This window comes from Mytilus galloprovincialis, chromosome 11 (genome assembly GCF_965363235.1).
Source record: "Mytilus galloprovincialis chromosome 11, xbMytGall1.hap1.1, whole genome shotgun sequence".
In the NCBI taxonomy this organism is placed as follows: domain Eukaryota; kingdom Metazoa; phylum Mollusca; class Bivalvia; order Mytilida; family Mytilidae; genus Mytilus; species Mytilus galloprovincialis.
This window is the reverse complement of record NC_134848.1, coordinates 16,219,863-16,508,220: the sequence shown is the minus strand read 5'-3', so window position 1 is coordinate 16,508,220 and position 288,358 is coordinate 16,219,863. Positions and strand designations below refer to the sequence as shown.

Below are 288,358 nucleotides of genomic sequence, written 5' to 3'. Positions count from 1 at the left end.
TCCTGGTACCTTTGATAACTTTTAAGGTCTTCAAATTCTTCTAATCTGTAAATTTACCGGTTTATTTTCTTAATTGAGATATTTTTTGCAACATACTAAAGTACAGTACTGTAGAAAGCAGGAGATGCTTATTCCGTCCGACATGAACGTTCTGGGTCCTTTTTATGGTTCGTGTGGTGTCCTCGGTTTTTGCTTCCTACCTTATTGCGCAGATAACGACAAATGTGTTCCAATTGTCGATTTCCTAATCCTGTCCTCTTTTCTTCCAATGTAACCTATCAAAAGTGATTTATCACCGGATTTGTACTTACTAGAAAAACACGACAGGTAACAAATGTGTAGCAGGATCCATTCACCCTTGAAATGCACCGTTTATGTTTGTGTGTCGTGTTGTTCAGTCTTTAGTGTGCATGTAGTGTTTTGTGAACTGTTTGTTGTCTTTTCATCGTATTGTTTTTTTTTTTATAGCATAGTTAGTTTATTTTTGACATATGAGTATGACAGAAACTTCGAAAAGGCTCGAGCCACCTTAACAGTATATTCTACTTACAGTACCCTTGGTAGACTCATAATTCGAAATGAGAAGATGTGGTATGAGAACCAACGAGACAACTCGCCATCCAAGTCACATTTTGTAAAATAATACCATTATAGGTCAACGTACAATCTTCAACACGGAGCCTTGTCTCACACCGAATAGCACTCTATGAAGGACCCCAAAAGTTACTAATGTAAAGCCATTAATCTTTATAAAAAACGAGAAACGAGAAACACTTATGAACAACATCAACAAACGACAATTACTGAGCATCAGGTTCCTGCTAATAGATTGTGCGAAAATAATGGAATTAATTGCATGCTCATATTAATGATTTCGAATCTGTTCCAAGTTTTGATTATTCTACCCTATATACCACACCTCATTATTTCATTAAGACAAATTTTCCCATAAATAATTTAAAAGGCATTTAAAAAGTCAAAATGCGAATATATGTGCTCTTACTCTTTTATGTCATTTTTTGTAACAACAAACAAAAGAATTATATCAATTGAACTTCAATTACTACAAGTAAATGAACTTTACTTTAACAAATCAGAAAATGCATGTAGGCATTCAACGAAATATTGAAACAACCAAATATAATGGCAAGTTTAAAAAGACAAAATATACCAATAACACACTTTATTATGATGATTATCAAAATAGGTAATAAAATTATATATTGACCAATAACTCCGGATACACAAGCTGTATACTAGTATTTAAACATACAAACAAGCTGAAGCACACCTTTGAATGTGGATTTTTCTCGCTACGCTGAAGACCCATTGGCGTGCGCTCAGCTGGTTTTGTCCTCTTTTATAAGTTGTTATCTCTTTCACACATTATCCGTTTCCATTCTATTTTCTACTATTTAATGGTTGGTAATGAACTGAATATTTTTGAATTGCTAGCAGTTTTGATTGTGTATATTATCTAGACCGGAATACTAACAGTTCTTGGTAAGTTCAATGCCTGTTGATGAAACCCTATCGCAACTATTAAAAGTTATATCATGACTTGACCTCTGACATTATTTATACGATTTCAAACTTTATGCCTTGCATAAAAATCTCTATAAAAATAAATTTATTTTCCAGGAGACAGTATTTCCAATGGTTCGTCAAACTTCATCAACAATGGAATGAAGTTTAGTACTTACGACAATGATAACGATCAAAGTGATCCAATTAACTGCGCAGTACATTGCAAAGGAGCTTGGTGGTTCAATGCCTGTTATATGTCACATCTAAACGGAGAGTAAGATCAAAAATTTCCATCCGGAATACAGTGGAAAACATTTGGGGGAACCCTAAGTTCCAGTATCATGGAATTCAGGAAGATAGGTTGAAGTAGACAAAATTTATGAGATTACTGTCTTATATTTTAAGATTGGCCCTCGTAAAACGTAGATTTAACTGTCGCAAATTGAGTTTACCTAGCTACGAGTATCGGAGCTAGCTGAACAGATATTTGCGACAGTAAAATAAAGTTTTACGCAGGCCAAACTTAAAATACAATACAGGTATCTCCATTTTAATGCAGGATATTAAAATAAATACCACTTAACAATAATTTGACGTAAATGACATAAAGGAAGAAGTCTGCAAAACTGTTGCATTGTCTTTACACTTAGCAATGTGAAGTCATATGCATACTCACGATTTCAAACGTAATATCTCTAGACGTATGTATACCTTTCGAAAGAACGTGTTGATGCTAAAAATGTGACTTTCAATTTTGTTTTGTGAGATATTATATATACATACCAAACAAATCAGGATTCAAAATAATGCCTTTATTAGTTACGGACTGAAATTTACCCCTTCAAAATATTTGTCAACGTCCAATGCAAATTATCAATACTAACAAATTGCATTAGAATTATCGTGTATTTATATATGTTTTTACTATTTTTAATCATTAGTGAGTGAGCGAGCGTATACCGGTTTACAGTATGTCTATATTTTCATTTACTGTAATTTTACCGTATTGTTTTTATTATTATTTATTGTTTAAACAAAACTTTAGTAGAATACTGATAGTGTCAGATATATCTGTTTACCTCTTCAGGGTACCTGAGATCATCACCAGTTTTTTCTCGCCACTATCTTTCCTGTATACCACAGGAACTAATTGTAATGATATTTAGAAAGATAATTTTTCGTACCATTTCATTCTTTCTAAATTCAATGATACAAATCCTTCAACATTTTATTTCAAAATTTACACTGCATTTATAAGCTTTTTGTCTGAACCCTCTCTTTTATATACTTTTTATGGTAGTTTCGTATGGGTTAGTGTTATCTTTCAAGAAAATCACATTTTAAGTTGTTCGGAATCTTAGGTGCTAGTTTGACACTTTTTAAAATATAAGCTTCTGAAAAACGTGCAGAAATATTATCATGGATATATACGTCTTTCCTTTACGAATTCTTATTTATATTCTTTATAGCACTACAAACTCCTCAGAGTCTGAATTGACCAGTTTTTGTGCTCGACCAGTAAAATCGAGCACACATTTTACTAGACTAGTCTTGACATTGTCTCGACTGTACTTAACTGTACTTAAGTGTACTCGACTAGGTCTCGACTTTACTTAATTAGTCTGATTCAGTACTTGATGATCTTTGTGTAGTCTGAAATGGTCTTGACCAAGGCTCGACCTGTCTCGACCTGTCTTGACTAGTCTCGACCTGTCTCGACTAGTCTCGACTAGTCTCGACTCAGTCTCAACCAGTCTCGACCTGTCTCGACTAGTCTTGACCTTCAAATTTAGTTTTGACTGGTGTAAATCAGCCCATCTAACTAAATTAAATATTGATCTTACAAAATTCAAGATTATTAGGTAGTTTGATTTATTGCTGTGAAATGAAAGAATTTAATTTTACAATATGTAAAAATAAAAATTAGGCATCTTTAATTTTTTTAATAACTTTTTCAAATCAACTTGGATTTTCATCAAACTATGCAGCTATCTTACATATATATCAAGCTTACTGAATCCCATTTCATTTAGTTTTTTGTTGTATTGCTGTAAAATTTAAGAATTAAACTAATCTTGGTAAAAAAAAGCTAGGATTTGCAATTTGGACAAAATAGAGATAGTACACTTTAATTTTTTTAATAACTTTTTCAAATCAACTTGGATTTGCATCAAACTATGCAGCTATCTTACATATATATCAAGCTTACTAAATTCCCATTTCATTTAGGTTTTTGTTATATTGCTGTAAAATTTAAAAATAAAGTAATCTTGGTAAAAAAAAGCTGGGATTTGCAATTCGGACAAAATAGAGATAGTACACTTTAATTTGTTTAATAACTTTTTCAAATCAACTTGGATTTTATTGAAACTATATATAGCTACCTTGGTGATGTATTCATCTTACTGAATCCCAGGTTGTTATAAAGTTTGTTGTATTGCTGTCAAATTTAAGAATTAATTTAATCTAGGTAAAAAAAGCTAGGATTTGCAGTTTTGACAAAATAGAGATGGTACACTTTAATTTTTTTCATAACTTTTTCAAATCAACTTAGATTTTCATCAAACTCTACAAATATCTTTGCAATATATTGATCTTACTGAATCATAGGTTGTTATTTTGTTTGGTGTATTTCTGTCAAATTTAAGAATTTAATTAACCTAGGTCAAAAAGCTACGATATTAGAAATATATCTTTTCTCATAATTTGGGAAAAAGTATATATAAAATAGTTATATAATTCCTTTAATGTTTTATTCATTTTGATATACACTTTATAAATATATCAAAAAGGGATGAAACATTAGAAATTATTAAAATAGTTCTTCTGATTTGTGGTGATTTATAAAGCAATACCTTCTGCTTGGGGCAAACTTATTAAAAAGATCACATCTACCAGAGAGTTTTAAATTCTAAATAACATTTATTCAAAGTTGCAACATCCTGTTAAATCTAAATCGCAGGGCTTTTAATTCACTAGATAAGTAATACACGAGTTTAAGAAAAGAAGGGCTTTCTTTTTACCTGTAAAACTCACGTGTACTGATGTAATTAAATCATGTATAGTGCCATGTCATTAAATTTGACAAATAAATATTTTAAAACTTCATAACAACCTGGGATTTAGTAAGATCACCAAGGTAGCTATATAATTTTAATAAAATCCAAGTTGATTTGAAAAAGTTATTAAAAAACTTAAAGTGTACTATCTCTATTTTGTTCGAACTGCAAATTCTAGCTTTTTTGACCTAGATTAATTTAATTCTTAAATTTGACAGCAATACAACAAAAAACTAAATAACCTGGGATTCAGTTAGCTTGATATATATCTAAGATAGCTGCATAGTTTGATGAAAATCCAAGTTGATTTGAAAAAGTTATTAAAAAAATTAAAGTGTACTATCTCTATTTTGTCCGAATTGCAAATCCTAGCTTTTTTTTACCAAGATTACTTTAATTCTTAAATTTTACAGCAATACAACAAAAACCTAAATGAAATGGGATTCAGTACGCTTGGTATATATGTAAGATAGCTGCATAGTTTGATGCAAATCCAAGTTGATTTGAAAAAGTTATTAAAAAAATTAAAGTGTACTATCACTATTTTGTCCGAATTTCAAATCCTAGCTTTTTTTAACAAGATTACTTAAATTCTTAAATTTTACAGCAATACAACAAAAACCTAAATGAAATGGGATTCAGTAAGCTTGATATATATGTAAGATAGCTGCATAGTTTGATGCAAATCCAAGTTGATTTGAAAAAGTTATTAAAAAAATTAAAGTGTACTATCTCTATTTTGTCCGAATTGCAAATCCTAGCTTTTTATACCAAGATTACTTTAATTCTTAAATTTTACAGCAATACAACAAAAACCTAAATGAAATGGGATTCAGTAAGCTTGATATATATGTAAGATAGCTGCATAGTTTGATGCAAATCCAAGTTGATTTGAAAAAGTTATTGAAAAAATTAAAGTGTACTATCTCTATTTTGTCCGAATTGCAAATCCTAGCTTTTTATACCAAGATTACTTAAATTCTTAAAAGTTACAGCAATACAACAAAAACCTAAATGAAATGGGATTCAGTAAGCTTGATATATATGTAAGATAGCTGCATAGTTTGATGCAAATCCAAGTTGATTTGAAAAAGTTATTAAAAAAATTAGTGTACGATCTCTATTTTGTCCGAATTTCAAATCCTAGCTTTTTTTACCAAGATTACTTTAATTCTTAAATTTTACAGCAATACAACAAAAAACTAAATGAAATGGGATTCAGTAAGCTTGATATATATGTAAGATAGCTGCATAGTTTGATGCAAATCCAAGTTGATTTGAAAAAGTTATTAAAAAAATTAAAGTGTACTATCTCTATTTTGTCCGAATTGCAAATCATAGCTTTTTTTACCAAGATTACTTAAATTCTTAAATTTTACAGCAATACAACAAAAACCTAAATGAAATGGGATTTAGTAAGCTTGATATATATGTAAGATAGCTGCATAGTTTGATGAAAATCCAAGTTGATTTGAAAAAGTTATTAAAAAAATTAAAGATGCCTATCTGAATTTTTATATAATAATTTTTATTTTTACATATTGTAAAATTAAATTCTTTCATTTCACAGCAATAAATCAAACTACCTAATAAGCTTGAATTTTGTAAGATCAATATTTAATTTAGTTAGATGGGCTGATTTACACCAGTCAAAACTAAATTTGAAGGTCAAGACTAGTCGAGACAGGTCGAGACTGGTTGAGACTGAGTCGAGACTAGTCGAGACAGGTCGAGACTAGTCAAGACAGGTCGAGACAGGTCGAGCCTTGGTCAAGACCATTTCAGACTACACAAAGATCATCAAGTACTGAATCAGACTAATTAAGTAAAGTCGAGACCTAGTCGAGTACACTTAAGTACAGTTAAGTACAGTCGAGACAATGTCGAGACTAGTTGAGTAAAATGTGTGCTCGATTTTACTGGTCGAGCACAAAAACTGGTCAATTCAGACTCTGAGGAGTTTGTAGTGTAGTATAGCACCTACCGCAATATCCTAGTAACGTAGTGTTTTCCATGTCAGTCTATCTGTTATCTTCATTTTCTTTTCTTAAATATTTTAACATTTTTACTCCACCCCTTTCCATTTTTACATGCAAGACTTGGGCAGGACAATTAATGATGTTTTGAATTACGGATAAATTTTTTGTTGTTAAATTGCGATACGCTGTGACTTGACAATCCTGTTCAACGTAAAGTAACAGTTTTAATTTAAAGAAAATAACCATGTGTAGCGAAATATTGTGAGAAGTTTGTGCATATAATAAGTAAATGTAATACTATAATATCTTTGGGTGTGCAACTGTTATTGCGCACGTTATGTATATATGTGATTATAATTTAGATTCATTTTAATGTGCACGTTATGTGTATGTGATTTTAAGTTTGGATTCATTTCCTCTGTATATTATTTCATTCACATTTTAAAGACAGCTTTTCAAGTGTAGCCTCAAGCTGGACGAAGGTTTAATCTAAAATCGACGGTAATAAATAAAAGTTCATCTAGAAATCAATGTGCTTTCCAAATTAAGTTATACCACAACCAACTGACAAAGACATTATTACTTAGAAATTACTTATTGAGTTTTCCTTTCTTCGAACATGTCTTTTTTTATTTCGTTTACGATTAAACATTTATATCTACAAAATAATGGCATTTCATTTCTATTTTAAAAATGAATGCTTAAAAGACTGTTACAAGTCTGGAATAATACAATATAAAGTACTAAATGCAGAAACAAGTGCATGTGCTGTGTGCTTAAATTATTCGGTTTGTCTTTACATCATTCGTCACAACTCGGCTAATTCCGTACCTTCATCTTACGCAAAACAGAAGAGATATGGATTCACCCGAAGATTGACGATTGGTCTTAACATGTCTCACATTCTCGGGAGATGCTCTTTTTCCTTGACGCTTTTGTCTGTATAACATTTCTTCAATATACGTGTTAATTAAATTTGAGGATGGAAATGAGGAACATGTCAAAGAGATAACGACCCGACCAAACGTGTTTACTTAGATTCTAGCGATAAATTTCCATCTCATGTGAGTAGCATGATATGAAAAATTATCACAAAATAAGATCAGAGGAAAAATGCACACAATAGCCATAATGTTTGATATTAATATTTTTATATGATGAGTTATAGAAGGGAGATGTTTAACTAGCTATAAAACCAGGTATAATCAATCATTTTCTACATAAGAAAAGCTTGTACCAAGTCAGGAATAAGACATGTGTTAGCAGTTGTTTTGGTGAGTTTTAGCGTTTGATTTTTGTCATTCGATACGGATTTTTTCATTTTGAATTTTCTTCGGATTTCGGTATCTTTTGATGATTTTACTTTTTACTTGATTGTAAAGACAACTTATGTATCAAGTAGATTGCAATAATAATTATTGAGTTAAAAACAAGTTCCCATACAATAGTCATTATTTCTCTATAAAGCAATCCCTACAATAGATATCCAAGGTGAATGTTACGTTCCAAAACCGGGATAATTGGGTTTCCTTTTAAAGACTTTAATTATTTGCTATTATCAGAATGAATCTATATAGGGCTAAGATATCAGAAGTAACACATCAATGAAAGTTCGGAGTAGATACCATTACGCCATGAGTTTAGATATCATTTACAATTGCAGTATTGATAGACTACTATAGCAAAATCTCAGGCAGTCCAAGCTCCCATCTGCATACTACTCTACACTATCATGGACTAATATTGAGTAAAATGAAATATCCGGGACGCAAACTAGCACTGTACCGAGATTGTAGTAATTGATCACTACAGATAATCATGATAATGTAGACAACTCGATTACCTAAATCTCTTCCAGTGAATTATAAGGATGACAGGAGTTGGGTTTGATTACAAAAATGTCACACATTCATAAACAAAAAAATTACAAATATACATTACATAAAGTAGATTGAAACTATAAGGATATATTTTGAAAAGAGTAATTAGTACAATATACCAATAAAGAATGAATATAGGGTATCCGTTCAAAACACAAAAATAAATACATTCACAGCAAAAAACATCAAAAGCAAAGGAGCAGTGTGTTTTGGTTGTTGTTCTTTATCTCAAAGTCACAGTAAGACCTGCAACGCAGAGGAAACGGTCCCATTACTGCAAATATATACCAAAACTTGTACACCGGTTTGAGAGAATATTTTTTTCTGAATAACCGACAAATTTAATAACAAAAAAGTTGTAAAAGTGACGAAACTGTGTAGATTATCAATACTAACATGAATTAAATGTTTTGGTGCAGAAAATGTGTTTACAAGTGCAACTGAAATTTGATTGTATCTATAAAAAAAAAGCACTGTTGCTTAAAATTAGAACTAAATATCTAGTATTCCCAGATGATGCTATGTGACTAGTATGACATGATTTATTATCAGATTCAGATTCTTTATTTTCTTATAAAACCAAGTTAATGGTACAAAAAAAGATTTTTTTCATATTATTACATATCAAAACGTTTTGTGTTTTCATATATTTTGATGATTCCGGTTTCATATTTCCTGTAAATAATTTACCTAGTGAAATGTAAGTAATTAGAATGAACCAATTAGTTTCAGGGGGGAATCAATTAATGAAAGAAAAATCACTTGAAGTAAAGTTTTATTCTATCCTTTTTTTTTTTTTTTTTTTGTTCTTGAAAATTTTGTATCAATTTACAAATTAACAAATGAAAAATCAATTAAAGTATAGTTCTATTTTTATTGATTATAACTTACGTCGTCGGAAAAAAACACAGCGCTTTTAATAGGGCGATAAAAGGGGGCAAACCTTTTTCGGGAGGTCGGGATCGGGAGTTTTAAAGCTCGGGATTTCAGGATTGACCTTTCGGGATCCGGGATTTATTTTTTTCTAAATTCGGGACAAAATCTTTCACGTACATAACAGGTTGTGTTTTTCGTTACATGTGTTGTATAAAACAAAACCACACACACTTACAAACAGAAAACATAAAATCAATAACTTTATTGAAAACATTTTCATAACGGAAAAAAATATCACCTTCTGTTCAGGGAATATAAACTCTACGCGGGAATGTCATAGTATATAAGGGCAACAGTAGTATACCGCTGTTCGAACCTCTCTGAAACCTAAATAACATCATGTATATGGGACTGGATGGAGTTTTCAGCATAAAAATACTGGGCAAATACTAGTCCATAGGCGGATCCAGGGGGGGGGGGGGGGCCTTGGGGGCCCGGGGCCCCTTTCCGTGGGAAAAATTTGGTTGATTATATAGGGAATCAGTGAAACATGACTTATAAAAATATATATATATCTCCGATCTACAATAAAGTTGGAACATAAACATCCATTCTCTGGTTTTTCAAAAATAGCATGATTCTTCAATCCACTAGTACGATCAAAAATTATTTGAGTTTTATTGTGAAATACAAGAACAAGATTTTCACATAAAAATAATAATCAAAGTTACACGAAACCTCTCTCTAAATTATTAACATATATTTTATCAGCAAAGCCGGGCTTCAAAGTTATTGTGAAACTGCATGTTCTAGAGGCGGTGTGAATCAGATGTGGATACCGAAACATTCTAAAGATCTTTTAGAGTACATATAATCTAATGCTCTTTCGTGCATCTTGCAATAGTATCAAAACATGTATTTTCTACACTTTACACAAGTTTCACTAGTTCAAACTAAAAGACAAATTGAAAGAGTTGCCACATGTGGAGCAGGATCTACTCACCCTTCCTGAGCACCTGTGATCATCCCCTGTTTTCTGCTTCGTGTTGCTTAGATTTTTGTTGTCTATGTTGTGTCTTGTAAACTATTATTTGTCACTGTGTTGTTTTTTTCTTTGTTAGCAATGGCGTTGTCAGTTTATTTTTGATCTATGAGTTTAACTGTCCCTCATGTATCTTTCGCCCCTTATTTAAAAAGCTTGTGATTTTGTATACCAGATGCGCGTTTTATTTACTTAAGATTCTTCACTGAAACTTGAATTACTTCATGACTATGAATCAAAAAACATTAATGACCAAAAATTCAGGAAGGTAATCTCAACAGGTACGTACAAACATGTCACGTTAGATATCGCTTAGATGTCTCATTATATATAGTTAGCATATATATCATGTATATAACTCAAATTTTAACCTAAAGCTTGGTATTTTGTTTATACCCATTTTTTGGATCAGCTCTCGTCCTTTTCAAGTATATCTTATTATCGATTAAATCTACCCCCATTCTTTAACAGCAATGAACAGTGAGAGATGGCATTTAGAAATGTCGTGATGAGCTTTATACAACCAACGGTGTCTATCAAATGTGGTATTCAATAGATATACTTCAATTTTTTGTTATCGCGCGCAGGAGGTGTAAAAAAAACCAGCGGAGCCGGGTTTAACATGCTGGTACAGGAAGTCATGTCACCCTTCTTGTCCAGAATTTATTTCATTTAGAAGATATGGGATGCAACATCAAGTTCCGCTGGTTAAATCCTTGCTATATGCAGAAAGACGTTTGCCTCTGCATGGTTTATAAAAACACAGCCATATCCGTTCGGAATGGATTGATTGGTTGGTTTTGGTTTAACGTCCAGTGGCAAACATGTCAAGATGCATGTGCAGGAAGAAAACATTAACAATAAATGAAATAATGAATATATAAATCTTTAGTTATATTAATTAGAAGTATATTAATATTATCCCATAAGGGGTCACCCTTTTATGGTCTCTTATTCTAACCTACTTGATAATTAAAAAAAACATATATGAAGGTCTATTGAGTATAGCTAGCTGTTGTTGAGACATGAGTTTGGGGTTGGGACATCAGTTTAGGGACTATAAATGTTAAATGTATCAATGATGGAGGCTGAAACATGAAAATTGGTCCAATTTGTCTTCCCAAAAACAAGAAATTGCACAGCCCAATCAGGTACTATTTAACATGTTAAAGAAATGACTGTAATTAATTTTGTCTATGAAGAAATAACCTAAAAAAAATTGGTGCACACTAAATAACCAGCGAATAGACAGAAGAAAAAACAACAGTCTTTCCATGTATTGTGTTCTAAATTCCAATTATAAGGAGTAAATCATCAATTAAAAGGTTAATTACGTCACGGTTACATGACAAAAATATGTCTATGTATAGGAAACGAACTAGATGGATTCCAGTTTTCATTTAGAATGCTATACATTTGAGCACTAGGTACCGATGTGGAAATGATGTTTGCAATATCCTTAGATTCTTCAAATGTCGTTTTAATCATAAAACCAACAAAGTAATAAAATATAGGGATACCTGCCTTTGATTGTCTTAATTAAATCCTTTGATCCTCTAATTACCAAGTTACCCTCAGGCCAATGTAATTAAGACATGTGTATATTTAAAGGAGTGTAGCGACAACCCTATTCAGTGATAGATATTCAATTTATAGTAAAGATAACATTAAAACAAGATATGGCTAATACAAAAAATATTTTAAGATTTTCAAGCGGAGGGGGTTGCGAACCCCCCAAACCCATTAAATTCGCTAGTGACTATTAAGGTTTATAATCAATTGCAAATTCTGGTAAGTTACAATAAAATTTAGAATGGAAAGTAGAATGTGTCAAAGAGACAACAATTAACCCGACACCAAAGTTGTTAATTTCTGTGTCATTTTGGTCTCTTGAGGAAATTTATCTCATTGGCAATCACGTAGGCAATGATCACATCTTCTCCGTTTTTTTTTTTTTTGTTTTTTTTTTATATTAATATAAGTTTTAAATGATTGCCGAATATAGTCCTCGTGCGGTGTTCTGGTATTTATAAAAGATGTAAAATGCAATTACTAATTTGCATTCACATGTCAATAATGCGTGGAAAAGACCAACTTAATTAAGAAGCCGAACACATGCATGAGGGGGATAGGACCTTTATCGGGACTCCGGAATTGGGTGTTTTTAAGCTCGGGATTTCGGGATTGACCCTTTCAGGATCCGGGAATTCTTTTTTTTTCGGATTTCTGGATTTCGGAATGTCGGGATTAAACTTATTTAAACTGGGGACCTCCGGATTTCGTGTTTTTGAGCCCGGGAATTCGGGATCAGTACCCCTCCTATCCCCCTCATGCATGCAATTTAAATATTTACTCAAAATTAAAACTACCCCCCTCTTTCCGCCTTTTACCCAAAAAAGGAAGGCTACGCCCTGTGTTAATGAAGTGGATTAACCAACCGAAGGGCGAGGTTCTGGGGGCCGCCTAAGGCCCCCAGTGGGTCCAGGGGGCGAAGCCTCCCGGACGCTCAGCATATATATAGCGTTTTAAAACAGTTACGACCGTATCAAAATTTGTACATTTTTGTTGTGTTTTTTTTGTCAATTATTTGTTTAACTTCGAAATGTTCGAGTCGAATGAAGACTTACAAAACATGGGTTTTTTTGTGTTTTTCGTACGCCGTGAGAGCTTTTAAAATCACGGAGATTTTGTCCATATATATGTATTTGTATTGAGCAAAGTAGATATAACTAAAGGCTCTAAAGAGCCTGTGTCGCTCACCTTGGTCTATGTGAATATCAAACAAAGGACACAGATGGATTCAAGACAAAATTGTGGTTTGGTGATGGTGATGTGTTTGTAGATCTTACTTTACTGAACATTCTTGCTGCTTACAATTATCTCTATCTATAATGAACTTGGCCCAGTAGATACAGTGGAAAATGTTAGTAAAATTTTACAAATTTTGTGAAAATTGTTAAAAAATGACTATATAAAGGGCAATAACTCCTTAGGGGTCAATTGACCATTTTGGTCATGTTGACTTCTTTTTAGGTCTTACTTTTCTGTACATTATTGCTGTTTACAGTTTATCCCTATCTATAATAATATTCAAGATAATAACCAAAAACAGCAAAATGTCCTTAAAATTACCAACTCAGGGGCAGCAACCCAACAAAGGGTCTGTAAATTTCAGGACAGATAGATCTTCACCTGATTAACAATTTTACACCATGTCAGATTTCCTCTAAATGCTTTGGTTTTAGAGTTATAACCCAAAAACTGCATTTTACCCCTATGTTCTATTTTTAGCCGTGGCGGCCATCTTGGTTAGTAGGCCGAGTCACCGGACACATTTTTTAAACTAGATACCCCAAAGATGATTGTGGCCAAGTTTGGATTAATTTGGCCCATTAGTTTCAGAGAAGAAGATTTTTGTAAAAGATTACTAAGATTTACGAATCGTTGTTAAAAATTGACTATAAATGGCAATAACTCCTAAAGGGGTCAACTGACCATTTCGGTCATGTTGACTTATTTGTAAAACTTACTTTGCTGAACATTATTGCTGTTTACAGTTTATCTCTATCTATAATAATGTTCAAGATAATAACCAAAAACAGCAAAATTTCCTTAAAGTTACCAATTCAGCAACCCAACAACAGGTTGTATGATTCATCTGAAAATTTCAGGGTAGATAGATCTTGACCTGATAAACAATTTTACTCCCGTGTCAGATTTGCTCTAAATGCTTTGGTTTTTGAGTTATAAGCCAAAAACTGCATTTTACTCCTATGTTCTATTTTTAGACGTGGCGACCATCTTGGTTAGTAGGCCGGGTCACCGGACACATTTTTTAAACTAGATACCCCAATGATGATTGTGGCCAAGTTTGGTTTAATTTGGCCCAGTAGTTTCAGAGGAGAAGATTTTTGTAAAAGTTAACGACGCAGGACGACGACGGACGACGGACGCCGGACGCATAGTGATGGGAAAAGCTCACTTGGCCCTATGGGCCAGGTGAGCTAAAAATAAGGAGATGTGGTATGATTGCCGATTAGACAACTATCCACCAAAGTGTAAATGGAAGTGGATGTAAGAAATTTTGTAAAGTTCAATAGTTATCAAAGGTACCAGGATTATAATCAAATGAAATGGATGTAAGCAAAGATGTATAAAAAAACATAATCATAAACACAATACTATATCATGTTGTGTTAGCCTAAACATATCAAAATAATGATTTATACTTAAATCTTTTGAATTTCAAATTTCAAGTCATATTAAATCTGGTCAGAAAAAAAAACGAACATTCTGAGAAGCAAGCTCTTGCATACCGAATGATTTGAGAAATTTCTATCAAACATGAAGTTTCTGTGGCGAAATCAGACTAACGCGGAATTCTTTTATATCTTTAATCCAATAACTAACAGTTATTTACAGTATCATTGAGAATGTACAGTTAATAAATACTACATTGGAATAATCCGTCTTTTTCTTTCTATTTCAACTGATAATACTTCTATACTTCTGTTACTTCTATTTTTACAATGATAATCATCCATAAAAACCCTTAACTTATATACTAAAATCATACGAACATTCTAAATCTAGAACAAACTATAATTAACTAGAGAAATGATAAATAATCTATTTTTAGTAACAGGGTAAATTCCGGAATTTACCAACACTTTCTTAAAGATCAATATACACAATTACTTTCACTATCCATCTAGAATATTCTAGTATGATTCATTTAATATAATTAAAATTACGATGTAATTTTATATAAACAATGTCAAATAAAAGTCCAATGTCTTAATATTGCGTACTATTCGCAACACTACAGAGGTCAAAGAATGTCTATTACAATTCCAACTGTTCTTGTATCTTCTTCATTGCCGTTCGGGCTGCTTGTCTTTGTGATCTCTCTCTCTCCTGTAGTACTAGTATTGTCATTTATCAACTCAGTATCCTTTTCCGTATCTGAGTTTTTTAAGCCCTCATCTAACTCTTCGTATTATATAGGATATAGCAGATTCAGAGCTCCCTTTAATGTTTTTTTTTATTGGGTAGCATAACTTTTCCAGATCTTATTTGACCATCTCGGCTGACTACTAATTGACATATACGGCCAATTTTCCAACTTCCTCGTGGAAGGTTTTCCTTTATTAACACTATGTCACCAACCTCAGCTGGAGTTTTGCACTGAATTCTTCCACTCCTTAGTTTGTTGGCATTCCTTTAACGTAGACTAAAAAGATACTCATCTCTCCATACTTTCCAAAACATAGCTAGATGTTTCTGTCCTTTCTGCCATGTCAGTAGAAATTTTTTAGCACTACTGATTTGCGGTAAATATTCTGGATCTGTTGAATCTTCCTTATGATCTGAAAATCCTGTTTTAGGGTTCAGAGTTAGAAAGTGTGCTGGTCATGCTGGTGTAAGAATAATATTGGAATTTATTTAATCTCCAATATAAACAAGTGGTCTAGAATTCACCACTGATTCAGATTCAGCTAAGAGAGTTCTAAATTGTTCATTTGTTAGACATAACTTTCCAATTGTTTTCTGTAAACATCGTTTTACAATACCAATTAATCTTTCATAAAATCCACCCATCCAAGGTGCTAACTCAACAATAAATTGCCACTGAATTCCTTCATTTGCCATGTATGTTTGCACATCTGAATCGACTGTTACACCATTCCATGCTTCTTCTAAGGAATTGCTAGCTAACTTGAACTTGGATCCGTTATCTGAAATTATTTGTTTTGGGTAACCCCAGCGAGCAATGAACTTCGAAAGCCTAGTAAGAATTCCTCTGCTGACATGTCTTGCATTAATTCCATATGTATGGCTCGAACCACTAGACATGTATATAAGCAAACCCATACTTTTTTGCTTCCAGTGTTTGATTTCACCAAAAAATAGTCTACTCCTGTATATGTAAATGGGGCTGACTCGTTTACTCGTTTCTTTGGTAGTGGAGGCATTAATGGCATTTTATATGGTCCGCCTTCACACCGTTTGCAGATTGTACATTTTCCCAAAACTATTTTTACTTCTGAACGTCCTTTTGGAATCCAGTACATTTGACGCATCGCTAATAAAGTTTGTGAGACACCAACATGAAAGTTTTTTTCTGTGCATGCTTTCACTTAACAGTTGAGTAACTTTGTTTTTCTTTTGAAGTAATATTTGTGTTTTTGCCCCTTCTGACAGTTGAGCAGCTCCTAATCTACCAACACATCTGATCACATTTTCCTGGTCTAAAATGAGCCCTAACTGACTTACTAAGTTGTGTCTTTTATTTTCTTTAATTGCTATCATCACTACACCAAAACATTGTTTTTGAACAGGTTTTATCCACAATAACTTGGCGTGTTCTAGCTCTGCAGCTGTTAGAGGACCAGATATCGTCTCTATATTTAACCGTTTAACAAATCTTAATACCCAAGCTGATACTCTAATCAAGCGGATAAATGAGGAAAATCTGCTACAATCAATGTCTAACAGATACCCAACACTAGATTTCGAATTTCCAACACTGTTTGTTTCTCCGTCAGGACCCTCTCCAGCAAGCAATTTTGCTTCATGTAATACTTTAGATACCTTGTATTCTGATTCAATCAAATTTTGATTGTCAACACAAATATTGTGAGGATCCCATCTAGGCCACTCAGTTCTGTGTTTTGTTAACAAGAGGGACCATGCCACCATTGGCTGTTAACAGTGATACTGTTGTGCCTCTGCTTGCAATATCAGCTGGATTTTCCTTCGTAAAGACGTACTGAAATTGAATGTCTTGTTGCTAGAGGTTTTTTCGTTCCTATCCAGTGTAAAACACATTGAGAATCTGTCCACAAAATAGTCTCACAGATAGGAAGTATTAATTGCTTCTTTACAAAGTCTATGCAACGGACACTAATGACAACTGCTAATAACTCAAGTCGTGGTAAAGTTATTTTCTTATTTGGTACCAAGCGTGTCTTGGAAAACAGTAAATCAATTTTACATAAGTTGTTTTCCCTGAACTGATGTAGATAAACAGCAGAAGCATAGGCTTTGGTTGAAGCATCGCAAAAGCATAGTAATCTGAACGTAATTGTACCTGGTAGCCCAATAGCTCTAGGAATATGAAATTCCTGAATTTCATCTAAATCAAAAAAGATGTCTTTCCATTGCTGCATATCTTCCTCTGTCAGTTGTTCATCCCATTCCATTTTCTTGTTCCACAACATTTGGAGGAAAAGCTTGGTTTTTAAAGTCACAGGTGGAAAAAATCCCAATGGATCAAAAATAGAAGCCACTCTCTATTCGCCTGATCTTCCTTGGGAACGCATTTTAAAAATTTCTGTGAATTGATACCCATTCTCTTAAGTTCATTGATGCATCACTGAATATTTGTTTTTCATCTTTATATAATGTAACTGCATTCTCTGTCAAATCTACTCCAGTAATTACATTATCAACATACATATTTTCTCTAATATTTGCTGCTGTTGCATATGTGTATGTGTCAATATGATAGTCCAAAGTTGCTGCAAGTAGGAAAGGACTTGATATAACTCCAAATGGCGCTCTGTAAAATCTGTAAACTTGTACATTGTTTTCTACAGTTGGATGATTAATGTTTCTTAGACAAAAACATCTAGTTGCATCGCTGTCATTTTTTTGTAGTTCAATTTGGAGAAATGCCTTTTCAATGTCAGCAACTACTGCAATTTTGTTCATTCGAAAACGCAACAAGAGTCCACATAAATCGTGTAACATTACAGGTCCTTTGTGCATGCAATCATTCAAACTTTTATTCTCTTGTTTTGATTTGGCCGACGCATCATAAACTATCCTTACTTTAGTTGTAGGTTTGGTTGGGTCAACTACAGCATGATGTGGTATGTAATGTTTGATTCCGGTATCCTTACAACATTAGTTTGACACCTTGTCTATGATGCCCTTTTTGCACTGGTCTTGAATAATCTCATCCTACTTGTTTAATAGGTCAGGATTGTTCTTCATTTTCTGAAAAAGTGACTTTAGTCTTCCGTATGCAAGTTCCCTATTTTCAGGAAGTTTCGGTAATTTTTCTTTCCATGGCCAGGCTACTTGATATCTTTCATTTTCCATTTTGAGTGAGGTGACAAAGTTACTCAAAGTATTTTCGTCGTCTGATGTATATGGACAATCTTGTATTCCAATAGTTTCCAATTTTCAGAAATCTTCAATGGAAGGCTTGATTTGTAGACATGTGTCAATTGTAGAGTGCAGACATCATTCTGTTATAGCTAATAAGCCATTTACTGTCATGGTTATTTTGTTCTCTCTTTCGTCATCACTTAATTGTGACCTTCCTGTGAGGATTCATTCTAGCTTAGAGCCAAGTAGATAAAGCCCTTGTTGAATTTCTATTTTCTGTGGGAATATGATATCCAAATAATAATCATTTCCGATAAGAATCTCTATTGATGAACTTTCTATGCAACTGGGCAGTGTGTCGGCAAGTTGCAGATTGTTACATTTCACATTTTCACATACATCTATTTGTAAAGGTCTCCTTAGTATTGCTCCTGTTATCTTAGGAACAACATTAGCATCAATAAGCATACAAACTCCATCTTTTAGTCTGATCTTGAATGACACCTTTTGTGTTCTTAAAGTTTTTGGCTTATCTGCACCAAATGTTACAAGTGTTATCTCCTCTGTAGCTTTCTTCTTCAGGTTTAATCTCTTGGCCAAATTTTTTGTTATATATGTTCGCTGAGATCCGGAGTCAATTAATAGTCTTACTACTTCTGTTTCATTAAGTTCTATATTTGACACAGTTGTTTGAGCTGTCTGCATCAAAACTATATCTTTGGAGGACAACAAGCTAGTCTCTGGTACGTTCTCTTCACTTGAAGCGATTTCACACATTTGATCAGCTAGATGTGAAACCTCTTTGTGTTAAGAGGGAATTTTCTTTGGGCATAGACTTCTATGGTGACCCTTTTCCTGTTTGCAATGATAGCATGCTTTTTTCAAATTTACAGTCTCTACTAACATGTCCTGGTTTCAAGCATGTATAACAATTACCCTTGATTTTCTGCTTTCTGTCTTCAATTGTACTGAACTTTCTGCACTCATCACTCCAATGGTGTCCATCACAATATCTGCAAACCATTGAATTTACACTGCCTGAGTTTTTTCCAAATGACTTTATTGTCATCAGAGCTTCTGCAGATAAGTGTTTTCTTGGTTGAAAATTACTGTTGTTTGACTGGATTTTAGACTGCTGTTTTTCTTCATTATTGGAACCAGTATGTGTTTCTTTAGACTGACTTTCTGCAGCTTCCCTAGCAGTTATGTAAGTATTGAAAAACTGTCTTAACTGCCTTACTGTCCATCTTTCATTGCTACCTTTCTGTATTTCAAGTTGAATAAGGACTGCCTTTGGTAGCTTAGATGTTATCATCGAGATAAATACATCTTGGGTTACATCTTGATGCATTGCGTCCAAACTACGTAAGTGTCGTTCCAAGTCATCATAAAGTCTACGTAGATGTGTGGTTTGATTTGAAGCTGACTGAAGGTTTATTAAATCTGAATAGTGCTTGTTGACAACAGATTGAACATTTCCAACTCTTTCCTTTAGTATTGAAATTGCTACATCGTAATTTTCATGGGAGAGCATTAAGCCAGATATAGCAGAATTAGCTGTTCCAAAAAGTTTGCTTTTCAAGTAATTTAATTTCTCTATGTTGGTCAGGCTTTGATTTGTGTGCACTGCTGCTTCAAATGAATCCTAAAATTCTGTCCATTTTAACTTATCTCCACTGTACGAAACTAGGTCTAATTAAGGAAGTTTAACTGCACTTACTGTTGAAGGTTGACTTTTCCCCTGTAATTCTTGGAGTTTGGAAACTGTAATATCTGTTCTTGCATTTGTGTCTGTAATTGTAATAAATGCTCCACCTTGTGGTTTGTGGCCGATTCTGTTTTCTTAATATCTGTAATTTTATCCTGAATTTCATCCTCGAATATTTCTAATTCGTCTAAGCGCTGTGTTACACCGTCAAGCAATTTAAAATATATTTCACTTGCCTTTGTAAATTTTACAATCTAACCTTCTTTATCTTCTTTCTCCTCTAATATAAGTGAAATTTCTTTCATACTATCTTCAAGTTTTGCTGCAAAATCCTTTAATCGTCTCTCTGCTGATAAAACTTGCCTTAATTGTGTTGACCCACTTTCATCTTGAATCACTTGTGCTATTATATCTCCACTTTTGTCCAATTCTTTAGCTAACAAATTATTGTACCTTGTACAGAGTCCTTTCAAATATGAGACTGCCATCTTTTCTGTGGTTACTTCTTGTCCGTGTTGTTTATAAATTTCCTTTTCTGTGAATCCCGGGTTTCGACACCATACAATGTGGCAAAATCAGACTAACAGGGAATCCTTTTATATATTTAATCCAATAACTAACAGTTATTTACAGTATGTACAGTTAATAAAATTACCACATTGGAATAATCCGTTTTTTTCTTTCTAGTTCAACTGATAATACTTCTATACTTCTGTTACTACTATTTTTACAATGATAATTATCCATAAAAACCCTTAACTTATATACTAAAATCATAAGAACATTCTAAATCTAGAACAGACTATAATTAACTAGAGAAATGATAAATAATCTATTTTTAGTAACAGGGTAAATTCCGGAATTTGCCAAAAACTTTCTTAAAGATAGATATACACAATTGCTTTCACTATTCATCTAGAATATTCTAGTATGATTCATTTACTATAATTAAAATTACGATGTAATTTTATATAAACAATGTCAAATAAAAGTCCAATGTCTTATAATTGCGTAATATTCGCAACCGAATGATTTGAGAAATTTATATCAAATATGAAGTTTCTGAGTTTGACTGTTCTTCTTGTATAGTTTACTCCTCTTTTATATAACTACAAAAAAAGTGATGTGATTGATAAAGCCGTTTCTGCCATTTCTTTAATTTGTGGTTCTTGATGAGATATTTATAAAACTCAATCGTAAAATTTTAATGGAAAAGAACATCCGAAGTTAACTGGCTATTTGATTTTCTTGCTTTTGACAAGTGTCTGAAGGAACTACGATTCTTAAACATGTCAAGAGAAGAGGTCGACAAGAATAGGCGCAGAAATCATCCCTTAAGAAATTCTTCTAGACTTTCACATATTGTTAAAACAGTAACCCAAATAAAAATAGGTTTTGTAGTATTTCTGAAACCCACTTTTACTGTGGACAGCATTTTTGCCAATTTCGTGGACAAATCGTTTGTTGATCGTGTAGATGAGCCGCCAATGTACGGTTGTGCGGAAGTTTGAGGGGATTAGGCATCCAATACGATCAAAACAAGTCTTCAGATTTGATGCTCTGTGTAATTTAAAAAAAAGTTGTGGTCTGTTTGCAAATGAATCAACTCTTAAGAAGAGACCAGATGACACAGAACTTTTACAACTATAGGTCGCCGTGTAGGCTTCAACAATGAGAAAAGCCAATACCGCATAGTCATCTGTAAAGTGCCCGAAATGACAAATGGACAGCAATTCAAACGATAAAAATAACAGCATAATTTCTGTACAAAATAATGAGCGAAGAACAAATATGTAACGCTGCAACAAACAATAACCATTACTTGCAGGCTCCCACTAACCCGGTACAGGGATAAAAACATTACACCATAAAACAAACTATAGAGATAAGTTATAAAGGCTTAACTCATCAGAAGGATTCAATTAGACTTTCATCTAACAAAAGCACAGAGAGGAAATGGTAGCATATCTTTACATCTGTACCATAGAGAACACTAAGTAAAGGACTCAAAGTACTTGCAGTTACTGACAGCAATTCAAAGCAGATAAAAACTAATTAAACAAAAACATGCATGTTAAACGGAATTATCAATCGGTGAAATCCAACAATTAATTGTTTATTGTAAGGCGTTATAAACATTCAAAAAAAAAAACATGAACTTGTGCTCACACAGGGCTGTTGCTAGAAATCAAATCTAAATACATAGTATCCACAGCTGTCATTATATGACTAGATTGAAACGATCAATAAAAATAGTTTTGCTCTTTGAAATCAGTTGTATGTTTTTTTATGAATAATTGATTAGTAAAATGTACGTTGTCAATTTGGACTTGCTGTATTATTCATCGAACAAGTAAGATAACACTTTTAAAATGTTCAAATGTTTAATGGTTATTATTGTTCAGATTTCATGCAGAGATTTGAATCAATATAAAAATCAATAAAACAAAAAAACAATAAAACTACAGTGTATATTATCTTTTGTTATTTTAGGAAGAAATACGTACGTCATCTGAAAATCTATATAACTTTTTTTAAACAAGGGAATCAAGTATGTTTCATAGATTAGGGTCTAAATAAGATTTACTGAATAAGAAATAACTAGTTAATACTACAAAAGATTTGTCAAACTTCTGAGGTTGGTAACAATATGCATACAAATCAATTTTATTTGCCATTACTCGAGACAAGTCTTAACCATACTCAACTGTACTGATTTGTTGTGAAATATTACTCGGCCAGTCTCAAACTGTGTTAACTTATTCTCGACCTGTACTCGACATATTTTCTCAGTCGACACCATATTCGACCAAAGGTCTGAAGATTACTCTACCAGTCTTAACCATACTAGAACAACTAACCTCTATTTTCTTAAAAAAAATTAATTGTTAAAATAAATCTCTTTTTTTACACAACCTGGTGTATGGGACAACTCTTACACAAAAATTAAAACTCAATTTGAGCGTTTTAACATTATAGTAAATTTAACAGTGATCACACATTTATGTTGTTTACAATCGGCTTTCAGAATGATGCAAAGTGTGCATATTTGGCACCACCAAGCATTTTTTAAGGGGAATCTTTCTTTCAATCATGTTTTAAACAATGTAGATGAAAGGGCAAAAAAAGACAATTCATGAAATGCTTTTAAAACACCAATGTACTGAGTCTGAGGTGTTCTGCTAAAAAAAACTATTTTGACTGTGGCATCACTTAGAAAAAACATCTTGGAAGGTTTGGGAAATTCGATCTGAAAAATGGATTAATTAATGAAGTTGTATGGTTTTAGTGGTAAGTCAGTGATACAGAGTTTGTACTTACCCGTTTGTCTTTTGGCTGTTTTCAAATATAAAGGGCACTATTCTAGAAGATATGATCTGGGCAACAACTAAGTACAAATTTATGCAAAGAAATAATCTACATTAACACAAAGCATTTAGATAGTGACAGACTGTAAAAACAATGAATTATGATAGCGTCTGCTATTGATGACAGGGGCATTTTGTACTCTAGGGAGATAAACCAATTCATAATTGTGATTTATGCCAATTCGCCCCCAAGGGTACTCGTCCCATACTGAATATATTATTGCTTTTTCTTATAAAAACTGTATTACAATAGTATTGGGACAGTACAGTTTTGACTTTTGCACATAAAAGGAATGCGAATACAGTCTTTAGAAGGTTTTGCAGAGGAAATGATTTTTTTAAAATTACATTTTTTCCTTTGCCTTTCAAGCCAACTTGAAAATTTCAAACTGTCAGATTGTCAAACTTTGTGGTTTTGAAGATTTATAACCAACAGATGTTTCAGCAATTTTTGGCAGGAATTAAACTACAAAATTGTTTTCAAGGCTAAAGTTTGAAAATAAACTGTGTTAACTGAGCTGGCCAGAATTACAGCCTTATCTATAAATAAAAACTATCTTTTTTTTCATTCAGACTATTTGTATTACCATAATATTTCTGATTAACATACCAATATTTTTCTGCTATGCATTTTACAGTCATGGGTATTTCTTATAACAACATGTGCAAAAACACACAATGCTATATCCTACGAGTGTTTTCGACCGTTGTTCCGGGTACCCCAAATTTGGCCATGTTCAATATACCCTCAACATAAAATGAAACGTTCAACTTAACCAAGACTTTGGCAGATGATGCATTGACCCCTTCCTTTTCAATTATGTAAATATAAGAAAAAAATTTAGTCCTGCCAAGGGTTACCACCTTAAGCGACATGACAACAGCCACATTGAAATAAACATTTATATTAATCAAATTTTTACATCCTTATATGATTCTCAGATTTATCAAATAGAGATAGATAAATCAAATGATTTTAAATGATAATTTCATTATATTAATTCTAAAATTTTACAGTTTTGTTAGAAAAAAAAATTACCTGAAAACCACACCTATACTGAGACAAATTATTTTTTTATTCTTTTCGTATATTATCATTTTTTGATATGCAATAATTGCATTATGGAAAATTCTTTGACGTCATTTGCAAAAAAAACGTTTGTGATTGGTCGGTCATTGTTTGTATTTCTCCCCTTTCTTTCTAAACATGAGTGACCAAGAATTAAAAAAACGCGTCACAATATCGACCCTCTAACTTAATCTTGCGTTTGTGCGAGTCCTGCACTGGTTGTTAAAATCTCCTGGTCCTTACTATTTTTTCTATTGCAAAATTTTGATGGTCAAATCGTTCGGACTACCACTTTTCACAATCTTTCATTGTATATGGATCTATATGCAAGTTTTTTAAATAGATTAGACACCGTTGGTTTTCCGTTTGAATGGTTTTACACTATTTACACTCAGTCTAGTCATTTATAGCCCGCTGTTCGGTTTGACCCAAGGCTTAGTGTTGAAAACTACGTACTTTGATATGTAAGGGTTTACATTTACAAATTAAAACATGGAGGGAGAGTTGTCTCATTGGCACTCTATTGCATCTTCTTATATCTATATACAACGTAGACAAGACGTGTCTTAGGCTTTATAAATCCGTTACTGCGCGCTGTGTACTGATTGATACTTCAGTCTGAGAGAACAAGATTTAAATCGGTACAGGTTGAAATAAGCATTGAGCAAACTTCCAGTAATTGCAAATACTGTTATGTCGGTGCTTTGTGTCTATTGTCTTAATATTAGTTTGTGTGTGTGTGTCTCATATCAATCTTTTGAGTAAATCTAATTGCAACTGATTAGTGCAGGTTGTTCTTTTATTGTACAGTTATACTACTGCGCAGCTTCGGTATGAGTTGAGTGCTCATACACATATGGTGTTGTCGTGTTACAACACTGTCCAATGTTAGGGGCAGGATTGGGATCCCGCTAATGTACTTAACCCGCCACATTCTGTGCGTACGTGTTTGTCCTAAGAGCATGTAAGTTAGTGACAATTCATTTGGAAACATATACCCTCACGATACTTATCAAGGAGGAAATCCTGGATTATTGGATATCTAAACTACATAAGTGTCCTTACAAACAACGATATATTCTGGGTCTTTCAAGTGCTCTACGAAACCTCTTTTCTAAATTATTAACATCTATTTTATCAGCAATCAAAGTTATTGTGAAACTGCCTATTCTAGAGGAGGCGTGAATCAGATGTGGATACTTAAAAATTCCAAAGATCTTTTAGAGTACGTACAATCTAACTCTCTTTCATCTTGTAACAGTATTAAAACATTTGACTTTTCTACTCTTTACACAAGTATTCCACATTCCAAACTAAAAGACAAATTGAAAGAGTTGGTATTGCTTTGCTTCATAAAAAAGAATGGCCAACGTAGATACAAGTATCTTGTCTTAGCTATATAGGGAGGGATAAATCCTACTTTATAAAGGATCACTCTGATTCAAACAAAACATTCTCTGAAACTGATATTATCAAGATGCTTGATTTCTTAATTGACAACATATTTGTTACGGTCGGAGGACGTGTTTTTCAACAGACTATCGGCATTCCAATGAGAACAAAGTGTGCCCCTCTACTTGCCGACTTGTTTCTTTACTATTTTGAGGCTGATTTCATGCAGGAACTTCTTAGGAAGAAAGATGAGAAGTTAGCAATATTCTTTAACTTTACTTTCCGCTATATAAATGATGTTCTTTCACTAAATAATTCAAAATTTGGTGACTATATGGAACGCATCTATCCCATCGAACTGGAGATAAAGGATACTACAGATACAGTTAAGTTGGCCTCATATCTTGACTTACATCTAGAAATTGGCAATGAGGGTCGGTTGAAAACAAAACTTTACGACAAAAGAGATGATTTCAGCTTTCCAATTGTGAACTTTCCATTTCTAAGTAGCAACATTCTAGCAGCACCTGCATACAGGGTATATATCTCCCAATTAATACGATATTCCCGTGCTTGCATTTCCTATCATGAGTTTCTTGATAGAGGGTTGCTGCTTCCAAGGAAGCTATTAAACCAAGAGTTCCAAATGGTGAAATTGAAATCATCCCTTCGTAAATTTTACGGACGCCATCACGAGTTGGTTGACTGTTATGGAATAACCGTTTCACAAATGATATCGGATATGTTCCTTACGTCGTAACTCCAATCCCCTTCCCTTTAATGAATATGACCTACCGAATTAGAATATTTACCGGATTTGTTATCACATAAGCAACACATGTGGAGCAGGATCTGCTTACCCTTCCGGAGCACCTGAGATCACCACTAGTTTTTGGTGGGGTTCGTGTTGTTTATTCTTTAGTTTTCTATGTCTTGTCATGTGTACTATTGTTTGTCTGTTTGTCTTTCTCATTTTTATCTATGGCGTTGTCAGTTTGTTTTAGATTTATTAGTTTGACTGTCCCTTTGGTATCTTTCGTCCCTCTTTTAGTGGTTGTCGTTGGTGCATGTCTCGACTCATATTTGATATTTTGTAAAAAAAAAATAGCACGATTAGGCAATTAGTTTCTCTTTTTATGTTTGAATTGTTCACACTTTTCATGTTGGTCTTTTTATTGACGACTTTACAATATTAGGTTTTTGTCATTGTTGAAGGCCTTACGATTGCCTATACTTGCTTACATTCACTTCATATTTGAACTCCAGTGGATAGTTGCCTTACTAGCATTCACATCCCATCTCTTCGCTTTCATATTATATACATGACTTCTGAACTAGTGTTTTTCTGAACAAGCATGAACTATTTGTCACTGGGCGTTAAAAATTAGCAACAAACCATCAATCAATTTAAACTTGTGTTAGTGTTAAATAAGAGGAAAACCATTTGATATTTATTTGTTGTGGAGGCGGACAGAAGGATTTCATATATGAATATAGTTGCCTAGTAAGAGCTGAGAAATAGGCATGATTAGCCACATATAAAAATAAATAGTAATGCGCTCTATTCCCTTCCCCATCCTTCATCATTAAATTCAAACTGAGCACCGAGGAATAGCCTTATAGTGTTGAAAGTAGCGTTAAATACCAATCAATCAAAATCCCTTCCCTAAAATATCAAATAATCGTCCCTTAACTGTTATTGTCCGTGCAGTTCTCACATTTATCCAGCTTATCGTCCTACAGGGATGTCCTTCAAAGGCTGTCATACCATAGTAATGTTTATAACACAGATCACATTCTAATATATCTGCATTCATCAATTTATTACTGTCATTTAGACTAGACTCTGCAGTCTAAATTAAAGAACCTATAAAAAAAAATGGTAGAAGAGAGCGAGAAGATCTTCCCAATGCAAAAAAAAAAACAGAAATTGATTTCTTCTGGCTTACTACCGAAGAACAAAAAAAAAACGCGTCCCATTAATATATTTAAAAAACGCCTTGCCCTACCCTTTTTTCAAAAACAATGGCATTGTTAAATATATGTACATATACATATATCTAACCATCATTAAAATGCTATTGTGTTTTTATAACTTATACTACTTTATTACATGATTTGTCCTTGTAATGCAATTATTGCATATAAACTTAAAAAAACTACTATACCAGTTGAATGAAAAATATTGCATTAGAATGAAACATTATACCAATTGAATATGTTGAATACAAAATATTGCATTTAAAGGAAAAAATATACCATTCAAATAAAAGAATATTGCATTTAAAATGACAAATATCATTTTTTTGCAACCAATATCATGCCATAAACAAGAAAAAATATATAAAACATTTAGCAGGAAAAGAAATTCAGTAAAATAGTTACAATAAAACAAAAATAAATGGCCCCCTTTTACACAATTTGATTTATCGCGCGTTCAATTCTTAATCATATTGAAGCATTGTATCTATGACTACAAATTATGTTTTGACAATGATCAATAATAGGCAGATATAACAGGCTATTATTTCAACTTGGAATTATTTTTTAATATGGAATTTGCATAATTTCTTGTGTTTAAATTTTTTTAATAAATTCCATGTTTATTTGGTATTATAATCTTTTGAGCGGTTAATAACACTTTCCATAAATGTATTTTGGTTAGATAGTGTTGTGCGCGGCACAGTACATTCTGTTGAAAATAAACTATTTTCTTCGTTATAGAAAGTGTTGTGCACAGCACAGAACATTTCAATACACAATAAACATGGAATTTATTAAAAATTTCAATAACAAGAAAACAAGCAAATTCCATAATTAAAAATAATTCCAAGTTCAAATAATAGCCTGTTCTATGTTTTAGTCTTGACAAATATACGAAATAGCTGATAACATACAACAGGTAAAGTTTATCGAACAAAATCTTACTTCTTTGTTCGACAAATTGAGATTTTTGCCTTATTTAGCAACTTATTTTAATACGTATGAGGTAGAATGGTTTACGTCAACGATAAGTCGGACTTTGCATTCATTGTGTTTGATTTTGACATTTATAGCGAATATTGACATAATCAAGGTGCTTCATTTTCTGTTTCACCGCTTATTTGTTACATTATGAGGAGTCCGACATATTTTTCAAAACAATCAGCCAGCTATGCTTTTTCTATCATAAAATAAATTGTACAATTTCTTAATTTCATTCTTTACTGAAAGAAGGACGAAAGTACACTAGATTAAGCTTTCTGTGACTTTTCAATTGATCAATGGGTTGTAACATGGGTAAACAAATATCCACCATAAACAAAATTTTCCTCAACTATTTAAACAGTGCATTTTTTTTTAATTTTAGAAATTTAAAGAAATTCCCTTTACATACCAATTATCAATAGAATCGGATGCTAAAAAAAATGGGGATGATCGATGAACAACAACAAATATGTTGATACTAAATATAAATGACTTAATTCATTTTTTTTTTTAGGATTTCGAATGACCTCAGAAAAAAATATCCTATGTGGTCCGTGTCTGTTTGATGATGTCACAAAGGATGCAGGGAAATGGTGTACTAACTGTGAAGAAGTAATATGTGAAGATTGTGAAAACGTTCATAGAAAAAGTAAAACATCAAGAAACCATAAGGTTATTTCAATTGAAGATTACCACAAGACTGAACATGTATCGATTTCCCTTACCTGTGAGCAGCATGATGAAAACCTGGAGTGGTTCTGTAAAAGTCACGACGAAGTCCTCTATGTTGTTTGTGTCTCTTCAAAGCATAAAGCATGTTTCGATGTTATACCAATAAGTGTTAACTCAGCAAACTTACGACAATCCTCTGCATTATCTGACCTTGAAGAGACGATCGAGGGAACACTGCTGAACGTAAAACAATTCATTTTAAATCGTGAATCCGCTAAAAAGGAAATTGATAAGCAAGAACTTTTATCAAAATCATGGTTCTGGAAACGAGAACAAAAATAAACGGCCACTTAGATAAGCTAAATGAAAAACTGTTACAAGAATTTAAATCAACATCTAACAAATCATCATATCTGAAGACTCTTCAGAAGCTAAAATCAACCGAGGAAATGATAACCAAACTTAGGGAACAAACACTCCATATGAAACACTTTTCTTCTGACATACAAGTGTTTCTGGGAACGCGTCAGGTCAGTAGGCAGATCGAAAGCCAAATAAAGTCCATCAAAAGTGAAATTGGTACTACCAAGGGTTACGAATTAGAATAAGTCATGCATAAGCTTATCGAGACATTGCTGAAAGAATTTGAAGAATTTGAACAAATAAACGTCTCCGAAAGCCCTACCAGTCTAACCTTCAGAGACCAAAAAATTGATCAAGCTCAGATTTGGATTAACGATCAAACGCCAAGGAGCATATCGAACATAAAACTCCAGCTAATTAAAACAATTTAATTGAAGAGAGAAGGTTATATAAGTATTACAGGTTGTGTCATATTGCCTAATGGTCACTCATTGATAGCAAATCATACGAAAGATCATTATTTGATAGAGTACAGTGATACAGGAGAATATGTCCGTGACATTAAAGTTTCTGATAAACCCTTTGATATCGCTTTGATAGATACATACCGTATAGTAGTGACGTACGGGAATGCCTCATTTTTAGAAATAAGAAATACCAAAACTTACAACATTGAAACGAAAATCAGTTTACAAAAGAGTTGCAATGGAGTATCTTACGAGGATGGAAGACTTTACGTAGTGCAGGAACTTGACATACTTGTTCTGGATTTATCAGGAAAACAACTAAAAAGATTGAAAACAGCATCTAAAGGTTTGATTTATATCAAGACGACTAGCGACAAAATGTTTTACGCAGACTGCGCTATGTGCAAGGTGTATTGTTGTGATTTGAACGGAAAAGAAATATGGAAGCTCCAAAGCGACAATTTTGATTTTGCTAAGGGTGTAATAGTAGATGGTTACAATAACGTTTACGTTGTAGGCTATAGGCATAATAATCTAACAATAATACAACCTGACGGAAAAGATAGTAAGACACTACTGACAGAATCAGATGGACTGAATCATCCACGCGCTGTGGACTTTGATCAAGCTAGAAAAACTATAATTATTTGCAACGCAGAAGGACAGTTTGCGTTGTACAAAGTCGTTCAGAATTTTTAAACATCGCAACGCATGAGACTTCCGTATTCTAAAAAAATCATAGTGCATTTACTTGTGGAAGAAATCGTTCTGTCATTGTATTTACGCTCATTCTTCATATTTATTAGAAATGTTGGGGTTTTATTTTCATTTAGAACATGCACATTAAGACATGTATTTAACAATTTTATCTTAATGTCAATAAATGTTCTAACAAATGTTAATAAAAGAGTTTGATTGACAAAGAATGTATTGACTGTAATTTTTAAATTGTTTTGCTACTCAGATTCATTTCTTTTCAATCAGATTGGCTGTAATGTAATCTTGTGGCTTAAGTAGCTTAACTGTATACTGCAAGCTTGGATAGTAAAATAGTATTACACAATTAAGGTGCTTCTAGTTTAGCATGTTTTTTATTGTGTTTTTTTTTTGGGTGTTTTTTTTTTAATTTGATGTTCATGAATTCTTACATAAAACTACATGGCTTGCATAGTTACGCACAATAGTTATAAGATAATCTTTTTAATAAGGTAAACACAGCCAACAAAAATCACTGAAATTGTGTAACTAAGATTAGAAATATATCTATTATCATAGTTTGGAATATTTAATATATAAAAAATATATCAGAAATTCATATATATAAAATATATCACAAATGTATATATATAAAATAAATCACAAATTAATAGTAAAAAAAAAGATTAAAACAATTTTAAAAAATAAATCTTCTAATTAGTGTTGACGTATTAAGTAATGCCTCCTGCTTGGATTAAACTCGTTTAAAAGATCACCGGGTCAGAGAGTACTAAATTTTAAATATCATTCATTAAAATGATACTTTGAAAAGTGAGTTTCAGTAAGGTTTTAAGTCTTTATGACTAATGAGTAATATATTCTTTTTCAGTCAAAGATTGATCATTCAATTTTGGATGTAACAAGTCATTTGATTGGCTGACGTTGTTTTGTTCATCAGCTTATAGACATAGTTAGTCATGTGATTGTGACATCATCACCATTTTTTCATGATTTCATTCGGTTTTAAATGGAATTAAGAATTAAATTATAAGACTTGACTGTAATATTTTTTCTATCTATTTGAAATAACATAAAAATGTTGAACATACTTTAAAATAACCCGCTTCGCTTTGTGATGTCATTCCTTTATTGTATCTCATTGTATAACCGTTTAACTTACTACACATCAGTTATTAAAAAGTTTTCTGTTGTGAAAAACAACATGCTGGTGATATTAGCGTGAGGAATTAACCAATCATTTTATTTTATTGATAATTAAAACTAAAACGAGCTAGTTAACTTAACAAGCTCAGACTATTTATATATTATTAAGTAAATAATAAAGATAAGTAATGGAGTTTAAAGCAAGGAATTTTATTATTCTTCTTTTACTTAAACACGTTGTCATACCATGCGGAAGTTTATTAGACAATTATTGTGATGCCGATGATGAAGATTGTGAACACGTTGTCATACCATGCGGAAGTGTATTAAAAGATTATTATAATGACTTGAACGATTTACGGAAAACTGGCCAGTTCCAACATGAAAAAGTCAACACGTGAATATTCTCCGACGAATCAGAGATAAAAGTTTACTTGAATGTGCAAAGAAGTGATTGTTGACGTTACAATGCAAACCTATTGATATTAAACATTTAAAGGAGACAAACAACGATTTTTATGCTTAAATCTACATCAATTTTGATATTTAAAATAAAATTGAGAATGAAAATTGGGAATGTGTCAAAAACACAACAACCCGACCAAAAAGCAGACAACAGCCAAAAACCACCAATGGGTTTTTAATGCAGCGAGAAACCCCTGCACTCGGAGGCGTGCTTCAGCTGGCCCCTAAACAAAAATGAATAGTAGGGGCATTAAGGCCTGGTTTTGGCCCAAGAAAATAGAATGTTTGATAACTATTTCAATTTGGCACATAATGTTTATAAATGCAAAGGGTCAACAAATATAAAGGAAAAACATAACGATTTTATCTGATGATGTCACAATTACGTCATAATATGTACTGTTTTCACAAACACGATGACAAATACAGAATTTATGCAGTTTTCTATCTTTATTTCCGTTGTGGAAACATCATGCGCAGACAAGAAACAACACAATAACTTAACAGAATCTTTATTATAACTATTGACATGATCTCAACAAAAACAAAGTTGTTTCTTGGGTGCGCACATACTTTTTTAATCTACAATATACCTGAAAATTTGATGAAAAACATGGCAAATCACGAAGTTTTACAGAATATGCAAATTAAGTCATGATTTGTTGCCATGGTAGCTTGTTCAATATCAAATTTGTTTTGTTTTTCTGAATACTTTGTTCTTTAGTCAAGTACTTCTTTCGGTCGGTATTTTTGTAATTTTCTTTTTATTTGATTGTTAAGACAAGAAGTATATAGAGTAGATTGTAATCATAATTATTTTATGAACAAATAAACTCATCATAGATACCAGGACTAAATTTAGTATATACGCCAGACGCGCGTTCCGTCTACAAAAGACTCATCAGTGGCGCTCGAATCCAAAAAAAAATAAAAAGGCCGAATACAGTACGAAGTGGAAGAGCATTGAGGACCAAAATTCCTAAAAGTTTTGCCAAATACAGTTAAGGTAATCTATGCCTGAGGTAGAAAAGCCTTAGTTTTTCAAAAAATTCAAAAATTTGTAAACAGTAAATTTATAAATATAACCATATCAATGACAATTCATGTCAGCACAAAAAGTGCTGACTACTGGGCTTGTGATACTCTCGGGGAAATAAATCTCCATCAGCAGTGGCATCGACCCAGTGGTTGTAAATGAACTCATCATAGATGTAGATACCAGGACTAAATTTAGTATATACGCCAGACGCGCGTTTCGTCTACAAAAGACTCATCAGTGTTTCCATACAGTATAAGTAGTCATTTACCCTAAATAATTCAAATCCTTCAATATATAGTCAATGTTTCAGAACCTTGATAAATGGGGGCAGCGGGGTGTGGGGGTGGATTATAATGTAAAAATCTCAAAAAATAATCATACTTATAGTATCAATTTTAAATTCTTGACTTTTTTTATTTCACCTAAGTACATTCTTAAATATTTTTGTGCGGAATTTATCAAAAATTTGATTAATTATGCAACTGAAATTTGATGTTATCTACAACAGCGCTGTCACTTGAAATTAGATATCAATATCTAGTATTCTCAGTAGATCGGAACTATAAGCAAATATTTTGAAAAAAAAAGGAATGCATACAATATACTAGGGAAAAAGTAAAATGAGGTATCTATTCATGACACACAAGTCAGAACAGACACAGCAAAAATATCAAAAGCAAAAGAACTGTTATTGTATTACTGTTCTGCATCTCAAAGGTTTACATCATCATAAATAAAATCAATAATACGTTTAAGTGCAGATAATTTGTTCAAAAATGCAACTGAAATTTGATTTTGCCTTAAAAAGCACTGTTGCTTGAAATTAATATTAATCTAGTAATCTAGTATGTGACTATTTTGACATGATTTATTAGCCAAATGTTTTGTTTCTTATATTTCATGAATCCGGTTTCATGTTTCCTATAAATAATTGACTATGTAAAATCTAAGTAATCAGTTTGAACTTAATTTTCATTGAAAAATGTATATAACGCTTAATTTTAAATGTTGCATGGTTGTTATTGTTCAGTTTTCTGGAATCAATTTACAAACTGATGAAATAAAAATCAATTAATGTAAAACAAAATTCTAACTTACGTCACCAGAAAATCCGAAAAAGTTTTAATAGAGCGATAAAAGCGAGATGAAAGATATCAGAGGGACATTTAAAATCACAAGTCCAAAAATAAAAGTGACAACGTCATTGTTTATATAAATCAATAGATAAATATGACTTTTCAATATCACATCCGTATCAACCAGGGGTACCAGTAAAACCCAGAGAGCTGAGAGATATTCAAAATTTGTAAGGGTTCCGCGAAACCCAGTGTCTCGCCTACGTTTGCTGTTAATCGCAGGCTCAACAAAAATGAGGGAAAAAAATAATAAAAATATTCCTCTCGATACTATCGTTTGATTGAGAAAAAAATTGTAAAAATCCAGGATAGTTTATGAATCTAACAAATGTTTTTAAAACTTTAACTGCAGACTGTATGTAATGTTAACAGGAAGAAAAACAAGTCCTTTTACATGTAAAATAGAGATAAACAGGTACAAAATTTTAACAAAATTTCCCTTTAGATACTAGCTCTTGATAATAAAAAGTTTCTGTCCAAGTTTGGTACAAATCCAGGATAGTTTAAGAAAGTAATCAAAATTTAATAAAAAAAAAACTTTAACCACAGAGTGAATGTAATATTTTCTGCCAGAAAAACTAAGTCTATTTATGAGTAACATACGGAAAAAAGGGATTTTTCTTTTTACTAAATATTTTGGATACTATGATCATAACAAGTTTCTCTCCAAGTATAGTACAAATCCAGAATAGTATAAGAAAGTTATCTAAATCTTACAAACTTTAACCACAGAGTGAGTGTAAAATTTTCTGGCAAAAATACTAGGTCCATTTCTACATAAAAAAACCGGAAAACAGGAATTGTTTTTACAAAATTTATTTCTGGATACTATTCTATGATCACAAACAAGCTTCTGTCCAAGTGTGGAAGAAACCCAGGATAGTTTAAGAAAGTTATTAATGTTGCAAAAATCTAAACCACAGAGTGAATATTCGTTGACACCGACGACAGAATGTAGTATAGTTAGCATATGAAAATATAGCTCAAATTTTAATTAAAAAAAATGATATAAAACCAAGTTTACCCACAAATTTGTCCACCAGGAGAAGAGACGCAAAGCGTTTTGACCAGTGGAAGGCACTTGGACATGAACTAACACCAACTAAGTACAAAGGGGAACCAGTTGGGTTTGTAGTCAATGGGGATATTGTCACCAGTCCCTACAACCCCAACAAGGCCTGTCACCGCCTGGTATTTTACACCTCCACCAATGACAGAGGCAAGCGCAGTAGGATCGACTTTGAAGATGGGTTTGACATCGACCACCCAGACCTACTGCGCACACCACCGCACACATCGCCCGTCGTCACTGAACAATCCAAAGAGGCAATACAATCAGCCATACAAGCAGCACGACCTGATACTCCGTAGCAGCAACACCAACGCAGTCGGAGTAAAAAAAAAAGACCGACAGACTCCAGTCTATAGAATAGGTTGCTACAGTCCGCGATATCCAGACAGGATAGTCGGACTCTAAACTCCCATAGATCATCATCATCAATTTGTCAAAAATTCCCTATACCAAGTCAGAAATATAACATCTGTTTTCTATTCATTCCTGTGTTTAAAAAAAATAACGTTTAATTTTGTCATTGTTTTGAATTTATCTGGAAGCTCGTTTTTTACTAATACTTTTTTCATTATCTATGACTATGCGGTATGGCCTTTGCTCATTTTTAATGGCCGTATGGTGATCTGTAGTTGTTAATGTCTGTGTCATTTGGTCTTTGTGGTGCGTTGTCTTATTGGCAAACATATAAAAAAGAAGATGTGGTATGATTGCCAATGAGACAACTATCCACAAAAGACCACAATGACACAGACATTAACAACTATGGGTCACCGTACGGCCTTCAACAATGAGCACAGCCCATACCGCATAGTCAGCTATAAAAGACCCCGATATGATAATGTAAAACAATTCAAACGAGAAAACTGACGGCCTTATTTATGTGAAAAAATGAACGAAAAACAAATATGTAACACATAAACTAATGACAACCCCTGAATTACAGGCTCCTGACTTGGGACAGGCACATATATAAATAATGTGGCGGGGTTAAACATGTTAGCGGGATCCCAACCCTCCCCTAACCTGGGATAGTGGTATAACAGTACTACATAAGAACGAACTATAAAAATCAGTTGAAAAAGGCTTAACTCATCAGATGGAATCTTCTTTTCTATAGACTCGTCTTTGAATACTAATTCAAATTGTCTACAATTTTTACCACTTTCAAACTTATTTTACTGAAAGATCGAATATATTGTTTTACAAATATCGGAATCGCCTATAAAAATCTCATGTTTTAGGTCGTGAAAATTCTTAAAGTGTGATGCTTGATATTGTCAACGACAATATCTTTCTTGAGTTTTGTAGATTGATATTTCAATAGACAGTCGGTATTCCAAAAAGTTTGAGTAGTTCACACTAACTGACCATCATTATTTTTGTACCAACTTGAGGCATGCATTTTACTAATCTTCTCAAAGACAAAGCAAAATTCTTACTTATAGATATATCATTGTGTGCCAATGAGACTACTCTCCATCCAAGTCACAATTTGTAAAAGTAAACCAAGGCCAAAGTACGGTCTTCAACACGGAACATTGGCTCATCCAGGACAGCAAGCTATAAAGGGCCCAAAATAATTTGTGTAAAACCATTTAAACGGGATATTTTTTTTTAATTTCATTTTCAAATATAGTGATGATACTTAAGGGGGCTCGCGGTCTAAATCGAAGCTTTTCCTTAATATAGGATTTCGCTATATTTTCCTATAAATGAACTTTATCTTATACTTAATAGAAAAATAAAATTAAAATATGGGGTCACCGTTTATTTACGCTCATAATTTGCCTTCGAAAGAGACATACATTTTTGTAAAGGTACTTTTTTTCTGTTGAACTAATAGGAGAAATAGAGGAATTATGGAAATAAAAAAAGAACTAAATTACAGAAATCGCTCAAATTTTACAATAGTTTAGCTCAAGTGCAGCTTATTTCAAAATAATAATAAAAAATATAGGTCACAGATGAGTTAAAAAACGATATTGCAATTTTAATGCCAAAATATGGCAATTTTGCACCAAAGGGAGATAATTTGGAGCTTTTCCAATGATATATACATTTTAAAAGTCATCTGGGACCAAAACGAATTCATTTTTTTGAATGAATTTTGTACCATATGATAAATCACAACTAATAACGTAACAAATAAACTGTGTAATGAAAAAAAAAAGTTTATTTTCTGAAATTTTATACCCTCGAGCCTCCTTAATAACAAACATTTTAGATAGTCCATTTTCTACATTTGAGAATGCCTGTACCAAGTCAGGAATATGACAGGTGGTGTCCATTCGTTTGATGTGTTTAATCGTTTGATTTTATCATTTCATTATAGATTTTAAGTTTTGATTTTTCTTGGAGATCAGTATTTTTGTTATTTTACTTTTTTCATATCTCATATCCTTGTGAACTTAAATTGAATTAATAAGAACAAGAATTTCTGCATTCAATCTTGATCTTTTCTGGAAAAGGTTCCGGTTATTCTTATTTTATTAGATTTTCATTAATACATGTAATATAGAAAGTTTTTATGATTGTTTGCCTTCCTATAATCTTGTTAACATACTCAATTGTACAGATGAATTGTATGGTAAATTAAATTGACCTGTTGTTTTTATCTATATCTAACCATTTTTTCTGCACTTTAGTTCACAAGTTGTTCGACCAGTATACTTCCCAAAATCCCAAAATTAAGTTCTAAGAAAATCCTTAAAAAGTTATGTTTTTTTTTCTTTTTGAGTAAAATTCAATAACTTTTTTTCAGTCAAAGATTGTTGTATCAATTTGTCATATAATTAAACCTGTTTATACCGAACATCTTCGGGACTTAAGATTTTGTTCTGTTTTGGTAGATGTTCTGTTTTATCAGATCCACAGCGCATATAATTTGATATGACGGTGCTTAAGAACATGTTTGGTTTATACAGGTTTTCGGTTTATGCAGGATTCGGTTTAGCCACTTTAGTACCATTTAAATTACAATATTTAACTTATAAAAATGAATTCAGTTGCTAAAATAACATGCAGTTGTTGTACTCGTTACTAATTAGCCAATCATTCTATCGATTAACTATTGACAATTTATGCAACGATCCTATATGAATTAATTGCATGAGCTGTACATCAGAGAATTTAGACTGATGCGAGCAAGTTAACATGACAAGTTCGGACTATTTATGAATACGAAATACTAAAATAAGGAATGGAGTTGAAAGCGAAGAATATTCTTATTCTTCTTATACTTAAACATGTTTTCATAAATTGTGAATGTTCACTTCAAGAATATTGTGACGCTGACGATGAAGATTGCCAACGTTCAAATAATGAATTAAAAATTGGTCAATTAAAACATGGTAAAAGTCAACACATGAACATTCTCCGACGAATTCGAAACAAAAGTCTAATGGAATGTGCAAAGGAGTGCTTATTGACGTCACAATGCAAGGCTATTAACTATAGAAAGAATTGGAAACTTTGTGACGCACTAGGTGAAAGGCCCGATGGCGCAGCTATCCAGGATGAATCAGGATCGGTTTACAGTGATATATCGACCTGGCCGAAGGTAATGTTCTTGTTCCGTATTGGCTTTATGAAAGTTAATTTTCTTACCAATTTTAGTATGAATTTATCGAGTAAACCCACATTGTACGATTTTATAGAGCACTTTGCGTTCTGACAGGATTCGTGTTACTAAGTCCTTTGCTAGATCTAAAAGTCTTGGTTAAGTCTTGATCCCTTTATCCATGACATTTCTATAATTTATGATTTTACTCCTTAGTATTTTCATGCCACACATTAGAATAATTCTTTTCATAATTGTAACTACGTCTGCATTTGAAAATAATGTACATAAAATATAACAAAAGTCCATGCATTAAATAATTTTGCCCGATTCTATGGCTCCTGAACTTTTATTTCAATACCATAACATCTGTTTCTTGAACATGACCGGCCAAATTTGATTTAATTCCCGGCTAATACTCGTATAAGTAACAAAACGGATGTGACATGTTGTGTAGGTTCTGCTTACCCTTTCGGGGCATCTGAGATCACACAAGTTTAACGTGAAGTTCGTGTTTGTATATTGACTATCTTTCAATTGTTTCTTATTGTTTTCTAATGGTATTGACAGTTTGTTTTCGACTTACAAGTTGAATGGCCTTTTGATTTTTTTCGCCTATCTTGTAGGTAAAATAAGTTGGATCGTGACATTGTCCGAACAAATAATCCTAAATACTTTTTAAACGCTGCTTCATAGTTAATTTTATTGAAATTGAAATCGATTTCAATTGTATATTTAATAATTGGTCATTTCAAAATAATTTAAAACAATATCGTTAAATTTGTCGACATTTCTCTCCTGGGAAATTTTGATAAGGTTGACAAATTTGTGTTGATAAAACATTGATTTAATTATTCAAATTTTTTTTTTAAATTTGAGATAAAAATATATAATATCTGGGAAGATATGAAAACGCATGGTTTTTAATCTTTCGTCCTCATGACTTTGTTGGAGCGGTATCTGCAAAAGGAGCACACTCCTGTATACGTCCGTAAAGTGTGATCATGCAATAGCATAACGTACCCAATTAACTGAGATATGAAAACACAATACGCTGGAGAAGAGGGTATTATATTGCTGAGAAATAGGAAATTGATAGTTAGGAAGTTAAATTCGTCCCATTTGTCATATATTTTAGTATGAAGCCGTCGTTTACAATTCAATTTTTTATTGAATATATAATTCTAACAAAATACTAATTTGTCACTTATTTTTATATTTTACTAACCCATGTCTAATCTAAACCTTTCAAACTCGTTTTTATTAAATTCTGGCAAAAATTGTACACATGAAGGCGCTATAAAACCAGCAAAAGCGGACGGACGAACAGACACCCGTTATTATTTATCCCTTACAAGGGCGTGTGATGATAAATCATTTACAAAACTGAATCTTGTGTACTTATTTTATTGAAGGCGAATAATGCTGAAATAAGTCCTCATAATTCAATTCTTAATTCCATTTTTTGGAGGGTATTATGACAAAATATTGATACCGTCACGGTCACATGACAAAATCGTGTCTATAAGTTGAAATACTTGAAGCCTACAAAGACATGTCATATCCAAAATCATTTGAAAGAGATTTTTTACACGTCCTGTTTACTTTAGGTTTATTCTATTATACAATGAAAGAAAACTGAAACTTTAAAGTCACGTTTTCATAGATTGGCATAGGAAACACAATAAATAATAAATGATATTATTCCACTGCATGTTGATTTTAATAGCGAAATCAAAATGTGATTGGTTACGTCGAACAAAACTTACAATTCCCCTCTGAGCGTCAGGATTGCCTTGTGCGACCTTACCTGCGGTTAATGTTTAAATAAAACATTTTGATAGAGTGCGTTTTAAAAATCATTTCAAGTCTAAAAACAATTAGAAAAGAATGAATAGACAAGTAACTTTGAATCGGTACTGGTTATGATTGTGTATGTTGTGTTTAGTTATAAAACGAAACGGATAAGAAAACAATTATGTAAATTTAATATTCAATAGTAAAAAAAAGTATAGGCAGTGGAATAAAAAATACATTCCTTTCCCTTGTTTAAAAGTATTTTCTTCAAAATAAAAGCAGAAAAGTACTTATTGATTGAAGGCCTTTCCGCGGCGAGTTAATTTTGCAATTTTCAATTTTACTTGAAGTAGTAAAACAAGGAATAATCTAAGTTTTACATATTCGCGACGATTTACATCCGCGTTATTTCTCTACTGGCGAAAGTCAATCGCTCGCAAAATATGTTGGTTTACAGTACATAATAGATTCTCTTTATAAAGATTCGTGTCATTGAGAGCTTGCATCACTGCTGGCTTATTACTTTTTCAACTGATTAGTAACTGCTAACATGTCTCTTTTTTTCTTTTTTTCATACGAAATGCAGAGAGTGAGCAAGTGAAAGGGGGAATGAGAGGAAAATATAATATGATAATTAATTATTACAGAACTATATTGTTAGTATTATGAGTATTTTTCAAATATAACCAGAAAAGATGGATGTACTAATGAATGATATCTTTGAATAATTTAATGTTGGATGTAACGCGTCTTTTGATTGGCTGACGTTATTTTGTTATCAGCCCATAGACATAATGTAGTCATGTGACCGTGACGTCAACAACTTTTTTCATTATTTTCTACGGTTTAAAATGAAATTTAGAATTAAATTATAAGAAATGACTGTTATATTGTTTCTGTCTATTCGAAATAACATTAAAAAAAATGTGGTGCACACTGTTAAATAATTCGCTACGCGCGTTATTCAGTGTGCACCAAATTTTGTATGTTATTTCTTCATAGACAGAAAAAAATATTACAGTCATTCCTTAAATATTATAATTCGTGATTGTTATATAAGTAAAATTATACTTGTGACATAAATAAAGTTGTATTTTTATTGGTATAAATATTGATTTTAATTTCAGTGAATTAAATTCATACTTAAAGTTTTGTTATACAATATGCAACTTAACGGTACTACAATCTGTCGATACGTTTGTTTGGCGTACTAAATTATAATCCTGGTACCTTTTTTTTATTTTGGTCATTATGTTTTGTTACTATAAATCAGGTCTGCACACTAAATCCATTGGATAATAGATGTGTAGTGATTGATATTTTTGTCTTAAATATATGACGAGATTTTGATAGCTTCGAAATGGCTGTCAGTAACTGCGAGTACTCTCAGTGTCCTTTTTTGTTGTAAGGGATTGATAAAAACCCTGCCACGTCTGTTTTTGTCTGATTTTTTTTCAGCTTGGTATCGATCTGATGAATTAAACATGTTTTCAGCTTATAATTATAGTTTGTTCTTATGTTGTGCTGTCAAACCATTGTTCAGGATTACGAAAAGGAATGAACACACATACATTTGTTAAACCTCACAACATTCTTTATGTGCCTGTATCAAATCAGAAGCATGTAGTTCAGTGGTTGTCGTTAATTCATGTCTGTTATATGTGTCCGTTGATTTTTTTGTATTAAAAAAAGGCAATAGTGTGTCGTAATTGAAAAACTTCATATTTTTCATGTCGGGGCCATTTATACGGTTTGGGTTTTTTCTTATTGTTGAAGGCTTTATGGTTGCTTTTGTTAGCTAACATATACTTTATGTGATCTTTGGTATATGGTCTTATTTGCAAACATACCTCATCTCATTTTTTATACGAATCATGATATAAATATTTCAGTAAACTAAATTATGCTCATGATAATAAAACGGTAGTATGTTTCGTCCGGATTTTAAATGATGACAAATTTGGATATTTTTTCTTTTCTCTTAAAGTCATATGAAACCAGTGAGTGGTGAAAAATAATGTTTATCCTATTATTGAACCAATGCATGTATATATCATAAACTTAGAACTCTGTGCACGTTTCTGTCATTTTTTACGCAAATATATCGTAAAATCGTCAATGTTTTTTTCTCTCTGTCTGTTATGATTCAACAAATATGGCTGCTCATTTAAATGCCGTGTTTTAAAGCCAAAGTTTATCGATTGTCACCTTATAGTAAATAAATAACAAAAAGCATGGGTATTGGGCATGTGTTTAACATGTACAATCAGATAATTGTTTATTTTAATGACAGATCCAAGCGTATTGCGATCACCGGGTTTTTACGAGAAGGGTAACGCTCAGGTCACTATGCATACGGAAAAAATGTCAGCGAATTGCTTCCTGGAAGCAAGCAATTAAAAACAAATAAACTTCTTCTAAATGTGGACAAATTAAAGAATTTTCCTCAGAAAAAAGTATATGTACGTAAGTTGTATAATGAAAACTATCCATTTAGTTATAAAAAACATATGCATGATTTTTTTTTAATTTGAGGTTTCTTATGACTTTAAATTACTACATTTAATATAAAGGTCACCAACCAAGACAGAACTGTCCTCTTCACAAATTAATGTAATAATGTTGCAGTCGAAACAAAAATTTTAGACATGTCTGGTTTATCTCACTTTTCCAGTCGAAATTATCATAGAGTTAAATAACTGGTTTATTTCGTTGTTCCAGTCAAAAATCACATTGCGCATACAACTGGTTTCTCGTTCATCCTGAGTTACTGCATGAATGTGGTGGTGATCAGAGTATAATTACCACAAGTATTACTTAATTTGCTATTAAATCAATAACCATGTGCAGCTTATGTGATTTTTGACATGTATTTCAGGCTCTTGCAGGCAAATGTGCAGATCGTAATTGTGATAATGGGGAAAAATGTATTATAAAGAATAATGGAGTCACGTCGTGTGAACATGCATGTGAGTATAGTTCAAATAAGCAGTCTTCGAAAAATATGAAAGAAGTAAAAATAAAACCATTCATAAAAACTTGGCATGATTGTCAGTACGAAAGAATACGTTTATATTTACAGAATGTACCTAAATATCTACCTTTCCTTAACGGAAAAATAAACTCATCATATATTGATACCAGGATTGAATTTTTATAATTCAGACAGACGGGCGCTTCGTCTATAAAAGACTCATCAGTGACGCTAAAAAAAGGTTTCGAATCCAAAAACGTAAAATAATACCCATTGCTATCTACACCAATCTGTTGACAGTAATTAAAAGTCAATAACTGGAATTTTTACCGTTAATTTTACTCTCCTTGTTCCGTCAAGATAAAAATAATGAAGTTATTATTCCAATTTGACTGTCGGAAACAGGTTATCACTTGTGAATCTCGAAAACTTGAAATACACGAAATATTATATTCACAAGTTAAAGCATATGATTTAATTGATTTGTTGGTTTGGTCGCTAAGCATTAAGTGGTAATAATTTCTATGTGATCTAATCTTGATAAACGCCTTAGAGACACGATATTTTTTCCATTATCCGTATTTGCAAAACTTTAAGGATTTTTTGTCATCAATGCTCTTTATCTTCGTACTTCGTTTGGCCGTGTCCATTTTTTCTTTTTTCAAGCGTCACTAAACAGTCTTTTGTAGACGAAAATCGCGTCAGGAACAAATAAAAAATTTCCATCCCGATTACTACGATAAGGTTTTTTTATTTATTAATTTTTACGATGTCTTTCAATTACAGATTGTAAAGATAAACCACCTGAAACACCGTTTGCTGTTTCCACTGAAACGTTTGGGGTCTATGCTAATTTAGAAGCAGGCAACCAGTATAAATGCCTAAACAATTCCTATGAGCTGGTTGGAAAACCCTTTGTTATTTGTGACAAAAAATCTAAAAATTGGAAGACATTATTTTGCTGCGTGGAAAAACGTAAGTATAATGGCTCATTGAAGTAAAACAGGATACATTGTTTTTTCAGGGCCTTTTATAGCTGACTATACGGAATGAGCTTTGCTCATTGTTGAAGGCCGTACGGTGACCTATAGTTGTTAATGTCTGTTTCATATTGGTCTTTTCTGGATAGTTATCTCATTGGCAATCATACCGTATCTTCTTTTTTATAGTAAGCCTATTTAAGTAATAACAATGGCAATGGAAGTAATTATAGATTTTGCTAATTTCTGAAAAGTATTTGAATGTCTTCGTCTTTATCCCAAGTTCTTCGATGGGAGGTTGCCTCAATGGCATAAATACCATTTTTCTGATATACGATCATGCCATACATGTTTTGTCGTTCAATAATTGTTGTTGTATAATAGTAGAATTACAAAAAAATAAACCAAACCGAAAAGTCCCTAGGCAAATAGGAAGACAAAAGCTCAAACACATCAAAAGAATAGATAACAACTGGCATATTCCTCAATTAGTACATGCATGTTCTCATGTAGAACTTGGGGGATTACACCTGGTTTTAATAGCTCGCGAAATTTCTTACTTTACGACAAAAGAGATTTTACGGACACCATCACTAGTTAGTTGACCGTTGTTGAATATCCGTTATACAGATGATATCGGATATGTTCCTTATGTCGTAACAACAATCCTGTTCCCTTTTCACATATATGATCTACCTACTATTTACCGACTAAGTAATGACATGAGTAACACGACGGGTGCCACATGTGAAGCAGCACCTGGTATCACCCCCAGTTGTTGGCGGGGTTCGTGTGGTTGTTCTGCCCCTATTTGTGACATTTTGTTTACGCATCTTTTTTCAAAATAATGGAATTTGATGCGACTGTCGTACAAGTGAGAAGTTTAGCGCTATAAAACCAGGTTCAATCCACAAATTTCTACATTTGAAAATGCCTGTACCATGTTAGGAATATGACAGTTGTTGTCCATTCGTTTAATGTGTTTTATAATTTGATTTTGCTATTAGATTAGGGACTTTCCGTTTTGAGTTTTCCTCGGAGTACAGCATTTTTGTGATTTTACTTTTTGCATGACAGGTGCATTATATTGACAACGATGTATGAACAAAGCAAACAAACATTATAGTTCAGAATGTCGAAAATAGGGGTACAGCAGTCAACACTGTATTATAGTCTTATAAAACATCATTAATTTATCCAAGTATCTTACAGCATACAAACCACATGACTGTAGAGACGTACCACGCCACTGTGGTTCTGGGACTTACAAAATTTATCCTGGAACTTCAACTGGTTTCAACATATATTGTGAAAAACTTAAAGAATGGTGGAATGTATGTATTTTAAAAATAAGAATCGATTTAGTCATTGTAAAAATACTATTATCTAACCAATACAGGTGTGCGTATATTGTCCCTTATATGTTAAACATTTCTGATTTAGGTGATTTGAACATTTTCTACATAAAGGACTGTCCAAATCCAATTTACTAATCTAACATACAGCTGTGTGTACCCAAGCATAGCATAAGAAAACGCACTTCAACGCCGCGTGCACTTATTTCAATTGTTAACAATATTTCGCGTTTACTATACAGGAAATGATTCTTAGCTTATTTTGACAAAATTGAACCGTAACCGTAGATTTAAAGAACTCTCAATTTGTTTTTAAATGTCTCCCGTAGGATACAAAAATATTTATAAAAATCATGGATGATGTATCTATGGGCCACTGATATCCCTACTTGTAAATATGCATGAGTCAACTTCCACAAACAGATTGGTTAAGGCAAACTAAAGTTATGTAAACGAAAGATATTTAGCAATGTATATGTCTTTTAAAAAAAAGCATACCTCATAAACGATAAAAGATACGCCACACGATTTCGAAGCTGTTTTGTGTTATGTGTTTTGTGATTATATGCATTATGTTTATGTTTAATTACATTTGGTTGAGGCAAACTAAAGTTAGTGAACGGACATCAATTTTCGAGACGTGCATTTGTACATCAAAACTAAAAGCAGTTTCACCTTAAATTAATGGAATTTGTAATGGTGTATCGGCTGTCATAAACCCCTTTGGAAGCTTGATATTTATAAACAATGCTATATCTTTGAGGTGCTGACCAAGTGTTGTTACTTTGTAGCTGATCCATCATCCACGATGGCCGCCAGCGGATGACTAAGTTTAACATAGGAACCTATGGGAAATACATACACATGTCTTATTTAAGAGAACCACTTTATAAAATTGAACCAAACATAGCATGAATGTTCCTTATGAGGTGCTGAGCAAGTGTTGTTACTTTGTAGCCGACCCATCACCCAAGATGGCTGCCAGCGGGGGACTTAGTTTAACATAAGACCCTATGGAAAATGCATACAAATGTCTTCTTTTAAAGAATCACTGAATGGAATGAAAGCGAACATAGCATGAATGTTTCTTGTGAGGTGCTGACCAAGTGTTATAGCTTGTAGCCGAACCATCACCCAAGATGGTCGCCAGCGGGGGACTTAGTTTAACATTGGACCCTACATAAAATACATACAAATGTCTTCATTAGAGAACCACCGAATGGAATAAAACCAAACAGTGTGAATGTTCATTATGAGGTGTTAATCAATTATTGATACTTTGTATTAAATCTAAGATGGCCGTCAGCTAACATCTTGGTTTAACATAGGACCCAATGGGAACTACATACAAATGTCTTCTTTTAGAGACCACTGAATTGAATAAAACCAAACATAGCATGAATGTTCCTTATGAGGTGCTGACCAAGTGTTGTTACTTTTTAACCAATCCATCATCCATCATCCAAGATGGCCGCCAGCCGGGGACTTATTTTTTAATAGGACTCTATTGGAAATACATGCAGATGTCTTCTTTTCAAGAACCACTGAATGGAATGAAACCAAACATAGCTAGAATTGGGAAAAAGGATGTATTATTAAATTACGGGGCCAATACTAAACCAAATTTGGCCTCAATAATTTTTTAAGTATCTGTTATGATTTTATCCTTTTTTATATGATTTCAAAACCCAAGTAAATTCAGTTGAGCGACACAGGCTCTTGAGAGCCTCTAGTTATGTTTTTGTTGGGACAAACAATCTATAACTTTAAATCAATTATGAACAAAAACTCGTACCGTAGTATTTGTTTAAATGGAAATATCTTTCCAGTCAATATCTTCTATTAGGAACTAATAGTACGAAGGCACTTCTATATTTTGTGACAGAGGATAGTATGTTCTTCTGTCTATAAATAAACTCATCATAGATACCAGTACTAAATTTTGTATATACGCCAGACGCGCGTTTCGTCTACTAAAGACTCATCAGTGACGCTCAAATCCAAAAAGGTTAAAAAGGACAAATAAAGTACGAAGTTGAAGAGCATTGAGGACCAAAGATATTGTATAATGTTATATTAATATGCATTAAAGGTTCAAAACTATCACGAATTTCTTTTCAATGAATACGTCACAGAAAATTTAAAGATTACAGGTAATACAGCGACGGACAGATGGATCAGTCAATTTTTACAGAAACTGGACGGAGTATGAGGAGGGTTTTGGAGATTTTCGTACCGAGTTTTGGCTAGGTAACACATCTTTATATCTCTATATATATATATATTTATATATGCCTTATATATCATGTACTGTAGTACGCCGCTAGATTAAAACTGACGAGGAAAGGTAACACACGGCCAGCGAAAGCTCTTTTTTTGAGAGCCCAGGTGGTCGTGTGGTCTAGCGGGACGGCTGCAGTGCAGGCGATTTGGTGTCACGATATCACAGTAGCATGGGTTCGAATCCCGGCGAGGGAAGAACCAAAAATTTGCGAAAGCAAATTTACAGATCTAACATTGTTGGGTTGATGTTTAGACGAGTTGTATATATATTTATATATATATATATTATATATTTATTCAAATTTTAGTTACATGCTCTATATGAATGATTAATTTGAAAAAAATGCCTTCAGTTAATGTCTTGGAACTTTTTAATTTAATCGGTTATCATATAACTTCTGGTGTCTGAAAGCCACTGTTATAAAAGGTAGTTCACACTTAAAAGTCGAAAATAAACTGGCAATGCCTTGGCTAGAAAAGAAAAAAAGATCAAAAGGCAAAACAATAGTACATTAGACACTTTTGTGGAATTTTAAAGTTTGGAACTATTTTTTTTTAGTGGGGGAGGGGGGTGGAGACGTTCTGCAAAATTATGCTATGATATGCGGGTAATGCGGAAATATATATAAGTATGAACTGAGAAGAATAGTATTTACACTGGGGTAATTGATTGTAAAAATTGAGACTTTTATTGTGAAAAGATATAAAATTGTGCATATTTGTGAATATCTATTACACAACTACTTGACAAACCACCACAAACATATTAATTCAACTATTCTTTTTTGAGACTTTGTACTTTGATCACTTGATTAAGTTAAATTTTGGCGCGTTTTAACAATTTATAATTAGTAATTATGTTTGGAACTTATCATAATGTGTTATCTTTGAATTTTGCATGCTGACCTCAGATTGTTGTTATTGCTTATTGCTTATTGCTTATGCGCTTACACTACATGTACTATGTTAACACTGTTTCGTGTCACAACCCTGGTAATTATCGACGCTTGCATGAACTGTCATTGATAATTTTCTATTCAAAGAATGTTAAATCCACATACAATTAATATTTTTTTTTTCTTTATTATCTAAAGATAGAAATGAATTAATTCATAGTTTGCACAACCTTCAGGAAAAACCCTTAGTTTTATGTGTTTTTAAGTCTCGTAAATGACATCTTTAATCCGTTTTTGTAGCAATAATCAAACCTTTTATGCCTACACCCCTTTCAACCTTTTTTTATGCCATATCATTTTGACCAGTTTTTAATTTTTAAGGTAACAGACTGATCAGCCAACTTACTTTATCCGGAAAATACCTACTCCGAGTCTGGATCAAAAATCAAAAATGGAAGAAAGCGTGGTACAATGGATTCACTATTGGTAATGCGACGACTGGCTACAAAATCCACGTGGAGGAGTTCGGAGGCGGTGATGCAGGTACATTTGAGATATATTTTATTTAAAAGAAATTAAACTGTTAACCAACTTATTATTTCCCGATTATTCCCTTTTCATCGACTTTGCAACGATTCATTTCGCGTACATCTAATTCCTGGTATAAAATCAAAGTGTAACTAATTATTTGCGACTATTTATATTCGCCTTATAACGCAAAAATAAATTGCGCGCATATATCAGCTGATTTACAGTAATAAATATAATGTTTGTAATAAACTAAATTCATTTGTGGGTGATTGAGTGTTGTTGTTTTATAATGTCATCTTGAATGGCTACGGGTCAAACACACAAAATTGAGATATTACTACCAATTAAACCTATTAGAGTCTTTTGACAATTTTACCTAGTATGTCTGTTTTGTTCACGCATAGTTATAAATATAACGGAATTTGATGCGACTGTCATACAAGCTAGATATTTAGCGCTATAAAACCAGGTTCAATCCACCATTTTCTCCATTTGAGAATGCCTGTACCAAGTCAGGAATATGACAGTTGTTGTCCATTCGTTTGATGTGTTTTGTCGTTTGATTTTGCCACTTGATTAGGGACGTTCCGTTTTGAATTTTCCTCGGAGTTCAGTATTTTTGTTATTTTACTTTTTTTTTCTCAGTAATTACAATAAACAAGAATTCCTCAAATGTACAATTTGTGGTGAGGTGTGAGTTTTTTTTTCCGTCCCGTTTTGAAGGCCTCACTGAGACTTAGAGAATGAGAACAGTAAACATTGTGTTGTTCCTTTTCTTATTTTGTGTTTTTTGCTGTGCATGTTCTAATTTTGTGTCATGGGTGTATAACCATTATTTTTTGTTTTTTCTTAATTATTTATAAACTGTCCAAACAATATCAATCATAACTATAAAAATAAAATAAAAACACCTGTCCTAAGTCAGGAATCTGATATACAGTAAATGTCGTCTGTTTATGTAGTTCATACGTGTTTCTGGTATCTCGTTTTTATATAGATTAGACCGTTGGTTTTCCCGTTTGGTTTTACATTACTAATTTTTGGGGCCCTTTATAGCTTGCTGTTCGGTGTGAGCCAAGGATCCGTGTTGAAGGCCGTGCCTTGACCTATAATGGTTTACATTTATAAATTGTGACTTAGATGGACAATTGTCTCATTGGCACTCATACCACATCTTCTTATATCTATTAACCAACAGATGTGTATGGCCTTTCTCTAAATTGATCAAGTTTTGACACCGCTTAGAATGAAAACTAAACACTTAACTCTACTACTCCAGTTCTATTGTTACAGATGCAACAATCAAATAGAACCATGTCATAAATATGACTGTAACGATATATATGTGGTAGTATATTAGTAGCAATATGTTTTGGAATGTTTAGTTTTGGAATGCTCTTCAACTTTGTACTTGTTTGGCTTCATAACTATTTTGATCTGTGCGTCACTGATGAGTCTTATCTAGACGAAACGCGCGTCTGGAGTATTAAGTTATAATCCTGGTACCTTTGATAACTTTTAAGGTCTTCAAATTCTTCTAATCTGTAAATTTACCGGTTTATTTTCATAATTGAGATATTTTTTGCAACATACTAAAGTACAGTACTGTAGATAGCAGGAGATGCTTATTCCGTCCGACATGAGCATTCTAGATCCTTGTATGGTTCGTGTGGTGTCCTCGGTTTTTGCTTCCTACCTTATTGCGCAGATAACGACAAATGTGTTCCAATTGTCGATTTCCTAATCATGTCCTCTTTTATTCCAATGTAACCTGATTTATCACTGGACTAGTACCTACTAGAAAACACGACAGGTAACAAATGTGTAGCAGGATCCATTCACCCTTCAAATGCACCGTTCATGTTTGATGTCGTGTTGTTCAGTCTTTAGTTTGCATGTATTGTTTTGTAAACTGTTGTTTGTCTTTTCTTCGTATTGTGGTTTTTTTTTATAGCATTGTTAGTTTATTTTTGACATATGAGTATGAATAGCCCTTTGGTATCTTTTGCTTCCCTTTTGCATCAACCTGCATATATGTGCATCTCCCGATATATATGCATCACCCACCATGCACTTCCACATTTGGTCAGCATGTCACTATTTTTTGTAGGACACCAAGTTGAAGAAAAGGGGAAAAGGTCATTTTTTTTTAAATATGAATGCGCGAAAACAATTATACAATGTATAGATTAAGTAAAACATGGCAAAAGTTACCAGATTCTTTCTTAATTCAGTAACGATTAAAACGAATGATACTCATATTAAACATTTTAAAGAATATCTAATCATAAGAAACCTATTTATATCATATATAAAATAAGACTTTAAATGACATTTCACCCAATTTCACCATTTTCCCGCCAAAATTTTGTGTTTAAGGCAAAATATTTGTTTTTCCTTATCGGTGACCTATGTTGTTGTTTTTTTGCTCATTCTTTGAAGCAATATTTTAGCCTTTTTATATTACAGTTTTGGACCATGTGTCATATAACGTTTTTTTAAATATTCTGATAAAAATATCTAAATACCTCTATTTTCCCTCTCCTTTCATTGAAAAACGGTCCCTTTTACATATCTCTTTAAAAGTAGTTTTTTGGTTTAAATGGTCCGGGACCCCTTATTTTTTTCAATCAATTTGATTTACTCTCTATATAGATTAAAATAACAAAAAATACGACATTTCTGACAGAAACTTCGAATAGGCCCGAACCACCTTAACAGGATATTCTACTTACAGTACCCTTGGTAGACTCATAATTCGGAATGAGAAGATGTGGTATGAAAACCAACGAGACAACTCGCCATCCAAGTCACATTTTGTAAAAGAATACCATTATAGGTCAACGTACAATCTTCAACACGGAGCCTTAGCTCACACCGAACAGCAATCTATGAAGGACCCAAAAGTTTTAAAATCATGTAAAGCCATTTAAAACGGGGAAAACGGTCTAATCTTTATTTAAAAAAAAAGTGAAACGAGAAACACTTATGACAAACATCAACAAACGACAATTACCGAGCATCAGGTTCCTGCTAATAGATTGTTCGAAAATAATGGAATTATTTGCATGCTCATATTTATGATTTCGAATCTGTTCCAAGTTTTGATTATTGTACCCTATATACCACACCTCATTATTTCATTAAGACAAATATTCCCATAAATAATTTAAAAGGCATTTAAAAAGTCAAAATGCGAATATATGTACTCTCACTCTTTTATGTTAATTTTTGTAACAACAAAGAAAAGAATTATATCAATTGAACTTCCATTACTAATTTAATTAATAATTAACTTTACTTTAACAAATCAGAAAATGCATGTAGGCATTCAACGAAATATTGGAACAACCAAATATAATGGCAAGTAAAAAGACAAAATATACCAATAAATTAACACACTTCATTATGATGATTATCAAAATAGGTAATAGAATTATATATTGACAATAACTCCGGATACACAAGCTGTATACTAGTATTTAAACATACAAACAAGCTGAAGCCCACCTTTGGATGTGGATTTTTCTCGCTACGCTGAAGACCCATTGGCGTGCGCTCAGCTGGTTTTGTCCTCTTTTATAAGTTGTTATCTCTTTTACACATTATCCGTGTCCATTCTATATTCTTCTATTTAATGGTTGGTAATGAACTGAATATTTTTTAATTGTTTAGCGGTTTTGATTGTGTATATTATCTAGACAGGAATACTAACAGTTCTTGGTTAGTACAATGCCTGTTGATAAAACCCTATCGTTACCATTAAAAGTTATATTATGACTTGACTTGTAACACTATTTATTCTATTTCAAACCATATGGCTTGCATAATATCTTTTTTATAATAAATTTATTTTCCAGGAGACAGTATTTCCAGTGGTTCGTCAAACTACACCAACAATGGAACGAAGTTTAGTACTTACGACAGAGATAACGACAATCATGCGTCAGATAACTGCGCAGAGAAATACAAAGGAGCTTGGTGGTTCAATGCATGTTATATGTCACATCTAAACGGAGAGTATGATCAAAACTTAACACTTCCATTCGGAATACAATGGAAAACTTTTCCCGGAACCCTAAGTTCCAGTATCATGGAAATCAGGAGGACAGGTTGAATTAGACTGAATTTTGAAGATAACTGTATTATATTTTAACCTTGACCTTCGTAAAACGTAGATTTCCTTTCGCAAAATAAGTTTACCTAGGTCAAAGGTAAAAGGATATTTGCAACAGTCAACTCAAGTTTTACGAAGGCCAAGCTTAAAATACAATACATGTATCCCGATTCTAATGCAGTATATTGAAATAAATAACATTTAACAAATATTTTCATTTTTGACGTAAATTGACATAAATAAAAATATCCGCAAAACTGTTGCATTGTCTTTAGCAAATAAACAATGTGAAGTCATATGCATACTCACGATGTCAAACATCAAATCTCTAGACGTATGTATACCTTTCGTAAGCTTCATAATGGTTGCAACGTTGAAAAAAGAATTACATACCACAAAAAAATCGGGATTTAAAATGATGGCTTTCTTAATTATGGACTTGAATTTAACTTTACAAAATATTTGTCAAAGTCCAATGAAAATTATCAATACTGACGAATTGCATTAGAATCGTATATATATATATATATATATATATATATGTACTTTACTATTTTTTAATAATTAGTGAGTGACCGAGTGTATACCGGTTTACATTATGTCTAAATTTTTAATCATTTACTGTAATTTAACCGTAATTTATTTTTATTATTTATTGTTTAATGAAATTTTTAGTAGAATACAGATAGTATAAGATATATCTGTTTACCTCTCCGGAGTACCTGAGATCATCCCCAGTTTTTTTTTTTCTGGTGTTTAATATTTCATGTTGTGATTTATGTACTGTTGATTATCTGTTTGTCTTTTTCTTATTTAATGAATGTCTGTTATTCATTTTGAATTTATTGAACCATAAAAATAATTTTTGACTCTTCACATTAAATAATACGCAAAACGGATTATGTTAAATGTGAAGATCAAAAATTAATTTTATGGTTCAATAAATTCAAAATAAATTATTGCCATTATTATAAATAAATTTCTATCAAAAGTAAGGCTCAAGGTATATTAATACGAATAACAACGTACACAGATTTTTGCGTATGAATACACAACGTTAGGGTGGGCGTGTCGCCATAAAAATTGATAACATTGAAAATAAAACTAATTCTTTTAACCAATCAGAAGACAGTAAATACACCAAATTTATTTATTTATCCATGTGTTGTCAGTTTGCTTATGTCCGTTTGGTATCTCTGGCCTATATCTTTCGTGTATACCACAGGAACTAATTGTAAGGACAGTTAGAAAGATAATCTTTCGTACCATTTCAATCTTTCGTAATTAAATGGATCAAATCCTTTAAAAAACTAATAATTAAGAACTGGTTTTTTTTCATTTACCTACATTTATAAGTTTTTTGTCTGAACCCTCCTTTTTAACTTTGTATTGTTCTTTTATCATGAGTAGTCGGACGAGTTATGGTTATCTTTCAAGAAAACCACATTTAAACTTGTCCAGAATCTTGGGTGCATGCTTGTCACTTTTTAAAATATAAGCTTCTGAAAAAAGTGTGGAAATATTATCATGAATATATACATCTTTCCTTTACGAATTATTCTTCATGATATAGCACATACCACAATAGCCTAGTAATGTAGAGTTTTCCATGTCAGTCTATTTGTTATCTTCATTTTCTTTTATATTGAATATTTAAACATTTTTTTATCCCCCCCTCCTTTCCAATTTTTACATGCTAGACTTGGACAGGACAAATAATGATTTAAATAACACGTTTTTTTATTTATTTGCAATACGCAGAGAATTTACAGTCCTGTACAGTGTCAAAGTATCAATTCTTAATGTAAAAGAAGTTTGTGAAAATGTAAACCTACCCCAAAAAAGTTATTATTTTGTGTAGCGAATTATTTTGAGACTTATGTGTACATGTATATAGTCAGTAAATTTAATATTATTATATTTATCTGTGTGTCACTGTTATTATAAACGTTATCTATATATTTGATTTTAATTTGGATTCATTTCCTTTGTATTTTGTGCTTTCCAAATTCAATTATTCAACAACCAATTGACAAAGAAATACTTAAATTTTTACTTCGAGGATTACTTATTGTGTTTTCTTCTCTTCGAACATGTATTTTTACATTACGTTTACGATTAAACATTTCTATCTAAAAAAATCACGATGTTTTATTTCTGTTTTGAAATGAATGCTTAAAGGACGCTGGTTTTCCCGTTTGAATGGTTTTTCATTAGTATTGTTGGAGCCCTTTATAGCTTGTTGTTAGTTTGAGCCAAGGCTCCATGTTGAAGGCCGTACCTTGACTTATAAGGGTTTACGTTTATAAATCATTACTTGGATGGAGAGTTGTCTGATTGGCACTCATACCACATCTTCCTATATCTATTAAAAGTCTGTACGAAGTCTGGAATATGACATTCGTCACAACTCGGCATATTCCGTACTTTTATCTAACGGATAGATTGAGAGTAGCGGATTCACCCGAGGATTGCCGATTGAGGTCTTAGTCATTCGTCACAACTCGGCATATTCCGTACTTTTATCTAACGGATAGATTGAGAGTAGCGGATTCACCCGAGGATTGCCGATTGAGGTCTTAGTCATTCGTCACAACTCGGCCTATTCCGTACCTTTATCTAACGGATAGATTGAGAGTAGCGGAGTCACCCGAGGATTGCCGATTGAGGTCTTAGTCATTCGTCACAACTCGGCATATTCCGTACCTTTATCTAACGGATAGATTGAGAGTAGCGGAGTCACCCGAAGATATCAGATTGGTCTTCATTTTCTTCATGTTATCAGGAGAGGCTCTTTCTCCTTGACGCTGTTGTCTGTATAACATTTCTTAAATGTAGGTTGAGATTATATTCTACACAATTGAAATTTAACTTTGTATAATTTAAGAATAAAATACCTGTTTTACAGAGAATATGTATTATCAATTAGTTTGATGCGTTTGAGCTTTTGATTTTGTCATTTGATTAGGGACTTTCTGTTTTGAGCTTTCTTTGGTTTGCGATATCTTTTGGTAATTTACTTTTTATTTGATTGTTAAGACAACTAATGTTTAAAGTATATTGCAATAATAATTATTTAGTTAATAACAAGTAATAACACAAAAATACTGAACTCCAAGGAAAATTCAAAAAGGAAAATCAAAAATCAAAAGGCAAAATCAAAAGTCCAAACACATCAAACGAATAGATAACAACTGTCATATTCCTGACTTGGTACAGGCAATGAATATTGTATAAAAACAAGTTTCCATACAATATTCATTTACCCTATATAAATCAATTCCCACTATATTTTTCCAATGTGTATGTTACGTTTCAAAACCGTGTTTATTGGGGTTTGTTTTTAGTTTTTTGTAAACGCAAACTCACCTCATTGTACTTGATGCTATGCGATATATTAAGTGCATTTAGGGTTTACGCATAAAAATAGAGTTTAAAAAAAGAATTATTCTATGTATGGCTAAGTTATGATTGATTGCTTGTTTGTGTTTTAACGCCACTTTTAAGTGGCGGCCAGTTTTTATTGGTTAAGGAAGCCGGAGTTCCCGTAGAAAACCAACAACATTCGGGCTAAGTTATGAAATAGAAGTTCCACATCAATGATGCATGGTTCGGAGTAGATACCATCTCGCCATGAGTTGATATAACACTAACAATGCAGTGTTGATAGGCTATTATAGCAAATTCTCCTGCAGTCTGAGCTCCTATCTGCATACAACTCTACACTAACATGGACTAATATTGAGTAAAATGAAATATCCGGAACGCTAACTAGTACTGTACCGAGTTTGTTACAGATAATCATGATAATGTAGACAACTCGATTACCTATAGGGAAAACGGTAGTATTTAATTTTCCCAGCATTAGGTTGGCCTTTTGTGTACCCAAGACAGGTGAAGGAAGTCAAATTAGGAGCGCTGTGATTGGATGTAAGGGTACAATATATTTTTTGATTTATCTATGAATAACTGCAGTGTGTAAATTTATAATATAAATTTTAAAACCTATTGAAATATTTTCTAGAGAATTATTCGAAAAGGCTTCCAAAATTTCATAACTTTGGTGCAAAATGACGGTGGGCATGGATAACATAAACAAGCTCCGTTGGAAATTGGTCATGATACTATTTGGCTTCAATTTTTAGAATACAATAATAAAGTTCTAACATCACACATACCTGTTTTATCCAGGTTTTTATTATAAAAACTGGTAAATTTAGAAAATGTTAGTATTGTCGCCTATGGCAGAATAAATTGTACCGTTTTCCCTAAACCTCTCTCAGTGGATTATAAGGATGACAGGAGTTGGATTTGATTACAAAAATGTCATACATTCATAAACAAATATTTTACAAATATAGATTACATTTATGTAGATTGAAACTATCATAGTTCTGCAACTGACATCGAAAAAGACGCTTAGTTAACGAGTTTAATGGTCCGGAATAACACACGGCTGCAAATTGTTTTAAATGATAGAATAATATCTATATTTTAATTTCCGTCGGGTCGTAAAAGGTTTCTATGGTCACATTTTTGTATTTTATCCCTTTAATGGGGGTACCCCTCAATTTACGGTTTTGGGTAGTTACCTTAAAATCCAAAAATATATTTTTTGGTTAAATTTCCCGCTATTTTCGTAAATATTCGATATGCACATATCATCAAGGATCATCGGAATGATGAAGAAATAAATATAATACCATCTGCAAGTAAAACTTTCAAACTTAAAGTTGGCTGTTTTTTAGATAGAAATTTAACGCGTTTTTCTTTGAAAACGAGAAAACATATGATTCAAAAACAGTATTTAACATTTGAGCGGACAAAAAATATTTTTGCGATACTGCATGCAAATTTTGGTGGGCAAATTCCAAACAATTTTGTCAAAAACTCAAAAATAAAAACATCATTTGTACCTTTTTAAATTACGGAAATTTCTATCCGTCAATCAGCTCCACCATTTATTTTTTCCTTCACAATCAATTTGATAGTTTCGATGTGATTATGTAGATTTTGTAGGAGAGGTTAATTTATTTTTGAGTGATTTGAATACATAAAGTAGTTCTTTCGTGTATTTTCTGTAAATAAGTTATTTTTTTGTTAATAAAATTTTGACTTAAAATAAAAGTTAACCAAATCCTTCGGATAAGAGGTTTTTCCGGATAATGACTATAGTTGACATTGTGTGAAAATACATTGTATGTCAATGTTTAACCTCAGAGCAATTAATATGCATGCAAGTGTTCGGAGGAAAAATACTATTGAAGTTTCGCAGAGATTTGGTGTGTGACAAGGTGATGCTAAAACCAACTTCTCTTGATATTCTGCTTTCCGTGGGCGAATCATCAGTGATGTTATGAGACTTGCACCAGAAGGCAAAATCGGTGCGTCTTTAAATTAGATTGATTGATTGCTGGTTGCCTAACGTCCAGTGGCAAATAGTTCATGCATGTTCAGGACGAGAACAAGTTAACAATAAAAACAATAGGTAGGTTTTGTCATAATAGAGGCCATTCGGGATGATGATCGGGAAAATTTAGACTGCCACTGGAAAATGATGGTATATTGGATTGGGACAGAAATTTTCCATTGCAGCATGCCACCTACGGACCCCTCAAAGAGTTGATGCAAGTGTTTTAACGTGCAAATAACGTGACACTCCCTTTACACGAGGCATCGGATTTAACGTCCCCATTCTGACCGGACGTGACTGCAAACTAGATACATCCCGCACAGCCAAACGGACGCCCCACTTCGTTTTACTGCCGGTCGGGAGAAGACCAAGTGACCATATTTCGTTTCTCCAGTCACCCTTGGGGAACTTTAAATTAGAAACAACAAAAATCCATATATGTGATCAAACTGATCGACATGTATCCCCACAACCTGACACTTTTATACGATCTCGCGCTCAGTTTCGTCCTTGTAGTTTGGATATGAAAACAGGGTTTTTTTGTAAAAGAAAAACCTTTAAAAAAACCCAGAGCCCTCTAAGCGTGTTGACAGTCTTTTAAGATGTGCTCATTAATGTGAGTAATCATTTATCCATGCATAACCAAGTACTTATTGAAGTCAACACATGTGCAATTAAGTAAAACAGTTACTGAAAATTTAGAATTTGAACTTGCATTCAGTCCATTAATAACGATTGTTAGTAATGCGATTTGTTTTTCCATAAGAAAAAGCCTTTCTCATGTAGCACATCCTCTATATCAACCGATCAATTTTACCCAATATTGTCTCTGATGCTTACCAAACTGTCAAACTCCAGAACTAACTAGATATTGTGACACCTTACAATTCAGACACAGTGGGGCCAAGGGATATGAAATATAGAGTTTAGCTCTGAACTCAATTTAGGGGATGCCATATCTGCTGCAGGAAAATTGAAGTGTATGTTAAGACTTCCAGAATTACACCAAGGTGTCTGAAAATATCAAGGATACATTAAAAGAAGAACAATTACTTTACCCTGCCACCAGTGCTCTTATGAGTCTATGTCCTCGTTTTGGTATTTCTATGGAAATGATGCCCGTATAGCTTGTTAATAGATATAGGAAGATGTGGTATGAGTGCCAATGATACAACACACCATCCAAGTCACAATTTATAAAAGTAAACCATTATAGGTCACGGTCCGGTCTTCAGTTCATTTGTTAGTTAATTGATGAAAAATAACACAAAGGCGTTTCTGAACCGTATATTGTCCCTAAAAGATAACAAAAATTCGTAAATGTATGGCTATTACAAAATCAATCGTTTCTGTAGCAACATTCGCCCCATTACATTTGGGATTGGCAGTGCAGATACATCATGCATATGCATATGGGAATATGGGTCACGAACATTGATCGAAACTTTGTACTCACATTTCTTTTGTGTTTCCTATGCAAAGGTAAGACTATATCTGACGAGTTTGACCGAATCATGACGGTATTTACGCTCCAGATAGCATTTGTATTCAAAAACAGTGTTTGCTTTGAACAAACTCTGTCCTGCGCCGAAATTGTTCTTATAAAAAAGGAAAGTGTCTTGTAATGCTTATACGCGTACTGAATCCTCATATGATGACTAAGAGATTGATTTATGTCCCTGTTTTATGAATACTTGAGCTATTGTGTGTCGCTTTTAAAAGTTATATAAGGATCATGACTGATTTTGAATTACAACATTAGAAAATTGGCATTGCATTGCATATTTTTTTCCTTTCCTTAAAAAAATAATGAGTTAACTTTTTTACCAGGATTATCCCACTAAAAAAATTTTCATGCACCAAACTGACTTTGTTTTACACTCAATTTTTTTTAAACATCGCATTCGCCTCGGGTGACTTTAGTATATTTTGTGTTATAACTGCTCTGTCCAGACTTTGCAAATACACAATATGTATTTATCTATAACTAGATACTAATTTTCACAAAATATACAACCTGTAAGCTGCAAAATTAAAAACCCTGTTTCAGCGCTTGAATTTTTGTTTTTTTCAAAGATAGAAAAAATATTGAAAGAATTTGATAAACTGGTAATTTTTGCTTTAGAAAATAATACTGTAATATACTATAGTGAAATACTATACACAATATGAAAGTGTTTGGATGTGAAAAGGTCAAGGCCACTTCTTCTTTTGCTATGTCTTAAATGGAAAAAAATCAGAATGTTCCAAATCAACGCCATTTTGTAATGGCAGCTCTTCATATAAGTAGTCAAACTTGTCGTTTTAACATCGTTTTTAGCATATGCTTATGATTGAATCGTTTTTGTAGCATTCTATTGAATAAATATAAAAAAAAATCTCCTTTTTGTCCTTGTGGTTGAAATATTGATATTTTTAGGTCTGACCTTTGACCTCAATTTCACAAAATTGTGACCACTCTGGATTTTTACGACCCAACTTTTCTTATTGTACACGTTTTCCTCTTTCCATCGATATATAATTTAGGTGTGTGTTCTTCCGGACCATTAAAGTTTTAAGAAATGAACTCTGGTTGCAGTACTATCAGGATATCTTTTGAAAAAAGGAATTAGAACAATATACAAATAAAGAATGAATATAGTGTATCCATTCAAAACACAAAAATAAATACATACGCAGCAAAAAACATCAAAAGCAAAGGAGCAGTGTGTTGTGGTTGTTGTTCTTTATCTTAAATCACAGTAAGACCTTCAACACAATGAAAACGGTCACTTTACTGCAAGTATATATTGGAACTTTGACACCGGTTTAAGAAGAATATTTTTTCTGAATAACCGAAAAATTTATTAACAAAAAAGTTGTAAAAGTGACGAAACTGTGTAGATCATCAATAAAGTAGTTCCGGTAAGTAGGCGGGGCTTATAGGTTAGTTGAGGTCATTGACGTATAAAGCTAACGTTTATACGTATAGCTTTATCTGTATAGCAAAATAGCTGATTGCAGTATAAAATGTGTTTACAAGTGCATCTGAAATTTGATTGTATCTAAATACGAAAAGCACTGTTGCTTGAAATTAGATCTAAATATCTAGTATTCCCAGATGATACTATATGACTATTATGACATGATTTATTAGCAAAACGTTTTGTGTTTTCATATATTTTGATGAATCCGGTTTCATATTTCCTGTAAATAATTTACTTAGTAAAATGTAAGTAATTAAAATGAACCAATTAGTTTGAATCAATTAATGGAAGAAAAATCAATTGAAGTAAAGATTTATGTTATTCTTTTTTTTTGTTTGTTCTGGAAAATTTTGTATCAATTTACAAATTAATAAATGAAACATCAATTAAAGTATAGTTCTATTTTTTTTATTTATTATAACTTACGTCATCAGAAATTCCACAGCGCTTTTAATAAGGCGATAAAAAGGGTGGCAAACCTTTTTCGGGAGGTCGGGATCTGGTGTATTTAAGCTCGGGATTTCGGGATTGACCTTTCAGGATCCGGGATTTCTTTTTTCGAATTTCGGGATGCCAGGATTTATTTTTTTCTAAATTCGGGACCTCGGGATTTCATGTTTTTAAGCCCGGGATCTCGGGATCATGACCCCTCCGACCCCCCTCATAAAAGAGATGCGAAATATAACAGAGGGACATCTAAAGTCGAAAATATACTGACAACGTCATAACTATATATATACAATAGCATGTACAAAACAATATATAACGGATTACAATCGTGTCGAGTTTTGTAATTAGATAACAACACAGAGATTACAGTTTAAGTCCAGAAAACTGTCAGGGTATATACGACGTTGTTGTTCCCAATTGGAACCTCAAAATCGTCATCATAACATATGTAAATATGTGACGTATTCAAAAGATATATATACAGAACGTTAAAGAATGTCCGAGGAAAGACAATGACATGCATCTATCAATAATACATTTGTAATGATAAAAAAAATAATCACGTAGTTTTCACTTAAAATACTTAAATTTAATGATTTAAAGTGTTTTATAATGAATATTTTTCATAGCAAATAACAAAATTTTCACGTATGCGGAACATAACAGGTTGTGGTTTTCGTTATATGTTTTGTATAAAAACAAGGCAAACACAATTACAAACAGAAAACATGAAATCAAAAGTCTTTATTGAAAACATTTTCTTAACGTTAAAAAATCACCTTCGGCTCAGGGAATATAAACTGCAAGCGGGAATAAAATTAACGAAGGATGATTTCAACTTCAACATTTCGAATTCTTGGTTTAATAGCTTCCTTGTGAGCAGCAACCCTCTATCAATAAAATCATGATAGGAAATACAAGCAAGGAAATATCGTATCAATTGGGAGATATATACTTTGTATGCAGGTGCTGCTGGAATGTTGCTACTTAGAAATGGAAAGTTCATAATGGAAAGCTGAAATCTTCTCTTTTGTCGTAAATTTTTGTTTTCAACCGAACCCCTTTGTCAATTTATAGATATAAAATATAAATATAAAAAAGAAGATGTGGTGTGATTGCCAATGAGACAACCGTCCACATGAGACCAAAATAACACAGAAATTAACAACTATAGGTTACCGTACGGCCTTCAACAATGAGCAAAGCCAATACCGCAAAGTCACCTATAAAAGGCTCCGAAATGAAAGTCAATATGAGGCCGACTTAATTGTATCTGTAGTATCCTTTATCTCTAGTTCAATGGGATAGATGAGTTCAACATAGTCACCAAATTTTGAATTATTTAGTGAGAGAACATCATCTATATAGCGGAAAGTACAGTTAAAGGATATTGCTAACTTCTTTTCTTTTTACTAAGAAGTTCCTGTATGAAGTCAGCCTCATAATAATAAAAACAAGTCGGCAAGAGGAGGGACACAATTAGTTCTGATTGAAATGCTTACAGTCGGTTGAAAAACACGTCCTCTGAACGTAACAAATATGTTGTCAATCCAGAAAGCAAGCACCTTAGTTATATTAGTTTCAGAGAACTTTTTGTTTGAATCAGAGTTATCCTTTACAAAATAGGATGCATCCCTCCCTAAGACATGATACCTGTATCGACATGTACGTTGGCCATTCTTTTTTAAGAAACAGAGCAATGCCAACTCTTTTAATTTGTCTTTTAGTTTGGAATGTGGAATACTTGTGTAAAGTGTAGAAAAGTCATATGTTCAAGTACTATTGCAAGATGAAAGAGAGTTAGATTGTATGTACTCTAAAAGATCTTTGAAATGTTTTAAGTGACACAAGATAATACACCCAAGTTTACTAAGTTTACTTTGTAACACGACACACTCGGGACACCTCAAAAAGTTGTTGCAAAGATTCGAAAGAATAATGGCATGAGGCGTTGGTATTAACATTCAGATTACGGCCGGACGTGACTGAATATCTATACAGCCAAACAGATGACACTCTCACGGTGGGTATGGTTGTCCTGCGAGAGAACGTACTGTGCTGGTGATTTGGTCCTGACGGGTGCTGGTGGGTCCTGATTCTGTGCTGGTGGGTTTGTTTACATTATATCAGAACGGCAATAAAACGACTGTTTTGTTGCTTAATTTTTCTCTGATGTGTCATAAGTACCATGCAAAGTATATTACAACAACATTATATTGCAAAAGTCGTGCAAGTTCGTTAAACGGAATTGTCCTGACGCTGTGCTGGTGATAAGAAAAACGGTCCTGGTTCTGTGCTCCTATGTCCTGGTTCTGTGCTTTTATATTTTAGTTAAAAGTGGCATATATTCAAGATCATTGATGCTGTACTGTTATTGACTAATAAGCTGTTGTCTGCTTCCTTGAAATTGACACTGTTGTAAATCTGTTTACTGTTATTATGAGAGAGAAAAAAAATCACTTTTTTTATTTTTTTTTAATTAACTGTAATCTTATTTATTGGCCTGTTAATGGAACCATTCTTGCCCCCTTTTAAGATAAGAAAATATGTTTACGATTTTCGGGATTACGATCATTTTGCACGATCACCAAAATACGTTGTAATTTATACAATACTTATATTAAGAAGATGATGTGGTATGTTTGTTGTCAATTGACAAATTTCCATAAGAAACCAAAGGAAGTATGTGTTAACAACCATACGTCATCGTACGACCTTCTACAATAACCCATAAAATAAAAATGTCAAAGGTTTTGCATAAAAATGGAGAGCAAAAATATAGAACAAAGGACTTTCTGAGCGTTTGAATCTTTGTCTTTAGCAGCTTAAAACACATTTGTTTGTGACCAATTGAGTTCTGACTTTAAAGAATGACAATAGTATTGCGGGTTTGTTTGTTTGGTGTTGTTTTTTTTTTTGGGGGGGGGGGAGTGATGGGGATAAGTTAGAGCGAGGTTATAGTGAAAGCTTGGAATAGTTTCCCGTAAGATTTAAAAGTTGTATTGTAAAAGAAAAATGTCTCTTATAGCTATTAAGAATCACTTGCTGTAAGATTTTTCCAACATATTTTTTTTGTCTTAACGGTTATCAGGTTGGTTTTTTTTCGAAAGTTCGATAGAACATTAAAAAAATCTCTATTTTATGAAAGGGCAGGCTAGAATATGTCAGAGAATGAAGACGAGATAACCTAGAGAACACTAACAAAACTAAGATTTCTTAGCTTTTTCATTTCAAAATAAATGTTTTTGATAAAGAATTACGGGGGGGGGGGGAGTGAACAATGTGTCCTACTTATCTATATTTAAATATTTTTCATGAATAAAAATCAAATGTACCTTGATTATAATTGAAAATGAGTAAATGGAAAAAAATACCCAACTAAAATACACTTTTATTTTAATATTGGTAATATCCCTAAGCTTTTATGTTTTGTGTGTCAAACACACCATCTCTGTAGTAATGACTCCTTACTAAGATATTTCACTTTATATTGTGAATTCATAGAATTATTATATTAAAATATAGCCTTAATTTATATTTAAAAAAAACTGAATCTAAAGCCAGATATATCAAACATTTTTGTTTCCATCTATCCGTTTTCAGGACTTTAACAATCAACATAAACACGCCTGGAAAGTAAAATGCGTACTCGGCTGTCTGTAATCGACCATTTTTAGGGAGCTACCATTTGATTTTTATGGGGGGGCTAGGATGAAAAATTTTGTCCTGCTTTTTTTTTTAGTTGTAATCTCTGTCCTGCCTTTTTATTTTTTACTCTATTCGGTCCTGCCTTTTTTTTACTAGTTTATCCTGACTTTTTTTACACAAATTGTCATCCTGCCTTTTTTTTTAACAAATTTCTCATCCTGCCTTTTTTTTTTACTCAAAACTCCTGTCCTGCCTATTTTTTTTCAAATTTCATCCTAGCCCCCCTATAAAAATCAAATGGTAGCTCCCTTAGACACCCCAGGCTCCTAAAAAACAAGCCGGGGTGGGGGTTCAAAGATGCAAATTAAGTACTTATATCAATATTTTATCTTTTCGTGTACGGTTTATGACCCCCTCCTGTGGCCTGTCAATTACGAAATGTGAACTGCAATAGTATCAAAACAGCACAGACAATGAATAATAGAGATATAATTTTGTATATATATCAAGGGGAAACTTCTTGCAAAGCATTATTATTTATAGTTCATTATTGTATTTAGTAGAAAAAGAGAATTTAGTGAAAATAAAATCACTATTTTTGTAGAAAATTCACAGACCTTTGTACAGAGATTTTTGTTATGTTTAGCATGGGATCAACACAAGGGTTCATTACCGAGTAAAAAAAAAATCAAAACGTCTATCTACCTTATGTATTACTGGTAAATTATTAAACTAGGGATATCGTTACCATAAATTACTCAAATCCTTTACTAAAATTTTTCCATAGATATAAAGATTCAATCTAATTAAAACCCGATCTCTCATCGCTCCTGTTTCTGATATGTCGCGTGGGAGATCTAACGAAACCGGCTTTGAGGTCACATGTGAGTGAACTAAAAGTCATGAATTTATAAAGATATGCAAATGAGTTGACGACCTATTAATAAGCCAATCAAAAAAGTTTATGAATTATTATGACTGACGATTTCGTCGTAAATAAAATGAGTTACATCCCTTTGCCTTACGTTAAACTTCCAAGATCGTGGAAGACTCAATTTCATTGGTCGAAAAAGACACACCTACGAGGTCACTCACATGTGACCTCATAGCGGGTTTCGTTAGATCTCCCACGCGACATATCAGAAACAGAAGCGATGAGAGATCGGTTTTTAATTAGATTGATAAAGATTTGGTTTAGAAGTTTGGTTGTACCTGTAAAAAACTTATTTCAAACGGGATAGCACATCCTCATTTTTACGGAAATGTTGTTAACCGTGCCCGGAAATTTAGAAATGATCCATGTAAACTTGTTGCTCCTCTAAATAAACTTATTCTAAAAGGTTACCTATTCAACACTGTAATACGATCATTGAATATTGTTTTTATTGGTATAAATATTGATTTTGTTATCAGTTGATTAAAAGCTAACTAAATATTACAAGTATGTTATATACATATACATTTTCATGTATCTACAATCTGTCGATACCTGTTACTTGGCATTGCACACGGTCATGTTCTTCTCTGGCTGTTTATGACGTCTTTACACTAAATCCATTGTATGTTGGATGTGTACGGATTGAGTGTTTAGTCTTAGAGGCAGGATTTTTTTATTAGTTGTTAGTGGCTTTGAACTAGCTGTCAGATAACTGCGAGTACTCTCAGATCTGTTCATTATGTCTTTTTGTGTCGGGATGTATAAGTACCCTGCAACGTCCACATGTATTTTTTGTATCTGATGAGTTAAGCCTTTTTCAACTGATTTTAATAGTTCGTTCTTATGCTGTACTGTTATACCACTGTCCCAGGTTAGGGGGAGGGTTGGGATCCCGCTAACATGTTTAACCCCGCCACATTATTTATGTATGTGCCTGTCCCAAGTCAGGAGCCTGTAATTCAGTGGTTGTCGTTTGTTTATGTGTTACATGTTTGTTTTTCGTTGATTTTTTACATAAATGAGGCCGTTAGTTTTTTCGTTTGAATTGTTTTACATTGTCTTATCGGGGCCTTTTATAGCTGACTATGCGGTATGGGCTTTGCTCATTGTTGAAGGCCGTACGGAGACCTATAGTTGTTAATGTTTGTGTCATTTTGGTCTTTTGTGGATAGTTGTCTCATTGGCAATCATACCTTATCTTCTTTTTTATACCTTGCACATTTCAGAAAATTCAGATCAGATAACGAAACTTGGTCCAGCAACATTTATAAGCAATTTAAGATTTTGACCCTCACAGTTTCCATTCACCACAAATATTCTTGTTACAACGAATCATTTTAAATACAAAAATACCAGTTGAAGCCTTTTGTTTATCTATTAATATATGTATACGGATAAAGTTATGAAAGGCAGCAGGGTCACCAGGGTGAGGAGTCCATGTCATCTGAAATAAATGCTAAGCATAGATCTAGAAAGCGACAGATAATCATGACATAAAAAAAAACTCTCTTCTTTTCGACTTTTTTCGAACAAATTGACACATAACATGAGTTATATAGTATTGTGGAATTTTTAACTTATTTTAGATACTATATATTGTTATCTGATATTGGACGAAAGATGTTGCCCTTTTATGTTATTATGTAATAAAAGTTAAGATCACTTGAAAACACATATTAAACAGCCAAATGGATGCACAAGAGCTAAAATAGGAGTCATAGATCCTGTTGGCAACAATTATCTGCCCAATTTTATTGATTTTGTAACATTTGTTTCAAATATGACCAACTTCTTATCCAAAATCACCAGCACCGTATCAGGACCCACCAGCACAATGACAGGACCCACCAGCACAGTATCAGGACATGAATAAATTGAGAAAATGCTAAATTTTAATAAATTTCAATGTTTTTTCACAAAATTGTTTTGTCGTGTGGATTGCGGTATAGAATGCGGACTCTATGAGCATTTTTGTTTTATTTTTTCAGTTCGAGTTTTTCTGAAAATGAGCATTTTTGTGTTACGCTTAATGAAACAGTTTAGAGGCTCAATTTTTAAATGGTTTATATATGAACCCATAAGAGACGAAATTGGAAAATCTCAACTGTTTTCTTCCATGAGTGAAAACGTCAAAAATCATCATTTTTGTCTTTGTTTACATTTTTTCATTGATCACCAGCACCCGTCAGGACCGAATCACCAGCACAGAACGTTCTCTCGCAGGACAACCATACCCACCGTGACTCTGCAACGTGTGTTTAAAATCCGAATTAGAAAAGTATAGAAATGATCATATTTTAAAGATATTACTAAAGTCCTGATAACCCTCGGCAATGATCAAATCGACGATTCGAATTAAGTTGATAAAATCAGTTCGTTTAGAAATGGTAGAAGTCAAATATGGTAGATCTGATCTATGGTACAAAGCGGGCGTCTTGATACTCGTGAAAACACCTTTATGAAAAGACTTGTTAGTTCGGATCATAATATGCAAGTGATCATAAAATCAAATATATGTAATGCTGCATCGGTCCTTCAAAATGCATTACTGAAAGTGCAACTAAATAAAGACCTAGAATGCAAATTGATTACCGTTACTGTGAAGAATGTGGGACAATTCGTGTAATATGCACTTTAAGGGAGCTACCATTTGATTTTTAGGGGGGGCGGGGGGCTAGGATGAAATTTGAAAAAAATAGACAGGACAGGAGTTTTGAGTAAAAAAAAAGGCAGGATGAGACACTTTGCAAAAAAAGGCAGGATGACAATTTAGGTAAAAAAAGTCAGGATAAACTAATAAAAAAAAAGGCAGGACCGAATAGAGTGAAAAATAAAAAGGCAGGACAGAGATTACAACTAAAATAAAATGCAGGACACATTTTTTTCATCCTAGCCCCCCATAAAAATCAAATGGTAGCTCCCTAAGTCCCTGTTTTCTGTAAAATTTATAAAATTAGTGCATTTCGAATATTGTTGTAAATGGTATTGCACTATGCTGTCTGCTTGGCTTGTTTGGTGAAAAAAGGAATAAAGTGCATCAATGCATGACACTTGATCACTTCGCGTGCATGATACCACATAATGCGAAAGAACTGAGTTATTATTGCTGTAGGCCTCGTAATCCGATCAGAAACTATATTTTTTTCATCGAACTCGCAATATCGATTTAACAGTTGTAGTATAGGAAAAAATCCATCACAAATATAGTCTACTTTGATAGTTTGACTCTGAATATTTCTTTATTACTATTTAAGGAGCGTCATTTCGTTTCTATTAAGATTCATCTCTACCTGGACCTCTCAAAAACAAGTTCGGAGACATCCTTTTATCTTTTTATTTTCTTAAAGCATATAATAAAACCTGTCTTCTCATATTTTATTTTAAAGTTATATCTTTTAGATTTCATTTTATTCACACAAAAAAATGTTTTTTCATGAACAAAATATGCCAATTTACGCAGTTTTGCACGAATGGCAGCTTGAAAAATAGCCCGGTGACCTACATTTATTATCATATTTTTTAGGGGGAAAAAGCATTTAAGTACTTCATTTTGTCAAAGTATAAGAACATTCTATCTAAGGATATACGTACCTATTTTTGGGGGATAAATGTTCTATAAAACCCTAATAACGAAGACTTAAATAAGCATATTGAAATAACAAAAAATAAGTAAATCTCACAGTCAAACAAAAAGTTAATGTTCCAGCTATGTACACGTATATTTGTAGGACTCTGAATCGCGATGGTACTCCGAAAAATCGGGTTTTATTTCTGGTTAGGTCAAACCAAAGACTTTAATTTGTAATTTGCTACTTATTCGCTTAGCACACACTAGTATGGAGTCAGAAAATAGACTGGATGGCTCAGATTAAGTATAAGGGATTCGAGTTGGAGGACATGTTTGTATTTTGAGTGTTCAAGTGCGATAAAAAAAATTAAACAGCTGCGCCATGAGCGCATGATACGCCCGACGTCTTGTGTGGAAGTTTTATGCAATAATCATAAATAGTTTCTGAGAAAGTTTTAAGCAATAAACATTTATTGTTTTTGAGACACGGCGGGACATGTGAACCCCCCCCCCCCCCCCCAACCACCCCTGTTTTTTTTGTTTTTTTTTTACAAAAAACTAAATATAACTAAAATAAAATTTTGAATCAAACCAAAAAGTATACAGATCTTTAGATTAATATAACAAAGAAGTGTGTACAGTTTCAAGCAATAATCATAAATTGTTTTTGAGATACGGCGCGACATGTAAAAAAAACCCTCCCCTTTTTTACAAAATGCTCAATAACTCAAAAATGAAATTTTGAATCATCACCAAAAAGTATACAGATATTAAGATTAATATAACTAAGAAGTGTGTAAAGTTTTAAGCAATAATCAAGAATCAGGTTGAAGTACGGTGCGACATGTGAAAAAAAACAGCACACCCCTGTTTTAGTTACAAAGTACCGTAACTCAAAAAGTGTAAATCTTATTTTCACCAAAAAGTATACAGATCATTTGACTATCATAAGAAACAACTATATTAAGTTTCATGAAATTTAGATAAGTCGTTCTCAAGTTACGGTGCGACATGTTTACGCCGGACAGACAGACGGACAAACGGACAGACTGACAGACGGACAGACAGACTGACGGACACCGGACATTTGTATACCATAATACGTCCCGTCAAAATTTTGATGGGCGTATAACAACTGGTTCAGTGCGGCGGTCTTTAGTACTTACTAAGCAGGATACATTTAGTTTTATCAAATATACTAGTAACTTGTTCTGTCATGTCATAGATAATAAATTGCTCTCAACACTCATTCGTCTATTTATCTGTATCATAACAGTTTTTAAGAAATAAAAACCACCAAGTACATTTATAGTGACTCATAGTGAGACGTGACGATTGTTCTGTCAAAAGCTTGCTGAGCAGCAGAAATTGAAAAGTACACCAAGTTGGGACCATTCGGGTTTATTTTAGCGTAACACACGGCAGAAGATTAATACTGTAAGCACAATAAAATTACTAAGATTGCGTGTTTTCTTACAAAGTAGGATTCATCTCAAGAATAAAACAAAAGTATCGCTCCTTGATTTTACGAAAACATTGCTAATAATTTATCTTATTTTATAGATATAGGAAGATGTGGTGTGAGTGCCAATGAGACAACTTTCCATCCAAATAACAATTTATAAAAGTAAACCATTATAGGTCAATGTACGGCCTTCAACACGGAGCCTTGGCTCACACCAAACAAAAAGCTATTGCTATTTTTGTTGTCTTCACAAAATCATGTGATGTATACTTGAAGAGAAGTCAAAATTAATATTAAGATCAAGACATTGTATTTGTCGAACAAAACATTTGCGGCATACATTGTACATGCTTCCGAACACAGGTTAGCCTATCTGCAGATCAAGATAATCTTTTAGTCGTCTTGTTCCCCATGGTTTGCTGTCTGACTTAGTTTTACAAATTTTTGTAACCACCACCTCTAATGCTCAAAACTGTTTGGGACTTGAATCGTTCGTTTCATTCTGTTTCCTTTCCTTTGTACGCATGAAACCTTCATCTACAAATTTTATTCTCCTGTCTGTGAATCCATTCAGTTTAATAACGTTGTATTTGAAAACGTCACAATATCCAAACATCATAAAAAACCATCGCACTTCAGCGAAAAGACCATCGCACTTCGCATAGACCATCGCACTTCAGCGTGACCATGGCACCTCCGAGTCCTACATATTTGAGCTCCAGAAACTTGACTACTCCAGGACAGGGATCACCAAATTGGTGATTGGTTGCAGTTAGTTCACATATACTTTTCCCATTGCACTGGCTTTTCACCTTACCATCTGAAGCAGGTGACCTACAGTTGCTGGTTTTTACCAAAGTTGGACAAATACTTATATCTGTTTGACGTCCAAAATAGCTTCCACTATACTTATTTGCGAATTGCATGAGATAAAGGCCGAATTTCTTTCGCATATAATTATTTTGTTGACAGCTGTAACAAACGCAAAAAATCAATATATAGAATAGCTAGAGTTAATAATCAAAAGACCACAAACAAATACATAACATATACTATAATTAAGTAACATAGAGTACTCTCAGATACCAGTATGTACTTAGTGTATCATTGTTGTTGAGATGAACAAGAACCCGGCCACGTGCATTCTGTGTTCTTTTTATATGTATTTCTATTAGTATCCATCTGATGAGTAAGGCCTTTTTCAACTGATTCCTATAGTTCGTTCTAATGTTGTACTGTTATCCTAATGTCCTGCTAACATGTATAGCCGCGCCACATTCTGTGTGTATGTGCCTGTCCGAAACAGGAGCCTGTATATTTCGGTAGTTGTCGTTTGTTGCTGTGTTACATATTTGTTTTCGTTCATTGCTTTTGTTACATTAATTATGCCGTTAGTTTTCTCGTTTGAATTGTGATTTTAGGGACTTTTATAGGTTACTATGCGATATAAACTTTGCTCATTGTTAAAGGCCGACAGTGACCTGTAGCTGATAATTTCTGTGTCATTTTGTCTCTTGTAAAAAGTTGTCTCATTGAAGACGGGCTTCAAAGTTATTGTGAAACTGCCTATTCTAGAGGTGGCGTGAATCAGATGTGGATACTTAAAAATTCAAAAGATCTTTTAGAGTACATACAATCTAACTCTCTTTCATCTTGTAACAGTATTAAAACATTTGACTTTTCTACCCTGTACACAAGTATTCCACATTCCAAACTAAAAGACAAATTGAAAGAGTTGATATTACTTTGCTTCATAAAAAAGAATGGCCAACGTAGATACAAGTATCTTGTCTTAGGGAGGGATAAATCCTACTTTGTAAAGAATCACTCTGATTCAAACAAAAAATTCTCTGAAACTGATATTATCAAGATGCTTGATTTCTTGATTGACAACATATTTGTTACGTTCGGAGGACGTGTTTTTCAACAGACTGTCGGCATTCCAATGGGAACAAACTGTGCCCCTCTACTCGCCGACTTGTTTCTTTATTATTATGAGGCTTACTTTATGCAGGAACTTCTTAGGAAGAAAGATGAGAAGTTAGCAATATCCTTTAACTCTACTTTCCGCTATATAGATGATGTTCTTTCACTAAACAATTCAAAATTTGGTGACTATGTGGAACGCATCTATCCAATCGAACTAGAGATAAAGGATACTACAGATACAGTTAAGTCGGCTTCATATCTTGACTTACATCTAGAAATTGACAATGAAGGTCGGTTGAAAACAAAACTTTACGACAAAAGAGATGATTTCCATTTCTAAGTAGCAACATTCCAGCAGCACCTGCATACGGGGTATATATCTCCCAATTGATACGATATTCCCGTGCTTGCATTTCCTATCATGATTTTCTTGATAGAGGTTTGCTGCTCACAAGGAAGCTATTACACCAAGAGTTCCAAATGGTGAAGTTGAAATCATCCCTTCGTAAATTTTACGGACGCCATCACGAGTTGGTTGACCGTTATGGAATAACCGTTTCACAAATGATATCGGATATGTTCCTTACGTCGTAACTACAATCCCCTTCCCTTTCATGAATATGACCTACCGAATTAGACTATTTACCGGATTTGTAATCACTTAAGCAACACGACGGGTGCCACATGTGGAGCAGGATCTGCTTACCCTTCCGGAGCACCTGAGATCACCCCTAGTTTTTGGTGGGGTTCGTGTTGTTTATTCTTTAGTTTTCTATGTTGTGTCGTGTGTACTATTGTTTTTCTGTTTGTCTTTTTTATTTTTAGCCATGGCGTTGTCAGTTTGTTTTAGATTTATGAGTTTGACTGTCCCTTTGGTATCTTTCGTCCCTCTTTTGCAATCAATATTGAAATGCTCATTCAACTTTACTGTATAAATAAAGCATCTAAATATTTATATAGACATATATCTGAAAAAGGTAAAATATCAAAATTACAGGACTCAAAGGGAAATTTAAAACGAAAAGTCCTTTATAAAATGGCAAAATCGAATGCTCAAGCGCATCTTATGAACCGAAAACAACTATCATACTCCTGACCTGTTACAAGCATTTTCTTGTGTAGAAAATTGTGGATTAAACCTGGTATTATAGCTAGGTGACCCTCTCACTTGTATGACATTCGCATAGAATTCCACTTTATTGACATCAAGTGTCAGCAAAACAATCAGCCACAATAGTTAAAAGACATGCTGTTCTCCTAATGATGTGTGATGTTGTATTGAATCACAGATTGATAGAAAATTCTATCTATTTTAGGTATAAGTTGTTATTCTGTGGTTAACATGTGGACATGTACTATTATATTATTTATTCATGTATTTCTCTGTCCTGAGTGTTCTTGCATTTATTTGTATTACTAGTATAGTCCTGTCATGTAATGTTGTCATTTTATCGTTATATTTAACATTTCCATAAAGCGCGAGGTTTGTTTAGCCACAAAACCAGGTTCAACCCACCATTGTTTTCTTTAAATTTCCATATCAATAGTTATCAAAGGTACCGGGATTATAATTTAATACGCCAGACGCGTGTTTCGTCTACATAAGACACAACAGTGACGCTCAGGAATATGTCAATTGTTAACTAATATATTTCAATGTATGTTGCATTGACGTTTGTTTTTGTTGCACTTTAGCATATTCAGTGTTTACGTTGATTCTTTGTTTTCCTCTTAAAGTTGATATATTTTTTCTCGATTTCAGTTTGTAAACCGGATTTGCTTTCGCTCAATTGATTTATGACCTTTAAACATCGGTATACAACTGTTGCCTTTGTCTATCAGCAGGAGTCTATTTTGATTCAGAAAAATGGAAGATCTTCTAATAGTTTTTTGTTCAAAAGTCTTGCATAAATACAAACTTTCATAAGAACAAGAAGAAAATATATGCCTGCTTTGTATTTGAAATGTCGGGCGAAAATTTCTTATTCAAGTTGTATAATGCAAGAATAGCGGAAAACAATGTATGATTAAAGGACAGTATGAAGAAGCAAAATCTAATTCTTTTACAATGTAAAAAAAAGATTATTTAGCTAAGATATATTTTTATTCAAACATTGACTTCTTGGAATACTTGTCAAAACCAATACCAATGTATATCAAAATTCTAAAGGACTGGTAAATAAAGCAAAGAAACTCTTTTTTAAATGAAAAGTAGAGAACTCGACATTCTGAACACCTCTACCCCTGTCTGATTTCACATCTATAACCATTTACAAGTGAATAGATAATACTTGCATTTGACCCCTTATGTGCTATGTTTAGCGTTGGCAGCCATATTGGTTACAGGCTTGACCACCGGACTATTTTATTAATGAAAAAACTCTAGGGTTAATTTTAGAAATGAATAGTACTGTTGCAACATCAATTAGTGGAGTATTTTTTGTAGAGGAGCTATATCAGACCTTATCAAAAGAGAAGCGGAGGATAGTAAAGGAATAGTCAAACTCATACGCCGAAAATAAACTGACGCCGAAATGACTAAAAATGATAAAGACTAACAAAACATACATTAATTTTGTGATTTCAACAAACTCTAAATTTCAGTGAATAGAACAACATTTGATTATATCTCCATGAAAGTATGCTCCAATATTTGTGACATTATTATATAATAGCTTCAAACCTTTTTCCTGTGCTTTGCGTTGTTGTTTTTCTATATTAGTCATTTTTTCTATCTCTGCTTTAGTTGATAATAATTTCTTCATGTCATTTATTTTAATTTGTATTGCTTTCTTTTCTTCTTCACTATCAAGTTTCAATCGATCAAGTTTTTCTTCTAAATTTGATAGTTTCTTATCCCCTTTGAGGCCTAGAGAGACAACAATAAACTATCCGTTATACCTTAACAATAATGATTTGAAAAATTTAAAACATTCTTTTAGTTTAATGGTTTTCTTTTCATATCTCCGAGGCATCGTTCTATTATAATACCACTTACTCATATGTTTGGCAAATTTTTTATGAATGTTTGGTACATCCCTAGTATACTGTGATATTAAGCATACAATTCCACATTAATTTACGTTTATATGACAGAACAATTCAATGATTAGGTGTACAAAAACATGGGCTGAAAATGTCAAAAATGATTTTCTCTGTTAACCAATTTTTGAATATTCTTTTACCTAAACATGCTAAATATATTACAACAATCACAATTTGATGTGAAGCCAAAAAAAAATAAACTTTTGATAAATTTTTTATTTCAGAAGAGAACAAGAAAGCTAGACTCTATTCTATCCACACTTTTCTACGTCTTTTGATTTCAAGTCTCCACATTAAATAATAAGTTATATCAAATCAAATCAAAGATTTAATTGGCACATACACAATTACAATAACTGGCAAAGGCCCAATATTTCAATCTAATTTAACTTCAAACCTTTTTCATGTGTTTTAAGTAGTTGAGTTTCTATTTCAGCCAAGTTCTTTATCCCTGCTTTTCTTGATATTAACTGATACATGTCTTCAATTTTCATTTTAATTGCTTTCTGTTCTTGTTTTACTTGATGAAATTCATCTTTAAATGTTGATAGTGTCAAACCTGTGGTGTTTAAAATGAACTATATATTTAAAATAACGATGTGAAAAAAATATAAAAACATTTCACACAATGGTTTTTAGTGTTTCGAACAATTCAATATAATTTGAAAACTTATGAAAAAACAAGATTTCAATGATATGCATGTCAACACAAAAAACATATTTAAAAAAGGCGTCATTTAGATGTGATAGTTGGTTATCAAAAGTACCAGGATTATAATGAACGATGTGTAAATACGCAGCTTATTTAAGAATAGGGCGATAAATCCGATGCCTCCTGTAGGGATAGCATTGTGTACGTTATTTAGATATGATAAAACAACATTACGATGAGTTCTTTTGCACATCCAGGATTTGACCGTATCCGAAAAAAGTATTAAAATGCATAACAGAACTCCAAGCGAAATTCCAAAGGGCCGGGGAGTCAAAATATCTGACAAAATCAAACATATTATACCCACAGAACGAATGAAAAAGATGTAGGGCCAATAGGAGGAAAAGGACAAAATGGTACGAAAGGATCCAAAGGAGAAAAGGGCATGAGTTGCGAAAAAGGACTACTGGGGGAAAAGGGTATGAGTGGCGAAAAAGGACTACTAGGAGAAAAGGGCATGAGTGGCGAAAAGGGACTACTGGGAGAAAAGGGTGTAGTAGGTGCGAAAGGTTCAGCTGGTGACAAAGGTACCATTGGAGATGAAGGTCCAAGTGGACAAAAAGGGGAAATCGGAGAAAAAGGTGCACTTGGTGCACGCGGTCATAAAGGAAGCAAATGAGTGGATGGTGAAATGGGAATGCCAGGGGAAATGGGACAGACTGGTCTAGTTGGACCTTCCGGAAGGAAAGGTTCGATTGGAGAAAAAGGACCAACTGGCGATAAAGGACCGAAGGGAGAAATTGGACTTGCTGGCCTAAAAGGTGAAAATGGTGAAAAGGGTATCAGAGGTGACAAAGGTTTAATGGGAAATATGGGTCCAGTTGGCGACAAGGGACAAATAGGTGAGAACATCAAACTGACGCTAAATGAACATGTTTTGTTTTCCATTTTTCCAAAATAATGTAATAAATAAGAGTAGATTTTAATATAAAATAGTAATTTTAAAGGCTTATATGATGATAGTTTTTTTCTGTATTATTCAATTATAACAGAAAACTGCAGATTTATTATAAATAAATGAACCTTTTTTTTCAATGACTCATACGTCATATATCTGACAAACAACTCTTTTTCATTGAATGACAAAGAGAAACAAAACCAGTGTACAGTATTAGCTTTATTCTTTGCTAATTTGTTATGACAGAAGAGTTCATAGAAATTCACATAAAGAAACCTAAGAACAACAATTGCTAGACTCATACTATTATTAGATATTAATTGATTATAAAAACTCAATACATGTATTAACAAAACTTTTTCGAACACTCAGGATGGTCTACCCTAGGAATACATTACCCTAGCTAGCTGTCCTCAATACCCCTCAATTCGTTTTATATTTGAGTATTTTTCCTTTTTTTAAGTCGACAACAAATGGAAGTTATTAACGACCTTGATTGGCTATACAGCCGTCGTACAGTCGGTTTTAATCCGAGCGTCACTGATACGTCTTTTTAAGCCTGGTATCTATGATAAGTTTGCGTATTGCAATGAATGTTTAGCTATTGCACCAAGTCTCAAGCCGATTGTCGTCATAATATTATATCTTCGTCTTTAAAGTTTTAACATTAACCGATGTACTAAATGTTATATCAATAACTATAAAGATGATAAAGATGGAGGTAAATATTATCCGTTTTGAATGTAGAGTTTTTATATTATCTGAGTATGTCTGTTAAGTTTGCCAACCCGATGTTGTCAATAAAAAAACGGAACTACAAACACGTTCATATAAGCGGCAGGTTTAGCAAGCTATACATGACCATTAAGAATTTTCAAAAAATACCAAGAAATGAATATAACAATTAGTTTCCATTCGTAACGTTGGTTGAAAATGTTCTTGTTATGCCCTTATTGAATTTGATTATACCTTTGTATCACATCATTTATAATATCTTTATGTCTAATAACAGGAGCACGAGGACAAAATGGTGAAAAGGGAATTCCGGGAGAATCAGGTATCAAAACCAATGTACATGACAAATTAAAAAAACTTAGTTTCCTTTCAGACCTTGATTTTATTATGAACTTTAAGAGCTTAATTCTGGTTTATAACAATAACATTGCTGAATGCAGACTGCAAACAAAACAATAGGAACAATTATCATCTGCTTTTAAATAAGAATTCACTTAGTTTTGTTATAAATTTTGTTAACCAAGGAATGAAATCCAAACGGAGCAGCTTGTAGTATTACTAATTATATACAAACTATTGACAAAAATTAGAAATCGAAGGCAGGCATAGGCGGATCCAGGGGGGGGGGGCTGGGGGGCCCGGGCCCCCCTTTCGTGGGAAAAATTTGGTTGATTATATAGGGAATCATTGAAGCATGACTGGAGCGGGCCCCCTCTTAGGTCAGTCAGCGCCCCCCCCCCCTTAGGAAATGTTTTGGATCCGCCACTGGCACATGTATGAATGTTTTCCCGCTTTTTGACACTGATATATAACAAGACATTACCCCTCTTATATTCCGGTACCTGACTATTGTCTGATTTGATAATCTATCTTTACAGTTTAAAAGGTAATACATGTACAAACTATATAGGGTTTGTATACCGTTCTTGTATTCTGATTAGTAAACGCTAATCTATATCAAGACAAGTTCTATTCCAATAATGTCATTAAACCAAATAAAATTCAAACATTTTCAGGCAGGACAATAACGTGTGGTTCCGGATGGGTACAATTTATGAGAAGTTGTTATTACTTTCAATTCAAATCAAAGATGACATGGAATTCGGCAAAAGTAAGATGTTTGAAAGCTTTATGGTTTTGTATTTGTTTGGATACAGCAAAATAAATATCGCAATTTCCGTTTCAGTTTCCCAACTTATTCGGAATATTAAAATAAAAAGGTATAGCGAATAAATTAATAGAAGAACTTAACAAATAGCAATATATAAGACAATAATGAAACACTTTTGCTAGTCAAGAGTAAAAAAAATGATGGTGTACCAATGTTTTGATTTTGTTTATTTTATCTGTTATTGGACTTTTGATAGAAATGGGAGGATTTATAATACAATTAATTAATTTATGAGCAAACACATTTAAATGCCGATGAGACAAGGAGGTAGTAAATCTCCTTTTTAATTTTTATTAAAGTATGACATTATTGCTTATAACATCCGCTAAATCATAGAAATGCGGGGAACAATTCAAAAACATTTAAGTGAAAAACAGCTATTTTGATGTAATACCGACAAATCATAGTACGTCACATCCGGTTGCATACAGAAAAGGGTCGAAAAATATTTCCTTGTATTTGACAGTTGTAGGAAATTTATCTTATATCGCATTGCAGTAAAAAAAAATGTCTGGGTCATAAGCTAAAATCTTGGGTATTTCTAAGCACCTTTAATTTATTATTTGCTGTTTCTATCTATACTGAGAATATTTTAGAAACTTTAAATTACCTGGTTACTAAAGCTTTTACACAAGTAAAAAAGAATTAAAAACTATAAATGGTTATTTTTTTATGCAAGGAAATGTTATGCAAAATTGTGTCTGTAGTACTGTACAGGATTAAACTTTACTCATGCCACGTATTTCTTTATTTGAACAGAGGTAAATTCTGCAGAATTTATTGAAAAGTTAAAAATTTAACATAGGGGAAATCATTAGTCTTTTCAGTCATTACTCAACGTAAAAAACCTTTTGAATTATTGAAAATATAAGACATCCATTCTATTCTCACATCATATTTAGAATTTTTGTTTGTAGACTGATTGTCATAGAAAGGGAGGATTCCTAGTAAAAATTGACAATACCTGACTCTTTTATAATTATCGGTAAGTACAAAAGGAATGGTAATTAGTACATAAATACCCCTATATAAAACGGAATGCATTTAAAAAACACAGCCAATATCGGTATCTGTAACATTTAAGTTTCAATATACAAAGTTTATAAAGCACTTCCAAAGTAAGTAAAACAAAAGCAGCAAACTCAAGAGTGATATCTGGTGATTTAAAATTGACAATGAAAACACTTGACGACAAAAGAGATGATTTCAGCTTTCCAATTGTGAACTTTCCATTTCTAAGTAGCAACATTCCAGCAGCACCTGCATACGGTGTAGATACGATATTCCCGTGCTTGCATTTCCTATCATGATTTTCTTGATAGAGGGTTATTGCTCACAAGGAAGCTATGAAATCAAGAGTTCCAAATGGTGAAGTTGAAATCATCTCTTCGAAAATTTTACGGACGCCATTACGAGTTGGTTGACCGTTATTGAATAACCGTTTCACAAATGATATCGGATATGTTCCTTACGTCGTAACTACAATCCCCTTCCCTTTCATAAGTGTGACCTACCGAATTAGACTATGTACCGGATTTGTTTTCTCATAAGCAACACGACGGGTGCCACATGTGGAGCAGGATCTCCTTACCCTTCCGGAGTACCTGAGATCACCCCTAGTTTTTGGTGGGGTTAATTCGTTTTGTTTCTTCTTTAGTTTTCTATGTTGTGTCAGTTGTACTATTCTTTGTCTGTTTGTCCTTTTCATTTTTAGCCATGGTGTTGTCAGTTTATTTTCGATTTATGAGTTTGACTGTCCCTCTGGTATCTTTCGTCCCTCTTTTGGAGGGGTAAGCAGTTTCTGCTCCAATAGTTACAAATTTGGTTGTGCGACTTTTGTATGACTGAACGCCTACACCGAGGAACGAAGTTAAAAAGCATACGTCCATTGAATGCAAAAGTATTATAACATATTTAGGTTAGAGTGTTCTGATTCTGGTTCACAGAGATTTCAATGCAATATTTGAGTAGAACACTGCAGTTTTTTAAAATACACGTACTAATAGTAGGCAATCTTAAAATCCTAATAATAAGGAAAGATCATGTGGTTTGACTGCCAAAGAGACAACTATCAACAAGAGATCAACTGACACAGACAGTATCAACTATAGGTCATCGTACGGTCGTCAGCAATGAGCCAACACCGCAAAATGAGTATAAACGGCCCCGAAATGATAAATGTAAAACAAGTTAAGATATAATATACAGTAACAAAAGATAACCATTGAATTACAGGCTTTCTGCTGGACAGGCACATAACGAATGTTAAACATGTAAGTGGGCACCGAATCCAACATTGATCCCGGCCCAGTGGTGCAACAGGATACCACAAGAACTGCTAAAAATAATGGACAAAAATCAAACCAATATCAGGCACCACAAGACTTGGGACAGGCACATAAAGAATGTGTCCGGGTTAAATATGTGAGCGGGATCCAAAACGTACCCTTACACGAGACTGTCTTGTAACAGTACAACATATGAACAAACTCTTCAAATAATTTCTTAAATGACTCATTAGGTAAATACAAAGAACGATGTTTACTTTCAGATAAAAACCCAGGTCACGTGTGGATTGGAGCTCATGATTCAGTACAAGAATCACGTTTTATATGGGAATCCGATAATACAGTGCTAACCTATACCGATTGGAACCCAGGCGAACCTAATAATGCTGGTCAAGAAGACTGTGCACATATGCATAGTGGTGCTAAATATAAGTGGAACGACAGTCAATGTTCACATAAATTTTCATTTATTTGTGAGAAACATTAAAAACTATGCTTTTAATTCTCATGTTTTTTTTATGTCTGTAATGTGAGAGTTGACGTTGCTCATAGTTATTCCTTTTCATTAAATATTGTTTTTCTACAGTATGTATTTTTATTTTGATAGCCCGTATGCGGTCGGACTATACGCATACGCATACGCTCTGACTAATAAAGCACTTGCTCATGTTTATTAGATTCAAATGCATATAGCATACCAACATAACTTAACTCTCAAATTAATAAAAAAAAATGTTTTATAATATCTAGCAACTTTACACAAAAAATGCAAATGCAAAGAGTTATGCATGAACTGCAAACATGTAAATGTAAAAAATATTACTTTACTTGTGGTAGCAAGTGTCACCTTGGGCGAGAGTACCAAAATAGGATTCAGATATACAATTAACAAATATTTAATTTCATTTGTTCGTTTGTTCATTTTATCCATCTAATTGTAATAATTACAATTTGTAAAACTAAAAAAATAAAGATTGTGATAAATGTTTGTTTAAATGTAACCCATATGAACCGGTCCCATGCATATGATCCAATAACATGTATTGTCAGCTCGTACTGGGCTACAGGGGCGTAGCTTACGTTGAGCCAACCGAGTGCCTCGGTAAAAAAAAATTAAAAAAAAAATCCTTCACTGTATTTTCTTTTAAATGATTATTGCAGTAAACTGCCATGGCTACTAAACAATAATGTAGCAACTTGTTATGTCTTGTTGGCGCGGTTATTGATTCATACCCTTTACGAATTATTCAAGACTTATGGGAACATTTGAATTAATTTTCCCTCCTCTACTTGGAAATACCCTTTAAGGTCGTTTTCTGTAATTCAAGTTTGTCAGAGTAAAGGGAAATCGACAACAGATTTATTTTGTCCTACCCCATTGCAAGCGAAAACAGTGAGTACAATAGATGAGGATGCAACTCACGAGTCACCCGATCAAATCACTTAACCATTGAATTAGGTCAATTAGTTAATTTTGTGTCAGAATAATTTCTAGTATATGAGGGCCTGGGTGAGGTTTTAAGAAAACAGAAAAATCGGCCCTGAAATAAAATTAAATTTAAAAGAATATGAATTTAAAATGGTGCTAAATTATAAAATAAAGGAAAATCAAATTATGGGCGACAATGATTAAAAAAAAAATATTTGATAATCCCATTCTAAGCATTCAAACCCTCATTTATAACCGTTGACATGTTCCCCTACGACTATGTTCATTGACTTTGGTACTAAACAAAACAAAATAAGCATTTATATATTATAGTGCACAGAAAATAATTTATCTGTTGTGGTTCTCAAGTTTTATTCTCGCTATTTTAGATTCATAGCACGTTTTCACAAGCAGGGAATTTAAAATATTTAAAGGAATCACTAATTCCAGAGAAATATGTCTGTTAGTTAATACATGATGTCAGTTTATATATACAAAAAATCAACCAAATACTGTTCATTTATAATGAAGACTTCAGAATAAAGTAAGTGTTAGTTATTCGCCGGTTGTCATGTTCATCGTGAATGAAAAAAAAAATCAATATGTAATTTCAAGACCTTCGAAGGAATACACCACTAAAACAAGTGTCGTGCTACACTTTACATGTAGCATATGTTTTTCTCCTAGTTTATCCTAAAATTCGTTTGTTCAATCCAGCTGTCATTTTGTGGTGATTATCTATAATTCGTTGATTCGTACGGAAGCCGATAAGGGCCATTCAAAAAAAATATTTTATGTCGTAATTACGACATAGCATGTCGTAATTTCGACATAACATGTCGTTATTACGACATCGCTATGTCGTAATTTCGACATAACATGTCGTTATAACGACATCGCTATGTCGTAATTTCGACATATCATGTCGTAATAACGACATCACTATGTCGTTAAAATGACATAGCTATGTCGTAATAACTACATCGCTATATATAAAAGAATATGTATTATGATTGCCAAGAGACTAAATGACACAGAAATTAACAACTATAGGTCATCATAATGCCCCCAATAATTAGAAAAGCCCCACATAGTCAGCTATAAAAGAGGGAGGAAAGATACCAGAGGGAGAGCCCCCGAAATGCTGTGTGGCAGACAGTGTTATTAATTAATTATTAGCTCCCTTGGTAAAACTCCAAATTTCATATTTAATGTATTTCATTGTTAAATAATTTACATGAAGCTTAATAAGTACATATTTGTTAATTGCATAGCTTTTGCTATTTGAATTCATTGGTTAAAGATTTTTTATTTATATTGTAAAGTTTAATATTTGCATCATCGCAAAATCTTTGGTTACCTTCTTTGGATACCTTCAGTGAGAAACTTATATATTTTTAAAATACTATCTAAGTTTTATAAGATACCTGCCGTGGAAGGGCTGTAAAGCCAGACAAGTTTAAAATAAACAAATAAGACGTGGAAGTATATGAGGACTGACATTGCAAGCCAAGCATTCCATCTCCCTATATATAAGCGCAAACTACAGGGTTTCTTGTAATAAGGGTGAATTGAAGTATTGATAGCTCTATTTCTACTTTCAAACGTTGGGCACGACGTTACACTTTAACATGCGGCGTCGAAGAGGGTTTTTGACTTCGTTTAATTTTTGCAAGTTTTATTCGGTTTTTTATATTGTTGGTTGATTCTGGTTCTGTTCGTTTTGTGATGTCATTTTATCAAAAATTACCTCGAGTTGTGGAAATCGATTTTATAATGTTTACCCTTTAAGTTATTTCAACTAAAAATGCAGTACTGTCGCAAGTAATGTAGGAAGGAAAGATGGGACGGAAGTACATGTATACGGTTTTCCATATTTTTGTTTTATCATAGGATGTTTAACTTTCAAGGTGCATATCATCTGTCATTGTAAAATTTCTCTATCTTAATTCAACCAATACAAATATATCTGACACTCTGCAAGTAAATCGAACATTTTTACCCTTGGTTAAATTTGAATAGAATTGTATTTTCCCTGGCACATAAGTTGTCGAAATACACCCCTTCAATTACTTGAACCTTGGCTTGAGAATTATTTCCCAAGTCATCTATAGCGTTTAACTTCTGATATACATTGTAAAATATAGTAATCTACCCCTGGATCGTCCGCGAAAACGGCAAATATAATCCCGGGTTTTTATTAATTCGATGAAACGGTTTTCGTTGCTGTTTGGGATTCGTCTTTCAATTACCTCCATTTCATGCACAAGTTTATATTGACGAAAAGTTCCGGCTTCGCTAGTACAGGAACTATTTTCATCACGACCTTTATAACATGAATAGCAGGACGAATCGCGAAGTAAAACATTCCGTGAACTGGTATTAAGTGTTTTAATATTGGTGATTGCACCTTACTGAAGTGACGACTTTAAATGATCTATTTCGGAGTACTTCCGCAACATAAATTTCAATTCGCATTTTACATTTAGAGGACTGTCTTGGTGTCTCCAATTTGTCTTTGCAAAAGTTGGACGAAGTTCATGTAATGGGATGTTTTCCCCATTTCCCAATTCTTTTAAATAAATCGTTAAAAGCTATAAACGATTAATAAAAATTGCAAAATTTAACCTGTGTCGAACCTATGTCCCCGGGCGGAGTCTATAGCAACATGCACTATTCTTTTTTTTCGGCAGCAATCATCAACCTCTTTTTCCAAATGTCATTCCACGATTTGTTTTAATTATCATGAACATTTAATTGAAACTTTAGCACATGTAACGTCGGAAATTAGCGTCTTTAGGATTTTAGACGTTTTCAGACGTTTGGACAAATTGGCTACTGTTTTGTAATGTGTGGAAGCATTTTATTCCTTTAAGACCCAAATATGTAGGTAATAAGAAAAGAATCTTGGCATTTTTTACTCTTCGTGTATCTAACTTTTGTTTTTATCAATTATAAAAAATACGCGTTAACTGCTTTGAAAAATGAAATATCAACTTGGACAAAATGGCTACCGTTTGAAAAACGACTGTGTAGAGAAGATTTTATTGAATCAGCAATATTTGAACTCACATGAGGCAAATATTTGTACTTTTGTTAGATATTATTATTGTCTTACTCTTTTTATTCATTTTCTGCTATATCTACTTATAAAATTCACTTTCAGTCGTTGAGTTAATGAAAAACGTCGTTGGACATTTTTCTTATTCCATCTTAATATGCAGCCACCGAGTCAAATGAAATTTGGCAAAATAACGGCTTTAACGGCACAGAGAACCAACACATGTCGTTGTTCCTGCCAAGAATCAAGAAGATCAGAGAATAAGAAATAGGATCACTATACATAAGAGTTAAAACAGTTTTTCATAAATGTAACGTTGGACATCCGTTTTTTTCACATAGCTTTCTTATTTTAATCCTCAAATAAACTAGATATTATACAAATATAGCCTTTGCATGAGGTCGATACAAGGATATATTGACCTGAAAGAAGTATATTGACTGAGGACGAAGTCCGAGGTCGATATACTTCTCATGGTCGATATATCCTGTATTGAGCAATCAAAATTTCACTTCAACCTTATTACAAAAAGCCTTGAAGTTTGCACATATGGGTCGTTTTCAAAAAATGTCGAATTTCCAGTACACCCATGCTAACTTTTTTATTTCTAATGGAAATTTCAGTTGTAATGGTTTAAATGAAAGCTTGTCGGATTTGTGATTCAGAACATTAATTATAAACACTGTTACATCTATTTTGATAAGATTAAACTGCATTTAAGACCCATTTTGGGGGTATTTGTCTGTGTACAGTGTCAGAAAAACACATTTCAAATGATTTTTTTGCGATTTTCTGATCGCCTTGATATCTGCAAAAGGGACTTTTTAAGAACGTTTAATATTACTCTAACGAAAAATCGTAGCTTCTATATCATTGTATGTAACATATTATCTACAAACTAAATTGAATCTGCGTACAGGAGGTTCATGTCTTTCCTGTTACCGCTACTTAAATCAGCCGTGAAATTATTCTCCCTATGAATATTGAATCAGTCAGTGTTGATCTCAAAAGTGCAAAGTAATCTTTACATTTAAAACGCCTTGTTTCTTGAACGACAGTGTAGAGAAAAGAAATTTCAAGAAATTTAGTGAAAAAAATATAGCGTACTTTTTTTCATGTCTATGCTGTTACCACCAATTTTGATTAAATACACCAACAGTATACTTGTAAAAAGTGCAATAACGTGTTGGATCCCAAATTCACAATAGAAAAACGTAATCACTTCACCAAAGGGAGTAGTTATTTCACAACAGGAATCAAAAACGAAGAAATTTGTCTATCCTGTTATGTCTATCCTGTTACTATGGTTGCTATGATTACAGTAACAGGATAGACAATTGTAGACAAAAACGTCGTTAATTTTTTTTATCTTAACATATAGGTGCAAAACGAATGAAATATTTCGTTGTTTGAAGTCATCTTAAGGTTATAACGTATTAATCTTCCCAATTAAGCATTCGCAGGTGCAATACTGATATCGGTAACAGGATAGACAAAAAGGTAACAGGATAGACTTTTATATAGTAATATATCAGAAACGTACGTTCCTGTTACCAATGAAATATAGAGAAAAGTAAACTAACTTATGAGGGATTTACTTGATGTTGGGTTCATTTGAAAGGGTGAAAAAATGCCGAACAATATATATTGCTATCTTAGACTTGCATTACTGGTGGTAATTTTTACAACCTTTGAAAACCACTTTTTAGAGGCATTTTTCAGTACAACCTTTTAAATTGGCAAATAATCTATTATATTACAGAATGCATATATATAGAAGTTTATTCTCTTGAAAACCATATAATTGTCTACGTAAAACAAGCTTAACATTTTATCTAAACCTTTTCTTAATAACCCAAAATTTCTTTTGAAAATGGTAACAGGATAGACAAAATAATGTACCACCGATCAAAAAATGTTTCAACATATTTTTGTATGACATCATTAAGATTGCATCTTTTAATATGTTGTTCTTAAAGTACTGTTTGTTTTGATTTGCTTATGTAGAGGGTTGTTTGAACAAGTAACTTTTAATAATTTTTTCAATTTCAAAATTCGACATTTTTTGAAAATGACCCATATATGTAGGGAGATGGATAGCTTGACTTGCCTTGGTAGGCTAACATACACAGTCGGTATAATTACCTGGGATCTATAAAATATATAAGTTTCTCACTTAATCTATTCAAAGAAGGTAACCAAAGATTTTGCGACGATGCAAATATTAAACTTTACAATATAAATAAATATCTTTAACCAATGAATTCAAATAGCAAAGTCCATGAAATTAACAAATATGTACTTATTAAGCTTCATGTAAATTATTTAACAATGAAATACATTAAATATGAAATTTGGAGTTTTACCAAGGGAGCTAATAATTAATTAATAACACTGTCTGCCACACAGCATTTCGGGGGCTCTCCCTCTGGTATCTTTCCTCCCTCTTTTATAGCTGACTATGTGGGGCTTTTCTAATTATTGGGGGCATTATGATGACCTATAGTTGTTAATTTCTGTGTCATTTAGTCTCTTGGCAATCATAATACATATTCTTTTATATATAGCGATGTCGTTATTACGACATCGCTATGTCGTTTTAACGACATAGTGATGTCGTTATTACGACATGATATGTCGAAATTACGACATAGCGATGTCGTTATAACGACATGTTATGTCGAAATTACGACATAGCGATGTCGTAATAACGACATGTTATGTCGAAATTACGACATGCTATATCGTAATTACGACATAAAATATTTTTTTTGAATGGCCCTTATCGGCTTCCGTAGATTCGTGACCTACGACCAAATAAATGATCATCATAAAACTTATTACAAATATAAACCTTAATATTTGCGTTTTTTTTTTCTGTATTGAACATTTTGTACAGATTTCTTCTATCCACCGAGCAAGGTCTTGATGTCTTGTGATATGACGTGTGAGGTACAGCCAACTATATTAGAGTGTACTACGGCTTGGAAATATATTGGGAGCCATTAGGCATTTGAGCTGGCTTTCTGCTGGGAACAGTATGTCAATATATATATGTTCCTGCTTTCTGTAACTGCTAGCAAGTCAGGAAACTGACTTTTCATTGGTTGTCTAATGTGATACCTTCACGTATTTTGTTATTTTTATAGCTTTGAGTATAGATAGTAAGGCATATAATTAACATTATTATGATGAAATAACATTGAACAGCAACAATTTTTAACGATTTTTTCTTGTTCAAATTGTAAAAACCTCTATAGCTTCAGGGGGCTGCGCCCCCCTGACCCCCTGCCTCGGTATACTGAACAGAAGGCAAGCTACGCCACTGGGCTATACGCGTATACTCATACGGTCGGACCGTACGATTATATGTATACGGTCCAAATACTCATATGGTCTGGAACATGTCTATTATGTATCCCAAAAAGGAATGTATTTTGATAAACACATATCAATTACACCTATGCCAACAAGTTACACATGACGAATTATTGAATTACATATAATCTACTGTAAATTCAGAAATTATTGCGTGCATTGATTATGTCGATTTTGTCATTTTAGACTAAAATGCGATTTTAATTTTTGCGATATTGAGAAATATTTGGTCAAAGTTCTTAATTGTCTCAAGTCATGCAAATAGGACGAAAAAAATCCAAGGCATACGCGTACGTAGGGAATAAAAAAACTTCATATAATAAATATCTCACTGATGATTAAGAAAATTTTTAGTTTTTGTTTTCATGATCCATTGTTTTCTTTCTTAGTTCGAGCAGAGACATATATTGTATTATATGTCTCTGGTTCGAGAAATCATCAAATGTCTTAAGGATCCGGCAATGCCAGGACAAAACAAACCTTCTTGGAGCCCCGTAATCAACCTGATATTTTGTCTGCCTCAAATGACCTTGGAATAACTTGTTTTTGGACCCCAAAACCCTTAAATACATATAACCGAAAAGAGTTTAAATGGAATTTAGATAATAATTGTGCATGCTTCTGAAAATAATTAGTTAACAGCGAAGATTCTTTCATTTCATTTTTAACCAATGGAAGACGTTGGAAAAACAAAAGTTACTGTATGCTAATTAGCAAAGCGCCACCTATGTAGTTTCATGTTGACCAGTAACTGCCTGTCTGAACGAGAAAACAGTTATTTACGTCGAAATTTGGTGGAAATATTAATATTTGATTACAAAATGTAAGTTTAATACACATAGACATAATTGATGCACAAAATGCAATGGGAATAAGACACGAACTTAGTTAAAAATTTGTCAACCAAAGTGAAAGAAGGCATGGCGCCCTTTGCATTTTTTTGTTACCGCGTCATATACCTAACTTAACATTTTTAACCAAATTGTGACCGTTGGTATGGTGCAATATAAGAAAATCTAGTGAAAAACAATATTTTTAATGATGTAGACGTAGTTAATTTTCTGAAATTCAAAGATGAAAGTAGAATATTTTTTACTTTCGAAATCTACTTTCTTTTGTGATCCAACATGGCGACCATCGATACTCGTCTGGAATTCTAATTTAAGACTGTGGAAGTGTTATGTATTTAACTTTACTGCTTAAGATGGAAAAATAATTACTTAAAAAGCAATATGTTATATATAAAGAGGGTAAACTATGCTGAAAACATGATTTGTCGTAGTTGTTTGTCAAGCTGTATAATGAAAGTAGGACGTATTTCAGAACGAGGCTAAAGGGGCAACCTAAGGGAAATAGTTTAATACTTAAAAATAACTGTGTTAATATTTGATTGAATCAATTAAAAACAAACGAAATGAATAAAAAAAAAACCAAAAAATCATGAACTTTTATTTGCCATTCACCTGTCAAAAGTGAGAAGAACAACAACAATTAAATAAAATATAAAAATTGAATAAACATATTATTTAATTATTTTTTGTTGAATTTATGAAAAAGTAATGAAATAAAAATATTAATGATCAGGATTTTTGATTGAGCCAAATAAGCCAAACAAAAAATTAATACATGTGTTTCCGCTATCATGCTGAAAAGAAATAGGGTAGGTAGGCATGTAGGCAATATTTATTTTACAAACATTTTTTTTAGCTAGTTACTACCATATAGGTGTTTTAGAACTTCTATTATATTCTTACAACTAGAGTTCACGAAAAGTGTCAGTCCTCAGGATTTTACCACCAAAATTTTGCATAGGACTGACACAATTTTAGAATTTTTCAATAGAACTGCAACGTAAATGGGTTTTCGTGTGTGAACGTATTTTTCATTCATAATCTGTCTCATGACATTATACCCTGCTAGCTCAGCCATTTACGTTACTGGTAGAGAGGGTTCGGCCTGTGCTTTCGCTCCAGGACTTCTGACAGCATACTGACAATACAACGAAACAATAAATTCAATAAGGGACAGGTATAAGAAACCTAAAAATGACCAGTGATGACGATTTGCCAAGCAATGTATTTGCTCATAGAACAAATGACAAAAATTCATAAAACAGTTTCATATTTAATAGACAAAGACAACATAAATACATAAATCATATCGCGGTATCTCCAGGGCAAAAATATCAATTTAGAATTTCAATACACTCTCGAACTTCCCCTTTTTGGACAAACCATGCGGTGAAAATACCCATACAAGTTAACCATTTCAAAGAAGCGTTTGGCCTTAGTGCTATCTGATTGAATAAAATAAAATGATACTAGAATTTGAAGTGTCCGTTTACTTAAAATGTTGAGAGCTGTACACTATTCGTTTTTAACTAAATTATAATCCAATCAATCAAGTTGTGACGTCAACCTTCCGAGACAAAATAATTATACCCACTGGTTCCCACCGACTTTGTTAGACTAGAACATGAATCTCATTATTCTATGACTAGGGAACAAAAATCGATCCAGTAAAAAAAAACCATCGCATTTCCCGTTTAGTTTTCAATCCAACCAGAGCAATGTCTGAAAAACGTTTTTCAGTAAAATTGACCAGTTCAAGATCCAAAACCAAAACATGCGATAATACAAAATTCTATTTCAGAGTAATTAGGCACGAACAATCCCGTAGATTGACGACCGTTACTCCAAAATATCCCTCGGATTAACCCTCTGTCTAAATATCGCTATCAAAATGAAACCCATCTCTTTATAAACCCGAAATCATAAAATATCAAGCTAGTGTACAATTCCCTCTATTTAATCTGGAACGGAAACGTAATTTAATATTTTAGAACTGTTTGACTACAAGACCGAAAAGAAATATATCAAATGAGAAGAAATAAATATTTAGTCAAACATCAAAATACAAAATAAAATGAAATTTTAAAGTACAACTTACCGGTACGAAAGTTTTCCCCAATCTAAAGAAATACTGCCCTGACGAGGTTTAAATATCCAAGTCTGGACATTGAGTTCAAGCACGAGATAAACGATCCCCGCGAAAAAAGTGACCGGACAACTATAGTTATATATAGTATCTAAAAATAGAAAAAGGGGAATTTACGATGACCCACAAACGTTACAATACCCCCTACCCAGAAAAACAAATCGTCCGCGATTTGACAACATAGTAAGACAATTTAAAGGACAAGACACGGTTGTCTTTAAACAGTTGAAAATGTGCATTGTATTGTATATAATTTAAAATATAAGTCTAAATGTTGATAAATGTCCAAGAAGGTCCAAACAGTGATGAAGGTCTAAATGGTGACGAAGGTCCAAATAGTGATGAAGGTACAAATGGTGACGAAGGTCCAAATAGTGATGAAGGTCCAAATAATGATGAAGGTCCAAACAGTGATGAAGGTCTAAACATTTCCATTGTTAAAGGCAATGTCCAAGCGAATTAAGAATTGGATCCATATATATCTTTAATATTCTTTTCCTCCAACAATACACAAACACTGAAAAATAATAACTGACAAAAAATAGAATCAAATCAAAATAAAAAAAAAAAAACTTAATATTTTTGGAGATACCGACAACCACATAATTATATTAACATTTTATGTGCAGAGACAGAGATTGGGGAAGGTAAAAATACTAAATTAACGTAATTTTGGATACATGTAATCTGAAATGAACTAAGGCCAAGCAATTATTTTCGAGAAAATCAGTACCGATTACATGATTGTGCTTCCAGAACAAAACAATCATAAAATTAAACAGTATGCCCAATATAAAATATACTATAAATCAATATATCAAATGCAATGAAGTTAAATAAGTGTGTATGATGTGTGTACTAAACCCAACTTCAGAAGTACAGTAAGCAAACTATTAAAACATAAGAAAGATAACAATCACATGCAAATGCTATTCTTTCATTTCAGAATGCATTTTTTTTTCACCCATGACTCTATATATATCTATATGTATACTGCCATACTGTGAATCTTAGTTCACGTATCATTATTATTCATAAATCATCTATATTCAGCTTAAAACTACTGCACCACCAAAGCTTATGGTAGCGATGTATGGCCAGAGCAAAGCTAATACTTTCTATGTGCCTATTATATCCAGGCAGTTTCAACTGTATACTAGTGTTCAACTGGTCATGTGCATGGGTGAATCATAAAATCATGTATTTACTGTCATGTATATGATTTACATGAATAAGATTAAAAATAATGTATTCGTGTACTTTTTTTTTTATGCACCTTTAAAATTGGATTCAGCACACTGACTTTTTCTATATATCATCATCACATGCAATCTACACTGCAATAATCTTTTACCATATATATAAATAAACATATGTCATCACAAGACACCGTAAATATATTATCCATATTATAGAGAGCACCAGTGGAAGGCCAACTTTCATCACCAAACTCAATATTTTTTACATATTAACATATCAGGTTATTACCTTCCCAAATTACTTGAGTTAAGTTTAAATTCCTCCCAATGAATACGTTTGACTAAGATTAACGTCCATGCGCAGGCAAAATTGACCATTCACGCAAGACGCAAATCTGAAGTCAATTCATAAAAAATGAACATCTGAATAAATAGAATAACCCTGAAAAAATGTATACTAAACCCCTTAATAGCAAATAATATATAATAGATATATTCGAGTATGAAGGCACCGACTGTGTAGAAAACAATCCCTTATTCACAACAAGTCTATGCACGGACTTGTAATAAAAAATAACTAATACGTAAATTTACAACATAAAACAACCTATCAATGAATTTATGACTTTTTATAAAAACAATCCACAAATAATCAAATTTGCCAACATACAAAAACAAAGGTTTCGTACCCCTTATCTTAACGAAGTATCAGTTCATGACACACAATGACTGTAAATAGTCCAAATTCCGTTATTCCGCACATATATAAAATAGTTCTTCAGCATAACGCATCCTTGCTGCAGTCAAGAATATTATTCACAAGCGTAGGTTCTGACCTGGGTCAGGAGTCAGAATCAAACTTTCAACATACAGATTGTCCATAGAAATAAATCCATCAATATAAACTTTCGACTATAGTTATACTTCGCAGATAAGGAGGCACGACAAATACATACACTGTCGGCAAGGTAAAAAAAAACATTACGAAATAAACTTTTTTTTTTTTAATTTTCTTTTTATGAACATGAAATGAATGATAACAACATTATGTTACACAGCCGGTGAAAAATCTGACAAGCTATACAATTTATATTACAAGCTCAGCCTTCCACTGTCGCTACCAATTTTCTCGAGATTAAAATAAAATCAAAGTAATTATAGGTGCGGAAGTTCGAAAATGAAATGAAAGGTCCCAAAGCTAGCAAATCGGGGGGACTCTAGTAAAGCTGGGCCCCACGTTGGGCGCCAATGCAACGTAAATGGGTTTTCGTGTGTAAACGTATTCTTCATTCATAATCTATCTCATGACATTATACCCTGCTAGCTCAGCCATTTACGTTACTGGTAGAGAGGGTTCGGCCTGTGCTTTCGCTCCAGGACTTCTGACAGCATACTGACAATACAACGAAACAATAAATTCAATAAGGGACAGGTATAAGAAACCTAAAAATGACCAGTGATGACGATTTGCCAAGCAATGTATTTGCTCATAGAACAAATGACAAAAATTCATAAAACAGTTTCATATTTAATAGACAAAGACAACATAAATACATAAATCATATCACGGTATCTCCAGGGCAAAAATATCAATTTAGAATTTCAATACACTCTCGAACTTCCCCTTTTTGGACAAACCATGCGGTGAAAATACCCATACAAGTTAACCATTTCAAAGAAGCGTTTGGCCTTAGTGCTATCTGATTGAATAAAATAAAATGATACTAGAATTTGAAGTGTCCGTTTACTTAAAATGTTGAGAGCTGTACACTATTCGTTTTTAACTAAATTATAATCCAATCAATCAAGTTGTGACGTCAACCTTCCGAGACAAAATAATTAGGCCAAAATTAAAAATATGTTTGTTTCCCCTCCCCCCACCCGGGTCAAAAATAAGCCCCCGGGTCAAAAAATTATTTTCCACAAAAAAATCAAAATTATTTTTTTCCTGAAAATAATTTGTTTCCATTTTTGGAAAGTGCTTGAAAGCAGAAGGATTGATAATCTAAATAAATACACTCAAATTGAGCACAAACAACTGATAAGTGGCCTGGACTGGACAAGTCAAACCATTCATGTGACCATTCTATGACAATCACATCCAGTTAAAAAAAAAAAAAAAAAAAAAGAACCTGCCTTCCTGGTCTGTTTACAAAGGGTAGACCCGGGGGAGGGGAAACAGACATTCTTTTAAATGTGGCCTTATACCCACTGGTTCCCACCGACTTTGTTAGACTAGAACATGAATCTCATTATTCTATGACTAGGGAACAAAAATCGATCCAGTAAAAAAAAACCATCGCATTTCCCGTTTAGTTTTCAATCCAACCAGAGCAATGTCTGAAAAACGTTTTTCAGTAAAATTGACCAGTTCAAGATCCAAAACCAAAACATGCGATAATACAAAATTCTATTTCAGAGTAATTAGGCACGAACAATCCCGTAGATTGACGACCGTTACTCCAAAATATCCCTCGGATTAACCCTCTGTCTAAATATCGCTATCAAAATGAAACCCATCTCTTTATAAACCCGAAATCATAAAATATCAAGCTAGTGTACAATTCCCTCTATTTAATCTGGAACGGAAACGTAATTTAATATTTTAGAACTGTTTGACTACAAGACCGAAAAGAAATATATCAAATGAGAAGAAATAAATATTTAGTCAAACATCAAAATACAAAATAAAATGAAATTTTAAAGTACAACTTACCGGTACGAAAGTTTTCCCCAATCTAAAGAAATACTGCCCTGACGAGGTTTAAATATCCAAGTCTGGACATTGAGTTCAAGCACGAGATAAACGATCCCCGCGAAAAAAGTGACCGGACAACTATAGTTATATAAAGTATCTAAAAATAGAAAAAGGGGAATTTACGATGACCCACAAACGTTACAGAACTAATAGTGAGGACCAACAGATTTTCTTTAATGACCACCAAGGAAAAAAAGATTTCGCGAACTCTGCTGAGTAACAACCCATTAGCCATATAAACATATTTTCATTGTTACATTTCTTTAGATTAGGATAAGAAATACAAAGTTCTTGAATAAATGTTATTCTGTATGTTTCTCAGGCATGATTCCACTATATTGTTTAGGGCCGCTGAGCGGCCCTTAAATCGGCCAGCGACCCCAAAAAAATGTACATGAAAATGAATTCCCAATTCAAGAAAATAAAATAAAAATCGATATTTCCGATAAGTTTCTGTCACCGATTAAGGCAACTATAATTTTCATAGTTTGTTGTCAAAACTTTTTAAAATCCGGATAAGAATGTTGTTTACGATTGCATTTTATTAACAATTCAATTTAAATCTTTATTGTCATAAAACTACATATTTATAGTTGTGACATTAACAACGATTTTATTATGTCAAAATGTGGCAAACAATTTTATCAGCCGAATTCAATTGATTAATATGTTATAGGAGTATTCGATCTGGTAAAAGCAGATCGCCCAGCAGGTTGATAAAAAATGGGTGTCAAAGCAGACCTCGGCAGAGAGAAAACTCAAATTTTGATATGACATTGATGGATAAAGTTTAATGGGCGCCGATCTCGTAAAAGCAGATCGCCCAGCAGAGCCGGTTATATAATATGATGAAAACTTGTTTTGTAAAAGAAATTATTTCCTCCAAAGACAAAAGTTTTAGCGTTTTTTTAAAATAATGTTCATAATAGACTATTCATGAAATACGATGTCATCATTATGGAACTATTTCAAAAGTTTTGAAGATGATTAAAATAATGTTAAAGAACACTGGTTCAATGCTTTAAATATCTTATCAATTAAGTATATGAACTTTTGTAATTGCTTTTCTGAATTCGACAATTGACCAGTTCAATTTGAAATCCATTTGAATCAAGGTAGAGATGACCTGCTGTTGAAAAAATACCCAACGAATGATTTGTTTTTCAGTGGTTTATGTAAGCTGAAATATATGTTTTTGTAATAGGCCTAGGCATGCTGGGTAACTATAGCTAAGATGATAGACTAGTGCATCATGTTCAATGATATTCATGTAATAACAGTAGCCCATCCAGAATTATTCAAAATGTTACAACTTACATGAACATCAGTGTACAGGTTAAACATAATAATATACTTTTGCCGTTTTAACAGGAAAATAATGTTATTTCGTCTTAGATTTTATGCTTAAAAAAATCCCAATTAGAATAAAAATTCCCAATTTGATGTTCAAGGGACCCATTTGAAAACACCTGGAATCATCCCTGTTTCTAATTTTTTGCAACATAGGAGAAAGTGGATCTCAGCTTCCACCTCCTCACAAAGTTTACAAATACGCTCTGAAATGAGCTGGGATTTTTTTTGTGCCTCCCTGTTTCAATTGAAAGTTGATGGTCTCCAATTCTTAGTTTTGTTAATGCCTGCCTTTGTTTAGAGTTTTAATATATCCAACTAATGACCTATATTTCAGGGTTCATTGAGCAAACATGCTGAAAAAATAAGATCGGAAGATAGGCAGTATCATTTTATTTTACAAACATTTTTTTAACTGGTTATTACTAGATAATCAGTCTGACTTTAACAGTGCTTATTCCAAAATGGCATAAAAAGTGTTAACAATGGTTAAGGTAGACACTAAAAAGTAGGGTCTTAAGGGTGAAGGGAAACTCTTGTGTTAGTTTTTTGTCCTTATCCAAGTATATCAAACTAATGACCTATATTTCAGGATTCATTGAGCAATGTCCTCACCAAAATATATCCAACTAATGACCTATATTTCAGGGTTCATTGAGCAATGTCCTCGGACCAAGAGGTATGTGAGGAACCTGACCTTGGTGTTGAAACAGAGGAAATCATTTGTGAAACAGTTTTTATAAAATCAGAAGAAGACGAACTTGAAGATGAGGAAGATGACACTCCGTCTGAAACATATTCTGTCGAAGGACAGCGCCCTGTGCGTCCTGTTGAACGGCAGAAGATGCGTCCTTGGCTGATTGACCTGTTAGACAAGAATATCCTACCTGGTTTAAGCTGGCAGAACAAGAGAGAGAATATTTTCAGAATTTCTTGGAAACACGCAGCGCACAATTGTTTCAATCGTAACCGAGATTCTGATTTGTTTGAACGTTGGGCTTTTCATACAGGTTTGTATAAAAAGTAAAATCACAAAAATACTGAATTCCGATGAAAATTAAATCGGAAAGTCCCTTATCACATGGCAAAATCAAATGACAAAACAACACATCTAAAATGAATGGACAAAGACTGTCATATTCCTGACTTAGTACAGGCATTTTCAAATGTAGGAAATGGTGGATTGAACCTGTGTAATTTGGATCACTTATATTCGTCATTTATTTATGTCACATTTATCAAGTGATTAACAAGACAGATGATAATCTTTTAATACTGAATCATATGATCCTATATACATAACTTAATCCTCATCGTGCTACAATGCACATGAGATCAAAGTAAAAATTAACATCATTCAACAGTCTTCATGATAAACTTGTATCCACAAGCTCGAAGCTCAATTTTTTGAAAAATAAAAATACATTGTAAACATTCAATTGTCAAGAATAGAAAATCTTGTGTCTATATGGAATAAAAACCGGGCCTACATGTAAATAAGAATTAATTTGGAAAAAAATGTCCTAAACAGCATTGAAATATTTTCGACTGGACATTAAGCATCCAACAACAATGTCACTAACAATGACAATCTTTTATTGTCCTGAGCATTCATAAAATGTTTGTCACCAACAATCTAATCAATGAAATCTTTTAAAAAAATATTGATCGATGGCCATGTGTTAACCATAAAGTATTGAAAAGAACATAAATAATACTTTTTTAAACTATAGTTTGCCCAAGAAAGTACTAAAAATAGAAACTAACATATATTATTAGTTTCAATAAATAGATATTTAAAAAGTACGCCATCAAATGCAAAACACAATTTTATAAATCTGATCATTTTGTATGATAAGTCTATCCATATTTTGCAGGACGCCATCACGAGGGTAACCACAAGCGTTGGAAGGCCAACTTCCGTTGTGCTCTAAACAGTCTTCCTGATGTGATGGAATTGAAAGAACTCGGTGTAAGAAAGGGAGATAATGCATTTAAAGTTTACAAGTTTCTTGACTCGCCAGAACCAACGATGAAAGAGAAGATGGAAATTAAGCGGAAATACAGTCTCATGGCTGGTATCAAACTTGATGGTATGGTTATTGTTTTGAAAGTTATTTATATTTCTCACATTTATTAAATGCAGATAAAAAATACTATAGGGTTATTGCATGAATATTGGGGAATATTGTCCTGAGTAGAATTTTATATTGCACGAGCTTGCGAGTGCAATATATGTTCTACGAGGGACAATATTCCCCAATATTCATGCAATAACCCTTTAATTGTATAGCAATATAATATTTGAAAGTAAAATTGGTTTAAACTAAGATTTTGTCATTGATGACGTCATGAATTTTGAAGATTTATTGCACTAGTGCAATATTAGAATTTATTGCAGGCTAACTTTTGATTACTTTCTGTTGGAAATATTATATTGCTATACAATAAACTGTAAAATTACATTGAATTACAAACTTATTATTTGTAATAGGAAAAATATGAAAAAGAAAAAAAATTATTTATAATATCAAACAAATACAAAATTATAACTGCCATATATCTAATCAATGCATCTTTCTTAGGTCAGGAAGTTATTTTCTTTAATTTCTAAATATACATATTATATCAGTAAGACAGGGCAGGCTGACAAGAACATTAAGAGGGACTTGTATTTTGATGTTTTGTTTTTCTGCAACTGGTAGTAATATGTGTCCTCCAGGAAAAATATTACCTGGACAAATTTATCTTTTACTTATACATTTTGTACACAGTATCAGGCGATATGGTAAAGTCAACCACACAATATGTAAGAGTCAATTATGTGTGCAAAACAAAATGTTATGTGCACAATAATAAAATACTCATTTATAAGCCTCCAACATGTCAAGGGGTTTGTGAAATTCCTGAAGATCTTTGAACTGAATTTTAATGTGCGTATTGTTATGCATTTACTTTTCTACATTGGCTAGAGGTATAGGGGGAGGGTTGAGATATCACAAACATGTTTAACCCCGCCACATTTTTGCACCTGTCCCAAGTCAGGAGCCTCTGGCCTTTGTTAGTCTTGTATTATTTTAATTTTAGTTTCTTGTGTACAATTTGGAAATTAGTATGGCGTTCATTATCACTGAACTAGTATATATTTGTTTTGGGGCCAGCTGAAGGACGCCTCTTGGTGCGTGAATTTCTCGTTACATTGAAGACCTGTTGGTGACCTTCTGCTGTTGTTTTTTTCTATGGTCGGGTTGTTGTCTCTTTGGCACATTCCCCATTTCCATTCTCAATTTTATTACTATTAGTTTCTTTGTTGAAGTATTGAGTTGATACATTGATACATTATACTCTATAAAAAATTATAGCTTACCAGAGCAAAAAAGTTGAAGACATGTTTTTAAATTCAAAAACTTGAGAATTTTAACATGTTTTAGGGTTATAAAAAAAAACATCATTACTATGCAAGTGAATTTTCTGAGAAAATTAATGGGAGATAAATCAAACCTTTAAAGTATTATATCAGTATTATATTAGAAATTATGAACATAACAAATTTACTTATATAAGTAGATTAAATTTTACTTCTCCAAGTGAATAAAAATAATTTGTACAAGTAGTTGCATGGACTGTTAATTATATAAAAGTGTGTTGTATAATATTTCAGAATCTCATTCAGGATCATCTACACCAACGGTATCCACAGCACCAAGCTCTCCAGAACGAGAAGGATCGTCAGGGGTGGATGGTGGTATTCAGACATTACTAAAAGCGATAGAACTAAAAACCCAACAACAAACAGTAATATGACTTTATATTATTTTATAATAATAAAAAAAGAAGATGTGGTAGAATTAACAATGAGACAACTCTCCACAAGATACCAAAATGACAAAGAAATAAAGCTGTATCCCACTCTATCAAAGGAAATAGTTTAATCCACCTGCAGTAATGTATATACTTAGCAACACAAATAATGCACCACATCCTACAATATATAGAACATTCACTATATCTTATTTTTGCTACAAACTTGTAGAAATTTAGTATATTTAATACTTAAAAATGAAATTACTGCAGAGTTTATAGAGAAAGTTTAAATTTTCAGTTACGATATAGATTACCACACTTTTGGGCCTGTGGCTGAGGATGAACATATATTTATAAACTCTACTATTTATTAATGCCTTAACTTGATCAACAGTAAGAGAAACTAAGATATAAAGTAATGGTTTGAAATAATACCCAGAATGCATCTGAAACGGTGAATTATTAAAAAAATGATAGTTTCCAATGAAATATAAAGTACTATAATGATATATAAAGTTTTGATAATCTAACAGGATATGTCAAAGACTCCACAGAAGAGAGGTTCATCAGGGGGAACATAAAGATGTAAATTAATTGTTCAAAATGTTCCCCAGATTGAGAATGCATCAAATTCTGAAATGATTTATTAAGATTTACAATCTAACAGGATATGTCAAAGACTCCACAGAAGAGAGGTTCATCAGGGGGAACAACTCAGACCAGAAGTAAGAGAGCTAAGAAAGACAGTAGGGATGATGTTCCAGTAGAAACAGAAGCAACGGTTGTAATCTGCAGTGGGAGGCCATCACCAGCTTCAACCCCAGGCAGTGATACTATTTCAGGTGGGTACCAAAACATAGATTTATAGCAAAACAATCAAATCTGATTAGATAGACTGAAATACTTGAGTGAAAATTTGGAACTATGACAAGATCTTAGAATTATAAATTAAACCAAAAAAAATTCAGGTGGGCAACAGACATAGGAAAAAATAAAACAATAAAATCTGATTGGATAAACTGAAATAATTAAAGAAAGTTTGGGACCATGTCAAGATGTATGAAATATGAATGCAACCAAAACAATTTCATTTGGGCAAATTGATGACCACACTTCCTTAGGATGTGCATTTTGCATCTATAAAGTAGTATTATTTGGTGCCAACATGTTAAAGGGGGGTTACACTAATGTCCTGACAATGTCCTGACAATGTCCTGACAGTGACTTGACGGAAATGAAAATGCTAAATACTTTTTTATTATTGGAAGGATTTACTTGAAATTTGGAACTAAGCAAGATGAGATCTTATATTTAATAAATAAAATTTAAAAAAAATAAAAAAATATTTATAAGAGTTAGAAAACTTGACCTGACCAACTTGACTTTGAAAATACTAATGTCCTGACTGATATGAAACGGATAAAAAATGCTTTATTATTGACAGGATAGACTTCAAATTCGATACCAAGGAAGATTTAAACATTTAATGTAAAAATATTAGAAGAAAAAGGAAAAAATATATTTTTAAGAGTTAGAAAACTTGACCTGACTAACTACGTCCTCCCGTGACTAATGTCCTGACCGATGTAAAATGCCAATAACTTTTATGTTCTTTGATGGATCGACTTCAAATTTGATGTCAAGGAAGATTCTAAAATTGAATATTGAGATATAAGAAAAAAAATTCAAAAAACTAATTTTAAGTGTTAGAAAACTTGATCTGACCAACGTCGACTCTGCCCTGACTTATGTCCTGATTGATGTAGAAAATGTTAATAACTTTTTTGTTATTGAAAGAATTGACTTACTGATTAAAGTTCCTTACCAAGGAAAATTATAATATTTAAAATAAGATTTTATGAAGAAAAAAAATGTTTGTTAATTTTTGAAATGTTAGAAAACTTGACCTGACCAACTTGCTCTTTATCATGATGAATGTCCTGACCGTTATAAAATTGCCAATAACTTTTTTATTATTGAAAGGGATATAACTAAGTTTGATATTAGAAAAGTGATATGTGATTAGAGATGATTTAGATACTAAGTAAATGCACTTTTTCTACATTTAATAATGAAATGATAAAGATGTTCAAAATGCAATGACATGAGTGACATGAATAATTAAAATTTAATCACACCTATATTAATCAAAATTAACACAAATTGGAGTGTTTACTTACCTATATTTCTCGGTAAACGGACAGAAAGTCACAGGACAAAAAGTCACAGGACATAAAGTCACAAATTTGATAGGACAAAAAGTCACAAATAAATTTTGCACCATTTTTAATGAACATAGTATGTATGCCCTAACCTTATATACAGTACAGGTAGGGACTTATTTTTATGGATGCCTTAATCCGTCTAGATGTCAGACTGGTCGGACAGTTGTCCCAGTGTAATAAACACCTGCTGTGCAATATCCAAGTGGAAGGTCGTAAATCAATCTGTACCAGCTTGATTAGAATTAAATTTTACCTGTACAGATATATTAGTATTTATGGAGGATAGATAAATGTAAAATATTGTTTTGTATTCAAAGAGAAAGAATTAAAATTAAAATTAAATATAAGAAATAAAATTCAAATTAAATATAAGAATAAAAATTAAAATTGAATATAATTTTATTTTTTTTATAATTTGAAAATGAAATAAAGACGATTTTTAACAATATATTGTGTTGCCAATTATTTCAATAGTTTTGTGCCAATAAACTATTTTTTATTTGTATTTGTAAACCGTAAATATTTCATCTAATTCAAAATAATAAGCCTAATAACAACCAAGACTGTTTTCAATAGAAGTTTAAATCAAATTGTTGAGACTTCAATCCCGTAAATTATACGAGTTTTCGTTGATGGTTATATTATTTCCCGCTTTTAACGTCCTGTTCCTTTATATGTTATTATAAGAAACTCAATTTTAAGTATAAGGCCAACATATCGTATTTATGAAATATGTATAGGCATTGTGAATTAAGTTATTTTCCTTTTGATACAACTTTCCCCGTCGAAGCCTCTACATCTATTCACACCTGTCAATCATTTCTCGCAAGTGAAACATTTTGGTCAGACAGATCACTCGTGCTTTCTATTTTGACATATTTCCCGTTAATCTCTTTGAAAGTCAAACAATTGGTTTCCTTTAATACAATATTTATAACGCCGAGATCATATTTCGATTCCTATTTTTTTTATTTTATTTAAAATTGTTGACACTCGATATAAATATGCCTTTCTATTTTCATGTCTGAAATATTTTATGAAAATCGCCGGTGTTATAAATATATTTTACAAATTGTATCAAATCGATACACGAAAATCAAAGTTTAACCTTATATAGTTTATTGACTAAATGCACATTTATACCCCAATGGGGTTGAAGGCTAGTCGTACTAGTCATGATCAGCTGTCTTTACTTTTTCGTCGTACTTCTAGTCATTCTAAAGCTCGCGCAGTCAGTATGATTTTTTAAATCGATGTTGTATTATTTCCGAAGTTTAAAGGAGGTCTCCAAATAGATTATTTAAATGGGAATCCGGGAAATGACTGATAAAAATAAAACAAAAAATAGTTAAAGAAGACTAAATCGTGTTTTGATTATACATGTATGTAAATCGATTAAATTTCTATTCTGGTAAATCGATCAAGAGCCTCAAAACTAAAACACAATAAATGTCAATCATTCAACATCAAATTTAATCATGAATGAATTTTCCCACGGTCGGTCAGTAAGGTCACCTGTGTTTACTGTTACGACATTTCCCGCCATATAAAAATCTCGTGCAGTGGACAAAATCGATCTTTAATATCTTTTATTAGCATTCAATATTATTGCCAGTGGAGTCAAGTTAAAGTTCAACCACGTGCACATGCTGTTGATCACTGATATGTGTATCATGGAATTGTCTTTTCACGGCAATTTTTTCTTTTTAGATTGCTATAAAAAATATAACATACAAGTTTCCTTTTTTACATGGATTGTGCGTAAATTAATATTATGCAATTAAGTTCGGGATTTCGGGATTAACCCTTTCGGGATCTGGGAATTCTTTTTTCGCGATGTCGGGATTTAAATTTATTTGAATTCGGGACCTTGGGACTTCGTGTTTTTAAGCCCGGGATTTCGAGATCCGGACCCATTTTACCCCCTACCCCCAAATGCAGATCAATTATATTAATTTAGCATAATGAACAAACACGGAAATCTTAAAATAAACTTATTCCCGGGAAGAATCAATATTTTCTTCTAGTGTTATTATTTGCGTTCTATTTTAGTCATACAACACCAACTTGTTTACAGTAAAAAGTAAAAACTACAAAGAATCATCAAGCTACTAATAATATACAAGTGTTGCTCACTGTAATTATTTTTATCTCGGAACTGACACAACAGACTGAATATTAAATACAAATTATAGAAATATTTTGCATGTGACCGCGTCAAACTCAAACGTATGCAGCAGCACTTGAGACAGCATTCTGCTAATCAATGGATTTACGTGGAAAATAAATCAGTAAAATAAAAATAACCGTAAGCTTCAAGAAATAGAATACATGTAAAAATATATATGTTTAAAAAATTTATGCAAACAAATAAGAAAAAGATACAAAAAAAAAAAAAAACCGAAAAGGAACATAAAATAAAAATAATTTTTAGGAACAAAGAAAATAAATATTAGCAGTTGAAATATCAAAACCATAATTAACAAAAATAGGCTATTTTTATTAAACAAAGTTTTCTCCAGTACTTCACCTGTAAAAATATTTTATGTCAAATACGATGTAGAACTAATATAATCAATAAAGTGACTGAGAGGTTAAAATTACAGGTAATCTGATTCTGAAATCAGTGAACCGTAATTCTAGCAACACGGATTAAGATGAAAGGACCATTCACACCTGGATCTGTTGTTTGATGAACATACTACCTACCATAAAAATGTCGGATTATTCATATCCGACTAGACGGATTAAGGCATCCATAAAAATAAGTCCCTACCCGTACTGTACCCAGACTCTAAGAAGATGCCTACTAAAGATATTTTATTGTCTTGAAGTAAAAAAAAATAATTTTTTAATCAGATTAGCATGGAAAAAAAGAAAATGTCTACCTACCTACCCCCTGTCCAAACCTTTTGGTAAGGTTTGTGCAAACAAAAATATTATTTAAGTGTGGCCTCATAAAGAATCAATTGATTATTTTTTCAGGTGTTCAGAAAATGCCCTATATAACAGCCATTGATCCTATGTCTGGAATACCCTATGTCACAGCAGTGGACCAGAAGACAGGGAAACTAACTCTTGTTCAACTCCGGAAGACGGATTCTCCATCTGCTCCAACCACGCCAACTGGGAGGTCTGAAATCATAATCCCTTCTTCCAAAATGCTTATGGGTCTACCAGGTCAGGGTCAGAGCATGATGGCTGTACCACAGGCTCAAACAATCACCTCGACGATAAAATGCGGAGAACATTTCATAACTGTACCAATGTCTGTGGCAGCCTCACTTCAGAAAGAAACGACGACAGAAGAAAAAGTGACGATCCCAATGCAAATGTTGCAGCAAGAGTTGCAGAAACAAGCACAGCAGCAAGTGCAGCAGGCACAACAAGGTGTTCCAAACTTGATCAACCTGGGAAATCTTTTCGCTAGCAACCCAGCAGCAGCCCTTCACCTTGCCAAGCAGATGAGTGCCAGTACAGGGTCTATCCCCATACCAGTCCTAGAACAAATCAGTCAGGCACAACAAAAGTTGACAGAGAAATCTGCACCTAAGACTGTCATTCAAACAGAAGTTCAGCAAGTGAGAATGGTAGCCCCACCTTCTGTATCAGAAAGTTTACCACCAGTTCCTCAGGTATATTATAATTAGGTTTTTTCTCCCCATATTTTCTGTATTCAAAAATTTTCCCTTTCAAGAGGATGTGATTTTCAGGATATTAACTGTTCTTTATATTATAAACTTTAAGACCAAAGAGCCCAAAGCTCAATATACCAACATTTTAGTTAGTTCTATTTATGGCATGAAGACCAAATTTTTATAAGCTCTAGAGGAAATATATAAGACTGGGCTGGTTGGCTTGAAGATTGCTGATGAAGGTTATTTCATATGTCTTTTATTTGATAATTAATATTTTGTTAATTTGTTGCTTCCCCTATTCTTATCTATTTGAGTCACATGATCATGATTTATCTTTGTAGTTGAACAAGAACATAACCAGTATTGCTGCAGCACTGAGAATGTCTATACCAAGTACACAGCCTTCAACACCCTCTGTTGTGACTGGTATCTCTAGTCCTATTCAGCAGCCGCAACCAGTCAGCACTACAACATTGGGTCCTGGTCTTGCACAGGACCCACAGGGTATTCGTAGCAAGTTAGTCTCTCGTCTGATGGTTAGCGGTTCATCAATGACCAATCAGAGTCCTGGTGTACGAATGCCTGTCTCGTCCCTGATACCAGCACCAACCTCGACACCACGGCCTCGGCTTGATCATATTCTGGTGAAACCAAATCCAAATTTGACTTTACCCAGCACGCATCTGCAGCCAGTCAGGACCAGTGATATGGTTGTCATGTCAACAGCTAGTAGTTCTAGCCTTGACTTTGTAACTGGGCCACCAAAACTAATGACAGGTTTGATTTTATACAATTAAGGAATAACAGTACTGTAGTTGAAGAGTTGCCACCGTCAATTGTAAATTTGACGGTCGCAAATGCAGTTTTACTGGGGACGCATAGCAGAGACAGTTAAACGAAGATTTGCAACCGTCAAATCAAAATTGATGGTGGCAACTCTTCAACTACAGTACTGTTATTCCGATTCTGATGCATAACAAAAAGAAAAAATACGATAAAACTTGAAAAATTGTCTAAATTTGACAAATTAGAAAAAAATATGGGAAACTTCATGAATGCTTTTGGCACAAAGACGTCATGGCTAAACGTGACGTCATACAAATAAAAACTTACAAACTGGAGGTTATTACGTTACCTGTACGCTTCAAATTCGAATAAAATTACATTAAAACGGCGAATTCGAGGTAGGTGTTGTTTTATTTTCGATAATATAGTAGTAATCGAATATTTGTTGATTCAACCAATTCAAAATGGCGGGTCTCATCTTAGTTACGCCTGGTCAACTGTGGATTTGTCAGCAACTTTTAGCCAATGAAAAAAAATGTCACATCCAAATTGCATTAGAATCTACAGTGGATTTTTTTTTTTTTTTGTGTAAACTGATATTTGTGGATTGAGGATAAATTGAATTTATCATTAGTACTTGATTTTGTGGTATTGTCAAAGTCTATAGAAGCCTATAGAAAATTTGTACTAGACTTTGAAGTTTGAAAATGTCATATGCGGATCCAGGGGGGGTGGCCCTGAGGGGTCCGGGCCCCCCCTTTCGTGAAAAAAATTTGGTTGATTATATATGGAATCACTGAAGCATGACTGGAGTGGGCCCCCCCTTAGGAAAAGTTCTGGATCCGCCACTGAATGTTTATCTACAAACACAAAAAATCCACTGAAATTTGTTTCACAAATACAAATGAATCCACATTATTCAGTGTCCATATTTCACTGACAAGGATATGACATCACTCAGTTCTGCCTTCTGTTTTTAAAGGCTCTAGTTTTGCTATAATGATATATCCCACTTAAAATCTTGAAACTCCGATGTCATTAAAAGAGAGGCAAGAGATTTCAAACCAACATTCAATGTCAATTTTAGACAAAGCAAGAACACAAGATTGTGTGCATGCATTAGCAACTATTGTGATTTATGTTCAATGTACAAAAAAAATGGTCTTAAAATTTAAGATGCAAGTTTTTTTTAGGTATGAGTGCCAATGAGACAACTCTCCATCCAAGTCACAATGTATATATATATATAAAGTTATCAATTATAGGTCAAAGTAGGGGCTTCAACATAGAGCCTTGGCTTACACCAAACAACCAGCTATAAAGGGCCCCAAAATGAATAGTGTAAAACAATACAGAAAAACCAACAGTATGATCTATATCTAAAACGACAACCACTGAACAACAGGCTCCTGAATTAGGAAAGGCACTTTAAAATGCAGCCGATTTGAAAAATCTAACCAACCTTCACCCTTACCTTGGACAGTAGAGAAACAGTACAACATAAAAAGACACACTATGAAATATCAATTGAAAATGATTAACTCGATCAAAAAGACAAAACAAAAACAATTAAACACACACTGAATGCTGATCACTCTTGTTTACTCTAATAAATCATTGATTTATATCAAAAAATTTAATTAATGAATAATAATAAATATTATAAATTGATAACTTTAAATTTTTTTCCAGCTATAAGTGAGAGGACCATAGATTTGAATGCCAATAAGAGTACTTTAGCTTTCCCTAGTACATCAACACATCTAAAAAATAGTAGAGGTATGCTTGTGTAAGAATATGAAATGCTAACAAATTTATTTATTTCAATGTATTTAGAATGAACAATGCAATTTCATGGGCACACGCATGAACTGAAAATACTTATTTATATCGATTATCAGATATAAAAAAGAAGATGTGATTTGATTGACAATTAAATGACTTACAACCAAAGTAAAAATTATGCAGAAATTATAAATATAGGTCATCATACAGACTTTAACAATGAACAAGATCCATACATACTGCAAAGCAACCTATCAAAGGTACGGAAATGACAATGACTGATATTGTTGGCTTTTTTCAAAACTACCTCTACCCTTTTTTATTGGGAAAATATGCGTAATTTTGACTGAAACTTCAATTTACAGACCCTAATTCAAGAGTCAAACCCTGCTTTGAAATAAGACCCCTTTTTGTCCATGATGATACATAAATAGACCCTCAAATCTGCACATACATGTATAGTAATTTTAGGGATGAAAAAAAGTATAAATGAGTGTTTTTTAGTTTGAATTCATGCACAATTACTACTGAAACTGCACTGTTTGGGAATAATTTTAAGCCATTTTTTTTTCAAATTGGGATTCTTCTCTGGGGGAAAAAACCTTTATTCTCCATTAATTTAAGGCAAACAATATCACTGAATGTAAAACAATTCAAACAATTCAAATGAGAAAAAAACTAATACTTGGTTTATGAATAATACATTGAACAAAAAAAAGGATATGATGTACAGCAACAATAGGCAACCAATGAAATACAGGCCTGGTTGTCCAAAACAAGCAATGAATATTTGCCACTGGACGTTGAGCAACCAACAACCAATGAATAACAGGCTGATGTAATGATTTTCAATTAAAATGAATTATTGTTTGTTTACCTGCATTACACATAAATCAGTATTATATAGTATCACACATAAAAAGCTTATTTTGATGGCTACTTGTAAAATAACTCTATGAAAACTGTTGGTGTTTTCATTGAGCCTTTCCATAAAAATTTCCCTAACATTATGCATTAGTTGTATTGAAAAAGTGCTTTTTTGTTCATTTTTGGGATCAGTATATATAAGGGAGTTTTGAACAGACTTGTAATATAACTTAGATTTCTGGATGTACATTTTTTGTTGTGGCCCATTAAATTTCAGCAAATAAAGAAAACAAGGTGAACACCGAATAATAATGAATCCACTGTATATGATATTTTTTTTCACAGAAGCAGATGTCGTCAGTATAGGGTCCAGCCCTTCTCCTGTCTGTAAGTAATCAAGTATAGCCTTGTTGGAGAAAGATTGCATGTTGGAGAAATCTTGCATGAAATGCAATCAAAACCCTATGTCACTGACTTTTGAGATGCACAATAATATAGTGCATTGAACGTAACATTTTAAACATCCTATCCATGACATTTTCTGAAATTTATCAATGAAATATATGCTCAGATGTTCAAGTTAAAAATGATGTTATACTTGTCAAGGAACTTGCATAACTAAATAAATTAAAACAATCTTAAATGTAAAAAATATATTCAATTTTCATTTCATGCATATGTGAATGCTTGAAACCAAAATAAAACTTCTTTTTTTTCCCCACTTATAGTTTCAAAATTTTTACCATCTTAATTTTGTTCTGATGACCTTTCATAAAAAGCAAAAATCATGATGTCAATACAATTTGTACTTGATAAGATCAATATTATTTTAACTCTTGATTCATTACAGGTACACCAGAACTGCGGCCAGATATTTTGGACCGACAGCTAACAATAGAACTTTCCAAGATGGAAAAAGAGCCTTCGGCACAACGGATGACGGAAGAATCACAACATTGTAAGTCTTAACAGCACAATTTTGTCAAGCCACTATGTACAAAAACCCCTTTTTAGGGGTGTTCAATGGAAATGCATGTTGGAGGGTAAGGGTTGAAAATTTCAAATTTTGTATCTAGGGTCCTTATTTTCTTGGTGAATGTCCTTATGAAGTATGCAAAGTTACTCAATGTTGGTTGTTTTTCTGGGGGGTGCAGGATATTTCGGAAGTCTTATTCTTCAAGTTTTCACTCTTAACCACTAGACTTGTAAATTGAGCTTGGGGCTTGTGGATTCTAAGTTTATCATGAAGAGTGTTCTAACCCCTCTTTCTTCTATTTTGATATTTAATCCCTTAAGTCAGACCAACTACTTTGTGTATTTTGTTATACATTTTGACCAAGAAAAAAATTGTCTATTTGTCTTGTAATTTTTGAATTTCCATTAATATGTCTATATATAGCATACATGTATAGTTTTAGTGTAATAATGAAGAAACTTAGTAAACCTAAGTACAGGGTAAATTTTAAATGGAGCCTGGTGTATATTTGTAATCTGTTATTAATTTTCAAATTATAAAACCTTCAATATTACGTGTTGTAAAAAATGAGTTTGAAAAATATTGTAATTGTGAAAATATAACTGAAATGCTGCATGATATGTTTACGTATATAGTTTCTATATACGATTGTGTTTTAACGTGATAATTTTGAACACTTTGTGGTCGTGTCTACATGTGCTACTGCGTTTGGATATTTTCCAGTATCTCAGCTATCTGACAATTACAGTAGACGCACAGTTCAAACACAGTGCAACATGTTCTTGTGGAACTATCTCAATGGCAAAATGGAAGAGGCTGGAAAGTCGGACCTGTTTCAAGTCCTAGGCCCCATGCCTCCTTCTAAGAAGTCTGTTTGGACCCAATGTGCCTTTGTCCAAAATGCTGCGCTCGAGTATTCACCAAGCATGAACACCGGACATTGTGAGTTGCAATCCGGGGAAGAAAATCGGAAAAAGAAAATTATCCTAGAAGCAATAGGCATTTTGAAATCACCACAGTACAAAGTTCTTGCTTGGAAGGTATTTATTTAGATTGCTTAAGAATAAGATATATTTTGTCAAAATTCTATGAAAATTAAAAGAGCCAAATTAATTTTAGTCAAGGTGTTTTGGTACCACATTAAGTTATTGTAGAGAAGAAAAAAACGTTAAAAAAAAATCTGAAAAAATCTTTTCTTGTAATTTACCAAAACTATTTGTAATACATGATGATATAAGATGTATATAATTTGAATTCATTTAATAATGTGTTTTTTTTTTTGTTATTAAAATTTATGCAAATGAAGTGTTTTAACAAATTGAAATCTTCATTGTTAGAAATTTGATATCATGAATTTAGGTAAAATAAAGTTAATTGCAGTGGCGGATCCAGAAATTTTCATAAGTGGGGGCCCACTGACTGACCTAAGAGGGGGCCCGCTCCAGTCACGCTTCAATGATTCCCTATATAAGCAACCAAATTTTTACCCAAAAAGGGGGGGCCCGGGCCCCCTGGGCCCCCCCTCTAAATCCGCCTATGAATTGAGATGTAATTGCTAACTTGCCATAGGTATAGTGATTGCTTTTCTCAGATTTTGTATTTATCCAGCTTTCTGATTAGAAATTTTAAAAATGTAACACTAGTAAACATAAAAAGTACAGAAAAAAGGTATTTGTGAAGGAAGAAGTAATTTGACCTACTTTTTAAATGTAGGTCATGTTTATAGAATTTTGTTTTCTTTTTGTTTTGTAGGTAGTTACTACTGAAAAGAAGAGAAAATGTCTGGTGATCAGAAATAGACAATATTTTGGTGTTATGGGTCATGACCTTGACCCCTTGACCTTGACATTGACAATGAAGGGTAAAATGACCTTGAACATTGTTTTCAAACCGGTTGAAGAGTTCAGCATAATTAATGTTGAAAAAGATGGAATAAATAGGGATCGTTTTATAGAAATTCTTGATAAAATCACAAATTATTCTTTTTGTCCAGGTATTGAGAAAAGAAATATGCGAAGTTGCCGTCGACGATCAGATATTATTTTTTTCAACTATCCATTCAAACATTGTCAGTCAGATAGTTGCCAAGTCTGGTACGGTGTAAAAGATGAGGCAACTGGGGCAACAAAAACGCATTTAAATCTGTGTTCACATTGCAAAGACATCAACCACAAATTAAATAGGGACCACATGGAAAAGAGGCAAAAAGTTCAAACAAACACGTCAAAAGTAAATAGCGTATCCGGAGTTGGTTCAGCTGCAAAAGAAAACAGGAATAGTTTGGTGGGTCGCCAAATTGTATTAAAGGAAGTGATTTCTTCTAAACCAGTCGTTATAAAAGAGATGGAAAAAGTTGTGGTGGAAAAGATAGCAAGAGTAGATACAGTATTAGAATGTGTACCAGATATGCCACCATGATGCCACAAGCTAGGATAAAGTGTCATCAGTCTCATACATAATTATGTTCAATTAATTTGCATATTATTGTTAATCATGAATATTCATAAGGCTGTTTCATTAAGCATGTAGGAATGTATTGTAAATCATGAATATTCATAAGGCTGTTCCATTAAGCAATAAGCATGTAGGGATGTATTGTTAATCATGAATATTCATCAGGCTGTTCCATTAAACATGCAGGGATGTAGTTTGGAAAAGTACTTGTAATTGGTGTACATTTGGTTGTGTCACACACCAGTCAATATTATAATTAAATTCCTTGTTTTTATGAGGAGTTTCCCTGGGCATGTTATGTTAAAATAAATCAACTATTACAATGAGTGTGCCAATTTGTCTGTTACATGTTCAAGTAGACCAGCTGTAGCAATGGGTGTAACAATTTAGTACTTTTATAAATCCTTGAAAAGTCAGTAATGTGATTTAAAATGCACAACTTTGTATCATGGATTGAATGAATAATGACTACATTTATTCACTGATTTTGTAAAGTTGTAAAAAATTTATTCTTAAAGACCAGCCCTTTGTTGTTCCCAAGTATGCCAGTATTTTATTATCAAAAGTTTATAAAGCTCTTTCTTGATTTTTAAAATGTAGTTGGAAGGAAGGTATCCCTTTCTCATATTGGTATGCTTGTCAAATTAGGGAACTCTTTTATACATTGTAAACTACTTTATGTTGGTTTTTTTTTTTTTTTTTTTTTTTTTCTTAAGCAAAACTGCAAAATTTTCTTTTTTTCAAGGATGTTATTTTTTTATATAGACCACATTGTTTTGGTGAATATTTCAAGAAGCTTGTTCATGAATTTCAATAATTATTGTTCAGGGGCGGATCCAGCCATTTTAAAAAGGGAGTTCCCAACCAAGGACAAAGGGGTTCCAACTATATGTCCCCATTCAAATGCATTAAACGGCCAAAAAAAAGGGGGGTCCAACCCCTGGAACACACACAACCCCCGCCCCCCTGAATCCGCCAATGATTGCCAATGATTGTTTATTATACCGGATTACAATCACTATCAGACATGGATAATGCCATTAGAATCTTTTTATCATGGTATAAGGGAGATAATTGCCATATTATATTAAAAAAAAATAAAAAATAAACTTCAGCAGAACCAGTAACTGGATGACTACAGAATTTATATAACTCTTGTGTATGATTTTTTTCACAGTGAATGTTTATACATTTGGGGGCAATCACTTTGACATCTTTCTTTGAATTTGATATTGATACTACAACTGCATAGTGTGATACAATATTTCATTACTCAAATAAGTTGTTTTTTATTCAGAATACTTGGCTTGCTAAAGGGTTTGAATATTTGAAGTTTAATTGTGTAGAGGAGAAAAATATGGTTTAACTTATGAAATTGTGGTGGAATCTGTTTCTCGAATGATATATTGAGGAAAATTTACTTTCGTTTCAAAGATTTGCTGAAATATTTTATTTATTATGTGATGTCATCAGGCTTAGTGGTCCTTTTTTAGAAGTCATTTAAATGAAATCTAAGAAAATATAACAATTTGACCTTCATAATTGAATACAAATCAAATGAAAATCCAGAACAAATAAGTTACCACCTGTTTGTTTTTAAAAGATTTCTTTACAGTGCAGTATAATGAGTATTAGTCATCTAAGAACAAGAAAATAGCTGGTATTGGACAAGATCATAAACCAGAATGTTGTCTCAATTCAATCATTGCCAAGCGATCTTTTTTATAGCTGAGGTTATGAGTTTGAAACCCTGGGTCCAAGGTGAATTTGACTCGAGAAGACAGATGATTCCCTATGGGTATGGATTTTCCCCCACAATCAAAATTTGATAGTATGTTATTACCATCCATGCTGAAAAAGGCATTAAAAACCAACAATTGATCAACCATATATATAATCACAAGCAATCACTTCAATTTATATTGGTTCACAAATAAACCATTTCACTTTCAGATGTACCACCCTGTAAATAACAATGTTACACCCCTTGTTGCAATAATTGTTATATAAACTGTTCTTTCTGAAATTGTTGTAATTATAGATTATCGTTGATCATCTCAATGAGAATGACTTTCTCGCTTGAGCTGGTACAGCGAAAGTGAGAAAAGCAATGGAGTTGAAATGACCAATGATAATCTGTTTATTGCTATTTTACCTATGACAACGTTGTCAATTTCATGTCAATTTTGTTAGCAACGTTAACTCCACATGGCTTCCTTAGTTTCTAGTGATAATTTTTCCATCTCAAGCGAGAAGCATGATATGAAAATTATCACAAAAAAAGATCAAAGGAAAAATGCACAAAATAGCTATAATGTTTTTTTATTAAATGTGAATAGTATAACTATAGGCGAGTATTACAATAAGAATTTAAGAACTTACGTGAAATCCAAACGATAAATCTCACATTTTTGTCCACTATCAAAAAATTGCAATAATTTCTGAATATTTAGTAGTAACGGTTTCATTAAAATATATGTATTAAACTATGCTTGTAATTTTGCATGTGTATATAGTTTAGGGCTGTTCCATCTTGTATCATGTTAATTGTTTACATCTACTGTGGATATTTAGAGACCTGCTTACATTTACAGCTCTTCTATAAAAGCATGCAAAGCAAACCCTTGATAAACTTGCTTGCTATATTTGTAAATAACAGGTAAGTAGTCTGCTTCAGTCTGTTTACTTTATACTGGAATTTGATTGGACAATAAACCTTAACTTTATTTCATGTCAATTTCTATTGTCCAATCAAATCCCAGTATATATAAAACACACTGAAACTAGGCTTACCTATTGTGTGCAAACATAGCAAGCAAGTTGATCAAGGGTTTGCTTTGCATGAAGCCATGAAGTGAGGAGTATGTTGTAATGCCAATCTTATTCATTAAAATGCAGATCATGTATCTAAGCTACACTCATCAGGAACTGATAACACTGTTTTACTTACTGTTATGGTAACTATATAATCAGCCAATCAAAATTCAGCCTTCAAAAATTTTGAAGGTGTGTAGGAATTAAAAGTAAAACCAAAGAATGCCAAAAGATCTTCAATAATATGAGGATGGAAATTTTTAAAGACCTTGACAGTCTGCACCAAAAACATTTTCATTAACAAGTCCGGACACCTAATTATCAAAACTTTTGAAAATGTTCACTAGTTCGAATCAATATTTACTAGTCTAGGGCATCGGACTAGTGGCTAACGGTGCAGACTGCCTTGACTGACTATTGTCAATTACAGAAAGTAGAACAAGGCTTTTACAGATCCATGTAGTAACTTGGACACAGGATCTGTATTTTAATTAGATTGTTGTTAAGGGAGTTTGCTACTCTGTTAAAACTTAACAAGCTTTTTAAAAGACTATTATAAATTGATAGTATGTAAATAAAGTAACAAAAATAGTAAAAAAAAATTAAGGATCCGTGTGCTCGTTTTCGAGATATAAGCCATTCAAAATTTGACGGGAAATAATTCTCTCTAGATTTTTCATATATTTAACATTGCCACCTTATTCGTTTCAAAAGCCATGAAAAAATAACAAAAATTTTATTAAATTTTGAAATATGGCTTTTTAAACTTTATGTAATAAAAATATGAAAAGAAAAGAAGGGTTAGTGGGCAAATTTTTTAATGACAATACATTGATAAAACCAGAGGATTCCGAAAATCTGGCAAAAAATTTAAAAAATGGAGAAGCAAACAAAGATGGCTTATCATTATACATGTAAAAGATTTATAAAAAGGAAAATGGGGGTCAATCGGCAATTTTTTTTAAGGATTCCGAAAAATCTGACAAAAATCCCAAAACATGACAAGCGAACTCCCTTAAGCTATCTTTTATTTGTAGGGTGTGATTTCCCCTTGTAAAAATGTCTAAGGTTAATGTACGATGGATGTTTGGTGCATATATGTATGTAATTAAATGTTGGCTTTTTGTGCCGTCTTATGTAATATTTTTTTCTGACTTATTGGAACAGTCCTTATTATTATTTGTCAGTTTTTCATGCAGACATTTTAACCACATCATTATAGTAATATAATAAAGAGTTGTGTACAGATAAAACCTAATCAGTATGTATGTTTGACTAACTTTATTTTATTGCCTTCCCAGCTGTGAAACAACGTGCATCCTCAACCAAGCTATTAAAATGTGGTTGGACAGCAAAGATGTACTGTTACTTCAGAAATTATTGTGTGTATTTAAACTGACAATTTCAAGACAACTTGGATACAGATAGATATATACTTCTTATATTATAACATGTATAATGCAAGTTTATACTAGAGAGATACTCTCTCAATTGCATTAATAAAACCTTGGCAATCATTTCTGAATTTACAGTATAGTTAAATAGGGACAACTTGTGTTGTCTTTCTAACAGGAATAATTCAGTTGTTATATTTTGTTTCCCTAGGATGCCTGCAGTCTAAACATGTTTATTTTATAATGTTCTCAGTGTACAAAGAGACAATTACTGTAAATTCAAAAATTATTGCATGCATTTATTATTGCGATTTTTCTAATTTTAAACATAGATGCACGATTTTAATTTTTCTATTTTGAGAAAAATCCTGTTAAGTTTATATAAAACTAGAACACACCCGCGAAATCGCTAGCATTCAGAGCGTAGTTTAAAGTATGTAAAGTGTTGTTTGAAGAATTTTGTGAAATATTGAATGACTGGAGAATTTCAGCAAAAGTATCATTAATCATAGGTTATTTGGGACAGGAAAATGTTTTTTTTTTTAATCCCTCCTCCTTTATTTCCAAATTCCCAATTTGTGGTTTTCTATCAATTTCAATATGAATATACATTTAGTATGTTATGAACATTTAAGTAAGGAGCCAGTGGTTGTCGTTTGTTTATGTGTTACATATTTGTTTTTCGTTCATTTATTGTACATAAATAAGGCCGCTAGTTTTCTCGTTTGAATTGTTTTACATTGTCATTTCGGTGCCTTTTAAAGCGGAGTATGCGGTATGGTATTTGCTCGTTGTTGAAGGCCGCTAGCCTAGTTTTCTCGTTTGAATTGTTTTACATTGTCATTTCGGTGCCTTTTAAAGCTGAGTATGCGGTATGGTATTTGCTCGTTGCTGAAGGCCGTACGATGAACTATAGTTGTTAATTTCTGTGTCATTTTGTTCTCTTGTGGAGAGTTGTCAACATGGCAATCATACCAGATCTTCTTTTTTTTGTAATCAATGAATTTTGTAAAAGATTTAATGACTGGAGAATTTCAGAAAAGGTATCAAAAGTGCACATGAATAATTTTAGCGCTTATCTGTATCTATCATGTAAATAAAGTGTATTTACTTTCAATTCTAAGTTTTCTAATCGATCCATGGTGGTCATTGATATAGTATACAGACCCTCTCTATTTAATAAACTATGTGACCACCGTGGATAGTAAACTTGAAAATGATAGCAGATAGAATTCTGAAAATACACTTTATTCGTAGTATGTATGTTCAAAGTATACAGAAAAACGCAAACCGGAAGTATAATCTGACTTAAAATTTTGTCCAATGACGGGACAATATCCGGATGCCCTTTTTCTCGTTTTTCTCCCAAAATAACTCAATCTGAATAATCATATGAATGGATGACAAATGCGACTATGCACTGTACCTATAGGACACAGGGGCGTGTTGATTAATTTATTGTGGAAAGAAGAGAAGCGACACCCAAAATGAGGTCTTCTCGTTTAATAGTATAGATATTTCAAAATGCGAGTTTAAACTATTGCGTTTTTGTCTCTGTCGCATTTGTGGCAATAATAAAAACATCACAATAATTTCTGAATATACAGTAATTTGTTTTTAACAAAAATGTCACTTGACTGCAAAGATGTATAATAAAATATAAACAACTTCTGTCTTCTTGGTAACTGGAATAATTCAGTTCTAACATTTTGCTGCCCTTATAAGTAAATGTTAAGTTAGGTCAAGGAAAGGGGAAAGGGACTGAAGTATTTTGGTTATCTTTTTGTATGGATGATATCACAATTTGTTACTCTTCCTTTCTTTTAAAAGGGCTTGTCAAATTTTAATGCAAATTATTCTTCAGGACAAGCTGTTGTAAACCTTTATTTGGGTTTTCATTTCAATTTCATTCACAGACAACCCCAGGAGTAGACGAAACGCGCGTCTGGCGTATACATGTATATACAAAATTTAGTCCTGGTACCGGTATCTATGATGAGTTTATTTCCTTATTATTCGTTGGATACAAGTTTTCTTGGGTTTTGTGGATACAGATGAACCATAAATTTAAAGCTCAACGAATAATAAATTTTATATAGGCTCCTATACAGACTTTGGCAAAACCACAAAATCCAATATCAACGAAAATGCAAGATTTCCTCGGTTCAGTCCACGAAAATTGGTACCCAAGAAAATAAAAAAAATCCACAGTATGTGTTTAAGGGTTTTACTCATTGTCAAAGGTGACCTATAGTTAATTTCTGTGTCATTTAGTCTCATGTAGAGAGTTGTCTCATTGGCAATCTTACCACATCTTCTTATTTGTATATGGAGTATAGCAATCTGGTTATCCTCAGTGCGGCAATGAAACCCTGGATAAAATGATGGGCTGTATGGGATATATAATTTCATAAATTCCTATGCATCAAGTAAGGGACGACATCAAAAGTTCAATGTAGTATAAAAACTCAATGCTCTTCAATTTTGTACTTGTTTGGCTTTATTAATATTTTGATATGAGCGTCACTGATGAGTCTTATGAAGACGAAACGCGCGTCTGGCGTACTAAATTATAATCCTGGTACCTTTGATAACTATTTACACCACTGGGTCGATGCCACTGCTGGTGGACGTTTCGTCTCCGAGGGTATCGCCAGCCCAGTAGTCAACACTTCGGTGTTGACATGAATATCAATAATGTGGTCATTTTAATAAATTTCCTGTTACAAAACTTTGAATTTTTCGAAAAACTAAGGATTTTCTTATCCCAGGCATAGATTACCTTAGCTGTATTTGGCACAACTTTTTGGAATTTTGGATCCTCAATGCTCTTCAACTTTGTACTTGTTTGGCTTTATTAATATTTTGATATGAGTGTCACTGATGAGTCTTATGAAGATGAAAAGCGCGTCTGGCCTACTAAATTATAATCCTGGTACCTTTGATAACTATTAATTCACATAGTTTTTTCACTGACCCCCACACCCTCCCTCTTAACTTAATTTGGGAAAAATTGATTGACCAATAGGGATATATGTAAAACCGATTTTGGATTAACAAAACTTGCAGCAATGTTGACCCCCCACCCCCTAAACTATTTGATTTAAGTTTTTTATCCTACATCGATCTTTTGATGTTGTCCCTAAGGTGAATACCCTTGCACACAAATTGTCTCCGGGATCTATTGGTGTCATGATGCACAGCAAAATTGTCTTCCCTATTCATCATACCTACTTTTTCCAGTGGAATTTAAAATAAGACATCTAGCAGAACCTATATTTAATGTGTTGATTTGTATTGTCCTGAATATGTTTGAAGTATTTGACACTGGACATTAAACAAACATCTGTAATGAGTTGATCAATCATTTGTAGACGGTAGGTGATATACATTTTAATTTGAGGACTTCCTCATTCTTATGCCTTAATTCTGTGTATTATGTTTTTATACGACTGCAAAAAAATGATGCGTTCGTATATTGGTATATGTCGCCGTCGTCATCATTGTCGTCCAATGACACTTATTTTTTGGACAATAACTTTAGTGAATGGATCTCTATAAAATTTAAACACAAGGGTTGATTTGGGGGGTTATGTTTCCAAGAGTTTAGGAACAAGGGGCCAAAAAGGGGGTCAAAATAAGTATGGATCTTTCTGTAACTGTACCACATGGTTCTATTCCAAAAAAGGAAGGATAGGATTGATTTTGGGGGTTATGGCCCAAACTAGGAATTAGGGACAAAATCAATACTTTTTTAATACTTTGTATAAATTGCTTATTTCTTGACCCATTTCAATGTGATTTTATTCTTGAATTTTTTCGGTACTTAAATATACTGAATATAACCGTGTATTAAATTTTTTTATACGACCACAAAAAAATTTAGCATCGTATAATGGTATCATGTTGTCTGCGTTGTCGTCCGAAGACGCATTTATTGTCGGACAATAGTTGTAGTGAATGGACCTCTATAAATTTTTACCAGAAGGTAAAATACCACTTAAGGAAGGTTGGGATTGATTTTAGAGGTTATGGTCTCAATAGTTTAGGAATTAGGGGCCCAAAATAAGCATTTTTGTAGTTTTCAAACAATAACTTGTGTTAAAGTGTATGAATCTCTCTGAAATTATAACATTGCACAATTAACACAATTAAAAGCAGTGTAAATTGTGGAGGTTATTCAAAATCATTTAACATACAATGTTGAGTATGTTTGGATTTTCTCTCTTTCACTACTTGTAAATTACTTGTGAATTATATATAAAGAAATGTCAGGTTTTGGACTAATTGTAAAAAAAAAAGGGGAATACCGTGGTAGTAGTTTTCAAATATTTTTTTTTCCAATTTTTGAAATCTTCGAAGAAGTCTTTAATTGCACACTATTGCACAATAGATTTGTAAGATCTTTACAAATGTTTTGTGTCAGAAACCAATATTATGTCAAAAATTTTATCACAATCCAAATTCAAAGCTGTATCAAGCTTGAATGTTGTGTCCATACTTGCCTTAACTGTTCAGGATTTGACCTCTGCTGTCATATAAAGCTGCACCCTGCAGAGCACCTGGTTGGAATTTGGTCCAAATGAGTTTCAAAGGGTTCAAAATTCAACTTTGTTTGAATTCATCAAAAATTGAATTATTGAGGTTCTTCAATATGCCTTATCTAACCATGTTTTTTAGATTTTTAATTTTGGGTCCCATTTTCGAATTGGTCCACATGAGGTCCAAAGGGTCATTGTAACAAAAATTGAATTATTGGGGTTCATTGATGTGCTCAATCTAAACATGTATTTAAGTTTTTGATCATGGTTGCTATTTTCAAGTTAGTCCAAATTGGGGTCTAAAATAAAACTTTGTTTGACTTTATCAAAAATCCAATTATTAGGGTTCTTTTGATATGCCGAATATAACTTTGTTTTTAGATTTTAAGTTTTTGTGCCCGTTTTCAAATTGGTCTACATTAAGATCGAAAGGGTCCAAAATTAAATTTTGTTTGATTTTAAAACAAAAAATGAATTATTGGGGTTCTTTGATATGCTGAATCAATCCATGGCCATGTATTTGGATTTTGGATATTGGACCATAATAGGTGATTTTTTTTTTTTTTTAAGTTCATTAGACAACATTCATTCTGTGTTGGAAACCTATGCTGTGTCAACTATTTAATCACAATCCAAAGTCGAAGCTGTATCAAGCTTGAATGTTGTGTCCATAATTGCCCCAACTGTTCAGGGTTTGACCTCTGTTCATTCATCCCTCTGTCTCACTTCAGGAAGTTTTTGGTCAAGGACTTTTTTGATGAAATTGAAGTCTGATCAATTTGAAACCTAGTACACTCATTCTCTATGATATGATTTTTCTAAAACTAATGCCAAATGATCTATAGTTTTGATGCCAATTTCATGATCTTCTGAACATAGAAAATGACATTGCGAGTTGGGTATCCATGTACTATGGACAAATTCTTGTTTTCATTCGATTGTTTTTAAGCATCATTTTGTTGGACAGCTGTATCAGGGACGTTTTACATTACCAGTACCCATCTTTTATTGGCTTTGAAGAAAAAAGAAGAAGAAAAAAAAGCACTTCGATATATCAAATATGAGTAAGTTAACTTCTCAAACTTCTCAGAAAGAAAATTTTATGACTGGTGCTGCAATCACAAGTGGTACAGAGGAGTAGGGGCAATAATTTGGTCTTCTGTTTCTGTCTGGTAATAGCCTCCTTCAACAAATTGAAAATTCTACAATTTATATACATTTGTATATATGTTAATGTCAAGTTCCATGTGCACAGGAAGACCTCAAGTTATATTCTTTGTGCTGTGACTTAGTGGGAATATCTATATACAAGTGAACTACAACTTTTAAATTAAAAAAAAAAACTGACTAAAAACAGTAGGAGCCTTTAAGGCTTTAGAGATTTGACACTAGGATCTTGAAGTGGCCTAGTGTTTCTGTCTGTGGGATGTTGGGATATTTGTGTCAGTTTAAAAGTGCCATGCCACTTTAAACTTATGTTCTTATGTTGTTACGGCCAGAAATCACGTTTAAATTGTAGCGAACAAAAGACACAAATCAATAATAAAATTTAACAATATTTATTATGCAAAAGTTTTCAAGAAGTATTGCACAAATATTACTGTCAACTTAATTGTCAAAATATGAGTCCAATCTTTTATCTTTATCTGTATCCGGATATCTTTCTGAATCCAATCTGAATATTACGTTCACTACCCAGTATGATGTTGTTTGTAGAATAAAAGTGTCAATCCAAATGCTATGAATATTAATGTCTATCAATGTCTAAGTCTAAGTGTGAGTTTAACTTTAGTGTCTGTATATATATCGTTGTCACGGAAAATTCTAGAACACTCTAGAATGGAACGTCCTAGAAAGTTACAACGGAAGTTTCTAGTAAAATGTAGAAGTTTATATAACGCATCTTTTATTAGGATCATTCTGGAATCATTATGTAAGTCAAATGGAAAGTTCCAATCATTCTGTGATTATTCCAGTGATTTCTTAACTGCACAGTTCTAAGATTATTCTGTAAACAACTATCAGGCCAACATAAATAAATACAATAATTACAATATCATAACAATGTATTTTTTTTAAACAAATATTATAAACTTTGTATATTTAAGCGTTAATGGTAAATCCAAATATCGATGGAGTGCTTCTGAAGTACTAAATCTATAAAGTTGCCATTATTATCTGATAATTATGATTAATTTTGCAAAGACCTATTGTTTTTGCTCGCATTATTAATTTTACCAAATATTTAAAAATAAGCTTGTAATGATACTACAGAGGCATGCAGCCCTTATGAATGTTACAACTACTGCAACACCAGTAGTGTTACATCCATGTTAAACGAACTACAATGGCCCTCACTCACAGACCACCTCCTCAAAACCAGACTTATTACATTCTACAAAGTCGTCCATGGACTCGTCACAATTACATCACTAGTCCTTGTACCATCAGATACTAGAACAAGAAAATTACATACTCAAAAATTTCAGCAAATATCCACCTCAAAAGACAGTTACAAATGGTCATACCAATGGGCAACAACTGCCATATTCCTGACTTGGTACAGGCATTTTCAAATGTAGAAAATGGTGAATAGAACCTGGTTTTATAGCACTAAACCTCTCACTTGTATGACAGTAGCATCAAATTTCATTATATTTACAACAAAACAGACGTTATAGGTAAAATTGTCAAAATAGGGGCACAGCAGTTATCACCATGTCACAATTTCAATTAGAAAAAGTCTCCTTATTATTCATAAGGGAGCTACCATTTGATTTTTATGGGGGGGGGGGGGGGGGGCTAGGATGAAATTTGAAAAAAATAGGCAGGACAGGAATTTTGAGTAAAAAAAAAGGCAGGATGAGAAACTTGTTAAAAAAAAAGGCAGGATGACAATTTGTGTAAAAAAAGTCGGGATAAACTAGTAAAAAAAAAGGCAGGACCGAATAGAGTAAGAAATAAAAAGGCAGGACAGAGATTACAACTAAAAAAAAAGCAGGACAAAATTTTTCATCCTAGCCCCCCCCATAAAAATCAAATGGTAGCTCCCTAAGTTTACAACTTTTGTGGTTTTCAAGGTTATAACTGAACCACAAAAGAGTTAAAAAAAAAAAAATAATAATCTCCTTTGGGATTGCCTGTAGCGTTTACAGTGACAGATCCAGAGGGGGGTTCCGGGGGTTTGAACCCCCCCTTTTTTTTGGCCGATCAATGCATTTGAATGGGAGCATATAGTTGGGAACCCCCCCCCCCCTTTTTAAAATGGCTGGATCTGCCACACAATCAAGTATCCATAAACATACAATTTTCTTCAATCCACAAAAATTGATACAGTACCAACAAAAATAAATGAATCCACAGGATATAAGGGAGCTACTATTTGATTTTTATGGTGTGGCTAGGATTTTTATTTTAAAAAATAGGCAGTACAGGAGTTTTGAGTAAAAAAAATAGGCAGGATGAGACACTTGCAAAAAAAAAGTCAGGATGACAATATGGGTAAAAAAAGTCAGGATAAACTAAAAAAAAGAAGGCAGGACCGAAAAGAGTGGAAAATAAAAAGGCAGGATAGAGATTACAACTAAAACAAAATGCAGGACAAAATGTTTCATCCTAACACCACCACCCCCCATCCCCCTCATAAAAATTAAATAATAAATGAATCTACAGGCTATAAATTGTTCCCTATAGCAAATATCAGCCAACAAACTAGTGCTGCCTTCATTTACTTTGATTTAAATGTATTTTGTACAGTTCTCTCCATTTTGTCTTTTCCAGATTTATGTCTCTGGTGCCAGATCAACTTTGAGAAGAAATCAGATCTACTTCATCATTTCCTACAGCTCCATCAGGACATGTTAGTGGTTCCTGGTGAATCAGATGGTCAAGGTCAAAGTCAAATAGAAGGTAACGTTGCCACTCCCACTCTGACCTCTTTGTCAGCAGAGGACAGCTTGGCAAGGCCAATAACTGTACCAGATGTCTCTTCAACTTCCTCCGATATTATGGGAGCACCATTTGAAAATCAAGGTGATGATGACGACGACGAACCACCTGTTATTATTGACGTTATGATTAATACATCTCAACATCAAAGTCAGATGAATGTTTATAATCAAGCATCTTCAACTGTGTCACAGTCTTACGTGCAAGAACCTCCAAGACAGCACAGAAAAAATCCTGAGATTCCGACAGACGAGCTGTCAAACACTTCAACAATAAGTGCGGCAGAGAGTTTAGATTCTATTTCTAAACCTAAATATTCTTTAAACGATTTGATAAAAGCTTTAAGTCAGAGCCTTGAACAAGAGCAGGCAAACACACCTCAACTTTCTGTTATGCTTTCTCCATCTATAAAGCAGTTCAATTTGGCACAAGCCACTGCATTACAATCTGACCCAGGATTGTCGGGAATTCCTGCTACTGTGGTGACTGGAATGTCTGGGAATGTAAGAGGTAGAGGGCGTGGCAGAGGTAGGGGATCTTCTAACAGAGGACGAGGCCGAGGACGTAGAAAGACAGCTGACATTTCTCCTGAGATGCCTTGTCTGATACCCGAGGTACCTAAGGACAGGATCTGTTATGATAATCTTCCTGAATCATCAGAATCTGGTGAAGATGAAGGCCCGCCAAAAATAACAAAAGTGCGTCCACGCAGGGCACCAAGAAGTAAACCATCAACACCAGCCAAAAGTGTATCAAACACGCCTGTTATGTCTCCCCTACCATTAGACGAACCATTTATACCGGGTCTTTTATTTCCATCAGCGAAATCTGTTGATCAGGCTGAGATGGGAGACCACGATGATTCATCAGATCAGGCAATTCATGTCACAGTCAAAATGTATGAAGTGAACGGGAAAACAATATACAGGTGTACTGAATGTAACAAGGAATTTTCTAAAACATGTACATTTGCACGTCACGCCATGCTTCATTCTAAAATGTATCCCTATCAGTGCGGAATATGTGATATGAAATGTGGAGACATGAGGATTTTGCTGCGTCATTTGGACCAACATGCTGAAGATGCTGACTGTCCTTGCCAAAAATGTGACCGAATGAGCAAGGATTTTTCGGTAGAAACTCAGAAGAAAGTTAGTGCTGCATTTCATTTTAAATGTAATATATGTGGGAAAAAATTCTTCAGCGATTATGCTTGTAAAATACATGTAAATACACACAAGCGAAAAATGACATTGACATGCGACCAATGTAAATTAGAGTTCCGCTGTAATAAGATATTATCTAGGCATCGTAAAGCAGTTCATGATACACAGTTTTGTCCTGTTTGTCTTGAAACATGTACGAATTTGAATATGCATATGAGACAGCATGTGGGTTTTACGTTGTACAGGTGTGGACTATGTAGTGACGGGTTTAATAGTCGTCCTCAGCTTCACGAACATCTAAAAATACATACACAGTTAGGAGCAACTCGACCAGTATCAGGAACTTCATCTTCTGCTTCAAGATATGTTGTCAAGGCAACCCCAAGTACTTCATCAGCTATGTTACAACAGGAGCAGAAAATGTCAAAGATTGAAGAAATGCTAAAGGAAGAAAGAGAAGCTAAAATTGCTACAGAGACCTTGATGGCATTAGGGAACAGCGGTGATGGAATTCCTACTACTGCTGTTCCCCCCAAAGTAGAGGAAGTAAAAAATGAACAAGGCACCAGTGGGGATCAAAGTCCTACAGATTTTATTGTTAGAACAGGGGAATATGAGGATGAAGATGGTGAAATTGATGTTCATGTCATTCCCAAGAGACGAGGGGAACGTTTCAAGTCAAAATCTAGTGATATCAGCGAAGATAAGGATATCAGCATTGAACCTGCAGTGGCGCCCTCACCACGTCGACAGGTAGTGAGAAGATGCAAATGGCATGGAAATGATTCTTTATGTGAAAGGTGTGACGAAACATTTGTGAAAAAAATGTCATCTAATAGAAAAAGACGATCTGCCGAACGTGGATCTGCCACACGTGGGCGACGAGGAAGCAAATCTCCGAGAAGTGATGTGAGTGATTCGTTTAGACTCAACTCTGACTCGCTCGACTCTCTCAAAAATTTAGGATTTACTCTACCCCTGGCAAACTATATCTTAAAGGAAGACAGTAAGCCGGCTACTCCTGATAATTCTCAAGTGATTGAGTTGTCAGATTAGGGGAGATAACTTGTGTAACTTGATTAAGTTTTAAAGGGAGATAATTTATGACAATATTGAAATTTATGGGGAAGAAACTGTTTAACTAACCATTTCAAGAAACTTTAAAGATTTTTAACAAAAGTATTAGCACTATTTCACAGAATAAAGGCAGTTGTCAAAGATTTCAAAGCTATCGTAAAGATACAAAAGATGGTTATGAAATGATTTCAGATGTAAAGAAGTGACTTGCACTGCTATCAAAGTCATGACTTGATATATGTATTTTTCCTTCATCATTTCTTTAATTAGATAGATGACATTCATATATTAAACGAATAATGCATTTTTTGTTTATTGTTATATATGTATGGTTAGGGTTTTTGTTACATTTATAATATATTCATAGCTGTTTGTTTATTATTCACATATTTTATCATTGTTATTATTCATACATGACATATAATATATCAATTTAAAAAAATGTAGATTTTAGTATGTATAATCATTGAATGAATTTCTGTATAATACTTAAGGTGGTACCTAACACTACAGGGAGATAACTCTGTAAAGTCAGCTAAACGTTTTAATGACATTGTGTTGTAAAAGGAATATTAAGCTTCTCAATGATCAAAATTGGTGTTTGTCAAATTGCTATATAACCAGTGTAATTTTTCTGACAAAACGGTTAGTTCAAAATTTTTAATTTTTTTATATTTTTGTTAAAGTGTCAAAGTAAATACTTTGTCAAAATTTTAAGAAATTTAAACGAGCCAAATTAATTTTGGTTAAGGTGTTGGGTACCACCTTAATGTGTGATTTTTAAGGTGGCATATACAACATGCTAATTAGTATACAACGGGTATTAAATATCTTTATTATTAGACCATCTTGCTCCTTAAATTTATTAGTTGATTTTTCGAGCAATGTTTTGAATTATTTGTTTTAAGAGCATAGGTCATGCGTAGGCTCTTTTGATTCCTCTAGTTTTCATTGCATTATTCTGTTCAAAACTATAGATAAGGACAGAAAATCACTAAAAACCATGACACATTTAGTTTTTGAGACTTCTGTGTTAATTCTGATCAATAAAACAAAGATAAGTTATTCAAAATAGTTGGTCATAATTTTAGTCGAGCATTAGAAAAAAAATTGACCAATGAAAATACTATGTTTGGTTTTAATTTCATTTTTTTTTCATTTTTGTTTGCCACATATTTTAAGTAAAAATGTTAAATTTATTGTTATGGGTATGTTTTGTGTATTTCTATGTAAATAATTTTTAAGAGCATTTATTTTTCATTATTTATAGCAGATTTTTTTCTGAGTTAATGCCAAAAAGGATGTCTGCATGCAAGTTTCGTTATTTATATTTTGATATTTAACTTGTCTTGTATCTAGCAATTTATGCCAAAAGAAAAAAAAATTTCAGATGGGACTTACATTTATAATATGTGCAGAAAAATTCAAAAATCTGTTTGTTGTGATAAGGAACATATATACTGTTTCCAGTTGTGACTTTTTATGAAAATTTCATACATTTCAATGAAAAACAGTTTTTGGCATTATTTTAGGCCAAACAAAAAAGAATGTGTGTTTACTGTCACATGCTGGGGAAAAAAAGGAACAGGGTAGTTAGGAAGGGATTTTATAAAAAAAAAAAAAAAATTTCATTGAGGCTATAGGAGCAACATTGTAACAGTGCTTAATAAAAAATGGCTGAAGAAACTTTAGTGTAGGGGATAAAAATTAGAGTAGGGAGGGTTACAGTAAGCACACATACTTTTTTTTTGGCCTTAAAATACATTTATTTGAAATGGAACATATCTCTTACATGGGATATGTTGGACTATAGTTTCCCCTTCTTAGTTTAAGGGCATTGTAGAAAATGCATTCATTTTTACTTGACAGAGGTACTTAATCTTCATAATTGTCCATTTTAGAATCTAAAGCATGTGGGCATTATAAACATAGATTTTAGACATGTAGGTTGTGAAAGGGGAAAAACCTCAGGATAAAACTAATAACAGGCCAGTCAATTCTTAATAGACCAGTCAGGGTAGAATTACTTTTGATTTTATTTCATTTCAAGACAACATATTATTTTTAAATGAAATTCCCTGTACTGACTTGTTAGAAATATTTTAGATTAATTCTGAATTGGGTACCATTTAGGCAGCTAAGTGGTTGACATGTACTTTAGATTTAGAATTTTTTGCGATGCTTTTAAATGTGGAAAATTGCAACAAGATGTGTGTTTCAGAAATAAAAAATTGCATTTTAAATTTGGTAGCATTATTTGAACTCTAAATTTCTTTTAAAATTGCAATAATATAATTAGGCACACACACATTTTTGTATGGCATTAACGAAATAGATTGTGCTAGTAAAACTCTAAGGTGGTATGTTATATAGTAACTTAATTTTTTCTGTATTTATGCATAGTTTATTTTTGTAAATACAATGTATAACTGAAAAGTATCTTTTTTTTTAACATCAGATTCTGTTGGCTGGAATAATATATGTTTTATAAAAATCTTATATGTTCTAAGTTTTTAAGTATAATTTATTTGAAACTCATTTTCTTTGAATGTGAGATTTGTATTTTAAATTTAAAGCATCTCTGTTTTGTAAATTTTTTATCTCTCAGTTACTTTCATCACTTAATTGTTCAATGAATGTGTTTCAAATCCTCAGAACTACCCTCCACTTCTAGAAACTTACCTAAAAGCATTTGTTTTATCAATAAATTTAAGGTGGTACTAACACTTTAACTAAATTTAATTTGGCTCGTTTAATTTTCTTAATATTTTGACAAATTATTTACTTTGACCCTTTGACAAAAATATAAAAATTTCAAAAAAATTGAACCAACTGTTTAATCAGAAAAATTATACTGGTTATATAGCAGATTGACAAACACTTATTTTTATCATTGAGAAGCTTGATATTCCCTTATGAACACAACGTCATTAAAACATTCTGCTGATTTTACAGAGTTATCTCCCTGTAGTGTTAGGTACCACCTTAAGATAATGGTTCTTCAGTCTGAACTTTCCTGTCGTTATTTTTACTGATTCTCTTTTCATAGATGAAATCTGTTAAAAAAGTAAATGTCTGTCAATTACCCTTCAATTTACATTGATGTGTCCACTAACCTTAAATCTGTACAAAAAAAATAAAGTTGTAGACTGCAGCATACACAATTTTTAACCTTTGGGCATTACTCTAGTAATGGAGAAAAACGTATACACAGTTCTTTGGAATTCTTACCCATAAAGTTGATTATTGTTAAAATATATAATAAAGGTGGTACCCAACACTTTAACTAAAATTAATTTGGCTCCCTTAATTTTCTTAAAATTTTGTCAAAGTATTTACTTTGAGACTTTAATAAAAATATAAAAATTTAAAAATATTTGAACCAACCGTTTTATCAGAAAAATTACACTGGTTATATAGCAGTTTGACAAACACTAATTTTGATCATTGAGAAGCTTAATATTCCCTTAACAACACAACGTTATTAAAACGTTTAGCTGAGTTTACGGAGTTATCTCCCTGTAGTGTTAGGTACCACCTTAATAAAAGGTCATTATACATGTTATGTGATAACTGTTTTTACAGTGTTGAATTGTTAATGTTTATAAAACCTATACTTTACTTTAAATCTATTTAAGGAATGGATAATGTAGAATAATTTATATAGTAGCGATCGATGCTTTATTATGAATTTTGTGTAAGATTGTCAAAAGTCAAATACATCAATGTAGTATGTCGCAGAATGGTAAAGCTGAAAGAAAATGAAGAATGAATATGACAGCTTTAATTTTTTCAAGTCACAATGACGATGTTTTTTCTGTCTCTGAAAGTACATACATGTATAGAAGAAGTTTTATAAAAGTATACATGTCTGTGTCCACACTTTTTCAAATGTTTCATTATTCATATTGTGATGTATAAAGGTAGCTGATTATGTTTTTTGGGCATTATTTAAGATTGTAAAACTGATTCTGGTGGATAAAAAGTGAGTAAATGAAAGTTTTAATTGTTGTATCTACATTTTCTCTTGCTTCAAACAGGTCCAGTTTTCTTTTGTATGAAAATAAAGAGAAATAAGGTTATTTAACAGAATTCAGAAAAATGTTTTCACACTTTGGCAGAACATCAATTGTATTATTTTTACTTCTGACATCATTTATCACACAAAAATTAGCATCTGACAGCAAAATATTTACCAGAATTAAGGATTATGTACCCTTGTGTTGATTCAATGCTAAACATGGAAATTTTATAGAAAATCCACAGCCTTTCCCCTTTTACTCTCATATTTGGCAATTCAATGCTTGATAGAGGATTGTTGCATGCAATGCTAGCAATGATTTCGTTGAAACAAATTTAAAAAATATATATATGGACCAATTCAAGTACATGTACACCTTCTAGGGTTCGCTCGACTTTAGTGACTCAGCACGAGGTGTTTTGGAATTTAAAGGTTGTTTAGGACTTTTTGTAAACAATAAACGCTAGCACATCATAGAAAAACAAGTGAGTAATCTATGTTTAAAATTTTATAACTAAAATCTCTGTTTTGAAGTCTGTGGATTTTCTACAAAAATCTTGGTTTTATTTTCACCAAATTCTCTTTTTCTACTAAATGCAATTAAACTATAAATATTAATGCTTTTCACAAAGTTTCCCCTCGGTATATGTACAAAATAAACCATCTTCATTATTCATTATCTTTGCTGTTTTGATACTATTGCAGTTTAAAAATTTTGTAATTCACAGGCCACAGAAGGGGTCATAAACCTTAAGTTCATTTGATTTAAATTATACTTTTACACGTTTTAAGATGCAGAATTTCAGAACCTAACAAAGTTAGGTTTAGGAAAAATTGAAAACATTTATCAGTTTGAATATTATAATTGTTTGTTAAGTAATTGTGCTTTTGATATGATATTGAAATAGTTAACTGCCTAGTTGTTTAAAACAGGTTTTGGGATCCAGTTATTTTTTTTGAAAAAATCAAAGTTGGACAAAATAAAAGGGTGTGTGTGATCAATGCGTTTTATACACATCTAAAGACGGTATGCTATCTGAGTAGTGCTATAACACCAGAATCAGTGTTGAAATAAATGTTTTTTAAGATGTGTTCTCTTTACATTTGTATATAAATTATTTGTAGATACATATTTTAACCCAGTGTGAGCCAAAGTCAACCTTTTTAAACTGTATGTAATCCAGATTCATAAAGTCTGTGATTCCTCTATGTTTCCAACAGTCCAGCTGGATCAGGTACACTTAGAGAAAGTTTGGACTGTATACAAGTAAAGCCAACTACAGTAAAACCTGACTAAACCGAACCCTTTCGGGAGATGAGATGTTTGTTCGGTTTCACAGGGATGATTCCACTATATAGTTTAGGGCCCTTAAATCGACCAGCGGCCCCAAAAAAATGTACATGAAAATTAATTCCCAATTCAGGAAAATAAAATAAAAATCGATATTTCCAGAAAAGTTTATGTCACCGATTAAGGCAACTATAATTTTTCATAGTTTGTTCAAATTCAAATTTTGATATAACATTGATGGATAAAGTTTAATAGGGGGCGATCTCGTAAAAGCAGATAGCCCAGCAGAGCCGGTTATATAATATGATTAAAACCTTGTTTTGTAAAAGAAATTATTTCCTCAAAAGACAAAAGTTTGAGCGTTTTTTGAAAATAATGTTGATGATAGACCATTCATGAAATACGATGTCATCATAATGGAACTATTTCAAAAGATTTGAAGATGATCCAAATAAATTTAAAGATCACTGATTCAATGCTTTAAATATTTTATCAATTAAGTATATATGAACTTTTGTAATTGCTTTTCTGAATTCGACAATTGACCAGTTCAATTTGAAATCCATTTGAATCAAGGTAAAATTATAGAGATGACCTGCTGTTGAAAAATACCCGATGAATGATTTTTTCAGTGGTTTATGTTAGCTGAAATATATGTTTTTGTAATAGGCTTAGGTAACTATAGCTAAGTTGATAGACTAGTACATCATGTTCAATGATATTCATGTAATAACAGTAGCCCATCCAGAATTATTCAAAATGTTACAACTGTAATACATGAACATTAGTGTACAGGTTAAACTTAATAATAATATACAATTTCCGTTTTTACAGGAAAATAATGTTATTTCGTCTTAGATTTTATGCTTAAAAAATTCCCAATTAGAATAAAAATTCCCAATTTAATGTTCAAGGGACCCATTTGAAAACACCTGGAATCATCCCTGGTTTCATCAGGTTCACAATGCATAAAATGTGATATGATTGGTCTTCAGAACAAGTTTGGATTAGACAGGTTTCCGGTTTATTCAGGGTTCGGTTTAATCAGGTTTCACTGTATATGGATTTTACATACCAAACCACCTTGATTACAATATTTATCCTCTCAAGGGGGTCTCATTGGGGGGTTACGATCCCGGATCCTGCTTACTGTTTTGTCAGATTCCCGTATCCTACTTACACTATGTATGTAAGCATCTCTCATTTTTTTGTCATTTCCCGGGTCCCGCTAGACCTCATTTCCCATTTTCACGACACAATAATTTGACTTTCCCGTGTCACGCTTAGCAAAAATCGGCAATCCCGCGTCACCCTTAGACCCCAATGAGACCCACTCTCAAGATAATTAATTAAACCAGTGAAGGGGCATTAAGTTTTACCTTTGTCCATCGAAAATTTAGTTTCCATTCAATTCTCTAACTTTAGTTTGCCTCAAACACAAGGAAACTTATACCCATTGTCTATCACCAAACACAGATCAAAATCAATTTGGGGTGGCGTCAATTTCACCATTCTGCGTTATGTGACGTCCCTCTTTAAATAGAAAAATTGCAGAATTTTACATATTTTTATTTTAGAAGTTGGACATCTCTGTCCAATGAACACATTCTTTATTTATTTAAATTTAACTATCAAGGCTGGATAAATAAATTAAGTGGTCGAATTTGTAAAATTTTATTTCACTAATGATTCAAAGTAAAATGCCAAGTGCAATGTTCCAAATGGATATGAAGGTACAAATTTTCAATGGTAGTTTATCATGTGGTGAAGAAGGTCTAAGTAGTTACTACTGTAATCACTAGCCAGTCAACACTGAGGTTGTGAGTTCGATCCCTACTCGTGCGGGTGGACTTAACTCCAATCTTAATTGACTAGGATTGTCAGTTTTCCTATCAAGGAATGGTGGTTTTCTCTGGGCACTCTGGCTACCTTCACCAATAAAAACTGCAGCATTAAAACGCCAACAATCAATCAATAATTCAAAATTAAATCAGTACAATGGTCAAAATAGATATGGCGTGCAATTAATTGTGGCAAATTTTAATTGAAATTTTACATGTGGTGTAGATGTTTTTTAAAGTCCCGTTGGTCCATACAAAGCTGTTTGGAGTTTTGGAAATTTCAGACAAGATATTGTGGGAATTGACAAATTTTCAACGTTATTTTTACATGTGGTGTTAATGTCTTTAGAGTCCCCACTGGTCCATACAAAGCTGTTGGGAGCTGAGAGAATTTCAGACTTAATGAATGGCTGACTATTTTTAGATTAAATGTTGATGTTTATTTAATTAAGATAAGATTATCACATGTGTTCTAATATGTTTTATCTTAAAAGGAAAAATAGTCAAAAAGATAGCAGTACATCTTAATAAGGTTATAAGTAAGATACCATTGTTTTGCTTCTTGGTAAAATAATAAAAGAGTGAAATATTTATGTATTGTTTTTCTATGTAGATAGATATAAGAAGATGTGGTATGAGTGCCAATAAGACAACTCTCCATCCAAGTCATAATTTGTTAAAAGTAAACCATTATAGGTTAAAGTACAGCCTTCTACAGGGAGCCTTGGCTCACAACAAACAGAAAGCTATAAAGGGCCTCAAAAATGACTAGTGTAAAACCATTCAAACAGGAAAAACAAAGGTCTAATCTATTTAAAAAACAAAAAACGAGAAACACTTATGAACCACACCATCAAACGACAACCACTGAACAACAGGTTCCTGTAGCTTTAGATTAGGTTTTTTGATTGGATTGCTTCCCTTGCATAGTAGATACTTTTTCAGCTTTAAAAGTCGAGAAAGAAAAAAAAAGATATCCAAACTTATTAGTCCTAGATAAACTTACACCTCCATGGCTTAAAAAAGAAAAAAACCCAAGGACAAACAGTATACAAAACGCAACTTAGAAAATTGAAAGACTGAGCAACCAGAATACCACCAAACTAAAAGGATGTGCTCAGAAAGGGCTCCACATGTGACGCCCATGTTAAGCAGTTGAGCTTGGGGAGTATTAGTCCGGTCGATCGGTGAAAAAATTGCTCAAATAATGAGGAAAGCACCAAATTTTGCATGATGGTACCTTTTTGTGAACTGAGCAATATTAGCTATGGACCCACCCTCAACATTCAATATGGCGGTTAATTTCAAGATGGCTGCCATACCTTCTAAAATATTTTCCAGTATTAAACAAACCACAGTGGATTTGATACTGGAAGCACAAAAATCAATATATTTGAATGACTTGGTGTACTTAACAAGATTTTGTTTTGATCTATCTTTGAATTCAAAAATGGCGGCTATTTTCAAAATGGCCCCCTTGAAAAATAAGCAAATAATCATTATGCAGAATTGACATGATATTAGGATCTTATTGTTGTATAGTGTCATTTAGTCTCTGTCCCAGTTCAGTCCTTTAAGATTTTGCCTTGCTTGTCATTTCATACACAAAGTAGAAGCTTTCATTAAAAGCTGTACTATTTGTTGCCTGTAGTCACACATAAAAGCTATGATTTGGGATTTATCTGCCCAAAGATATTATTCAGTGCCTATCTTATTTCTTGGGTTGCAATATTTAATATTTAATTGGGAGATTATACTGTGAATTGAAAATCATTTAAACACGTATCAGTGAATGGCAGGAATTGAGCGCAACAAAGACAAGAACAATGAAATGGCAGAGACTGGATCACTTGGGGATATGGAGAAACCCACAGTTAAAGACGCTTTAACAGAGAACAACTTAAAAATTACTATTAAACAATTGTACCAAGCATTTTTAGCAGATAGGAAATCTAATGCTCAAAGAACAGCTGAGATTTACCGATATATAAAACAGAGCGAAGCGCGAATTGATAAAATATGTGTTGGTCTCATTACGATGCAAGCTGAACAGAAAGAGGCAGTGAATAATAATAACGAACAGATTGGGACAACTTCAGCAGTCTGAAGACGGAATAGACCACAAGGCTAGTGATAATTGCTTGGCGGAATTCATGGTCAGACTAATAAGATATTCAATGTTATGGTGAGACGGATGGACAAGCTGACATTAACTGAAGAAGGAGACACAGTTCAATTTAAAAGTGCATTTGAACAGCAGGGTACCTTCCAACAACTGGCATCTGTTGTAAGTGAATTAGTTGACAATCGAAATAAAGAAGTTAAAATTCTTGCAATGGGCACATCATCTAAGCCAAAATTTTACCTTAGCCAGTACAACAAGTTTACCAAAAGTATACAACAAAATCCCTGCCTTGGGTCTTTCCCCAATTATAGTTCGCATGAACCATCAACCGCGCAAACTCTGTTGAAGGTGTCTTCACCTTAAGTCGAAAGTCCTATGTCAGGCCCTTGGCAACAACAAGCTCCATTTAAAAAACATTCTAGAAACCTCTAGTACTACATGTACTAATCAAGGATACAAGCAAAAGGCTTATGTGTCTTTTTATTAAACTTACCACCTATGAGTCAATAATATTTGGTTCAGAGCAGCACACCATTACAGAAACAATTGGCTGCAAGTGGATCGTATCAAGTTTCTCTAATGCTGACTGCAGTGCCTACTTACGGTGTGATCCCCGTCGAGTCAATGGCAAATCCTCCTCTCACATTTATCACACCAATTATGACAACCTCGTCAGCTGCTGGTGCTTCAACAGGCTTCCCATAAAAGCAAGCTGAACCCATTGACCGATCCAGGAAAGGGCAGGGGAAACCAAAAGAGTGTGGCAACAGCTCTTCTTCAGACTCCTCATTGAAGAGAGAATATACCAGACGGCAAGAAAATATTGGTGCAAGGGACCGGAGCCGAAGTCTACAGCTCACAAAAATGCAAATACTCAATTGAAGGGGAGCCTTGAATTTGGACGCGTTCATTTACCAATTTGAACGAGCTGCCCGTAGATGACAATGGGAAAACAGGGAAAATGTGTGTAGGCTCCCAGATTGCAAGGCCGATGTTGGTTTTGAGAAAAGTATTGGAGCAGCACTTCAGCAAGAAAGACGATCAAATCAGATTGGAACAGAAGCATTCCTCCCGTGATGTAAAGACAAAGATTCTGCAAGGCATGTAATGGAGAAGAACCCAAATACATTCAACAAGGCGTTAAAACAATCGAAAACCTCAATAGCCCACCAGATGGCGATATAGGGATCAAATAGTGCCAATTATGCCCATCGGCAAGTCAACTTTGCTGATGGCGCAGTATCATCGACTGATAAAGGAAATATGAGCAGTCTTTTGAAAAATGAGGTGCATAATCTCACACAAAATTGTCACAAAACTAGCTGATGTTATGCATTCAACTCAACAGCATAACCGTGGATTGGCCGATCAATATAACCTTGGTGCTTCTAATCAAATGATCATTGAAGATCACCAGTTCAATGGAAGATCACCTGATCCAAATACACGTGGAAGATCTCCTGATCAATACAATCGCGGTAGATCGCCAGATAGAAATACTCCCATGTTTTATGCCTATCAACCAGCAACACCCCCACTAAGCAAGAGATCATATAGTCCCTGAGGACAACGGTTGATATCTATACAAACTCCAGAAATCCCGGTTATTTCAGACAACGAGATTTCAACTCAGCAAGTTTGCATAAAACGAACCATCACAGTTCCGCCAAACTCAGAAATGACTGTTACCATTACAACTAATAAAAGTGCTGACCAGAAGTGCATTTAAAAACCCTGCTCGCTGACTAGTTGCGAATTGGTTTTGCACGTAGTTGGAAATGAAATAGTTGCCCCTTAACCATTTTAAGTGATGGGAATCGTCTAATCCACCTATTGATTACATAGGATAATTTGACGATGTAGTAGGTACGGCAGATGAAAACGCGATAAGTGACGTAAGACGTGGCATTGAAGAGACACTAGACAAGGTGACCTCGGCACTGCCTCAAAGTTCAGATAAGTTACCTAATATTCCACCACATTTAACCGACCTATATTAACGTTCAATCGACTAGCTTCAATCTATTTCATTCCAACCATTAAAACTTAAACAGTAACATATTGAATAACATTTTGAATTTCACTATTTGTTTTTGTATATAATGCAGCCATATTTGCAAATGTATGTGTTATAGAAATAACCAATCAAATATTTGATAACAAATTCAAGAACATGAAGACCATTTTTTAAAGAATCATTACTTTAATTTTAGAAATTATATAGAATCCCTTGCGGACAATCTTGATATTTATAACGTTTTTCCGCCATCTTGAAAATGGCAGCCATATTGGATTTTTCAGAGTGGGTCCATAGCTGGAATGAAAGGGTATATAACCAAGAACTACTATGCAAAGTTTCAAGCTTTCCTCATCAAATGAGCAATTCTGCTCTATATCTGCACTAATCGGCAGGACTATATGTATGTACTGGTAGATTTCTCAATTATTCGGAGCAACCCTTGAGAGCCTGGGGGTACAATGGAATCCGTGTATCAGGAGTAACGAAGATGTGCCACTATCGTGTTTACATCAATATCTACAAGGACAATCCCCAGCCTAACACAAAGGGAATGCAATGACACCGGGAAGTCTGTTATTTTGGTGGAGGAAACCAAGGTACTCGGGAGATAACCACAGGGACACTCGACGGGAACAGATAAATCAAAGAGATATCAGTAGATTGATCTCCGGGTCAAAGTACCCATTCTAGTTTAAACGACGGTCTGGTTACCAGAGATGCCTAGATCAAACCCCTCCAAATGACACCCAGGATATGACAACAGTAACAATTTGTTCAAAAAGTACTAAATGCTTTGATTTTTAATGGTTTTTGTTGTAAGTTTGGCTGTTATAAAAAATGTGATATCAAATTTTGATTTTTATGACGTTGTTTTCAGAGCAAGTAAACTTCGATAAGATTCATGGAAACTCATTGATTCTTTAATTAAACTTATTCTTATTAAAGGTTATCAATATAACACAGAAGTGCAGGTGACATAAGATAAGTGAAAATTTATAAATGTTAGCTAAAACAGGTGCGAAAGATACCAGAGGGACAGCCAATCTCATAGATCGAAAAAAAAACAACAACTGAAAACACCATGTTTAAAAATAGAAGACAAACAGACAAATAAAAGTACCAAAGACACAACATAGAAAACTGAAAACTTAAAAACACGAACCCCACAAAAAACTGGGGGTTATCACAGGTGCTCCGAAAGGGTAAGCAGATCCTGCTCCACATGTTGAACCAATCGTGTTGCTCGTGTTATTATCTAACTGGCTGTAATGCAGAAGTGGACCATGAACTGCCAGATTTTAATCTGGCTAAATACCTTGCAAGTCCATGTTGTCACCGTGTGAAGAGTTAATTAGCCAGTGCTTACCAAACCTTTTCAGGGAATCGTGTCCTATTAAAATAAAGTTAAATGCCTTTGTCTCAATCAACACTGATAACCAGTGCCAAAGATATAGAATACAATATGTCTCTGAGTTTTAAATGAATGATGCATGTCCCTTGGAAATATGAATAACCTGAAAACTCACCTTGTTGACGCTCTCAATCATGCAATTCTTTGTAGATATACATACTGCATTTACAAAAATAGCAATTTACAAATTCTTTAAGGATTGAAAATGTTTTGTACGAGTCAAGAATGGTCTTTGAAAGTATACATTATAAATATATGTATCACCTGTTTTGTGAAATCTCAACCGTCCCGCTACAATATACAGGTATATATATATGTAATGACATACAAGTCTGAAAATTACACCAAACAGTGTTAGAGTTAGATTTTCTGCTGACAAATTTTTATCCGTACCTCAACGGGATTCGAACTCACACCTTTGAAACACTACAGCACCAATCGCTTAGCCTCATGTTCAGCGCTCTAGACCACTCGACTACATCCGCTATATTATAGCGGGAATGTTTCGCTGCCTTGAAGACCAGCTTTCTGGAGTTTTGGGTCCTCAATGCTCCTGAACTTTGTACTTATTTGGCTTTATAACTATTTTGATCTGAGCGTCACTGATGATTCTTATGTAGACGAAACGCGTGTCTGGCGTATTAAATCATAATCCTGGTACTTTTGATAACTATTTGCCATGTAACATTTCTACATATGTGTACCAATAGACCAACGTCAAAATTAATTAAAATTTAAACTGACAGATTTTCTTTAGAAGTTATTTATCTGTTATAAGATTTTTAATACTTCATATCATATGCATACAGGGCATTTTCAGCAATCACTTTCAGAGATTTTTGATTTTCAGATCTCTACATATTCTCCATTTTTCTCTCAAAGGAATTAAATTTACACTTTGGATGGTAGTTTTTTGTCATAATGAACTCCATAGGCTCGGTAATTAGAGTGTGATACAGATTATTCATTTTCCTTTTTATTGGTCCACTGTGGACACAATTGGATAAACATTTGTGAGTTTTAATTTTGCAAAAATCTAACCAGCATTGCAAAATGACAATAAGTTGATAATAATAATCTTTCATTACAAGTGTTTTGAGGCATATAGCTAGAATGTTTAATTGAAAGACAGTTAAAAATTAGAAAGATTTGCATGGAGTTCATATATCATGCAATTATAAGGGACGACATAAAAAAATCAATGAAGGATAAAAAACTTAATTCAAATAGTTTGGGGTGACGGATCAAATTTCTGCAAGTTTTGTATAAATTGACATCGATTTTACATATATCCTTATTGGTCAATCAAATTTTCCCAAATTAAGTTAAGAGGGGGGTATGGGGATCAGTGAAAAAACTATATGAATTGAGTTTTTTATTCTTCATTGAACTTTTGATATAGTCCCTAAGCGGTTTCTTTTTTTGTTTGTTATATTTGTAAATAATTACATTAGATGCATGTTTCATTATAATACGTTATTCTGATTGGCCAACTGTACATCACGTGGTATTCCTTCCGCAATTGCATTACACAATAAAACTTATCATTAATGATAACACGTGGTCCCACAATATAGTGCAAAGGTGAATTAAATAAAAAATGATAAAAATCGTATTTTCATTATGATAGCTAAAAATGTAATAATAAGTGTTGAATGCTTCTTTTTGTAACTTCATAGGGTTGTAAAAGCGTTGACCGTGCGCACATTTTTAGAATGAAGCGCTTCATACAAAATGTACTTCGGTCAACGCTTTTACATCCCAATGAAGTTACAAAAAGAAGCATTCAATTCTTAAATAATATTATCCGTGTATTGCGTGATTCCCAATACATTTTCTGCTATCAATAAAACACATTGTTTTTATGAAAAAATGAAGTTAGTACATGAACCAATAGAATAGATATTGAGCCCTTGTGAAAAAATTTATAAATACCAATACATTGCATCAGTGGTAATGAAAAGATTTTTATGAAAACATGTCCTTGGATATTTACGATTTGTATACAACTAGCTTTAGAAACATAACTCTATTGAATGTATTGATTTTATCTCAGTAACTTAAATAAAAATGTTCCCGTCTATTATCGAATAATTCAATAGATGTAACCATAGTACCGTAATTACTAGTATCTATTATTAAATCATTCAAAAGATCCGACTCTACCGTAAAGTTTTAACAAATATCTACCTTATAGCATAATAACGAATTTAAAACACGATATAAGTACAAATAATCATTCTAAAAGTGAGCCGAAGGATACCAAATTCAAACTCACAGGTCGAAAATAAGCTGACACCATGGCAAAAAAACGAAAGACAAAAGGAAAAAACAGTAAACCAACCACAAAAATGAAAACTAAAAACTGAGTAACACGAACCCACCAAAATCTGGGGTGATCTTACCGCATCCTCTTTTTTGTATGGCATAACGGTCAAATAAATCATTATAGCTAACTTGAAAGTCATATCACTTTTGAAATCATAATAGAAAACGCACGCCTGTGATTACTGTATCAACATGGAGACATTTATACTTATGTCATTTATGAATGTATTACCAACAGGTTTAATTATGCCTTGAGAAAGGGACGACATCAAAAGTTCAATATGTAGGAGAAACAACTTAATTCACATAGTTTTTTTCTCTAACCACTACCCCCTTCTTAACTTAAGTTGGGAAAAATTGTTTGACCAATGTGGATATATGTAAAATCGATTTTGGATAAACAAAACTTGCAGCAATTTTACTCCCCAACCCCAAGCTATTCAGCGAATTAAGTTTTTTTTTCTCTTATATTGATCTGTTGATGTCGTCCCTAACAACATTAACAACTTAATTTACCAATTTCACAAAGGTGTATAATATATTATAACATAAAATCGATATTTAAAAAAAACACAGAAAGTACAAGTATATTAATATGCAAAATGTATGGTAAAGCATATTCATTAGGTAATTTAATGACTGGCAGACGTCTGGGCGTGTCATTTGCATTTCACGTGACATTTTTGTTCAAATAATACAAATAAGACGTTATATATATTGTGTTTTGTCAATATCTGTTTGATATCTGCTTGTATTTGCTTGACAAGAAATACTTTAATGTTCAAAAGATCAGAAGAAAGGTAAGAAATATGCAATGTTATTCTCATGAAATATTTGATTTGTCCTGTGATAATTTACTGTAAATGAATAGATAAAAAGGGCATTCATTAATATCAATCCGGAAAATCAGTAAGAGAATACATTGGTTACGGTACTTAGCGTATATTTTTTTAAATAGAAGACACGAATAAAAATAATAACGAGAGTTGGTTTTTATATTGCCACAACAACAATTATGCGAACCTGCGACGTAAAGTTAAAAGCAATAGCGCGAATTCGTTTGTGCGGATGGTGAATTAGTCAGATGCGTTTTCGCGAGCTTGGTTCACCGTGTAACTATGCAGTAGAATGATGATGAACTTGTGAAGCCTTCGTCATTATATTCTTGAAATGTCACGGTGAAAGACTGATGTATTTTTTTCAGCGTCAACCAATCAAGTTCGTTCCTAACTCTCCATATAATTAGATATTTTCATTTCATTTCGAAATAATCTTGTCAAATTCCAATTTGAGGTATCCATCAGAGCTCCATTGACGAAGATATAAGCAAATAAAGGTCACTTTACACCTTAACAAAATGGGATGGGGGACGATTAGTCAGCTATAAAAGGCTGTGTCAGTGAACTTGAAATAAACAATCCGTTTCTATCGTCTATGCATTTAAATAATAAGTCATTGTTAAAAGTTGCACAAACTTCAATCGGGTTTACAGATAGCTGATAACGTACTTTCGGTATGGATATCTTTGAAAAAGTAAGTGGTAGATTTAGACTAAAAAGCAAAAATTGCCTTAAAATAGACTCTGGTGTCTCCTGAAATCGCAATTAGTCAATAAAAATGTCTACCGTTTATTACCATCCACACATTGGATAATTCTCAAACACTGTAAATTGAAATATAAAATTTTTAAAGTTTTTAACAAGAAGTGGGTCAGTGACTTTGAAAAGCTACGTGCGTGCTTATAAATGATATTCAACTAGTCTAAGATAGTCTCTCCATAGTAAAGCACAAGGACAAATTCAATCACCATATTATGCTCTGATTTGTATATAGGAACTTGTCACACATGTCTGTTTCGACAATAATTTATCATAATAAGATAATATATATATTAAGTTCCTTATCTATATTGAATATAGTTCATACCCGTTTTGTATACAATAAATATCTTTTGAATCCTATCTACTTGATAGTTTTAAAATGAAGGACCAGCCAAATGCTATTATATACATTACATAATTGCTGTGTTAATCCTGATTTCAAAACTATAAATATTAAAAAAAATGAATTGAGAAAACCTCAAACTTGTAAATGAGAAATTAACCCTTTATTTTTATTTTTCTTGTTTGGCATATTTATGTCAATCAAATTGATTATGAGAAAAGATAATATACTTTTAAAAATTGAAAATATTTAGTTGAGTAGCCCTAAATAATTATTTCTCCAAGAGGTAATTTTAAAGTGACACGTATACATTATTATTATTTTTTTAAAATTCGACATTTAATAAACAAACAACAAAATTGCTAAATTTTACACAATAATAAAATATTACTTTTTACAAAGGGATTGAAATTAGTCAAATTTTTACATAATATTTTTGGGTCATCAATATCACATCTTTTAAAAATTAACATGTTTTAATTTTATTTTTGTACTTCTTTAAATCATATTTTCAACCGTAAAAAGATACATTTTTTTTTCTAAATTTATGAAAACTGTAGTCAGGTGTGTACTCTAACTTGAAAGCAACATATTTGACTTTGAATCGAATTATAATTCTTCCGATTTAAAATTTAAAAGCGACTAATTCTAGACTTTTGTTATTTACTTTTTGAATGAGATTCCTATTATCGGCACTTGTACGAAAAATTACAAAAGTTTATTCATTATAAAACTTCTTAAGATATCGAAGAAGTGATGCATTATTTATGTTTAGGAGTATATTATCAGAGATAAACACAAGAAGTTCACTGAGCTATTATGGTAATTCTAAGAGGTTTTATATTAAATAATAACAACTGATACACATCTGTATTTATAACGTACTTTGTGCAATTTATAATTTATAATCTATAAAATCTTTAAAATCTATAGTAAACTTTTCTTTTTTTTTTTCTTTTCTTAAAAGTGAGATGTCTTGTTCCCTAAACTTGAATCGTACATACTAATTTGATGCCCCACCTACAGTAGTGGAGGACATTATGTTTTCAGGTCTGTGAGTCCGTTCGTCTGTCCGTCTGTTCCGCTTCAGGTTAAAAGTTTTTGGTCAAGGTATTTTTGATGAAGTTGAAGTCCAATCAACTTGAAACTTAGTACACATGTTACCTATGATATGATCTTACTAATTGTAATGCCAAATTAGAGTTTTTACCCAAAACTCACGGTCCACTGAACATAGAAAATGATAGTGCTAGTGGGGCATCCGTGTACTGGGGACACGTTCTTGTTTATACATGTTTACAAAACATAAAATGTCCCCAAGTGTATTAATAGCGAAGTACAAATGCATATAGAGATGACAAAATTATCTGAAAATCGTTCAAAGGTTCATTTGATTAAAACAAACATTTTCTTTCTACAAGCCAAATATCTGTTATACAGTTTCATGGTATGTTTGCCATTTGTTTCAGACCAAAATGGCATATGAACGGTTTGATGCTGAAGTCGAAAATGAAACTAGAATTGTTCTGTTAGGAGCAGCAGGATCTGGCAAAAGCAGAACGGGGAATTTATTGTTCGGTGCAAATGATTATTTTGAAGTTGGTTCTTATTCAATGAAAACCATCGTTAAGTCTTCTTATCGATATGGGACTTACTTAAAGGTTGCAGACACTCCGGGTCTATTTGGAGTTCTCAGGAACGTTAATATTATTCAGGAATTAGATGCATCCCTTCAACTAACCAATCCAGGTCCACATATGTTTATTTTATGCATTCCAATGGGCTGTTGTACTGATCAAGCATACAAAGCAGTACAGGAATATGTTGATTACTTTGGCGAGACAATCTATGATTTTCTGACATTAGCATTTACATTTTTAGACCAGTGGGAATATGATCTCATAGAAAAGAATTCTTCACAAGATTTAGATGTTTACATTCAAACTTTGCCTAATAACATGAAACAATTGTTACAAAAATGCCAAAACAGATATTGCTTCATTAATAACCGAAAAACTGGGGATGAGAAATTGAAGAAAGGAAAAGAAATTATTGACAATATACACGATATAATTGAGGCAAAAAAAAATATTTCCAAACGTTCAACTGGATTTTGTATGACGTGTTCGGAAGTTTTCAAGCAGTTCCGCGTTGCTTGTCGCAGTCTTTGCATATTCACGTGGAGATATTTTCTAGTGTTCTTTTTTATGGAAACGTCAGACAATAATCATACAGATTGATAATAATTTCCTTTAATTATGAACAGTATTTTTTTATTATTCTAAAATGTGATTAAGAACTTATTGACTGTTAATCATAACAAACATATCTATATATGATGGATACATCTGTTGTAGAGTTGTCACTGACTCAGACGTACTTATATATATATATACAACTCGTCTAAACATCAATATATATATAGCAAAAGTAAATAAACACGGTGTACAGAATGTATATAATAATATTTTTAAATTTGCAAACTATATTTCACATCAAATAATAACAGTTCGTTAAAATATTGTCACTAGCGCTTTGAATTCATGCCTTCTGGCAATCTTCAGGCGACGTTTTAACAATGTCCTTGACGACACTGCCGTTGGTAACGTTTATTACTGTGGATTCATTATTATTCGTTGGATACCAATTTTCGTGGATTTCGTGGGCACAGTCAAACCACGAAATTAAATGTTCAACGAATGATAATTTTTCTATAGGTTTGTATGCAGACTTCAGCAAAACCACGAAATTAAATATCCATGAATATGCAAGTTTTTCTTAATCGACGAAAATTGGTTCCCACGAAAATAAATGAATCCACAGTACGTTACAATAACGGTAAGGGGAGATAAATCAAACATGTTTACGTAGATCCGTTTAATTTTGGCTGAAAGTCCTTTATGAAGTGTGCTTCCTTTGCCAGTCTTTTATATTTGTTCGATTCTTTCATTTTATAGAACGGATATACGGTAAATTTTCCACTACTGCACGTTTCGAAATGTTCGCTCACATCTTGCATTCGTGTGGATGGATCTCGTATCTGTTGTCTGTGAACACGAACTCTTTGACAAATTGAATTACCAGTCTGTCCGATGTACCATTCCTTGCAAGTGCTGCATACAATACAGTAAATAAGGTTTACCGTTTTGCAATTCATGTCTGCATTTGAAACAATGGTTTGGCCGTTTTTCAATGTTATCGGGCCGGTTGCCATATATTCACAAAGACCACATCTAGGGTCATTACATTTTGAAACGTTGTATTGTATTCCATTTGGGTCATAAAACTCAGCCCTTGTTAAAATCTTTTTAAGATTTAAAGGCTGTCTTTTACTTTTCAGGAATTTTTCTGTAGGGAAAAGCTTTTTTAACTTTTTCGTTTTTTGTAAAACTGGCAAATTTGCTTTTATGACGTTGAGTATGTCAGGATTGTACGGGTTATGAGTGCTAACAAACGGGATAAGTTCTGTATTACTCTCTTTACGTGCTGTGGACCTGAGTTCCGTCATTGGTCTTTTCGTATGTGAAGGATGACATGAATGAAAATTCAGGTATTGGTGGGTGTCCGTCTTCTTATATTATATATCTGTGGTTAAGGTTGTTCCATTCTTTAATATTAAAATATCTAGAAATGGCAGTCTTTGTTCGCTAGATTCGATGGTAAATTTAATCGAAGGATGTAATGTGTTTATCAGACTATGAAACTTCTCTAAATTGTGACTTTTGTTTAAAATGATAAAACAGTCGTCTAAGAATCGCTTCCATTCCGATTTTATGTACACTTTAAAAGCTGTATCAAATTCACTTTCAACTTGTTGATACATTTTATCCTCCAGAAATCCCATCACGATAATAATAAACGTTACCAACGGCAGTGTCGTCAAGGACATTGTTAAAACGTCGCCTGAAGATTGCCAGAAGGCATGAAAGCGCTAGTGACAATATTTTAACGAACTGTTATTATTTGATGTGAAATGTAGTTTGCAAATTTAAAAATATTATTATATATATATATCAATGAATGTAGAGGACAATTTTGAGTTTGACTTTGGAAGATATCGAGAGAGAAAAAAGCCGTTTACCATATTATAATCACTTTCAGTCGGGTTGCTGTATCGATTAAAAATACCATGCAAACATCTCATTTTACAAACCTTTCTTTCTTTTATCGTGTTTAGGGGGGGGGGGACTTTTTGAAGCCAAACATGGATTTTATTTTACCGGACCCAATGTATACCGGGTTTATAAAATGCACGAACGTACAATTTGAGTCTCGTTAACAAATATTTCACGTGTATTCAGTTTTTATTATTAGTATTTTACTTGATTATAATCCTGTAAATTATTTCGAAATATTAAGCATGTACTCCCAGTCAAAATTAAAACCTGTTAAATCTGATGAATTATTATTTTTTTTGTTCTGAACAATTGATTTTCTTTTTGTTAAATTAAAAAAAGGAAATGAAAGTCTATTTATCTTATTATTTACAGTACAAATGGTTACTGATTGGTATTGTTTTGCACATTTTAGTATTGTTTTGTGATTAAGAATATCGGTTAATTACCTTCCAAATTTCGTTTTTACTAATATTCTTAAATTGTTTTTCTTCGTATGTCGTAGTTTATGAAATTTGGTATTGAATGCTTTTAAAAATACAATGTAAGGATTCAAGTCAGTAAGAGGTAAAAAGAAGAACTTGCATATACATTTTAACAGAAGAGAACAGATCGGAGTTTTTGGTATAACTTCCCATAGCACATATTTCATACACATTCAAGATGAAAACATATACCTAATATAATATTTTAAGATCGACGTACCTAGTGCATTTACTATACTAACATTCTCAGTTTATGCCATAGCATTGTGTATAGTGTAATGCTTTAAAGGTACTGGTCTAATATTATAATCAGCGCTGCCCTATCTGTCGAACTTGTTGGACTTTAAGTCAGCAAGACTGGAATTGTTAACACATACAAATTGTTCATAACAGTCCCACTTTATACCAAATGTGTTTATGTAAATCTGACGAGTCTAGTGACAACTTCCTACTTGAATGTTCTGGCTTTTTTCTTCAACCCGAAATAAATACTTAACTGATATAAATGAATAACTATCTAAGTTCTACTTTCCCGGGCCTCTGCTTCACCGAGTTATCGTTCTACGATAAAATACAAATACTGATTAGTGATTGTTTTTATCAAGTGGATCCCTAACTATGGACAGTTTAAGTAAAAACAAAATGTCGACTGAAATGTACTCTCAGAGATCATTGGTTATGGAACCTAAACGGAGACTGTACATAATATCAGGCTATACGGGATTACCTAGTATAGTGATTGGAGCTGTTCAGATAATTTCTTTGAGGTTTATAGTCAGCACAGGCGTACTTGTTTTGATTCGTGATAGACCGCACGAAGTAATTTCTCTTTCGTGTGCCCATTTTCCCTCTCTTTGGGGTAAGGGAGATAAAGAAAAAGTCAGTAATGGTAAAACAATATTTTGAACAGCGGTATACTACTGTTGCCTTTATTTATTACCAACTCCCATGGATGATTCATAGCCTGACTGATTGCGGTCCTTCCTGATCTTCTTCAGAGACAGAATTATGGATAAATCTTTATATACTAGTCAACAAAAGAAATGAGACAAGGCAATGTCTTTTCCATGTATAATGAAATTGGATAAATTTGTACCAAGGTAAATAATTGCCCAATTGGTTCAATTTTTACAGAGTGTTATTTTCTTATCAAAACCATTGATTTCAGGCATGAGCGCAAAATGTTTTTTGAATTTTTGTTATTTCAAAAATCGTACTTTTTACTAAAAATCAAAATCGATATTAAAAATTAAAATTTAAATCTTTAACATGGACTGCTTAAACTTTTGAATGCCTTTGCAGATATTTTACTGAATTCTTAATTCTCATCTTCAAAATTAAGTGCCGACTTTTGTCATCATTTCCGCAAAATAAATTTGACCCCTTTGTTCATTAACTCGGTATTTTCTAAGTTTCCATTTTGGTCAGATTCATTAAATCATATATGCATTTGCTTTGTAAATGAATGTTTTTCATTGTATAATTTAACTATCAATAATTATATTTTATGATAAATAGGAGATCAAACTTGTGTATCGTTTCTTTTGTTGACTAGTATATATAACGGACTGCAATAAATTTTGATACTCTGCAATATTCGTTCTCAAAATGGATTGTTTTGAATCTTTGCAAATTGGCTAAAATTCTATGGTTTTTGCCTGAAATCTAATGAATTTCTTTTTGTTTAGAGAAATTGCATCAAACTTTTAAATACTACAGCTTAATTCAATTTTTCTTAGAAAAAAAAGACAATTCTCAGCTACCTTCAAATTCTTCCTGCAATAACAAAAGAAAATAAATAATATACATACTAATATTTTAGCATTTCCCTGTTCTAAGTCATATTGTACTTTTAAATTTATACAATAAACTAAATTTTTAGCCGTCTGAAATCTTACATTCAAAACTCAAGGCTAAATTTTTAGCTTTCAAAGATTCTCAATTAAATGTAATCGGCTCGAGTTTTAACTATAAATTTGATCAGTTTGAACAAAAACAGTTGATACATGAAAAAAATGCTAAAGTTTTAGTAAAAAAAAATAACATGTTGATCGCAATGCAATATAGTAAATTGTAAATTATAAGCCTGGTACCTTTGATAATCGATTTTGGAGATGAAATTTAGCGACTTTAGCGATCATTATTTTGATTTGATCACGAAAATCACGAGTTAGAGTTTACATTTAAGTTTTGAAACAAGCACTAGAATTGAATGTCCTACAACATTCATAAACTGTCATCAACATGTAGAATAGTTTATCATTATTATACTAATCGACTTTTGGTGGGATTTTATTTCTCAATCTGTAGGTATTATGTGGTTTTGGTAGGATTGATATTCTTTTCGACATTTTGAGATTGCCTCAGGCATCAGCAACCTCTTCAATACTATAAAACTATAGTTTGTACCAGGCAGTATATATATTGTACATATGCCTCATTCAATGTAAAGCGCTAGAAATTAATAGAAATGTACTCTTTTGTAATTTAAGTGATATAGTTCCATCTTTTGCTAATATGTGTGAACAAGATAAGTTTAGTTTCATTCTGAAAAGTAATGATACAGACATTAGTACTGTAAGTGTAGCTGGAATAAGCGATATGTATGATTTGAACATTCATTTAAAGCAAAAATAATGTTGTTAAGAACTTTTATAGTATTAATGCTAATTGTTAATGGCTTGAATTAATAATTTTGTATGAATAACACCTCCACGCAATGTAAATATAAAATATGTATCTCTTATCATTGAGAAAATATGTTTGGATTGGTTTTTTTTGTTTTTGTCTGTTTGTTTGTTCATTTTTGTATTTGTATTTGTATTTTGTAAATGTCGGCTGGTATCATTTCTGTATAGGAATTTACACCAATAAAATTATTTGATTTGATTTTATGCCTATTGTTTGTCTATAGTATGTGTTGACACTTTAAAGTAAATGTCTTCTATTATAAGGACTCTATATGAGGTCAAAAGACATGGAACATGGTATTTGAAAAAAACGAGAGAAAGTTTAAATGAAAACCAGACATGAACTCTGGTTACAATTCATATTTTGTTTACATATTTTCATACAAAATAAAAGTAGCAAAACTAGTTATATATAGAGATTAAATAACGTTCAAGTTACCAAGTTTCTCCTCCTCTTCTGGTATGCTTATTTCCCTTGAATACAATTATCATTTATATTAAGAAAACACGAACAGTTGATGTATTGTAATATTACAATAGAGTAAAAACAACTTTGCGCCATTTTGTTATCATAAACAGTCTGCGTCCTTCAAATGCTTTAATTATATTTGATGAATTTATGAAATGTCAAACGTTTACGTGATTTTAACATTTAAAGCGCCTTTATGATCAACATTTTGTCTTTAAAACGCTTGAATAATTGTATCACCTTTAGATTATTTGGTTCTTTAATTATTAATGTTACAGCTTCAATAAAAAAAAATATCATTATACATTTCTAATTTTATTTAACTGTTCCGAACTTAAAAGATTCTATAGACACACATTTGTGATATATCAGCTAAGCATGTTCAGATTTGAATGACAATATTTGAGTTAAGAACCTTTCACTTGAGCTGCTCATCAGTATTTACATGAAGATCAATAATAGGAGATTAATGAAAACCAAAACAAATAGATAGATGTACACTTAAGTTATGTAAGTATACGTTATCAGTTTGTGTTAATGCCTTGTACTTAATTCAAATTTCAGAAACGTACAGGCATTTTTGTTGCTAAATCCACGAAATGATATATCAGACTATACATTGTTTCCCTACATACTTCAATTCATACAATAATACACTTAAGTTTAATTGTAATCTTTATATTATTGGTGATTAAATTAATCAGGTATTAATAACCAAATATTCAGCTGAAACTTCTACTTAAAGAACCTTCAATTGGTAAGTGACATTCCACATAATAGTTAAATTTGAATAATGTCTATATCGCAAATTCATTTTATTTTGATATTTTAAAACATAACTTAACATGCATTGATATCCAGGTATTTATTTTTATATATTTTATAAATAAGGTACAAAGGATAAGTCTTCCGAATTGTGATAATTTCATTATGACATAATTAATTAGGTCTTTCCACTTTTCGTGGAAAGACCTTTTGTTTTTCTTCTGATTATTTTTTTTTTTTTTTTTTCTTTTTTCTTTTTTCTTCTGCCGTCTGAGATGCTTTTTTGTTTTACAACATATCGAATTGATGTTTGGCCAACGATGTTGTTCAGTAATGGAGGTTTCAAAACTCACCCTGTGTGAACGACCACTTATTCTTATAGGAGTTATCTCCCCACGTCCCCTTTTTCTTGTTATCGCTATATCTCTAAAACCAGTAAAAGATTTTTACAAACTGTTTTCCCCAAATTGTTCGTCTACTCTTAAGAATGATTTGTTTTGATTTGACTGAGGTGATCAGAAGACATCTTATGGGAGTTGTTTCCCTTTGAAAATTTAAAATAAACGATATGTTGGGTTAATTTATACAGTATAAGTTGTAGAGGCCTACAGTCTTTTGATATGAAATCCTTGGTCCATAAAAAAGGAAATTGAGGTCAAGGTCAAAGGTCAAGGTCATGTTATAAATTTTGAATTTTGCTTGTTATCGTTATTCAAAAGAAACTGTAACATTTAATGATATGATATGTTTGCAAAATCACTGTTTACAATAAGGCGCAACTTCATATTATTCAGTCGAAGTGTTTTGGTTAACCCTTATAGGAGTTTTCTCCCCTTATGTATTTGAAATCATTATTTCTCCGTAACCATACAAGTGATTGACCTTGGACCTTCTAATTTGAGTTCACTGACCCATGACCTTGACATTGAGGTCAAGGTCAAAGGTCAAGGTCATGTTTTAAATTTTGAATTTTGCTTGTTATCGTTATTCAAAAGAAACTGTTACAGTTCATGATACGATTTGTTTGCCAAATTACTGCTTACAACAAGGGGCAACTTCAACCCATTTAAGTCGAAGTGTTTTTGTCAACCCTTTAAGAAGTTTTCTCCCTTTTTGTATTTGAAATCGATATTTCTCTACAACCATACAAGTAATTGACCTGGGGTCTTTTGATTTGAGATCACTGGCCTATGACCTTGAAATTGAGGTCAAAGGTCAACTTGACGTTCTAGATTTTTACCTTTGCTTTAAATTTGTTTTTGTTCATTATAAAACAATTAAGTCTTCTGCATAGACCTATTAATCTTATTTTTCTATATCAGTTGAGGTACCAAATTACATCAACAAGGAGTGACCCTTTCTAACATTTTTTTCTAAATTTCATTCTAATTATCGAGGTGGAAAGACCTTCAATTGTTCTCTGAAGAATTGGTTTTTAATTGTGATGTAATTGGTTGCTTTATTGTGATGTCCCCACAGCTGGCCTTCGACTATTTTATCTTTTTTGTGTGTTATTTTGGCACTTCAACTGTTTGTTTTGTTTTTTTACATCCTTAGCTTTCTAAAATAAGGTTCTGAGCGTAAATGATGAAGATAAACCCAGAACAGCTTCATTTTTATCACTTTTGCAGCGATTTTTGTTATAAACGGTTATCTTGGTCTGACCCCAGTCACGAACTGTTTTAAAAATGCTGTAATATGTAATATGTTAAACAACACGGGCGGAAAATGTAAGGTAAACTTTGTTTGCTATAGTGGACAAAATGATGACGACAGTGCAACGTGTGATTTTGGAGGAAATTACCGATGCTCACGTTTTTATATATAATATGCATGTTTACCACTCTAGTTTGTAGTTCAGAACCTTCCACTTAAGCATGTTTACCTTCTCATCCACTGGAGGTATGACTGAGAATGTCAACCGTTAAAGATGAGTGCAAAACAAAACAAATAAAATGATATAAACCATAATAAAAGTTAGTAGCCCAAGCAAACGCTTGCATTCAGTTATACAACTCTACACATAAGTCGACATTTCAAAATTTGGGCATTGACAATTATGAACTCATTTGTGCGCTCTCGCTGAAGCATCCAGAAAAGCACTCTGAGGACACTTTGTTTATGAAATGTAATGGAATTTCTACATGCTATCAATTTTTATGTATGCATAAAACAAGCCCTTCATTTTTCGGCGAAAGCTTATAACTTTGTGTTATAACTTAATGTCTATAAAGTGAGCTGAAGTTTAATACTGGTATTATATGGCTGATTCACTCGTTGAAATTGATCTTTTTTCTATGGACACTTGTTCTGCTGACAGAAATGATAGGGTCCTGATATTTTGTGTACTTTAATATCCTATACTCTCATTCAAGGTTTATCCTTAACTTGGTCTCAACTTTTGAATAATCTCTTTCAACTGTGTCTCTGAATGTTATTTCTGACTATACAGCTTATATGTATGTTCAACTTGGCGTTTATTTTTGTTGTAGTTCAGTTGTTTTGCTGTTCTATTGTTTTCCTCTTGTAGTTGATTGTTTGGTTTTGGTTTGTAATCCAGATTTGTTTTTATTGTTTAATTAGATTTATGACTATGGCGGTATATTACTGTTGCTTTCAGTACGATTAAAGAGTTTTTTCATGATGAAGGCTATACTGTAATATTCATTTTCTTTGGCTGGATAGTAGATCATTAGGCAATCATTAAACCTTACCCAACTATAAAAGTTATTTCATGTCTAGAGTTTATTACTATGGAAGGAGGAAAATAAGAAATAAAACTGTTATGTTGAGAAACTTTAAAATACCCCAACAAGGAGAGTCTCAGTCCACGTTAATACAAAAATTGAAAAAAGGGCACTGTCTTTTGTCAAATGAGGTAAAAAATTATAAGCAACAAAGCAACAAATTCAACAAGCTAAATGAAACACAATAATACATCAAGACAATAACAAATAATAAAAAGCATAAACCTGGTGGAACTCAAACCATTTTTTTAAATTATGTCCTGTACCAAGTTAAGAATATGTCAGTTGTTTATCAGTTTGTCCGTTTCTATAAACTTTTGTTTTGGACAGGCTATTTGCGATGTTTTTTTACTTAAATTTTCTTGGAGTTTAGTATTTTTGTTGTTCCTTTATTTCCTTTTAGCGACTGATTCGTATAATCAACAGACCTTGAGTTCTTAAGGATTCATTAAAAATATGGCCACTTCAACATGTTCAAATCCTTTTTTTCTGTTTTATTATTTTTAGTATGTTTCTTCTATCAATAAATCAACAACTACTAGAAACTTATATATGATTAAAATAATTTATTAGCATAATAAATACATAACAATAAAATAATGTGATCATGTGATACATGTAAACTATGGAATAACAGAATACCATTAGCCAGGTCTGCCACCTGTTAACGGTTGTTGTCCTACTGGTAAATTACGAAAAGGGCTATTTGTAATAGGACCATGGTAAGGTGTTGCATAGGTACATTCTGAAAGCTGATTAAGTCTTTCATGTCTATACTCAGTGCATCTCAAACAAATGCAAACTGGTAAAATGTGCACTAAATAATGAGCATGACAGGTTTTAAGTTCATGCAATAACCTCATAAAATCTTCTGCACTTATATGTCCCTGTAAATTAACTCCATGTAAATTAAGTAAATAAAACTCATTAATGACAGAACGATACATTGGTTTGATATAAAGCGAATGAATTGCAACAGCATTTTTTGCACTGATTTTTCGTGGCAGAAGCAGTTTAACAAAGTCTGTTTCCAGTTGGAACTTTTCAATCAGTGGAACAAGAAGAGCTGTTTTGCCCTCTCTGCATCTTTTTACTTCACTATTGTCATTTACTAAGCATTTAAATAAAAAGCCTAATGTAAAATTGCGATTATACTCTGATAAAATAATTTCTATTTCTATTACATCATTTTCATTTTGCATTTGTATATAATTATTAACAACATCTAATAAAAACTCACTTCTTTTTAGTGCTAAATGAACTTTGGTCTGGGGCGCAATGGTAACCACACTGGGTTCACCATCATGACCAAAGTTTAAATGAAGAATTAGCTTATTCATGATAGAATTGCAATATCCCTTTTCCTTTTTTTCCCTAACTATTTAATTATAGTTCCCTATTAAGAATAATATTCTTGCCCGCCCCAAAAAGGAAAAAGGATAGAAGCAGATATGTTTTCAAGATGCTTCTACACCATAGCAAACCTTCAGACAATCATGTGGATAGTGTTTTTAAAACACTCTTTGAATGTCCAAACATTTGGTCTTTAATGTGACCCTTGAAGGTTAATCAAGAATCAACAAAATATAGTTTAATATATCCAATTATTTTTAACAATGACAAAATATAAACAGTTTATAACTAATTCTTATAATTCATCATTGCAGTGGGTCAAACAGCATAAAACTTCTATAGGCCACGGTGGACTGAATATAATATATATTAACTAGAGGCTCTAAAGAGCATGTGTCGCTCACCTTGGTATATGTGAATTAAACACAGGAAGCAGACAGTTCATGAAAACATTGTGTTAAGGTGATTGTGAAGTGTTTGAACATCTTACTTTACTGAACATTTTTTGCTGCTTACAATTATCTGTCTATAATGAACTTGTCCGTGTAGTTTCAGTGGAAAATGTTAGTAAAAATTTACAAATTGTATGAAAAATTTAAAAAATTGATTATAAAGGACAATTACTTCTTAGGGGGTCAATTGACCATTTTTGTCATTTTGAGTCTTAAATTGCTGTACATTATTGCTGTTTACAGTTTATCTCTATCTATAATAATATTCAAGATAATAACCCAAAAGAGCAAAATTTCCTTAAAATTACCAATTTAGGGGCAGCAACCTAACCTCGCGTTGTCCGATTCATCTAAACATTTCAGGGCAGATAGATCTTGACCAGATTAACAATGTTACTACCTGTCAGATTTGCTCTAAATGCTTTGATTTTTGAGTTATAAGCCAAATCTGCATTTTACCCCTATGTTCTATTTTCAACCGTAGCGACCATATTGGTTGGTTAGCTCGGTAACAAAACACAATTTTTAAACTAGATAGCCTAATAATAATTATGGCTAGGTTTGGTAAAATTTGGCTTAGTAGTTTCAGAGAAGAAGATTTTTGAAAAAGTTTACTTCGATTTACGAAAAAATGGACTATAAAGGGCAATAACTCCTGAAGGGGTCAACTGACCATATGGTTCTCTTGACTAATTTGTAAATCTTACTTTGCTGAACATTTTTGCTATTTACAGTTTATCTCTATCCATAATAATATTCAAGATAATAACCATTATATATATGTTTATTATCCTCCTTCAGGAGAGTATAGATATACAAATGTGGTATAATACAGAGTGTTAATAATAAGAATTTAAATAACGATTTAAATAAAATAAAAGAATAAATAAATATTTATATTAATGAATAATTAAATTGATCATTGAATAAATAGAATAGATAAGTTCAGATGAATCGAAAAATGTCTTTTAAGATTTTTCAGTTGTAATAAATATCAAGTTAACTGTCATATTCCTTAAACAGTAAAATTTCCTTAAAATTAATAATTAAGGGGCAGCAACCAAACAATAGGTTGTTTGATTCATCTGAAAATTTCAGGGCAGATAGATCTTGACCAGATAAACAATTTTACCCATTGTCAGATTTGCTCTAAATGTTTAGTTTTTGAGTAATAACCAAAAACTGCATTTAACCTCCATATTCTATTTTTAGCCGTGGCAGCCATCTTGGTTGGTTGGCCGGGTCAAAAACACAATTTTCAAACTAGATACATCAATGATGATTGTGGCTACGTATGGATTAATTTGGACCGGTAGTTTCAGAGACGAAGATTTTTGTAAAAGATCATGGAGATTTACAAAAAATGGTTTAAAATTGACTATAAAGGGCAATAACTCCTAAAGGGTTCAACTGACCTTTTTGATCATGTTGACTTATTTGTAAATCTTACTTTGATGAACATTATTGCTGTTTTCAGTTTATCTCCATCTATAATAATTTTCAAGATAATAACCAAAAACAGTAAAATTTCCTTAAAATTACCAATTTAGGGGCAGCAACCCAACAATGGGTTGTCTGATTCATCTGAAAATGTCAGCGCAGATAGATCTTGACCTGATAAACAATTTTACTCCTTGTCAGATTTGCTCTAAATGCTTTGGTTTTTTGAGTTTTAAGCCAAAAACTGCATTTTACCCCTGTGTTCTATTTTTTGCCATGCCGGCCATCTTGGTTGGTTGGTCAGGTCAAAAAACACAAATTTTAAACTAGATACATCAATGATAATTGTGGCCAAGTTTGGTTTAATTTGGCCCAGTAGTTTTAGAGGAGAAGATTTTTGTAAAAGTTAACAACGACGGACGACAGACGACGGACGCCAAGTGATGAGAAAAGCTCACTTGGCCTTTTAGGCCAGGTGAGCTTAAAACATGTTATGAAAACATATTTTGCCAACATGAATCGTGAAGCAATACAAATAATTCTAAAACTTTCTGATCACTGTGCTCTAAAATTACCTTCTGAGTTTATTTTTGTTTTAGTCAGAAAAATTTAAATGTATTTGCAGCTTTATTTTAATTCATTTTAAAATTTTGTAAAGTTTAAACCATTTTTAAGCAATGTATTGTACATGTTATACTATGTTTGAGGTATTTTTGTACAGTTCATAACAAGCCTTTTTTTCAATTATATACAAGTTATAACATGTACAATATTTCTGTACATGATATAACATGTACAAAATTGCAATTTGAATACAACATATAGAAATATTTACATGATTTATGTACATATATATACAAAAAAATATCCTTATTACTTTTGATTCATTTTTTATCATTGTTTCAGATGTTAAAATATATATTTCTTAATCAATTTTGTTTTTAAATTTAACACTGTAGCATTTATTTCTCATCCTAGCTGTACTCTAACATTATAATGACTTGGACACGTAAAAACTTACTCTTTCATTCAATCCAATAAAGAGACAATTATGAGCATAATCTCTTCATCCTGGCTGAACGCTTACAGTATGAAGATCATTAAACACAAGTATTTGTCTTTTATTCAATTCAATAATTAAACAACTTGTATATCCAAGCAGAATGATGAAGTAAAAGGATTATATCTATATACATTATGGTTCATATTATAGGTAAAGAAAAATAAAGTTAAAGATGCATGATGCGTGAATATTTTGACATTTATGTTGCAAAAGATTATCCACCAATTCTGAAGGTCCACAAAAAAACTGATAATGTAACAGAACATGGAATAAATAAAGAAACTATACCTATTCACAGAAACTTAATACATTGTTTATATAAACAAACAACAACAATAAAATATTAAAGTCACAAGATAGTCTTTATTATATCATTATCCTCACTGTAACTAAAAATAACTATAAGGTTCAATCTCTTTCAGTGTATCTATAACTTTCCTACTTTTCTCATATTAAAGATAAAAACTCTTTGATTCAATCCAATAAAGAGACAATTTTGGGCATAATCTCTTCATCCTGGCTGAACGCTAACAGCATGAAGATCATTAAACACAAGTATTTGTTTGTTTTTTTATTCAATTTGAAAATTTGACAAGTTTGCTATCCAAGAGAATGATTAAGTAAAAGTATTATATATATATATCATTGCAAAAATCAAGGTCATCTTTGACTTGAATTTTCTTTATATATATTAAGTTCTTGCTAAAAAATATCAGACTCAAGCAAAACTTTACTGAATTTGAACTTATGAAGTTGTAACTTTTCGGATATGTCCCTGTTATACACATGGAAACTTTTTTCTCAAGCTTCTTATACTATATACATGTTATAGGGGTGTATACAATACACAGTGAAAAAACAGTACTCATAATTATGATTTTTTTTGTGCATAAATGAATAAATATGAACTTAATGGAAAGAACTGTGTAATACACTCTTTTGTTTGCAATGCAGACTCATTTACTCCATGAAAAAATAATATTGAAAATTTGCAGACATAACAAACATTTACACTTAGTCTATCTATTGAAAAATTGAAAAAAACTTTAGATAAATAATAATGTAAATTCAAGTCAAACAGAACTAATATACATCCATGTGTTCTCTTTCCTGATTTTTATTGTTTGCTTTGCATTTGCTTTGTATTTGGTCAAACTTATGGTAAAGTTGCATAACATAAAAAAGTTCTGCTGTCATAGAACTGCATGACTAAACTTAAGGTCACAATATTTTCTTGAAGGGATTTTGTTATATATTAATATATTTACTTATATTCTTACTTCACAGGCTTTTTTTACTTTTCCTATTATCGATTTTCATCAATAAGACAAAAAAAAATTTACAACATTTTGCAATACCATAGTTTTATCATAAGTAGATATACATTCAACTTATTTGAAATATGACACAAAGTATCCTGAATTTGTTGTTTCATATCAGACGAACTTATTTAAATCTTAAAGGGGCACTAGCTACAAGATATATAAAAAAAACAATTATATATTTTTTTTTGGCTCAATCACTAATGAAATACAAATTGTGAAATAATAATTCACTTTTAGCATTTAGCAGCCAGTATGATTTAGTTCTGTCAAAATAAGCTAAAATCATTGATAATGAATTATTCACTTGCAAGTGAATAATTCAACCTCATTGAATTTGTATTAATGTGATCTTCAATTTAACTCCTTAGCTTGAAATGGATAACACATGAATTGAATGTGTAAAATTATCTAAAGGAAAAGAATATCAACATTGAAAGTGAAACAAAGGTAAATCAATTAATTGACTGATTTGATCCACAGAAAAAAAACTGATGATAAACATTAATTTTTCATCTACTGTGGATTCATTATTATTCGTTGGATATCAATTTTCGTGGATTTCGTGGGAACAGACGAACCACGAAATTAAATGTTCAACGAATACCAAATTTTCTATTGGCTTGTATGCAGATTTCTCCAAAACCACGAAATTAAATATCCACGAACATGTAAGTTTTCCTCAATCCACGAAAAGTTGGTACCCACGAAAATAAACAAATCCACAGTATAATATAAAATTAACTAGACCTAGAATAATCCAAGAGCATGAATTTGCTTGATCTATTTATATCTATATTTATGTTTACATCGCTTATATGATCATTGAATGACTTTAGAGGTCAACTCAATAATTAATTAGATGGCGGTCTAGACTGAGAACACACGAAATGAAGCTATGTAATTTTATACCGTGTCCTCTTAATATTTATTGTAGACTTTTAATAGGTTGGATAAATGTTAACATTATTCATTATTATAAATCAAATACTAGAAATTAAGTAAAATCGGTGAACATGAATTTGACAGCTAGTGCCCCTTTAACATTTAACATTTTTTTTACAAGTTCTTTACACATATCTTCCTTCTTTTTTTTTTTCTCTGTCTTGTTTACATATGTTTTCAAGTTTTTAATAGTACCAATATCAGTCAGTCTTACTGTACACTTCTTGGATTCTGCTGTATATATTTTCTTATTTCCTGATCTTTTTCTGCCTACAAAACATCAACTTATTTTACTAACTAAAAAGACTATTATTATGCAAATATATTGCTTTTAAAACTAGAGGCTCTAAAGAGCCTGTGTCGCTCACCTTGGTCTGTGTGAATATTAAACAAAGGACGCAGATGGATTCATGACAAAATTGTGTTTTGGTGATGGTGATGTGTTTGTACATCTTAATTTACTGAACATTCTAGCTGCTTACAATTATCTCTATCTATAATTAACTTGGCCCAGTAGTTTCAGAGGAGAAGATTTTTGTAAAAGATTACTAAGATTTACAAAAAAATGGTTAAAACTTGACTATAAAGGGCAATAACTCCTAAAGAGGTCAACTGACAATTTCAGTCATATTGACTTTTTCATAGATCTTACTTTGACAGCATTTATTGTATTTTAAAGTTTATCTCTATCTATAATAATATTCAAGATAATAACCAATAACAGCAAAATTTCCTTAAAATTACCAGTTCAGGGGCAGCAACCCAACAACAGGTTGTCCAATTCATCTGAAAATTGCCGGGCAGATAGATTTTGACCTGATAAACAATTCTACTTCTGTCAGATTTGCTTTAAATGCTTTGGTTTTTGAGTTATGAGCCAAAAACTGAATTTTTCCCCTATGTTCTATTTTTAGCTGTGGAGGCAATCTTAATTGTTTGACTGGGTCACGCCACACATTTTTACAACTCAATACCCAAATGATGATTGTGGCCAAGTTTGGTTTAATTTGGCTAGGTAGTATCAGAGGAGAAGATTTTTGTAAAAGATTAAGATTTACGAAAAATTGTTAAAAATTTACTATAAAGGACAATACCTCCTATTGCTGTTTACAGTTTACCTCTATCTATAATAATATTCAAGATAATAACTAAGAACAGCAAAATTTCCTTAAAATGACCAATTCAGGGGCAGCAACCCAACAACAGGTTGTCCCATTCATCTGAAAATTTCAGGGCAGATAGATTTTGACCTGATAAACAATTTTATTTCATGTCAAATGGCTCTTAATGCTTTGGTTTTTGAGTTATAAGCCAAAACTGCATTTCACCCCTATGTTCTATTTTTAGCTGTGGTGGCCATCTTGGTTTGTTGGCCAGGTCACGCCACTCAATTTTTAAACTAAATACCCCAATGATAGTTGTAGCCAAGTTCGGTTTAGTTTGGCCCAGTTGTTTCAGAGGAGAAGATTTTTGTAAAAGATTACTAAGATTTACGAAAAATGGTAAAAAAATGTCTATAAAGGGCAATCACTCCTTAAGGGGTCAACTGACAATTTCGGTCATGTTGACTTATTTGTAAATCTTACTTTGCTGAACATTGTTGCTGTTTACCGTTTATCTCTGAATTTACCCCTATGTCCTTCTTTTAGCCATGGCGGCCATCTTGGTTGGTTGACTGGGTCACTGGACACAATTTTTAAACTAGAAACTAGATACCCTAATTATGAATTTGGCAATGTTTGTTTAAATTTGGCCAAGCAGTTTCAGAGGAGAAGATTTTTGTAAAAGTTAATGACGACGGACACCAAGTGATGAGAAAAGCTCACTTGGCCCTTCGGGCCAGGTGAGCTAAAAATAACACTTTCTTAATAACTCACATGAAAAGAAAATACTTCTGACTTTGATTTATATTCAATATAGGGTAAAATAACAATAAGTTTGTAATAAAATATATTATTTTTTTCAAATGAGGATTTGCATATCTTTTTGTTTCTTTTACTCCTATCTTTCGATCTATTGTGCATAATTTTAATAAATGTCAAAATGCCTCTTATTATATTTCATTCATTTGGTAAGTTCAAAATGTATATGTTTCAATAATAATAATATTGCAAGTACATTTAACAATAATAAATTTCCAAAAAAGCTCAGAAGTAAAAGTAACATCTCAAATATAAAGAGAAATGTGTTGGGTTTTTTTTTATTTTAAAAGCATCTAGGGCTAAATCATAACCATCTTTGCTTTCAAGGGGTTAAATATCAGCATGAATCAACAATATATCAATAGCTAGTAGTGAATGTATATATATAATATAAGGTCAATGACAGAAAAATTAAAAAAAAATATATGAGGCTGAAAAGTTGGGGAAAGGTGGAGTTTTAAAGAACTATTAAATGTATACTAAATTATACGAGGGGAATGTGAGGTTTTAACCAACTATTATTTTATACTAAATGATTTCTCACCTATTTCGGATTTTTTATCTTTTGTCGATGAATGATTAATAAGCCCTGTAATTGCATCTGAAATGAAAATAAGGATTTAAAAAAAAAATTAATTCATTCTAACCTTCCCTGAAATATTTGTATGGAATTAATACAATTAAAACTATTTTAAATGTGCATTATAAAGATAAAACTTCTTTTCACAAACTGTTATCATCCTTTTCAAAATCTGAATAAAATTCTTTTATCAGTCAAATCTTCAAAAGTATACAAGTTGCAGTTCAGACTGTAAATAAGATTTAAAAGACAAACTGTGAACAAACAATCTTTGGACTGATATAAAGTTGTAAAAACTTTAGATTATTTACCCTTTTTAGTATTTTTACCAATCCTTTCATATTCTCCAGTAGTTTCACTGGTCCTTTCTAAATTTGGGCAAACATCTATTGGATTATTTAAATCTGGAAAATTAAAAGGTTAAATACAATAACAATGTAAATGAAAAAGGAGAAAACCAAGGTTATTCCACCAGGGATGATTCTAGGTGTTTTCAAATGGGTCCCTTAAACATCAAATTGGGAATTTTTTTTAGAATAAAATCTAAGAGGAAATAACTTTGTTTTCCTGTAAAAACGGAAAATGTATATCATTAAGTTTAACCTTTACACTGATGTTCATGTAAGTTGTAACATTTTGAATAATTCTGGATGGGCTACTGTAATTACATGAATATTATTGAACATGAGGCACTAAGTCTATCATCTTAGCTATAGTTACCTAGGCCTATTACAAAAATATTTCAGCTAACATAAATAAACCACTGAAAAAAATCATTCATCGGGTCGCAAATCTGGTTTACTGTCTACTTTGTAACAATTGACGGTGGCAACTCTTCAACTACAGTACTGTTATTCCTTATGTAACAGAAAGTAAAAAAAAAATATTGTTTTCTCTCATAAAAGTTGTACCTTTGTTTCCTGAATGATGTTTATGAATGATATAGTGTTGTGCATCATAGATGGAATGTCAGAACTGACAGATAGATTGCAAATGTCTTTATATGTCAAGCTAAGATATGAAGTTAATTCATCTCTCACTTCCTCAGATATGCCTCTAGTGTTGTCAACATAATGGTTAAACAGGCTATCTCCAACTTTTGGCAATGATTTGAATGGCTTATAATTCTGCAGATACTCTATAATTTCAGCTTTCATTTCTTTTGCCTTTATAACTAAGGAGATGGGCATACCTGAGGAAATATTTTTCATTTACTTCAATTAAAATAAATAAAAAAAGGATATAGGAACATGTAAGCTGTCTTACTGTGAATTCATTTATTTTCGTGGATACCAGTTTTCTTGGATTGTGGAAACATTGTGCTTTCTAGTATATTTGATTTCATGGTTTTTATTATGTGTTGAAACAAACCTATATAAAATTCCTACTTCGTTGAGTATTCAAATTTGTGGTTCACCTACACCCACGTAATCCACAAAAATTGGTATCCCACGAAAATCAATAAATCCACAGAATCTTAAAATATAAGCAAATAAATTGTTCCTCCTATTTTAATTGCATACAGATTAATATCTCATTTTAAATTCACTCATTTGACTCATGTGTAGACTTTGCTGAACATTTTTTGCTGTAACATTTTATCTCTATATATCTCAAAAAAAAATTGAAGATAATAACCAAAAACAATGAAATTCCCTAAAAAAATAACTATTTCGGAACAGTAACCTGACAATGGGTTGTTAGATATGTCTGAAAATTACAAGGCCTATAGATCTTAACCTGATAATTACTTTAACAACAGCAACTTGAGTTTTACTCTAACAGCTTTTGTCTTTGAGATATTAGTCAAAAACTGCAATTAACCCCTATGTTCTACTTTTACAACATCAGACTTCATTGATGAAGGATCAAATCCCTGGATAATATTTATACAAACAAGATACCCTAAGGAAAATTCAAGTACAGTTCACTTCATATTGGTCTAGTAGCTTCAGAGAAGATGATTTTTGAAAAAAATACTTCCTACAAAAAAATTGTCTTTCCAGGTGAATAACTCCTGAAGAGGTCAATTTACCATTCTAATGCAATTTTTATGTAACATTTATTTTTTCATTGGATAAAAGCCATCGTATTATTTCTTTTTATAATGCATTAGAATCAGAATAACAGTACTGAAGTTGAAGAGTTGCCACCATAAATTTTGATTTGACTGTCTCAAATAACCGTTTTACTGGCTCCCTTACGCGTTGCAGTAAAACTGGATTTGCAACTGTCAAATCGACAATTGAATGTGGCAACTCTTCAACCACAGTACTATTATTCCTTAATTTCACCAACAAACGACAACCACTAAACAACAGCCTCTTGACTAAGGACAGGTGCATATAATAAATGCAACAGGTTTGAATGTTTTAACAGATGCCAACCTTTACCCTAACCTTATTAACAATAGTATAACATTACAACATGAAAAGACGCACTAAAAAATATTAATTGAAAATGGCATAATTCTATTAAAAAGACACCAATTTCACAAAAACCACTAAACTATGTTCTTTTTCTTAGCAACAGCATCAAGATTTGTTGATGAATCAAATCATCAATTAAAATTTATAAACTATATACCCTAAGGAACATTCACTTTAAGTTATTTTGAAGTATTTGATAGTTATCAAAAGTACCAGGATTATAATTTTATACGCCAGACGCGCGTTTCGTCTACATAAGACTCATCAGTGACGCTCAGATCAAAATAGTTAAAAAGCCGAATAAATACAAAGTTCAAGAGCATTTAAGGATCCAAAATTCCAAAATTAATTTCAGAACAGAAGATTCTTGAAATAATTCATGAGGATTATAGCAAGTGATGGCATAAGCTCAAATGACTATCTGGATCAAAAACTAAATTTCAGGATTTTGAATGGTTAAAGTAATGGTATTAACTTTCATTGTCCCCTATGTTAGCTTCCTCTTTTTAATGGTAATAGGTATATAACATATTTATATTAACACTCACCTTATATTGCTTTTAATGGAGAACTATCTTCACTTGTAAGGGATTTCCTAGCTTTTAATGGAGAACTATCTTCACTTGTAAGGGATTTCCTAGCTTTTAATGGAGAACTATCTTCACTTGTAAGGGATTTCCTAGCTTTTAATGGAAAACTATCTTCATTTGTAAAGGATTTCCTAGCTTTTAATGAAGAATTATCCACACTTCTTTTTCCTATAAAGAAATTAATTGTAAAGTGTTAGAAGTAAGTGTTACGAAGAAACTTGTGTGTTCTTTTTTAAGTCAGCTTACTACACAGTTATGTCTAGAACAGAAAAAATATATCAACATACAAAATATAGAAAATACCTACCATTTCTTGCTTTATATGGAGAACTGTCTTTGCTATTTAAGGATTTCCTAGCTTTTAATGGAGATCTGTCATCACTATCAAATGATTTCTTATCTCTACTACCTACAATTATGTCATAGTTTATTGTTAAACCTTGATTGTATCAATAAGTGTGTCTGCATAAACTGTTTCTTAAATTAATTAAAATGTTAATATTTATATGTTGTATCCTGTAAGAACAATGAAATTAGGCCTATTGTGTTTTATTTTTGTACTATCAATTCCAAGTTTACTTTCCACAGCAGTCACTAAGACTCAGAGTGAGAGAAAGTATATTCCACTTCGTATCTTATCACCTATTTTCCTACATTAGTTCTAGGAGGAACCCCATTCCTAACTCTTTAAATATTTAATTTTCTGTGAGTCAGTGATCATGACTCCTTTCCGTACACATTTATTGGTTCAAATTGCGATCGTTTTAAATAAAATACAACATTTATTGACAGAACGAGCTAATACTGGACATGTCGTTTGATTCAACATTTAAGGAAGTGAGACAACTCGAAACGATAAAATGGAAGACTCCATTTTGCCTGATGTTCTATGATGATGACTACATTCATTTTTTTAAAATGATGCATATGATTTAAAGAAATGCAACAACAATAACCCTCAATAGCATACATTCATAGAAAAGATCCCATGAGTTATAAATTAATTGAGTGGGGAATCCAGAGCTAAAACCCCTTGAAGTCAAGAAATATATACGCATGCGCATAATTACCAAAACAAACCTTTGAGCAAGGTCGTATATTAAATGTTAACTAAACGACCTAGATGGTTCTCTATTTTTTTATGGAATTACAATGATCTTAAATATCAGTTTCATAACAGTAACATATAAGAAAAACTCCACTTCATTTCTTATATGACAAAAATAGATTTATCGGAATTCAGAGAACTCTCGTATTTTATCAAAACTGGGATTCCCTCTGACGTGTTTCTAAATTTATAAAAAACATTCAATATAAATACTGCTTAATTCTGATTTTTCGTGTTGTTAAAAACACACATATAAGTCAATGGAATTATCAAACATGAAGATTATGAAAAGAATATTATAGGAAAGTTGTTTTAGTTCAATCCCTTTGTTTGTTTTTATTAGGGTTGTCAAATTGTACACTTTCGCCTAACCGGTTACTCGAATAATCGTTCGACCGATTAACCGGTTAACCGGTAGTTTAAGTTGGTGTTTCAAAGCCTTATCTATAGAACCGTACACATAGATATAAGATGTGATATGCGTGTCAATTTGACAACCTTTCATCCAAGTTATAAATATGCTTTTAGAATTGAAAATTTTCCTGTAGCATTATAAGGCTTGTCCGTGAGGATTCCCAGCGAAATTTGACTTTTAGTAATCAAATATACCGTTGTACCACTTTCAGATTGAAAAACAAATAAAAATATTAATCTCGTAGATTTGAATATGTCATATGTCTGAAACCGATTATTCTTTCCTTTTCTCTTGTTGTCTCAGAAAGTAATGTGGTGTGTTTTAATTTGAAATGATTAATTATAAAAAAAAAAAAGAAGATGTGATATGATTGCCAATGGGACAATTCTTCACAAGCGACCAAAATGACACAGACCGACCTATTTCTCTACTGTGTTTGCTTTTTTCTTTAAGCATGTTACTCGTACTAACACGTATACATTAAGTACATTCACATTGGTTTGCATTTCACAATTTTTGAATTTTAAGTAAAACATACCCTTGCACTACGGAGGCTGCATATTTATATGTAGGTTTTCACAATATTAGATAAAAAACGAAATAATGAAGTAATTAGTAAAGTTTAATCTCATTTCTGATTTACAGTTACTGTTTAAAAAATATGTATACTAATTATGTTTCTTTAAGATCCTGCCCCGAACTCTTATTAATTTTTATGTGTTTTTAGAATTAACAATAGCAATCAACATACTGGACAATTGATCTGTCAAATAAATTACCACGTCGACAATTAAAAAAAACCAACTATTTAATGATGTCAATACAAATTTATATCAAATCTATCAAAATTGAAAAAAAGTCCGGATAACCGGTTAGCGTTTTTGGTATTCGGTATTCGGTCGTTCGACCGAGTAACCGGTTAACCGGTTAACCGTTGACAACACTAGTTTTTATATAAGTATAAGTCTACAGATTGCTTGAAAGCAATTGTATCCAAAAAAAAACCTCACCTTTACAAAGCTCCACATCAAAAATAAAATTATTTCTTTTCATAAAAGCCATGAAAACTTTGACAAAAATTAAACAACAAAGTCTTTTGGACTGACAGACTGACAGTTACCAGTTCAGCAACTATGTCGACAGGTAAAATATAACATATTATCACTCACCTTTTATTGCTTTTAATGGAGAACTGTCCTTGCTTGTAAAGGATGTCCTAGCAATTAATGGAGAACTGTCCTCGGTTGTAAAGGATTTCCTAGCTTTTAATGGAGAACTATCTTCACTTGTAAGGGATTTCCTAGCTTTTAATGGAGAACTATCCTCACTTGTAAAGGATTTCCTAGCTTTTAATGGAGAATTGTCCTCACTTGTAAAGGATTTCCTAGCTTTCCTAGCTTTCAATGGAGAACTGTCCTCACTTGTAAAGGATTTCCTAGCTTTCCTAGCTTTTAATGGAGAAAATTCCTCACTTGTAAAGGAATATACACTTCTTTTTTCTATAAAGTAATTAATTATAAGATGTTAGAAGTGACTTGTTAAGATGAAATGCTTCTGGCATGCAACATAATAAGCCTGATACATGCATAATTGAGTAGGAAATTTGTAGATGTGTAGAACAACAGCAATAAGTATTTTTAAATACAAAAAATATCAAAATACCTACCTTTTCTTGCTTTAAATGGAGATCTGTCATCACTATCAAAGGATGTCTTATCTTTTTTACCTAGAATTATGTCATAGAACTTTTTTTCATACCTTGGTTATCTATAAAAGAACTTAAGTTAAGTGAGCAGGATCACATACTCCACATCCCTATATTGTCACTAGGCAAACAAAATATAAATCTATGATTTTCATCCAAGTCCCCCCCTGACAAAGTGGTCCACCTTAACCGATATCCAGCACTTCATTGAAATTTATAGGAAATCCAACCAACAAAAAATAAATGTGCTTTCTACATGTTCTAGGCATAAAGCAGAAAGTCCCCCTCCTGAACAAAAAATACCCCTCTACAGATTTATCTAAAAATCAATCCTATCGAAGCTTTTATGGTAACCAACACTTTATTTATGTAAAGAAGAAAATCACACCAGAAATGAAGGCAGCATCCAGACGATGATTTTTATCCAGTCCCCTCGTGACAAAAGCTTCCTTCCTCTTATTTCTGTCAATAACAATCCCATCCAAGCTTTTTTGTTTACAGATGGCGACAGACAAAAAGAGAGATGGACCAGTCAAAATTAAACATTTTACCTTTCGTAACTTAAGTTGCATAGGGTATAAAAAAATGTGTATAAATAAACTGCTTAAATTGTTAGTATTCTTTGTTATATCATATCTCCCCAGGTTGGCATAAACATTTTTCACAAATATTGAAACAAGATATCTACAGAAACAAGAGGATCATGAAAGCCTGAAATCACTCACCTCTAATTTTTTTGGTGCAGATTTTTTATCAATGATTATATATAATTCATGATGCCTTAAGTACAATTAAATACATTTTCAAAAATGCTATTTCATTTTTCTGCCAAAAAGCTAAAAAAATATATTAAAATCATCTTTTAAGAGAAAAAAATGGAATAAGAGGTGAATTTTCAAATTTCAACTTACACAAATGAACAACTTATCTGGTTTTATACTAAATCGATACAAATATAAAAAGTAATAATATACTATGCAGAGTTAACATCTTGCACTATCAATGTTACTGGAGCATATTGATAAATATTTAAGATGGTTCAGACTTATCTGTAGAACCCAAACTGTATTATGTCCAAAGAAATACTTGTGCAGTAGAAAACAGCACTAATCAGACCATTATAAATTAAAATACTAACACAAGTCAAGAATTACTTACTTGATTTAATCTGGTCTGATGTCCTTTTTGAAAACTTTTTAAATATTCTTCCTACAAATTTTTTTTAAAAGTGCTTGAATAAGCTTTATCCTTAAAACAATGGTGAAGTTATTACAAAGTCTTAACATAATGTCACAAAGTCTTCATAACTTCCTACATTTTAAAGATTTTGCTTATTGTTGAAGGCCAAATAGTAACCAATAGTAGTTTACATCTATGCAAATTGGTCTCTAGCTCATTGTTGTCTCCTTGAAAATCTTTTACACATTTTATATTTTCATTAATTAACTTATTGGAAATAAAATCAATTTGCTCTTAGGTCCATGGCCAGTTAAACACGTTTCTACTATAAACCAGCAGAAACCAATCAAAAGTCAACTTTATAATGATGTCAAACTTGAACTCGTAGAGAGCTTATTTAATACTTGTTCAATGTCGTAACTGGGTTTGGTACCAAGACAATTATTCCACATATACGTACTTACGTTCAGATGTTTTTTTCAATATTCATTAATATGAAACTCACCTTCAACTGGACCTATTAAAGCTTTGCCTTTTCTTGTTTGGCATGGAGAAATCTTATCATAATACTTCTGAGTGTTACTAATATACATATCTAAAACATAAATTAGAGGCTCTAAAGACCCTGTGTCGCTCACCTTAGTCTATGAAGGACACAGATGGATTCATGACAAAATTGTGTTTGAAGATCTTACTTGACTGAACATTCTTGTTACTTACAATTTTTCTATCTATAATAAACTTGGCCCTTTAGATAGAAAGGAAAGTATTTTGTAAACCAATTTACCAAATTAATGAAAATTGTTAAAAAATTACTATAAAGGGCAATAACTCTTTCAGAGGTCAACTGACCATTTTGGTCATGTTGACTTATTTGTAGATCTTACTTTGCTGAACATTTATGCTGTTTACAATTTATCTCTATTTATAACAATATTCAAGATAATAACCAAAAAAGGCATTTTTTTTCAAATTACCAATTGAGGGGGAGGCAACCCAACAATCATTTCTCCAAATCATCTGAAAATTTCAGGGAAAATAGATATTGACTAGATACCAATTCAATCCTTTGTCAGATTTGTTCTAAATGCTTTATTTTCAGAGTTATAATCTTCATTTTACCCCATGTGTTCTATTTTTAGCCATGGCGGCCATCTTGATTGGTTGGCTGGGTCACTGCCCACATTTTTTTTCAAAAAGATACCCCAATAATGATTGTGGCTAAGTTTGGTTAAATTTGACTCAGTAGTTTCAGAGGAGAAGATTTTTGTAAAAGTTAACAACGATGTCGACGGAGACGAACAAAGGACGAGGAACGCCAAGTGATGAGAAAAGCTCACTTGGCCTTGTGGGCCAGGTGAGCTAAAAAAGCAATGAAAATTCTTTGATTGCAGCAGTTAAGTTAAAATTTAACCTTAAATAGTGACAAACGTTAATGACTGATGAATAAAACTGAAAGTGCAATGCAATGTGATATATGTGGAAATGCCAATGTAAAAAAAAACCTGCATGTTTAACCCAGCCACATTATCTATGCGTGTGCCTATCCCAAGTCAGGAGCCTGTAATCAGTGGTTTGTTTATGTGTTACATATTTGTTTTTTGTTCATTTTTATATTTAAATAAGGTCGTTAGTTTTCTATTTTTAATATTCAGACTTGTTACATTTGTGTACCTTCTAATACTTTGAGAGTATTTAAAACAAGCTGCCATGCATCTTTACTAAAGTAGGTCTTCGCTGAAGTTTGTGTTTCAGGACATATTAACCAGAATATCTGTATGACTCAACAGATTTTCTGGCTTTGTTTCCACTTCTTCTTCATTCACAAACAGTACAGACTGTGCTCTTAAAACAGCATCTAGATCAGCCATATGATGTAAAAAGCCTGAAAAATTAAGATCTAACTATGTAGTTGAAACTTTTAATAAAATTTAGAAAAAGAGGCCATCAATAGGATGTGCTATTTCAAACCAACACTGAATTCAAAAGTCCTCCAGGGGCAGGTAGGAAAAAGTGGATATGACATTTGAAATCATGCAAATGGTTTAATCATTCAAAACAAATAAAACTTAACCTTAAATTGTGAAAAAACGTTAATGACTGATGAATGAAACTGAAAGTGCAATGCAATGTGATATATGTGGAAATGCCAATGTAAAAAAAACTTTGCATGTTTAACCCAGCCACATTATCTATGCATGTGCCTATCCCAAGTCAGGAGCCTGTAATCAGTGGTTGTCGTTTCGTTTGTTTATGTGTTACATATTTGTTTTTTGTTCATTATTATATTTAAATAAGGTCATTAGTTTTCTTGTTTGAATTGTTTTACATTAATATTGTCATATCGGGGCCTTTTATAGCTGACTATGCAGTATTGGCTTTGCTCATTGTTGAAGCCCATATTTTTGTCTCTTGTGGACAGTTGTCTGATTGGCAATCATACCACATCTTCTTTTTTTTTATATATAACAATATCATTAGTGGTTCCCCTTTAGCAGCTTATATCTACAGTTTTCACATTTGAAATAAGTTTTTTTGAAGAAGATTATACTTTTTCACATAAAAATAGACTGTCCATTTCAAACATACTTTTTAAGACAACTAATTTCTTTCAATGGCCACTTTTGTCCTAGCTTACAAAATTGGAATCAACCATATTTCCTATTTTCAATCATTTGGTTTGACCTTATGGTTGTACAGTCACAAACAAACTAAAATTGGAAGAACAAGGATGTGTCCAAAGTACACGGATGCCCCACTCGCACTATAATTTTCCATGTTCAATGGACCATGAAATTGGGTAACAAATCTAATGTGGCATAAAAATTAGGAATATCATACCATAGGAAACATGTGTACTAAGTTTCAAGTTGATTGGACTTCAACATCATCAAAAACTACCTTGACCGAAAAATTTAACCTGAAACTCACACTTTCATTTTCAATATCTCAACACCATAACTCCTGAACTGTTAAGGTAAAATTGCCTCTATTGAACTAGACATCCATTTTGTCATCAGTAGCAACATTTTTGAAAAAAACTTTTTTTTTGGTCAAATGTATTACATTAAAGAGACATTTATAAACTTAAACAATCTATTCTTTTTAAACTTACAAAAGTAATGGGAATTGTATCATATAAAATCTGCTTCAATGGTTTGAAGTTCAATGTTCAGTTGAATAACATTACCTTTGTCTATCAAAGTGATCTTTCTACTTTTTGTTCAGCAGATCTTTTTAACAGCATCTTTTATTTTATACATTTCTATTTTAACTTTCATGCATATGTTACAAGGATTTATATTCTTTGTCTAAAAGATCAAAAGTATTATAAGGTAAATGAGATTTTTCAATCAGATATGACAAGGTTTTGGATTTGAATAGCCTGCATCACTCATCTGTAATATTTTGAGTATCAATGATAATATTTTTGCTATTTAATGATTACAAATATGCACACGCTGTTTTCATTTTCTTGAAATTATAGTTTTAACAAATGAATAGGAACATTTGTCGAACGGCAAATCATTAGAATTGTTTTTGACAAATGTTGGAATTAAAATAGCTACACTTTAACATGTCAGTGTTGCAAATATTGAAAGACAATTATCCACGCATGACTGAAGGAACATGGGCTAAACAATCTCTATAGAAAAGAGATGTGCCAATGCTAATACAACTACTGGTCTGAGAACACAATTAATTCGTAGTGCATTTCTTTTAGAACATAGATGAAAATTGAAAAAATCCCACCTGCGCTTTCTCAATGAAATTTTTACAGTGTGTTGTACTACTTTTGGGACAAATTATATCAAAATTATAGAAAACTTCATCGCCTCTAACTCAAAATATGGACAATTTTGTGTTTAGGGTGTCTTAAAATCTTTTAACAGCTTCCAAATTGCTAATTTTTAACCTTTTTTCAGCTGGACCAAATCACTACTTTCTTGTAAAATTCTGGACCCAAATTTTTTACAGTGTAATTTCACCCCCTACTTACAATTTGAGGCATTAAACATGGAGAAATAAACTTGAAAGGGGTATAAAAATTATTGGCAAGTAACCCACTGTTAACACTAGGGACTATATTAATCAAGGGACGACAATTGTGGTCTCGGACCTACTTACCAAATCCCATTGATTTATCACAAGTAGTTGCCTTTAAACAAATCTAAACACAAACTAATACATGTAAACTAAGCAAAATTTCAAAGTCAATATTCTTCTGACAGAAATAAAAGAGAAGCAAAAACAGACAAACCTGAATCAAAGTTGGATGGTCTGTGTATCAAAGTGCATGTAATAGTGACATGAATTAGACTTGGTACATGTACATCAAGGTGTTGCAAGGTGATTGGATGAACATTTTCACATAAATATTTTAGGATTGATGATCTTTGCTCCTAAGTAAAATTCCTAGTTTTATCAGCATAGTCTTCACAACTATTCGCGGGGTCTCCTACTTTTGGCATTAATTTAATGTAGTTGAACAATTTTGAATATATTTCAAAATATCGAGATGCATATTGCTTCTATCCAGCATTAATTTTGAAAATTCGCCTTTAGTAAATTTCTGTGCTTGATCTGACGTTTTTTCGGGACAACATAAGATGTTTTTGTGTTGTTTGTCCTTTGTTGATGAGTTTCATCAATCTTTTGTACATTAGTTGATTTTGTTTCAGAATTGTCTTTTCTTTTAGGAGGTTCCTCTTTACATAAATTTCTGATGATTTCCCCCTACAAATAAATTTAGATCTTTAGATACATTAAAATTGTAGAAAAAAATTTAGAAACGTTAAATGGAACAAACATTATAATGATAGTTTATGACTGAATATAGATCTTTACAAATCTTTAGGTTGTAATAGTGATGTTGGGTTTCCTCTCTTCTTCATTCAAACCCACATACAAGTTTATAGATAACACTTACAGGTTACATCTTCATACTCTGAACATAATGCAAATCATCTGAGAAATAAATATTGTTGAAGCGCAGCAAAATGTGAAGTATACATTGTATCAACAGAATTAATGAGAAAGTTTTAAGTTTTAAGAATTTTCAATTATGAAAATAATGCAAAGTTCATTTCTGTAATCTGAATGTTATTCTTCTCTTGTGTGATTTTTTCATAATGTTGAGCTTCAATATACATAATATATAGATTTGAAAACAATATCTACATTTGTTTCAGTGTTTTTGTTTTTTACTCTGTAAATGTTATATAATAACAATTTCTTACATATTTAAAGAGGTTAACATCGTAAGCTGTAGGACTGTTTTTCCTGAGGCCCATAAGAATATACATGTATTACTTAGGTGTACACACATTTTTATATCAATTTGTAGTCCTTATTCAGCTCTTTCATTTCAAAGATTAGTGCAAGAAAACTTTAAAGTTCATACCAAACTACATGTACATTATCATATCATTCACACTACCTTGGCAGCTATTTTAATTACTTTATTCTGCCATTAGCACGAAAATTGCTTGAGGTAGATGTGCAGAGCTCACAATTTTTCACATTCACACTGTTATCATTTGTCACTGTACATGTACAATTTATAGCCTCTGAAAAAAAATCTATAGTATTATCATTTACATCTACTTTACATACCTAGTACGCACATACAAATATTTTGAACATAGGCTAGCTGAATATATAAAATATACACATAACCGTCACACTATAAAAGATAAACATGATAAAGACATTGATGGACATCCATCTCTTAGTTAGGGTTTATTTTATCGGCTTCGGTAAAAAAGCGATTTGTATAGAGTTTTGCTATTTTGCCGGTCTTATTAAGACAAACAATTTTACGAACAAGTAAGAACATCCTGACCTCAAATGTTGATGTGCTTGAAGAAAACCTCACATATAAAATGACAATACAAGTACTAATGGACAAAACAAGCATATAAACTGTTTACTGAGTCACATCTGACCTGATATCTCAAAATAAAATTCCAATCAAGAAGGTCAGTGTTCCTTATACAGAATGCACGATATCAACTGGTGATAAAAGACCAAGCAAACAAAAAACATGCACGAAGAGTGGGTCCAAGGATGGGTGTTGCAGCAATGAATAATTAAACAAACATATGAAAATCTAGTCTACTTAATACAATTTTCAAAAGTATAATCCTTTTTATTAAATCTTAAAGTCTCAGTTAATGAATATGTGAATTAACATTAAATAAGTCGTTTTTTTTCTATTTACCCTCATAATACACAGTAAATAAATTAGTGCCATATTACTTTAAAGATATAAAGGTCAATTCTTAAAGGTCAAAGACTATGAATTTAGTTTTTTTCTGAATTACGAATTATCTAAAAAGAATTTATGTAATTTATTCTGTAAGTGTTATTACATTAAATAGTACTATACCAAAATAAAACAAACTGCTTAAAGTAAAAAATCAGAAATATTCTTAAGGTAACACGATACCGAATGGCATATCTCCCGATTTCCAAACTTTTTGGCATACGTGTTCTTTGCATTGAGTTACATCGAAATATATAATAAAAAATGGGGGTCACCATTTTTGTTTTCTTGGTATTTTCATTGGAAAACGTCGATTTGGGCGACAAATTTACTTAGGTATATAGGGGAAATGCCTGTTTTTCGGCTAACCTTTTTAGATTTTCCAATGGATGGCTATGTTCTTATATACGGAGAACAACAAAAAACTAACCTAATATTCAGAATTACAAACTGAATTCATACATGTATAGAAAATCATATGTCACCATCCTTGTTTTTGAAATAAATGGCTTCAAAATTGATTGATACCCTTAGAATTTGACCTAAAACGTGTGACGTTATTGAATACAGAATGTAACGTTATTCTCCAGAGAAATGGAAAACACAAAATGTGTCGGGATCTGAAGGGTGTTTATTTTATTTTCATATTTTTGTAAAATTCGAGTGAAAATAACATAAAATGTTTTACGTGTGATTCATTTGAATTACTGAGTTTTTAACTCCATCTTTTATGACAATGGTGTTGTCATTGCTTCATCCATGTAGAAACATAGTACTTTAAAAATTCGATTCAGTTGACAGTGATATAATTGCTCTGTTTTTGGATGGTTGTTAAACGTTCAGTGGCAAATAGTTCATGCATGATAAATAAAATAAAAAAACTCAAAGAAAAATTCAAAACTTTCATTCTTGACTTGCTACGTACATTTGTATAGTGTACTTTGCGTGGTGTAAATGTGCGAGTTGCTTGCTAAGCAAGTCGGACAAACATTAAACATTGCAAACTGTATGCAAAATTTCACTATTAGTTCAACAGTCTGGCATTTGTGAAAATTATTTTATAAAACAAATCTTGAGATCATATATGCATTCTTTATAAGTAAAACAAACTGCGAAACATAAAAGCTCAAGCTTGAAATTCCACATGCAGGAGATGTTATCCGGAGTCTGTACTGGGCGGGCCTTTATAATCTATCAAAATGCCTAATCAGGCAACCTGTCATGAACAAAAAAAAATTAGAAAATCCAAACGGTATGCGTACCTTTAAAAAATAGGTGCACAATTTAAACATGAAGCAAAAAGACTATCAAGTGTGGGATTGACGGTCGAATTTACACAGGTGAAACAATATGATGTTGCGTGCTCTATTAGTTTCAAGTGGCGATTTTGAATTGTAGGATTGATTGCTGGTAACGTTACGTCCAGTGGTAAATATTTTATGCATGTTCAAGACGCAGTTTACAATAAATAATACATCCCGCACAGCCAAATGGACGCCTCACTTTGGAAGCATTTTACTGCCGGTCGGAAGAAGACCAAGTGACCATATTTTTATCCCTATTCACCCTAGGCCTTGGGGTGTAAATTGTAGGATATAAACAAAATATAAAATTATGTGCAGTATACATTATCACTCGCTACGAAACAAGTGGAAAGCTCGGCGAGTCTCGCTTTCCATCGTGTTTCTAAAACTCATGCTAATACATTTTATACTAGTATTACAATATACATACATGTATATGATTTTTTTTTATATAAAATTGAGAATGGAAATGGGGAATGTGTCAAAGAGACAACAACCCGACCAAATAAAAAAACCAACAGCAGAAGGTCACCAACAGGTCTTCAATGTAGCGAGAAATTCCCGCACCCGGAGGCGTCCTTCAGCTGGTCCCTAAACAAATATATACTAGTTCAGTGATAATAAACGCCATACTAATTTCCAAATTGTACACAAGTTACTAAAATTAAAATAATGCAAGACTAACAAAGGCCAGAGGCTCCTGACTTGGGACAGGCGCAAAAATGCGGCGGGGTTAAACATGTTTGTGAGGTCTCAACCCTATATATATATATATGTGCATGCTTGCTTGTTCTAAAAACTTGTTCTTCTTTTGCATGCTTGTTCTAAAAACTCCTTTCAATACTATGAAACTCCTCGGGCTTTTCTAGACGATAAGGCAGCAACCATTTGATTTTCGGGGGAGGGGGGGGGGGGTTTGACCCTGAGAAAAAAAATGTTTGTTTCACCCTCAGCTGCAACTATATGTAATGCTAAAATTGAAAGAAAAAAATTGTTTTCGACTTGTCGCCAAAAAAATAGATTGTCTTTCGCCAAAGCCGATAAAAGAAGTTTGTTCAGAAAAAAATCCATAGCCCCCCCCCCCCCCCCTCCCCCAGAAAATCAAATGGTTGCTACCTAAGTATGTGAGCAACAATATGTCCCTCAGGGCCTAAAAAGGCAACTATGTTAATTCTCTTTCAATCGGGTTGTCTTCAAACTTGTACATGTACATTATTTCCACCTCAAATCACAAACAAACAAAAAAATACCACCAAATACCCATGCAAGCGTAATTAACACGAAAATGTAATCTAAAGGATTTCAAGATCTAGCTATTTCAGTCTCTTTTTTCCGTTTGAATAATAATTAGTCAGTCGTTTGATTGTAAATTTGGAGAGAGAAAAAATTGTAACGAAACCAGTCTGACTATAGCCAGTCCCGACTATCAACTTGCGTTTATTGGCGCAAGTAGCAACTTGGGGATGGCTTTAATCATACTGTAACGGGACCTGCTTTTTTCATTATATTTTTGCCAAATCAAGTTCCCATGTATTTCTCAGCCTACGTTAACTTTTTCAGGCTTAATTCCGATGTTGCTGTATATCCTGTGTAGACTTGGTCTATAGCATTACAAATCTAGCACTTTATTTTCAAAATAATTCCGAAACGATATTGGATCTACTCTGTACAGAATAATGAATTTCAGAGACCTTTTATACTGGGACATAGAGAAAGATATATATTCGGCAAAATAAACAAGTAAACCCCTTTCTTAACAATTCATACAAACAAACTATTATTGTATGAGTTGCAAAGTCTGCTTGTATTGTGCATTATCAATCAATTATATCCGTATTGTCATCCAGATAAATTTCCTTTTTCCATTTTTCCAGAGCGGTGTTTTAGACGACCATTTTAACAAGAATTAATAGATGTACCAACAATTCCCCGTGTTTTTTTACACATCATCCTAAGTTTCTATAGATTAGATTTCTACTTTCAAAACAAAATTTCATGGTTCATCATGATCAAGAAAAAGTATTTATTGCAAACATATACCAAGAATAAAGACTTGTGATAAAACTCAGTCTTCTATATGTAGATAATCGTTCAGATGCTTAAATTTTAAAGAAACAGAATATTTAAAAGTAAAGTAATACATTTTTAAAGATTTTAAAACAATGAGCAATAATAAAAAAAGTTATTAACATTTTCCTCATCGGTCAGGCCATAAGTCTTTGCTCCATCAAGTATCCAGAAAAAGTTACCATTAAAAATGTCACATAAATACCCAATATTTTTTTTTAATTTTATCACTTTGTGATTGCAAATACTGATGCATTGGCTTGAATGTGTGAACGTTATTCGATAACGTCAGGAACGATAACTCGTGGCGTAACGTCATTCGGTATCGTGTTACCTTAACTTTGTATGTAAAAAGTCTTAAAAATCTGTAAACTTCCCATGTCAAAGTAAAAAAACTGTAAACTTCCCATGTATAAAGTAATTAAAACTTAAAGATCCTAATGTAAATAGTGAACATAAGGTTGTTGTGTTAGGATTGTTAATTAAGTTTTCCGTTTATTATTTGGTGGTGGAACTGTTCGACATACGAAAGTATGGTTATCCTTTATCTAGTCGAAGACTAAAAGATTATAGAAATCTCACCTAGTAGCCACATATATCATGTGTGTTCATGATATTTTTTTTCAATAAAATGTATTTCATATAGTCCGGAGCCGGCAACATAGCCACTGCCTTTTACCTACCTTGCTTTCGATCGGTAGTTATATCCTGCATTCCTTGTTTACCTTTATATGTATTAGTCCATATGGACTGGTGTGAAGCCTCATATAAAATCAAACTAGTTGTTATATTGTATAAAACAGAATCCCGGTCCATTAGCCCTTATTCATGTTCTATCTAGTACATGTTTGCCCTGATTATTATGTTTTGTTGTTGTCTAGTTGCATAATGTTTATTATTAGAACAAAGTATATTAAAGTTTGTTGACAAACAATCGGTGAATATTTGTATTGACGCAACCAATTAATTATTTTCCTGTGATTTGCATAGACGAATTCTGGAATACAATGTATATCTTTATTGATATTTATTACCAATTTGGTCCGTGTAACACTTATCAATTCAAAGTTTTAAAAAGTTTTGAAATTTTAGATTTTTGGAATTTTGATCAAAGTTTTAAAATATCAAAATTTCAAATTGTGTTAAAGGTTTGAAATTTTGAAATTTTAACCAAATTATTAAAATATCAAAATTCTAAATATCGTTTATAAATTTGATAGTTTAGAAATTTGACCAAACTTTTAAAATACTAAACCTAACGCGCAATTTTGATTATTTCACTTTTTGAAAGTTTGATTTTTTAAATGTTTGCTTAAAATATCAAAATAGAAAAGGGGCAATAAGAGGGATACCTGTAAAAAGCGAAACGAAATAAAAGCGGAACGAAACGAAACAATATGAATTAAAAACATACTGATACTTAAAAGTTTATGTATGAAATAAAACGGACAGTTGAAAGCGGTGAAAAATTGGATGACAAAATTAATATTTCTTAAAAGAAGATAATTCATTTCAAAACCAGACGTACGGCTCTGATATTGACCATTTTACCTGCTGGTTTTTCTAGCACCCATATTTTAGGAGAAACAGGAGTAACAGTAAAAACTGAACAACTTGCAGTAGGTCAAATAGTATGGTTATGTTGAGCATGTATATATATTTTCTACTAAACTCTAAGCCATAAAAAGGCCCAATACACGATGTATTATCTCTTTTGATTCTGTTTTGCTTTACGACTTCTTACTTTCTGCAATCAAGTTGGCTAAAGAATATATCATTTCATGTACAGAATAAAAGATCATCTTAAACGTTTTTATCTGTTCTTTGTAAGTTGTTTGCCCTAAATATTCAGCTTTAAGCGTTCCGTAAGGAGGTCGATCAAGAAAAGCGCTTCATGATACTGAATGCATGGTTTAAGGTTGTGCTAGACCACAGTGTGGGAGGTTTTAAATATAATCTTTTTTACGCTGAAATTAAGACGGTCATAGGATCCAATATCAGCAAATTGGAGCCAAGATACTGTTACAAGGTATGATCTACAAAAACTCATCATAGATGGATACCGGAATATAAATTTTGCCGGTTTTTGCGCCAGACGCGCGTTTCGTTTACAAAAGACTTATCATTGACACTCAAACCAAATTAAGTTAAAAAGGCAAATAAAGTCAAATAAAATTGAAAAGGCCAAATAAAGTAAACTTTTACATCCAACGTATAGCTCTGGTTTTGTAAAAGTTGAAACCTTTCATATCATATATAAACGTATACCATAAACATTATTTTCTCGAGCATTCATATTTATGTAATAATTACCGCTGTACTACATTAAGCACCCAACTTGCATTCATGTTTATGTAATAGTTGCCGCTGTACTACATTAAGCACCCATCTTTTTTACTTGATACTACCACTAGGGGCTTCGATAATGGTACATTAAAATATTCTGATCCCTAATTTGATGATATAATATTCTGTGCCAGAAGAGGACAAAAGAAAAATTATTCATGCCTTTTAGTGTTAAATTTTGAACCAGACAAGTTGATTGATGGCGATGAAAAACTTAATAAAATTATTAGCGCTTCGACAAAACAACCTCACCCCACTTTTAAAGTAAAATGGTTGCTATCTTAAAGACAACGTTTGGACTGGTTATCATACACGTAGCTCAATTATAGGTTCTAAATCAACCACTGTTTTATTACAGTAAACAAAAGGAATAGATGTTTTTGTATTAAAGGATATTACTGTCCCGTATTTGCATTTTGTTATTTGGGTATTTTGAAGTTATCGTACGACAATCGACTTTTAGCAAACTATAAGTTTACATGTACACCCAGTCAGAATGGGGCGTGCAAAGAGAAGCCACACTGTCAGCTGCATGATGGATTTTTCCCATTTTTGGCCGTACACCAATGTCGCTCTCGAAAAACCAGTACAATGTTAAACGCTGAATTTGAAGTAAAGAATTCACATACGGAACGCCGAAACTGAAATTTGAAATTCAAGCAAAATAAGAACAAAACAATTAAAGAGGTGTTTGACCAAAGTGAAGTTAAAACATATTTAAATCCATCTATAAGGTCTACTTTGTCCTAGGAAGTTGAATCTTACGTTTCTTGGTAATTTGTATGTAAACAACCTATTTTAAATTATCGATTTTTTGTTGTTGCCAGTGACAAATATTTCATGAATGTTCCGGAACAAAATAGCAATAAATGCAACAGGGAGAGAGTGTGCATAATGAGGACATATAAAACCTTTGAATTAGTTTAATTGAGGTCTGGAGCGGGCGTATGACAGTAACTGCTAGCCTTATGTATAGTAGTCCTTTGTTATTTTATTATCATTGTCATGCATGTTAATTAGTTTCTTAGTTTGTTTCCTATTCTGACATAGGACTTGTATTTCCTATTGAAGTGCGTTTTACTGTTCGTATTACTGTGTGTTTTTCATTCTTTATTGGCTAGAGGTATAGGGGAGGGTTGTGATCTCACGAAACATGTTAAACCCCGCCGCGTTTGTGCGCCTGTCCCAATCTAGGAGCCTCTGTCCTTCTAAGTCTTGTATGATTTTGATTTTAGTTCATTGTTATGTTTCGGAGTTTAGTATTACGTCTATAATCGCTGAACCAGTACACTTTTTTGTCTAGGGGCCAGCTGAAATACGCCTAGCACAACGTTTATTGCGACGTTATATTTAAGTATTCCTTCCGTATCATTTCTTGGAACTGAAATACATCATAAAAGGCAATATATTATCATCATGCAATCGATAAACAAGAAAGGAAAACGTTTTAAGTTGTATGCCAGCCCACCGAGGCGCTTTTTCTGGATCTACCTTCATCAGGAACGTCAAAAAGGCGAATAATACTATATGGTTTACTGCGAATTGGTCATTTTTCACTGATACTTCTAAATGTTGGGCACTGGGAACACAAAATAGCTTTGAATTATTTATCTCAAACGCTAACCTTATATAAGAGATTTAAATCAACGTAGTTGATTCCGGTTTAAATAGGTTTAATTATGGTTTTTTTTATAGATGCACAACCTTAAAATTTCAGGATACTGTTATCCCATGTGATGTCTAATATGTTTCATAAAAAAAACCCGACTTCTTCTTTTCATTATTTATTTTGTTATTAATAGTGCGGTGACTGAAGGCAGATTTTTTCGAATTTAATCTCCCCACCGAACACACACCTATATAATATATCGTTGGAAAGAGGAAATCGTGATCTATAATAATATGCCTGTCGTCAGGACCTGATATGGTCACATATTTTACAAATTGAGGTCAAAGGTCATATGTAAAAATCTGTGAAAATTAAGGAGGGTTTCAATTTTGACATTTTTTTCTATTTCTAAACTGTACCTAAATACAAATGATACTGTTTTGGCTTTAGTAATGTTTATTATTATACATAAACCTAAATCATTTAGATTTTTTTATCCAAAAAAAATACTGAAACGACGTTTAATAAACAACTTCAAAAATCAAGTTTTCAACCTATAAAATGTTTTGAGCACCTTAACCTTATGAAAAAAATCGATTTCAGGTAAAAAATTAAGTGTCATGCAAGACAATACTTTAAATTATTTTTTAAACTATCATATTGGGTGAGGTATGAAACCAAAGCAATTGAACTCTACAGTCAAATATGACTTCAAATTGAATTTGCGGATACTTCAGGTTTTTTATAGACTACTCATTGCTTTTGGGTTTTTTTTCACAATTATTACTGCTTCCATAGTATTATCTGTTGTTACATGTACTTTACTCTGGTTAATATCTATTACATTATAGGTTTTGTACCTATATCCCCCCTTTTTGTCCTTGCAACGTACCGCAAACTTCAAAAGTATCCCATATGAGAAAAAGAAAATGTGATCTGATTGCAAATGAGACAACTCTTCAAATGAGACATGAAATTGTTTATAAATTTTGAAATTATTATGAAACTAAGGTTTCAACTCCCTCAGGCAAAGTTGGCTTTAGACGAATTTGGCTATTTATTTTTGGTATTTTTGACATAAAGCTCTTCAACGATTTTCAGTACTCATACATCTTCGGATTTCAAATGTTTGGCTTTGAGCGTTCCTGATGAAGGTAAATCCAGAAAAGCGCTTCGGACGCAATAAATTATAAAACGTGTTGTTTTCGATTTTTTACATCACTGGGTCGATACCTCTGCTGGTGGACTATCAGTCCCCGAGGGTAGCATCAGCTCAGTAGTCAGTGCTTCGGTACTGACATGATTTAACAAACTTTACTAAAATTGTCTGTTTATAAATTTTGAAATTATTATGAAACTAAGGTTTCAACTCCCTCAGGCAAAGTTGGCTTAAGACGAATTTGGCTATTTATTTTTGGTATTTTTGACATATAGCTCTTCAACGATTTTCGGTACTCATACATCTTCGGATTTCAAATGTTTGGCTTTGAGCGTTCCTGATGAAGGTAAATCCAGAAAAGCGCTTCGGACGCAATAAATTATAAAACGTGTTGTTTTCAATTTTTTAACAATTATAGGTCCCGTACGGGCTTCAAAAATGAGTAAAAGTTATACTGCATAGTCTTCAATTCCCTAAATGAATAATGTTAAACAAACGAAAATTCTAATGGCCTGATTAATGTTTAAAATAAATAAGTAACAAACAAATATAATATATAGAAACAAACAACAAACACTGCATTACCGTCTCGTGACTTGAAACAGACACATATAGATTAGACCGTTGGTTTTCCCGTTTGAATGGTTTTACACTAGTAATTTTGGGGCCCTTTATAGCTTGTTGTTCGGTGTGAGCCAAGGCTCCGTGTTGAAGGCCGTACTTTAACCTATAATGGTTTAATTTTTAAATTGTTATTTGGATGGAGAGTTGTCTCATTGGCACTCACACCACATCTTCCTATATCTACATACAGAATGTGGCGGGGTTTAACTTTTTTACGGGCGCGCCAACACTCCCCTAACCTGGGGGCTGGGACCGTGTGTACCAGTGCAACAAGCTACCAAATCAACCTTTATATCCATCTTCTTCATTGTCATCAGCCGTCACAAGACATTTTTTAATATTTCTATACATTTTACTCATGACCACAGGTCTGCACTTGAAAGGTTCTGCTCAAAGCAAACACGTTATTTTGAGTTTTTCTTTACAAGTGCAGACAAGGTATTGTAGGAAGTCCGAAGACATTCGTTCCTATAAAAACACCAGCTTCAAACCATTCCTATCAATTCATCCAAGATTTAACAGATATCTAAAAGGGGGGTTTAGGAAGGTGTGATGACAACCATATGCGTGTCTGCAAATTAAAGATGCTGGGGAAACATTATACGAGACATACACACTATCTTGAATTCGCTCAATGTCATGGTTGGCAACACATTAGATAACGTCGCACTTCACTTAAGCATAAAATCCATTGGCATTCAAAGTTTGAACAAGGTGTTTTGAACTAAACTCATGGTACATTTGTGAAGCCAATTCTAAATGAAAAGGAGTAAAAAGAAAATGGCCACACAAACGATTGACTCAACAATTGATTAGCATTTATGCAATTTCTCTGGTGTCATTTCTAGAGAAAAGTCTTGGCTGTATGCAGTTTTATCGAGTAACTATAGTTTTTACAATGAATTGCAATGAATACGAAGGCATTGACTGAATTGAAGACGGAAGAAACAATTCATCCGAAGTTGGGTATTCTTCTGTAGAGTTTCGATGTCTTTTCTAAATATACTTGCAGCGGAATGAAATATCTGTCCGTTATTTGTATCTATTACAGTTGACATTGCGATTATGAGGTCAGTTTTCAATTGACTAGCAGCTGATATGGCATCTCAAACAGTTATTTTGCTACTGAATATTATGTTATATTTGCCTTGAACTTGTTGAAGTTGTTTGACAGCTGTATTTCTATAGAAATCAATGAGTTTCGACTGCATTTTATAAGTAGAATATTTTATATTAGAATCAGCCGGAAGGAAAGATCTATGATATTTATCAAGTAATGGTGTCATAAGGAATGACCATTAAATCATTATCAATAGCCAAAATAAAATTAGTAAAAGCAGTATCGTGATCTGAGATATCTGCTTCCACGGGTTTGGATTTTATTTTCTTTTTTCTTTTTTAGCAAATTATTTGCAATGCAAACAAAATGACAGAGTGCTTGAAGTTTAAAAGATAGACGGTAAACTATTTCAACTTAAAATTTGTCTGACATGGATAAAACATTCTTAATACGTTCATCTGATTCAAATTTGAGTAGTTTTTGATCTTTTGAAAATGTTTTATTCCAACAAAATAAAAGCGCTCCAGATGAACGACTGCGTTCTAGAACGCCTACAAATACCAGAAACTAAGGGACAACAGATAATTGTATGTCGTCATTAAATATCAGAGATAAGAAGCTTATTTGCTCTAAAAAGGGGAACACATATGTTTACTAGTGTAACTTTTGTAGCATGAACGATGATAATCTGCCTTCACGGAGTTCTTCAAATCATCCAATCTTTTATCCAATGCAGATACAAAAATCGACTTCCTTATACTGGTAAATTAACTCAAAATTTCAGTCGAATTTTTTTGGGGGTCATATTATTTAAGCACTGCATAAAATTTAACGACTTTTGTCTTTTCTTTTGACTTAATGGAGCAAGTTGCAACGGACTTGACATATCACGGAATATTTACTGAAACTATCCGTCAATTATTTTGATTTTACAATAACACTTTTTTTTATGTTTTATAAGAAAAAATCATAGAATATAAACATATACAAACAACGTATGTGGCATATATCAGTGCACTTTGATAAAGATGTGTGTATATAATAGCGAAAAAAGTAGTAATTTCATATATCAGTTGAGCGCAAATTATTGACTTATACACAAAATGTGACGGAAGGCAAGTGATTGAGTTCCGTGTTGAAATTAAAGTTTTTTACTCATTCTTTTTCCATTGATTTCTTAAGTTTTTTTTCATATTTTGGTTCCGAAATTTTGATCACTTATTAATTTTATGAAATACTATATGCTTAGAATATTATGGGATAATCTGTATTACTACTATGAAGAAGAAACTAAAGTTTGTGTCCAAATTTGCAATTAAAATTATCACAATTTTAAACAGTCAAACTTCGCAAATTGTATAGATTAGAAGAAAATTAAGTACTGAATAGAATATTTTGACATATAAATATAGCTTCAGGAAAAACTATTTCAATTAAATGTAGACAAACAGACACAATTTTTCATTTTGAAAAAGGGGGGTTGAAATTCTCCAATATACTACTAGTCATTAAAACGACTTTTTAGAAAAATGTGACCGTACGAAATTCTGACGACAGGGCAAAAACGAAAGAAGACATATTTGTCTTTAAGTTAAGACTATTTTTAGCCGTGTGTTATTTGGGGAGATTAAACTCGCGATCTAGACGACTTTTTACACTTCTGTCACCGCACTATAAGAATGATTTGATATATTTCATGCTATTTATTTATAACTAAGAATAGTTCTTATCAGAGCCGTGTTTACATCAGTGATTACAGGTACCCCTCTTGTCGCCCCTTTATATTTTTGATATTTTAAGCAAACATTTAAAATATCAAACTTTCAAAAAGTCAAATAATCAAAATTGGACATTAGGTTTAGTATTTTAAAAGTTTGCTCAAGTTTCGTAAATATCAAATTTATAAACGATATTTAGAATTTTGATATTTTAATAATTTGGTTAAAATTTCAAAATTTCAAAACTTTAACACAATTTGAAATTTTGATATTTTAAAACTTTGATCAAAATTCCAAAAATCTAAAATTTCAAAACTTTTTAAAACTTTGAATTGATAAGTGTTACACGGACCCAATTTGATCTATTCAATCAATTTATGCATGCAGTAAAATAATAAATGACCTTTCGATAAAATATCCAAATTTCCTGATCTTTTGTAAACATATATGAAATTGTTTCACATTCAATCCAGTCACTCACTAATCCCCACTGTTACGTATATTTTAGACACGAACAAATTAAATGAAATTAAAAATGTTTTTTCTTTCTTAATAAGTTAAGGTAGGCTGTAGTATCTATTCGAAATAACATCAAACATGTGATCCAAACTTTAATTAGAAAGAAACAGATATTACAGTCATTCTTTAAACATTGTTCAAGTATAGATTTCAATTCTTGAAACTTGTACGCACAACTTACAAATTGTGCCCGAAGCGCTAGCCTGACCACTACTACCTAGTCTCTAGACAAATTTTACCAAATATTGAATTTGAATATATAAAAATAAATCGATGAATTATTGTCTTCCTACTTACCAATTGATAATTGACATTTTCCATTTAATTTAGAAGCGACAGAGTTATCCGGTCATTCAAGGGTTTCCTAGAATCCTATCTCTCTTGGTCTATCCATAGTCCAAAACCAATTCTATATCTTTCGGTATATTAACTTTAGACACCAAGAAAAGTTTCTCACAACTTTTTCCTTTTAAATTATCATGCACCACAGAAATAAGTTTAAAACTCGGAAACTGTTACGAATGATTGAAATATCGTGCTTAATTTTCCTCTTAATTAAACAAAACTCCACGCTTATCCTTTTAGAATCTAACACTAAATTCGTTACAGGATCAAATACTGCTACTGGGGGCAAATTTTTCTCTGTATATTCCTTCTCGCGATCTTCATTTTCGGAACTTGTTCGGCGATGAAGGTCAACCGCCTCAGTTCAAACATTTACGTATCCAAGGTATATATATTCAAATCAGTTCTTTTAACTGCAATGACAGACGACTTCAATGATTTGACAAAATCCTCAATATATAGAATAACTACCAACACGTCCCTTTGATGGCGATTTATTACTTTTTATTCGGGATTCTTAGGCATTTAGCGTGACGGTTTTCAACACTTATGTACTTGATTAACTCGACGTTCATAGTAAACTAATACACAGTTTAATTGAAATGTCAAATTTAATTTAGTCATTGTATGTCGAAAAGTTTATACAGTGCTGGTATCGATTGTTAAGTCGACGCAAATATATATGAACCATTATGAATAACAAACAGAGGATGGGTTTATGAAGTCATCCCGTTAGTTTTGCCGTAATACAATTTGTGACCACAAAAGATCTATACAGCTCCATTAAAATCCTTCAGACATTAATGAAACTCTTAACTTGAGGCACGAACACATACATTTTGTATAAAAGGTGACATTGTGACAATTGCCAAACCTTTTAGAATACGTATTAACATTTGTACCTCCCTTTTAACGCTTTGTCAACACTTTGAGTCCGTTCATTCGTCCATCCGTCTGTCGTCCATAGATCTCTCAACTTTAAACATTTTGTCTTCTCCACTAAAACAACTATTTTTGTACATATAGAGAAAAATGGAAATAAACTAAGCAGTAAGTCTTTCATATAATTTGCCCATTCTGACCAGATGGCCAATCGTTGTTACTAATTAACTGACCAAATTGCAATGGCTTCCGTTAAATTTACGAAGGGATGATTTCAACTTCACCATTTGGAACTCTTGTTTTAATAGCTTCCTTTATTAACAATTGGTTGAGGCAAACTCAATGTTGACAAGGGAAACGACAGAATTATCACTTTTCCATTAATAAAGGACTTCACCTATGAACTTATGAACTGTAAAAGTGACGCTCTTCAATTACAAGTTTGATTGTGTTTTGTGGTAAAAAGTATAACGTATAAATATTGTAACATTTGGTCAAATTGTTTCAGCGAATAAGACTTTTTATTTAAAACAGCAACAGGTGCAACCTAAGGGGGAAATCTCACATTCTAGTGTGGGTCAGGTGTGCTAAACATCTGTGAAAATGATTTTTAATCAGAAATCATAAATTACTAAAAAATGATAATTACTAATTCAACGAATTTAAACCGTTCTAACCAATTAAATAATTCGTTATCACAAATTACAAAAAATGTTTTGCACTTTTTTTACACAAAAAAAACCCCTATATTTCCGGGCAGACGCGCGTTTCGTCTACATAAGACTCATCAGTGACGTTCGTATCAAAATATTTATCAATCCAAACAAGTATCGGACACGTAACTAGATACCCCAATTATGATTGTGGACAAGATTGGTTAAATTTGGCCCAGTAGTTTCAGAGGAGAAGATTTTTGTAAAAATTGACGGACGACGGACGCAGGACGATTGACGCAGGACGAATGACGCCAAGTGATGAGAAAAGCTCACTTAGCCCTTCGAAGCATGCTATCGCTGTTTTCATTTTGAGCTAAACTGCAAACCCTTTGTTATGTTATAGCAAAATTATTGAAATTAAATCAAACATCACTATAGTGATCGCCCTTATGTCCGCGTCTCACTGTCCTGATTTTTACGCCGATGGCAGCTCGATTATGGAAATTTTCTAAATCGGAACTAATCGTTTCCAGATCGGGCTATTCGTGGTGCCATCTTTAACCATCGTAGAACCATTGGTCACTTTTTCAAGCCTCCTGGGACAACTTCGGAAAAGGTTTTTAATTTTTAAGATGTTCGTAATCTCGTCGTGTTGCCATCGATTACAAGTAAGAAGGCGAAAAGATGGAACTACGACGGCATTAAATCCAGCAAAATGTAAGCTTGATTTTCGCGCTAAAATACATTTTAAGTGCCATGCGCGATATGCACAGCTGGTCAGTCTAAGACCACAATTAAAAAAGACGTTCACAAAAAATGGAACTCATATCATATGATTCTATGAGATTCTAACAAAAAAAGGGAACTGCATTGTTTCTATTATTTCAAATAGAACAAGAAGAGCAGCTATTACAGGCTCAGGATTTACATTTACAAGTATTATAATATTTTTTGTCAATTTTTCATATCAAGTAACATAATGAAAATCATAAATGCGCCTCGTACACCAACACTGCAGGTACATGTATATAGGGAAACCAACTTTTTCTTCGTTATTCTGATTATTTATGTATCGTTTGAGTTGTTGTCACACGAATGTTTACTTCATAACCATTTTGTTTTCTATATGTCATATTTTGTCGCATTTGATGATTTCCCCACATCCTTCCGTGTGTCTATATCATAATGATATTCAACTGGAAAGAGCTCGTTTTGCATTACCTTACCTTTAAGATAGACCAGAAAATATGGGCATAAGTATGGGTGATTATTCAGACTAGTAGACACATTTTACAGTTCAAACAAGGCAATGCCGAGCCTGGCATGTCCTCGTATATCACATATTGGGGACAAATATGGACACTATATGTGTATATGACACATGCAGAAAATTGTAAATTGAACGTAAAAAATATCAGATCATTACAAGGAGGAAGAACATACCAAATGTGTTTTGAAGCATAATGGTTTTAGAGTGTCCACAAGGGTGATATTGCCATGTATTACAACTGCCACTGTGACCTTGACCTTTGAACTTTAAAGTCAAAAGTGCTTAAGATTTTCTTAACGAGTAACACCATACCAAGTTTTGAGCATTTTTGTTCTAGAGTGTCCATAACAGTTAATCTACACGCAACTTACATGTAGTAGGCGAGGGGACAATAAACTAAGTTTCAAAAGAATTAGACAAAAAGATCGATTTCCCCCATGCATGGCAGCCTTGTACAGATACGATATGTTGTCGAAATTATGTTCGTACCATAAAAAAATCAAAACAGGTAGAACGCCGTTTTGATCGTTTTCATTCATGTATTATGTACATACATGTATTTTACCTTTATGCATCTTGTTTGTTTTCGCACCATCGTTGTAATCAATCGTGTAGCATTCGTAATCCATCGTGTACATAGCCTTCGTGATCCATCGTGTAGGCTTCGGCTGAGATATGAAGCTTAAATACACGTCGTCGGTAACCTTCAAATGTCCATCTTTTGCTATCATATATAATTTCGGCACCATCGTATAGACTTCGTAATCATCGTTCTTGCTTCGGTCTCTTTTTGGTATTTTAACGAGATCGGGAACAACTTCGTACGAACTTAAAATTTTCCCATTCGGGTGTCCATCGTATATAATAATCGGGATAGTGTGACGCAGGCATTAATAAAAGAGGGAAGAAAGATACCAAAGGAACATTCAAATTCATAAATCGAAAAAAGTGACAACGCCATGGCTAAAAATGAAAAAGACAAACTGACAAAAAAAATACACACGACACAACATATAAAACTGAATAATAAGCAACACGAACCCCACCAAAAACATTAACTTGATGTATTTCAGAGATTGGTTGATTGCTTGGAGGTTAACGCCTTTTTTGGGAAATATTGGACTATTTAGTGGCAAAGGCGGGTCCAAGTAGGACCTTTTGTATGACAATTTGGTTGATTATATAGGGAATGACCGAAGCATGATTGCCCCCCCCCTTTTTTTTGCTCAGCCAGCGGCCTGTCCTTAATAAAAACTATAAAAAATGAAGATGTGGTATGATTGTCCATGTAACATCTTATATATAACATAAAGACACTAAGTACAGATCTGAGAGTACTTGCAGTTACTGAAAATCATTTCAAAGCCACTGGTATATTTCGGCCCTTTTATTTATGTAATTGTGTCATGAAACCCTTACTGAATAACTTGAAGCTAAAGATCGCTCTTTCTTACGTACATGTACAACCGTTTACATCATTTCTTAAATTCCAAACTAAGAAAATATTCAGTTGACGATCGCACTTTCCTACCTTCCGTGCAAGTTTAATATTTCAAAGTCTTTAACTTGCACAATAATGCAGTGATCATGCAATTACTACCCAGAAAGAGTATTCTCAAATAAAGAGCGAACTTAAGCAGAATTTAACAAGAAAGATAATGATGTGTAACTATTGAAGTTGGAAATTGAAAGAGAGTTGGATGAAAAATGCGGAAAGCAAACATTATCTGAATATTTTATTTTGTCAAAATTAATGTCCATTGCTAAAATAAATTTAAGTTGTTAAAATGTAAACGTATTTTTTCTCTTGACGAAAAAAACGTTATTCATAACGAAATGTTCCTTCCGATTAAAACAAAAAAGGAGGTTTTTGTAGAAAAAAACATACAAACAAACTATCGCTGTGTTCATTCTTAACAGAACTCTAAACCAGAGATTTAAACGGTTAAAACCAAATCAAACATATTTAACCAATGATCGCCCATCACTTTTAAAATGTATAGGATAGTTTTATAGATTTGCTTTAAAGATAACGACTATAAAATTACAGATACGAATACACGATTTATATCTTGTTATTCTATCATAAATTCCCATACGAATGACATTCCTTTTGTCGAACACTACACATTGTGACACAGAGTGAGACAAAGGTTGAAATAATACATAGAAACATGAAAATATATACAACTATCGTTGTCTTCATTTTTATAAGCAGAACGTCACAAGAAAGATAATGATGTGTGTTAAAGTTGGAAAAGGCAGAATACCAAAATATTCATAATGTAATCATCCTGACATAAACTATTCTCTAGGTAAAAATTAAGTTGTTGATTGATCTTTTGTACCTTAAAGTAAATTAATATTCACTTGCAAACAAAAAACCCAATCACACTAAGTTTTTTTTTTCAATTATGACATAGAAAAAAGATTATTAGCAAAAACAAGAAAAACATATCGCCTGTCTTTGTTATTAGAACAACTCCATATCGAACGTTTAGCCGCAAACATAGATAAAACCCGATCGCCTTTCCTATCATTAAAAATAGGATAGTGATGTGCATCAAAGAAAAAAAGCTGCAAAAATGATCTTTTTTATGTTATTGTGTTATAAACCTTTTACTGACGAAATATAGGCCTTAAATAGCTCTTTCCTACCCACAACCGTTAATTATGTCACAAACTTCATACTTAGAAGAAAATTTAAGTTGACGATCGCTCTTTCCCACCTTCACGCCTTCGATTTAGTGTCATTTTCACTTGAATAAAAAATTAAACTTTCTTTTTACAATTATGAAACAGAAAAATAAAAGTTGACAAAAAAACCAACAAGAAGCTCTCAAGAACTTGAATCTTTCACCTGTAATTCTTTTATCTATGATTTTTGTTTGTTTTTCAATATAGTACATTAATCAATGACTTAAAATTTCCTTTGAAATGATCTTTGTATCTGTCTTATTTTCTTCAAAATCAAAGAAATGCACTTTACCCATATGTTCCATTTTAGTCCTAGTTGCTATGGTTCTTGACAAAGAAATTAAATATAAAATTTATAGTAGATACTTTGAAACGCATTCGGCCCAAGTTTGGCTGAAATTGTTTCAGCAGTTTCAAAGGAGCAGATTCTTTAAAGTAAGCAAATTAAATGAACAAATTGTGATTTTTTTAAAAGGGCAATAACACCTTTAGGGGAAAATTGACAATATTGGTCATTGAACTTATTTTGTAGATAGAACTTTGTTTGAAATAGTATACACTAGACGCACGACGACGACAGACGGAAACGACGACGACAGACGGAGTCGATGAACGCCAAGTAATGGCTAAAAAAAGAAACATATATTTCTGTCTGCGTTATAAAAATAACTTGATATCGAATTAATATTGATATATATATTAATAACAATCGCCCTTTCCATCATTCACAATATGACGTAGAGATGCATCAAGAAAAAAAAGCTGAAAAGGTGGAATGCCAAAATGATCAATGTTCTTCAACTGCGTACTTTATTTGGGCTTTTAAACATTTTTGAATTAGAGCGTCACTGATGAGTCTTTTGTAGACGAAACGCGCGTCTGGCGTATATACTAAATTTAGTCCTCTATGATAAGTTTATTTGATGTTATTGAGAAATGACCCCCCCTCCCCCCCCCGCCCCACTGACAGACTTACATTGTACATTTAAAGATCGCACTTTCCTACCTACTTCTTTTTAAATTCTGTCATAATGTTTTTTTTTTAGTATTCAAGTTACCGATCGCTCTTTCTAGACCATCTAGACTGAATTAATAATTTAGCTTCCGGTGGCCTAGTGCTTGTTCTAAAAATGATCAAATTGATAAATATGTATATATATATATATATACAACTCGTCTAAACATCAACCCAACAATGTTAGATCTGTAAATTTGCATTCGCAAATCTTCTGTTCTTCCCTCGCCGGGATTCGAACCCATGCTACTGTGATATCGTGACACCAAATCGCCTGCACTGCGGCCGTCCCGCTAGACCACACGGCCACATGGGCTCTACAAAAATAAAGCTTTCAGTGGCCGTGTGTTACCTTTCCTCGTCAGTTTTAATCTAGCGTCGTACTACAGTACATGATATATAAGGCATGGAGATGTTATTGTTACTTATATATGAATATCAATTATATGGTCAGTTTTATAAATTTTCTGTATACAAAACTTTGAATTTTTCGAAAAACTAAGGATTTTCTTACCCCAGGAGTAGATAACCTTAGCCGTATTTGGCACAACTTTTTGGAATTTTGGATCCTCAATGCTCTTCAACTTTGTATTCATTTGGCTTTTTAACTATTTTGATCTGAGCGTCACTGATGAGTCTTATGTAGACGAAACGCGCGTCTGGCGTATAAAATTATAATCCTGGTACTTTTGATAACTATTTACACCACTGGGTCGATGCCACTGCCGGTGGACGTTTCGTCCCCGAGGGTATCACCAGCCCAGTAGTCATCACTTCGGTGTTGACATGAATATCAATTATTTGGTCATTTTTATAAATTTTCTGTATACAAAACTTTGAATTTTTCGAAAAACTAAGGATTTTCTTACCCCAGGAGTAGATTACCTTAGCCGTATTTGGCACAACTTTTTGGAATTTTGGATTCTCAATGCTCTTCAACTTTGTATTTATTTGGCTTTTTAACTATTTTGATCTGAGCGTCACTGATGAGTCTTATGTAGACGAAACGCGCGTCTGGCGTATAAAATTATAATCCTGGTACTTTTGATAACTAATTATATATATATATATATATATATTTCTCTAATTCTTCGTCAATTTATCCCTTTCTGCACCCATTGTATACCAAAAATTTAATCAACGTGTGGTTCGTTTGATCTCAGTACTTCATTGGTTAAAATCAGATTGTGACGTCGAATTTTCTTGCTTTCCTCTGAATTTCCTATTGTGACGGCATGAAAAAGGCGACCATGTCTGACGACGTCACATAGAAAGAACACATCTTTTTGCAGATCATTCTAAAAGAAAGAATATGTTTGCCTGCATAATGTTAGAAAATCATTAGAGAAACAGATTCCACCACCAAATATCGTGTAATACGATATTTATCCACTCTCAACAGTTAAATTATCAATTTTAAAGTCCTTGCTGAGGCGGCTCGGACTTAAAATTTGAAAATGTAACTGTCTCGAGTGGATAAATATCGTATTAAACTCGATGCAGTGGTAGAATCTATATAAGTCAAAAAAAGAAACGATACCCAACATTTTTTCATAATATTTTTTATTGACAAAATAATATTTATTGCGACTAGTTATATGTTCGAAAAGAGTCATAAGTCTGTAGGGTACTGCACTTTTGTTTTTATTTTACCGGACAATAACGTCATTTTAGCGTCTTTTTGAATTCGAGCCGAACCACATTTATGCCGTCCGAACAGGGGTTTTCAATTTAATGAGGGTGATTAAATATCCGGTCAACACAGGTAAACAAAAGGTGATTGAAGGTGACATTCACAAAAAGGGATTTCATATGCCTCGCAAACATGAGCGTGATAGAGCTGTGGGAATGGTACAAGCAGATATGCGTCATATTGACGTCGCAAACAACTTTGGTGTTTCTAAATTGACAATAACAGGATCAATGAGTCGTCTAAGACAGACTGGGTTCTCAAATGACAGACGACGTAGTGGACGTCCAAGAGAAACGACGTTACGCCAAGATCGTCGAATAAGATTCACACATCTCAGGAATCGGTTTTTACCAGCTACAATTACCGCTAGACAATCACCTGGAAGCCATAATCCAAGGATATCAGCCCAAACAGTACGTAATAGGCTTAGAGAGGCTGGTTTACGTTCACGACGTCTAGTAGTAGGAGCCATTCTAAAACTGTGTCATCGAACTGCACGCCTACAAATGTACATTGGGCAAATGCACATTTGTATTGGAATCGTGTAAGGTGGCAAAACGTCATTTTTAGCGATGAGTCAAAATTTCTCTTACGTAGAAGTGATTGCAGAATGAGAGTGAACCGACGTCAAAATGAACGTTATGCAGACGCGTGTGTACATGAATGTGAACGCTTTGGTGGTGGTGGTGTGATGGTTTGGGCAGGAATCACGCATTGTGGACGAACTGACTTGACGTTCATTAACGAAAGCCTTACTGGAGTTCGTTATCGTGATATATTTCTCTCTCCCATTGTACAACCATTCATTGCAAGGCATAGAAATCGGCATAGTTTCCAACAGGACAATGCTAGGTGCCACGTGGCACGTGTATCAACACAATATCTTGGACAAAATAACATTGACATTCTTCCATGGCCAGCTTTATCACCAGATCTATCACCCATTGAACATTTATGGGATGAACTTGATAAACGTTTTCGCAGACGTCATCAACCACCAGAGTCAGTCAACCAGCTACGAGCCGCCTTAGTGGAAGAATGGAATAACATTCAACAAGCATTTATTCAACGATTACTTGGATCAATGCGTCGGCGATTGACTGCTTTTATCGACGCAAGAGGTGGCCATACGCGATATTAACTCTTCAACTTTTGGTTTTGACAACAACAACTTCAACAGCCCTTGAAATAAGGAAAATTATTTGTGATTTGTTATCTTTGTTAAGTTTGTGTGCTTTGATGTCATTGTTTCATAAAATACAAAACAAAAACAATATTGTTGAAAAATAAAGTAGATATTTTTGATAAAAATCAGGTATCGTTTCTTTTTGTGGCTAGTATATATATCATTCCTAAATACTGAAAAAAAAGTTCAGTTGACGATCGCTTTTTCCTACCTTTTCTACCTATGTGTATTTTAATTCTAATCGTTGTGTTCATAAAAGATCAGTAACTGTATATTGCCCTGCAATTCTGAAACAAAACAAAAAAGACTGGTATAATTCGACTATAATCAAAACAAGGGGAAACATACTGCCGTACAATCTAACTATCAGTCAAAATGTAACCATTGGAAAGTATATACACAGTGTACGGTTTTTAAATATTTTGGTAATTCGGGAGACTGTACATGTCAAGCGGGGTTCCGACATTCGACAAAAAACAAGTTGCTTGATTAAAACTTTTATGAACCAGTATAGAAGTATAGTATGGGTAGTATAGTTTGCCAACGATTGCAGAGTAAAGCTCTCAAGTGATTGTACAGGAAAGTTTCAAGTGATTGTACAGTTAGATCGCAAGCGATTCAAGAAAACTATTCGACATGGATAAAAATAATGTATTTGGGTTTTTACTGCGACAATGGTTTTAAATCATCAAGACAGGTAAGACTATAATATACCAGAAATGGTACACGTGAACATTCTGGTAGTAACGATTGTTTTCTTGATGTTTTTTTGACATTTTGTATCGCTGTTGTGTGGCAGTTTCGATCGTGTTACTCGGAGCTCCTCCATCCTAAAGAACACGTTAGGATGGATATTTCTTTTTTACCATTTGATTGAATCATATTTATATGTTGAATGTTTTAGCTACCGAAACTTGAAGCAGAAACGTTAAACAGTAAGATGAATTTCATAAAAATTTTCATCAAGCAGCTTCATATGTCATATGTCGGAGCCCCGCTTGACAGTCTCCCGAATAACCAAACTATTAGAAAACCATACAGTTCCGTCCCCAGCTTCCCACACTGTAATATACAGTTGATACATTTACAGATCGGACTAATGGTCTAGATTTTATTTTTAAATATCTAAATGAGTTGACCTTAACGAGACGTGGGTGTTATTAGCAGAGCCCGGAACTGTATCAGTGGAGCCTAGGGCGACAATACATTGGTTATGTTTTAAGAATGATAAGAGCAAAAACTATGTTTGCATATTATTTTATTTGAAGAATTCATAAGTGTTTTTTTCTTGTTTTTTGCTTTGATTTTTATAAGAATTTGCGTTTTCCTAAAAAAAAAACTTTTTTCCGAAAATAATAATAAATAGTAATAAAAAAACAACATTTTCCTGGTTTAGATTTTTTACCAATTTTTGTTTGAAAAAATAAATTTTCAATTTTCAGAGAAAGTTATAATATTATTCGGTCTATTCTCATTTTTTACACTTCTGGTCTGAATTAAGATTACTGCACTCTTAAAAATAAGAAGTGTGTTGGTCTCGTAAGTTATCTCCAAATGAAACATTGTTAAACTTGTTAATTCTCCAAACAACGTAAAAAGTTATTGGAGTGCCGTGTTTCTGTAGATATAAACGAACAATGACTTTTCCATATCTGGTTTACAATTTTAATTTGATATCTGCATGCTACAAATAAAGTCTATAATATATTACAGAATGAGATTTAGAACGATTTGTATTAAAATAAAGACCTTACAATTGCCCTTTTGTTAAATGATAGAGTAGTTAATTGTAGTAGTTGACAGGTAAATGTTAAACTTTAGTGCACTAATCATATAACTTGCTGGCCTTGCATCGTGGTGAAATTGATTTTATACAAATAAAATTTAGGGATGATTGTCTACTTAAATAAAGATGTCAACACGGTCGATTAATGAAAATTTATGTCACGTATATTATAGATGTACATTTTTGTATTTAAAGAAAAAATATAACATCAAAAATATAAATTTTCATTCACTAGAATAGATAACTGGTTATTGATCGAATGATGACCGTGAAAGAAATTGCATGTGTGTTCTACTGACCGTTTATGAATGTACACGCTGAAGGGTCAAGAAGAATTCCCTGACCAGTTTTAACAAGAAAATTTCACAACCTGTACATTTATAGAAAATATTTAAACCGCAACATTTTCGATACATGCGATAGTCGGTTAAAGAGCTCTCGAATGGTGCTCATTTGTTGTCTGGTATTATGTATATCATATGTCAGCTTAAAATAAAAGTTACTAACTTTCTTTCGCGTTATAAACAGTGAAAAACATTTGTTTATCTCTTGGACGATTCATTCATTGAATCTTCCGTATGTCATATTTCCAGAGAGTTCGCCAAAGTACACCCCCAGCTAGGTCACGCGTCTACTTAACACGCTGGATCACACATTCACGATTTGTACGTCCGTCCTGTTGAAAATTAGTTTGTTCTGGAAGCGTCAAAAAAAAAATTTTCCATCCAAACTTGTACCGATTATCCCGTCCTCCATCCGATTTTAGTCCGATTTGCATCTTTCCCATGGTTAAAAACGACCGAATATATCTCGACAGCGTCCCTATTAAGCTGTATGCGACGCAACAGACATCAGACAGTGACCAGACAGTGAACCGACGCTGACGGAAGATATCCGTTAGAAAACTGTCTCTATATTTGGGATGATCAGGTACTGTCGGAACACAACCCTATCACAGTTTGCTGGACAACATTTCAAACGGCTTTGTATAGACTCGTATCGTGTTCTGTTATTTTCAGGACTCAGACGAGGGTCCTATTGCTAATTTCGTATTAATAACGGGACTGTTCCGGAACGGTTTCGTCACAGACGGTTCGTATTCAGGATGTGGATTCAACCGGCAAAACATAGCAATGACAAATCGCACCAGATCATGCCCGGTCCATAGGACAAAGTCTACATTGTAACTCAGAACATTGTTACGATTTTGATCCGATACAGCAGAGTCTGTCGTGACATAATCAAGATTGTAATCCGACTAGACAAAATCGGATGAGTGTTCCCGAATGTTACGAGACGCATCTAACTATCTGGGGTGCTTCGATCCGTTCGAATATGTAACGAACGTTTACAACAGCATTTAGCCAAAAATAGGACACTCCAGATCATTGTGGAATCCGACTTTTTTACTTTTCGTGTTTAAACGATGTCTGATTTCAAACGGGAGCAACAATCGGCACTGTGATAACGCCGCGTAAACGTTTCAATTTTCAGTTACGATTCACAGGATCTTAATCAGACTTGGGACAAATTCGAATCTAGAATTGTCCTGTCAAGGACAACAGTAAAAATCTAAATTAAAAATCGTGAATGTGTAACCCTGGCTTAAATCGACTCTATTTTAATGTTTCCGCGTGACAAATTGTCAGCGGAGCTTATTTTTTTATATCCCTGTCTTTCCGCCTGTAAATCTAATTTACAATAACAGTGGTATATATATTAAATGCTACCTCTCTATCAGCATATATGCTAAATCCCAAGTTAAGTTAAGTTTCTGCTTCAATGTAAATTTTTTAAACATTTTTGAAATGGGTTATCTAAGCAAAAGCAAATTCAGGATATGATTTAGATGTTTTTCTTTCTGTAGAACCTCTAGTCTTGTTTTCATTCTGAATTTTGCCCAATATTGTAATTATCTATAGGCGAGCGCCAAAACACGGATTCTGAGGTTTTTAATGCACCTATACTAGAATATATATAATTGAGTTGAATTTTGAATAGGGAAGTATAAATCCAGAGTACTTCATGTGGCTGTTTAATATCTCTATCTTTGTTTCGGGTTGTCTTTTCTTATTTGAACAATAATAGTGTATGTTTCTATAAGGGCAACTACAATACTCAGCTTATATTGTTATGTAAAGTATTTGGAATTTGCTTTTATGCATTATAACAAAGGGACAATCAAACTCATTACCAGAAGACAAACTAACATCGCACACACGTCATAGCAAAAAATCAAACAATAAAAAAAGACCAGCGCCAGTCTTCAAAGCACTACACAGAAACCTAAGGATCAACAAATACCTAACAAATACTGGAAGAGGTCTTAGATGCCCCTAAAGGGTTACACATCCTGCTCCACATGTGACACTAGTCTTGATGGTCATGTATAATTCAGCTGACAAGTCTCGAGCATTCTAAGTGATGTCATACTTGAGGAAGATTACAGAGAAATGTGGTATCAACACTTGGAAAATATCCGTGTCTCAGATATCCCCTAATGTTCAACCAACTCGTGATGGGTCCGTAAATCAGTCAAGGCAGGACTGCAATTTTATCTGGTCGATACCCTAGGTTTTATGAGCTTCTTTGTAAGCAGCAACCCTCTACCACATAAATCATGTAAACTTCATAACATGAAATCAATTTGGATATTTCCTCCATATAAAGGAACTTCATCCATAGAAAATGTAATGTTCACAATAAGGAAGCTGAAATTATAATTGTGAGTCTACTCACAATAGCATTCCCCAATTCCGCACTACTCTATGCACATCCTCATGTCTTGTACTATAACCGCCCATCCTTCTATACCAATCCATTCGTTACGGAGGAGCTGCGTTTACCAGACAAATTAACAGACATGCAGACCAAATGACAGATGGACGCGGACACACGAATGGATGGACATGGTGATTCGTATATACACCTAAAGCTTTGCTTACAGGAGGTATACTCATGATTCCTTTTGTATTATTCACAGCAGACCATATATAGCTCAAGGTTAGATAAGGTTTGTAAACAATTATATCTGTGTTAACCTTGACGTTAATTTAATGTACGACGAATCCAGAGTCACATATTTGAAATGTTTAAACTTAGATGATTGGCCATGGCCAAATTATTTTTATTTCAAAAGTAGTCAATTATATTTTTAGTTAACGTCGCTCGACTCTGGTAATCTATTAGTAACGTGAATGCTTTGCACGTATACGTATGAAGTACTAGGGTCGTTCTTGGTCGGCTATTGGTATTTGCAACCCGATCCCAAGCACGCACTCAGTTGGGGCGACCTGGTAGAAACCTATTTTTCATTCTTCTATACTATCAGATTAATTTTATTACGTGGCATTTCCCAGATAAATTATGGGATAACCTTTGTACATTCATGGTTTCATGAAATAAAAACTATCTAATAAACTATTTATCAGCAGAGGGATCTGTGTCAGTCCTCGAGTCTTTGCGTCGTGGGCTTACATTGACCGAAGAATTATAATACATCTGTGGCTGTGTCAACGAAACTGTCATATAACTAGGACGTGTCTTAGGATGGTCTCAGAACAATACATTGTTTACTTAACTATAGAAACCACTAAATAAATAACCAGCAAAGCCCCTGAATGACTGCGGGTACTAGGCAGAATAACCAGTGGCAGATCACGAGGGCCGTAGAGGGTGTACGCACCTCTTACTTGCACTTTTCTTTTTATTAGGACTATACTATAATTAATCCCACTAGATATCGTTGTTAACCTTGTCATTTCACGTATTTTTTTATGGGACAATTCGTTATATATAAATAATTTGTTTGTTTCTATTTACGTGTAATAAATTATTGATTAATATTTCAACGTAACATGATTTGGCAAATTACCACCGTGGAGTTGACCAACGTCCCTCGGTCATTATTAAAGTTAATAAACTCATCATAGATACCAGGACTAAATTTTGTATATACGCCAGACGCGTGTTTCGTCTACAAAAGACTCACAAGTGACGCTCGAATACTCAGGATTGCTTAGGTTAAAAATGACAGGCATGATGCCTTTAAAGCGACAAAGGATGGAACAAGGACGTATTGACCCCTATTTCACAATTCCACCCAACAGAAGGTAATACTCCATTACAGTCACATGATAACAAAATGTTCCACAGCTTAAGTATTTACATACAAAACATGTTTAACCCCACACGCCCCAGTCCATTTGTGCCTGATTGATAATAATCCCCAGTCAGTAATTCTTATTTAAATTAAAAGTCAATAGTACGGACCATTTGTCTTTCTCAGAGGGGAAGGAGAGGAAAGGGTAGGGATAATTTTGAACTTGTTTGTTTCTGAAACAACTATGATTGTACCTTGGTTGAAAACAGTAATCTAGTCCATTTGTTTTTCTATAAGACAAAATTAATTTCAAACAAATTCATTATTTGAATTTTTATTTTTACTATTTTTATAAAAGAAGACCAACGTATTTTTTTTCCGCATGTAAATCCCAGGCAATCCCCCTAAAAGTCAAATGGTACGTGCCTTAACATTTGTTGGTTTTTGAATTACTTTTCTTCTTTTCCTTAATGTTTTTAACAGGATATGACTGTAACCGGAAAATCTGTTTCGCCGAAATGTTATACTGAGTCCTTTTTGCAAGGACCGACTGCAACTTGCCTACTGGGAATCCCCCTTTCTCAACCGTCATTCACAACTTTATTGTCATTTAAGACTCATTCGTATAAAGCCTTTGATTGATATTGAACCACTCATTTCCCTTGTTGGGTGAAACATTTCAACCGTACATTTGAATAAAAAATGCTTGTTTGTCTTTCTTTATTTAAGTCGCGGTCGTATCTTACATTTCATTAAATGACCGTAAATCTTGTTTACAACAAGAAACCTGTGAGGTTATGCTAATTAATCTTACAACAAACGTCAGTCACCGTTGCAATTACTCATCTCTCCTTCGACTTGACTAGGATAGTGATCCGGTTTTATCCTGCAATATTGTGTCCTACACTGTAAAAACAGTGTTTAGATCCTAAACACTTATCTAAACACTTTTTCTGTGTACGTTTTGAAACGCGTTTAGCATCTAAACATGTTTAGATTTAAACAAGTGTTTAGATTTCAACAAGTGTTTATATGTTATATGTTTAGACCTTCCAACGGTTAGCCTACTAGTACTTTGATTTCACAGGAACTACTTGTGCGGTACAGCACTACAGGTTGAATAGTCCACACTGTTTTGTAAAATATACTATGCACGTGTACATTTCTGCTTTCATGTTCTTGCAATGATTTTTTCCCTAATAAAATTATTTTACTATACAGATACAGCCTACAGCCCTACATATATCGCTATCTTGTATCTGTATACTATACAGATATTGCTGTAAAGCTCCGCCCACTGATGGACTGAGTATTGTATGAACCTGCGTGACCTCAGAATGTGTATTGCAGTCGCATTCCAATGACGTATTGTTTGACCTTATGCGAATTAACGATTACTTTTATACGTTGTGTTTGTTTTCAAACATTGCATAAGAGCAATACGAATTACCCCAATTTTGTGATAACATACACACACGAACAGCAGATGACAATTGTCGATTTCAAAACTTGAAAGTGTAACAAAATCAACCATGTAAATTTTAGCATGCATGTTTAGTGAATGTCAAGTCTGAAGCGTAAGACAACTCATACACTTCTGTTTCAAATTGGACAATGTTTTGTTATTTGTTTCTACTGTTAAAATAAGTTGTTATGTTAATAGTTATCAAAAGTACCAGGATTATAACTAAGTACCCAGACGCACGTTTCGTCTACATAAGACTCATCAGTGACGCTCAGATAAAAATATTTAAAAAGCCAAACAAGTACAAAAATGTACAAAGTTGAAGAGCATTGAGGATTTAAAATTCCAAAAAAGTCGTGCCAAATACGGCTAAAGTAATCTATGTCTGGGATAGGAAAATCCTTAGTTTTTCGAAATAAATCAAAGTAAAAGAGATAATTATTTACCTTGAGCGATGTATTATTGTTGACCATTCCAGATTCTTTTTTTGATAACCAATCTCCAGCTGAATATGTGATTTAATTTTACTACTCTTGCCTTAGGGGATTTCAAATCAAAAATAAATGCAAAATAAAGTGATTGTTTGTGTCATTCAAAAGACAAACAATAACAGAATTAATTTCAGGATAAAGTCAATAACTGTTCAGTGTCTTAAAATATCAGCGGTATTTGTACTCGGCTCGAAACAGAAGTAATAGCCGGCTTATGCTCGCATTACACCTGTTTCTTAGCCTCGTACAAATACAGCTAATATTTAAAGACACTTATATTATATTTATACTGCAATCAGCTAGTTTACTGTACAGATAAAGCTATACGTATAAACGTTAGCTTTATACGTCAATGACCCCAACTGACCTATAAGCCCCGCCTCCTTATTGTATTTCATAAACATCACGTCACGACCATGACAACGTAAAGTAACAATGGTCAAACTTTTTTCAATTTTAACTTTTATGTCTTCAAATTGGTTATTTATATATCATGTTTATCAAATGTTATTATTTAAGTTAATTTTCCCTTTCTAATTCCTTAATACGCCAATGTCTTACCACCTGGACTACGCTCATAGGGAAATACCCCAAAATGGTACCTCAAGAGGGAAATTCCAAACACTTTTTTTAACAATTTTTGTTACATGTTTTTTTCATTTTTCATTTTTTTTTTTTCGATTTCAGTATAAAAACAATATACGTATAGTGTCTTGAAATATGAAATTTATTTGTGTTCGGCACGAAACGGGAAAATGCTCGGTAGAACCTCGCATTTTCCCGTTTCTAAGCCTCATACAAATAAATTTCATATTTCAAGACACTATACGTATATTGTCTAATTATTGTCTATTTAACTTCACTTTTACACTATATGTTCACGTAACAAACCGTCAAATATGTGCTAATTTATGTTTCGGCCAATAAAGGGTTAGTAATGTTTTTGCTTTGCTCCGCTAGCCGAAAGATTCTATTCTACGTCTCCTTTCCAAAGTCCTGATTATACCATTTCTTATATCCGAGAAAATATGATATGTCATAGAATGTATATCCAAGCTGTCCTAAGATACGTAGTCATACCTGTGCATGATGCTCGTATGGCTGTCATGACTTAGGGACACATTTCCTTTGGTTTAAATAGACAAAAACAAATAAAAAAATGACCATTCTCATTATTTACGACTCTGCGTTCATGTTTTTTCGAACCGGAATGGTTATCTGATCGTGAATATATAACGACTCGTACATCGAGTACCTACATTTGTACTTAACGAAATGCCGCGCAAAAAAACGTTTATAAAGTACTAAATAAGGAAAGATATAATATGTATAGTTATTATATACAAAATCATGGGTAAGAAAAATAGTCTAAGATTTACGTAGCAGGAAATCCAAATTTTAATTGACGAAGTGGAGAAAAACAAATCTTTACTATTTAGCCGACTGAGCAACACAACTATTATTTCTATCATAATTAACATGAAAATAATCACCGAAAGTAACTTGCATTTTAGTTGATAACCATAAGGCCATCACCAGACGGGTCAGTCATATCGGGAAAACTCTTCAATTCTTCAATTCTCAATTTAAGATTTACGAAAAATGTTATGACATATCGTAACTTTGGACAGTTTTGAAAACAAATCTTATGACTATGGCATGTCCTACAACTATCATAAGACATGGCTCAGTCAAAAGATATTTTTGAAAACCAAGCCCTTAGTCAATAAAAATATTAAAAGACCTGATTATCATAAAAGCGAGCACTAAAAAACATAATAAATATATTATTGATTATGGACTTTTTGCACTTGCATATATATAGTCTTACATTTCCAGTGCGAAATAATAATCTAAAAGAGTACAAGATATTATACTTGAAGTAAAGAATGTCAAAAAACATATATGATCGCACATCTAATGACTTATCAAAACCAGCCGGTATTTAGGTTATAGGAAGATGTGGTATGAGTGCCAATAAGACAACACTCCATCCAAATAATAATTTATAAAAGTAAACCATTATAGGTTAATGTACGGCCTTCAACACGGAGCATTGGCTCTTGTCGAACAACAAGCTATATATGTTTAAACTAAACTAAACCAGAAAACCAACGGTCTAATCTATATAACAAGAACGAGAAACGAAAAACACGTATAATTACATCAACAAACGACAACTACTGTACATCAGATTCATTACTGAGGACAGGTGCAGACATTTGAAGCGGGATTAAACGTACAAAACCTTCTCCTTATTACTGAGACAATAGTCACAACATAGAAAAACACGCGATAAAATATCAATTGGAAAGCTTGACTCAATCAAAATACGTAAATTAACACACTATGAACGAATAAATTTGAGATGCGATAACTGAATGCATATACATAGTACATTGTATAGATCAGCAACACTGCAATAGACATATCTTGACGAAAATTGCATCTGGTGCAATAAATTTGTATCCATAGTCATAGTACTAGCATTTGTTCATGTTTGGATTTTAATAGCATGCAATCTTTATTGTTTGTGGTTTGTTCTTGGTTGAAGGTCAAATAGTGACAGCCCATTGCTTCTACGGGTGTGTTTAACAACATTGACTACTCATGAAAGTCCTGTGAGTTGTCAATTTGACTATCATATCACATTTCCTATATCTTTCTATCAGATTTCCTCCATTTTTGTACACAATATTTGACACTGAACGTTAGACGCCCATTTGTCACTGTCAGTACTGTGGTGTCTTTTTCACGTTTTTGCATGCCGTCTAATATATATATATATATATATATAATGATGGTGGAACTTTCTAAATCATGATTTTTTTTTATGTGTTTTGTATTTCAAAATCAATGAATATATACACATGGAAAAAGTAATGCAACGCCGTATTTTCGTTTTAACCTTAGAGACTAGCCTCCTTTTTTTTGGATAAGATATGATAAATTTTTGTATAATAATAAATAAACATTGTTTTAAGATAACTGGATTCGATTTAATGGTAGATTTTTTTTTATCGTTTCTGTTAAATTTATACTCAATTTTTATATAAAAAAGTGACGAAATTGTGTAGAGACCTCTATTGTTGAATACTACTATATGTTGCCCCCTATACATGTCCTTAACTTGTGTCTGTTGTACGATTGCTGTCCTATTGACGTATAATCTACATCTCCAGACCTACAGTTTTAGTTCGATTTGGTGTAATTTTTGAATATGTTAGAAAAATCAAAATTGACAGGGTTATTGAGTTAAGATAAGTTGCATTTCATTCGCTAAATAATATGATTAGAGGAAGAGGAAGATGAACCAAGGATAGATCTACATAAATTTATACAGATAAAGTAAACCGAATGAAAAAAATCTTGTTTCAATCTTTAAATTTGTTTCTACTGTATTAATTATTGAAGACATGTCGTATCTTTAAGTCTGGTTGATCTGCAGCTTAATACCCTTAAGTATGATCCTCCTTAAATTCGAGCATAAAATAAAAAAATAAAATAATTGAGTATGGAAAACCCGACCAAAGAGCAAAGAACGGCAGGAAGGTTACCAATAGGTGTTAAATGCAGCGAGAAACTCCCGCACCCGGAATCGTGCTTCAGCTTGCCCCTAAGCAAAAAAAAGTATATAAGCTAAATTAGAATACAGATAGATAGATATACATCACAGTTTTGCCAGAGATTACCAAAAAAAAATGTGTTTTTATCGGTTGGACTTTTAAACACTGATTTGGATTTACATTGAATACAAAAATAAATCATACATTAAGTTCCCACCTATTGAATGGAAAACAAATACAATGTTTAATCGTAAAATTGTCAAAAATTTGGCTAGTCTCGCTACACACGATGATGTTGTTTTTTTTTGTTTTTTTTTGTTTTTTTTTAAATCAAATGGAATTACACACCTTTCAAAATCCAGGGTCTGCTCCTACAGGTCAGAGTATTTTACACTGTGCAAAATATCTGATGTAGTTTATGCACACTTTTACTGTGCATTATCCATATTATAGCACAGTAATAAAAAAGAGACTTTACCCAGGTTATGTGTTGAAAACAATGAGGATAAACGCAGTTGTTATGCTGTTTACTGGAACAGTAAATAGAACTTATCGAGTCGACATTTATTTCGATTAAACTCAAGCGATGTTCAAATAATGTTTAAATGGTCCTATTTCAATAACTTATATCACAAAACAATATAGAGCATTTTTTATTTTCAATTTCAAAATACCTTTTTCCATGTGTATTTATAGACTGTTCAAGAATCTTAATGATGAAACTTATTTTACGGCAGTTTGTAGGATGTTAGACTAGAAGTAAAAGTCGAAGCCTTTTGGGCTACAGGTATATAGCTAGCTAGGACACACAAGATGTTGTTTCAAGGTTAATATAGTTAAACCGATTTAAATAGCAATTACAGTCAATCTTATGAAAAGACAGAGTCACTGCGGATTATTAGAGAAACTATGATGAGCTGCGTATTGATAGTACAAATGTATAACATAGTCATTTTGTAACATTCAAATAACATTGACCTAATAAACATTTTCGTAAAATCCATATTCTACAAGCCGTGCACTTGCCTGTCTAAACTGATTAGTGTATTAATATGCAATGTAGGCATTTTAATTACATCATTTTGAAATTGGCGTACCACACGGCCGTTTCTTCATTGAAAATGACACATTGTATTATCATAACAAATATTAGGTGAACACAAATTTAAAATAAACTGAAAATAGGTGCATATCCCTTGTTGATGTGTGCAAATGTTAAATGCTTATTCAGCAAAGTGAAATTGCCTTTTAAATTTGTTACACACTATATTTTCTAAATAAAACGTATAGTTGTCACACATTATTTTGGTACTAAATTTTATATTTCAAACTGTCTAATTATATTGATTTCTATTATGTACATTTCGTATACTGCATGCGTATTTAATTTATTCAATAATAAGAATGATCTCGAAAGTCGCTATGAATTTACATGTCCGAAATATTTGTTTACATCTGAAACATGTAAGATCATAAATTTCTGTTTGTCAATAACCTTTTAAACTTTAACATGTTACAAGTTCGTTATGCAACTTTTATACGGTCATATCAAATACATGTATACACATAATTTAATTCACCGATAGATTGATCACCTATCGTAATTCTCTTTGATAAACGTATTCAATTTGTTATCTAATTTCTGTTGACGAAATGACCATTACAAACTTTGTTGTAAGCAACGCTATTTGGTATTTAAAGAAAGATAAATTTATATTCAGGGACTCCGTTTGGATATGCCAAAAAGAGCACATGAACTGCGTTCGGATTTTCCATCGCATTCATATACATTGTTTTTGATTTAAAATAACTAAGTTGTAATACTGATACTTTATATTTGGACTTAATAAAATGAATTTGGACTTTACCAATTTGTTTATGTTTACTGTATTGAACTGCCGACTTGTGTGTGAATAAAGAGCTAGTACCCCGCATTGTGGATCGTTCCCAAAGACGGAATCTCACCCAAAGCCGTTCTGGCAATAGTTATTTAGAAAGTATCAAAATCTTTCTTCATAATTTGGTGAACTTTCTTAAACCTATACGATTGCCTTTTCTATGAAAAAGAAGCTTATTGTGCACGCCGCTTGATATGCATGACACAATTATGTAAGTATTGAATAAAGATGTAAAATATTTATCACTGAGACAGCAAACTAACAGACAAAATAAAAACAAAACACATGCGTTTGGTACCTATCTTCTGATTTTCTTTGTTGGAATCAATATAGTTCAGTCTAAATCGATTAGGGTGTAAAAAGGGAGTCGTAACATCTAAAGGAGCGATATTCCATTTTATAAAGAACAAAACCCTTAAGTTGATATGACGACTTTTATTGACCACGGTTTTTGAGATTTTTTTTCGAGGTTTATAAATTTTGAAAAAGGTTAATGAGAGAACATTCATAGAATGCAGGTGCAATATTTACCGCGCTGAAGTATGTTCATTATTCATTTTTCATTATTCAAAATTCAATAATGAATAATGAAATAGTTCATAATTCACTATTCTATGTTAAATCATGAATAATAAATAATGATATAGTTTATATTTAATTATTCAAATTGAAAAATGCCTAATGAAATAAAATAAAAAATGACTGTAACACTAGTACTTAGTCTTTATGCCGTATTTTGGAAACTCCTTAGTTTTTTTCGAAAAATTCAAAGTTTTGAAAACAGAAAATTTATAAAAATGACCATATAATTGATATTCATGTCAACACCGAAGTGCTGACTACTGGGCTGGTGATACCCTCGGGGACGAAACGTCCACCAGCAGTGGCATCGACCAAAACATACAAAACATACAAGTGGACGTGGCCGGGTTCTTATACATCCCGACACAAAAAGACACAATGAACAGATCTGAGAGCACTCGCAGTTTTCTGACAGCTAGTTCAAAGCCACTTACAACTAATAAAAAAATCATGCCTCTAAGACAAAACAATCAATCCGTACACATCCAACATACAATGGATTTAGTGGAAAGACGTCACAAACAAACAGAGAAAAACATTATACCCACTTCGAAAACTCATCAATAGAGATACAATAGGTGAATTGTAAATATGTTCTGCAACGCCTATTAGAGGAGTAATGGAGAACCTAAATGTCGAAATACGCGTGAACATTAAGAAATAACTTATTCTAATAATAAAACAGACCCATCAGCCCCTAGATACAGAAAATGTCGTACACCTTTTGAAAGGTTGTTGATAGAGGAACAAAATGGGTATAAACAATATGTGACGCAACGACAATAAGGGGTTACGGAGGACCTATATGCCAAAAATTACGCATGAAAATTCAAAAATATCCAATTTTGGATGATGGAATGGATATATTAAATAATAGAATGCATGGACTGCTGCGACTCTTCATCCCATAATTAAAAAAAATAGTGTTTACACCTCATTCGAAAGCTAAATAATAGAGGAGCAATATATATATACATTTAGGTGTATAGTAAATATGTTCCACAATTAGAGGAGTCACGGAAAACCTAAATGTCGAAATACGCGTGAACATTTAACAGAAATAACTTCTTTTAAATAATGAAATGGACTGATGCGACCCACTAGTCCCTTTGTTAGAAAAGTTTATACACCCTTAGAAAGCGTGTTGATAGAAGAACAACATGCATGGATATGATAAATATGTGCCGCAATGACTATTAGAGAGGTTACAGAGGTCATGAATACCAAAATACACATGAAAATTTAGAATTAGCCAACTTTGAATAACAAAAAGGACTGCTGCGTCACTTCGGGCCATAATTACAGATGTATTTTATACCTCATTCGAAAGCTTACCAATAGAGGTACACAAGGTGTAAAGGTATATAGTAAATTTGTTCCGCAACGCATATTAGAGGAGTAACGGAGGACCTAAATGTCGAAATACGCGTAAACATTAAGAAATTGCTTATTTTGAGTAATGGCATTGACTGGTGCGAGCCTCTAGCGCCTATATACAGAACAGTAAATAAACTTTTTAAAAGCTTGTTGATAATGGAACAAAATGGGTATACACAGTAAGTGACTTAATAACAATATTAGGGGTTATGGAGAGCATGAATGCCAAAATAAAAATAAGAAAGAGCCATTTTTGATTAATGGAATGGACTGCTGCGACTCTTCAGCCCCTTATTACTTATATGTCTTAGACCTCATTCGAAAGCCAATCAAACGAGGAACCAAAGGCATCAAATTAATATGCCCCGCAACGCCTATAAGGAGAGTCACGGAGAACCTAAATGTCGAAATACGCGTGAGCATTAAGAAATAGCTTATTTTGAATAATCCAATGGACTGCTGCCCCTAATTACTAAAATATTATATGCCTCATTTCAAAGCTTACCAATAGAGTATCTAGTAGTGCGGTGACAGAAGTGTAAAAAGTCGTCTAGATCGCGAGTTTAATCTCCCCAAATAACACACGGCTAAAAATAGTCTTAACTTAAAGACAAATATGTCTTCTTTCGTTTTTGCCCTGTCGTCAGAATTTCGTACGGTCACATTTTTCTAAAAAGTCGTTTTAATGACTAGTAGTATATTGGAGAATTTCAACCCCCCTTTTTCAAAATGAAAAATTGTGTCTGTTTGTCTACATTTAATTGAAATAGTTTTTCCTGAAGCTATATTTATATGTCAAAATATTCTATTCAGTACTTAATTTTCTTCTAATCTATACAATTTGCGAAGTTTGACTGTTTAAAATTGTGATAATTTTAATTGCAAATTTGGACACAAACTTTAGTTTCTTCTTCATAGTAGTAATACAGATTATCCCATAATATTCTAAGCATATAGTATTTCATAAAATTAATAAGTGATCAAAATTTCGGAACCAAAATATGAAAAAAAACTTAAGAAATCAATGGAAAAAGAATGAGTAAAAAACTTTAATTTCAACACGGAACTCAATCACTTGCCTTCCGTCACATTTTGTGTATAAGTCAATAATTTGCGCTCAACTGATATATGAAATTACTACTTTTTTCGCTATTATATACACACATCTTTATCAAAGTGCACTGATATATGCCACATACGTTGTTTGTATATGTTTATATTCTATGATTTTTTCTTATAAAACATAAAAAAAAAAGTGTTATTGTAAAATCAAAATAATTGACGGATAGTTTCAGTAAATATTCCGTGATATGTCAAGTCCGTTGCAACTTGCTCCATTAAGTCAAAAGAAAAGACAAAAGTCGTTAAATTTTATGCAGTGCTTAAATAATATGACCCCCAAAAAAATTCGACTGAAATTTTGAGTTAATTTACCAGTATAAGGAAGTCGATTTTTGTATCTGCATTGGATAAAAGATTGGATGATTTGAAGAACTCCGTGAAGGCAGATTATCATCGTTCATGCTACAAAAGTTACACTAGTAAACATATGTGTTCCCCTTTTTAGAGCAAATAAGCTTCTTATCTCTGATATTTAATGACGACATACAATTATCTGTTGTCCCTTAGTTTCTGGTATTTGTAGGCGTTCTAGAACGCAGTCGTTCATCTGGAGCGCTTTTATTTTGTTGGAATAAAACATTTTCAAAAGATCAAAAACTACTCAAATTTGAATCAGATGAACGTATTAAGAATGTTTTATCCATGTCAGACAAATTTTAAGTTGAAATAGTTTACCGTCTATCTTTTAAACTTCAAGCACTCTGTCATTTTGTTTGCATTGCAAATAATTTGCTAAAAAAGAAAAAAGAAAATAAAATCCAAACCCGTGGAAGCAGATATCTCAGATCACGATACTGCTTTTACTAATTTTATTTTGGCTATTGATAATGATTTAATGGTCATTCCTTATGACACCATTACTTGATAAATATCATAGATCTTTCCTTCCGGCTGATTCTAATATAAAATATTCTACTTATAAAATGCAGTCGAAACTCATTGATTTCTATAGAAATACAGCTGTCAAACAACTTCAACAAGTTCAAGGCAAATATAACATAATATTCAGTAGCAAAATAACTGTTTGAGATGCCATATCAGCTGCTAGTCAATTGAAAACTGACCTCATAATCGCAATGTCAACTGTAATAGATACAAATAACGGACAGATATTTCATTCCGCTGCAAGTATATTTAGAAAAGACATCGAAACTCTACAGAAGAATACCCAACTTCGGATGAATTGTTTCTTCCGTCTTCAATTCAGTCAATGCCTTCGTATTCATTGCAATTCATTGTAAAAACTATAGTTACTCGATAAAACTGCATACAGCCAAGACTTTTCTCTAGAAATGACACCAGAGAAATTGCATAAATGCTAATCAATTGTTGAGTCAATCGTTTGTGTGGCCATTTTCTTTTTACTCCTTTTCATTTAGAATTGGCTTCACAAATGTACCATGAGTTTAGTTCAAAACACCTTGTTCAAACTTTGAATGCCAATGGATTTTATGCTTAAGTGAAGTGCGACGTTATCTAATGTGTTGCCAACCATGACATTGAGCGAATTCAAGATAGTGTGTATGTCTCGTATAATGTTTCCCCAGCATCTTTAATTTGCAGACACGCATATGGTTGTCATCACACCTTCCTAAACCCCCCTTTTAGATATCTGTTAAATCTTGGATGAATTGATAGGAATGGTTTGAAGCTGGTGTTTTTATAGGAACGAATGTCTTCGGACTTCCTACAATACCTTGTCTGCACTTGTAAAGAAAAACTCAAAATAACGTGTTTGCTTTGAGCAGAACCTTTCAAGTGCAGACCTGTGGTCATGAGTAAAATGTATAGAAATATTAAAAAATGTCTTGTGACGGCTGATGACAATGAAGAAGATGGATATAAAGGTTGATTTGGTAGCTTGTTGCACTGGTACACACGGTCCCAGCCCCCAGGTTAGGGGAGTGTTGGCGCGCCCGTAAAAAAGTTAAACCCCGCCACATTCTGTATGTAGATATAGGAAGATGTGGTGTGAGTGCCAATGAGACAACTCTCCATCCAAATAACAATTTAAAAATTAAACCATTATAGGTTAAAGTACGGCCTTCAACACGGAGCCTTGGCTCACACCGAACAACAAGCTATAAAGGGCCCCAAAATTACTAGTGTAAAACCATTCAAACGGGAAAACCAACGGTCTAATCTATATGTGTCTGTTTCAAGTCACGAGACGGTAATGCAGTGTTTGTTGTTTGTTTCTATATATTATATTTGTTTGTTACTTATTTATTTTAAACATTAATCAGGCCATTAGAATTTTCGTTTGTTTAACATTATTCATTTAGGGAATTGAAGACTATGCAGTATAACTTTTACTCATTTTTGAAGCCCGTACGGGACCTATAATTGTTAAAAAATTGAAAACAACACGTTTTATAATTTATTGCGTCCGAAGCGCTTTTCTGGATTTACCTTCATCAGGAACGCTCAAAGCCAAACATTTGAAATCCGAAGATGTATGAGTACCGAAAATCGTTGAAGAGCTATATGTCAAAAATACCAAAAATAAATAGCCAAATTCGTCTTAAGCCAACTTTGCCTGAGGGAGTTGAAACCTTAGTTTCATAATAATTTCAAAATTTATAAACAGACAATTTTAGTAAAGTTTGTTAAATCATGTCAGTACCGAAGCACTGACTACTGAGCTGATGCTACCCTCGGGGACTGATAGTCCACCAGCAGAGGTATCGACCCAGTGATGTAAAAAATCGAAAACAACACGTTTTATAATTTATTGCGTCCGAAGCGCTTTTCTGGATTTACCTTCATCAGGAACGCTCAAAGCCAAACATTTGAAATCCGAAGATGTATGAGTACTGAAAATCGTTGAAGAGCTTTATGTCAAAAATACCAAAAATAAATAGCCAAATTCGTCTAAAGCCAACTTTGCCTGAGGGAGTTGAAACCTTAGTTTCATAATAATTTCAAAATTTATAAACAATTTCATGTCTCATTTGAAGAGTTGTCTCATTTGCAATCAGATCACATTTTCTTTTTCTCATATGGGATACTTTTGAAGTTTGCGGTACGTTGCAAGGACAAAAAGGGGGGATATAGGTACAAAAACTATAATGTAATAGATATTAACCAGAGTAAAGTACATGTAACAACAGATAATACTATGGAAGCAGTAATAATTGTGAAAAAAAACCCAAAAGCAATGAGTAGTCTATAAAAAACCTGAAGTATCCGCAAATTCAATTTGAAGTCATATTTGACTGTAGAGTTCAATTGCTTTGGTTTCATACCTCACCCAATATGATAGTTTAAAAAATAATTTAAAGTATTGTCTTGCATGACACTTAATTTTTTACCTGAAATCGATTTTTTTCATAAGGTTAAGGTGCTCAAAACATTTTATAGGTTGAAAACTTGATTTTTGAAGTTGTTTATTAAACGTCGTTTCAGTATTTTTTTTGGATAAAAAAATCTAAATGATTTAGGTTTATGTATAATAATAAACATTACTAAAGCCAAAACAGTATCATTTGTATTTAGGTACAGTTTAGAAATAGAAAAAAATGTCAAAATTGAAACCCTCCTTAATTTTCACAGATTTTTACATATGACCTTTGACCTCAATTTGTAAAATATGTGACCATATCAGGTCCTGACGACAGGCATATTATTATAGATCACGATTTCCTCTTTCCAACGATATATTATATAGGTGTGTGTTCGGTGGGGAGATTAAATTCGAAAAAATCTGCCTTCAGTCACCGCACTATAGGGGCATGCTCATGCGAATTTGAACATATAGCTTCAAATCTGTTTTGTTAATTCCTCTTTCAACAATCTGAAAAGGGTGAATAAACTTTCTGTAGAAAGGGTTTGCGGGTCCCAGCAGGCCATTTCATTATTTAAAATAAGTTATTTCTTAATGTTCATGCGTATTTCGACATTTAGGTTCTTCCTTTCTCCTCTAATAGCCGTTGCGGAACATATTGAATTTATACTTTTTGTTGCTCTGTTGATTAGCTTTTGAATATTTCAAGTAAACAGAATCGCTGTGCATCATGTCACTTTAAGCCTTTTTCTTGAAGCACATGGGGGTATCTGGTTTAGTAGCTTATTCTTAAATGACTTGGTTAGTATCTTAAATAGATAATATAATCGCAATTTTACATTAGACGTTTTACTAAAACACTTAGTAAATTAAAATAGGGAAGTAAAAAGATGCAGAGAGAGCAGAACAGCTCTTCTTATTCCACTGATTGAAAAGTTCTAACCGACTTTTTTAAAATGCTTCTGCCACTAAAATTCAGTGCAAAAAATGATGCTGCAATTCATCCACTTTATATCAAACCAATGTATCGTTCTGTCATTAATGAGTTTTATTTACTTAATTCAAATGGACTTAAATCACAGGGACATATAGGTGTAGAAGATTTTATGAGGTTATTGCATGAACTTAAAACCTATCATGCTCATCATTTAGTGCACATTTTACCAGTTTGTGTGAGATGCACTGGATATAGACATGAAGGACTAAATCAGCGTTCAGAATGTACTTATGCGACACCTTACCATATTCCTATTATAGTCCTGTCGGTCCGATTTACTAGTAGAACTACAACAGGTCATGATACATAATTAGTACACAATTGATTACCATTTGTCTTTATTTTAATCATATATAAGTTACTAGTAGTTATTGATTTGTTGACAGAAAAAAAACACACTGAAAAACAATAAACAGAAAAAAAGATTTGAAAAGGCCATATTTTGAATGAACATTCATTTTTTGTAGCATTTTCAAAGGTCTCAAGGTCTATTGATTCACGGAAATGTGTTTTTTTTTATGTATTAATGAAACAATTTCTCATTAAATTTCCAAATATAGGCAACCAATGTTCAATATTCATAATTCGATAAAAAGGAAACAAATCTAGGCTGCAAACAAAAACTAAGGGAAACGCATCAGTCGCTAAAAGAAAATAAAGGAACAACCGAAATACTAAACTTCAAACAAAATATCTATGTAAAACAATCCCTTATAGCCTGGCCAAAAGAAACGCTCGAAAGCTTATAGATACGGACCAACTAATAAACAACTGTCACATTATTGACTTGGTACAGGCCATTATTTAAAAACAAATAGAAAAATGTTTTAGTTCAACCAGGTTTATGTGTTTTTATTGTTTGTTATTGTTTTAATGTATTATTGTGTATCATTCAGCTTGTTGATTTTTTGGCTTTGTTACTTTGTTACTTGTGTAGCTCATTTGACAAAATAATGTCCTTTTTCAATTACTGTTGTACAGGGAACTTAGACTCTCTTGATTGGGTATTTTAAAGTTTCTCAACGTGACAGTTTTATTTCTTATTTTCCTCCTTCAAAGTCATTAATCCTACATGCATACCTGGAATAACTTTTTTAGTTAGGTAATTAGGTTTCATGATTGCTTATGGTCTACTCACCAACCAAAGACACAAGGATATGAATTTTACAGTATAGCCTTCATCATGAAAAAACTCTTTGATTGTCTTTAAAGCAACAGAAGTATACCGCTGTTCAATAGTCATAAATTTAAATCTAATCAAACAATAAAACAAATTCGAATTACAAGTCAAAACCGAACAATCAATTAATAAGAGGAAAACAGAACATCAAAAGCACTGAACTACAACGAAAACAAACGGCAAGTTGAACATACATAGAAACTGTATTGTCAGGAATAACATCTAGAGAAACAGTTCAAAGAGATTATTCAAAAGCAGAGACCAAGTTTAGGGTAAATGTTGATTGAGCTTCTAGCATATTAAAGCATATAAAATATCAGGACCCTATCATTTCTGTCATCAATACAAGTGTTATCTACAGATAAAAGATCAATTTCAACCAGTAAATAAGCCATATGGTACTAGAATCATTTTCAAAACAGTGTGGTCCTGGCCATTGATTGACGACCTAAATTATCCCATTGACTGGGACAGATTAGGTGAACGTTTGTCTGTAACGACCATTGCTTACTTCTTACTTCTTACATAATTTAAACTTTGGGGTCACCAAAGGTTCTTAACACCTTTAATAATAAAATAATTCAAAAAATTATTCAGGAATAACCTTTATGTTTTGATTTATATTATTGATATAAATCAACACATCGTATTAATCCGGATTCGTTTTTCGAATTGCTTTATTTAGGTGTTGAGAACCTTTGGTGACCCCACAGATTCAGTGTCTTTAACAAGTACATAGTGAGCAGTGATTGTTACCGACTTCCTAATCTGTCCCAGTCAATGGGATAGTTTAGGTCGTCAATCAATGGCCAGGACCACACTGTTTTATGATTCTAGTATAAAACATCAGCTCACTTAACAGACCTAAACAAAAATTATATGCTTTCTCCGAAAATTGAAGTTTTTTTTTTAGCATTGATAGCATAAAGAACTCGCATTACATTTCATAAACAATGCGCCTCCGGAGTACTTTTATAAATGCTTCTTCAGCAGGAGAGCTTAAATGAGTTAACAAATGTCTATGCAAAGATTTTGAAATGTCGACTACTTTTTTTTTGGCACTTATCTCTAAAGTTTGATTCCTCCCACACCAATGAATGAGAAAGTGAGTTTAACATGCTTAAGTGGAAGAATCGGAGTTACAAATAAATAATCATGCATATTATATATACATTCGGAAGCATAGGTATTTCCTTCCAAAAATCCTAACTTTGCACGAGTTAACAAATACTACTGTATCATTTTGTCCACTATCGCAATTGCTATTGTGACTATATTGAACGCATCTATCCCATCGAGCATGAGATAACGGATAAAACAGATACAGTTAAGTCGGCCTTTATCTTGACTTACATCTAAACATTGACAATGAGGGTCTTAGTAGTGCACATTCTAGCAGCCAGCGCCTGCATACTGAGTAGATATCTCTAAATTGATACGGTTTTCCCGATCTTATATTTCCTATCAATACAGGATTTTCTTGGTAGAGGATTGCTGCTCACAAGGAAGTTATTAAACCAAGAGTTCCAAATGGTGAAGTTAAAATCATCCCTTCGTTAATGTTACAGACGCCATCACGAGACGGGTGGCCGTTATGGAATAACAGTTTCACAGATGATATTGTATATGTTCCTTAAGTGGTAACATTAATCCCCTTTCATTTGTGCATGAATATGACCTACCGAAGTAGACTATATACCGGATGTGTAATAACATAAACAACACGACGAGTGCCACATATGGAGCAGGATCTGCTTACCCTTCCGGAGCACATGAGATCACCTCCAGTTTTTGGTGGGGTTGTGTTGCTTAGTCTTTAGTTTTCTATGTTGTTTCATGAGTACTATCATTTGTCTGTTTGTCTTTTTTTTCTTTTTTAGCCATGGCGTTGTCAGTTTATTTTCTATCTACATGTATGAGTTTGAATGACCCTCTGGTATCTTTCGCCCCTCTTTTGCAAACAAAGTTTACCTTATATCCCCCTCCTTGCGTTGTGTCATACATTTCATATTACAGCACTTATGAAAACAGTTTGTTACTGAAGTCAGACTAAGATAACTGTTGACAACAAAAAAATGAAAAAAAGGTATATATATTGCATGCGTCCAAAGCGCTTTTCCGGGTTGATCTTAATCATTTACGCTCAGAGCCTGATATTTGAAAGACGAGAATGTAAGAAAAACAACAGAAACAGTTGAAGAGCTATTCGACCAAAAGAGCAAAAAGATAAGACAACAAAGTTGACTGTCAGCTGCACTTGGTGGACTGAAATATTAGGGTTTTTTTTAAAATATTTATTGGACAATTCTATGGAATCAAAGGAATTGCAGAATAAAAACTCCTTTTTTTGCTGGCATGGTTTCTTAAAAAAAAATCGAAATAATACCTGTTATAACAAATGTAATTTCAACTGATCTTACGCTTTAATTTGCATATGGACAGTCTATTTGAGTATGTGTGTGATAGGGATAATTGTCGTTACAACTATTATTGATTCTAATCACTTATCAGTGTCACCACGCGGATACATAAAAGAACTGACGGTATGATACTAGTATGGGACAAATAGTTGAACACTAATTAATGAATTTATCTCAAAAACCTGTATATATATGGACTGGTCCGTGATGACAGGTAATAACATCAGAGCAGTTAAAATTAAATAAGAAATATATTATAATTGCTTCCTTTGTTGAAACACCATTTTAAACAAATAATATAAAAGGTCAAACACTTATTCAAGCATTTAGGAGACAAAAGTCAAAACATAAAAGCGCTTTAAATGCTGAAATCACCTGAACGTTTGAAAAGTCTTTGATTTATCCTTTGTCTAAAGCGTTTGAAAGATAAAGAATTTTGAAGACTTCAAAATGGCGCAAATTTATTTTTTATTTATAGTTAAATGGCAAAAACATCATTTTTTTCTGTTTTATAAATTGCAATAAGAATTTTATTTAGAGAAAGAATCATACCAAAACAGGAGGAAACATCAGGAATCTTTTACGTGAGTATTTCTTTATATTTGACTTGTTTTTCTAGTTGTTATATGTATGATAAAATGTAAACAAAAAATCTACTGAACCCATATGGTCATGTACAAGTTCTATAGCTGATATATATGTGTTCAAACAGCACAGTCAACTGTTGTTTGTTATACATTTATTCAAGTATTTTTTTATTCATATTTTGGACATCTTCACTCGCCTGTCCAAAGCCAAACTGACCCCTCTTTTAGTTTTTCTTGTCTTTACTTAATCTTAATGGTTTACATATTGTTATTAAAACAAACGACGTATCATATATGTAGACACAAAATTAAATAAACAGTACTGGTATACAATATGAATTTGAAGTATACAAAAGGAGGATGATAACAAAGATTTAGCGATAATACCGTGTCATAAATATGCAAATGCAGCTATTGTGTTTCTTTGAAACTTTCATGTAAACAAGTACCTGTGTTACTTAGTATTCTGAAATCGAGATACAGGGGCAGATCCAGCCATTATCAGAGGGGAAAAAGGGGGGTTGTCTAATAAAATTGAGAATGGAAATGGGGAATATAATATAGTTATAGTACATTGAATAGTAACAGGCTGCTGATGCCTAAGGCAAACTCAGAATTCAATTGGCGAAAACATCTACAATACCGTGTCGAAAAACGTGAAATATCGAAAAGAATACCAAACCTTCTCAAACCACATCATACCTACAAATTAGAGCAATAAAATCCCACAAAATGTCGATTAGTATAATTTGATGATAGACTATTAAGCATGTTGATGCCAATTTATGAATTTTGTGAGAAATGCGGTACGTTTAAGTGCTTTTCAAAGGTACCAGGCTTATAATTTACAATTAACTATATTACAATAAAATCAAATTGCAATTTTTCGAGCAAAATGTGATATTTTTTTTTACTAAAAATTTAGCATTTTTGTTCATGTATTAACTGTTCTTGTCCAAATTGCTCAAACAGTTAAAACTCGAGCCAATAACATTGAAATGAGAATCTTTGAAAGCTAAAAATTTAGCACTGAGTTTTGAATGTAAAATTTCAGTAGGCTAACAATTTTAGTTTATTGTATAATTCAAAATGTAAAATATAACTTACAAAAAGGAATTCTAAAATTTTAGTATGTATATTATTCATTTCTTTTTTTATTGCAGGATGCATTTGAAGGAGGTTGAGAATTGCCTTTTTTTCTAAGATTGATATAAAGTTGTTAAAACTCCTAGATTTCAGGCAAAAAACCCTAGAATTTTAGCCAATTTGCAAAGATTCAAAACAATCCATTTTGAGAACGAATATTGCAGAGTATCAAAATTTATTGCAGTCCGTTATATATGAAAACTATCCATTGTCTGGTTGTCTTTTTCTCTTTCTCACACCAAAATAAGGAAAAATCAGTTCTTGTTCCAATATCGAAATCGGTTAAATAATTCATTTTAAGTAAACCTTGGTTGATAATCTTGGTAATGTCAAAATCGAGGAAAAGAGGAAGAGATTGTGATTACCACAAGAAGAAAATATCAGTTGTGGATGTCTTGTTGGTAGCTTATTTGGAACTACTATAAACTAAATATTGTAAGATATTGGAAGCATTTGTTTGTTCAAATGATATACATGTGAATTAACGGGGGAAAAAATATCACCATGTAGAATGCCACATGCGTTGTGTTGACTATGTTTGACACGGGGATTAGGTTTTGAAAGGTCCAAAACTACTGTTTGGCGACCTATTTCCGTACTTTTTTTTTATAGAAAGGAATTCATGTCATATAATTAGACGTAATGCAGTTAATGTTGTTTTATTCTATGCCTTTAAGTAAGAAAAATAAAAGGCTGAATTATTCTTGCATGTCTAACGAATGCCTCACCCCGTGAGATGCAAATTTTGCCAACCCGTGCGACACATTACTTTTTTTAATGAATAATTAAATATAAAACCAAGAAATATTGATTAAGAAGCGAGCAAGCAAGTCTAATTCTATGAGATAAAATTGAGAATGGAAATGGGGAATGTGCCAAAGAGACAACAACCCGACCATAGAAAAAAACAAAGCAAAAGGTCACCAACAGGTCTTCAATGTAGCGAGAAATTCCCGCACCCGGAGTCGTCCTTCAGCTGGCCCCTAAACAAATATTTATACTGCACTCGTTCTATTTGAGCAGTCAAAATGCGTTGACTGTATATTTCTATGCCATATACAGTCACTGACCTGATATCACTTTTCCTCATGAATATTTAAATAGAAATTGTCGAAATTATATTTAATTATTCATACGACCTCTTCAACCTGTTCTTGTTTCCAATGTAAACAACGATGCGTTTAACGACTCAAACTTGTTTCTTTTGCCAATTTTTGGGAAAACATATTTCACTTATTAATATTTTTTTGTTTGCAACCTATAAATCATTATGTTTTATGTTTATTGTTGATATTTTAGTCTGCAACGAATTCGTTCATCATTGATTGCGGTAATGATGTACATTTCATCGTGTTTTATATTTCTCCGTCTGTGTGATATGAGGCCTTTTTAAAGGGGGATTTTTCCCAATATTTAAATCAAATAAATAACATTAACACAATAAACAACAATTGAAAATGTTTTTTAGATTGCAGTATAAAGACAATAATAGTGCATTGACTTGACATATCAACGATATAAGGATTCGACCCGAAACGGGGAAAATGCTCGGCACAGCCTCGCATTTCCCCGTTTCTAAGCCTCATCCTTATATCGTTGATATGTCAAATCAATGCACTATTATTGTCTATATACTAGTTCAGTGATAATGAAGAATTCATTTCTATATAAAAAGAAAAGAAATTATGGCAAGCCGTTTTACTATTTATTCGAATTTCAAGATATCTCCTATAAAATATATAAGATATCTCCTTTAATATATAAGATATCTTATATAATTTCATTTTATAAGATATCTCATATATTATATAAGATATCTTTAATGTTATATGAGATATATTTAATGTTATATATTATGTCTTTAATGTTATATGATATGTCTTTAATGTTATATAAGATATCTCATAAAGTTTATATGATATCTTATATACTTTATAAGATATCTTATAAAGTATATGATATATCTTATAAACAATTTTTATATAAGATATCTTATATAGTTTATAAGATATGTTATACAGTTTATGATAAATATCGAGATTCAATGAAATACGTTTTTGTGAAGAAGAGATAAACACTTTCCTTGGCTTTTTTTTGCTGACGCCGAACTGTACATCATATATAAGTTTTGAAGAAGTTTTACTTTACCGTTTGAAGTGAAAAATATTTGAATCTACACTTTAAATTGATACAAAAAAAAATCAAATTTCTGCTCTATAGATTTCCTTTCATAAATGAAATCTGAAATATATCCCTAACAAATGCACCGTATAAAATGCATATAAGAGAACACATAATTATTAACTGTTACGCGTTGCATACTAAGTATAGAGACATGTATAATAAATCTTAATTAAAAAAAGGACTTCTTAAAGCTTACTTTGACAAATTTAAAACTAACTTCATTTCAACAAGTTTAAATTACAAGTTCTAAAATAGAGCTAAGAATTGTTTGTATTGTAGTAAATTTAAGTCTTTGAATTTTTATTCAAATACGCTATTGAACATTACTAAGAGCCAATAAATACAACAATTTTGTATTTTATAAGTTAGTGCCTTCAATAAATAAAAGTCGTCATAGAACAGTCTCATTTTCATACCGGTATTCGAAATGACTCGTTTCAGTGCTATTACAACAAATATGTCATAATAACATGACAGAGAGTTTTGTTTCGGAATATTCTAGATAAATATACAAAAAGCAAATTTTAGACAATTTGGCTGGTCACATATATGTCGTGAGTCAGAGGCCGTGTCATTGATAGTGTCCTAAGATTTATCTTAAGATATATATTTTGGCAAATTATAGGACAGTCATAGGAATAAAGTTTATAAATATTTTTAATAAAGTAAAAGGAAGAAAATATAGAAGATAATGTCATTTAAAATAAATACAATTTTTGGAAAGACCTATTGTATTTGTGCTGATTAATTTCTTCTTCCGTCAAATTTCAAAACATGTTTTGTGGTTTCGCAAGCTTAAGATGTCGCTGAGACTTTTTGCATATGATATCGAACAGTTATTGCGCTTTTGAGACTGATCCTGTTTAGTCGAAGACTTTTTATTGTAAGAGTTATCTCCCTAAACACTTTGTGGTGAGATCTCCTTCGTAACCGTAAAAGAAAGCGACAAATGTATTTTACTAAAATGCTCGTTATATCCTCAGTATGATTTGTCAAATTTGCCTTTTGAATTTGACATAAGTGATATGTCAATGTATCACATGAATGTTTTATTTTAAAGTAATACAGACCTAAGGTACGTGTATTTGAGGTCCTGGGTTCATAAAATAAATTTAAGGTCGAGGTCAAGGTCAAGTTCTCAATTTTGACTTTTCCTTGTTTTTGCATTTTCTCCGACACTTTTAAATGAACTAGGACTTTTGCCATTAGAAACTTTCATAAAAACCCAAACTATGATGTACCTATCTAGATTAAATAATGAAAATCTAAACCCACTTCTTAATGAAGCCTTTAAATTAACTAAAAGTTTAGATACCAAGGGAACATACTCTTGGTATACTTTTGCAAAAAATGTGTCACAAGATATAAATATTGACATTAAACTTATTGAGGAAACTAAAACTTTAAAACAGACTAAAATGTTAAAACCCCAATTAAAAAAAAGTTATATCAACTATTATCAAACTCTTATTGATGATAAAATAAATAACTTAAATGAAAATAATAAAATATATCTATATAAATTTCTTAAATCTAATATAAATAACCAAATGCAATACTACCTATCACACCCAAGTAAAGAGACAAGAAAAATGTTAACCAAATTTAGAATAAGCGAACATTGTCTCTTCATAGAAACTGGACGATATACCAAAATACCACGAAATGAAAGAAAATGTAAAATATGTAATATCTTAGACGATGAATTTCATTTTTTCTTCAACTGTAAAATAAATAAAAATATAAGAGAAATCTTTCTAAAATATTATATACAAAAATATGTAAATTTTAATACACTTAATTTTAATGATAAACTCGTGATAATACTTAATCCATCAACACCAAATGATGTAAAAGCAGTTGTGTCTTTTATTAAAGAGTCATTAGAACTGAGGAAAGGAGAACAGTAACTGTTTTTATCATATTTCTTATAATATTGTCGAGTTTTCATTATGTTTCATTATGTTTGTTTGTCAATGTATTTGCCACAACCAAAATTGGTTTTTGTATGTTTTGCAAATAAAGATATTATATTTAAAGATATATACAAAAGAACAAGTGCAAAATGTTTGCTTTATTGTAATGAAGATATGTTACATTTGGTCTGAAACAATCTAATAGCATCTGATAGGAGTTAGTGCCACTGAAATGTCTTAATATAAGGTTAAGTGATTATTACTTCAACTTTGTTCATTATAAAGCCATATGACCTTTAACAATAGGTTGGGTGACACAAGTGGGGTGACATATGATCTTCAAAAATGTTAACCGGAAGTGACCTTGAGAAAACCTGAAGAAGCCATTTTTGCACTTTTTTCATGAAAAATTACTCGGAATCTATATCTTTTGTAATATAAATACATAAACTTATCACTAAAGACCAGAAGTGACTTTCGATAAACCGGAAGTGGCCAATTATAACCTGTTTAGAAACTATATATTTTTGGAATCAGTATGAAAGAAGCTGTCATATGAGACCGGAAGTGACTTTTGCTTCACCGGAAATAACACATTATCTTCCTTATTTCACTCAAAAGTATAGAGAAACCATTTATTTTACGCATCAGTATTAAGAAACTTTTTTTAACTTTGAGTAAACCGCAACTAGCTTCTTTTCAATAACTCGGTTATACTATAGTAACCTAGATAAATATCGATGAATGCGATGCAAGACATTAACATTATTATATCCAGTGGCGGATCCAGAACTTTTTATAAAAGGTGGGGGGGGACTGACTGACCTAAAAAGGAGGGCTCCAGTCATGCTTCAGTGATTCCTTATATAATCAACCAAATTTTTCCCACAAAAGGGGGGCCTGGGTCCCTATGCCCCCTCGATACGCCTATGATATCCGACCAATTAATTTATTCAACACTTTTGTGTTATTTGTACAACAGTAAATAATAAATTTAAAAAATGAAAACAACACGTTATATAAATTTCATGCGTCCGAAGCGCTTTTCTGGATTTACCTTCATCAGGAAAGCTCACAGCAAAATATTTGTAAGCCAAGGATTGATTTTATAAGAATCGAAACAATTGAAGAGCTATATGACCAAAATAACCTAATACAATAGCCAAATCCATCTAAGGCCAACTTTGCCTGAAGGAGTTGAAACCTTAGTTTCTTCAGAATTTCAAAATGTATGAACTGGCAATTTTAGAAAGGATAGTATTAATTATGTCAGTACCGAAGTACTGAATACTGAGCTGATGATATCCTCGGGGACTAATAGTACACCAGCAGATATATCGAGTCGACCCAGTGGTGTAAAAAAATTAAAACAACACGTTATATAAATTTCATGCGTCCGAAGCGCTTTTCTGGATTTACCTTCATCAGGAAAGCTCAAAGCAAAATATTTGAAAGCCAAGGATTAATTTTATAAGAACCGAAACAATTGAAGGGCTATATATTTATATATATATACAAATGCATATATAAGTTGAATGCCTGTTACAAAAGATTATTAAGGACATGCTTTTAAAATGATAACTGATTGTCTTTATGGTCGATTGTTTTATTATTGTCAGTTACGTTAAGATGCAATAATTTCTTTTTGATGAAATAGATATGAATTTACTTATACATGTATTTCGTTTAATTAATTGGAAGGTTAACCATGCCGAAGCGTAAACGAAGGGGTACCGGCAAAAGAAAAGGTCCACGCTCAAAAGCTATATGTCAACCGTTACCCACTATAGATGTCGGCGTTCAACAGACAGAAACAATCCATACAACATCTCATCACGCTTATATAGAACCTTCTTCAACAGGAATCGCAGCAAGAAAGGAGACAGAAACTAAAAAAGGTACATTTGAATGCTTTGAACCTAATAAAAATTATTCTGTTCATGAAATTTGCATCATTCGATGATGTGGGTCAAAAGTTTCACACGCCATAGGACAAAAAAAAAATCACAATAATTTCTCATGTTTATTTTGCCATTTGTTGCCAGGATTCAATTTAGCAATCCATTTTTGAATAGTTTCATTCCATAAACTCTCATAAAAATAGAGATTTCAACAGTTAAATTTAAATATTTAAAAAGCTCGTCAAGCATCGCGCTTTAGATATTAAATTTTACTGTCGCGAGTGGAGAAATTATCGTTACACACCTGTTGTGGAATCTTTATTTACACGATGGGTCCTTGTATTCATCACTAATAGGCAACATGTTTCAGATATGTTAAAAAATATGTTTAACTAAATGATCCAACGGCTTTGGAATTTTTGCGTTTCATGCATGTTCTTTTTCGGAGTTCGTAATTACTTTACTATGTTTTACAGAGCACATGAGTACGCTCCCAATTTTTAGTTGGATTTATGTTGCGCAGTCTTTGGTTTTCTATGAAGTGTTTTGTTGACTTATTTGTCTTGCTGTCGTTTTACGATTTTTGCCTTGGCTTTGTCGGTTGTTCTTTGGCTTATGGAATTTGAATGTGCTCTTGTTATCTTCCGACTTTTTTTAGATTATATATTTTCATTTTTTTCAACCGCCTATAACTGTATGGAAACGGAACAGTACTCTTTTTATTGTCATTCGGGAGACTGTAAAGCGCGCTAACGACATTCGAATAATGAGGTTACTTGTTGTAATATTTGATTTACACACATGTGACTACAGAAAGTTTCGGCTTCAAGATTTGGTAATGAAAAAGGGTATATATAAAACAACCAAATAATTTCTTTTAAACGGAGTAGCTCCAAGAAAATCGATCAAAACTTTACAGCGAATGAAACAGCAAAACACAATCGTTACTAAAGTAAAGTCTAGCTCAGACGAAACGAAATCCCTCGCAAATTCGGAAAGTATCTTTTAAATGTTTTTTTCATGTGTTATCGACAACGAGAGGCGAAAGCTACCAAAAGAGACATGCAAATTCACATTTCGAAAACTTACTAACAAGACCAAACTATACCAAAAAATTAGAAGGAAAAAAAAGACCAAAAAGAAATACAACAGTATTCAAAACACAACATAGAAAACTAAAATCTTAACAACACAAACCCCAACAAAAACCGGGGACAAATATTTTAAAGGAAAAAAAACTATCTAGCTTCTCGATACTTATTAAACAATAGTTATCAAAGGTACCAGGATTGTAATTTAGTACGCCAGACGCGCGTTTCGTCTACATAAGACTCATCAGGGACGCTCATATCAAAATATTTATAAAGCCAAACAAGTTCAAATGTTGAAGAGTATTGAGGATCCAAAATTCCAAAAAGTTGTGCCAAATACGGCTCAGGTAATCTATGCCTGGGATAAGAAATCCTTAGTTTTTCGAAAAAATTATAGTTTTGTAAACAGGAAATTTATAAAAATGACCCCATTATTGATATTCATTTCAACACCGAAATGTTGACTACTGGAATGGTGATACCCTCAGGGCGAAACGCCCACCAGCAGTGGCATCGAGCCAGTGGTGTAAATAGTTATCAAAGGTACCAGGATTATAATTTAGTACGCCAGAAGCACGTTTCGTCTACATTAGACTCATCAGTGACGCTCATATCAAAATATTTATAAAGCCAAACAAGTACAAAGTACAAACAACATGCATAAAACAATAAGAAACTTTCCTTAACAATGCCAGAATAAATTATTCTTACATGTTACAGACATTCGTATTTAAACTATATTGTTCTTTTATGAATCTTTTAACCGCATCCAAAAAAACTTTCGGTCAGAGTTGTGTACTTTATCCTGAGATCTCGTGTAGCGAAAGAGGGAGTGTCACGCTCTATGCACGATTCTAACCGTTGCAACAACGCTGTTAAAGAAGTCTCAGATGCTCCTTGAAAGGATACAAATCTGTTACAATGTTACCTAATTTTCCAGTGGACGTTGTTCAAATTCTCTTTCATGAACAGTTGGTGCCATCTTTTACATCATTTTGATGGAAGATTTTTTGCAATCATACCTCATCTTCTTACAAAAAGTTTGAAACATTCTGTACAGTTTCAACAAGCTAGGTATAAACCTGAAGGATGTGTTGTCTATACAAAATTGGCACTGGGGTTTTTGAACATTACTGAACAATATCCATGTTCCATTTTTTAAAAAGTGAATTTCTTTTTAAAGAATACGATAAAAGGTATACTATTTCAATACGAATTTCATCAATTCTTGACGTTTCTTGACATGGCTTGAAAATTGTAGGAGCAGTCGGTTACACACGTTTACTGTCTTTAATGAATTTGTTTGGAAAATGACTTTACCTCCAAGCAATCTACCTGTGGCTGTGTTTAATTTAAAATTATTTATTTTATGTTTTATTTTTTTCTCACATAGACATCTTCAATAATTCATATATATGTATTTATTCAGAACAAACGGTGAAATCTGCGCTGGATCAACATCAAGCTCCTACTGATGAGTTGCGAATTGTGTTAATCGGAAAAACAGGCGTTGGGAAAAGTAAAACTGGAAACTCTATCATTGGAGGAACAAAAGATCTCTTCCACTTCGGTTGTGATTCAAAGTCCATAACGACTTGCTGCATGTGGAAAACCACCAATAGATTTGGTAAGAAAATAGATGTTGTAGATACGCCTGGAGTTTTTGAGACAAAGACAGATATTTTTGATGTGCAAAAAGAAATAGCTCGATGCATAGGGCTAACATCACCTGGACCCCACGCAATAATGTTGTGCGTTAGAATGGGGAGATTTTCAGCCGAGGACCAGGACACACTCGAACATTTCTTGAAGTACTTTGGTCAGGAGCTACTAAAATATACTATAGTGGTCTTCACACAGGTTGATCAATGGGAACTTGATGCAGAGGAAAAAGAAGAATCTCCAACTGCTGATCAATACATTAAGAATTCAAATCCAGAATTGAAGGAGTTTATAGAAAACTGTGGCAATCGATATTTGTTTTTCAACAACAGACTCAAAGGACGTGAACAAGATAAAATGGTTAGAAATATGGTTCAGAGAATTGAGCAACTTGTTCACACGAACAATGGAAAATGCTTTATTGACGAGAATTTCAGAAAGGTAGAAAAGGCATTACAGAAAGAAGTCGAGAAAACTAAAAATACTAGAGATGAAGTTAAAAGAAGTTCATATTTCTTGAATCTTATATCATCAATTATTACAATTCTAAAAAATAAAATATGTTTTAAGTGATCTTTTATCGGTTTGTGTTGTTTGAAATGACAGTAAAGTAGTAAAGTAACAGATGATGCATATTTATACATCCCAAAAATAAAAAGCAGTTTGATAATTTTATTTCTTTTAATTTTGACAAAGGTTAAGTAATTGAACGTGGCTGTGTACTTATTAGATCGATAGATATTTTTATTTTAAAGTACAACTTGGTACATATACATGAAATACAGTATATTACAATTTAAACATAAGCAGTCAATTAACATGTATATTTATACCAACCAGCCTTTAGAGGCTTATGATGCACTGTCATTTATCATTGTTTATGTACGATAAAAAATTATATGAATAAATTTCAAATCCATTAATTCTTATTATATCAGAGGCTTAATTCCTATTAGATACAATGTAGTTTCAATATATCAGTTGTGTGTAATAATTTTAAAAATGAGAAAATAAGGATGAAAGTAACTTAATAATTTTTGGTTTGATAATGTACGGGTTTTATGTGATCATTTTTATAAATTTCCTGTTTACAAAATTAGACTTTTTCGAAAAACTAAGGATTTTCTTATCCCAGGCATAGATTACCTTAGCCGTATTTGGCACAACATTTTGGAATTTTGGATCCTCCTTGCTCTTCAACTTTGTACTTGTTTGGCTTTATAAATATTTTGACATGAGCGTCACTAATGAGTCTTATGTAAATGAAACGCGCGTCTAGCGTACTAAATTATAATCCTTGTAACTTTGATAACTATTGTACATGGACAATTTGGAATATAAGAGTAGTCTCTCTTTGTACGTATCAACATTATATTAAGGAAAAAAATAGAAATTGTATTAAAAGATAAAAGAAAATTTATCACATAGAATTTACTAAATAAATATGACACTATTTATCACAATAAGTACATAACAAGCATGTGTAACAATGAACTAACCAGACGCTACTTAATACAATGCAGCTATTATAAAAATATATATTTAATGACTAGAGTTTGTATAAATGTGTAGGTGTCCTTTTTTTCTTGGTGTTACTTTGTGTTATCTCCCTTTATCAAAATTGAAAATTTGACATTTGCTTCTTATTTGGATGTATTTTGTTTGCTTTTTTCTTTTATTAAAGGAAGATTTGTTAACGTATAAAGTGGTTCTATTGGGTAAAAGTGAATTTGTATTAATGTGTATATCATCGTATCATGAGTGCCTGTTCCAGTGATGTATATTCCACATAGTGTTTTGTCTTGAGTTACATTGTAGTTTGAACATAGTAATAGTTCAAGCTTTTTTCAACAGTAAAATGATATCTACATATATTATGTACAAATTGTATGCACTGTAAACGTTGATATGTAACATCTCTTTCTTTTACATTTATATTAAAATTTACATTGCATTCACATTACCATATAAAATAAAGCGTTCATGCACACTTTTCTCAAAATTTCTTACGGGGTCAAAGCATAGATTGTCAAACTATTTAAAATTTATCTTACTGACTGATGAAAAATTTGACTAATAAATGAGCTGAATTTGAACATTAATATTTATATATTGATCAGCTGCAAACTTTTCGACAAATGAATAGCAACCTGAGATTTTTCTAGTTGACAAAGGTAAAAGCATAGCAACAGAGACTGCGTAGTGCTATGTTATATAACCCAAATTTGAGCAATCGTAGTGACGTCACCCTATTCATTTACGGCGTGGATTTTTTTTTACCTGTCATAACAATTGGCTTATATTATATTCAATTGTGTGGCTATTTAGTTTGAATTTGATTTCTGTTCGCTAATGAAAGTATTTTTGGATATTATTGGCTGTTTTAAAATAAGTGAAAAGAAAATGTTTTTTTTTTCAATTTGTCCATTTATGTTTTATAAACATAAAAATGAGAATTGAAATAGGGACAGCAACTCGAACAAAGAGCAAAAAACAGCCCATGGCTACTATTGAAGTTCATTGTTCAGGAAAAAAAAACTCATATAATTCGGAATAAGACCCTATCGTCAAAATTACAGATCAAACTTGTATACTATAATCTAGTACATGTTATCAGGCCGCAAACATACGTCGCTTGTAAATTGAGACACCGACACAACCAATTCATGACAATGAGCAATAAATTCGTGTAGTGTCGATGTCAGTCGTTTTTCCTGGTAAATCAGTTTTTGTCAAAGGAACACAACAATGCTTAACAATGTTCAACTAAAGGTATGTTACTGCAAAAAACGAGGCGTTACATGTTAGCTAAAGGAATGTTAAAATTACAATGTACCATATTTGTAGTCAGTAAAAATAAGAAGGTATGGGATGAGGTTCAATGAGACAACTCTCCAACCAAGTCACAATGCGTAAACAGTACATAAGGATAGGTCAAAATACGGCCTTCAATACGGATCCTTGGTTCACATCGAACATCAAATAAATGCCCCCAAAATAATTAGTGTAAAAACTAATTTAAGAACCATTAAAACAGGAAAATCAACAGTCTAATCTATAAAAAAACGAGAAATGTGAAACACTGAAGAACCAAATCAACAAACGACAATAACTGAATAACAGGTGCTGACTGAGGACATTTGCAAACGAATGCAGTAGGTTTAAACGGTTTCACAGGCACCTACCTACACCATAGCCTGAAATTAAACTATTCATGTAACAGCACAACAATGAAAGAAACACTATGAAATATCAATTGAGATGGCTTTGCTCAATCTAAATGAAATATTAATAAACACAAGTAAAACACTGAACGAATAAATTTGATCTATGACACAATGAGGAAACAATATTAAATAAAGAATCTGATGTAAAAACATTGCCAAAATGACACCTATAACCCTGAACAAAATAACATTAAATAATGTGCCAATATCGATGAGAAGATCACGATAAGAAGCAGATCTTCTTAAGAAGTTCACATGGTTATATGAAATGGAAGCAAACATCGAAATGTTGATATGTGATCAGTTACAGAACATTAATGCTTTTGTCTTTTTTAATAAACATGTCTGCAAGTAGTGGTGCTTAATAAGTACCAATATAAATTTCGAATGTCTGCTGAAATATCATATCACTGAATTCGAAGCGTTTTTAAGGATTTTCCTTCATCAGGAATGCTCAAAGCTGAATGTTTGAGCTATATAACTAAAAGGACCCAGAATATGATAGATAGTTAAAGAATATGTGGTGTTATCGAGTGCCAATGAGACAACTCATTTAAGGCCAACATTACCTGAGTGAGTTGAAATCTATCATTATTTTACTAAAACTAAATGTTTAGGCAGCGTATTTTCTTCTGGTGTATTTTTTCCGTTACATGTAGTGCACCGGTTATTTCCTTCTTCATTTGTTCGTGGAAATTTATCTGAAAATGAAAATAAAGATAAATTTAATACGTCAAGGACATACTAGTGTATTTTTTCCAAAAGGAAATAATTATAGTTGAGGTAAATGTAAAGTGATGACGCAATAACGACTGTATTCGAGTGTTCAACAGACTAATTAAAGTGTAGATCTCTTATTATGATATACTACATATACTACATATGTAGTATTACGAAATTTATCTATATTTTACTGTTTGCAAAAGGATAAATTATTCTAAATAATAAGGATGTTCTGGTACCTAACCTGGCCGTTTTTTGCACAACTTTTTTGAACATTTGGTCCTCGATGCTGTTCAACTTTGTACTTGTTTCGGCTTTCAAACTTTTGTATTTGGGCGTCACTAGTGTCTTGTGTGGACAAAATTCACTTCTGGCGTATTAAGTTTTTTTAAACTTGTTGCCTTTTGTTAGCTATTATTCCTTTTTTCGTCAATTGTGCTCTCCGATTTATTTATATTGCAGTACTGTAATGTTGTGTTGTCATTTTAATGTTATATTTCACATGATCATAAGAGAGGGAGGTTTGGCATGCCACAACACCAGGTTCAACCCACCATTTTTTCCTTTAAAAATGTCCTGTACCAAGTCAGGAATATTGCTATTAATATATTATAGTTCGTTTCTGTGTGTGTTACATTTTAACGTTGTGTTTCCGTTGTGTCGTTTGTTTTCTCTTTTTTATTTAGTGTGAATTCACATTACTATAAGACGTGTCACGGTACTTATCTATCCCAAATTCATGTATTTGGTTTTAAAGTTATATTTGTTATTCTCATAGGATTTTGTATAATGCTTAGTCCGTTTCTGTGTGTGTGTGTGTGTGTGTGTGTGTGTGTGTTAGATTTTAATGTTGTGTCGTTGTTCTCCTTTTATATTTAATGCGTTTTCCTCAGTTTTCGTTTGTTACCCCGATTTTGTTTTTTGTCTATGGATTGATGAGTTTTGAACAGCGGTATACTACTGTTGCCTTTATTTAATAAGCAACAAACAATACAAAATTGTTAATTTAGATGCTAACATTGCACCGAGTACACGTTTACTAATGATAACAGGATGCTCCTAATGATTTTTTAGGAATCATTCGGCAAGTATGAGACAATCTATACAAAAATAATTGATTCTAATGAAAAAACATATCTCGCCTCTTGAACGATGGTTCATCTTCTTATAGTTAATGTCATTGATTGGGTCAGTTTAAGGAGAACCACGAACAATAGGTCATGCAATGATATTTGGTATGCAGTTGAAACAGCATTATCATATTTCATTTCCATAGATTTTACGGCCCTGCAACTTCAATCATGGTTCACCACTTTGAATAGTTTGCATGATAAGATATTTATCTAAACTTCAATAACTCGTTTAACTACTACAAGAAAGGCAACATATATAAAAAGACGATTGAACTCGTAAGTCGAAAATAACCGGAGAATGCCATGGTTAGAAAAGAAAAAGACAAACAGACAAACAACAGTACACAAAACACAACATTGAGCAACACGGACCCGACCAAAACTGGCGGTGATCTCAGGTGCTTTAGAAGGGTAAGCGAATCCTGCTCCTCCAAGTGACATCCATTTAGTTATCATGTTAGTACAAACCCGCTGCAAAGTCTAATTCGGCTAATTCGGTAGGTCACCCTCGGGAAAATGAGACGGAATTGTAGTTACAACAATTGGAACATATCCGTTGCCATATGTAAAACGGATATTTGATAACGATATACCAACTCGTGATGGCGTCCGTAAGATTAAAAATAGGATAATTTCAACATTACCACTTTCAAGACGATACCTGTGTGCTTGGACTGTGGCTCCCTGTCAAAAGTCTCGGACTCCCAATTATTGCCTTGATTTAGCAAGGTATTCTTTTATATTTTTGTTACGTTTATATGCTATGATATGCTCTTGGGTGAAGTTTGTACTGCATTGTTTGTCGTTTTGCAGATTCTCCAAAGTGAGTTTTAAGCAGGGAAAACACGTGTAGAAAATTGATTCAAAGTTAAAGTTAGAAACAAATGTAGCGTTTGTACTAACTAACGACGAACGACAAACTGTAGACGCATATTTAGAGAGTGCATAGTTTGTCAAAGTGTATGTAAACTTTGCGAACGTATGTGAGAAACAAATGATCAAAACATGTGCGCGCTTAGCCGTTTGCATCGTTTGTGTTAGAAAGAAATGCACTCATTATAGATCGTATCTACTTAAATTTCTTTTATGAGTATATATTTTTTTTTATTATGTACTTACATCATCTATACGAAATTTCACCGACGTTTCTACTTTGTGTGGATGTTTTGTTCCATAATATTGTATTTTCTTCATACAGAAAAGGTATGGCATTTCTGTTAGAAAACTATCTATTTGAAAAAGTTTTCATAATAAAAGTATATCCCTTTCCTTTAAAAAAAAACCGTCGCACTCATATAATAAAACAATATCATTGTTATCCTTTAAAGTAATAGCCTTTAATAAACAAGTGATTATGGCGCAGAATGTAATCGAATAAGTTCATTGGTCACTTACTTGTATAAATTGTAAATACAATATACTTAGGATAAAATGTTCAAAACACATGGCAAGTTGTATATTATACGTTTTTCCTTTTAATTATGTCCATGTTTAAAAAAGAATAAACAAGTACTTAGTACATAAAGATAAAAATTTCATTTGTTCCTACAAATTTTAAAAGTCGTCTGCGATTTCCTTACAATGCATTTCATTTACAAATGAAAATATCGCTACTCCACATAATAAACAGTTTTCTTGATTCGCACGTTCCATAGACTGAAAAAGAAATCGCAATTTAAAAATTGACCTAATAGTATGTATATTTCAGGTCCGTTCTTGTCTTTAGTGTTAGTTATACCCTTATCGAGGGTATCACCATCCCAGTAGCCAGTACTTCGGTACTGGCATAAAAATGCGGGTTTCATGTGTTATCAAAATTTGTGGTTACAAAATGTTAGAAATTATTATCAATTACGGAATGTATCTCCCTCATGCAAAGCTCTACTTCCTTTCATGGATTTGGCAATACTTTTTGAACCTTTTGGATTATAGCTCTTCATCTTTTAATGTATGTAAGCTTTTGATTTCAAATATTTTGGCTACGAGCATCACTGAAGAGACATGTTATGTCGAAATGCGCATCTGGTGCAGAAAAAATTGATACCGTTAATGTTATTATCAAGATACGAATTAACAACTGTTTAAAAAAACAACTTCAAAATGCACATACGGGTCGTTTTTTTTTTATTAAATGAGTTGGTTAAAATATCATTCCGAAACAAGAACTACTCAGAGGCGTAGCTATTTAAGGATCACCTTGGCACGCGTCTATGCATAACATTGAATTAGAGGTTCCTGATCTAACACTTCAATATTCTGTAAACAAAAGACAATAACAATCAAAACCAAGGAGTAAACAAAAACTCACAAAACCAAAGGACATTTACATCAACAGTTATAAATAATAATTAAGAAACAACACGAACTCCACTAAAAACCGGGAGTTAAATCAGGTGCTCCGGAAGTGTAAGCATTTCCTGCACCGTATACGGCACCCGTCGTGTTATTTTTTTGTTCAGTTTGGTAATGATGGAAGGTTATTATAACTGAGAAAGAATATCAGATATGATTTCTGGCACACTTTTGTAATAATGGCCAATCAACTCATGATGACGACCGTATAATTTCATGAGTGATGACGTGATTTGATTGATTCATAGCCCTGTCGTAGCAACTTTTGAGAAAGTAGTATTCCTCGTTCAACAAAATCAACGTACTTTGAGCTAGCTTTAGAGTAACGTATCAATTGAGACACATATACTCCATACGCTGGTGCCGCTGGGATGTTGCTACACAGAAATGGAAAGTTGACTATAGGAAAATTAAAATCATCGCGTTTGTCATAAATTTTGGTATTCAATCTACCATCAGTAGTCATTTCGAGAAAAAGGTCTAAACATGAAGCAGATTTATCTGTGTCGGTAGTATCTTTAATTTCAAGTTCACTTGGATATATTAAGTGTAAGTGATCACTGAATCTATTATCATTAAGAGACAGTACATAATCAATATAGTAGGAATATAACAACAAATTTGCAAATAGAGGAGCGCAATTGGTACCCATTTGGATTCCAATAGTCTGTTGAAAACCAAACTGCCAAATTCAACAAATATGTTGTCAATTAAAAAGTCCAGTATGACAGTGATATCCTCGTCGGTATATTTTTTCCTTGACTCTGTAAACAGAAGACAATAACAATCGAAACCAAGGACTAAACAACGACTCACAAAACTAAAGGATTTTTCACAAAGTAAGCTGAATTACAGCCCAAAACTAGATATTTAAAACGTCTAGTGCCCTTTTTGTTAAAGAAACAGAAGCTGACGAGTTCTTTCAGTCGAGGTTTAAGTTTAGTATGTGGAATAGTGGTATAAAGAGTTGAAAAATCAAAGGTTTTAATGTTGGTACAATGTTTTAATGATCGAGATTATAAATTCACCAATAACTCTTTTGAATTTTTCAGTATCCACATCTGATTAACACCACTTCTTGAATATGCCGTTTTGGAATATTTCTAAAGTCCTTCTTTGACTGCAGTGAGTATGGCAATAAGAACTTTAGAACGGGGTTTAGTGAAACACTTGGAAGAACCTGCAATATACCTTTCCTTATAAGGATTCTTGTGAAGCCAAAGGAGATTATAACCGATATGTGGTTTTCCAGGATCTCCTGCGTCGTAAGCGTACTTAGTGTATATGTAGGATTTCCAAGTGTGTTCTTTATCCCCAGTTCCTTAATCAGGCAGTCAATGTTGTGTTTCTTGCAAACAAAAACAATATTGTTTGAGGCTTTGTCAGCTGGAACAACAATATATTTATTATGGAGGCAAAACAACTCCTCTATGACATGGGGGTCTTTAAAGATGGAAGGAGCTTTGCTGCTCATTGACCCTTTAAGCTCACTTACTTTTATCTGAATCAATGACCTCACTGATTTTACCCACTCCGAAAAAGAGTGTCAACCTCAACCTTTTCTCTTTTTGTCCAGTCTTTTGCATAACCCTCAACAGAATCCATTTCTAGTTTGAAATTGTACTTCCAATTGATTGGCTGTGGCTCTCTGTATTTCGGACCCTTGGACAAAAGTTTTTCTCAACTTGTAGTTATTGACTATATTTAGGTCTCCAGAAATTACATGACCAGCAGGATTATACACGAAATGGGAATTTGAACAGGCACAATCAGAAGGCTAAATCCTAGGTCATACCTTACCGGATAGCTCGAACGGACGTCTAACGGATGAAAATAAAAGTTGTACGTTGACAAAATTGTTATCCGTTGGGAGTTCGTTAATGTACTGACCGGATAAAACGGACGTGTAACGAAAGCATAACAGACACACACCGGATATGAAACGTACGAGAAACGGACACGTAACGGACAGAACAGATGTCGAACGTACATCCAACGGACAAATACCACATAAAACGGACACCTAACGGAAGCGTACCGGATAAAATGGATGAACAAGATATACGGAAAAATTAAAAGCGACAATAATAATACATGCAAATCGCATACATATTCAAAATGTTTCTGTGTTACTGGTTTTGGTTTGTTCTTTAAAATGCCGCCAAAGGATAGTGTCTCGCCTGAATAAGAGCTGCTTGATTGTGAAAACGTGCTTTACTCTAAGATCGATTATGAATAATAAGAATTCATGAACCTTAAGAAATCTGACATACCAATAATTGGCATTTCTGACGCGAAATTCTCAATTGGCATTTATCTGTTTCAGATCCGTTCATCATCCGTTTTATCCGTTATATGTCCGGTAGAAGTCTGTTTCTCATTTGTTCAACAACCGTTTTATCCGTTAAACGTCCAGTAGAAGTACGTTGGTGAATTTATCTTCCATACCTCCATCGGATGTATAACAGACACGTAACGGATACTAAACGGAAACAAAACGGACGTGTACCGTACAAAACGGACGCCTAACGGACGTTCAACGGACATTTTATCCGTTGGACGTCCGTTCAAAATTTTGAACATGCTCAAAATTTTCCACCGGACAGAACGGACGTCGACGGATAAAACGTACACTTAACGGATATGCAATGGATATGGAAGGACGTCTTACGAATAAGAACGGCCGTCTAACGGACATGAACGGATTGAAAAAAAAAGTTATCCGATAGGCGTCCGTTCGAGCTATATGGTAAGGTGTGACCGAGGCTTTAGCTTTGAGATTATCAATATTTAAATTCTGCAACACTTTTTAGCTCACCTGGCCCGAAGGGCCAAGTGAGCTTTTTTCATCACTTTGCGTCCGTCGTCCGTCGTCGTCGTCGTCGTCCGTCGTTAGCTTTTACAAAAATCTTCTCCTCTGAAACTACTGGGCAAAATTAAAGCAAACTTGGCCACAATCATCATTGGGGTATCTAGTTTAAAAAATGTGTGGCGTGACCCGGCCAACCAACCAAGATGGCCGCCATGGCTAAAAAATAGAACATAGGGTAAAATGTAGATTTTGTCTTATAACTCTGAAATCAAAGCATTTAGAGCAAATCTGACATGAAGTAAAATTGTTTATCAGGTAAAGATCTATCTGCCCTGAAAATTTTCAGACAAATCTGACAACCGGTTATTGGGTTGCTGCCCCTGAATTGGTATTTTAAGGAAATAATACCGTTTTTTTGGCTATTATCTTGAATATTATTATAGATAGAGATAAACTACAAACAGCAATAATGTTCAGCAAAGTGAGATCCACAAATAAGTCAACATGACCAAAAAGGTCAGATGACCCCTAAAAGAGTAATGGCCCTTTATAGTCAATTTTTAATGATTTTGTAAATTTTGTAAATTTGTAAATTTTTGTTAATTTTAACAAAATATTTTCCTCTGTAACGAATGGGCCAAGTTCATTATAAATTGAAATAACTTTTAGGAATTTTGGTTCTCAATGCTCTTCAACTTCGTACTTTATTTGGCCTTTTTTTTAAAAACTTTTTTGGATTCGACATCACTGATGAGTCTCTTGTAGACGAAACGCGCGTCTGGCGTATCTACCAAATTTAGTCCTGGTATCTATGATGAGTTTATTTACAACCACTTGGTCGATGCCACTGCTGATGGAGATTTATTTCCCCGAGGATGTCACAAGCCCAGTAGTCAGGATTTTTTGTTCTGACATGAATTGTCATTAATATGGTTATATTTATAAATTTACTGTTTACAATTGCAAATTTATGAATTTTTTGAAATACTAAGGCTTTTCTACCTCAGGCATAGATTACCTTAGCTGTATTTTGCAAAACTTTTAGGAACTTTGGTTCTCAATACTCTTCAACTTCGTACTTTATTTGGCCTTTTTTTGAAAACTTTTTTGGATTCGAGCATTACTGATGAGTCTCTTGTAGACGAAACGCGCGTCTGGCGTATCTACTAAATTTAGTCCTGGTATCTATGATGAGTTTATTGTAAGAAGCAAGAATGTTCAGAAAAGTAAGATCTACAAACACATCACCATCACCAAAACACAATTTTGTCATGAATCCATATGATTTTTGTTGAAAGGGAAAATAGTCAAAAAGATAGCAGTACATCTTAATAAGGTTATAAGTATGATATACCAAGTCAAAAGATAGCAGTACATCTTAATAAGGTTAAAAGTATGATACCATTGTTTTGATTCTAAGTAAAATAATAAAAGAGTGAAATATTTGTGTATTGTTTTTATACCACTGCAAAACAAATTTTGACATCTTATATTGGTATGACGTTGTCGTCGTCTGCCACATCTGAAGACACATTTGGTTTCCAGACGATAACTTTAGTTTAAGTGAATGGATCTCTATGAAATTTTACCAGAAGGTTTAATACCACCAAGAAAAGGTTGGGATTGATTTTGGGGGTTATGATACACCAAACGTTTTTTAAAAAAAGGGGGGCCAAAAACAAGCAATTTTGATGTTTTCGGACCATACATTATGTTTGTGAATGGATCTTTCTGAAATGTACATAAAGGTTCCATATCACAATGAGAAGACTGGGTATGAGTTTGGGGGTAATTGCCTTAATTGTTCAGAAATAATGGTAAACTAGAGGCTCTAAAGAGCCTGTGTCGCTCACCTTGGTCTTTGTGCATGACAAAATTGTGTTTTGGTGATGGTGATGTGATTGAAGTTCTTACTTTACTGAACATTCTTGCTACTTACAATTATCTCTATCTATAATGATATTGGCCCATTAGTAACAGAGGAAAATATTTAAATTTACAAAAATTTACAAAATTTATGAAAATTGTTAAAAGTTGACTATAAAGGGCAATAACTCCTTTAGGGGTCAACTGACCATTTTGATCATGTTGACTTATTTGTAGATCTCACTTTGTTGAACATTATTGCTGTTTACAGTTTATCTCTATCAATAATAATATTCAAGATGATAAACAAAAACAACAAAATTTCCTTCAAATTACCAATTCAGGGGCAGCAATCCAACAACCAGTTGTGATTCGTCTGCAAATTTCAGGGCAGATAGATCTTGACCTGATAAACAATTTTACTCATTGTCAGATTTGCTCTAAATGCTTTGGCTTCAGAGTTATAATCAAAAATCTACATTTACCCCTACGTTCTATTTTTAGCCATGGCGGCCATCTTGGTTGGTTGGCCGGGTCATCCCACACATTTTTTAAACTAGATACCCCAATGATTATTGTGGTCAAGTTTGATTTGATTTGGCCGAGTAGTTTCAGAGGAGAAGATTTTTGTAAAGGTTAACGACGACGGACGCCAAATGATGAGAAAAGCTCACTTGCCCCTTGGTGTAAATGTGTGTAAATGCATGGATCTCTCTAAAATTGTATAACAAGGTGTTATATCTCAATGGGAAGACTGGGTATGAATTTGGGGTTAATTGCCCCAAATGTTCACGAATTAGGGATCCAAAAAGGGGTAAAAAAACTAGCATTTTTCTAGTTTCCAGATAACTTTTGTTCAAAGTGTATGGATCTCTATGAAAATGTATTGCAAGGTACCATACCGCTATGGGTAGGCTGGGATTGAGTCCGAGGGTAATAACTTCAAGGAGTGGTGTCAAAAAATTGGGGGGGGGGGATTTTATTTTCATAATTTTTGTTGAGCCTGGGATTTTTGTCGTAAAAAGCTTGACATAGGGATAGTGAAAGTGTATTAAGAAATTTCAGCGTGTTGAATTTTTTCTTAAAATTTTTTCATTTTTCCATTAATTATATAAGATATATATATATAAGCCAAAAATTTGATATGACAGGAGATACACACCAAACAGGAAGTGTAAGTTATCATATGAAGTATTGTGCAATAGCACAGTATTGCGCAATAGCAAGAAATATCAAATTGCACAATAACAAGAAATCTTTAATTGAAAAGTATACAGAAAATTTCTTTAAAAAAAAAGGGGGGGTCAATACGCAACAGCATAGTGTATTGCACAAAAGCATGTCACATAAATTCAAATCATATAACCAATTCTAAGTTCTTTGACTACAGTTATTCTGTATTAGAAGACTATTCTGTGTCAAAAATTTAATTACAATTCAAATTCAGACCTGCATCAAGTGCGAATATTGAGTCCATTTTTGCCCCAACTGTCCAGGGTTGGACCTCTGCGATCGTATCCAGCTGCGCTCAGCAAGTCAAGTTATCCTGTAGATAGATATAAGAAGATGTGGTATGAGTGTCAACTCTCCATTCACGTCTCAATTTGTTTAAAGTAAACCATTACAGATCAAAGTATGTCCCTCAACAGGAAGCCTTGGCTCACACCGAACAGCAAGCTATAAAGATCCTCAAAAATGACTAGTGTAAAACAGTTCATTCAGTAAAATCAACGGTCTAATCTTTTTAAAAACGAAACAACGAGAAACACTTTTGATCCACATCAACAAACGACAACCACTGAACAACAGGTTCCTGTAGGTTTAGATTCTTTCTGTGATGAGATTGCTTCCCTTACGTAGTAAATACTTATTCATCTTTAAAAGGATATACAAACTCATTAGTCTGCTATCTCTGCTAAAAACATTAGCTACAACCAATCCAATCAGTAAGGATATTCCTTGATGCATTGGACCGCCATCCGATACAAAAATCAGAAAGGATTTCCCTTGTTACATTGTACACGCTAACAACTATAAGATAATCAGTAAGGATCTCCCTTGTTACATTGTACACGCTAACAACTATAAGATAATCAGTAAGGATCTCCCTTGCTATATTATCTACAAAATGAAATACACACTGTTACTTTTCCTAGCCAGCACGTTAGTTCTGCATGTCATAAATGCACAAACAGGGTCATCAAAACAAAACTATTCAACATGCTAAGTCCGAAATTACATCATAGCGGCGGAAGACCAATATTATTACCAGTACAAGGAAGGCACATTATAACAGCAATGTTACTCATCGTCTTACTATCAGGTGACATAGAGACAAACCCAGGTCTTAAAACAGCAAATGTCTTCCCATGTGGTCTATGTGAAAGACCCGTAACATGGTCAACAGAGGGAGTATGTTGCGACTGCTGCAGTATTTGGCACCACCGCTCATGCATCGAATTATGCACAACAGACTATGAACTCTTACAAAAGTCAAATGTGCAATGGATGTGTTGCAAATGTGACAGCCTTAAAGTATCTTCCTCCACTTATGCATACGAGTTAGATAACATCAGCTAGTATGAACCATTAACAACAGATCTAAGCTTTATGGACTCTTTCTCTTCATCATTTAGTCCACTAGTAACACGCAGCCCAAAAGAAAAATCAATAACCCAAAATCAATCTGATGTAAACAAAACAAAAACAGCGTAAAGGATACAACACCACCACCCTACAACATCAATAAAAAAAGAAACCTCAGAATCATAAACTGCAGAAGTATTAAAGACAAAACCTCTGAATTTAAAACTACAACTCAATACACAAAGCCAGATATCATAATATGAACCGAATCTTGGCTAAAAGGGGTAACACTCGGAAAAAAATCCAACTAAAGATGCTATAAAATCAGCAGAAGTATTTCCGGATAACTATACATCATATAGGAATGACAGAGGAACCTTAGGAGGGGGAGTCTTCATATTAGTCTACAACAGTATGATTGGCACTGAACAACCGCAATTCATAACAAAATGCGAGATTGAGTGGGTTAAGTTCAAACTAAAAACAACTCAAGATCTAATCGTCGGATCATTCTATATACCACACAAAAACAAAGTTCAACTAGAAGAACTCGAAAAATCCCTTGAAAAAAATCAGAGAGGAGAACAAAAACAGTAACATCATATTAGCAGGAGATTTCAATTGCCCAGACATAATGTGGGACAACCTCTCCATAAACAGCTAATAAATATAACAACCTAATTTGGTCTTACACAATTCTACGAAGAACCAACAAGGGAAAACAACCTACTGTACCTTGTATTCACAACAAATCCGTCACTAATGAAAACATCAACGAAAATACCAGGTATATCTGATCACGCCATCATCATAACCGACACAGACATCAAACCGTACTACTCTAAATCTAACCCTTGAAAAGTTTACACATGGGCAAGAGCCAACTGGGATGAAGTGAATAAAGATATAGATTCTCTGACAACACAAATAAGGAATGATATCCAAAACCATCAAAATGTCAACGAAGCTTGATTGACATTTCACACCTATTTTCCAGCTTAGACAAAAGTATACCATCTAAAATAGTCAAGTCAAACAACAGACTGCCATGGATAAACCACAAGATCAAGAAAATGCTGAAGAACAAAACAAAACAAAGCAAAAAGAACGAAATATTGGACAAATTATCGCCATTACCAAAAAACTTGCAAGAGAGAAATCAGGAAAGTAGAAAAAAAAACTACATTAACAACGCCATAATCGAAGGAATGAACAAGAACAACACAAAACCCTTTTGGAAGTATGTCAAGTTAAGGAAGCAAGACAACATTGGAGTTGAACCACTAAAGAGACAAGGACAACTCATAAACGACAGCAAGGAGAAGGCCCAAATTCTACTGGAGCAATTTGCGTCTGTTTTCATAAAGGAAACAACCCAAACATTGCCTAAAACAAACATCAGGGTACAAGACTCCATAACTCAAATCAACATCAGAACAGAAGGAGTAAAAAAGCTGCTACAAAAAATTAATCCATCCAAAGCATCGGGCCAGGACAACATACCAAACAGAGTACTTAAACAATGAGCCGAACACCTGGCACCAATAATAACATCAATATTCCAGCTATCCCTAGATGTGGTACCCTACCAGATGACTGGAGAAACACCAACATCTCAAGCATATATAAGAAGGGAGACCGACATGCGGCTGAAAATTACAGGCCCGTCACACTAATATCGGTACCCTGTAAGCTACTAGAGCACATTATATGTAGACACATGCTAAAACATCTAGAAAAGCATAATGTATTAACATCACTTAACCATGGCTTCAGAGCTGGATATTCATGCGAGATCTAACTTGCCATCACCATCCACGACATGCTCCAGTCATTCGACAAAGGAAACCAGGTAGATATAGCAATTCTAGACTCCTGCACATAATAAACCGATACGAAATTGGAGAAAACATTCACAAATAGCAAACTGCATTCCTGACTGAAAGAAAAATGCAAGTCCAACTTGATGGAGAACATTCAACTAATGCATCAGTCGAATCTGGAGTCCCCCAAGGAACGGTTCTAGGACCCATCCTCTTCCTGTGTCACATAAATGATCTACCAGATGCAGTAAACTCGTCAGTCCGACTATTTGCAGACGACTGTTTGCTGTACAGGGAAATCAAAAACCAAAATGATCACAATAAATTACAAGAGGACCTAAAATCACTGGAAAAGTGGGCAGACGACTGGTGTATGCGCTTCAACGCCAAAAAATGCTATATGCTTAGCCTGAAAAGTAAAAGCCAACTGTTCTACAACCTTAATAACCACACATCCAACCCTTATCTCGGGCTACAAATACAAGAAGATCTAAATTGGAAGGAACAATTAACACATGTAACAAAGCCAGTTCCACGCTAGGCTTCCTTAGGAGAAACCTACGACACTGCCCTAGGGAATGCCGTAAACCAGCATATATAGCACTTGTGAGATCCATTATGTAGTACGGATCAATTATTTGAGACCCATATACCCAAAAAGACATCTACAAATTAGAATCCATACAAAAAAGAGGGGCTAGATTTATCACCAAAGACTACAAATCAAGGGATGAAGGATGCATATGTATGACAAAGTTCTAACAGAACTTCAGCTTCCGTCGCTACTATCTAGACGACAACAACAACGACTGATTTTCTTCTTTAAAGTGGTCGAGGGTATACCAGTGCTTCCACCAGACGATCTTATAATATTCCATAGAACCAAACGACAAATAAGAGCAACAACATACAACAATTTTGTTACTAAGAACATTATAGACCAACAAGTCCTTACAACAAACGTGTGGTCATAGTTCCTAATAATAAGACCGTCCAGTTCAAAAACCTCCATCTTTGTGCGCACTGCAGTAGATTGAAACCATCTAGAGGATTCGGCAGTGTGCGCCACTACAACCGAGGAGTTTAAATCAGCACTCCTCAGCAAACGCGACTAATTTATGCGCAGACCAACCCGTCACACAATAGCCGAAAGGAATCTGTGACGTACCCATCCATATTACAGAGGTGGGAAATACAGATACAGATACAGTCCCAAATAAACTTACACCACTATGGCTTAAAAAAGAAAAAGATCAAAAGACAAACAACAGTATACAAAACACAACTTAGAAAGACTGAGCAACCAGAATACCACAAAAATACAGGGGTGATCTCAGGTGCTCAGGAAGGGTAATAAGATCCTGCTCCACTTTAGGCACTCATATTAAGCAGTTGAGTTTGGTAAGTATGTTTTAACTGGTAGATTCCTCCGTTATTCGGAGCATCCCTCGAGAATACAGTGGAATCCGTGTATCAGGACTAACGGAGATGTGTCACTAACGTATTTACAAGGACAATCCCCAACCCAATGCAAGGACACCGGGTAGTCTGTTATAGTTGAGGAAGCCGAGGTTCTCGGAGAGAACAACAGGGACACTCGGCGGGAACAGACAAACCAAACAGTTATCAGTAGATTGATCTCCAGGTCAAAGTAGGGGCCAACTAAGGCCCATTTTAGTTCAAACGACGGTCTGGGTACCAGCTTTACTTTTTTGGCTCAGACGGTCATTGCACCCGCTTAGAACACAAGAGATCCAGATGTATTAAATGTGATTTTCTAGTAAAAATTGTGCTCTCTACAGACCATTGATTGGTTGTAGCTTAATTACTGTTCAGTGGCAATTGTTTCGTGTTGGTCTTGTTGGGGTCTAAGCCAGATGCGGAATTGGCCATTATTTTTGATAAGCATGAGACGTGAAAGTAAAAATTTTGTTGCGTAAAAACAGGAAAAGAATTATGGCGGGACACATGAAATAACAAGCGCTATCATTACATTGAAAAAGGGACACAGGATTCTGACAAAAAATAAATTGACAGGAAATGAGAAACCATCTCTTTAATCAGGGAGCCTAGATCAAACCCCCACCAAATGACACCCTGGTTGTAACAACAGTAACAATTTATTCAAAAGGTACTAAATGCTCTAATTTTTAACGGATTATGTTTGGAAGTTTGGCTGTACCTGTAGAATTCTTATTAAAAATGGGAAATCATATATTTATTTTTATGACGTTGTTTACAGAGCACATATATTACGATAAGATCCATGGACAATCCATGGAAAATCATCCATTATTTTATTAAACTTATTCTTAAAGGTTATCAATATAACACAGTCGTGCAGGTGACAAAAGATTCGTGAAAATTTATAAATGTTAGCTCAAAGAGGTTTCGAAAGATACCAGAGGGACAGCCAAACTCATAGATCGAAAATAAACAACGCCATATTTTAAGAACAAAAAGACAAACTGACAAATAAAAGTACCTAAGACATAACATAGAAAATAAAGACTTAGCAACACGAACCCCACCAAAAACTGGGGGTTATCACAGGTGCTCCTAAACGGTAAGCAAATCCTGCTCGACATATGGCACCAGACGTGTAGCTCATGTTATTAACTTACTGTTCCCTGCTGTAATGCAGAAATGGACCATGTACTGCATGTTGTCACCATGTGAAGAGTTAATTAGCCAGTGATTATCAAAATTTTTCAGGGAATCGTTTCCAATTAAAATGAAGTTATGCCTTTGTCTCACTCAACACTGATAACCTGTGCCAAAGACAAAGAATACAATATGTCTCTGATAGTGCCAATCACAAAGTTTTAAATGAATGATGCATGTCCCTTGGAATTATGAATAACCTGAAAACTCACCTTGTTGACGCTCTCAATCATGCAATTCTTTGTAGAAATACACTGCATTTACAAAAATCACAATTTACAAATTCTTTAAGAATTGAAAATGTTTTGTACAAGTCAAGAATGATCTTTGAAAGTATATATACATGTATATTAAAGGGGAGGGTTGAGATCTAACGAAACAGGTTTAACCCCGCCGCATTTTTGCGTATTTCCCAAGTCAGGAGCCTCTGGCCTTTGTTAGTCTTGTATGCTTTTTTTTAATTTTAGTTCATTTATATGTTTTCGAGTTTGTTGTGACGTCTACTTTCACAAAACTAGTACACAATTTCATATAGGGCCAGCTGAGCACCACCTCCGGGTGCGGGAATTTCTCGCTGCGTTGAAGACCAACGTTTTGGAGTTTTGGGTCCTAAAAAAACTAAAGATTTTCTTATCCCAGGAATGGTTTACCTTAGCTGTATTTGGCACAACTTTTTGGAATTTTGGGTCCTCAATGCTCTTCAACTTTGTACTTGTTTGGGTTTATAACTATTTTGATCTGAGCGTCACTGATGAGTCTTATGTAGACGAAACGCGCGTCTGGCGTATTAAATTATAATCCTGGTACTTTTGATCACTGTTTACACCACTGTGTAGATGCCACTGCTTGTGGACGTTTCTTCCCCGAGGGTATCACTAGCCCATTAGTCAGCACTTCTGTGTTGACATGAATATCAATTATATGGTCATTTTTATAAATTTTCTGTTACAAAACTTTTAATTTTTCAAACAAACTAAGGATTTTCTTATCCCAGGAATATATTATCTTAACCGTATTTGGCACAATAATTTGGAATTTGGGGTCCTCAGTGCTTTTTAACTTTGTACTTGTTTGGCTATAAACTATTTTGATCTGAGCGCCACTGATGAGTCTTATGTAGACGAAACACGCGTCTAGCGTACTAAATTATCATCTTGGTACCTTTGATAACTATTTGCCATGTAACATATTTACATGTGTACCGATAGACCAACGTCAATCCCTTTAATTAAAATTTAAACTGACAGATTTTCTTCAGAAGTTATTTATCTGTTATAAGATTTTTAATACTTCGTATGATATGCATACAGGGCATTTCCAGCAATCACTTTCAGAGATTTTTGATTTTCAGATTTAAAACAAATTCTTCATTTTTCACGCAAAGGAAATAAATTTACACTTTGGATGGTAGGTTTTTATCATAATGAACTCCAATGGCTCGGTAATCAGAATATAATACAAATTATTCATTTTCCTTTACGTTGGTCCACTGTGGACACAATTGGATGAACATTTGTGAGTTTTAATTTTGCAAAAAGCTAGCCAGCATTGCAAAATGACAATGAGTTGATAATAATCTTTCATTACAGTTGTTTTGAGGCATATAAGTATAATTGTTTAATTGAAAGACAGTTAAAAATTAGAAAGATTTGCATGGAGTTCATATTTCATGCAATTATAAGCGGTTTCTTTTTTTTTTGTTATATTTGTAAATAATATTATCCGTGTATTGCGTGATTCCCAATACATTTTCTGCTATCAATAAAACACATTGTTTTTATGAACAAATGAAGTAAGTACATGGAACAATAGACTAGATATTGAGCCCCTTTAAAAAAATTATAAATGCCACCAATACATTGCATCAGTGGTAAGGAAAAGATTTTTATGAAAACATGTCCTTCGATATTTACGATTTGTATACATGTAGCTTTAGAAACATAACTCTATTGAATGTACTGATTTTATCTCAGTAACTTAAATAAGAATGTTCCCGACACACTTAATTATCTGTTATCGAATATTTCAACAAATGTGACCATACCGTAATTACTAGTAACTATCATTAAATCATTCAAAAAATGCGACGCTACCGTAAACGAATATCTACCTTATAGCATAATAACGAATTTAAAACACGATATAAGTACAAATAATCTTTCTAAAAGAGAGCCGAGGGATACCAAATGCAACCTCAAACGTCGAAAATAAGCTGACATCACGGCAAAAGGAAAAACAGTAAAGCACCCACCAAAATCTCTTTTTATATGACATAACGGTCAAATAAATCATGATTGAGTCTGAAATAGTTTACAGTAATACCTTCAACTTAATATTAGGAACCATGGATTCTATAGCTTACTTGAAAGTCGTATCACTTTTGAAATCATAATAGAAAACGCAAGCCAGTGATTACTGTATCAACTTGGAGACATTTATATTTATGTCATTTATGAATGTTTTACCAACAGGTTTATTTATAATTCCTTGTTAAAGGGACGACATCATAAGTTCAATATGTAGGATAAACTTAATTCACATAGTTTTTTTCTCTGACCACACACCCCTTCTTAACTTAATTTGGGAAAAATTGTTTGACCAATGTGGATATATGTAAAATCGATTTTGGATAAACAAAACTTGCAGCCATTTTTAGCCCCCACCCCCAAGCCATTCAGTGAATTAAGTTTTTTTTTTATTTTTTTTATTTTTTTTATATCTTACATTGATCTGTTGATGTCGTCCCTAGCAACATTAACAACTTAATTTACTAATATTACAAAGGTGTATAATGTATTATAACATAAAACCGATATTTTAAAAAACAAACGAGCGCAAAAAGTACAAGTATATTAATATACAAAATGTATGGTAAATCATATTCATTAGCCAATTTAATGACTGGCAGATGTCTGGGCGTGTCATTTGCATTTCACGTGACATTTTTGTTCAAATGATACAAATAAGTGGTTATGTATATTGTGTTTTGTCAATATCTGTTTGATATCTGCTTGTATCTGCTTGACATGAAATACTTTAATGTTCAAAAGATCTAGAAGAAAGGTAAGAAATGTACAATGTTATTCTCATGAAATATTTGATTTGTCCTGTGATAATTAACTGTAAATGATTGGATAAAAAGGGCATTCATTTATATCCATCCGGAAAATCAGTAAGACAATACATTGGTTACGGTTCTTGGCGTATATTTTTTTAAATAGAAGACATCAATAAAAATAATAACGAGAGCTGGTTTTCATATCAACACAACAACAATTATGCGAACCTGCGCCGTAAAGTTAAAAGCAATAGCGCGATTTCGTTTGTTCGGATGGAGAATTTGTCAGATGCGCTTTCAACATAATGATGTTCGCGAGTTTGGTCCACCGTGTAGCTATGCAGTAGAATGATGATGAACATTTGAAGCCTTGTTCATTATATTCTTGAAATGGCACGGCGAAAGACTGATATAATTTGTCATCGTCAACCAATCAAGTACGTTCCTAACTCTCCATAAAGTTAGATATTTTCATTTTATTTTGAAATGATCTTGTCAAATTCCAATTTAGGGTATCTACAGAGCTCCAATGACGAAGATATAAGCAAATAAAGGTCACTTTACACCTTAAAAAATGGGGGGGGGGGGCGTTTAGTCATCTATTAAAGGCTGTGTCAGTGAACTGACAAATGTGGAACTAACCGCCTTATTAATTTGAGTTGTTTAAGTTATCTATTTTAAATGATGTGGGGTGGTTAAAATTAGTTTTTCGGAGAAATGTTCAATTTGTTTTTACATTTGAATAAACAATCCGTTTCTATCGTCTATGCATTTAAATAATAAGTCACTGTTAAAAGTTGCACAAGCTTCAAACGGTTAACAACTTTTAAAATTTTTTACCATTAGCAGATAACGTACTTTCGGTATGGATATCTTTGAAAAAATAAATGGTAAATTAAGACGAAAACACAAAAGTTGCCTTAAAAAAAGAGGGACGAAAGATACCAAAGGGACAGTCAACGCCATGGCTAAAAATGAAAAAGACAAACAAACAACAGCACACACGACACAACATAGAAAACTAAAGAATAAACAACACGAACCCCACCAAAAAACTAGGGGTGATCTCAGGTGCTCCGGAAGGGTAAGCAGATCCTTCTCCACATGCGTCACCCGTCGTGTTGCTTAAGTGATAACAAATCCGGTAAAAAGTCTAATTCGGTAGATCACATTCAGGAAAGGAAAGGGGATTGTAGATGCAACGTAAGGAACATATCCGATATCATTTGTGATACGGTTATTCCATAACGGTCAACCAACTCGTGATAGTGTCCGTAAAATTTACGAAGGGATGATTTCAACTTCACCATTTGGAACTCTTGGTTTAACAGCTTCCTTGTGAGCAGCAACCCTCTATCAAGAAAATCATGATAGGAAATGCAAGCACGGGAATATCGTATCAATTGGGAGATATAATAGACTCTGGTGTCTCCTGAATTCGCAATTAGTCAATAAAAATGTTTACCGTTTATTACCATCCACACATTGGATAATTCTCAAACACTGTAAATTGAAAAACAAATATTTTAAAGTTTTTAACAAGAAGTGGGTCAGTGACTTTGAAAAGCGACGTGCGTGCTTATAACTGATATTCAACTAAGATAGTCTTTCCATAGTAAAGCACAAGGACAATCACCATATTATGCCCTGATTTGTATAAAGGAACTTGTCACACATGTCTGTTTCGACAATAATTTATCATAATAAGATAATATATATAAGTTCCTTATCTTTATTAAATATAGTTCATACCCGTTTTGTATACAATAAAAGATCTTTTGAATCCTATCTACTTGATAGCTTTAAAATGAAGGACCAGCCAAATGCTATTATATACATTACATAATTGCTCTGTTAATCCTTATTTCAAAACTATAAATATTTAAAAAAAAAATGAACTGAGAAAACCTCCAACTTTTAAATTAAAAGATATCTCTTTATTTTTATTTTTTCTTGTTTGGCATATTTATGTAAATCAAGTTGATTATGAGAAAAGATAATAAACATCTTTAAACTGATGTAATTCCACTCATCCATCTTTCAATTTTATAAATGAGGTACCAAAAGAAAGAAGAAGGATAAATCTTTCAAATTGTGATAATTTCATTATGACATAATTAATTGTTATGTAATTAGTTGCTATATTGTGATCTTCATACTTGAATGAATTTAGCTTCTTTTTTATTCAAAGCATCCCAAAATATTTTATAAATTCTTGCTCGCCGCGATAAAGCCATTTTGTGCTAATGCGACGTAAAGCAACCAACAATCAACCAAAACTGTATTTCATTCTCTCATAAATCTTCAATGAAGTTTGCAACATCAATTCATAAGAGATCACTGAATTCAATTGGGTATAAAATTTGTTCTATTGATGTTTTTGGAAAAATCTGAAACATAGTTTTGGAGGTCAAGCTTTGTTGTACAAGAATCTATAAAATATTTTGGGATGCTATGAAGAACAAAGACGCTAAACTCATTCAAGTGTGGACATCACAATATAGCAACTAATTACATAACAATTGATTATGTAATAATTATGTCATAATGAAATTATCACAATTTGAAAGATTAATCTTTCTTCTTTCTTTTGGTACCTCATTTATAAAAGATAAAGAAGGATGAAATGAATTACATCAGTTTAAAGTTATCTGATTGGGAGTGTAAAAATATTTGTATTGTGCTACCTTGATAAGCAACCAAACAAAATTGTTAAATTTTACATAATAATAAAGTATGACTTTTTATAAAGGGATTGAAATGAATCAAATTTTTACATAATATTTTCGGGTGATCAATATCACATATTTTAAAAATTAACATGTTTTACTTTTACTTTTGCACTTCTTTAAATCATATTTTCAACCGGAAAAATATCCTTTTTTCTAAATTTGTGAAAACTGTAGTCCGGTGTGAACTATAACTTGAAAGCAACGGATTTGACTTTGAATCGAATAATTCTTCCGATTTCAAATTTGAAAGCGACAAATCCCATACTTTTGTTATTTTACTTTTTGAATGAGATTCCTATTATCGGCAATATCACGAAAAATTACAAATGTTTGGCAAATTATAAAACTACTTCAGATATCGAAGAAGTGATGATCTTTCTAACTTAAATGCTAAATGAGATTTGTTATCCTAATTTCACGGTCCACTGATAGTGCGAGTTAGGTATCCGTGATGTGGGGACACATTCTTGTTTATACATGTTTACAATACATGCAGTTTAATACCCAGACGCACTCTGTCATACAATCATGACATTGTCATATCACAATTAATGTTTTAACATAGTTTAATACCCGAGTGTATTAACAGCGAAGTACAAATGCATACAGAGATGACAAAATTATCTGAAAAACGTCCATTTGATTAAAACAAATATTTTCTTTCTACAAGTCAAATATCTGTTATACTGTTTCATGGTATATTTGACATTTGTTTCAGCCCAAAATGGCATATGAACGGTTTGACGATGATGTCGAAAATGAAACTAGAATTGTGCTGTTAGGAGCAGCAGGATCTGGCAAAAGCAGAACAGGAAATTTATTGTTCGGTTCAAATGATTATTTTGAAGTTGGTTCTTATTCAATGAAAACCACCGTTAAGTCTTCTGATCGATATGGGACGTACTTAAAGGTTGCAGACACTCCAGGTCTATTTGGAGTTCTCAGGGACGTTGATATTATTCTGGAATTAGATGCAGCTCTTCAACTAACCAATCCAGGTCCACATATGTTTATTTTATGCATTCCAATGTGCCGTTGTACTGATCAAGCAAACAAAGCAGTACAGAAGTATGTTGAATACTTTGGAGAGACAATCTATGATTTTCTGACATTAGCATTTACATTTGTAGACCAGTGGGAATATGGTATCATAGAAAAGAATTCTTCACCAGATTTAGATGTTTACATTCAAACTTTGCCTAATAACATGAAACAATTGATACAAAAATGCCAAAACAGATATTGCTTCATTAATAACCGAAAAACTGGGGATGAGAAATTGAAGCAAGGGAAAGAAATTATTGACAATATACACGATATAATTGTGGCAAAAAAAACTATTTTCAAAAGTTCAACTGGATTTTGTATGACGTGTTCTGGAGTTTTCAAGCAGTGCCGCGTTGCTTGTCGCAGTCTTTGGATATTCACGTGGAGATGTTTTCTAACGTTTTTTTTTATGGAAACGGTAGATAATAATCATACAGATTGATAATAATTTTCTTTAATTATGAACAGTATTTTTTTATTATTCTAAAATGTGATTAGGAACTTATTGACTGTTAATCATAACAAACATATCTATATAGATATCAATGAATGAAGAGGACACTTTTGAGTTTGACCTTGGAAGATATCGAGAGAGAAAAAAACCGCTTACCATATCACTTTCAGTCGGGTTGCTGTATCGATTAAAAATACCATGCAAACATCTCATTTTACAAACCTTTCTTTCTTTTATCGTTTTTAGGGGGGACTTTTTTTTAAGCTAAAAATGGATTTTATTTTACCGGAACCAATGTATACCGGGTTTAGATAATGCACGAACGTACAATTTGAGTCTCGTTTACAAATATTTCACGTGTATTCAGTTTTGATTATTAGTATTCTACTTGATTATAATCCTGTAACTCGACGAAATGATTTCGTAATATTAAGCATGTACTCCCAGTCAAAATTAAAACCTGTAAAATCTGATGAATTATTAAATTTTTTGTTCTGAACAAGTGATTTTTTTGGGTTAAATTAAAAAAAGGAAATGAAAGTCTATTTATCGTATTATTTACAGTACAAATGGTAACTGATTGGTATTGTTTTACACATTTTAGTATTGTTTTGTGATTAAGAATATCGGTTAATTACCTTCCAAATTTCGTTTTTACTTATATTCTAAAATTGTTTTTCTTCGTATGTCGTAGTTTATGAAATTTGGTATCGAATGCTTAAATACAATGTAAGGATTCAAGTCAGTAAGAAGGTCAAAAGAAGAACTTGCATACACATTTTAACAGAAGAGAACAGATCGATAAAATACAAATACTGATTAGTGATTATTTTTATCAAGTGGATCCCTAACTATTGACAGTTTAAGTAAAAAAAAAAATGTCGACTGAAATATACTCTCAGAGATCATTGGTTATGGAACCTAAACGGAGACTGTACATAATATCAGGCTATAAGGGATTACCTAGTATAGTGATTGGAGCCATTCGGATAATTTCTTTGAGGTTTATAGTCAGGACAGGCGTACTTGTTTGGATTCGTGATAGACCGCACGAAGTAATTTCTCTTTCGTCTGCCCATTTTCCCTCTCTTTGGGGTAAGGGAGATAAAGAAAAAGTCAGTAATGGTAAATTAATATTTATTACCAACTCCTATGGATGATTCATAGCCTGACTGTACGAAAGCCAAGAAGGATCATTCATAATTCAGAATTCAAAACTCGCAAATCAAGAAAGATAATCCTGTTTTATTGCAGTTGCAATCCAAACACAATTAAAACCAATTCTTCAGAGAACAATTGAAGGTCTTTCCACCTCGATAATTAGAATGAAATTTAAAAAAGATGTAAGAAAGGGTCACTCCTTGTTGATGTTATTTGGTACCTCAACTGATATAGAAAAATAAGATTAATAGGTATATGAGAAGACGTGATTGTTTTATAATGAACAAAAACAAATTTAAAGCAAAGGTCAAAATCTAGAACGTCAAGTTGACCTTTGACCTTGACCTCAATTTCAAGGTCATAGGTCAGTGATCTCAAATCAAAAGACCCAAGATCAATTACTTGTATGATTGTAGAGAAATATCGATTTCAAATACAAAAGGGGAGAAAACTCCTAAAAGGGTTGACCAAAACACTTCGACTTAAATGGGTTGAAGTTGCCCCTTGTTGTAAACAGTAATTTGGCAAACACATCGTATCATTAATTGTTACAGTTTCTTTTGAATATAGATTACAAGCCAATTTCAAAATTTAGAATATGACCTTGACCTTCAACATTGACCTCAAATTCAAAGTCATAGGTCAGTGAACTCAATTAGGAAGGCCCCAGGTCAATCACTTGTATGGTTGTGGAGAAATATCGTTTTCAAATACAAAAGGGGAGAAAACTCCTAAAAGGGTTAACCAAAACACTTCGACTTAAATAGGTTGAAGTTACGCCTTATTGTAAACAGTAATTTGGCAAACACATCATATCATTAACTGTAACAGTTTCTTTTGAATAACGATAACAAGCAAAAATCGAAATTCATAACATGACCTTGACCTTTGACCTTGACCTCAATTTTAAGTTCATGGGTCAGTGAACTCAAATTAGAAGGTCCGAGGTCAATCACTTGTATGGTTGAGGAGAAATAATGATTTCAAACACATAAGGGGAGAAAACTCCTATAAGGGTTAACCAAAACACTTCGACTGAATAAGTTGAAGTTGCTCCTTATTGTAAACGGTGATTTTGCAAACATATCATTTTATTAACTGTTACAGTTTCTTTTGAATAACGATAACAAGCAAAATTAAAAATTTATAACATGACCTTGACCTTTGACCTTGACCTCAATTTACTTTATATGGACCTAGGACTTCATATCAAAAGAATGTAGGCCTCTACAACTTATACCGTATGAATAAAACCCAACATATCGTTTATTTTAAATTTTCAAAGGGAAATAACTCCCATAAGATGTCTTCTGATAAATAATTCTTAAGAGTAGACGAACAATTTGGTGAAAACAGTTTGTAAAAATCTTTTACGGTTTTAGAGATATAGCGATAACAAGAAAAGGGGACGCGGGGAGATAACTCCTATAAGAATAAGTGTTCGGTCACACAGGGTGAGTTTTGAAACCTCCATTACTGAACAACTTCATTGGCCAAACATCCATTCGATATGTTGTAAAACAAAAAAGCATCTCAGACGGCAGAAGAAAAAAAAAGAAAAAAAAAATAATCAGAAGAAAAACAATAGGTCTTTCCACGAAAAGTGGAAAGACCTAATAAATATTATCTTACTCCGATCAACTGATCTGATAAAATATACCGTATATTAATAATATAATAGGTCACAGACAAACATTAAATCACTTTTCAAAGGATATGTGCCGACATTATGTCAGACAAGTGAAACATTTCTTGTTATCACTTTTACTCCGTGAAAAAAGATATCGATTGTCACGTCTTCAATCCTTATTCGATTTTTTTTCTTCTTCTTTTCATGACATGAGTATCTTTCATAATATAAAAATAAGAAGAAGTGGTATGATTTCCAATGAGACAAATCTCCACAAGAGACTAAAATGACTCAAAAATTAACAACTATAGGTCAACGTACGGCCTTCATCAATGAGTAAAACCCATATCACATAGTCAGCTATAAAAGACCCCGAAATGACAAATGTAAAACAATTCAGACGAAAAAAACAAATTTGATATACAGCAAAAAACGACAACCACCGAATTACAGGCTCCTGACTTGGGACAGACACATACAGAATGTGCACCATCCTCATTTATACAACACAAAACATATGTCGTCCACTTTTCGGTGTGGTGAATGAGATTTATTGTCTGGTATAAAATTACAGAATAGGCAGGCGAAGAATGGAGATCGTAGCGTGTTTTTTTTTTTATCCAAACAGGGAACACATTGAGAGTTTTATGCTGTAAGAAATTAAGCATCCGAAAAGACAAATTTCCTTTCATTTTTTAGAGGATCATGCTTACATAGTTTTGACATACTATATTTGATTGTAATATAAAATTACAACTGTTTTTTTTTTAAATGACTATTTATTACTTTATTTCTGTTATTTCTTTAACCCGAAACCACCTTTGAGAAACTGGTGAAAATGTTTTGCAATGTTCCTGGATATCAATTTTACCAAGGGTTTTCGGATTTTTCATTGCTGTAATTGGGAAATCTAGTGTCAAAATATTACCTTCTAAGTAAACACTGTTGGTTCTGTTTTAGCAAAGACACTATAAGTAAAAAAAATCACAAGAAAACTTTCTGGTAGTAACAATAAAAAAGATTTGCACTAAAAAATAACATTTCCAAATAAAGTTACCATGTCCCTCCTAAAATAGCAATTAAACGACGAGTACAACAGGCTACAGAAACTTTTTGTATAATAAAGATAAAAAGAAGAAGCTTTGTGTCAAATTAGGTGAAAATACTCTTGTGCGAATATATTCCTGGAGTACCAGCTTTAATTTATGTTTTTACCGGCTGTATATCTCTCTGGAACATGCTTATTATCCGCATATGTATCATATGTCCAGTTTGGTTCAGTGGTGCTGATGGCATTTGAAGCAGTCCTCTTTTTCATATAATGACATCGGGGTTTTATATGATTTGCTATGTGGTATGGGGTTTGCTCATTGTTGAAGTGGTAATAAGCATTATATGTAACTTTCATAACATTTGGTTGAGGCAAATAAAGTTAGAGCGCGTAGACGACAAATTAAACATTTTTTCCATTTATAAATGGACTTGAACGGTAAAAGTGATGCCAGCCGAATTTTAACTTGATCTCAGTTTGGTGGTAATTAGCATTGTATATAAGTTTCATAGTATTTGTTTGAGGCAAAATAAAGTTAAATTGCGGAAACTTCCAAGTTGTAAATTTTCCCATGAATACGTACGAACGTACAGACGGACAAGCGTTAAAATTAATGCCCCTCCGCTGTAGCTGAGATTATTCCGGCGGCACGTCTGTCTGTGTATACCTTCGTATAGAAATATGCCATTTATAAGAATGTATAAGTTTGAAAAAAAATTGTGTGTGGAAAAGGGGGGAGGCAAACTTCTGAAAGTGACAAGAAAAAAACCTATTTTCTATGTAGTGTAATAATCTTAATTTTACTAATTGTTCTCTTTCTCTTTCATTTTCATTTTTTAGTTTTAATTTTTGTCTTAAGATGGGAGGGGACATTGTTTTGTCCCCTTTTTGCCCCTGGCTCCTATACGTACACTGTTATTATGACATATTTTTTGTAATAGCAATGAAACGAGTCATTTCGAATACCGGTATGAAAATGAGACTGTTCTATGACGACTTTTATTTATTGAAGGCACTATTTTATATGATACAAAATTATTGTATTTATTGGCTCTTAGTAATGTTCAATAGCGTATTTGAATAAAATTTCAAAGGATTAAATTTACTACAATACAAACAATTCTTAGCTCTATTTTAGAACATGTAATTTAAACTTGTTGAAACGAAGTTAGTTTAAAATTTGTCAAATTAAGCTTTTAAGAATTCCTTTTTTTCAATTTGTCTTTTAATTTAGATTTATCATGCATGTCTCTAAACAAAGTATATGCGACGCGTAACAGTTTATAAGTCTTGGTGTTCTCATATATCCATTTGATACGGTGCATTTATTATGGATATATTTCACTCCATTTATGAAAGAAAATCTATAGAGCAGAGCATTTTGTATTTTTTGTAGCTCTATTTTAGAACATGTGATTTAAACTTGTTGAAATGAAGTTAGTTTAAATTTTGTCAAAGTAAGCTTTAAGACTTCTTTTATTTGAGATTTAATATATGCATGTCTCTATACATAGTATGCGACGCGTAACAGTTTATAACTAAGTGTTTTGATATATGAATTTGATACGGTGCATTTGTGATGGATATATTTCAGACTTCATTTATGAAATAAAATCGATAGAGCAGAGAATTTTGATTTTTCTTGTGTATCAATTTAAAATGTAGATTCAAATATTTTTCACTTCAAAGTTCAAACGATAAAGTAAAACTTCTTTAAATATTAATATTGAGTCACTGATAAGGTCTTTGCATCGGAACTAAAGACATTTATTCTAAAAACAGTTGTTGGCATGACACGGGTTATGTTCTTCTCATATATGTTATGATGGTATGATACTAAACCCCTAACGGGAAGGATTGTGCCTGATGTTCATATGATGAAATCATAATCTTTCAGTCAGTTTAATTGAAGTCTGGAGCTGGCATGTCAGTTAACTGCTAGTAGTCTGTTGTTATTTATGTATTATTGTCATTTTGTTTATTTTCTTTGGTTACATCTTCTGACATCAGACTCGGACTTCTCTTGAACTGAATTTTAATGTGCGTATTGTTATGCGTTTATTTTTCTACATTGGTTAGAGGTATAGGGGGAGGATTGAGATCTCACAAACATGTTTAACCCCGCCGCATTTTTGCGCCTGTCCCAAGTCAGGAGCCTCTGGCCTTTGTTAGTCTTGTATTATTTTAATTTTAGTTTCTTGTGTACAATTTGGAAATTAGTATGGCGTTCATTATCACTGAACTAGTATATATTTGTTAAGGGGCCACCTGAAGGATGCCTCCGGTGCGGGAATTTCTCGCTACATTGAAGACCTGTTGGTGACCTTCTGCTGTTGTTTTTTTTTTTGGTCGGGTTGTTGTCTCTTTGACACATTCCCCATTTCCATTCTCAATTTTATTTAAAACTTATATAATAATGTAAAGTTCGGCGTCCGCAAAAAAGGAGCCATACGTATTTCATTGAATCTCGATATTTATCATGTTTATAATTTTTCTAACAATGACGTTCTACCTCCATAAGCCTGGAAATGTCATGGCGGGTCACAATTTTATTATATAAATATAGGTACTATACATGCTATATATTAGTTAATATTTAGAGAGTCTTATAACAACAACACTTTAGGGACTGCTGCAAAAATTTATTGATCGACATTTTATTTTAATTTCTTTTTATAGTTTATTTATACATGTGATATACTTACAATGAACTTTCACTATCACTTTCAGTTGCTATTAACAAGAAAAGAAATTATGGCAAGCCGTTTTAATTACTATTTATTCGAATTTCAAGATATCTCCTATAAAATATATAAGATATCTTATATAATATATAAGATATCTCCTTTAATATATAAGATATCCTATATAATTTCATTTTTTTATAAGATATCTCATATATTATATAAGATTTTTTTTTATCTTTAATGTTTTATGAGATATATTTAATGTTATATAATATGTTTTTAATGTTATATATAATATCTCATAAAGTTTATATGATATCTTATATACTTTATAAGATATCTTATAAACAATTTTTATATATTAAGATATCTTATATAGTTTATAAGATATGTTATATAGTTTATGAGATATCTCATAAAGTTTGTAAGATATCTCATATAGTTTATAAGATATATTATATAGTTTATGAGATATCTTATAAAGACAATTATATAAGATATCTGATAAATTATATGAGATATCTTATCAACTATATAAGATATCTTATAAACTTTAGAAGATATAAAATTATAAACTTTAGGAAATATCATATAAACTATATAAGATATCTTATAAACTTTATGAGATATCTTATAAACTAAATAAGATATCTCCTTTAATATATAAGATATCTTATATAATTTCATTTTTATGAGATATCTTAAATATTATATGTAGGTAAGTAAGTAAGTAAGTAAGTAAGTAATTTTTATTGGTTTAAAATCCAAAATTACAGGATTGATACCAAGACAATACAAATTTTGATTACACAAACATACAAACATATATATATCATACCAAATTCATAAACATTATATGAGGAGGTGGTACCACAAAGTTATTTAGTGCTTAATTAAGCATTTCTAGAAATGTACATGTCGCTTATAAATTTAACAATAATTCTAATTATATCAGTCTCAACACATGTATACAAACAAATAAATCTTGCTTCATTAAGTCATATTTAAAAAAGAGGGAACTATTTCACTAATTTTGGAAAACAGTTGGTCTCTAATTATATTTAGTTTTGTACATTTTAAAGTGAAATGAAATTCATCTTTTACTTCTAAGAGGCACGAAGGACAAATTCTTTCTTCTACAGGGGTTTTAGTGTGACGCCCTTGTTCAATTCTAAGAACACTATTACTAAATACGAATTTTAGCAAAATGCCCTATTACTTTTCTGTCTTTATTTAACAATAAATAGGTTTCCAATTTATAATTTTCTTTAAGCTGTCTATATGTTCTCAGCTTATTACCATGTATTGATTTATTATCACAAAATATATTTTCTTTCCAAAAATTAAGATATCTATCATTAAGTTTGGTATGAATTGCATATAATAAACGCCTTTTTGAAATAGTATCATGATTTTTCCAAACATGTGAAAAATTTAATGTAGCAAGTAACTGTTCAATCTTTTTAGCAAATCCATTTGTTAATTGCAGGTTGGAACAATATACATCTTTTAGTAAACAATTGTTATCAGATTTGATCACATGCAACCAGAAGACAATTGACAGTGTTAAAGCTTCTATAAAAACTGGATACATACCAAGTTCAGCTAGTACTGCTAAATTGACAGCTGATTTATTTACTCAAATTAAAGTTTTTGCAAATTTAATTTGGACTTTGATGGTAGCTAATGGCCAATATTTTGACTCTAGATTTGTAATATCTTTTATCATATACAGTGACCAAACTTCACTACAGTAAAGAAGTATAGGTTTAACACAAGCATCAAAAAGCTTTAAGTGAGGTAATACATTGATATCTTCAGAAAATAACAGTTTTCTAATACAAAATACTAGTATAGCTTTTGAGGCTTTTTTTACCAAGAAGTCTCACTGCTTCTGTAAACTTGACTACCAGATGGTTTAAACAGTATACCCAAATATTTATATTCTGTACAGTGTTCCAAAATATTGTCACTAAAAACAAACTTGTCTTTTGTAAGTTTTTTACCTGATTTGTTAAAAATCATAACTTTGGTTTTGTCAAGATTTACTGTTAAATCCCAACTAGTGCAATATAAACTAAGCTTGTCAAGGCATTTTTGTAAGCCATAAGCCGATTCAGAAATAAGGACTAAATCATCAGCGTATAACAGACATGATATATCATTATCATTTAACTTGGGTGGTTCACATGTTGAGTCAAATATAGATGGTAAATAATTAATATATAAAGAAAAAAATGTAGGGCTTAAAATGCACCCTTGTTTTACCCCAATTGAGGAATTAAAAAAGTCATTGATACCTTCCGAGATCTTTACCGAGTACAAAACCTCTTTATACATATCTTTCATTATACTAAAAAGGGACCATCTATGTTGTAATAAGACAATTTGTAAAAGAGGGCATCTCTGTTAATAATATCAAATGCCTTCCTGAAATCAATGAAACAGGCATATATCTTTTTTGATGATTTAAATGCTTTATCAATTATAGTTTTTAGAGTTAAAATATGATCACTTGTTCGACTTCCCTTTCTGAATCTAATTTGCTCACGACAAATAAGTTCATTTCCTTCAAGATACTTTTCTAATCTGTTATATAAAACTTTTAGAATTTTTTTTCCTAAAAAACTTGAAAGGGCTATACCTCGGTAATAAGATGGATCATTAAACACCCACCCTTGAAAATGGGCTTAATAAAAAAAATTCTCCATAAAGTTGGGTAGATACCAGACTTAAGAATAAGATTAAACAATTTTACATAAACATCAATATTCATATAACAAGATATTTGTAACATTTCATTTGTAATACAATCTGAACCACTTGCTTTATTATTCTTTAAAGATTTTGCTGCAATAACCACCTCCTCAGTTGTAATAGAACTGTTTAACATCTTAGTACATGTGTTACAATCTTTAAAAGTAGTATACTCTTTCTTATCATTACAAACATTTTTATCATAATCAATATTCATTAATTTATTAAAATATTTAAACCATTCTTTAGGTTGTATGTTAGAACTAGGATCCTTGAAGTTCTCCTTTTTTAGTTTCTTAATTGTTTTCCAAAAATCATTTGGACAGCTATTATTTGAATCTATAATCTGTTTTATCATTTTATGTCTAAATTGTCTATATTTTTTCCTTATAAGTTTATTCAGTTCCTTTTTATTATATAATACTTTGTATCTAAGACTTCCATTCCAGGGTTCAGTACATAATTTTCTAGTCAGACACTTTAGGGACCTATATTTAGATTCACATTCATTATCATAATATGGCTTTTTAATTTTTTTTTCGTTTACTTCTCTTGGTTTTACCAGGGGTCTTATTAGTATTACTTAAAAAAGCAGCATTGTATAATATTGATGATATACTGGAGACTGTATCATTAACACTTTATGAGATATCTTATATATTATATAAGATATCTTTAATGTTATATAAGATATCTCCTAAAATTTATAAGATATCTTATATACTTTAAATCTAAGGATCGATCTAAGGACAGTTTCGATAAACAGGCCCCAGGTTTTTAGATACGTTAAAACATGTACAACCTACAATTATAAAAATAAAGGTAAGGTGACTTATAAAAAGATTAAATGGAACAAAGACAAGATTTTTGATAAACATATATATGTCGTGAGTCAGAGGCCGTGTCATTGATAGTGTCCTAAGATTTATCTTAAGATATATATTTTGACAAATTATAGGACAGTCATAGGAATAAAGTTTATAAATATTTTTAATAAAGTAAAAGGAAGAAAATATAGAAGATAAGGTCATTTGAAATAAATACAATTTTTGGAAAGACCTATTGTATTTGTTCTGATTAATTTCTTCTTCCGCCAAATTTCAAAACATGTTTCGTGGTTTCGCAAGCTTAAGATGTCGCTTAGATTTTTTGCATATGATATCGAACAGTTATTGCGCTTTTGAGGCTGATCCTGTTTAGTCGAAGACTTTTTATTGTAAGAGTTATCTCCCTAGACACTTTGTAACCGTAAAAGAAATGTATTTTACTAAATTGCTCGTTATATCCTCTGTATGATTTGTCAAATTTGCCTTTTGAATTTGACATAAGTGATATATGTCAATGTATCACATGAATGTTAAGTAATACAGACCTAAGGTACGCGTATTTGAGGTCCTGGGTTCATAAAATAAATTTGAGGTCGAGGTCAAGGTCAAGTTCTCAATTTTGACTTTTCCTTGTTTTTGCATTTTCTCCGACACTTTTAAAGATATATATAAAAGAACAAGTGCAAAATGTTTGCTCTATTGTAATGAAGATATGTTACATTTGGTCTGAAACAATCTAATAGCATCTTACAGGAGTTAGTGCCACTGAAATGTCTTTATATCAGGTTAAGTGATTATTACTTCAACTTGGTTCATTATAAAGCCATATGACCTTTAACAATAGGTTGCGTGACATATGATCTTGAAAAATGTTAACAGGAAGTGACCTCGAGAAAACCTGAAGAAGCCATTTTTGCACTTTTTTCATGAAAAATTACTCGGAATATATAAACTTATCACTAAAGACCAGAAGTGACTTTCGATAAACCGGAAGTGGCCAATTATATCCTGTTTAGAAACTATATATTTTTGGAATCAGTATGAAAGAAGCTGTCATATGAGACCGGAAGTGACTTTTACTTCACCGGAAATAACACATTATCTTCCTTATTTCACTCAAAAGTATAGAGAAACCATTTATTTAACGCATCAGTATGAAGAAACTTTTTTAAATTTGAGTAAACCGGAACTAGCTTCTTTTCAATAACTCGGTTATACAATAGTATCCTAGATAAATATCGATGAATACGATGCAAGACATTAACATTATTATATCCAGTGGTGTATCCAGAACTTTTTATAAAGGGGGGGACTGACTGACCTAAAAAAGGGGGGCTCCAGTCATGCTTTAGTGATTCCTTATATAATCAACAAAATTTTTCCCACAAAAGGTGGGCCTAGGCCCCGACGCCCCTCTACGCCTATGATATCAGACCAATTAATTCATTCAATACTTTTGTGTTATTTGTACAACTGTACAGTAAATAATAAATTAAAAAAATGAAAACAACACGTTATATAAATTTCATGCGTCCGAAGCGCTTTTCTGGATTTACCTTCATCAGGAAAGCTCAAAGCAAAATATTTGTAAGCCAAGGATTTATAAGAACCGAAACAATTAAAGAGCTATATGACAAAAATAACCTAATACAATAGCAAAATTTACCTAAGGCCAACTTTGCCTCAAGGAGTTGAAACCTTAGTTTTTTCAGAATTTCAAAATTTATAAACTGGCAATTTTAGAAAGGATAGTATAAAATGTGTCAGTACCGAAGTACTGACTACTGAGCTGATATCCTCGGGGACTGTTAGTACACCAGCAGAGGTATCGAGTCGACCCAGTTAGTGGAAGATATTAGCAAGCATAATCAAGGGAATTGTGCAAATGATGATACAAGCAGGAAAATTAGCACGAAGCATCATTAATATATCCTTTTTAAGAAAAAACTGCTGGCCATAAGAAAAGTTCATATTTTCAAGATGGCCACCACCTTTTCTAAAATTTGCTGATTTTTCCAGATTGAAATACTTATGTTTGTGGAAAACGTTTTCTTTTACCTTCTCTGAGTAACAAAATATTACCAGGTTTGGTGGATACCGTCTTAACATGTGACGTTTATACTAGAAATAAATAATTGACATGTTGTCTACGCCGCTAGATTAAAACTGACGAGGAAAGGTAACACATGGCTAGCATGGCTAGCGAAAGCTCTATTATTGTAGAGCCCAGGTGGTCGTGTGGTCTAGCGGGACGGCTGCAGTGCAGGCGATTTGGTGTCACGATATCACAGTAGCATGGGTTCGAATCCCAGCGAGGGAAGAACCAAAAATTTGCGAAAGCAAATTTACAGATCTAACATTGTTGGGTTGATGTTTAGACGAGTTGTATATATATGGTTCGAATCCCGGCGAGGGAAGAACCAAAAATTTGCGAAAGCAAATTTACAGATCTAACATTGTTGGGTTGATGTTTAAATAATACAAATACATATATAAGTTGAATGCCTGTTACAAAAGATTTTTAAGGACATGCTTTTAAAATGATAACTGATTGTCTTTATGGTCGATTGTTTTATTATTGTCAGTTACGTTAAGATGCAATAATTTCTTTTTGATAAAATAGATATGAATTTACTTATATTTCGTTTAATTAATTGGAAGGTTAACCATGCCGAAGCGTAAACGATGGGGTACCGGCAAAAGAAAAGGTTCACGCTCAAAAGCTATATGTCAACCGTTACCCACTATAGATGTCGGCGTTCAACAGACAAAAACAATCCATACAAGATCTCACACTTATATAGAACCTTCTTCAACAGGAATTGCAGCAAAAAAGGAGACAGAAATACCTATCATCCATCCACCAGGTACATTTAATGCTTTGAACCTAATGCAAATTATTCTGTTCATGAAATTTGCATCATTCGATGATGTGAGTCAAAACTTTTCAAAAGCCATAAGACAAAAAAAAAATCACAATAATTTCTCATGTTTATTTTGCCATTTGTTGCCAGGATTCAATTTAGCAATCCATTTTTGAATAATTTCATTTCATTTTATTTCAAATTGAATTTTCAACTTTCATAAAAATAGAGATTTCAACAGTTAAATTTTAATTATTTAAAAAGCTCGTCAAGCCAGCATCGCGCTTTAGATATTTTAAAATCTAACTGTCGCGAGTGGAAAAATTATAGTTACACACTTGTTGTGGAATCTTTATTTACACGATGGGTCCTTGTATTCCCCAATAGGCAACATGTTTCAGATATGTTAAAAAATATGTTCAACTAAATTTGGAATTTTTGCGTTTCATGCATGTTCGTTTTCGGAGTTCGTAATTACTCTACTATGTTTACAGAGCACATGAGTACGCTCCCAGTTTTTAGTTGGATTTATGTTGCGCAGTCTTTGGTTTTCTATGAAGTGTTTTGTTGACTTCTTTGTCTTGCTGTCATTTTACGATTTTTGCCTTGGCTTTGTCGGTTGTTCTTTGGCTTATGAAATTTGAATGTGCTCTTGTTATCTTCCGATTTTTTTAGACTGTATATTTTCATTTTTTTCAACCCCCTATAACTGTATGGAAACGAAACAGTACTCTTTTTATTGTCATTCGGGAGACTTACTGTAAAGCGCGCCAACGACATTCGAATCATGAGGTTACTTGTTGTAATATTTGATTTACACACATGTGACTACAGAAAGTTTCGGCTTCAAGATTTGGTAATGAAAAAAGGTCTACATAAGACTCATCAGTAACGCTCATATCAAAATATTCATAAAGCCAAACAAGTTCAAAGTTGAAGAGTATTGAGGATCCAAAATTCCAAAAAGTTGTGCCAAATACGGCCTGGGATAAGAAATCCTTAGTTTTTCGAAAAAAATATAGATTTGTAAACAGGAAATTTATAAAAATGACCCAATTATTGATATTCATGTCAACACCGAAATGTTGGAATGGTGATACCCTCGGGGATAAAACGCCCAGCAGCAGTGGCATCGACCCAGTGGTGTAAATAGTTATCAAAGGTACCAGGATTATAATTCAGTACGCCAGACGCGCGTTTCGTCTACATAACACTCATCAGTGACGCTCATATCAAAATATTTATAATGCCAAACAAGTACAAAGTACAAACAACATGCATAAAACAGTAAGAAACTATCCTTAACAAGTCCAGAATAAATTATTCTTACATGTTACAGACATTTGTATTTGAATTATAGTGTTCTTTTATGAATCTTTTAACCGCAGCCATCCAAAATAACTTTTGGTCAGAGTTGTGTACTTTATCCTGATATCTCGTGTAGAGAAAGAGAGAGTGTCACACTCTATGCACGATTCTAACCCTTGCAACAACGCTGTTAAAGAAGTTTCAGATGCTCCTTGAAAGGATACAAATCTGTTACAATGTTACCTAATTTTCCAGTGGATGCTGTTCAAATTCTCTTGCATGAACAGTTGGTGCCATCTTTTTGATGGAAGATTTTTTTTTTTCAATTGCAATCATACCTCATTTTCTTACAAAAAGTTTGAAACATTCTGTAAAGTTTTAACAAGCTACAAAATGTATAAACCTGAATGATGTGTTGTCGATACAAAATTGGCACTGGGGTTTGTAAACATTACTGAACAATATCCAGGTTCCATTTTTTTAAGTGAATTTCTGTTTAAGGAATACAATAAAAGATATACCATTTCAATACAAATTTCATAAATTCCTGAAGTTTCTTGACATGATTGAAAATTGAAGGAGCAGTCGGTTATACACGTTTACTGTCTTTAATAAATTTGTTTGGAAAATTACTTTATACCTCCAAGCAATCTACCTGTGGCTGTGTTTAATTTAAAATTATTTATTTTATGTTATATTTTTTTCTTACATAGATTACATCTTGAATAATTCATATATATGTATATATTCAGAACAAACGGTGAAATTTGCAACTCAAGCTCCTACTGATGAGTTGCGAATTGTGTTAATCGGAAAAACAGGCATTGGGAAAAGTAAAACTGGAAACTCTATCATTGGAGGAAATACAGATCTCTTCCACTTCGGATGTGATTCAAAGTCCATAACGACTTGCTGCATGTGGAAAACCACTAATAGATTTGGTAAGAAAATAGATGTTGTAGATACGCCTGGAGTTTTTGAGACAAAGACAGATATTTTTGATGTGCAAAAAGAAATAGCTCGATGCATAGGGCTAACATCACCTGCACCCCACGCAATAATGTTGTGCGTTAGAATGGGGAGATTTTCAGTCGAGGACCAGGACACACTCGAACATTTCTTGAAGTACTTCGGTCAGGAGCTACTAAAATTTACTATAGTGGTCTTCACACAGGTTGATCAATGGGAACTTGATGCAGAGGAAAAAAACGAATCTCCAATTGCTGATCAATACATTAAGAATTCAAATCCAGAATTGAAGGAGTTTATAGAAAACTGTGGCAATCGATATTTGTTTTTCAACAACAGACTCAGAGGACGTGAACAAGATGAAATGGTTAGAAATATGGTTCAGAAAATTGAGCAACTTGTTCACACGAACAATGGCAAATGCTTTATTAACGAGAATTTCAAAAAGGTAGAAAAGGCATTACAGGAAGAAATCGAGAAAGCTAAAAAGACTAGAGATGAAGTTAAAAGAAGTTCATATTTCTTGAATCTTATATCACAAATTATTACAATTATAAAACAGAAAATAAGTTTTAAGTGATGTTTTATCGGTCTGTGTTGTCTTAAATGACAGTAAAGCAGTAAACAGATGATGCATATTTATACATCCCAAAAATAAAAAAACAGTTTGATAATGATGTTTCTTTAAATTTTGACAAAGTTTAAGTAATTGAACGTGGCTGTGTACTTATAAGATAGATAGATATTTTTATTTTAGAGTACAACTTGGTACATATGCATGAAATACAATATCTTACAATTTAAAACATAAACAGCCCATTAACATGTATATTTATACCAACCAGCCTTTAGAGATATATGATGCACTGTCATTTATCATTGCTTATGTATGAATAATTATATGAATTGTCAAACCCATTAATCCTATTATATCACATGCTTAATTCTTATTAGATACAATGCAGTTTCAATATATCAGTTGTGTTTAATAATTAAATGAAAAAATAAGGATGAAAGTAACTTAATAATTTTTGGCTTGATAATGTACGGGTTGTACATTGAAAATTTAGAAGATAAGAGTTGTGTCTCTTTGTACGTATCCACATTATATTAAGGAAAAAAGTAGAAGTTGTATTAAAATATAAAAGCGCATGTATCGCATAGAATTTACTAAATTCTGACAGTTGATCTATATAACAGTAATTTATCCCATTTGATGTGAAAGCAAAATAATATGTAAACACTATTGCTAAGTAAAAGAAAATATGACACTATTTATCACAATAAGTACATAACAAGACTGTGTAACAATGAACTTACCAGACGCTACTTAATACAATGCAGCTATTATAAAAAAATATATTTAATGACTAAAGTTTGTATAAATGTGTAGTTTACCTTATCATCTTGGTGTTACTTTGGGTTATCTCCCTTTATCAAAATTGAAAAATTGACATTTGCTTCTTATTTGGGTGAATTTTGTTTGCTTTTTTCATTTATTTAAGGAAGCTTTGTTAACGTATAAAGTGGTTCTATGGGGGTAAAAGTGAATTTGTATTAATTGGTATATCATCGTATCATTTGTGCCTGTTCCAGTGATGTATATTCCACAAAGTGTTTTGTCTTGTAACATGTTAATAAAATACGTATATTGCGAACATGCACAACCGTAATGTAGAAACTGGAATATGATAATGCTTAACGAAATGTTCAACAAAAGGTATGTTACTGAAAAAAACGGGACGTTAGCTATAGGAATGTTAAAATTAATGTACCATATTTGTAGTCAGTAGAAATAAGAAGGTATGGGATGAGTTTCAATGAGACAACCCTCCAACCAAGTCACAATGCGTAAACAGTACATAAGTATAGGGCAAAATACAGCCTTCAACACGGAGCCTTGGTTCACATCGAACATCAAAAAAATTCCCCCAAAATGAATAGTGTAAAAACTAATTTAAGTAACCATTAAAACAGGAAAATCAACAGTCTAATCTATATAAAAAAAAACCGAGAAATGTGAAACACTTAAGAACCACATCAATAAACGACAACCACTGAACAACAGGTGCTGACTGAGGACATGTACAAACGAACGCAGTGGATTTAAACGGTTTAACAGGCACCTACCTACACCCTAGCCTGAAATTAAACTATTCGTGTAACAGAACAATTAACACAGAAAGAAACACTATGAAATATCAACTGAGATGGCTTTGCTCAATCTAAATGACATATTAACAAAAACAAGAAAACAAACACTGAACGAATAAATTTGATCTATGACACAATAAGGAGACAATATTAAATAAAAAAATGTGTTGTAAAAACAATGCCAAAATGACATCTTTAACCTTGGATAAAATAACGTTAAATAATGTGCGGATATCGACGATAAGATCAAGATAAGAAGCAGATCTTCTTCTTTCAGTTTAATCCTTAAACACAAGTTCACATGGCTATTTGAAATGAAAGCAAACATTGAAATGTTGGTATGTGAGTTACAATTAATTCTTTTGTCTTTTATAATAAACATGTCTGCAAGTAGTGGTAATTCGGTAGGTCACATTCGGGAAAATGGGACGGCATTGTAGTTACGACAATTGGAACATATCCGTTGCCATCTATGAAATGGATATTTGATAACGATATACAATGTACCAACTCGTGATGGCGTCCATAAAATTTACGAAGGTATAACTTCAACACTACCACTTGGAACTCTATTCTTTAAGGACGATAACTGTGTGCTTGGACCATGTGTCCCTTTCAAAAGTATCCAAACTAGTGCCTTGATTTAGCAAGGTATTCTTTTATATTTTTGTAACGTTTATATGCTATGATAGGCTCTTGGGTGAAGTTTTCACTGCATTGTTTGTCTTTTTGCAGATTGTTCCAATGTTGTTTTTTATTTAAAAGCAGGGAAATCACGTGCAGATAATTGATTCATGGTTGAAGTTCGGAACAAATATAGCGTTTGTACTAACAAACAACGAACGACAAACTGTAGATGCATATTTAGCGAGTGTATAGTTTGTCAAAGTTTGTGTAAACTTTGCAAATGTATGTGAGAAACAAATGATCAAAACATGTGCGCGCTTAGACGTTTGCATCGTTTGCGTTATAAAGAAATGCACTCATTACTTAAATTACTTAAATTTCTTTTATGAGTATATATTTCTTTTATTATGTACGTACATCTTCTATACGAAATTTCACCGACGTTCTGCCTTGTTTGGATGTGTTGTTCCATATTATTGTATTTTCTTCATACAGAAAAGGTATGGCAGTTTTGTTAGAAAACTATCCATTTGAAAAAGTCTTCATAATAAAAGTATATCTCTTTTCTATTAGAAAAAAACTTCGCACTTATGTTATAGCCTTTAATAAACAAGTGATTATGACGAAGAAAGCAATCGAATAAGTTCATTGGCCATTTACTTATAAATACAATATACTTAGGATAAAATGTTGAAAACACATGGCAAGTTGTATATTATACCGTTTTCCAATTAAATACGTCCATGTTTAAAAAAGAATAAACCAGTTCACAGATGAAAATTTAATTTGTTCCTACAAATTTTAAAAGATTTCCTCACAATGCATTTCATTTACAAATCAAAATATCGCTACTCCACATAATAAACAGATTTCTTGATTCGCACGTTCCATAGACTGAAAAAAAATGCAATTTAAAAACTGTACTAATATTCAGGTCCGTTCTTGTCTATAGTGTTAGTAATACCCTTATCAAGATACGAATTAACAACAGATACTGTTTAAAAAAACAAGCTTCTAAATGCACACAAATGAGATCAGGGTCGTTTTTTTTATATCGTAAATGGGTTAAAATAATATTCCGTAACATGCAGGTCTCAGTGACGTAGCTACTTGGGGCTCACCTTGGCACGTGTCTATACATACCATTGAATTAGAGGTTCCTGATCTATTACTTCAATATTCTGTATACAGAAGAGAGGCGCTATGTTTTCGATATGATAGTTAATTTTTCTGAAGAATGTAAGTATTCATTATATTTTTATTAAACTGGTCACAGAATCTGACCTGCACACAGAAAATGAATAATTCGATTAACATGAAAACTATAAATCCGTTGAGATGCACATCTTTCTCAAACTGCAACCAGTATCAACATAATAAATTAAATTAATAAATATGAGAGAAAATGTATTCAGAATCATGGAAGGAACCGATTGCCAACCTTAATCTGTTTCCAGCGAGCAGAATCATATATACGTCTCTAGTACTCCGTTTTCTCAAATAGCTCTCCCTAATTTTCCGTTTTGCAGACTTTGAGACTTTCAGTATACAAACTACTTTTGACGATTTTTTCCCATATGATTTATAAAGAAATAAATTCCTATCATATGATCAAACCAAATGCCAGCTTCTTATTCACAATTCTTTAATCATCGAAATACATGTAATGTTTCGCTCGGGTCGTCAGACTTTGCGTCTCAAGGGGTTCTTAATCTGATAGTTTGTAATTTAAGCACACATACTCTGATATGATGACTCAGTTCAAACGCAATATATTTAATTTTACCAATATTTTTATTTTTGAAGTAATGTGCATGAATAATATTAGAAATAATGCAAAAAGGCGCCTTGAAGCATTTTTATTTTATTTTAACATTATAGATTTTTCCCTATTCAGTTACTACCATAGTCAGGAATATTGCATGGCTATGGCTTGGTGCACCCAAACATGGAGAAAAGTCACAAACAGATCGAGCTAGACATCTGTATAAATTTTATCCAAAGCTGAAGCCAGCAACACCTACACTTCGCCAAATTTATTCACTAGTTTCCAAATAAAAGCACACTTACACACCGAAAAAAGAACTAACTCCGAAACTAATTCGCTTAAATTCACGCATATATATTTAGGAGATAACTTTTTTGTATTTTAAGCTCCGACGGCATCAATTGGGGATTTGATGGTCGCAAATTAAGTTTACTGGCGACGCGTTAGCGGAGACAGTAAACGGATATTTGCGACCATCGAATCCCCAATTAATGCCGTCGGAGCTTAAAATACAATATTGTTATCTCCATTCTAACGAAACTGACAGAAAACAACGTTAAAACATGTATTTTAAATCTGTCAAAGGCCGTCTGCGCTTGTGCGTACGTCCCATAACATCAATTGTCAATTGATGCCATGTAAATAAGTAACGTTATCCAATCAAAATGAACGTTACAAAAGTTGTTGCATTAGAATTACAAAACAAATGACAAAAAAGCTTCAAAATTAAAAGCTGGAAGAAGATGTCTGTAAACGATTTCACCACAGCAACTACAAGTCTAGAAGAATATAACCTGGATATTGATTTTTCTCTCATTCATTCAAATTGTAAAAGAAGACAAATTTCCATTAGACAAAAGCGATGTTCTTCGTTTCCATAAAGAAAGTATAAAGATAGATCACGTTGGCATAAATCTGTATCAATTTATATATATGGTCATTAACTTAGGTGAAATGCAGCTGCATATTCCAATACTTGCATTTTCTGTCATGAATTATTCATGTATAAATTATGGTATTGAGCTAAATAAAACTATGTGCATATCATTTTTCTATCTTGAATTTATATTTTCATCATTTGAATATTGATAGAGAAAAGCCTCAAACTCGATATAATGGAATATAAAGAGAGGTGATGCTCTTGCTTTTGTTTTGTATTTATTTTAGCAAAAAACACATATGAGTGCAAAAGGATGTACCCGATTCATTATCAGATTTTTATATAGTTGCCCGATGGAAAGATGTAAGTTATCTTTCCGTGACTTTTTCAATTCATATGTCGTAAATAAAAAGTTATAGTACTGTATAATAATTGAAAACAACACGTTTGATAAGTTCAATGTATTCAAGACTTCCAGGTTCTTCTTCTTCTTCTTTCAGTACAGAGTCGGACTCTTCTTGAGTGTATAAATGACTCTTGCTCGTGAAATCATGAGGCCTTCCCTCCTCACTTAATAAAAATTATTTACAGGAAAATTATTTACAAATAAAACTATGTACATCTGGGGTCAATGTAGTTCTAGGTGTGTGAAGCTCCTGTAAAGGCCTCTGGCAGGATGGTAAGGCTGGCCTTGAACTCTTGTAGCTGCTGGTGTGGCTTTTCCGGTAGAGTGTTCCCGGTTGATCTTGGGAAGAAGGAGTACCTGTATTGGTCTTTTAGAGTGCGTTGTTGGTGTATGCGGTGGCCTCCTCTGGTCCTTGAATCTCCGGGTTTGTAATAATTAGAGGGGTCAATATCCACCAATCTATTGCAGATCTTGTATGTGAGTCGGTCTTTGCGATCTTTAAGAGGCTCCCATTTTAGTCTCTCCATCAAGGAGCTGACACAACCTGGGGATACATCTTGGTATTCATTGTACACGAACCTAGCTGCTCTTCTCTGTACTTGTTCTAGGTCTTTTTCAAGGTTATGTTGGTAAGGGTCCCATACAGTGGAGGCGTATTCCAGGCTTGGGATGACCATGGTGATGTAGACGTTAGCTTTGACTTCTGGTTTACACCGTCCTAGGTTCCTTCTCAGAAAGCCTAGTGTCCTTGATGCTTTGCCTATCGTCTTGAAATGTGGTTGAAATGTGTCTTCCACTGTAGGTCATGGTTTATGGTGACTCCCAGGTATCTCCCATGCTCGACTGCATCTAGTGTGTGACCATGTAGTTGGTAGTTCCTTATCAGAGGGTTTCTTTTTTTGGTAATCCGTATCACGATGCACTTCTTAGGATGGAAATTCATCTGCCATCGTGATTCCCACTCTTGGAGTTTGTTAAGGTCGTCTTGGAGTGTCTCGCTATCCTTAACATTCTTTCTTTTCCTATAAACTAGGCAATCGTCTGCAAATAACCTTGCCTCAGAAGATGTTGATTGTGGCAGGTCATTAATGTAACTAAGCCAGAAATAATAGGGGTTAAATCATATGAACTAAATAAGCTTTTGAGATTTGATGCTTATAGTCTACCTGGGAACAATATATCTAACACTATATATGTTCCTGCTTATACCAAGGGTTTAGATAGTGCATGACCAGTGGTGGATCCAGAAATTTTCATAAGTGGGGGCCAACTGGCGCTTCAGTGATTCTTTATATAGGCAACCAATTTTTTTTCTCAAAAAGGGGGGCCCCTGCTCCCCCCCCCCTAAATCCGCCTCTGATGACACTATACCATGATCCTTCATTTCGATATTACTTTATTTTTTCTCCAATTAGTTCAACAGAGAAAACGTACCCA

General features: G+C 32.8%; 4 protein-coding genes and 3 long non-coding RNA genes across 7 annotated transcripts; 5 read left to right on the top strand and 2 right to left on the bottom strand.

Annotated features, from left to right (window-relative positions):
* Positions 1-39,226: 39,226 nt before the first annotated feature.
* On the top strand, positions 39,227-56,711 carry LOC143051759 (fibrinogen C domain-containing protein 1-A-like). The gene is made up of 7 exons (XM_076224669.1): positions 39,227-39,618; positions 44,294-44,384; positions 45,176-45,364; positions 46,582-46,703; positions 48,878-48,974; positions 50,285-50,446; positions 54,295-56,711. Exons 1-7 carry the CDS (start codon positions 39,259-39,261, stop codon positions 54,549-54,551), a joined length of 1,278 nt encoding a protein of 425 aa, XP_076080784.1. The 5' UTR covers positions 39,227-39,258; the 3' UTR covers positions 54,552-56,711.
* A 22,300-nt stretch (positions 56,712-79,011) lies between these two features.
* LOC143052052 (uncharacterized) lies at positions 79,012-95,104 on the top strand. Its single transcript, XM_076225025.1, has 3 exons — positions 79,012-79,526; positions 80,595-80,639; positions 94,932-95,104. The coding sequence occupies exons 1-3, from the start codon at positions 79,316-79,318 to the stop codon at positions 95,102-95,104; spliced, it is 429 nt and encodes a 142-aa protein (XP_076081140.1). The 5' UTR covers positions 79,012-79,315.
* Positions 92,267-131,567, top strand: LOC143051758 (uncharacterized). Its single transcript, XM_076224668.1, has 11 exons — positions 92,267-92,467; positions 100,597-100,958; positions 101,826-102,041; positions 103,610-103,743; positions 104,420-104,594; positions 108,963-109,612; positions 109,957-110,392; positions 112,094-112,180; positions 113,399-113,440; positions 113,904-114,011; positions 129,013-131,567. Exons 2-11 carry the CDS (start codon positions 100,610-100,612, stop codon positions 131,400-131,402), a joined length of 4,587 nt encoding a protein of 1,528 aa, XP_076080783.1. The 5' UTR covers positions 92,267-92,467; positions 100,597-100,609; the 3' UTR covers positions 131,403-131,567.
* A 15,616-nt stretch (positions 131,568-147,183) lies between these two features.
* On the top strand, positions 147,184-239,599 carry LOC143051757 (uncharacterized). Its single transcript, XR_012970897.1, has 3 exons — positions 147,184-147,260; positions 236,403-236,599; positions 239,123-239,599. It is a non-coding gene; the product is annotated as an uncharacterized LOC143051757 (long non-coding RNA).
* Positions 166,013-169,781, bottom strand: LOC143051756 (uncharacterized). Its single transcript, XR_012970896.1, has 4 exons — positions 169,664-169,781; positions 169,064-169,156; positions 168,717-168,773; positions 166,013-166,520 (listed from the first exon to the last, which is right to left on the bottom strand). It is a non-coding gene; the product is annotated as an uncharacterized LOC143051756 (long non-coding RNA).
* On the bottom strand, positions 174,352-182,035 carry LOC143051020 (uncharacterized). Its single transcript, XM_076224095.1, has 6 exons — positions 181,619-182,035; positions 180,440-180,915; positions 177,853-178,063; positions 176,684-176,773; positions 176,158-176,208; positions 174,352-174,793 (listed from the first exon to the last, which is right to left on the bottom strand). The coding sequence occupies exons 4-6, from the start codon at positions 176,769-176,771 to the stop codon at positions 174,456-174,458; spliced, it is 477 nt and encodes a 158-aa protein (XP_076080210.1). The 5' UTR covers positions 176,772-176,773; positions 177,853-178,063; positions 180,440-180,915; positions 181,619-182,035; the 3' UTR covers positions 174,352-174,455.
* A 21,893-nt stretch (positions 239,600-261,492) lies between the features above and the next one.
* On the top strand, positions 261,493-282,634 carry LOC143051755 (uncharacterized). The gene is made up of 3 exons (XR_012970895.1): positions 261,493-261,604; positions 278,607-278,812; positions 280,870-282,634. It is a non-coding gene; the product is annotated as an uncharacterized LOC143051755 (long non-coding RNA).
* Positions 282,635-288,358: the final 5,724 nt, after the last annotated feature.

Excerpts from the sequence above, each read along its gene's own strand:
- LOC143051759 (XM_076224669.1), top strand. The coding sequence starts at position 39,259 with ATGGAGTTGAAAGCGAAGAATATTCTTATTCTTCTTATACTTAAACAT. Across the intron at positions 45,365-46,581 it reads ATTTTGCTGCGTGGAAAAAC|CATACAAACCACATGACTGT; the intron begins GTAAGTATAATG and ends AGTATCTTACAG. Across the intron at positions 48,975-50,284 it reads TCGTACCGAGTTTTGGCTAG|GTAACAGACTGATCAGCCAA; the intron begins GTAACACATCTT and ends TTAATTTTTAAG.
- LOC143052052 (XM_076225025.1), top strand. The coding sequence starts at position 79,316 with ATGGGAATGCCAGGGGAAATGGGACAGACTGGTCTAGTTGGACCTTCC. Across the intron at positions 79,527-80,594 it reads TGGCGACAAGGGACAAATAG|GAGCACGAGGACAAAATGGT; the intron begins GTGAGAACATCA and ends GTCTAATAACAG. Across the intron at positions 80,640-94,931 it reads GGGAATTCCGGGAGAATCAG|AAGGTCCAAACAGTGATGAA; the intron begins GTATCAAAACCA and ends TAAATGTCCAAG.
- LOC143051758 (XM_076224668.1), top strand. The coding sequence starts at position 100,610 with ATGTCCTCGGACCAAGAGGTATGTGAGGAACCTGACCTTGGTGTTGAA. Across the intron at positions 100,959-101,825 it reads ACGTTGGGCTTTTCATACAG|GACGCCATCACGAGGGTAAC; the intron begins GTTTGTATAAAA and ends CATATTTTGCAG. Across the intron at positions 113,441-113,903 it reads GTCCAGCCCTTCTCCTGTCT|GTACACCAGAACTGCGGCCA; the intron begins GTAAGTAATCAA and ends GATTCATTACAG.
- LOC143051020 (XM_076224095.1), bottom strand. The coding sequence starts at position 176,771 with ATGTATATTAGTAACACTCAGAAGTATTATGATAAGATTTCTCCATGC. Across the intron at positions 176,209-176,683 it reads TTTAATAGGTCCAGTTGAAG|GAAGAATATTTAAAAAGTTT; the intron begins GTGAGTTTCATA and ends AAAAATTTGTAG. Across the intron at positions 174,794-176,157 it reads ATCAGACCAGATTAAATCAA|AAAAAAGAAGTGTATATTCC; the intron begins GTAAGTAATTCT and ends ATTACTTTATAG.